The 243,793-nt window shown below is 42.3% G+C and overlaps 3 protein-coding genes and 3 long non-coding RNA genes across 20 annotated transcripts; 2 read left to right on the top strand and 4 right to left on the bottom strand.

The window, feature by feature from the left end:
• The first annotated feature begins 19,593 nt into the window (after positions 1-19,593).
• On the top strand, positions 19,594-147,688 carry APC (APC regulator of WNT signaling pathway). Of its 9 annotated transcripts, none has more exons than XM_038532135.1 (17): positions 19,594-19,708; positions 76,517-76,669; positions 80,363-80,447; positions 81,637-81,838; positions 87,353-87,461; positions 90,029-90,142; positions 102,158-102,241; positions 109,903-110,007; positions 122,268-122,366; positions 124,816-125,194; positions 126,918-127,013; positions 128,306-128,359; positions 131,954-132,093; positions 132,643-132,720; positions 133,007-133,123; positions 137,597-137,811; positions 140,088-146,664. In XM_038532135.1, the coding sequence occupies exons 2-17, from the start codon at positions 76,535-76,537 to the stop codon at positions 146,662-146,664; spliced, it is 8,589 nt and encodes a 2,862-aa protein (XP_038388063.1). In that variant the 5' UTR covers positions 19,594-19,708; positions 76,517-76,534. The 9 variants fall into 9 exon arrangements, with proteins under 9 accessions (XP_038388063.1, XP_038388069.1, XP_038388062.1 ...); XM_038532141.1 differs by lacking the exon at positions 19,594-19,708 and adding an exon at positions 52,203-52,325 and having other exon boundaries at positions 125,119-125,194; positions 140,088-147,688; XM_038532134.1 differs by lacking the exon at positions 19,594-19,708 and adding an exon at positions 52,203-52,325.
• A 3,388-nt stretch (positions 147,689-151,076) lies between these two features.
• On the bottom strand, positions 151,077-154,466 carry LOC119876122. The gene is made up of 2 exons (XR_005356484.1): positions 154,335-154,466; positions 151,077-152,197 (listed from the first exon to the last, which is right to left on the bottom strand). It is a non-coding gene; the product is annotated as an uncharacterized LOC119876122 (long non-coding RNA).
• A 193-nt stretch (positions 154,467-154,659) lies between these two features.
• SRP19 (signal recognition particle 19) lies at positions 154,660-160,083 on the top strand. Its single transcript, NM_001252291.1, has 5 exons — positions 154,660-154,761; positions 155,063-155,138; positions 157,263-157,334; positions 157,438-157,549; positions 159,560-160,083. Exons 1-5 carry the CDS (start codon positions 154,721-154,723, stop codon positions 159,691-159,693), a joined length of 435 nt encoding a protein of 144 aa, NP_001239220.1. The 5' UTR covers positions 154,660-154,720; the 3' UTR covers positions 159,694-160,083.
• Positions 160,084-166,227: 6,144 nt separating this feature from the next.
• Positions 166,228-197,612, bottom strand: REEP5 (receptor accessory protein 5). The gene is made up of 6 exons (XM_038532133.1): positions 197,416-197,612; positions 196,866-196,959; positions 179,913-180,051; positions 170,987-171,155; positions 168,551-168,611; positions 166,228-166,648 (listed from the first exon to the last, which is right to left on the bottom strand). The coding sequence occupies exons 1-5, from the start codon at positions 197,531-197,533 to the stop codon at positions 168,562-168,564; spliced, it is 570 nt and encodes a 189-aa protein (XP_038388061.1). The 5' UTR covers positions 197,534-197,612; the 3' UTR covers positions 166,228-166,648; positions 168,551-168,561.
• Positions 190,445-195,769, bottom strand: LOC119870966. Of its 2 annotated transcripts, none has more exons than XR_005356481.1 (3): positions 193,375-195,769; positions 192,643-192,748; positions 190,445-190,923 (listed from the first exon to the last, which is right to left on the bottom strand). It is a non-coding gene; the product is annotated as an uncharacterized LOC119870966 (long non-coding RNA). The 2 variants fall into 2 exon arrangements; XR_005356482.1 differs by having other exon boundaries at positions 193,749-195,769.
• A 3,729-nt stretch (positions 197,613-201,341) lies between the features above and the next one.
• LOC119870962 lies at positions 201,342-225,464 on the bottom strand. 6 transcript variants are annotated; one of them, XR_005356477.1, is made up of 7 exons: positions 225,310-225,464; positions 216,994-218,214; positions 216,214-216,340; positions 207,217-207,288; positions 205,703-205,815; positions 204,162-204,352; positions 201,342-203,608 (listed from the first exon to the last, which is right to left on the bottom strand). It is a non-coding gene; the product is annotated as an uncharacterized LOC119870962 (long non-coding RNA). The 6 variants fall into 6 exon arrangements; XR_005356478.1 differs by lacking the exon at positions 216,214-216,340 and adding an exon at positions 204,736-204,870; XR_005356476.1 differs by lacking the exon at positions 205,703-205,815.
• Positions 225,465-243,793: the final 18,329 nt, after the last annotated feature.

Below are 243,793 nucleotides of genomic sequence, written 5' to 3'. Positions count from 1 at the left end.
GAATGGGTGACGGGCACTGAGGGGGGCACTTGACGGGATGAGCACTGGGTGTTATTCTGTATGTTGGCAAATTGAACACGAATAAAAAATAAATTTATTATTTAAAAAAAAAGTCCTGCTCATCCATTTTGCAGAAAATTATCATTATTATCTATTCAGGAGGTTTGGATACATCTGAGTATGTGAGGCTATAACAGCAAAAACTTTTATTAAATATAAAATAAAATATGTTGCCACTCATCCTTCAAAAAAAAAAAGGCATTAAAGGGATTCAGAGAACGTGAACCCGACCCGCTGTGTCCTAGAGCAGCACCTGCTCAGAAGCGGAGAGCCAGGTTTCCATTTCTCAACTGATTCCCTCCCCTCCCTTCCCTCCATTCCCCTGCCATCTGCCCAGTGTCCACACAGCAACCAAATACTATTCCTACCATGTTTTACCATCAATAAAAGAAAAACAAACCAGTGAGCAAAGCCTTTGTTATAGCAACATTAGAACAATTTTTAAACCTCACCGGGCAGGAAATAACAGAGGAAAACCACAGTCTCTAATGGAAAGAAAACAAGGAGCGCAGCACTGATGGCCTATCAGCTTGAGGATGTGGAAAATGTGCAGGCGAATTTCTGGCACATTATTCCCCAGAGAGTTTCTCCATGTATTTGATATGCAGCGAAATTTATTTAAAATATTGTGAGGCCATCATCCGAAAGAATCCTCCAAGTAGAAGGGCCCGCCGGCCCAGACGGAGAGCAAGAGCTCACGCCTGTGCTCGCAGGTGCAGCACGCGCCCTGCTGCTGTGCGCTCAGGTGCGGCCCATTGACTCCAGGGGGTCGCGCTGTACAAGGAGGAGAAGGAATCTGTTGCACAGACTTTCCCCGAGCGGGAAAGTTGCTTTGCAGAGCAGGTGGCAGTGGGGGTGGGGCTGTGCGACTGGGCGGTTCCTGGGGGACTGTCACCTGCCTTCCCCGTGGGAGCCGGGCCTGAGTCAAGGGCTAGACGCCCCCGGGTCTGAAGTGCCAGGAGGCAGGTCGTGGCCGGAGTGGGCCTGCGGGTGCCGGGTTCCCGTGGCTGCCGGCTAGGTGCTCCCTGCAGGTGCACGGCCACACCTCGAGCACGGCCCTGGTCCCCATCAGGAGGCACAAAGGCCCACGGCGTAGTTTCAAGACCAACATCTGCTTTGCACAAAGCCACAGGCCGGAGACCGCCATCCCCCCGCCTGCTCCCGGGTGCGAGGAGAGGTCAGTGTTTACGCTCCTGGGCCTGCGGACCGGCCACATCTGTCGTGGATCATAGAAGCGCATGTGCAACTGTTGTGAATGTGACCGTGTGACTGGGTGGGGGACCCTCTGCTTCTTTCAACTTGATCATTTTTAGTCGTTCAGCCTTGGCAGCTCCCGTCCTCAGCTGCCCCCCACCCCGCAGCAGCCGCTCTTGGGGGAATGCTGCCGGATGTGGGATGCTTGGGGAGAACCAGCTAGAGTCATTGAATGCACAGATGAAGTTCGTTTTATAGATATTTAAATTAAGAGAATGCCCACCTTAAAGAAACCCACTCGATCTTCCACAACAGAAACCATTTTTTTAGCATACTCTGTTTATTATGGACAATTTTTTTTTTCCTGGTAGACGCGGCTCTGTTTTCCGTTTACGGGGAGAGCTCGACGGTGGCCGGGTCCGCGGGCGCCTCGGGCGGACGGGGCGGGTTCTGGGCCCGCGGGGCCGGACTGTGCCCGCGCTGCCCCGGGGTCCATCCTGCGGCCTGAAGTGGGTCACGCCCGGGGCCGCCCGGCTCCCCCCGACCGGGTGAGGCCTCGTCTGCGCGGTGCCAGGTGCTGCCACTCGGTGCTTCCCGGCCCCACAGGCGGGAGCGGGGCTCGTTGGCATTCGCTCGGCCCCACAGGCCCAGGCCTCTGTGCTCGCTGGGTACAGACCAGGCTGGAGCTTGTTTGACCAGGACAGGAAACTAAAGACGGATGTGTGATTATGGGGGGGCAGAGGCACCGATGGGCTCCAAAAGCCCACCTTCATCCGGGATGTCCCACGCTACCGCCCAACCCGGGGGAGCCACCGTCACCGTCAGGACTACTCCTCTCGACCTTACAGCCCGTGCACACTCGTCCCTACAACCTGCCGGCAGCGAGCTGTCCTCTGTCATTTGCTCCTCATAAACGCTACAGTCAAATGTCCTCTAGCAGCTTCGTCCGTATTAACACACTTTCCAAAAGGATCACTTTAACCTTCAGCCCCACCCACAAAATGATGTAAGTGTCCTGTGATCCGGGACAAGCCACAAAGACCACTGCGCTTCGCCACTGTGTGGCCGAGCAAAAGCACAATCTTGAAAGAACTGCTTAGAGCATTTGCCTCAATTTTCAGAGTCGCTTTGATCCAGCTGATGCTCTGGTGGGTTTAGGTCTGGAGAATCCCCCGCCAATGGCTCGCCAGGGGCCCTAAGTGCAACGAAAAGGCGTCCAGCGGGAGCTAGTGGGGCCTGGGGGCGAAGCCCACCGCACGGCCCTGCCCACTGCCGCCCAGGACGGGAGGCCATCAAGGCCGCTCAGCCCCTTCAAGTCACGAAGCTCAGGGCAGCCCTGCCTGTCCCGATCCCTGGCATCCGGGTTGGTGGCTCCAGTCCGGAGGCCTCATCCGCCTTCCCTGCCCCGTTCCCAGCAGCAAGCGGCCGGATCACATCCCTCCCACCTGCGCCCCTAACAAATTCAACCCAGTTTTGTGCCCTTACTAAAGGTCAGTCTAGCGTCTTCGTCATTTACCCCCGAAAGGGCAGTTTGTGGGCGGGATCCGTGGGTGACAGACAGAGGAGCAGCACATCCCAATAGCTCCTCCCGGGAGACTTCACCAAAAAGTGCTCCGTCACCCGTACATCACATCCATGAGCTCATTTGTGAAATAAGATTTTGGTTACAAGCACAGTTCTTGGAAGTAAATATGAGATTTGATGGAAAATATTATGCAGCTTCCTCAGAAGCTTACTACTCGGTATCCCCTTTGCTATAGGTTTTTAAAACTGTTGTAAAAATATCGTGTTTTGAAGGGAGCTTTGTTTTTCTCAGCTCTTCCTCCCATCTGCTACTTTCTGTAACAAAGCCATAATCCGGTGTTTAGGAAACTAGTTGCTGTGGAGATTAGTTGAATGCTCTGCTATTCGTGTCTTACCGGGACAGCGTGGGTCAGCAGAGGGGTTTGAAACAGAAGCATCAAACTACCGTGAGCATTTGGAAAAAGTAAAACGTTTATTTTGTTTTATTTTTTTAAAAACGTCTAATAGACAGAATCAATGTTAGGAATAACACGCACTGACCTCTGGCTCGCGTTATTGCTTAGTTGCACAGACACTGTAAGGGTTAGACCAAAGCAAATTCTGTGTGAAAAGACCTATTACTTGAAAAATGAAATTGCATACACATGAAGAGGCGAGGCTGTTGTATTTTAAAGTGACGTCTACCGCGTGTGGCGGTGGCACAAGGTATTCCTACAAAGATAACCGACGTGTCCCCGGGAATCCTAGGCGACTAATGGGCCTGCACGGTCACACGGATCGCTAGTGTCTCCGGGTCGGGGGCGGGGGGGGTGTTGATGCAGGAGACGTCGCAGAGCTCTGTAAGACAAGACACTTATGCCTTAAATAATAATTTTCTTAAAGCCTATTATTCCCTCGACTCTAGTGAAAGGAAACCATATGTGTCCGGTGATCCCAGTGAAGCCCTGGGATCCGGTGCAGATAAGCAGCCCAGGGGTAAGGCAGGTGTCATGGCTATCATGGGTCGTCTGCTGAGGGAGGGGGTGGGCAGTGGAGAAGGTGGGAGGAAGCTCCGAGTGCTGTGTGCCTCCAGCTATGGAAACCACAGATACTTCATGAGGTCCCCACAGAACTGCTAGCGAGTAGGTGTAGGCTCTGAGGATACGGTTCCCGGGAAACTCGGCTCCCAGTGACCCTTGGAGGGGCTTCCAGGCCACAGCCTGTGCATTCCTCCAGCCTCGTTGGCTTGTCCACTGTTGAGCAGAGGGCATCCTGCAGGCCTCAATACCCCCTACTAGACCCCATCCCCACATACCAAAAGTACCCAGGACTAGTTTCCAGATCATAGCTTTCTGTTCCAGGAGCACCTTGGGGAGAAATTGCTTGGGAACGGATGGGTTAGACGCACTGGAACTATTAATGATCAAAGACTTGTCTACTGCTGGCCCTTAACCCCTAGGAAAGAAGCTGAGACCAGCAAGAACCACTTGCTGCATGAGAAGCCCAGGGCTTCACTGGGATCACCGGACACGTATGACTGCGAGGATGGGCACCAAGGCCTGACCCCAGTGACTCGCACCTGAGTAGCTCAAGAGAGAAATTGTCAGCATCCACATGGTTGACTGGATTCATTATGTCCAAGGGAGAAGGCCCCTACTCTATGCCGGCATGAGGACTTCTGTCTGCAAATGGCAACAGAATCCACACCAGTACCCAACCTCCACCAAGAACGTAGCATCTAGTGACACTACTGCTACTCTCTTTCTTAGTGGAGGGAGTTTTCTTTGTTGCCCATTCCCCTTGGCCTGGGGCAGGGCTCCCCCAATATTCACATCGAGGGCTGAGAGCACCGTCAACAGTCCCTGTCACAGGAGGACTGAGTATAGGTGAGAGTGAACAGCAGGTAGCCTGAACTCTTCAGGCAGGAGATGCTGTGCGAGGACAATCCTCCGCGCCTAGCTCAGAACTCACCCGTCATCGGCAGCTCTGTGACATTGGAGACGACTCTAAATATGTGTCCTCTGCCGACTAGCGTGATGTTTGGTCTGCGGAAGGGCCTCGTCACCCTAGAGCTCATGGCCTAGTGGGGAGCACACGTGTGCGCACGCATAGACACCTTCCCACGGGACATGGGGTAGATGGGACAGGGCGAGAACCTGGACAGGACACCCTGAGGTGTCCACGCCAGCTCAGCTGTACAAAACACGTGGCCTTCCGAAGAGAAATATGGAGGCTTTCAGAAGACACAGTGACGGAGGCTTAAGGCAGGCTCTCCTGGTTGTCTTCAGGAGCTTGAGCAGAGGACAAGCCGCCTTCAGTGAGACCCTCGCTGCACTCCACTTCACCGGGCTCCCTGAAGGCGGCCGAGTAGGAGGACAGAAATTAAAGCCCAAGACTTGCAAATGAGCCATCACAATATAAGCCCACTCGTGCTGGTCAGGGATGTTGGGGAGACTTTGGATTCTGAATCCAGCTTGCTTCATCAGGCGAGGAGCAAAGCCCCCCCCCCCAAACCTCAGACTGTCCTTATCACCCTACAGCCCAGGATGCTTCACCTTCCCCCCATGGCTCGCTATCTGCCCCATGAAGGTGTTCCTGGGAGGTGACTCGACCCCGTTGATCAGTCCCTGTTCCTCAGTTCCCCATCTGCACAATCCCTGCTCTGAGTCTTAGGGGGTTTAGGGCCTTACTTTTCTCCCCTTTCTATCACTATCCTTCTTGGTAGGGAGACTGGAAGAGCCATAATAAAATTCCTAGATGCATTTTCTTAAAAGAAAGAAACCCACTGTAAATAGTTATGGGGTAGAACTCATGAATGCATGAGTTGAGAATGAATAAAAATTTCAGCTACTCTAAATGTTAGGCAAATAGGTGCTTGTGGCTTGTGCTAATATTGCCGAAGACAGCTTCACGCAGAGCCTCAGATATGTGTTTCACATAACATAGAGGTGCTGGTGTGCTCTGAAAAAACTAGGTTAGATGATGCAAGAAATGGATTCTGATAAATAAACATGGGAAAAACTTAAGTAAAACTATGTCCTGATAAGAAAAGAAAAAGCAACATTCCTAAATGTATATATCATATTATATAATATGGGATTTTTTATAAATAATTGTTAATTATAAAAAAGGTTTTTTAATAATAAATTTATTTTTTATTGGTGTTCAATTTGCCAATAAAAAAGTTTTTTTTTAAACAAAGAGAGATTTGACTTTTTTTTTTTTTTTGTATCCCTGAAAGTATGTATCACATTCAAGTTGACCTAAAAAAGTCTTTGGAAATTATTTTATTGGAAAAAAAATGGAGGATTTCCTTATATTCAGGACTGCCTTGTATCCAGATATATATGAAACCCAATCAGCAGGGTAGTTGGTAATCAACCAAAAAATGTGTGTCTTCTAGTTCACGGGAAAGCAAACTTAGTCCTGAGCCTTCCTCCAACCTTCCTGCTTCAAGAATTTCTTAAGCCCTGGGAAGATGAGGATAGTGTCTCTGGCCCTCGGACTTACTGCTTTCCTCCCCAGAAAACAGTCACTCATAGTCTCTGATGGAAAAGGTCTTACTTAAAAATTCTAACATAACCCATATACATATATAGAGTCAACTGTTTTTCAACAAAGATGCAAAGACAATTCAATGAAAAAACAATAGTCTTTCCAAAAATGATTCTGGAACAATCGGATGTACATATGCAAAAAAGATAAAAGAAAGAAAGCAAAAAAAAGAGAGAGAGAACCTCTCCTTTATCTTGTATCATATGCAAAAATAGATCACAGACAGAAATATAAAATCTGTAACTGTAAAACTTAATGGAAAATATCATAGAAGAGTTTTGTGACCTTGGGTTGGGCAACATTTCTTATCTACAAACACTAAAAACATGACGCAAAAAAAAGTAAAATAAAAAATAAAAATAAATAAAAACATGACGCATTAAAAAAAAACCCTGATAATTTGGACTTCATTAAGATTTTTTTTAAAAGACTTATTTATTTATTTATTTATTTATTTATTTATTTATTTATTTATTGGAGAGCACTAGAGAGAGAGCGTGCAGGGGGCAGGGCAGAGGGAGAGTCTTGAGCAGACTCCGCGCTGAGCACAGAGCCTTGTGGAGGCCCCATTTCGCGACCCTGAGACCAGAACCTGAGCTGAAGCCAAGGGTTGGAGGCCCAACCGGCTGTGACACAGGTGCCCCCAAACCACGGAGATGATAAAACCTCAGGGGTGGCCGTAGCCTGCGGCACAGGGATAATGCAGGATGGACTGTCAGAACCTAGCTCGTTAGGGCAGTGAAGGCACTGTGTGTAGGGTCGCGTTGTGGATGTGGTCATTGCACATTTGTGCAAACCCAGAGACTATGCAACACCAACAGTGAACCCGAAGGTGACCCATGGGCTTGAGGTGATTGTGACAGGGCCACGTAGCTTCCTGCCTGGTGGTAAAAGCGCACCCCCTTGGTGCTGAGGTTGGTAGTTGGGGAGTCCAGCGAGGGGGGTCCTGGAGTATATGGGAAATCTCTGTACCGTCCTCTCAGTTTGGTGGTGTGAACCTAAAACTGCTCTTAAAAAATTGTCTTTTTGGACTCCCGGCTGCCTCAGTGGGTGGAGCATGTGAGTCTTGATCTCAGGGTTGGGGGTTTGAACCCCATGTTGGGTGTAGAGATTACTTTAAAATACAATCCTTTAAAAACAGCCTTTGAATAAATGAACAAACAAGCCAATTATTCCAGACTAAAAGCAACCCAAAAGTTCTTCAGCCCACGAATGGGTAACAAACTATGGTTCTGTAAACTGCAATCAGGTAGGGCAATAAAAAGAAATGAATGACTAATTCAACAAAAAAGATGCGCCCCAGAAAACTATTATATAGTATCTCCTCCACCCTATAGATTAGGTAGATGGAAACAACACCAGCAACATAGGTAATAACAAAATGTGGTAAAACGATTAAAAAGTGATGAGTTTTGAGTATTTATTACCTTTGTTTTGAATATAATTTAATTGTAAGTTTATATCATTTAGGTTTTTTTTTTTAAGATTTTTATTTATGGGACACAGAGAGAGGCAGAGGGAGAAGCAGGGTCCCTGCGGGGAGCCCGACGCGGGACTCGATTCCGGGACCCCGGGGTCACGGCCTGGGCCGAGGGCAGCTGCTCAAGTGCTGAGCCCTCGGGGGCCCGTTTATGCATTTAATTCTTAGTGATGACCGTGTTTGGTGACCAGCTCAGAGCTTCCCAAGACTCACCGGCCAGGCCCCCTGCCCTCTCGCAGCCCCCTCGCTGCCCAGGGGAGAGGGCGCCCCTAGGGCCACTACTGTCATTAGGCCACTCCCCGGCCTGGGCTCGGGGGTAACCGGCTTGGTGTCCCTCAGGAGGGTTCACCCACCGAAACACTCCATGGGGTTTGATGAGGGAGAAACACTGTTAGGCCGAAATGCCTTTTACTTTTAGTGTCAAACGTGGGCAGACAATCGTCAGAACGTGAATCTCGGATGGTGATGTTTGTTCCTCCTTCTTGTGATTTTCTGTCGTTTCCAAATTTTCCGCAATAAATATATGACACAGCAGTAATATGAAAAAAATCTGAGACAAATCTTGGGTAACTTGATATTTAAAGTGGCAGAGGTGCCGTCCTTTTAGAGACTAGAGGAATAGAGAGCATTTTCGGTAAAAGGATGCCCCGGGAACAGGCTCGCCGTGCTCAGCCCACTTGAAAGCCGGATGCCCAGGAGCTGGGCATGGAGCTGGGCATGGCTGATTATCAGTTTTCCCCCAGATGGAGTGTTTTCTTTCTTTCTGTCATTAGATGGAAAAGCCCAGCCTCTGCGGCTGCTTACTTCATCGCAGTCACTTGGGCTGGGAAGTTTCTATTTTTGACCAGGGCCAAAAGCATTGCTTCACAGTTGCCTCCAGCGTGGGGGCCACTGGAGCGTGGGGCACGTGCGCTACTTGTCACTCCGTGTGAACTGGGGGGAGCGTGCAAGCTCTTACTAATAACCTTCTCCTACTTCTCTGCTAGAAACAAATAGAATTTATTATATTTTTGTGACCATAAGACAAGGTGTTAAACAATGTATTCTTATTGATTAAAGAAAGGTTATTAGCACAAGAATTAAAGTTTATTATACATCAGCGTCTTAATTTGCATAATGAGATGGAGTGGGGCATTTGTTGGGCACTGATTAATGTCACGCCCTGCCTCTGCATGGCCTCCGGGTGGTGGATCACCGAGGGCTGCTTCTCTTCGGTGAGGTTGTGGGAGAGCTGTTGCGAAACCCCGAAACCCGAGCCCAGAAAGGAGAAGAATCACCTTGACTACTGATGCTGCTTTAGATGAATCACTTTTAGAGACAGGCCACGTGAAACTTGGGAATCTGGAAGTTTCCGTACCCCGTTCCCTTACACATAGTCTTACTCCCCACCTGTGCCTGGACCTGAAAAGGCTTAGGGAGCACTGGGTGGGCAGCACCACGGAGCCACAGCTGCTCTGGAGCCCTCTGAGCATGGGGCCTCCTGCTCCCGTCCCCGCTCACATTCGGATCCCAGGGTCTCCTGCACCTTAGTTCTTCCATCACTTTCTGTTTTCAGATAGTTGTCACAATCCCTCCTCAGTTGTCGGGACACTCTCCTGTTCCCCATATTCACCGACATGTCCATGTCCGTTGGGAGCAGCACCGACGTTGTAGGAGGCGCATGCAGGTGTTGGTCTGGAGCCTCTCAGGTGCGTTTCTGCATCAGTGGATAAGATCCTGTCTTTGCTTCTTTAGCCTATTGACATGCAAATCACAGTATAGACTTGTATGAATTGATTTTTGAACGTTGAGCCAGCCGTGTGTACCTGCAACACATCCTGCTTGGTTATGCATATTTTTAATACGAAATTTTATAAAAATCCAAATAAAAATTTAATTAAAAGATACCTTTTAATTGTTGGATTTGACTTGCTAACATTTTGTTGATGATATTCGCATCTGCATTTATGAGAGATGTTGCCCTGTAGTTTTTTTTTTATTATTATTATACTGTTTTTTTCTAGTTTTGGTGTCAGAGTAACACTGGCCTCACTAAGTAAGCAGAGAAATACTCCCTCCTCTTCTATTCTCTGGAAGAGACTGTATAAAATTGGTGTTACTGTTTCTCAAAGTGCTCAATGGACTGAGCCACCCAGGTACCCCCCCCAGTATATTTTTTTTTAACTGAAGTATAGTTGATATACAACATTATATTAGTTTGAAGTGCAAGGCACAATGATTCAACAACTCTGTTCTGTGCTATGCTCCCTACAAGCGTAACTGCTATCACCATGGAACATTATTATGATCCCAACGACTATCCTCTACACACACACACAGCATATGCTATAATATACGGACACACTTCTTTTTTTTTTAATTTTTTTTTATTTATTTATGATAGTCACAGAGAGAGAGAGAGGCAGAGACACAGGCAGAGGGAGAAGCAGGCTCCATGCACCGGGAGCCCGACGTGGGATTCGATCCCGGGTCTCCAGGATCACGCCCTGGGCCAAAGGCAGGCGCCAAACCGCTGCGCCACCCAGGGATCCCTACGGACACACTTCTATAACACTTCTCCCCTGCATTTGGGGTGGGAGGTGTCTGGATGTGGGTTTTTTTGATTTGTGGATTTTTTTGGTCTGGATGTTTTTTAATTGGCTTTCCTTAGGATAGTGATTTTATTTTATTACATTTTATAGGTTGAACAGAAAGATAATTCAGTCTTCAAGCATAGTTGAGCAAAAAAAAAAAACTGTTATTACGGATAGTTTTTTTTTTTTTTCTTCAACTTTACAACTTGTTATTAGTAGTAGCCTGTAATTCAAACAAATTGTATCTGAAACACAGCTTCCCTCTAGCTGGACCCCAAACATGACGACAGCCACTGTAGTGCTACCTGACACGAGGAGAACTATGCCAGAGGGGAAATCAGAAGAGACAATGCCCTTAACCAATACAACCGAAATATTTGCTTTTTCATATTTTCTTTTATTATTTTTTTTCTTTTTCAGACTTTAAAAAAACTTGTAAATATGTGAGCATATTGCTAAGGCACCTTCCAGGACCTTGGGAAGCACCTGTGCAAGCAAGGGCCCTTGAAGTTTAACTTCCTCTAGTTTTGTGGAAAATTAAGCCCTATTTGCTGGCATTTTAATGGGATACAGAGAGAATTAAACTTGTTCTACTATCACAAAGGAGAGATTTCCTGGATTTTTTTTTTTGACTTTTTATTGTGAAGATTTCCAAGCAAAACCAAAAGTAATGAGAATAGGAATAATGGGTATTCATGGTACTCATTATTCAGTTTCTAGAATTATCAAATTTTGGGGCACCTGGCTGGCTCAGTTGGTGAAGTGTATGGCTCTTGATCTCAATGTTCTGGTTTGAGTCCTACATTGAGCGGAGAGATTACCTAAAAATAAAATCTTAAAAGAAAATTACCAAATTTTGCTAATCTGGTTTGTCTGGATGCTTCCAGTTCAAGACAATGTGAGAGGATAGATTCAAAGATGAATGAGGGGCCCCTGGGCAGCTCAGGTGGTTAAGCATCAGGCTCTTGATTTTGGCTCAGGTCATCATCTCAGGGTCATGGGATCGAGCCCTGCGTCAGGCTCCGTGCTCAGCAGGAGTCTGCTTGAGATGCCCTCTGTCCCTCTCCCTCTGCCCCTTCCTCCCACTCTCTCAAAAAAATAAAAAATAAAAAAATAAATCTTTAAAGGAAAAAAAAGATGAATGAGACGTGGTCTCTGCCCTCATGTCTGTTCCCTGTGAAGATGAGGCATGAGTCCAACACACCAGGTCATATCGTCCAAAGGAGAGAACTCCGGACCATTGGAGAGACCACCTCCAGCCAGGAATGGCCAGGAGGAGGCCTCAAGGAAGAAATGGGCCATCGAAGAGACACATGCATATTTTTAGTTAAGTCTTTAATTTTGATTTCAGTATAGCTAACATGCGGTGCTATATTACTTTCAGGTGTCCACTGCAGTGATTCCACATTCTGCACATTACTCGGTGCTCATGGGTAAGTGCCCTCTCATTCCCAACACCTATTTCCCCCATGCCTCCGCCCCCCCCCCCCCATAACCATCGCTTTGTTCTCTAGAGTTAAGAGTCTGTTTCTTGGTTTGTCTCTCTCTTTTTCCCCCTTTGTTCAATGAAACAAGTATGTGTTTTAACTGGTTCAAACCGAGACAGAATTGAAATATCTGAAATACCTATTTCTAGCTTTTTTCTAGAGTATTTCTCTTGGCTTTGAGAAATAGTTCAACCTCCTTACTGTTCATCTAAATCTCCACTAGATATTCAGCTTCAAGGAACATCGATTGAGTGCTTGTTAGCCATTGTGCATTTTCACACACCTTATTTCACTGAATCCTCACAAGCCTGGGACACAGATATCATCATCCTCACTTCTGAACATGAGAAGATTCCTAGAGGCGGCTTACCTAAGGCTTCACAGATAGGAAGCAGTAACTAAAATGCAGGACTCCTAATTCCAATTTGAGTGTTCTTTTTTTTTAAGATTTTATTTATTTACTCATGAGAGACACACACAGAGAGAGAAGCAGAGACACAGGCTGAGGGAGAAGCAGGCTCCATGCAGGGAGCCTGACGCGGGACTCAATTCCGGGACCCGGGGTCACGATTGAGCCACAGGCAGATACCCAACTCCTGAGCAACCCCAGGCGTCCCAATTCTAGTGTCCTTAAAGCTATACCTACATCTACATGGTAACTTTCTTAAACTTTCCAAAGTATTTCCCCAGTTCAGAAATGGACAATGACTCCCAGGCACAACACATTAAAATTAATAATAAAAGCCCTTCATTTTTTTTCTATAATCCCATTTTGGTTTTCATTCAAGTGTATCTTTCATCCACAAGATTGCGTCCGAACCCCCTTCTCGTATTAGGGAAATGGCCTTCTTTATGAAGCCGAACCCACCTCTCACTGTGGAAATCACAAGTCTACCCATTTATTTTCTAGGCCTTCCTATTAGACCTGTACTGTTAAATATGATAACCACTGGCCACATAGCCATTGAACCTTTGAAAGCAGCTAGTGTCACATGTTGAAATGATAATATTTTGGATATATTGGGTTAAATAAAATATATCATTAAAATTAATTTCACTTTTTTCTATGATTTTCTTAATGTGGCTACTAGGAAATTTAGGATTATGGATGCGGCTGGCATTAGACTTCTATTGCACAGCATTGAGCTAGATGGTTAACGTATGACTGGGCTGTGTTAATCATCTGCCCCCAGGCTTGGGATGGAAAGCAAGTGTGGTTAAGTCACAGTGAGCCTCTGTCCTACTGAGAGCAGTGGCAGCAGATGAGACTGTGTCTAGCTTTCAGCCCGTGTCCAGGGCAAGGCCTAGTGTTGGTGGCTATACCCCACAGTAGGTGCACGGGTGGTTTCTTGGGACTGTTTGTGGGGCTAATGCTGAGGATCGGTCCCAAACATACTGCGAGTATCCAATAGTCTTCTAAAAAACCCCTTTATAAGCTAAGGTCCTTCGTGAAGACTGTCTTCCCATCCCAGTCCACAGTGATCCTTCCTCCTTTTGATATCAATAGTGGATCAGGCCCCGAGCACGCACTTGGCGCTTGGCCTGTGCGACTCATCTTACACGGGAAAGGGCCCTGCAGCCAGACTGACATTCCCCAGGGCAGGCGCCCTGCCCTGTCGTTCACGTAGCTGTTTCTCAGGAGCTGTCAGGCCATCTCGGTCGCAGCACCTCTGAAGGAAGACTTGCTAGTTATCACTCAGATCTCTGAGGGAGGCAGAAGCTGTCATTACCCCTGTTCACACAGAGGAGGAGGCTTGCTCAGGGGGGTGGAGTGACCAGCCCAGGTCCTGCTGTTGGTCTGCTGCCAAATGGGGACAGTAGCCCAGACCTCCTCACTGCCCACCTCCCCCCTCCAATATACCTAAGATGGTTTATGCACTTCTAGGGCTGCGGTAACAAAGAGCCACACACCAAGTGGCTTACAACAATGGAAATTTATTGTCTCACAGATCTGGAGGCTGTTGGTCTGAAGTCAAGGTGGCAGGGCCATCCTCCCTCTGAAAACTGGAGGGAAATTCTTGCTTGTCTTTTCCTAAGTTCTGGTGGTTTGCCAGCAGTCTTTAGTGTTTCTTGGCCTGTAGCTGCATAATTCTAGCTCTGCCTTTGTCACCACACGGCTTTCTCCCTGTGTCTCTTCCTTCATATTGCTGCTTCTCATGAGGACACTAGCTATTGGTCATTCGACTCCAGTATGATCTCATTTTAACGTAGTTAATTTTATATGCAATGATCCTATTCACATTCTTTACTACTAGAGTTTAGGACTCAACATATCTTTTTTTTTTTTTTTTTTTTGGTTGGGGGAGGCATGTTCAACTCATAACAGATGGTCACCATAGGAGGAGAGAATACCACAGAAACTGAAGATATCATCTTGTTTCTGGGATTTATTCCAAGGAGGAATTACACTACAGCGGGGAAGGTGAGGGAGTCTCCTCAGGTATGCATTCCCATTTGCTACTGGGCGTCCATATGGACTAACTGGGTTCAGTCGACAAGTGTATATTATCAAGAGTTATGGTCTATTACTTCCCTCGTATAAGGACTGAATGGCCCCAGATATAAGACAGCAGCCCCGTCCTTTCCTGTAGTTCTCCCCAGCTATCCCGAGACAGCTATCCTGTTTAGAGGGAAATGATGGTATGTAATTCTGATGAGTAAATGGGGTAAGTGATTGTTGTGGTGAGCTGTCATTCTTTGCCAGAGAACTGTCTTGATGTGCAAAGTATTACTTGGGACCTGGATGAGAGAGCTAGCCATACGGGAACAAGCCTAGCCAAGGGGATGCTGCTAGCATTTAGATACGCACCCAAATTTCTGGTATCTCTCTTTTCCTCTGATGAAACATATAGAACTTATTAATAAAAAGGAATAAATTCTTTTTAAAAAAACATGAAAAGGAACTGGTAAAATCAGCTCCGCTCCCATCCAAAAGAAAAGAATAACAGCAATTTCCAATCAGGCCCCTTGTTGAGAGCCTACAAGAATAGCAACATGATCAGGATTCGTAAATGGCAGTAGCTCAAGTCTCTAATGAAAGCATGCTAATGATACAGAATCAAATCACCAAATAGGCCTGTTTCCAAATCCAGTTTCTCTAGATGGGCAGAGCGTGAGCTTCAGGATTAGCATTATTTCTTAATATGTGACTTTGGGCAAGTGGCTTAATCTCTCTGAATTTTTCTATGTATCAAAATGAAGAGAACTATCTAGCAGGGCTGTGGTGAGGACTCAGGACCTAGCATAGTGCAGAGCACATAAAATAGACTCTGCATTAAATGGACGCCTTCCTCTTCCCAGTCTTGCAAACATATGCCCACTGCCCCACCATCACTTACTCTTCTCCATCTTATTCTTTCTCTCTCCCTCTCTCTTTTTAAAGTCCCTATTTGTAATCTAGTTGAGGAGATATATAAATAGGAAATGACTTGCATTTAATTTTAAAAACTAACAAGTGAAAAACAGTGTTGAATGTCACGGACTGCTTAGGTACTGACAAACTTCCACATTCATTAATTCAGCCAACATTTATTGAGTGACTGCTCTTGCCAGGCATGGTGCTAGGCACAGGGTGTTCATTGGGAAACAGAATATCTTCACTTCTCATGGAGTTCACAATTTAATGGGACAGTGAAGAAACAATAAATATACAATTTAACAATATGTCAAATAGAAATGTGAGGGTGGACATCCTTGTCTTGTTCCTGATCATAGATGAGGAAAGGCTCTCAGTTTCTCACCATTAACCGTGGGTTTTTCATATATGGCCTTTATCATGTTGAGCTGTGTTCCCTCTAGACCTACTTTGATGAGGGTTTTTATCATGAATGAATGCTGTACTTTGTCAGTGCTTTTTCTGTATCTACTGAGATGATCACATTCCCATTTGCTACTGGGCAAATCCTTTCTCTTGTAGATATATCACGTTGATTGATTCGGGAATATTGAACTACCCTTACATCCCTGGAATAAATCCCACTTGATCATGATGAACGATTTTTTAATGTATTGCTGCAGTTGATTTGCTAACATTTTGTTGAGGATTTTTGCATCTGTGTTCATCAGAGATATTGGCCTGCAGTTTTGCGGGTTTTTTGTAGTGTTTTCATCTGATTTGGTATCCAGGTAACACTAGCCTTGTAGAATGAATTTGGAAGTTTCCCTTCCTCTCTTATTTTTTGGAATAGTTTGAGAAGAGGTATTAACTCTTCTTTAAACGTTTCATAGAACTTATTTGTGAAGCCATCTGGTCGTGGACTTTTGTTTGTTGGGAGATTTTTGATTACTGATTCAACTTCCTTGCTAGTACTTGATCTGTTCACGTTTCCTATTTCTTCCTGATTCAGTTTTGGAAGGTTGATGTTTCAAGGAGTCTACTCTCACCACTTCTATTCAGCATAGTACTGGAAGTCCTAGTGACACCAGTTAACAAAAACAACAAAAATAAAAAGCCATCCACATGGCAGGGAAGAAGTAAAACTTTCACTATGTGCAGATTACATAACACTATATATAGGAAATTGAAGACTCCACCAAACAACTAGGATTGATAAATGAATTCAGTAAAGTCACAGAATACAAAATTAATATACAGAAATCTGTTGCATTTCTATACACTAATAATGAAGTAGCAGAAAGAGAAATTGAGAAAACAATCCCTTTATAATTGCACCAAAAATAATAAAATACCTTGGAATAAACTAATCAAGGAGGTGAAAGACTTGTACTCCAAAAACTATAAAACACTGATGAAAGAAATTGAAGATGACACAAACACGTGGAAAGATATTGCATGGTCATTGTTGACTGGAAGCACCAGTATTGTTAAAATGTCCATATTACCCAGAGCAACCTACAGATTTAATGCAATCCTTATCAAAATATTAACATTTTTCATAGAACAAACATGTATGAACCACAAAAGACCCTGTATAGCCAAAGCAATTTTGAGAAAGAACAACAAACTGGAGGTATCACAATTCCAGATTTCAAGTTATACTATAAAGCTGTTGTAATCAGAACAGTATAGAAAAAAAAAACAGTATGGTACTGGCACAAAAACAGACACATAGATCAATGGAACAGAAGAGGCAGCCCAGAAACAAACCTACATATGGTCAATTAATCTACAACAGAGGAGGCAAGAATATACAATGGGGAAAAAAAAGACAGTTTCTTCAACAAATGGCAGTGGGATAACTGGACAGCTACATGCAAAAGAATGAAACTGGATCACCTTCTTATACCACACACAAAAATAAACTCACAACGGATTAAAGACTTAAATTTGAGACCTGAAACCATAAAAATCCTAGAAGGAAATGTAGCCAGTGATTTTTTTAACATCAGCTATAAAAACGTTTTCTAGATATGTCTCCTCAGGCAAAGGAAACAAAGACAAAATTAAACTATTGGGACTACACCAAAATAAAAGGCTTTTTACAGTGAAGGGAACCATCAATAAAATGAGAAAGCATCCTACTAAGTGAGAGAAGATTTTGCAAATGACATATCCAGTAAGGGGCTAATATCCAAAATATATAAAGAATTTATACATTTCAATAGCAAAAACACCCCACAAATAATCCAATTTAAAAATGGGCAGGGGTCTGAATAAGTATCTTTCGAAAACAAACATGTAGATGCCCAACAGACACATGAAAAGATGCTCAAGAAAGCAAAAATACTATTCTGAAAAGATACATGTGCCCCTATGTTATTGCAGCATTATTTACAGTAGCCCAGATATGGAAGTGACCCAAGTGTTCATCCACAGATGAATGGATACAGATGTGAGATATATATATGAAATGTAGAATTACTCAGCCATAAAAAAACAATGAGATCTTGCCATTTGCAACATGGATGGGCCTAGAGAGTATAACGCTAAGTGAAAAAAGTTAGACAGAGGCAGATACCTTTTATTCATGTGGAATTTAAGAAACAAAACAAATGAATAAACAAAGAAAAAAGGAGACAAAAAAAAAGAGATTTTTTTTGTTTGTTTTTTGAAAGAAAGAGAGAGATAGTACATGCACGAGCAGAGAGGGGAGAGGAAGCCAGAGACTCTTAAGCAGGCTGCAAGCTGAGCACAGAGCATTATGCGGGGCTCAACTGGGGTGAACTGGGGTGTGATCCCATCATCCTGAGATCATGACCTGGACCAAAATCAAGAGTCAGATCCTTAACTGACTGAGCCACCTAGGTGCCCAAACCAGATTCTTAAATACAGAGAACACACTAGGTTACTGGAGGAGAGGCGGGGTGAGTGGATGGGTGAAATAGAAAAACAAAAGTGGAGGAAATGATTGGGTGCAATATTGGAACCTAATCGGAGAGCAGGAAGGAGACGTAGCTGAGGAACGATGGCCTTTCTCAGGTGGCAGCAGCGATGCTGAAACCTGAAGGATGACAAGCTAGACATGTAAAGAGTAGGGAGGCCTTCGAGGCCGTGGGATCAGTGAGTGCAGAGCAGTGGGACAGTCCGAAGCATCCGTACTTGAGAAGTGGTTGGAGCAGCGTCCACGAGGCGGCCCGGGCCTTGAAGGAAAACCCAACTCCTTCCAGGGCCTCAACGCCCTACGTGACCTGACCCCCGCCTCTTCCTGCCTCCTCTCCCTCCACCGCCCATCCCACCGAGGGTCCTTTCCTCCCCGTCTTCATTCCCAGCCCAGGCCTCTGCATTTGACGTGCGGGATGCCCGGGAGGCTCTGCCCTGGCCCCGGCCCCGAGCTCAGCCGGCCGGGTCAGGCGTCCCCCTTGGAGCGCCAAGGCCCTTGGCCGCGGGGATCGCCCATCACCTCGGGGGTCGCCCATGGCCGCGGGGATCGCCCATCACCCCGGGATCGCCCATCACCTCGGGGATCGCCCATCACCTCGGGATCGCCCATCGCCTCGGGGATCGGGGATCGCCCATGGCCGCGGGGATCGCCCTTCCCGGTCCTTACCCCCCCACACGGTGACCCTGCGAGGTCTTTCACTGCCCATTGTTTCCAGCTACAAGGTCAGGGCCGCGACTTCGTATTTCCTTCTGCTATAAACCTGGAGCCTAGGTAACACTGTCAAGTACATAATAAAACTCAAATATTATTTGGTGAACTAATCTTGAATGAAATCACGCCAGAGGTAAAGGTGAAGGAACAGGTAGAACTGCGAGACACACGAGGACTGCCCAGAACACGTAGGCTTCGAGTTAAGATGGGGGGGGGGGCGCAGGTGCGCGCAGCTGGACCGGGATGCAGGGATGCAGGGCCGCGCGCCGTCCCTGTCCCCTGCGGCCAGCCAGGTGCGCCGGGGCTTCGCCTGCGCCCGCCTGGGCCCCCACGCCGACCAACTGACGGGGGGCGAGCAGGAGCGCTCCGTCCCTCCGCGGCCGAGCTCACAGCCGCAGCAGCGGGTCGGGCCGCGCGGACCGCCGGCGCGGCGGGGACGGTCCGTGACGTCACGGCCCGGGCCCCGAGACGTCACGGCCCGGGCCCCGCGGCGCGGCGCCTGCGCACTGCAGCCCCCGCGCGGAGCGGCACGCCGGCGCCCCTTGCGCACGCATGCGCGCTGCACTCCTCCCGCCTCCGGCAAGATGGCGGAGGCCAAGTAGCCAGGGGGCGGAGTGTGGCCCCCGGAAACCCGGCGGCTGCTGGGGGAGCGGCGGCCGCGGTGGCGCGATGCCGTGCCCGGGGGGCGCCGCGGGCCGCTACTGAGGACGGGACGCGCGGCGCCGCCTATGTGCGCCTCGCTGGGTTCGGGTCCGGTCGCCGCTGCTCCTGCCTGTGGCCGCCCTGCGCCCGCGGCTCCCGGAGCTCCGGCGGCGGCGGCGGCTGCGTCCCGGCGGAGAGGAAGCGCCCGGCGGCGTCCGGCAGGTGAGTGGGGCGCGGCCGACGCGGGGGGCCGCCGCTCGGAGCCGGGCGCTGGCGGCCCGACCCTGCCCCCACGCGCCTCCGCGGCCCCCCCCCGGGGGACCCGGACCGCGAGCCCCGCGGCCTCCCCCCCGGGTGCCCCGCCCCGCCCCGCGTGACCCCCGACCCCGCCCCCATCCCCCGGGGACCCGGCCCGCGCGCCCCAAGCCCTCCGACGGCGGGGCGTCCCGGGGACCCCGACACCCCCGTGCCCCCCGACCCCGCCCCCATCCCCCCGGGGGCCCGGCCCGCGCGCCCCAAGCCCTCCGACGGCGGGGCGTCCCGGGGACCCCGACACCCCCGTGCCCCCCGACCCCGCCCCCATCCCCCCGGGGGCCCGGCCCGCGCGCCCCAAGCCCTCCGACGGCGGGGCGTCCCGGGGACCCCGACACCCCCGTGCCCCCCCGTGGGACCCCGGCCCTGCGAGCTCCGCCCCCTCCCCCCAGTGGGCCCTCCGAGTTGGGCGCGGGAGGATCGCCCGGGAGGCTCACCGGGGCCCCGCCCGGAGCGCCCCGAGGGCAGAGCGGCGGGGGGCGGGGGAGCGCCGAGCGCGGCGCGAGGTGGAGCTGGTCCGCGCCCTCCCGGGCCTTCCGAGTCCGCTGTCCTGTCCCTGAGGCTTTAGCTTCCCGGTTGTACCAGCTCTTTGTTGTCCTTACCAAGGACGGGAATGGAGAAAAGGGCTTTAGACCCAAAACTTCCCCGACGTCTTGGATTCCCGATTGTTGCCGCTACTCGCCGGCCACGACGGGACTTGACAGCGTGCAGCAGAAGGCGGTGGGCGGGTCGGCGCGGCCGGGGCTCCCCGCCTGGCGGGCAGGGCGCGGGGCCGGGCGCGGGGCCGCCCCAGCCCTCCCGGCTCGTCCTCCTGCGCGAGCCTCGTGGGGGCACCGGCTTCCCTCCGTGGAAAGTGGGCCGCCCGCGTACGGGTACCGATGACAGCTCCCTGGGGCCGCCCGCGGGCGGGCTTGCGGTGGACGGACGAGCAGGTCGCCCCGGGCGGCGCTCGGCGCTCGTCCCTGCCCTCCTGCCCTCTGCCGCGCCCGCCGCCTCGGAAGGGGTCTCCGGGTCAGCCCCCACCCCGCCTCTGGGCACGTGATCCGTGCTCCCCTCTGCTGCACGCTCGGACCTCTCCGTGAATTTCCTTCTTTTAATTGATTTTTTTAATGTCTTAAATTTAGGGATAGGATTGTTTAGTTCAAAAAGGGCGGAGCATTTCGAGGCTTGATTCTTGTACGGGCTCGTGGGTTCCTTGTTTGTTTTGAGCCTTCACTTTTCTGCAGCCAAGGACCGAACGCTTCTAGAAGGGTTATCTCTCGGTTCTGTGGTTCTGGCTTAGGGGAAAGTAGGACTGATGAGCTCCTGTCAGTGGCTCTCTGCCTCTGGCAAAATAGTGAGAAGGCTTGCGTCCAAACACACCTCGGATCGCAAGCGCCCAGAAGCTCTTACTCTCCGGCTCTTAGCTAACGTGCCTGGTGCCCTCTCCCAGGGTCTCCGTGAACCCCCGTCCCCCTGTTCATCCAGCCCGGTTGCCTACTGCCGATCTCGCTTGCCTCCGTGTGCAACCAGGGCCGCACTGTCATCAGGTTTCACTAAGCGCTCGTTGATGTCCTAGAATGCTTTATTTTCTGTAGATTTTCCTTTCTAGTCCCCAGTCCAGAATAAGCCTCCTTGCTAGCTCTTTCAGCTTGACCCCTGAGATCCTGAAGGATAAAGAGACAGTTATGGGTGGATACTGGTTAGTTTTCATACCAGTTGCTGCTGTACTCTCTGCCGGGTCTTTAGTGCTGATTGTGTTTCTTTCTGTCTCATTTCCTGAAGGTTTTTATAGCAAGTAACTTGATCTCTTCCTTTCCTGAGAAAAATCTCAACTGTCTGAGGTGTATATTCTTTTGTGTTCTCAGAATCATTTCCTTATTTACTGCTATCTCAGAGGAAGAACTGTCCTTCCTCTTTCGCAGGAGCAGTCCCCTGCAGTTGTGTCCACAATCCTCACTCCCCGCCTTCCTTTCTGTAGAACTGTCGGCTATCATTCCTTCTCCAGCCTCTCCCTCCAGCCTACCTAGGTGCTCCTGTCCCGGCTGCCAAACAGGGGGCTGTGTGCCATGCAACTCAAGGAACCCCAGTCTGGGTTTTGAGCCCACTGTGCCACTGCATTTTCACCCTTTAATTCCAGGAGAGCCTGGTGTAGTAGGAAGAACATTGACTTTTGAGTCTCTTAAAACCACTTAGTGGCTATGTGGCTGCGGGCGAGTTACTACTCACTCTATTCTTTATCTATAAAATAGAACGTTAAACTTAGAGTCATAATTGAAGGAGTTTAACACTTGTTAAATGTCCACCCGAGTGTTTGGTACGTTATGGAGTTCCTAATAAATATAAATAATTCTTTCCTTTGCACTCAGACTTCCTTTAAATTTCAACACTGAAGTTGCTACTCTAAAGGTCGCCTGTGACCTCCTGATCACCAAATCTGATGGCCTTTCCTCGGTTATCCTGGTTTCATAAGACCATATGTGAAATATACTCTGTAGGAATAAGATTATCTGATTTCTTGGTTCTTCTGCATCGTATGTCGCGATTCTCTCCCGTCTCTGAAAGTTTTTTCGCATTTCCTACACTGTTCTAACCCCCAAACGTAGTGGTTCCTACATTAGTTAGGATGCAAACTGGATTTGAAAGCAAAAATAATGTGTTGGCGTCTATAATTGGCAAGTGCATAGGTAGAATGGGCTTCAGGAACAGGCTTACATCAACGGGGCTGAAGTTCCATTTTTCTGCTATTATCTCAATTTTGTCCTCCTGTTTGGGCTTTATGCTCAGACTAGCTTCCCCCCTAGTTTTAAAAAAATAAGTGGCTAATAACAATGTTTTTGATTTCCAAAGCAAGAGAGAGGGATTCTCGTCTAGCCTCTTCCCAAAAGCCCTAACCTCTATTCTGATTGAACCGATGGAGAAGGTCCTGCTGCCGAGTCTGTCACAGTATCTTTGTCAAGAGGGGTGGAATTATTTTAATTGGCCAAACTGGTAGATGAGCCTCATCTAAAATGACCATGGGTGAGGAGTATACTCAAGGATTTCTGTGCTTTTCATTGTGTTGTCTTGGTGGTTGTACCCTATTTTTAATGACCTAAATCACCATTTTTGTGTGGATGTTTTTCAGTTCTGTTAACTTGACTTCCCACCTACATTGCTTGCTCTCTATCTCTGACGTGTACTGTCATAAGCTTACCTCATACCAAACAGAATCAGATGAAATTTGGTTTAGGCCACCTTCCCTCACCTAGTGTGTTTACATGTGCATGTGTGTATATGTGTTTCTCTTCCTTCTAATGTCTCTTTTGTAAACATCTTTCTCCTAGCCACCCACTCTAATCATGCAGTCATCTTGGTTCTCCCACTTTGAGCAGCTGTCAGATCTTGAATATATCTTATGTTAGTTTGGCCTTGGGTTACATAATACCAACCAACAGTAAACAATATTTCACATAAAAAGAAGTCCAGAGTTAGAGGATTCCTGGTCAGTCAGTGTAGCTGTACAGTGATGTTATATCAAGGATCGAGGTGCTTTTCATCTTCATCCTTAGTGTGTTGATCCTTGGGCTCAGGCTCTTCCTCTCCTTGTTGCTCCAGACCTCACATTCTCACACAGTTAAACAAAGATAGGGGGAAGTTTGCCCTCCAGTCTCTTGATTAGGCAAATGATAAACCTTTCACAGAAGCCCTATGTCAGATGTCATCCTGGCAGGTTCATGCCCTGCTTGCAGGGGGCTGGAAAGATCATTATCTGGCATTTCAGTCTAGGAGGAAGTTACGTGAATGGCTGAGGGTAACGTGACCGACAAGATCAGTGACGTATCTCTGTCGTGTTTTATGGAGAAGTAAATGTAAATAAGAACTTTCCAGTAGTAGGAGCATACGGCACTTACAGAACTTACAGCACTGTTTATCCCAAGAGTTGATTGAAGCTATATGTATGATTTTGGTCAAACATTGAGATAGTCATAAATGACTGATTAAAACTGGATTATGCATCCCTGTTCTTCTAAGGTTGTTGTTAAGTACACTTATGTGTACCTGGTGGAACCACTGAGGGAAATGGGTACATATAAAACTATTAGAAAATAGATTTGTTTTTCTTGTTGGGATTGGGAGGAATTTGGAAAATATATGGGGACATTTTTGGTTGTCACAGTGGCTTTGCTTTTTGAAAGAATTCATAGACATTAACTTGTATTCTTATGTTGCAGGTGATAGAAAACCAAATTCAAGCTGCTTAAACAATAAAGGGAATGATTAGATCTTGTAGCTAAACTTTATCTAAGGCTTTATCCAGCCTGAAATCATCAAGGACTTGGCTCAGTTTCTCTGTGATTTGTTCAGCTGTGTCATTCCCCTTGTTTTGGTTTCACTCTCGGGCTAGCTTATCTCATGGTAGCAAATTACTATAGCTCTTTAAGACTTAAAACCCTCATTTCACATATAAAGTAAACAGAAGAATACCTTCTGTTACTTGATTTTGGGAGTATTTGTAATCATCACTGCTAAACGCCCTAAATGCCTACCTTAAAAATGTTGATTATATCCCCTGTTGCACTACAATTTTATAATCTATATTTGTATCTCTGGTGTATGTCATATCCTGTAAGTGTTATTTTTATCTACTCAATGCATTACTTTGTCTTATTTTTGTGTTCTTAATGTCTAGAATATTCTGGCTAAAAGATACACAGTGACCATTTATTGAAAGAATTAATGAAGGACACAGGACGGAAGGATGTGGAAAGGGATAGAGAATTTTAAGAAGGCCCCACTCCTCAGTTGTTATTGAACCCTGAATTACGTACATTGTACTCCTTTTACCACCAAAGCATATATATAATGCTCTTGTAATTAATAGAGTATAAATTCATTCGAAAGCCTTACTGAATTCTAGCAGTGTTTTTTCATTATTTTCTCAACAAAACTAAAGGCAGTTACCATCATTCATCCCGTAAATATTCTTGAGGGTCTGCTGTGTGCATATAATGTGGCAACAATGATGAACAAAACCGGGCCCGTGCCTCTCTGAGTATAAATGTTAGGGGTGCTGTCAGTAAACATTATCCATGTGAACACACACACACACACACACACACACACACGGTAGTTAATGGACTTTGACATAAATAAAGCAGGTTCAGTGGGTAAAAGAGTAACAGCATGCTACGTTAGATAGGTTGGTGAGGGAAGGGCTTGTTGAGAAGCCCTTTGAGCTGAGAGACCTGAAGGCAGTGATGGGGGTAAGCCGGGGAGCTCTCTGAGGGGAAATGTTCAGTTAGAGGGAGTAGCACCTTCTGAGACGGAGTGTTTGTCACGTTGGAGAACAACAGGGAGGCCAGTGTGGCTGAAGCAGTGAGTCAAGGGGGGGGGGGGGTGGTAGGACAGTTGGTGGGACAGGTGGAGGCTAGATCAAGTAGGGCACTGAAGGTCATTTAAAGATTCGATTTTACTCCAAGTGAAATGAAAATCATTGAAGTGTTTCAAGCATGGAAATATCCAGATTGAACTGGATGGTTTGTTTTGTTTTGTTTTTAGAATTACTCTGATTATATGTTGAAAGTTGAAGGCAAGAATGGAAGCAGGAAAACCAGTTAGGAAAATTTTAGGATAACCTACATTGGAAATGCTCTGCTTGGAGAAGATAGTAGTGATAGAGGAGCAAAGAAGTGGTCATGTTTGTGATATACTGGAAAGGAGAGGGGCGCCAGGGTGGCCCAGTCGGTTAAGTGTCCAACTCTTGATTCTGGCTCCGGTCACGACCTCAGGTGTGTGAGATCAAGCCCCATGTCAGGCTCCATGCCCAGCCTTCAGTCTGCCTGAGAGTCTCTCCTCTGCCCCTCCCCCATTCACACCCTCCCTCCCTCCCTCTCTCTCTCAAAATAAAATCTTTAAAGAAAAAAAATTAGAGTAATTAGGATTCACTTATGGACTAGATGTGTAGTGTGAGGGAAACAGAAGTAAAGGGTGATTCCCAAGGTTTTCAACATGAGCAACTGGGTGAAAAGTGGCGCATTTTACTGAAATGGGGGCTTTGGGGAAGGGAATAGGTGGAAAACGGGTTTGAAAATGTAAATGAGGGGTTTTGTGTGGGGTGTGGCCGTGTTTTTTTTTTTTATTTAAAAACATATTTTTATTTTATTTTTATTTTTTATTTTTTATTTTTTATTGGAATTCAATTTGCCAACATTTAGCATAACACCCAGTGCTCATCCCGCAAGTGCCCCCCCTCAGTGCCCATCACCCAGTCACCCCAACGCCCCGCCCACCTCCCCTTCCACTACCCCTTGTTTGTTTCCCAGAGTTAGGAGTCTCTCGTGTTCTGTCTCCCTCACTGATGTGGCCGTGTTTAAGTGGAGACGTTGAATAGGCATGGCTATTAGGAGTTCAAGGGAGAGGTGGAGCTGGAGGTATATGTTTGAAAGTTATCAGTGTATAGATGGTATTTAGGGTCATGGGACCAGATGAGATCACCTGAAGAGTGAGAATGAGATTCATGAAACATTGTGATAATAAAAATGACTGCTGACCTTAAAGATTGGAGGCCACTGGGTTGAATAATAATACTTACAGCATTCAGATTATGAAGAGGATAATGAGTAGTTCTCTGAGAAAGAAATGGAACTCAATCTGGACTTCAAAGAACAGAAGGATTAGAAAAGGCTTTTTCCTTCTCATTTCAAGTGCAGTGGCTGGCCTATAGTGAGAATTCTACAGATGCTGGTGAGTGAACAAAAAGCACTTAGGCTGGGGAGCAGCCTGAGCAGGGGTTTAGCAGCAAGGAAGGCTAGAATATCAGAGAACTAGGAAGAAAAGTTTGTGCTGGCAAGTAGTGAAAAGTAGGATTCGGTTAGCCTATTCAAAGCTTTAAATCGTAAAATGACAGTTATATTTAACCTTGTGACCTAATAATTTTCAATTGTTTCTGTTGTTTGCACAGGGCCTTTAGTTACTGGCCTCTAATAGATGCTCAGTAAATGTTGAATAAGTGAGTGTGGAATTCCCAAAGTGTAAGGTTTATCTCTATTGTGTTCTTTCCATCTCATCAAAGTGTACTGGAATGTTCCAGACTGTGATAAGCATTAAACACATTTATACTTTATGATTGATAACAAGTTACTTGAGACATACCTCACAGCTGGTCAGAAAATACCAGGGTATTGGCACAACTGAGGTGGAAAATGGCTGTTCAAGAAAGTGAGGCGCTATAACCGTCTTTTATTTAGAGACTAACAGTTATTTTGCTTTTACAGAAATGACTGCTGGAAGCCTGTTTATAAATCATTTTCTCTTTTAGTTATCAAAGAGTAATCTGGTTTAGAATTATGGCCAGAAATCTGGAGATGATATGTCCTTAGAGGTCTAATTATTATTTTTAATGTTATATGATTTAAAGCACTAAATATAATTAGAAATTATTATAAATAATTAGCAAATTATAGACTTACACAGCTTAACTGCTAGGAAATAATTTACTTGAATAAAATCATACTGAGATAAAAATTGACTGAAATTTTAGTTACATTTTGAAGTAATTAAAATAAGATACTTTGGCTTCTGATTATTTTCTTCAGTTTTTATATACCCAGCTATTAAAGCTTTATACAGTCATCACAGGAAGTTCAGGAAATAAAAAGTACAGATAATATCCATAAGCTCATCATATAAAGAAAACCAGTAGAGCTTTTGTCTCCTCCATTCCCTCTCACCCGCCTTCTCATTCTTTTTTCTGTGCCTAAGACATATCCCCCCTTTAGTCATAGTATAAGTTGTTTGTGTATATTTCCAATTAAAAAAATTAGACTAAAAAAGGACAAAAATCGCAATTGTCTCAATAAGGAAGAAAAATTAGACTATGTACTTTTTAGACTCCTGTAAATCATATTTTTATTGACTGTTTAATCCATTGTAAAAATTATTTTTAACTATTCCCCATGGTTGGTTACTTAGTTGTTTTCCATTTTATTGTCATGTGCGCAGTGAACATCTTAGCATATTACAGATTTCTTTTTCTCTTTATCTTGGCTTTTTTCTTTAAGATGGGTTCATAGATAATGGAGTTACTGGATGATCTAGGCTACAGATGTCTTTAAGGATAACAATGTATGTTGCCAAGATTGTGCAGTGTCTTATAGGCCCAATAAATGTTCATTGATTTGAAATTAATCATAATGGGGGAAAAATTAGGACCTACAGAGTTGCTGAGCTTTAGTGATAGTCTTAAATCAGCCTTTTGTCCATCTCCAAGTTTTATCCTTTTTTTCTATAACATATATTCCAGATTGTACATAAAACATAAAGGGCAGCCCAGGTGGCTCAGTGGTTTAGCGCCGCCTTCAGCCCAGGATGTGATCCTGGAGACCCGGGATTGAGTTCCACATCTGGCTCCCTGCATGGAGCTTGCTTCTCCCCCGGCCTGTGTCTGTCTGTCTGTCTCTCTCTCTCCATGAAGGAATAAATAAAATCTTAAAAAATAAAAGTAAAGAGATTAATATTTTATTGTAAACACACATGAAATTATTACCCAGGTTAAGAAATAGAACACTGCATCATCCCAGGGCTGCTCTCCCTGTCTTGTTCCTGATCTCAAAGAGAAAGCTTTTAATATTTCACTTTCAAGTACATTTGCTGAAGTTATGTTTTTTGTTTTTTGTTTTTGTTAAAACCTTTATCATATTAAAGAAGTTCCCTTCTCAAAATCAGTCTGCAGAAATTTATTGCATTTCTATACACCAATAATGAAGCAGCAGAAAGAGAAATTAAGAAAACCATTGCATTAACAATTACACCAAAAATAATAAGATACCCAGGAGTAAACCTAACCAAAGAGGTAAAAGACATGTACTCTGAAAACTATAAAACACTGATGAAAGATATTGAAAACAACAATTGACATCCTATGCTCATGGATTGGAAGAACAGATACTGTTAAAATGTCTCTACTACCCAAAACAATCTACATATTTAATGCGATCCCTATACAAATACCAGTGGCATTTTTCACAGAAGTGGAACAAATAATCCTAAAATGTGTGTAAGACCACAAAAGACCCTGAATAGCCAAAAGAATCTTGAAAAAGAAAAGCTAAACTGGAGGTATCACAATTCTAGAATTGAAATCATATTACAAAGCTGTAATAATAAAAATAGTATGGAATTGGCACAAAAATAGACATATGGATTAATAATCCCACAAGAATATGGTCAATTAATCTTCAAGCAGGAATAGATTATGCAATGGGAAAAAGACAGTCTCTTCAACAGATGGTGTTGGGAAAACTGGACAGCAACATAAAGAAGAAAAGAAGGACAACTTTCTTACACCAAACACAAAACTAAATTCAAAATGGATGAACAACCTGAACGTGAGACCTGAAACCATACAAATCCTAGAAAAGAACACAGGCAAGAATTTCTTTGACATTAGCAACTCTTCTCTGACAGCAACTTTTTTTCTAGATAGGTCCCCTGAGATAAGGGGAACAAAAGTAAAAATTAACTATTGGGACTACATCAAAATAAAAAGCTTGCACAGCAAAGAAAGCAGTCAGTGAAACTAAAAGATAACTTCCGGAATGAGAGAAGATATTTGCACATGACATCCGATAAAGAGTCAGTATCCAAAATATAAAAAGAACACATACAACTTGACACTCAAAAACCAAATAATCCCATGAAAAAATGGGCTGAAGGCGTGAATAGACATTTCCCCAAAGAAGACATACAGATGATCAACAGACACATGAAAAGATGCTCCACATCTCTCATCATCAGGGAAATACGAATCAAAACTACAATGAGATATCACTTCACACCTGTCAGAATGGCTAAATAGCAACAGGTGTCGGTGAGGCTGTGGAGAAACGGTGCACCCTTGTGCACCGTTTGTGGGAATGCAAACTGGTGCAGCCACTGTTGAAAAGCAGAATGGAGTTTCCTCAAAAGGTTAAAAATAGAATTACCCTACAATCCAGTGATCACAGTACTGGGTATTTACCCAAAGGATACAAAAACACTAATTCAAAGGAATACATGTACCCCTGTGTTTATTGCAGCATTATTTACAATGGCCAAGGTACAGAAGCAGCCCAAGTGTTCATCCATTGATGAATGGATAAAGAAATGGTGTGTGTGTGTATATATATGATGAAATGTTATTCAGCCATTAAAGATAATGAAATCTTGCCATTTGCAATGACATGGATGGAGCTAAAAAGGATAATGCTAAGCAAATAAGTTTCAGACAAGTACCATATGATCTCACTCATATGTGGTATTTAAGAAACAAAACAAATGAGCAAAGAAAAAAAAAAAAGACAAACCAAGAAAGAGACTCTTAACTTTAAAAAATATATAAATATTTATTTATTCATGAGAGAGGCAGAGACAGGCAGAGAGAGAAGCAGGCTCCCGGTGCCCCGATGCGGGACTCCATCCCTGGACTCCTGGAACAGGCCATGAACCAAGCGGAAGCAGAAGATCAACCACTGAGCCACCCAGGCGTCCCAACAGGCTCTTAACTTAAGAGAACAAACAAACTGATGGTTACCAGAGGGGAGGTGGGTGGGAGGATGGGGGAAATAGATGAGGTTGGGATATGAGTACACTTCTCTTAATGAGCACTAGGTGATTAAAATAAAAACTTAAAAAAAATAAGTTCCCTCCTATATCTCATTTACTAACAATTTTGTGTCTTGTTCTGCTTGTTTGAATTTAATACTTTTTTATTTTACGACTTTTTATTACCATATGAATTTTCTTAGTGTGTTAATATATTGAATTTTATTTAACTGTTTAATTACTGATAAACCTAATTTAGTTTTACTGTACTTTGTTTTCAAATTGTTCCTGGTTTGTTCAGTTTATTAATATTTTCCTGAAAGTTTGCATCAATGTTCAGGAATGAGATGGCCTACATTGTTCTTCTCAAGATTTGAAATCATTGTTGCGCTAGCCTCATAAGGTAAACTGACCCGTATTTTCTATTCTGGAAAAGTTTGTGTATGATTAGATTTATTTGTTCCTCAAATTTTTACTGCAATCTGGCAGAGAAGCCATCTGAGCTGAGAATTTTCTTTTTGGAAAGGTTTTTGATTATTAATCGGATTTCCCCTTTCTAATAAGCTTATTCAGGTTTTCGGTCTCTTGATTATTTTGTAATTTTTCCCTTAAGAGGTTGTTTTTTTCATCCACACTTTTTAACTTACCTTCGCAAAATTATATATTAATGGCTTCAAGAAAGAAACCCCTTCTTATTTCTGATATAGTCTATAAGATAACCTCTTTTACCTTTATCAGTCTTATCAGAGATTTAGTAGTCTTTCAAAATAACTAAATTTTGAGTCTTGCTGATCCTTTTTATTGCATGTTTGTGTTCTTTTGCACTAATTTCTGCTTTATTTCCTTCCTTTTCCTTTTCTGGGGGGTTACTTTTTTGTTCTTTTATTAATTTCTTATAGTTGACTACTTTCCAGCATTTCTTCCTTTTAATTATATGCATTTAAGGCTAAGTGTTTCCCTCTAAGCACTGTTTTAGCTAGTTCTATTACTTAAATTATGATGTGTAGTATTTTTATAATTCACTTAAAATTTTCTAATTTTTATTGGCATTAAACTTTGACTTTTAGATTAGTTGGAAGTTTTATATTTCTTAATTTCTAAACACATGGAGATAATCTAGTTACTTTTTAATAATTTTTTGATTTCTAACAACTGTAAAAGGTAGAGAATACACTGATTCAACAGTCTGTGGTTTCAGACCTTTAAAATTTAAGATGTGCGTTATGGCCCAGTATATTATCTTTTGTTCCTCTGCAGTTGAGTGCAGTGTTCCATATATTTTTACTAGGTCATGTTTATTAATCTTGTAATTCATATCTTTAGCATCATTAGTGATCTTTTTTTGTTTATCAAATATAAAGGTATGTTAAAATATATCCCATTATGATTGTGGATTTGACTGTTTCCCCTTGTAGTTCTCTCAGTTTTTGTTTTCTGTATTTGAGGCTGTGCTAGTAGATGCATGAAAATGCACAGTAGTTATATCTTCTTTGTGACTTATAGTATGAAGTGTTCCTATTTTATTTGGATGGCCCTTTTTTTGCATTTAAGTTTAGTTTAGTTTGAGAGTGCTATAACAACACCAGCTTTCTCTTCATTATTGCTTGTATGGTATATCTTTTTCTATTCTTTTACCTTCAACCTTCTTCCGTTCTTACGTTTTTGGTGTGTCTCTTCTGTGACATGGTTGGATTTAACTCTCCCATCTTACTATATATTTTATATTTGCCCTGCTTGTTAGTTCCCTTTTCTCCACTTTCTTGCCATTTAGACAAGTTGACTATTTTTTCGTTTCAGATTTTTTTTTCTCTTACTATTTGGAAGTTACAACCTCTTTCTTTTTTTCTTTCTTTCTTCTTTTACTAGTTTTTACTAGTTTTTCTTTTTTTTCTTTCTTTCTTCTTTTACTAGTTACTAGAAGTTTTATTTTGTCCTTTTTCATATCTACCGTGTCACTTTATGTAGTTTTCATTTCCATGCAAAAATAGTCAAGCTTCACTTTTAGATCCTTGAATGTTGTATTTTTCAGTCTGTGTCTTTTTTTTTTTTTTAAGATTTTATTTATTCATGAGAGACACACAGAGAGAGGCAGAGACATAGAGAGAGAAGCAGGCTCCCTGGGGGGCGGGGGGAGCCCGATGCAGGACTGGATCCCAGGACCCTGGGATCACGCCCTGAGCTGAATGAATGCAGAGACACTCAACCAGTGAACCACCCAGGTGTCCCAGTCTGTGTTGTGTAATTCCAACATGTCAGCTCTCTGTGGACCTAAACTGTTGTCTTTGCAGAAATAATTTGATGTATAAGGTGAAGTTAATTTTTCTCCAAAGATTTTCTTTTGCTGTTGCTAAGTGCCTTGGAGTGTGAGACCATGTTAATCCAATTCCAAATCTTTTAACTTTTCTGGGCTACCTTCTGGTTCCCTCTTATTTGCCTTAGGATGCATCCCTGTGGAGTCCAAGCCCAAAGCCAATGATGTTTTTATTACGGTCTTTATCATTGGTGGGTTCCAGATTCTAACTTTTGTTCCCCAGTCCTGGAAGTCAAGCAACAAATCACAAAGTTCAGCCTCCTAAATACTTCTTTTTTGACAAATCCATGGAAGACAAAAGCTGAGCTCACCTTTCTGGGTTTCAACTTCTGGTGGATTTGAACTGGTTATTCACCCCTCACCATGTTGTTAGTTATTTGATGCTTTTAAGAAGAGAATTTTAATATTTTGTCTAGTTTTTAAAATTGACTTCAAAAGGATAAGTTTGAATTGTATAGTCTGCAATTTCTACAATCAAGTCCAAATATTTCTTTTTTTTTTTTTAATTTTTATTTATTTATGATAGTCACACAGAGAGAGAGGCAGAGACACAGGCAGAGGGAGAAGCAGGCTCCATGCACCGAGAGCCCGATGTGGGATTCGATCCCGGGTCTCCAGGATCGCGCCCTGGGCCAAAGGCAGGCGCCAAACCACTGCGCCACCCAGGAATCCCCAAATATTTCTTTGACTAACTTGTTCAAGGAGAACTTGACATTTCTACAGTAGTCATTTCTTTGTGTTAAGGTTCCTTTTATGTTACAAATGAGATTATCTGGAGGTAAACATGAAGGTATGCTTGCCTTTTAATGCTCAGCATTGTTTATTACATTAGTCCATTTCTTTGCAAAGCCCCAAGGGAAGGAGACAGAGGATATTTTCTTTGACTGGAGAAGTCAGAAATAACGTGTAATGAAAATACGTGTAACGTGTAATGAAAATATGTGTAACGTAGGTAGTACATTGGGATAGGAATTGTCCTTTCCATGAACAAGGAGATGTAATGTGCACATTTTTTGAAGTAGAGATATACGAAGAGGGAGGGAAAATGCACTGAGCTGAGGAAGGACTGCAAACATCTGTCCTTGAGTAATTTTGTTGGAAGAGAGGTTCGTTTCCAGTAATTGTGAGAGCTTTCTATATGCCATATGGATGTTGTGATTTCTATTTTATTTTCCTAAATAATTTTTGGTATATCTCAGGGACAGAATATGAATTTTGAACCTTTGAACCCACATCTATTTAAAGTATTATATATATAATTTGCATTTGTTTTGGAAATTGAATCGATTAAATAGGTTAAACACACAGGTTAGAAATCTTACCATACAAACTAAACTGGAGTAGTTTATATAAATTGACATTCTGTGGTTGGAGGGGTGTTGAAAATTTTATATAACATACCAGTATATTTTTATTTTAAAGATGTTTAACTTGATATTAATCACAGCTGTTACCATGAAATGCCATCTGTCACTTTGTGATTACATTGATGCATCCACAAAATACAAACGCAGTTCTCTTTTAAGGAAATCTAGAATTCTGTTTGCTTATTTTTTCTCCTAAAAGAAAATACAAAGTTTCTTGTTAATTACAATTCCTTTCACTTTCCCAGCTGTGTCAGATTTAAACAGCTTCTTTGTTTTAGATTTGCTCACTGCCCTTCAAAGAACTGAAGAATGAAGTGAAGTGACAGAGAATTCTAGCACTGGGAAAGACAAGGCAGTGAGTTTTTCATGTGCCCTCTGTTCCTGCCCCTCTCCCATTTTAAATATGTTAAAACAGAGGCTCAAGGAAGTCTGGGTGCCTTGATTTGCCTAAAGTTGTACTGACCCAATATCCACATCTCTTCCTTTTTATAGTTTCTTGAGTTTCTTTTCAGCCATATGATACTATAGCTATTCCAAACACAACTAAGACAATGATTTATTAGCAACTATTAAGATCTGATAAAATATTAAAGCATCTTAATTATATATTTATTACAAATACAACTAATTTTATACTTTCTAAATTCAATTTGTGGAGTCTAGTTTTTAATTTCTTAGTTTGCTGTCATTGTTTAAATTCAGATATGAATTGGTCTCAGCCTTCAGTCTCAGCATTTGTTAATGTCTGTACTGTTCCTAAATTGGACTTTCATATGTTTTTTGAAGATTTTTATTTTGATAATGTAAAAAGCAGCTTTTAGGTTAGAATAAGTACTTCTGGAGTATGTTGTAGCATAATAACACTGAGTGTATTTCATCAATATACTTTTTTTTTTTTAAAGATTTTATGTATTTATTCATGGGAGACCCAGAGAGAGGTAGAGAGACACAGGCAGAGGGAGAAGCAGGCTCCCCACAGAGAGCCTGAGGTGGGACTCGATCCCGGAACCCAGACGCTCAACCAGTGAGTCACCCAGGTGCCCCTTCATCAATGTACTCCTTAACTCTTGGTTCCAAAATCTTGGAATCCTTCCACACCACTATAACACACATTTTCCGTGTTATATTCTTTTGTTCACTAGACCTGGATTTTAGTACCTCTGTTTAATTAGGCCTATGACATTCTACCCTTCTTATTCTAATCTTTCATTTCTTGTCTTCTTTTTCTTTGTTATAGTTTCAGTTCTGATATCTTTTCTAATATTTCAATAACATTTCTTTTATAGCTTCATGCTAACACAAGAGTTCTTCCTCTGTTTTCTTTAACAAACATTAGTTTACGCATTAGCATCACTGAAAAATGATGTTAGCTATCAGTTAAAATAAACTTGGAAAAAATGTCACACTGGGCAAAACCTACAAACGTATTTTAATTCTTGTGCTCATTTGGGTGAACACTCAACATATATTTTGACGAATTGCAGAGTAACCTAAGTTGAAACAAGTTTCAAATTCTCACAGAAAGTTAATACCTACTCATAAAAACTGAGAAATATCAGTTCTGTTATACCAAAGTAATGTATTATGTCAGTTTTAAATCCAATTATTGCTTCACTTTCATAGAAATTTATATGCTGTCTTTTGGAAGTACGTATTGGTAGGATTTTCCCACCACAACTTGATGATATTTTATAATGTTACCACATGCTATGATTTTATATTAGTTTTTATGATACTAACGAGATTTTTGATTCAGTGTAGAATTAGGTCTTTGACAAAGTTTTGTATCTCAATTCAGATAACTGCCTGCTAATTAAATATTATTACTAGCACTGAGAAGACTGGACTTAAACTGTGACAATTTTCTTGCCAAAATGTTAAATGTTAGGAACTTTTAAGAGCAACTGAATGGGAAAAGAGTTCTCATTTTCTGTGACCAGTGTTTGGTATGCTGCTTTATATGCCCCCCAAAAGCAGATTATTATATGGGGGGTGGGGGAGGGGTAATTCTATTCCTAATGTATCTCACTGTTACTGAGTAGCAAATTAAAATCTTTCGTTTGTCTTTTATTGGTTCTTAATGAAGTTACTGAAGGCCCTCTATAAACCTAGTAGTGAAGGCTTCTGCTTTTATTACTTGTGTTACCCATGCTCATCATTTAATTTTAATTACGGTATTTAATGTGATATTTACATAGTATATATATCCTCATTATAGTTGTCCATTTTTTATTGAGGTTAAGGACCAACCAGTGGTATAGGAAGACATCTCTGTTTTAAGATAAATACATTTAGATTTCTAAATCAGAAATAACTACTTTGGTTCAGTGGAGAATGAAACCTGGAGTCAAATATTTTGTACTGTCATTAGCTAGATCAGGACAAATCATTTGATCTTCTTTTTTTTTACGTATTTGAGAGCTTTTGTAGCCAATCACAATTTTTAAAAAATATTTATTTATTTGACAGAGAGAGAAAGTACACACACACACACACACACACACACAGGCACGCACAAGCAGGGGGAAGGGCAGGCAGAGGGAGAGGGAGGGAGAAGCGACTCCCCTGCCCAGCAGAGAGCCCAGTGCAAGGCTCCATCCCAGAACCTGGGATCATGACCTGAGCCAAGGGCAGATGATTAAACAGTTGAGCCATCCGGGCACCCCTTACTTAACCTCCCTGTATATAATGTCTGTGTCTACAAAATGAGGGCATACTATATTTTAACTATGTTTTTTAAAAATATTTTTCTGAAGTGCTATAAGGAGCAGCCATCTCAAACAACTCTTCTAAAGCTGATCTACATGTGAAATTTGAAAAATCATATTCTGTTTTTATGTTGTCAAAGCCAGATTGTTTCTTGTCATCATCTTGGTTGTTTCCAGAGTTGTAAAAAAAATATAACTTGCTTCTTGGCCTCAAACTGAAATGTAGACACTATTAAGATACCAAGATAATGTCTTACTTAGCCAACTTAAAAAAAGTAACGAGCATGGTTTTGAATAAGTACTGAGGTTGTTTTAGGTGTCTCTCATTTTAAACAAAAAATATAGCTTCGTCAGGAAAAGAGACTTTATTATCTTTGAGCAGATACTCCATGCATATAGCACCCATTTCAAAAAGTACAAGAGAGTATGTATGAAATGAAAATAAATCTAGCCCTGTCCTTCAGCCACCTGCATCCTCTCTGCAGAAACAAACACTGTTGCCATTTTCTTGTTTAGTCTTTCAAACTGGAGTCCACAGAAACCAAAAATTTTAAAAACATTACTTGTGGATGCCCTTTAAGAAGGCAAATACATATGCTAATATGGTAGAATGATTTGCGTTTTCATCAAAAATTAGCATTCTGCAACATGATATACTTAAGAATTTTAAATCATAATGATAACTCTTATTCAAGCTCCAGAAGAGTTTTTACTTTAAAAAGTATAAAACAAGGACCCCTGGGTGGCGCAGCGGTTTGGTGCCTGCCTTTGGCCCAGGGCGCGATCCTGGAGACCCAGGATCGAATCCCACGTCGGGCTCCCGGTGCATGGAGCCTGCTTCTCCTTCTGCCTGTGTCTCTGCCTCTCTGTCTCTCTCTGTGTGACTATCATGAATAAATAAATAAAATCTTTAAAAAAAAATAAAAAAAAGTATAAAACAGATACTGCAAGGGGATAAACAACTTTCTATTTAAATCTAATTATCTGATACTTCTGTGTGAAAATCCTGCTGATTTGGAGTTTAACAAAAGTGGTCCCGTGATTAAAAGTTAATTTGGGAAAATATGACTAGAGTAGCCCTTTTGCTAACCACACAAAAAGGTGGTTGTTTGGAATTTCCATTGTGAATTACAATAGAGTGGAAGAATCTGTGTGTTCTACTTATTTCTTGTCTACATGAGGAACATTTGTTGACTTTCCTGGGCCTAGAGGATCTGCTTCCAAGATCACTCACTCACTCACTCACTCACTCCCTCATTTGGCTGACAAGTTGGTGCTGTGCTGGTTTGGGCACCATGTTGGCCTTTCTTCAGGTTTACCGGAGTATCTTCATAGCATGGTTGCTGGCCTCAAGGTGGAAGCTGCAATGTCTTTGGGGACCTAGCCTCAGAAGTCACTTCTTCACTATCTTATTGATCTACAGGTCAGATCTGTTAGGCACAGGACAACAGCATAACAGGCTTGAATACCAGCATTTTAAAGATTATTGGGTTTAATATTCCTTGGAATGTGATTGAAGTAGTACCTCCTAACCATAGCACCTGGCTCCATTTAAATAAGGATTGGACCAGCACTCTTACATTTGATATTTGTGGTAATCTCAAGGTAGAATCACGCAGAAAAGCCTAAGGCTTTCAGGACACTCTATACCTTTTATTTATGTGCTGCTCAGGAAAATGCATGTTTGATTGACAAGCTTGTTGCAATAATTTTTTTTTTATCATGTTTGTTGTCTGATGAGAAGAAAAATCGTGTAAATGGGGACTATCTAAAGATACTAAGACTAGCTTCCTCTTAGAAATTGTAGGATATGTCCTTTAGCTTTAACATATTACTGAAATCTTTGCTATGTCATCTATAGATGTTATTACTTTAATCTAGCCCTTGAATCCAGGTGTCATCTGGAAATTGGAGTGGATGTAGGGCATCACTTACAAAATAATCAATTCTGATTATAATCTGCAGAAAAGTAAGGTGTTGGCATATTTATGCTGCTGGAATGGTATGGAAGAGTAAGGCTGCCACTGTAAGATAAAACAAAAAATATTACCCATGTGTACTGTTTGAGAGTAATCTTTAGAGGAGTGAGAACTTGGGGATTTAAGTGTGGCAGGCTAGAGGCAGGGAGATTTGTAAATCAAGTGTCTGTTTAGTTTAAATGTCTTGGACATCAAATGACATATGGGATAGTTGGATATTCAGAGGAGAGGATTGGGATGGAGATACAAATTTGAGGTTTAGCATCATACGGATATTGGGACTAGGTGAGAAAACAACATGGAATCTTAAAAATGGATTAGCATTAGGTAAGTGAAAAAGTGGGAGTGAAAATCTTCCAGGAGATAAAATAGTATGAGTTGGTGGTGGGTGCAGAGGAGTCGAGTTGGTTGGAGTATAGCTAGAGTAGTTAGATGGCCTGGAAAGGTATGAAGGGCTCAGATCGTAAAGGACCTTACATGTGTTGCTAATGAGCTTGAACTTTTGTCACCAGCTGAACACCATGAAAGGTGGAAAATGCTAATCTTAAAGGGTCTTTGTAAAAGCTAACAGTTACGGATTTTTTGAAAAAGATTTTTATGTATTTTTTTCATGAGAGACACAGGCAGAGGAGCCCGATGTGGGACTCGATCCCTGGACCCCAGGATCACACCCTGATCCAAAGGCAGACGCTCAACCACTGAGCCACCCCGGCCTCCCTGGATTATTTTTTGTTAGGTATAGCTTAGAGTTTTTTTGTTTGTTAATATAAAAGTAGTACAGATCACTATTAAAAATGTAAATAGTAAAGGGGGTGCTAGGCTGGCTCAGTTGGTAGAACATGGAAGTCTTCATCTTGGGGTTGTGAGTTCAAGCCCCACATTATTCGTAGCACTAACTTAAAAGAAAAAAAAAAGTTTAAGCAGTAAAAATTAAAGCACCACTCAATTCTCTTCCCCAGAGGAAACCACTCTTAAGTTCCTTGAGTAATTTTTAAAACATTTCAAGCAGCATAGTGTTCTCAATACTAGAGTAGTATGAGACCAAAAAAAAAAAAAAAAAAACTATTTCAAAAGAAGTGGGAACAGGGTGAGAATCAATCCTCCAAGCTTCCAGGCAAATGATATTTTATATAGACTGTTGGCATAAAATAAATGGTTGATAAATCCAGCCCAAATACCTTATCACTGAATAGGAGATTTTTTTTTTTTGTAAAGAATTTTGCATTCTCTGTTGTAAAAGAATGAATATCAAAAAGATCTCCTTTTTATGAAAGTCTAAAGTGTTTTAATGAGCAGATCCAACTGTTTGAATTAAATTGCAGACCTTCTTTGGGAAAGATTAAGAAAATGCCTCATCTATATTGTGTTAGGTACAGGCTGGTTTGGGACCAAAATGCTTATTGATTGGGGCACCTGGGTGGCTCAGTGGGTTAAGCGTCTGCTTTCAGCTCAGGTCAGGATCCTGGGGTCCTGGGTCAAGTCCCATGGCATTGGGCTCTCTGCTTAGCGAGGGAATCTGCTTCTTCCTCTCCCTCTGCCCCTCCCCCTGCTTGTGCTCCAACTTGCTCACTCTCTGTCAAATAAATTAATAAAATGTTTGTTTTGTTTTGTTAAAGATTTTATTTATTTATTCATAGACACACACACACACACACACACACACACACACACACACAGGCAGAGAGAGAGAGGCAAAGAGAGAGAGGCAGAGACCCAGGCAGAGGGAGAAGCAGGCTTCATGCAGGGAGCCTGACGTGGGACTCCATCCCGGGTCTCCAGGATCAGGCCCTGAGCCGAAGGTGGCCCTAAACCGCTGAGCCACCCGGGCTGCCCAATAAAATGTTTTTTTTAAAAAAAGATGTTTATGCTTAATGATGTATAATGAGAAAGGTAGTGGAATGTGAAGTGAAATTTAGTCCAGTTCTTAAGAAGTCTTTTTATTTCAATAAAAGCTATGACACCTCAAATAATTCTACCCAATCTTGGATGACTTGGCAAAGTAAGTTTAGAAAGACTCACAAAGTAAATGTGAAGTTCTAGTTTTAAAATCATTATATTGAAAGAGGGAATTACATTTTTTCATTTGCCTTGGCTTTCCTTTCTCACTTCTCTCTTAAAACATAATATTAAGTATTCATTTTGAATTCTTTTATTAGATAACTCATTATCCTAAATCTTAAAATGAATCGGTATGTTAGGTGCTGTTAGGGGCACTCTAGGTGACCAGAGGTTTGATTGATATAGTCCAATAATGCTAGGTAGATCTTTTTTTTCATTTTACTTTACATGTTTGGGTGATTTAGCCTATAATAGCAAATATTTATCCCCAAGTGCTCAGAAGTGAAATAATTTTATAGTCTGTACTTTGCTTTATGTGTTTAAAATTCAGCATAAAGCAAGAGGAAGGGAATATTTTCAAAAAGGAAGCAAATAACATAGAATTAGACAATACCAAACGCAATAGGTATATAGGTTGTTGAAAAAGTGATTGTTTCCTCATCTAAGGTAATGATATGAGGATATTGGTATGAGAATAAAAATCTTTACTCAAGTATTTGGTTTAAGATTGTACTAAAGTAAGCGCCACTATTACGCTGTAATTTATTTCTATTATGTACACCGATTTTTTTTTTAAAGATTTTATTTATTCATGAGAGACACAGAGAGAGGCAGAGACCCAGGCAGAGGGAGAAGCAGGCTCCACACAGGGAGCCCGACGTGGGACTTGATGCCAGGACCCCGGGGTCATGCCCTGAGCTGAAGGCACGCACTCAACCGCTGAGCCACCTAGGTGTCCCCAAATTTTGTTTTTAACATCAATGTGTATGCTATAAATTGATAAATGATCCGTCGAGTAATATAGGTATTTTATGATAATTTAAATGTTAAAGTGATATTAATTTTTAATTATGTTTTCCTTGAAGAAAGTCTTTTATTTATTTTAAGAATTTTTTTTAAAGATTTATCTAAAAAAAAAAAAGGTTTATTTGAGAGAATGAGAGAGAAAGCGCAGAGGGGGAGGGGCGGAGGGAGAGCATCTCAAGCAGACTCCCCCACTGAGCACAAAGCTTGCTGTGGGGCTCAATCTTACAACCCAGAGATCATGACCTGAGCTGAAATCGAGAGTCTGATGCTTAACCAACTGAATCAGCCAGGCGCCCTAAAGATTTTATTTTTAAGTAATCTCTACATCTGACATGAGGCTTGAACTTGTGACTACCAAGATCAAGGGTTAAATGCTTCACTGACTGAGCTAGCCAGTAGCCCCATGAGAAAGACTATTTTAAAAAACTCATTTTGTGTGCTTTTTCTCGAATTGACATTGATACTATAAACATTTGGTGCTGTTTTGGTAACTGAATTCCATTGGCTATTACTATTAAAATGTATCTTTATGAATAGGGTTTATACGTTGTTTTTGGGGAACAATCTTACAGTTTTTCCATTTTTCGGTAAAGATCAAAGTTAACATTAAACAAGACATACTTTTTTTTTCTTTTTTTTTTAAAGGGAAAGCACAAAGTCTTGTTTTAAACAGTTAGTTTTTAGAAAATTGGTCAGAATTTTTTCCCCCAAGAGGATAGTTTAAAACACTGGATACTCTAAACCTGGAACTTTACCTGCTTAAGATACGTTAAGAATTTAGAAAACAGGGGGCACCTGGGTGGCTCAGTGGTTGAACATCTGACTCTGGGTTTCAGCTAAGGTCACAATCTTGGGGTTGTGGGATTGAACCTTATGTTGGGCTCCACGTTGGGTAGGGAATTTGCTTGGGATTATCTTTCTCCCTCTTCCTCTGTGCCTTCCCCTGCCAGCCCCCCATCACTCTCTAAAATAATAGATAAATCTTTTTTTAAAAAAAAGGATTTAGAAAACAAAATATTCCCCTCTTAATGTGCAATTATTTTAATACTGTATTAGTTATAGAAAATGGTTACCAAAGATGACTTTGTGGGATTTTTGTTGTTGTTTTATTAGCAACATAAAATTAATAAACAGTGTTGTCAAAATTGCTAAAATAACACCAAATAAAGGAAAACTAAGTTTCTTGTAGAGTATAAAGTTGAGTGTTTCTCCCTGCCATTATATTTTGCAATTGAATAAGTCTTTGGTTATTAAATTTAACTATAAATTAGTAGTAACATACATATAATTTCTGATTATCCTCTTGAGTAGGAACTAGAAACTAGTTTAATTTTTATGGCTCGTCTCTAATCGTGTATCCTAATTTATTTGAAACGCCTGTATTTTTAATCGCCCATAAGGCAAAGTTTAAATTTTTTTAACCTAACAGACAAAATCAAAATCTTAGCCCTGAAAAATTCCTAAACACCTTTCAAGTCTAGTTCTATTCCTATTTTCTGAAATCTTTGTTGGTCACCTAGCCAGAAATCATGTAATCCCTCATCCTTTTATACACGTTGCCTTGTATTAAAACTTTGTTGTAAATGTTTAGGTCCCCTACTTGATTCTAAATTGATATCTTACTCATCTTTATATCATCTACATTCATACATTCAGCAGTATGTATTGAATGTGTATTGTGTACCAAGCACGTTCTAGGTGCAAAGGAAATAGCAGTGCACAAGAATGTAAACCAGTAGTAGACATTATGTTTGTCCTCATGGAATTTATATTCCAGTTTAGCAAGCAATGAGGGAGACAGAAAAATAAATGCATAGGTACAGAGATAGTGCCGTTCAGATCCTAAATGATTTGAGTAGAAAATAGCATGTTGTGGTAGAAAGTTTAAAGACAGTACCAATGTTCATAAGGTAATCATAGAAGCTCTTTTTGAAGATGTGACTTTTATGCCAAGAGACAAATGATAAGATGGAGCAGTCATTTGAAAATTTGGGAGCAGAGTTCTAAGGCTGAAGGAAAGGCAATACAGAAGCATAACACAGAGCAAGGAGAGGGTGAGGTAGGGGAAGAGAGTGGAAATGGAAGCAGAGGTTAGTTTTATACACCAAAGTAAGGATTTTGTAATTTATTTGAATTTCATTAGGAAGTCATTGACTGCTTAGAAGCTTTTGAGGGCTCATTTGTGGGCCCACCCAGGACCATTCTTAAAAAATTCCAGTTATAGCTCCCTATTTTAAAATCAGCTAATTAATAACCTTAATTATATGTGTCAAGTCCTTTTTACCATGTTATGTAGCATATTCACTAGAATAACACTAGGGCATATTTAACCTAGTACATAGTCAGCATTTTTTAAGTCATATGAGGGAAATGAAGCAGAATTAACTCAGAGTAGCCATGATTGAGTCATTCATGGCTTTTCTTTATTTCTTTTGCCTTTACTGATGTGCCTGCTACCATGCACACTGCCTTGTATTTGCCATACTCCCACAAAACGACCCCAGAATTACCCATAATAGCCAAGAAACAACCTAAGTGTTTATCAACGGATAAAGACAATGTGTGGGGGTGTGTGTGTACATACACACAATGGAATATTATTCAACCATGGGAAAAAAAACCCTGCCATTTGCAACATGGATGGACCCTGAAAGCATTATGTTAAGTGAAATAAGACAGAGAAAGACTTGCTGCATGGTACCACTTCTGTGTAACATCTAAATAAAAAATCAAACCTCTGGGCGCCTGGGTGGCTCAGTCGGTTAATCTGCCTTCAGTTCAGGTCATGATCTCAGGGTCCTGGGGTCGAGCCCTGCGAGCCCTGCGTCGTTGGGCTCCCTGCTCAGTGGGGAGTCTGCTTCTCCCTCTCCTTCTGCCCCTCCCCCCACTCTCTTTCAAATAAATGAAATCTTTAAAAACAAGGTCTAGGCACTAGTATGTGCTACCAGGATTGAGAAGTATGGAGCACTACTTTAGCTTCTGCTGCCAGAGTACCTACTGTACGATGGGAGGGAGGCCATTCTGAAATGCCGTTAAATTAGAGTGTTATATAGCTCTCTCCTTCAAGTGTGATTTCAAATTGTGTCAACCTTAGAAGTATTTAACTTTATTTTTTATTTTTATTTTTTAAAGATTTTATTTATTTATTCATGAGAGACACAGAGAGGCAGAGACCCAGGCAGAGGGAAAAGCAGGCTCCACGCAGGAAGCCTGATGCGGGACTCGATCCCAGGTCTCCAGGATCATGCCCTGGGCTGAAGGCAGGTGCTAAACCGCTGAGCCCCGGGGCTGCCCAGAAGTATTTGACTTTAAAAGAAAATTATAGATAATATGTATTGTGATGTGTGCTACATTGTGGAAATTTTATAAAATCAGAAAAACTAGAATTTCTGTATTCCTACACCCAGGGATGACACACTTGATATTTTGGTTTAGCTTCTCATCTTCTCTGTGCACATATATATCATTTTTTTTAAAGAAAAAGCTAATCGGTATCATATTAAGCATGTAGTATTCTACATTTTCACTCAGTATTATATGAATTATATGATATTTTGCAATAAACATGGGAGTACAGCTATTTCTTCCATATCCTGTTTTCATTTCCTTTGGATATATACCCAGAAATGGGATTGCTGGATCTTATGGTAGTTCTGTTTTTAATTTCTTGAAAATATTGTTTTCCTTAATGGCTCTATCAGTTTACATCCATACTAATGGTGCACAAAGGTTGCCTTTTTTTAAAAAATATTTTATTTATTTATTCATGAGAGACACAGAGAGAGGCAGAGACCCAGGCAGAGGGAGAAGCAGGCTCCATGCAGGGAGCTCGATGTGGGACTCGATCCCAGGACCCTAGGGTCACTCCCTGAGCCAAAGGCAGCCACTCACTGAGCCACCCAGGCTTTTCACTGCATCCTCTCAATACCTATCTCTTGTCTTTTTTGATAATGGTCATTCTAACAGCTGAGAGGTGATAATTGTGGTTTTGATTTACATTTCCCTGAATGGTGAGTGATGTTGGGCACTTTTTCATGTACCCATATTGGCCATTTGGATGTCTTCTTTGGAAAAATGTCAGTTTCTCTTCCCATTTTTTAGTACAATTATTTGGATTTTTTGTTTGTGTTTTTTGCTATTCAGTTCTGTGAGTTCTTTATCTAGGTTGGGTATTAACCCTTTACTGGATATATATATATGATTTGTGATATTTTCTCTCATTCAGTAGGTTGCCTTTTCATTTTGTTGATGGTTTCTTTTGCTATGCAGAAGCTTTTTAATTTGATGTAGCCCCACTTGTCTGTTTTTGCTTTTGGTGTCAAATTGAAAAACCATTGCATAGACCACTGTCAGGGATCCTATCCATTCTGTTTTCTTCTAGGAGTTTTATGCTTTCAGGTCTTAAATTTGAGTCTTGTTTAATCCATTTTGAGTTGGTTTTTGTGTATGGTGCAAAATAGGGCATTCTTGGCACATGGCTGTCCAGTTTCCTCAGCACCTGGACTGTACTTTTCCCATTGTATATTCTTGGCTCCTTTGTTGTAAATTAACTTGACCATATGTGCATCCATTTATTTCTGGGCTTTGTTTTCGGTTCCATTGATAACTATGTCTGATTTTGTGTGTGTATTTTTTAAAGTAATCTCTACACCCAGGGTGAGGCTCAAACTCATTACCCTAAGATCAAGAGTCACATACTGTACTGACTGAGCCAACCAGGCATCCCTCTGCATCTGTTTTTATGCCAGTACTATATTGTTCTTATTACTCTAGCTTCGTAATACAATTTGAAATCAGAAAGTGAAATCAAGAACTCCAGCTTTGTTCTTTCTCAAGATCACTTTGGCTATTCAGGATCTTTTGTGGTTTCATACAAATACTAGGCTTGTTCTGTTTCTGTGTAAAATGCTATTGGGGTTTTGATGGAGATTACCTTAAATCTGTAGATTGCTTTGAGTAGTATAGACAGTTTAACAGTATTAATTCTTAAACAATCTATAATCATGGAATGTCTGTGTTTGTGTTTTCTTTAACTTCTTTCATCAGTGTCTTACAGTTTTCAGTGTACACATCTTTCATCTATTTGGTTAAATTTATTCCTAAGTATTTTATGCTTTTTTATGCAGTTGTATATCTGACATAATTTTAATCCTCTTTAAGTGTACTACAAGTATAATTAACCAAGTGGTTATCAATCATTGAGGTTGTTTCTAACATTTCACTAGTGTAAACAGTACTGAGTGTCTTTGATTTAACTCTTGGGCATGTATCTAATTTACATAGGATGATTTCTTTTAACTGAACTTCTATAGGCATTTTATTTTATTTTATTTTAAGATTTTATTTATTTATTCATGAGAGATACACACACACACACACACACACACACACACAGAGGCAGAGACACAGGCCGAGGGAGAAGCAGGCTCCATGTAGGGAGCCTGATGTGGGGCTTGATCCCAGGACCCCAGGATTATGCCTTGGGCGGAAGGCAGGTGCTAAACTGCTAAGCCCCCCCCCCCCCCCCCGCCCAGGAACCCCTTCTATAAGCATTTTAAACATTTTAAGGACCTTTGAAACTACTACCTATTTTCATGTATCCTCACTGACTCAAACAATATTATTTTAATTAAATATCACCTAATAGGAAATTTTTCTCCTGTAAGCAGATGCCTCAAGCTATATAACACTCTAATTTAAAGGCATTTCAGAATGGCCTCCGTCCCATTGTACAGTAGGAACTTTGGCAGCAGAAGCTAAAGTAGTGCTCTATACTTCTCAATGCTGATAGCACATTCTAGTGCCTAGGGCTTGTTTGTAGAGATTCTGATGTAATGGTGTTTTAAATTCTTCAGGCTCCTAAAGTGATCCTACTATGCAGCCACATAACTTTAGAATCTTAGTCCCAAGGCTACATCACATTTTTCCCATCTGCAAGACCCAGTGTTTTTTATTTAAAGCATTCTGTGTCCTCTGTAAAAAGTTGTATTTTGCAATAATACTCATTTTCAGCATTTGCTCTACTTTCCATGAGAGTATCTTCATTGGATGCCCTTTGGAGATTAATTTTAAATCACTCCTTATACTAATATTTAATGGATACCTGCAATGCACAAAATACTGTGATACACACCATAAGACATACAAGATGAAGTCAAGTGTGATTCTTCAAGATTATTATAGTCTGGAATGGGAAAGGAGATGTGCACACCAAGGTACAAAATGTGTTTGTGCCACAAAAGAGATAGTACCAGTGGAGGAGAGGGAATGGATTCTAGATTCTAGATGGGATGGTAGATTACTTCATGGAATTGTATGTCTAAACGGAGTGTTGGTTTGGACCAACAGAACAATGAGTAATCCTTTAATTTAAAAAAATCTTTTATAATTTATAAAATTTGTTTAGAATTATGCATTTGATCCTTAAACAGCTCTGTAAAATAAGCCAAACAGTTATTCTCATGTTACAGATGAAAAAGTAGCCAGAGCTTAGAGTAGTTAAGTGATTTACCAAAGTCATAGAGCTACAGAAATGATTCAGAACTTTGAACCTAAGTCTTCCATCTCCATATGCTGGAACCTTCTACTGTATCATATTAGAATAAAAACAAAAGCCCTACATTTAAGGTGAGTTATAGAAATGGCTAAGTATTTAGTGTGATTGTACTATTATTAGGATGCAAGTTCTGAAATAGTTAAAGATGAAGCTGTAGTGTGGTAGGCAGAATAATGGCTCCCCAAAGGTGTCCACTTCTTAATCCCCAGAACCCATAAATATGTTTGATTATGTAACAAAGGGGATTTAAGGTTGCAGATGGAAGAAAGTCACTAATGAGGTGACCTGAAAATAGGGAGATTATCCTGGATTGTTGAGGTGGACCAGTGTAAGGGTCCTTGAAGTGAGTTTTTAAAAGTCTAAGAGGGAAGTCGAGCAAGGGCCAAAGAAAGAGAGGACAGTATCAGCAAGATCAGAGTGCTATAAAGTGAAGACTCGATGCACTGTTGCTAGCTTTGAAGATAGAGGAAGGAGGCCATGGGCCAAGGAGTGTATTCAGTCTCTGGAAACTGGAAAGGACAGGAAAACAGAATTTTCCTTTAGGGCCTCCAGAAAGGTGGGCAGCCCTGTAGAGATATACCTTGATTTTAGCTTAGAGTGAGACTCATCTGGGACTTCTGAACCACAAAAGTGTGAAATAACCCATTTTGTTGTTTTAAGGCATGAACGTTGTGGTAATTTGTTACGGCAGCCATAGGAAACTTAATACATGTAGGAAGCCTTTTAGTGTAGGAAGACTAATTAATATGCCATTCAGGGCACTCCCTGATTAAACTCCAAGTTGTCTCAGTGCCACTGTTAGCAGTTGGAAGCCGTGAAATGTTCTTTGAGCCGGAGTGTAAAAAAACTATTTTGGTATTTGCCGATTAGAGAGGAGAAAGATTGGAGGGAGAAAAGCGATGTTAGCTTTTAGTATTAGTGCTAGGAAATTTTATTTTGAGAAATTTTTGCCTCTTGAGGTAACACAATATACAGATAAATCTATTTTGTAGAAGAGTGTGATTCTGTCTCCCACTTAGTTTACACGTCACTAAAAGTCCCATTGCCATTGCAACAGTTCATCTCCTTCCCATGTCCTGTGAAAAAATACAGAAAAGATGGAAGAACTGGTCTTCATAACCAATTTGGCCTTTGAAATTGGTCTCATTTTTTTCTCTTCTTATGCTTTTTTGTCTTACTGTCAACCCAGTATAAATTTAAAGACCTGAGGTGTCTAAATGAATCTGAGCTTTTTTGGCTTAGCACCTAGAGAACATAGATTTATACTAGTATGTGCTTTTTCAATACATAATTTTTATTTTTAAAGAAAAAAGCTTTTGTTGATAGCTACGTAGGCATAGATCTGTTCTATTTCGATATATCTGAGGTATCTAGTAAAGAGAAAGAGTTAAATGTTGACAAAGCACAAGAGTGAATTAAGACAACAGAAAGGAGCACTAATTTTTACTTCTTTTATACTAGTTAATAATGTTGCACATATTCTTCTTGTCAGGCTTTGAAATTATAAGCCTTAAAATTAGGCCAAATGTGTCTGTTAAAATGGAATGCAAGATTTAAGACATTAAAATTTCTTTTTTTTTACATTAAAAATTCTATTCATTTATTTAGTCATTAATTTTTTAAGCTGCCGAAGGTTTAGAAAGTTTTTTTTAAAGATGAACCATGTGTTCATAATTATAACATTTACTTACGTATACTGAAAACAGTTGCAATGATCATAAATGAACAGATATATAAAATCAAAGAAAGGCATGTTAGGTGTAGTCTTGCAATAGCTTTAACATACATTCATTTCTGTAGTGTTTCATGTTAATCATGAAAATATTTTTAGTGCATACGTATATATGTAGTGTAAATACTAACATTTTTATTTAAATAGGGTTGGCAGGAGTTCTGAGATACATAACAAACGTGGTAGCACCAGTTAATGTTTTAATGATCTTCCTTGTGTTCGAATTTGGCTCAATACATTTTGATTGTATATGTCTTTAATTATTGTTTTTTTAAAGCTTTTTTTTTAATTTTTATTTATTTATGATAGTCACACACAGAGAGAGAGAGAGAGAGAGGCAGAGACACAGGCAGAGGGAGAAGCAGGCTCCATGCACCGGGAGCCCGACATGGGAATCGATCCCGGGTCTCCAGGATCGCACACCGGGCCAAAGGCAGGCACTAAACTGCTGCGCCACCCAGGGATCCCCTAATTATTGTTTTTAAAATAGCTAAATATATTTTAAAAATAAAATTCAAATCAAATTTTGTGGAATCCTTAAGGAGAAAATCTTAATAATTCAGTTGGCAATATTGTGAAATGTGAAGTTTTTAGATTGGCTTGTTTTTAGATTTGAATTATGGTTAACGGACATGTAATGGTCAGATCCTTCTTGAAAATTTTGTCATGTGAATCACTGATTGACTTGTGCAATACATAACAGTAAAAATTTAGACAAATATTTTGGCTACAACCTAGTTTATTGAATAACAACTTGAATCATAGTCTGAGTCAAGAGTAACAGAATTGTTTCTTAGGATACTCAAGTTATTTTTAGGAGCTTCTAAAGTGTATTCTTTGATTTGAAGGGTATTTTTTTCTTTCCACAAGGGCTTATGAGGAATTGTCTATTCTGAATTTGTTACAAATAGTGACTATATAAATAATTAAGTCTTGTTCAGTGAATCATGCACTTTCAGTAAGGGACAGTTGAAAGCCTTTTGTAAAACTAAGTCATCCTGACGAAAGGGCCATTTGAAATACAATCAAATTGATGCACATTTCCTTTCAAATATGAAGGGGAACTGTTTCTAAATATATTTAAACCTTTAAAATACAATTTTTCTAATTACTAGTAACAAGTGGTCAGTGTTTGCCCATATGTTCACCTAACAAATATTTGGAGGGTGTTTGCTATGTATATCAGGCATTATAAGATAGACACAAAGAGAAAAAATATTCAGAAGCACAAAGGAAAAAGAGAAAAACGCTAAAAATCCCAAATTCCGAGGATGACCACTATGAGCACTGGTTGTATGCACATCCATGAGCATTTTACTGTGTCTATTACTTTTCTAATTCATACAACTTTTAATAAAATGGAGTTACTTCAAACATACTGTTGATAGCTTGCTGCTTTTCATGTTATTAATTTAACAAGTAAAAGATTATGATAAATAACATTTCATTTAAAAACCTGAAGTTAAATATCCTTTTAAATTCGAAATAGATCATGGACACCGGTCTCCTCCCATTTAAACCAAAATTTAAATCTATTTTAAATTCTTGGCAATTTGAATTTGCCCTTCCAACTTATAAAAATTAGTAAGTTAAGCTTCACTCGGTTTGATTTAAATAAAATGTAGCGGGGCACCCTGGTGGCTCAGTGGGTTAAGCTAAGGCTGCCTTCCTCTGCCTCTGCCTTGGGCTCAGGGTCCCGGGATGGAGCCCTGCGTTGGGCTCTCTGCTCAGTGGGGAGTTTGCTGCTCCCTCTCCCTCTGGGGCTCTCCCCACACTTTCCTCCCTTCTCAAATAAAAATTTTAATAAATAAATTAATGAAACACAAAATTCGCATTAAGTAATTTGTTTCAGGTTAGTAGCAACTGACAGCACCGCGTCCTTTGTATTAACCCCTTTCTTCCATGCTTCTCCCTTTTTGCAGAGGAAGTTGAAGCCCTGCGCCCTGGAATGACTAAAGTGCACACAAGCCCTAAGCCGCGGGAGCAGAGGCTCCTCCCGGATCCGCACCCCAGCCGCTCTGCTGCCACCAGAGCTTTAGTGGTCACTGTGTTTTTCATTCAAACAGATTGAGTCAGCGACTTGTGATCTATAACTATTTGTTACAACGCACTAAGAGGGCTCCTCTCCTCTATGCGGCCCATACGTGAATCTCAGCACAGGAGATAGAGTGTATCCCCCCCACCCCCAGCATCTCGCACTAGCCTTTCCGCCCTGCGGACCCCCGCCCCCCCTCAGTCCGCGTCCGCGGACCGGGTGCCGGGAGGTGAAGGGCACCCCGAGGGGCGCGGGGGCGGGGCGCGGGGCGGGGCGCGGGCGGGCAGCGGGCGGGCGGCGGGGGTGATGCGCTGGTGCCGCCCCTCGGATTGGCCGGCCGCGCGCGCACGTGACCCACCTGGGCTGTCCTGGCGCAGCCCGCCCGGGTGTCAGTGGAGACGGAATGGAGGTGCTGCGGGGCTCGGAGATGGGGTAGGTGCTGCGGCGGCGGGGGGCGCGGGGCCGGGGAGGGCCGGAGAGATGGGGCAGGTGCTGCGGCCGAGGAGACGGGGACATGGGGGGCGGGGAAGTGGGGCAGGTGCTGGGGCCGGGGCGGGGGAGATGGGGGGGCGGGCGTCAAGGGGATGGGGTAGGTGCTGGGGCGGCGGCGGGTGGGGGCCCGGCTGGCCGTGGTGGGGGGCAGGGGCCGGGGCTCCCTCGCACCCGCTGCACCCGCACCGGCGGCCCGGCCCGGCCCGGCAGGCGGGGGCCGGGGAGATGGGGAGATGGGGCAGGTGCTGGGGCCGCGGGGGAGGGGTCGGGGGACGGGGCAGGTGCTCGGGCCGCGGGGGGCGCCGGGGAGATGGGGTAGGTGCTGGGGCGGCGGCGGCGGGGCCCGGCTGGCCGGGGTGGGGCGGGGGCCGGGGTTCCGTCGCACCCGCTGCACCTGCACCTGCACCCGCGGCCCGGCCGCGCAGCAGCCGGGAGGCAGGGGCGTCTCCCCGTCTGGGTCCCGGTCCCCGTCCCCCTCCTCCCCTCTTTCTCCCTCCTCCTCTCCCCCCTCCCTCCCCCTCCTCCCCTCCCTCCCCCTCCTCGCCCTCGCCCTCCCCCTCGGCTTCCCCCTCCTCCCTTCCTCCCCTCCCTCCCCCTTGTCCCCTCTCCCCGTCCCTCACCTCCCCCTCCGCCTCTTCCCCCTCCCCTCCCCTGCGACTGCGGCGCCGGGGATGGATTTCCTGCGCGGCTGGCCAGGGCTCCCCGCCCGGAGGAAGCAGGGGGGAGGGGCAGGACTGTCGGGGAGTCTGCGGAAGGGGCTGCTGCGGGGCTACAGGGAGGTCTTGTGTTCATGATGCTGCTGCCCGAGTGCAGTAGCAGTATCTAAGGAAACGGGCTGAGGACAACAAAGAATGGGGCATATTCAAGGCGAGAAGCAAAGGCTGCAGCCTGCTGAAAGGCCTGTTCCCTCTCCGGCCACAGGGCCGAGGCGCTGGTGGCCGGGAGGGGCGCCGAGCTGCTGGCCACAGTGATGGGCCGAGCGGCCCAGCGGCTTGCAAGGGGCGGGAGGAGGGGAGCAAGGGCAGGCACCGCGCAGGGGCGAGGGAAGGGCAGCAGGGGCAGAAACCGCACAGGGGCGAGGGGAGGGGAGCAGGGGCAGGCACAGCACAGGGGCGAGGGGAGGGGAGCAGGGGCAGGCTCCGCACAGGGGCGAGGGGAGGGGAGCAGGGGCAGGCACAGCACAGGGGCGAGGGGAGGGGAGCAGGGGCAGGCACAGCACAGGGGCGAGGGGAGGGGAGCAGGGGCAGGCACCGCGCAGGGGCTAGGGGAGGGGAGCAGGGGCAGGCTCCGCGCAGGGGCTAGGGGAGGGCAACAGGGGCAGGCACCGAGCAGGGGCTAGGGGAGGGGAGCAGGGGCAGGCTCCGCACAGGGGCGAGGGGAGGGCAGCAGGGGCAGGCACCGCGCAGGGGCTAGGGGAGGGGAGCAGGGGCAGGCTCCGTGCAGGGGCGAGGGGAGCAGAGGCAGGCACCCGGGGCGCGCGCAGCGTTGGGTGGACGGAGACCCTGGTCCCCAGTGCCGGCGTGGGCGCCCATGCACCTGCACCTGCACCTGCGCGCGCAGGGCGGCCCGAGGCACCGGCCTGGGCCTGGTCAGCGAGGCCCTTCCTGGGCGCCTGCGGCCTTGCCCTGCCCCCGCTGGGCCGACTCCGCCACCGCCACCGCCACCGCCACCGGGGAGGGGGAGCGCCAGGGAGGGAGGGGAGCGCGGCCTACAACAGGGCTTACCGCAGGAGGGGCAGCGGGGGGCACCAGGCCACTGGCCGGACCCTGCGTTGTAATCGTAATCGCAACCCGCAACCCGAATAGGAGGGAAAGATATGCTTCATTTTTTTAAAGTAGGAAAATTACCAAGCTGTGAATGTTTTGACAGTGGAATGTATTGGGCGCTTTGATTCTGCATCACAGGACAGATGTTAGAATTCTTCGCTTTAACATAAATCCTAAAGGAAATGTTAATAAATTATGTATGAAGCAGTGTGGCTCTTTTCCTTTGTTAGTTAGCTTTATGCCATCAACTGGGTTATTCAGGAATAAATCACGATAATGTCAATTACTTTATGAAAAATTATAGTGACAAAGTTTTCATAGGTTTAATATTTAAGATCTATATGTAATTTTATAGTACTCTTTGGCTACTTTTACATATTATTGAATAAACTGGAAAGCCAAATATTTTAAATTAAAGCTCCAAGGTTTTTCCTTTAGATGTATTTCTGTTTAGTCAGTACTCATAAGATATACTATTCATAGTGTTTTCATTGCACTTATTTTTTTTTCTTAAATGTCTAAAAAATATGTCTTCAGATTAAATACAGTTTAAAATACCTTGTCTTTATGCATATTATGGTGGCCAGCCTGCCACACCTCCCTTCTCCCTGAACTGGATGGCAGTGGCTTTGTAAAGCCCTCCAAGATTAGTGACAGTGTTTCTTAAATAGTGCTTATATGGTGGAAAGTCTTCTGAGAGCCTGGAATTTCGTTTCAGTAATTTTTTTTCCAACATAATAAGGAATTGGACTTGAATAAATTAGTCTATATAAAGTTTCCACGGATAAATTAAACCAATTTTATTCTTTATTTAAATAATTGAAAAAAAAAAAAAATAAATAAATAAATAATTGTCTCTGGGCAGCCCAGGTGGCTCCGCGGTTTAGCTCCGCCTTCAGCCCAGGGTGTGATCCTGGGGTCCTGGGATCGAGTCCCCCCTCTGGCTCCCTGCGTGGAACCTGCTTCTCCCTCTGCCTGTGTCTCTGCCCCTCTCTCTGTGTGTCTCTCATGAATGAATAAATAAAATCTTTTAAAAAATTTAAATAAATAAATAAATAAATTTAAAAAATAAATAAATATGCAAATGAAGTTTAATAGCTAATACCATTCAGTCCTTTGAAACTCAGTTCTTTGAGTCTCAAAGACTCAGTCTTTGAGAGTTTATGGTTCTTTTACTATCTAAATAGCTCAGTGTAGCATTATTTTCATTTTAATTAAGAGTATTTTAAGTTATGTTCTGACTTTATCCAAGGTCACGTATTGTATAAGGATGTAAAGAACATAGAGCTATAAAACTATTTCATAATAGGTCTCATTACATAATGCACAAAATGGTAAATAATAGAAATTATTTGAAGAGCAATAGAAGCCATCGCAAATTATTCATTAAATGAAAAATTGTACTTGGTATTGAGTTTTTAACCATGATATAATAAGAATGCTTTGTACAATACCTGATGGCTAAGCAAGTGGAGAGACAGTTTTCATAATGACATTCGTAACATATTCCTTTTTAAAGATCATCTCATTAATCATATGCACAGTTCTAAATAGAATAGCAATAGATTGGGGTATTTTCTGCAATTAAATAAGAACTAAAATAAGAAAAGTTGATTTCTTTTCCCTTTTATAAAATACATAATATAAGACTAAACTACTGGTTTTTGTGGCCTTTGAAATTGAACTATTAAGGAACTAAAAAGTTAAATGTTCATAAGTATGTCTGTGGACTGAAAGCTGTTTTATTGATGTTGTGTGGACTTTTGTCTTAGCGTTTTTCTCTATTTTTTACTCTCATTATTTACACATAATTTAACCAGCCTTTTAATATGTATTTATAATTATATATTATATTTAATTTAATTTTTAAAAAAGATTTTATGTATTTATTCATGAGAGTCACAGAGAGAGAGAGAGAGAGAGAGAGGCAGAGACACAGGCAGAGGGAGAAGCAGGCTCCATGCAGGGAGCCTGATGTGGGACTTGGTCCCGGAACTCCTGGATCATGCCCTGGGCCGAAGGCAGCACTAAACTGCTGAGCCACCCAGGGATCCCTATTCAATTTTAGTACATTAAAGTGTTCTTCATTTTGACCTTCTCCCTCTCCTTTTTTTCCTTTCTCTTTCTCGCTTTCTTTCTTTTCTTTTCTTTCTTTCTTTCTTTCTTTTTTTTTTTTTTTTGTATTACAGTCTGAATGAAACATTAAATAGCACATAAGATGAGATAGGGCGGTTTGATACAGAGAAGATGAATAACACCTGAGAGTGTCCATTCACTACATTTTTGAGTACGTAATAAATGCCAGATCTGTAATATGTGCTAGAGAGTCAGATAAGACATGGAAACTTACTTCTAAGACACATAATAGAACTGAGTGAAATGTTATTGCTAGTTAAACATTGATTGCTTTGGTTACTCATAGTATCTTTAAAGGTTTACATCATCTAAGATATCTTCTAGTTTAGAGGAATGTGGTAGTTTGCTATTTGAAACACTGTGCTTTGTAAAGTCTGCTTGGAATCACAGATAATTCTGAAAAGTAAATTACTTTGAAGTATTAAGGGTCTTGAATGTAAAATGAGAAGGTTAGATGAAAGGATTTCTAGATCTAGTTCTAATAGACAGTAACCTATGGTTCTTGACTTCCATAGGGTCAACTTCCAGAAGGAAAGTTACACCAGCTCTTGATTTGGTACAAGTGGCATTTCCCATGTTTATGTATTAGATATGTTCTTGAAAATTGTTTTTTGTAAATCATGATCTCATGATATCATCATTCCATATAGGGCAAGCTTTATCCCCTTTCTTCTCCTACCATACACTCCCTTTTTGGGCGCTCATTCAGATATGTTCTTAAATATGTATCAGTTCTTGTGAAATATTTAGTGTAATTTTGTGTGCCTATTTTTCCTGTAGTTAATGAGAATTTTTATTATGGTAAAATACATATATCTAAAATATACCATCTTAACCTTTATTGAGTACATAATAGTTCTGTGGTATTAAGTACATTCATATTGTTGTGAATGTATCCAGTCCATCCCCAGAACTTTTTCATATTCCCCAACTGAAAGTCAGTACCCATTAAATACAATACAGTATTTGTCTTTCTGTGACTTATTTCACTTGGCATCACGTCCTCAAGGTTCATCCATGTTGTAACATGTTTAATAATTCCTTTCCTTTTTAAGGTTAAGTAATATTGTATGTATACCACATTTTGTTTATCTGTTCATCTGTGGATGGACTCTTGGGTTGCTTCCAAAACCTTTTGCTATTGTGAATAATGCTGCTGTGAATGTGAGTGTACAGATAATCTCTTTTAAGTCCCTGCTTTCATTTCTCTGGGGTATGTATCCAAATTTGGTTTTTCTTTTTCAGGGGAGGGGGGGAGGTGGTGGTAGGGGCAGAGAGAGAGAGAGGATCTCAGGCAGGCTCCATGCCCAGCAGGGTTCCATCTCACAACCCCTGTGGTCATGATCTGAGCTGAAATCAAGAGTTGGATGCTTAACTGACTGAGCCACCCAGACACCCCATCCTAAATTTGATTTTTAGACTATGCTAGACATACTCATATAACAAATTATCTCAAATCTTAGTGGCTAAAACAACAAATACTTATTAGAGTTTCTATGGAGCAGAAATTCAAGAATGCCTTAATTGTGTGGTCTGGCTCAGAATCTTTCGTGAAGTTGCAGTCAAGATGTCAGCTAGGGCCGCAGTCATCTGAAGGCTTGACTAAATGAGCATCCACTTCCAAGATGGCTCACTCACATAGTCTTTTTCTTTTGACTGTTGGCAAGAGGCCTTAGTGCTTTGCCATAGGCCTCTCCGTGAAGCTGCTTGAATATCTTCATGACAGGGCAGCTGGCTTCTTCCACTGATCCCGGAGAGAAAGAACAAGATGGAAGCCATCTATGACATAGTCTCAAAAGCCATACTGCTACCATATTTTCTTTATTAGAAATGAGTCATTAAGTCTAGTCTACATGAGAAGAGATAAATTAAGCTCTACCTTTTGAAGGAATAGAGTCAAAGAAATTGTGGATATATTTTAAGATCACCGCATGGCCAGTATGAAGTTTCAGTGGAATTTATTCATAGGAGAAGGATCACTGGATGATAGAGTATTTTTTTCCTATTGCTGTTGTAACAAATAACCACAAATTTGGTGATTTAACACAGCACAAGTTTATTGTATTAAAACCCTAGAGGTCAGAAGCATGAAATTGGTTTTCACTGGTTTCACAAAATCAAAATAGCAGCAGTGCTGCACTTCTTCCAGAGGCTGTCGGGGAGAATCCACTTCCTTTTTTCTGGCTTCTAGAGGCTACCTGTACTGCCTTGTGGTCCCTTCCTCTATCTTCAGTGCCAGCAGCATTCTAAATCTCTCTCTGGCCCTTTGCTTCTCTGACTCTGACCCTACCATCTCCTTAAGAAGAACCCTTGTGCTTACCTTAGGTCCACCTAAGTCATTCAGGAAAATCTTCCTGTGTGTGATTAAGTCAAGATCCTTAACTTAATCACACATACAAAGTCCCTTTAACCATGTAAAATAACACATTCATGGGTTTCAGGAATGAGAATGTGGATGTCTTCGTGGGGCCATTATTCTGTCTACTAACAGCACATGTATATACACACACACATACGTACAGTAGTTCTTTTAGGCTGACGTTTTTTTGTTTTAAATTTTTTTTTTTAATTTTTATTTATTTGTGATAGTCACAGAGAGAGAGAGAATGAGGCAGAGACACAGGCAGAGGGAGAAGCAGGCTCCATGCACCGGGAGCCCGACGTGGGATTCGATCCCGGGTCTCCAGGATCGCGCCCTGGGCCAAAGGCAGGCGCCAAACCGCTGCGCCACCCAGGGATCCCTAGGCTGACATTTTTGAGAGGTTTCTTTTGAGTTATACTTTGGTGAATGAATGTTACTTTTTTAGGTAAATTCACATTTTCGTTTACCAGATTTATTTAAATTGTAGTATATAATGTCACTCATATGGTAAATATAACATTGAAGAATATTAAAATATATTTCCACCAGCTATTTTTAGAGTCTTGGTTTTATTATCACTTAATCTATGTCATTGTGTTAGCTACTTCTGAAATAGTTTATAATAGAAACCGAGAAATGTTAAAGTGACTTGGCCTTGTACCTTTTAAGCTTTTTATCCCATCATTTCTGTAGCTACTCTATCCAGACCTCCTCTTCCTTACATTGTGAAATCACCTAGCCATCGTGTGGTTCCAGTTCATATTTATGCTCTGACCCCTGCCTCTTTTCCCAAATTCCTCTACACTGAATTTCAGCTAAATTAAACTGCCATCTACTCCACCAAATAGACATTTTTCCAACCTCTGAACTTTGATTACGCTGTTCTGTTTTCTGTACTACTATTCACATTTATTAGCAATTATGCCATCTTTCAAGTCCTTTCTTAAATGCTTTTACATTCTGAAAGCTTTTCCTAATTTTCTGAGCAAGGTGTAATTGCCACAGTATTCTACCCAATGTTTTTGAATACAAATTTGCCTTTGAATTATAGGTAATTTGTATCTTAGCCCAGGTTCCCCTGTAAGTCAGAATCTTGAGACAAGGTCTTGGGTGAAATACTTTTTTGGGAAGTGACCCAAGAGTGGAGGGCTACAAGGGAGTTAAGGTAGGCAAGAGGGACAGCCAGCAAAAGCAAATGTTCTCAAGTTGGTCACCACTTTGGACAACTGTGGCTTGATCTGTCAGGACTTTCTGAGGAACCAGAAAGTCCATGTAGGATTGTCCAACCACAGGAAATAATTATATATACTAGCTTCCATTTCCCTTTAGTCAAGGATTGCTCCATCAAATGTTCATTCTTTTATAGGTTACACATGCATGGATGTTGGGGACCCATCCTGGGGTATCCCTAGGACACAATGCAAAAGATAGCCAGCCGGTGCAGCTAATGTACTGTCAGTTTATACCTGCAGTGAGCTGATTGATGCACTAGTGACTAGAGTTAAAGGAAGCCAAGAGAATGTAAGGTGGGGCACAAGCATCTGATACATTTATGTACTGACCCAATTTACCCTTGCTACTGAAATATTACTCCTTGCTAGATAATAAGATACTTGGGAATAAGCAATGTGTTAACGTGTTAACTTAGTGCCGTCACCCTTCCCCCTCCCCGCCCCAGTCTTGAAAGGCTCTTGTGACTGAGTACCGCAGATTGGTGGCTTAAAACCATGGAAATCTATTCCCTCACAGTTCTGGAGGCTACAAGTGCAGAGTCAAGGTGTCAGCAAGGTTGGTTCCTTCTGGAGACACTGAGGGAGAATCTGTTCCATGCCTCTCTTCCTAGCTCCTGGTGGTTGCTGGCAGTCTTTGGCATTCCTTTTCTTGCAGCTGACTCCCTGCAGTCGTTGCCTCCATCATCACAAGATGTTTTCCCCAGGTCTCTGTGTCCATTTCTTCACATGACTTTCCTTTAAAGGTACCAGTCATTGATTTAGAGCCCACCCTAATCCAGTAAGACTTCATCTCCACTTGATTACATGTGCAAAGACCCTTTTTCCAAATAAGGTCACTTTTCAGAGATACTAGGGTCTAGCTTACCTGTGACTCAACATATCTTTTTGGGGAACACAATTTAACCTACAAAATCTCCTTATAACATTTGTATGGTATCTTGTGAATAATAAGTTCTCAAATGTTCACTGATTTGAATTGTATAGCCACAGAGAGACACATCTACCATCTTACTATTTTAATGGAAAAGTCATCTTAGACATTCTTTGAATTTGTACCCTCTTTTTCTCTTTGCCCTCCATAGCTCATAAAGCACTGCTTCAGTTTATTCTTGTGTGTATTTGTCTTTTTGTGGCTGTCACAGAATAAACCATTTTGGGAATTAGAAAAGCTAAGTATTCAATAATAAACCTGTCTTAAAGGTGGAGAAACAAAGCTCACCAGAGTAAAATGAAATATTTGGAGTAAGTAAGCCAAGTTTTATGTTATGTAGTCAGCAGGGAGACTCATTGGCTGGAGGAGACAGGAAGTTTTTATGTAAGGCTACAGAACTGGGCCTTAAAGGACGGAGATAATGTTAGCAAAGCAGAGGAAGAAAGGATGAGGCGTTCAAAAAGATGAATTGTGAACAAAAGTACAAGGGACTTGAGGAGGGTTATATTGAAACCTAATAGAAAATAAGTTTGGAAGGTAGACTGCTATCAGGATAACAGGTCATGAAAGCCCACACAGAGGTAGTATTATATGGTCTTTAAAAGCATGAGCGTTAGAAACAGGAATCTAAATTCTGACTTAGCAACTTGATGTGTTCCTTAGGAAAGTTATGTAGCATTTTGAAGTTTCATCTCCTTTAACCCTAAGATGGTAAGTGATGCATGCCGTACAATTTTGAAGAGTAAATGAGATATGTATGTAGGGCACTTACACTACATAGCATATTGTAAATATGCAATAAATGATATAGGCCTTCTAAATTTCACATACCAAATACACAGAAAAACACATATATAGAGGATTTAAATGATAGAACTTTTTACACTTTTTCCTTTTAAAATTTCAGGGAGATATTTTTGGAAGTTAGTCATGTTCTTGGCTACACGACAAATATTTTAAAAAAATTTTCCAAATACTTTTGTAGGCAACAATCTCTAATCAGTCTAATAAACAAAAAAAATTAGTGGCAATAAAAAAATGACTCAAAAGTCATTTTATACACCTAATAATTAGGAAGTATCTTCCAGATACCCCGTAGATCAAAGAGGAAATCTATTGAAATTATAAATTATCAAAAAATAAAGAGGAAAACACTTCATACTAAAGCTTAGGGAAGGGATCCCTGGTGGCGCAGCGGTTTGGCGCCTGCCTTTGGCCCAGGGCACGATCCTGGAGACCCGGGATCGAATCCCACGTCAGGCTCCCGGTGCATGGAGCCTGCTTCTCCCTCTGCCTGTGTCTCTGCCTCTCTCTCTCTCTCTCTCTCTATCATAAATAAATAAAAATTAAAAAAAAATAAATAAAGCTTAGGGAACATAGCCAAGGCTATAGTGAGAAGAAAATTAATATCCTTAAGTATTTGTTCCTACTAAGGTAGGAACTGATAAATGAACATATAAAAAAAGTAAGGAAATAAATGAATTAATATTCACTTTAACGAAGAACAAAATAGATCTATGGAAAATAAGAGAATATAATTAGTAAAGATAAATACAGAAATGATACAGTAGTAAACAAAGTTGTACAAAAGATACAATGCCAAAAATAGATTTTTTTTGGCAAAGGTCAATAAAATAGATGAAACCCTACAAAGTCTGATTAAGAGAGCAAAAGAACAGAGCATGGATGAGAAAGGCAAATTTTTTTTTTTTTTTTTTTTTTTAAGGAGGCAAATTTTTAAATGAGAGAATATGTACAACCCTGCGGTAATACTCAGTTGAATAGCTACAGGAAATAATTTACTGATGAACTATTAATGAATCAAATCTATACAAGAATATAAAGAAAACATGAAAGACTTAACCACAGAAGAAATTTAAAATACTTAAAAGTATTTTCCTCTAAAGCTTCTTTTTTATTTTTTAATTTATTTTATATTGTTGTTCAATTTACTAACATACAGAATAACCCCCAGTGCCGTCACCCATTCACTCCCACCCCCCGCCCTCCTCCCCTTCTACCACCCCTAGTTCGTTTCCCAGAGTTAGCAGTCTTTACGTTCTGTCTCCCTTTCTGATATTTCCCACACATTCCTTCTCCCTTCCCTTATATTCCCTTTCACTATTATTTATATTCCCCAAATGAATGAGAACATATAATGTTTGTCCTTCTCCGACTGACTTCCTTCACTCAGCATAATACCCTCCAGTTCCATCCACGTTGAAGCAAATGGTGGGTATTTGTCATTTCTAATAGCTGAGTAATATTCCATTGTATACATAAACCACATCTTCTTTATCCATTCATCTTTCGTTGGACACCAAGGCTCCTTCCACAGTTTGGCTATTGTGGACATTGCTGCTATAAACATCGGGGTGCAGGTGTCCCGGCGTTTCACTGCATCTGTATCTTTGGGGTAAATCCCCAACAGTGCAATTGCTGGGTCGTAGGGCAGGTATATTTTTAACTGTTTGAGGAACCTCCACACAGTTTTCCAGAGTGGCTGCACCAGTGCACTTTCCCACCAACAGTGTAAGAGGGTTCCCTTTTCTCCGCAGCCTCTCCAACATTTGTGGTTTCCTGCCTTGTTAATTTTCCCCATTCTCACTGGCGTGAGGTGGTATCTCATTGTGGTTTTGATTTGTATTTCCCTGATGGCCAGTGATGCAGAGCATTTTCTCATGTGCATGTTGGCCATGTCTATGTCTTCCTCGGTGAGATTTCTCTTCATGTCTTTTGCCCATTTCATGATTGGATTGTTTGTTTCTTTGGTGTTGAGTTTAATAAGTTCTTTATAGATCTTGGAAACTAGCCCTTTATCTGATACATCATTTGCAAATATCTTCTCCCATTCTGTAGGTTGTCTTTGAGTTTTGTTGACTGTATCCTTTGCTGTGCAAAAGCTTCTTATCTTGATGAAGTCCCAATAGTTCATTTTTGCTTTTGTTTCTTTTGCCTTCGTGGATGTATCTCGCAAGAAGTTACTATGGCCGAGTTCAAAAAGGGTGTTGCCTGTGTTCTTCTCTAGGATTTTGATGGAATCTTGTCTCACATTTAGATCTTTCATCCATTTTGAGTTTATCTTTGTGTATGGTGAAAGAGAGTGGTCTAGTTTCATTCTTCTGCGTGTGGATGTCCAATTTTCCCAGCACCATTTATTGAAGAGACTGTCTTTCTTCCAATGGATAGTCTTTCCTCCTTTATCGAATATTAGTTGCCCATAAAGTTCAGGGTCCACTTCTGGATTCTCTATTCTGTTCCACTGATCTATGTGTCTGTTTTTGTGCCAGGACCACACTGTCTTGATGACCACAGCTTTGTAGTACAACCTGAAATCTGGCATTGTGATGCCCCCAGATATGGTTTTCTTTTTTTAAATTCCCCTGGCTATTCGGGGTCTTTTCTGATTCCACACAAATCTTAAAATAATTTGTTCTAATTCTCTGAAGAAAGTCCATGGTATTTTGATAGGGATTGCATTAAACGTGTATATTGCCCTGGGTAACATTGACATTTTCACAATATTAATTCTGCCAATCCATGAGCATGGAATATTTTTCCATCTCTTTGTGTCTTCCTCAATTTCTTTCAGAAGTGTTCTATAGTTTTGAGGGTATAGATCCTTTACATCTTTGGTTAGGTTTATTCCTAGGTATCTTATGCTTTTGGGTGCAATTGTAAATGGGATTGACTCCTTAATTTCTCTTTCTTCAGTCTCATTGTTAGTGTATAGAAATGCCACTGATTTCTGGGCATTGATTTTGTATCCTGCCACGCTACCGAATTGCTGTATGAGTTCTAGCAATCTTGGGGTGGAGACTTTTGGGTTTTCTATGTAGAGTATCATGTCATCGGCGAAGAGGGAGAGTTTGACTTCTTCTTTGCCAATTTGAATGCCTTTAATGTCTTTTTGTTGTCTGATTGCTGAGGCTAGGACTTCCAGTACTATGTTGAACAGCAGTGGTGAGAGTGGACATCCCTGTCTTGTTCCTGATCTTAGGGGAAAGGCTCCCAGTGCTTCCCCATTGAGAATGAGATTTGCTGTGGGCTTTTCGTAGATGGCTTTTTAGATGTTGAGGAATGTTCCCTCTATCCCTACACTCTGAAGAGTTTTGATCAGGAATGGATGCTGTATTTTGTCAAATGCTTTCTCTGCATCCAATGAGAGGATCATATGGTTCTTGGTTTTTCTCTTGCTGATATGATGAATCACATTGATTGTTTTACGGGTGTTGAACCAGCCTTGTGTCCCAGGGATAAATCCTACTTGGTCATGGTGAATAATTTTCTTAATGTACTGTTGGATCCTATTGGCCAGGATCTTGTTGAGAATTTTTGCATCCATGTTCATCAGGGATATTGGTCTGTAATTCTCCTTTTTGGTGGGGTCTTTGTCTGGTTTTGGAATTAAGGTGATGCTGGGCTCATAGAATGAATTTGGAAGTACTCCATCTCTTTCTATCTTTCCAAACAGCTTTAGGAGAATAGGTATGGTTTCTTCTTTAAACGTTTGATAAAATTCCCCTGGGAAGCCATCTGGCCCTGGACTCTTGTGTCTTGGGAGGTTTTTGATGACTGCTTCAATTTCCTCCCTGGTTATTGGCCTGTTAAGGTTTTCTATTTCTTCCTGTTCCAGTTTTGGTAGTTTGTGGCTTTCCAGGAATGCGTCCATTTCTCCTAGATTGCCTAATTTATTGGCGTATAGCTGTTCATAATATGTTTTTAAAATCGTTTGTATTTCCTTGGTGTTGGTAGTGATCTCTCCTTTCTCATTCATGATTTTATTAATATGAGTCTTCTCTCTCTTCTTTTTAATAAGGCTGGCTAATGGTTTATCTATCTTATTAATTCTTTCAAAGAACCAACTCCTGGTTCTGTAGATCTGTTCCACAGTTCTTCTGGTCTCAATTTCATTGAGTTCTGCTCGAATCTTTATTAACTCCCTTCTCTTGGGTGTAGGATCTATTTGCTGTTTTTTCTCTAGCTCCTTTATGTGTAAGGTTAGCTTTTGTATTTGAGTTCTTTCCAGTTTTTGAATGGATGCTTGTATTGTGATGTATTTCCCCCTTAGGACTGCTTTTGCTGCATCCCAAAGATTTTGGATGGTTGTATCTTCATTCTCATTAGTTTCCATGAATCTTTTTAATTCTTCCTTAATTTCCTGGTTGACCCTTTCATCTTTTAGCAGGATGGTCCTTAACCTCCAAGTGTTTGAGGTCCTTCCAAACTTCTTGTTGTGATTTGGTTCTAATTTCAAGGCATTATGGTCTGAGAATATGCAGGGGACGATCCCAATCTTTTGGTATCGGTTCAGACCCGATTTGTGACCCAATATGTGGTCTATTCTGGAGAAAGTTCCATGTGCGCTTGAGAAGAATGTGTATTCAGTTGAGTTTGGATGTAAAGTTCTGTAGATATCTGTGAAATCCATCTGGTCCAGTGTATCATTTAAAGCTCTCGTTTCTTTGGAGATGTTGTGCTTAGAAGACCTATCAAGTATAGAAAGAGCTAGATTGAAGCCACCAAGTATAAGTGTATTATTATCTAAGTATTTCTTCACTTTGGTTATTAATTGATTTATATATTTGGCAGCTCCCACATTCGGGGCATATATATTGAGGATTGTTAAGTCCTCTTGTTGAATAGATCCTTTAAGTATGATATAGTGTCCCTCTTCATCTCTCACTACAGTCTTTGGGGTAAATTTTAGTTTATCTGATATAAGGATGGCTACCCCTGCTTTCTTTTGAGGACCATTCGAATGGTAAATGGTTCTCCAACCTTTTATTTTCAGGCTGTAGGTGTCCTTCTGTCTAAAATGAGTCTCTTGTAGACAGCAAATAGATGGGTCCTGCTTTTTTATCCAGTCTGAAACCCTGTGCCTTTTGATGGGGTCATTAAGCCCGTTCACATTCAGAGTTACTATTGAGAGATATGAATTTAGTGTTATCATGATATCTATTCAGTCCTTGTTTTTGTGGAATGTTCCACTGAACTTCTTCTTAAAGGGGAATTTTAAGAGTCCCCCTTAAAATTTCTTGCAGAGCTGGTTTGGAGGTCACATATTCTTTCACTTCCTGCCTGTCTTGGAAGCTCTTTATCTCTCCTTCCATTTTGAATGAGAGCCTTGCTGGATAAAGTATTCTTGGTTGCATGTTCTTCTCATTTAGGACCCTGAATATATCCTGCCAGCCCTTTCTGGCCTGCCAGGTCTCTGTGGAGAGGTCTGCTGTTACCCTAATACTCCTCCCCATAAATATCAGGGATTTCTTGTCTCTTGCTGCTTTAAGGATCTTCTCTTTATCTTTGGAATTTGCAAGCTTCACTATTAAATGTCGAGGTGTTGAATGGTTTTTATTGATTTTAGGGGGGGATCTCTCTATTTCCTGGATCTGAATGCCTGTTTCCCTTCCCAGATTAGGAAAGTTTTCAGCTAGAATTTGTTTAAATACATATTCTGGCCCTCTGGCCCTTTCGGCACCCTCGGGAACCCCAATTAAACGTAGGTTTTTCTTCCTCAGGCTGTCGTTTATTTCCCTTAATCTGTCTTCATGGTCTTTTAATTGTCTGTCTCTTTTTTCCTCAGTTTCCCTCTTTGCCATCAACTTGTCTTCTATGTCACTGACTCGTTCTTCCACCTCGTTAACCCTCGTCGTTAGGACTTCTAGTTTGGATTGCATCTCATTCAATTGATTTTTAATTTCTGCCTGATTAGCTCTAAATTCTGCCGTCATGAAGTCTCTTGAGTCCTTTATGCTTTTTTCTAGAGCCACCAGTAGCTGTATAATAGTGCTTCTGAATTGGCTTTCTGACATTGAATTGTAATCCAGATTTTGTAACTCTGTGGGAGAGAGGACTGTTTCTGATTCTTTCTTTTTAGGTGAGGTTTTCCTTCTAGTCATTTTGCTCAGTGCAGTGTGGCCAAAAGCAAGTTGTACTGGGAAAAGGAGAAAAAGAGGAGAGAAAGAAGGAAAGAAAAGAGAAAGAGAAAAAAAGGAAGAAAAAAAAAACGAAAAAAAAAAAAAAGAAAAAGAAAGAAAGGATAAAAAAGGGGGGTGGGGGAAGGAAACAAATCAAAAAGCAAAACAAAAAAAAAAAAGAACCACGGGAGAGTATCTTCTGATTCTGTGTACTTCAAGTCCCTTGGCTTCCCCTGGTACTTGTCCGTCCAGCTGGTCTTCTGGGGGAGGGGCCTGCTGTGCTGATTTTCAGGTGTTAGCAGTTGGGGGAGCTGCTGTGCCCCTGCCTGGTGCAGGGCTCCGGGGGGGTTGTTTACCCCGTGAGGCCCCAGGAGCAACAGCCCTAGTGGCGGGGCCAGCTCTGCAGCCCTGGAATCAGCCCCCGCAGTCACCCCGGAGCTCTCCGTCTGCAGGGCCTGGAGGCTCCGGGGCAGGGACGCTGATCTGCTCAGCTGGGGCAGGAGCGTCCTCGCTGTCCTTGGCCCTCCTGGCCTCTGCCTGTCCCGGGGGAGGCCGGATCCTGGGCTGTGTCCGGCGCCCTGTGCTCCCGGGCCGCGCAACCCCCTCCGCGGAGCCGCCGCCCGAGCCCCCGAGCTGCTCCCGCCCCGCAACCCCCTCCGCGGAGCTGCCCCCGAGTCCCCCGAGCTGCTCCCCCCCGCAGCCTCCTCCGCGGTGCCGCCGCCCGAGCCCCTCCGAGCTGCTCCGGGTCCCGCCGTGCCAGCTGCAGCCCTTAGGGAGCTCGGCGCACTCTCCCGGGGCACAGGTGTCTGTTACTGTCCCCGGGAGCCCGAGGGCATCCTCGCCCTCCTGGTCCTGCTCCACCTCCCCGCGAGCCCCTTTCCGCCCGGGAAGGTCGGTGCAGCTCCTGCTCCTCCGGGACGGGGCTCTCCTGTCCTGGGGACACTCGCCCCGGCCTCAGCCCGGCTCCTCACGGGGCCCCTCCCCCTTGGAGGCCTTTGTTCCTTTATTTCTTTTTCCCCGTCTTCCTACCTTGATAGAAGCGCGAACTCTTCTCACTGTAGCATTCCAGCTGGTCTCTCTTTAATTCTCAGGCCGAATTCGTAGATTTTCAGGATGAGGTGAAGGTTATCTAGGTAATTTGGTGGGGACAGGTGACTTGGGGACCCTACTCTTCCGCGGTCTTGCCCCTCTGTCTCCTCTAAACCTTCTGATCTGAATTCCAGCTGACTTTCAAAGAGTAGATAAGTTACTTAAACTATTAGGCCATATGAGATTAAGATGAGAAACTTCCTACCAATTCACTTTATAAATTTACCATAAACTTAATTCAGAACCTCTCATTTCAAGATATAAAAATTTCAAACTATATACTTGTTTCTTTTAAAAATTAAAAATTCCATATGCAGTGTTGAAAAGTGAACAAACTAGTAAAGTCGTAAAACATGAATAAGTATGGTTTATTGTAGGAATGGAGGAGGACAATGGGTCAAAATGAGAAAATCTTGTAATTGACAGCAACAAATTAAAAGAAAAATCTGTATAGGTAATATGTTAAAAGGTGCTGTAAAAGCATTTAGAAACTACTCCTAATAAAAATTTAAAATACCTAAAAAATATTTATTGAAATCTTATGAGTAAGACTATAAATGGTGAGACACTAAACCATTCCTATTGAAATCAGGTATAAGATCACTATTCAACATTATTTTGAAGTTTCTAGCTAACAGTTAAGAAAAAGGAATGAAGTATAAATACTGGAAAAGAAGAGACAAGATGATCTTTACTTAAAAATTACATGATTAAACCCAGAAAATCCACAAGAAAAGCTATTAGAATTCACGGAATAATTTGAAAAGGTGGATGCATAAGGGGTATGTATTAAATAAAATCTGTAGCTTTTGTCTGTATTAGCAGTATCTGGCATGGAATGGTGAGGTTTATTCAGGGCAAATCAAACAACAACAAAAAGCACCCAGAAATAAATTTGATAGAAAAGGCATAGGACCTTCCCTTGAAAAACAAAACAAAACGCACTAGAAAATTTGATTTAAGGACCTGAATTATTCATAACACAGAGAGCTAAGATTATCATAGAAATGTAACCTTTTCAATATAAACGTAATGCAGTATATGTGAGAATTTAGCATATGATAAGAAACACATTTCTGTTCAAGGGAAAGGAAATGGTTTAATAAATAGTGCTGATGTAATTGGTTATCCATATGAGAGACAATAAAGTTAAAGCACTATACTTATACCATATATAAAAATAGAAATTCTGTATGAATTAAAAATCCTAATCTAAAATTGGAATATCTAATGCCAGCAAGTGAATTAATCACTTATATTTGTCACCTCTTTCTCCCAAGACCCCATTTAAATGATGTTTAAAAATATGTGAAAAGGTATGTATTTATAATGCCAGAGAGTGAGAAGGAGCCAAATAAAGATTGCAACAAATTTCTGGAAGACAAAGAAATGGAAATTAAAAATGATTGCTGAAAATTAATCAAGGACCTTAAGACTTCCTAGTTCTCTGCTCTTTCCAGCATAGCAGTTTACTTCCTGTTATTTAAAAGTGAAATACTAATCTTAAGAATTTTTCAATAGCCTTTAAAATTATTTGGCATACCATGGGGTGTTTAAAAACCAGAATTGGGAATTCATCCTCTGGGTCAGGGGTCAGCAAACCACTACTGTTTTTGTAAACTAAGTTATTATATTGGAACATGGTCGTGCCCCTTACATGCATGCAAGTGGAAGGAGAAGCAGAGAGAGAGAGAGAATCTCAGGCAGACACTCTGCTCAGTGCAGAGCCCAATGTGGGGCTCCACCCTGGGACCCCATGATCAAGCCTAAATCAAGAGCTGGACACTTAATCAGCTGAGCCACCCAGGCACTCCTGGTCATGCCCATTATTTATATATTATCTGTGGCTGCTTTTGTATTAAAGCAACAGGGGTAGTTGTGACAGACATCATATGGCCCATAAAGCCTATTTTATTATCTGACCTTTGCAGGAAACGTTTGCCAACCTTTGCTTCATATAATTCTGGTGGCCATCTTGGAGCTTGTCCTCACTTGGGATGGGCTAGAATGCAGTCTAGCCAAATTGAATAGCCGTTTACAGGATGTAAGGAAGGAAGAAAGAAATGGGCAAAAAATATAGCAGATAGGAAACTGAATATCATCACCTATTGGGTCTTAGTAGAGAATAGAAAGAGAAGTAGATTGGAGGATGAGAACCTACATGGTTGTTAAATAAAGAGAAAAGCATTAAAAATAGGTGAGGGGCTCTGCCTGGAATTAAATTTTTTTCAGTATATTGATTTTTTTTATCTGACAAACTTGTTAAATTTTCATATTTAAGATTTTTCTGTTTTGTTTCTGCCTTTCTGGTCATTATTCTTTGTAAAAATTTACTGTTTTAATTAAGACTTGCAGGATTATGTTGAATAAAAGTGGTAATAGTAGACATCCTTATCTTGTTCTTGATTGTAAAAAGAATGCCTCTAACATTTCACTGTTAAAAATGTTTACTGTAGCTTTTTGGAAGCTTCCCTTCTGTTTCCAGTTTATTAAGAGTTTTAATCTTGAATAGCTAATGACATATCAGATGTTTTTTGTATATTGAAATGATCATATGATTTTTTTTCTTTAGTATTTAAATGTAGTGAATGTCACATCTAATGTTAAACTATCCTTGCATTCATAGGATAAATTCAACCTGATTCTGCTATACTTTCTTTACTGTATAATAATATATTCTGTTTCCTGATCCTTTGTTGAGGATTTTTGCATCAATGTTTATACTATTACCCCTTAATTATTTTTCACACTACCTTTGACTCTTTTTTTTTTTTTTTAAGATTTTATTTTTTTATTTGAGAGAAAGCAAGAACACACAAGGAGGGAGCTGCAGAGGGAGAGGGAGAAGCAGGCTCCCGCTGAGCAGGGGGCCAGATGCGGGACTCCACCCAGGACCCTGGGATCATCACCTGAACTGGAGGCAGTCACTCAGCTGACTGAACCACCCACATGCCCCTAACCTTTGACTTTTATATCACAACTATATTGGCCTCATTGAATGCTTTGGGGGACTATTTCCTATTTATTTCTATTCTTGGGAAAGTTTTTATAAGGTTGAAAGGATTTGTTTCTTAAATGTTTGGTTTTTGTGTGTGTGTGTTGGGAGAAGGGTGAAAATATTTAAGTACTGCTCTAATTTTTCAATAGTTACAGAACCATTAAGGTTTTCTCTTTCTTCTTAAATCAGCCTTCCCCACCCTCCACAATTTTGTTCAAGTTCTGTGTTTAGTTTCTTCTCTGTGTAATCATATTTAGCCTTTTCAAAGAACCAACTTTTTTGCTTTGATCTTCAAACTGTACAAAAGGGTAATCAGTAAAAAGGAAGGCTGCTTCTCAGACCTTGACCTTTTTTCTAGAGGCAATGGCTGTATTTTTGTATATCCTCTTAATGACATTTTTTTATCCTCACACAGTTCTTTTAATATAACAGGGTGGGTGGAACATATGAGATGTAGTGACCTGCACTCTTTTTATTGTTTCGCCCTCTTTTTAACATCAGCCTTATTCTTTTTAATACCAATGTAGTATTCCACTGCTTGGTTGTACTCTATTTAGAAGTAGTTATGCTTGTGTACCAAATAAAAACTTTCCCACTTGCTTCAAGTAACCCGGTATTGGTAACAGATACCATCACTTCACAGAACTTTTGAAACAGAGTATATTCCATTTAAATATCTTTAATTGAAAAAACAAAACTTTTCATTATTTAAATGCCATGTAATGTTCTTAAACATTAAATCTCTGTTCCTTTTGCAGTTTACCTTAGTATTTAGTATGAGGAGTAGATGCAGTTTTATCTTTTTTCTTATGGCTGCCCTGTTGCCCAGTGCCACTTAGTTCAAGTCCATCTTTTCACGTGTATTTGAGATGCTACCTTCATTATGACTAAATCTACATATATTTACTTTGTCATTTGTGTGTGTGTGTGTGCATCCACGTGTTCCCATAGTTGACCTATTCATATGATAATATCATAACTTTTAAAAACTTTGGTATTTTTAAAATAACTTTGGGTTTACAAAACAGTTGGAAAAACAGAACCGTAAGTTTCCCTATACCCTTCACTCAGCTTCCCAGCTTTCCCTAATGTTAACATCTTACATATCCACAGTACAAGTATCAGGACTAAGAAATTAAGTAATTGATACAATGCATTTAACTGTTTCACTTATAAAGGCTTTGTACAGTATTTTAGTATGTGATAGTTCTATTCCTTCTTTTCATACTTTACTTTTGTTTTTTTTTTTTTTTGGTTGTTTTTCTAAATGTCTAGCTGCAGAAAACAAACCTTACATAATAGCATTTTTATTGGGACTACATAAGATTTGTAAATTAACTTGGGGGGAAATGATATCTTCATGATTCTGAATCTTTATGTATGTGAACATGGTATGTTTATAGTTTTCCTCATAAATGTTTTGGACTCTTTTTGTTCAGTTTATGCCTAAGTATTTTATATTTCCAAAAATTATAAATAGGACTTTTCTTTCCATTTCATCTTCTATCTGATTTCTCTTTGCTCATAAAGGAAAGATATAAAGGAAATATTTCTGTATATTTTGGACTTCACTAAATTAATCGATTATCTTACAGTGATATTAGTTGGTTTTTTGGGATCTTCTAGGTATATAATTATGTCATCTGCAATAGTATTTGTTGCTAACTTAATTGTTTAATTGTGCTGACTGGTATACTGAGTAACAGTGGTAAAGATGGACTTCCCCTGACTTTTGGAATCGATCTACAGTTTCCACATTACTTATGGTGCCGGCTCTGGGATTGGTAGGGATCACATTTAAACAAGAGTCCTTTTACATTCAGTATTCTCAACAAGAATGGGCACTGAATTTGTAGAACATATTTTCACCATCTTTGGCATAATCATTTTTTTCAAAGAGATCTAATAGTCTGTTGAATGATGTCGATTTTTTTAATAGTGATTTTTATTGGAAATGTTGGATTTTCTCTTTCTCTTTAGGGTTAATTTTGATAAATACATTTTCTAGAAAATTATGTAAGTTTTCAAATTTATTTGCATATACAGTTGAACAAAGTAGTCTTATGATTCTTTTGCTTTCTTCTCTTTCTGTTGGTGTTTTCCTCTTATTGCCATCTAAAAGTGCTAGCAGATACATCCTTTTTAATCATCAAAACAAAACAATAAAAACAGTTGCACTAATTTAAAAAGTGATTCTAAACTTCTTACATTATTAATAATGATAACTCCAAATTGAATTCTAATTGAATATCCTCTTGCCAGCCTGAAACTTTTTTTCCTCCTTGCATTAATTTCTTAGGATACTTGTAAATTTGTTTCTCAGTGAACATTTGAATAAAAATGTAAATAACAGTCCCTTTGCTTTCTTCTTCCCTACTCTACTCTTGGGTGAGAGTCTCTGTAATGGGCATCTTGACACTACAGAAAAATAAATTGGGATGTTTGCATACTCTCATCAAAGTGAAAAATTCAGAGGTTTTCCCCATTTCATGAGATAAATTTTGATTTTTTTAATGTTGAGTGGCGTGTAGTTAAGATATATTTCGTATGAAATTCTCATGATTGAATAAAAGGCATTCTAAAGTAAGTTTATGGTTTCTCAAATTTTACATAAAGCAGTTTTAAGTTAGGGAAAGGTGGTTGCAACATCTTAAAAGGATACAAAGAGGCATTACTCCAGGGAGCAGTATCTTTTTTGCCATCAAATTATATGAAATCTTTTGCATTCTAGAGCAGAAATGACTTTAATGCCTGTGATTCTGGAGGGGCGAAAAGATGTTCAAATGTTTTTGTCCATTTAAAGAGTTGGATTTTTCCCCTTCAATAAAGAGCACGTAGTCTTTGCTCATTTTGCCCATCTGGCTTTTCTGTGATTGTGTAAGGTTATAACCTCCGTGTCTCAACCTGTGTGTATCTGTCTCTTCCTCTGTGTTACTACCTTTTATGTTGTTTTATTATTTTAGTGCAAAATAGCCTGCTAAAACTATTTGGGGTAAAGAATTTCAGGGCTTGCATTATTATATTGTCAGACCCAATTCTGTTACATAGTTTGTAATGTGCTATGTGTTTTCAGACCTGCTTGTTACTGGGATGAAGTGGAGCGGATGATCAAACCTGTGGATTTCTCTTTCATTTTTGAGATGTCTCTGTCCTTTTCAAGTAGCTGAATTATTTCCTTACCTCTTGTCCCTTGGTCAGGGGAGAGCAACTTGTAACAACACGTTGACCTTAGGTCTTACTAAGGAAGACACGTTACATGGGTATTTTGATAATATAACTTACCTTTACATATCACTTTTCAACCTGCCTTTTCATCCTTAATTCTAACAGTATCCCTGTAAATCATATTTGTGCTAGTAGATAATCATTTTACAAATGGTGAAATGAATTAAAATGGAGGGGCAAAGTAAATTATAACCAACCCTGAAATTAAGACCTGTGTCTCCAAATATAAATCCAGTTCTCATTGTTTTCAATATAAAGACTTATGTGAGTGATTGCCCACCTCCAGGACTCACTTCCTCTTCATTAACTCATTGGAGAGTGGCTACACCTGAGTCCTTTGTTTTCCCTTGTTAAAGGTCTTTCAGTTGCTGAACCCCGATAACTGTAGTGACCAGCCAGTGTTAAACCCATCTGTCTTATTTTGTAGTGGATTTTATTCCAGATGCATTTTCTTGCGTCAAGATCTTTAAGTATTGTTTATGAGAAAAATTTTGTAATACTTTTTTTAGCTCTAAAAGAATTAAGATAGGCAGAATTTTACTTATTCCAAATTGAGTTTGGGATTAAACTAAAAAGAGAATCTGGGTCTTCTGAACTTGGTTAGTCTTAGTCTAACTCCTAGCATTCTCTAGTTCATGCTAAAGACTTCTTACTACCTGGCTATCTTCTATATCTTGCTTTTCTCCCCCTTCTTTCACAGTGATATAATTAATTGCCAAACTTTACCTCACTTCTCTTTGACAATCTCTGCTTCTAAACTCATCCATTTTCTTTACGTGTCTTTTGACCTTAGTCTGAGCACAGTGGATCCCAAGACCACGTGTGCTATAGGATGGCCTATTATATTCACCTTTTTGAATAAATGTAGTAGAACTTTATATTAGTAAGTCTTACTTATCATCTTCCTATCAAAAAGATATGAAGTCTCCATCTAATGCTGTTCTGTGTATCTATACTTTGTTAAATGGCTGCCTTTTTAATGAGTCTTTCTTGGAAGTTCAAAAATACTTTCCGATGGATGATATTTAAGACTAGCTTTCTATCAAAGTGATAGACTGTAATACCCAATCTCATTAATTCATTCTGGCTTTAAAATTATGTGATTGTTGAACAAAATCCATAAATAATATTACCAATATGAATTTCTTATCAATGATTACATTTCAATACATAAATTTTACCTATAACACCAGTTAAAGTATCTTTAAAAACTTGAAAAAAATTCTAGCCTGACAAATCTCATCCACCTGTGGAAAAGGCGAATGTTATCAAGCACTACTGAGGTTCTTCTATTTTAGTTCTCCTTGTCTTCAGCTAAAACTCTCGTGTTTCATCCTCTTAGGCGGTGCTGCTTGAATAAACAGTATTGTTATTAAATGTCTCCAGAGTTTTGTTTCTTTATCCCTTTCTTTGTAAACAAGCAGCCACAATATTTTTAGTAGTGAATTTCAAAATCCTTTTTAACCTTATAGGTCCAAGGGTAGCCAAGGATGGCTGCAGCTTCATATGATCAGTTGTTAAAGCAAGTTGAGGCACTGAAGATGGAGAACTCAAATCTTCGACAAGAGCTAGAAGATAATTCCAATCATCTTACAAAACTGGAAACTGAGGCATCTAATATGAAGGTATCAAGACTGTGACTTTTAATTATAGTTTATCCATTTTTATTCAGTATTCCCTCCTATAAAGTTGGGGTTAGATACTTCACTTACTTAAAAGTGTATTTTAAGTTAAGCAGCAATATGTAAACTCTTTCTTGCAAAGTTAGCATGTATATTTTGAACAAAATGTATTTAACCCGGCGAATCATAGAAAATAATTGTAAAAACCCAAGGGCTAGTTTGTTCTTAGTTATTTTTAAGCTTAAAAATAAGGGACCAGCTTTAGCATCACAATACTGAGGCTGGGTGTTCTGTGTAATTCATAGAAACTAGTTTCACTTTAAAGTATCTCTTACTAAATATAGGCTTTTTTCCCCCACTCTCCCAGATCTTGTCTCCACTTCAGTGAAGCAGTCAGTGATAAATGATCAAGAAAAATAAAATGCCCTAGTAGGAAGAGTCCGGAACTGAAAGTCAGTACCTTGTCCTATTCCTTGTTTTGCCACGAGCCAAGCTATATCACCTTTAGGTACCCTTCTGGCCTTAAGGTGTCTTATTTGGAAAATACAGGCATCGCACTAGCCTAGACGATTTCCACGGCTTTCTCATGTCCTGAAATTGGTTTGCTGACTAGCATTGAAAAGTTGTGATAACCTCCAAGAAAAGTTATAAAATATTCAGTCTGCAGTGGGGAAGATACGTTCTAATTTCAAAATAATTGAGGTTAAAATTTTAGCTATTTTAATTTCCAGGTACTTAGGCAGATTCCCTTCTCCCTGAACTTAATAACTTTATAGATTTGGAAATCATCAACAAAACTGTTAACCCCTTTCTCTTTTAAAAAATCTTTCTGCTTTGTGTTGTTTCTGCCTCTTGGCTGTTATAGCATCTGGGTGCCTCACCCTGTTCTTCCTGTCTTTTCACTACTCTTATTCCTTATTCATTGCCTATTTTCTTATAGTTCTTTTTCTGTACAATTTGAGGTCTCCCTTATTCTTCAAGCCTTTATACATCACTGAACTATTTGTGCTCCTCCTTTACCCTTTATTGTCAATATCCTAACAGTTCAACCTTTTACTTGTATGTACTATTCTATCTATCCATAAATCTTTTCTACTCTAACTACCTATTTCTATGGTTAAAAACTGTCCTTGATAAGGACAGATCTCTAAGGTACCTACCTCCAGTCCTTTTGGAAATAAGGTAGACTTTAAGCAAACATGTTTTCTCACCACAAATTGGGTGACTTCAAAAACAGCCAAATCAGTTATCTAGTATTAAAGAATAGTTTGCTATTTTAACACTGATTAACACAATATATCTAAAATTATTGTACATGATATGTGGTTTTAAAAGTTTAAAGGTAACAAAATTAAAAATTCCCAGCAGGGCTACTCTTTCATCTACTTTGGGAGGTGTACTTAGCAAAGAATTCCTCTTGGCAAGCCCACCTGGAAGTCCTGTCTTATAGTGCACAATTTTGAGATCCCTTTTAAATTTTTGCTTAAGTCCTTGAGCAAATTCAAAATTTATTTTGGGAGACATTTTAACCTACCCTGGAGGAATGTCTTGGAGTAAAAATACAAGTCAGACCCTTAAGTCTCTACCGTGGAATATCAGGTTGACCATTTATCCATGTGGTGTATCATATTACACATCATGAATATTGGTACTCAAGATATGTCTGAATTCAACCCGGAATTGATTATTATTCAGTAAGTGCTTCTGCAGACATCCTTGCAGAGCCATAGTCCACATAGTCCTTTAAGATTAGTCATATGGTATCATAGCAGTTACAACCTTATAATGAAATTATTTATGTATATAAGCTGTTCAAGAGCAGGAGCCATGACCATTTGTTTTGTCATAGAATATTGATTTGTGAAAAGACGCTTGGCACTTCCCACATTGGATTAAAGTCAATCCAAAACATTGGCTATTTGCCCGAAATCACTTATTATTCTTTGGACTACATTATATAATCTTGAATCCTGTTTCCTGCTCATTAACCTATTTACCGAAGAAAGGCAAGGTGGATCTCCTTCAACTAGGTAATTTAAGAATTTCTGAAACTTATGCAATAGTACCATCTAGTGGCAAAAGGAATACTGCTTTGCTGTTGATTACAAGGTATTGCTACAAACTGTTAAAATACTTGGTGTGTGTGTATGTGTGTGTGACAGAAATATGTGTAAAATAGGGAAATGTACTGAGAGGATACAAGGCAAAAAACAAATTGTAGTGGCACAAAATGATAGTTCTGGACATTTACATAGGAAGTCCATATCATCCAAATGTAAAGCATCTGTCACTCAAATTAGGAAAGTGAATCTGAAGTTTGCAAGTGATGTTAGGATTAGAGACATACAATTTGAAGTTATCTGCAGAAGGGTAGTTGTTGAATTATGAGGCTAGGGAGTATAAGAAATAGGGATAAGATTAAAGGATCACTGAAAGAGTACAAGTAGTAGCAGTGGATGGATGGAAAGAGAATTGGGATCCTAAAAAAACACAGATAACTTAATAAATGATAGTCCTCAATCATATCAAATGATAGTCCTTTATGGAGGAGATGGTGTCCTGAAGTTTATAATAGACATTGTAGAGTACCCTACATTCATTCAAGGATGGTATCCCTGTACAGATTGGTTTCCTCTCCCACAGATATGATACATTTCAGCCATAATAACCCAAACATGAATTATCAGTCACCTCCAATGTGGCCTAGAAGGTCAGATTTTAAGGCCACAGGCTTTCTTGTTAACGTGGGGTTCTTTTTTTAATGCTGATAATGTCACTCAAGGTAAACCAGTAAAATTGTCTTTGTTGGACTTATTTTTTGATAAATTTCCTTTTCAGTCTGTTTATGGATCACTTTTCATATTGGAGAATACTGCGCATAGTTATAAGATCATAAACATAGTCTTGTATTTGGAAACCTGATTGGCCAATAAGGACTCTGCTAGGAACTCGAAGGAAGGCCCCGGAATATGAAAGATAAAAATACAAATTATTATTAAGGAACATGCAGAAAAACTGGTGGAAATGAGTTTCCAACGTAATTTGAGGGAAATTTATCAAGAGAAGGATTTAAATGGGAAAGGAAACAATGTCATCAAAAGTCAGGAGGCAGTGAGCGTATGGTCATTGCAGTACCTGCTGAATGTAAATCAATATGCTAGTAGACTGTACTGAGATATGGAATATAAAAGCTCAAATATGTAAAATTAAACAGCACATTGTAATTGCTTTTTTTCCATCGGTTTTTGTTTATTTAAGTTCAATTTAGCTCACATTATAATTGTTAATTTGGTGTTTTTCATGGTCGTGTTGGTATAAGCTTCAGAGATATGGATTCTAAACACATAACTAGCTTTTGCAGCTTGGGCAGGGGCTTTGAGTCTTGCTTGACCCACCTGAAAAATGAGAATAATTCTCCTTGTTGTATTGTTTTAAAAGTTAGGGATAATGTGTCTTATGGAGACTCTCTATAATCTCCATTATCACAAAATATCACTATTGTTGTGTGATGCAATTGGTTATTCATAATTAATAATAGGTAATATACGTAAAGTGCTTTACAGCTTAACATATATTTTCAGGTTGATCTGAAACTTTTTTCCCCCAGCATACCGAAATGCCAAGAAACTTAGAATCATATCTTCAAGAAGTTATTTAAAATTTTGTCATGGTAATATGTTGTGTTCTTTTTTGCAGGAAGTACTTAAACAACTACAAGGAAGTATTGAAGATGAAGCTATGGCTTCTTCTGGACAGATTGACTTATTAGAGCGCCTCAAAGGTAGATTTTTTAAAAGTGTTTTAAAATAATTTTTTAGGGACACCTGGGTGGCTCAGTCAGTTAAGCATCTGCCTTCAGCTCAGGTCATGATCTCAAGGGTCCTGGGATGGAGCCCCATGTCATGCTGCTTGCTCATGGGAGAGTCTGCTCCTCCATCTCCCTCTACGGCTCCTCTTGCTTGTGTTCTCTTGCACATACACTCTTTCTCTCAAATAAATAATAAATAAAAGTATTTTAAAAATAATGTATATCCAAATACAGCTTCTTTGAATGTTGGTTTCAGTTTTCCTGGTAAAACAGCCTTGTCTGTTAGGATTCAGTTGGTAAAATATAGATAATGTAAAATGTCTACTTGCTTGTCATTCCTTAAGTGAAGCATTTAACTGACTTTAAATTATTATAGATTCCTTATTTGATCATTTTCAGCTCTTTTTAAAGCTCATTGCTCTTCTTCCAGTCACTGTATAGACCTTGAGTAAGCTGTGTGCCACAGACTGGGCCTGTTGCCTTACTTAAAGGAATAGTGTCCTCCTCTGTTCCATCCAGAATACAAGTGTTTGATCTTCCCACTTACATTAGCTGATTATATGCCATTTTTCATAGAATTTTGAAAAAATAACTTTCTCATTTTGTTGCTTAAAAATTCAGGTATCAAAACAGGAAGAGTGTTTAATTATTATAGTTGAAACTAGGCTGAGAAATTACCTTTGCGTCCTAAAATATATTATTATTTAGTCGGAATTTAAGGAAAGACATTTTGTGTGATTTTTCTTTAATGTATTCCTTTTTCTGTGACTGAAGCTATTTTGGAGGGAAAATTTAGTCATTCTATTCCTAAATAATTGTTTATTCAATCATGTGTCTTTGTGGCCTCCTCTATCAGAAATGTAGAGTTGCAGTGAACACTTTTTTAATGATTTGATATTTGTATATAGAACATTAGCATTTGTGGTAAGGATTCTCTGTTCCCTGCATAAATTTGCTGCTCTATAGCTGCCATAATTTAGTACTCCTGCAGGCTTTATGTAATATATATAATATATATTCAATTATATTATAAAATGGGTTAAAATTTGAGTACTAAAATATGAATCTAATATTTTATTTCCAAGAGAATATAATTGCATTAGCAATATTTTAGATCCCTTAAAGCAATTGTTATATAAAAACTTGTCTCTCTTCCACTTAGAACTTAACTTAGATAGCAGTAATTTCCCTGGAGTGAAACTACGGTCAAAAATGTCCCTCCGTTCTTATGGAAGCCGCGAAGGATCTGTATCTAGTCGTTCGGGAGAGTGCAGTCCTGTTCCTATGGGTTCATTTCCAAGAAGAGGGTTTGTAAACGGAAGCAGAGAAAATACTGGTTATTTAGAGGAACTTGAGAAAGAGAGGTAACTTTTCTTCATTAAATCATAAACTTGTATACTCCCAATTTTTACTATTATTTTGTCATTTTGTAATATAAGATAGGAATTATGAAGCATGAATGGCAGGTGATCATGAACACTTAAGAGAGCTGTTTACATTTATTAATTCAAAGGTAGTAAAAAAAAAAAAAACAAAAACAAAGGTAGTATGTTACTGATCATATTTATATTAAATCCAAAAATGTAATGAGACAATATTAAATATGAAAATGTAGAGCACCTCGGTGCCTAAGTGATTGAGTGTCTGCCTTTGGCTCAGGTCATGTTCCCAGGGTCCTGGAATCGAGTCCCCCATCGGGCTCCCTGCATGGAGCCTGCTTCTCCCTCTGCCTGTGTCTCTGCCTCTCTCTGTGTGTGTGTGTGTCTCATGCATAAATAAATAAAATCTTAAAAAAAAAAAAAAAAAGAAAATGTAAAGGAGGCAATTCTTGGGATTCTAAGACTTGTACTTTGTTACTTAAATACTTCACATGCCCTGTAGGTTGAATAAGACACATGATCACAGTATTTAGGTCAGGTTAAAATATGTAACTGATTTTTAATTGAATTTTTTGTTACCTTTTGAAATAAATTGAGTAACTAGAGAGTCAGTCTGAGGTAACTGTTTCCATTAGGGAAGTCCTATTAAAAGTAGCCACAAATATAACATTTCTTAATTTATCAGTTTCAGTATCTTAAAAAACAATGCTTGACGTATATTATCTAGTTTCTCACAGTTAATTTATTACTTCTTCTCTTACCGAAGTTAAAATCTTACTACAAATACTAGAATATATATCATTATCAAGAACTTTATCAAGTGTTTTGTAAAAGGTTATGGAATTCCTTAATGCATGAATAACTCACCATTTTTATATTCCTAAAAGTTTTATTAAACATTCAAGCAATGTTAAAATGTATAAACATTACATATTAGCTCTGTAACCTTGGTCATGTCATTAAATTTTGTGTTTTCTCCTGTAAAATAGGGATATGGTTCTACCTTGCAGAGTTGTGAAAAGTGGTTGTTAATGTAAAAATGTCCAGCATATCTAACTGAAAGGCAAAAGACTTTTTGCGTGCTGTCTCTCTAGTTTTAAGTGTGTGCATCTATAAAAATAGATGTAGCACTAAGCTTTATTTCCTCTTGAGTTTACGTGAATCTGTTTCACACCTTGAGCCAAGACTATTTCTATCAGACAACATAGGAAACACTATTGTGAATAGGAAGCTAACTGGGTCCACAGTCTTCCGTCTTTGTCCCCTTTGAACTCTGTTAAGAGACACAGAATATGTGACCATGCCCCCTTTCCTAGGAACGTACTTTGCTCCATGTAGATAAAGTCCCAAGTTTATTAAGTAGAGACAGAGAGGAGCGTACGTGTGTATGTACTTCTTAGATGTCTTGCATCCTCTTGGTTTTCATTACGTTGGAGGAGGATGTTGGGTCCTTGCATATATGACAGAACCGTTATTTTGCTCTCATGCAGTTGATAGGTTAGAGAGGTCTAGGCTCAAACTCATTTTCCTAAAAAAAAAAAAAAAAAACACTCATTTTCCTTCTTCATAATCAGTCATTGATGAGAAATTTAATACCAGTCTGATTCTCATTCCCTTGTAGGTTGCCATTTTTCTTCTGTAGAAGCTTTTTTTTTTTTTTTTTTTTTTTTTTTTTTGTAGAAGCTTTTAGAATGCCTCAGTATATGTGTTTTTTTCATCTGTCATGCTGGGTACTCACTGTGCCCTTTTAATCTGGAAAATTTATTTTCAGAATTTTCAGCTTTTGAAAATTCTGTCATGTAATTTCTTTGATTTTCTCCCCTGTTTTTTCTCTTCTTTCTTTCTCTCTTTTAAGTTACAGGTTCACTGTCTCTCTGTCTCTTTTTTTCTTGTTTTCTGTATCGCCCAAGGTAAGTGCTAGAAAGTAGTCAAGCCAGGGCTCAAACCTAGCTACACAGCGCTTTAACCTTTTTGAACTTCAGTTTTCCAGTCTGAAGAGTGAGCCTAAGAATAACTACCTCAAAGGATGTTGTAAGGATTAAATTAGATTTTAAAAAAATACTTAGTGCTATGTCTAGTTCTTAGAACATTCAAAAATTGTAAGCTGTTGTCATGTTAGCTATTCACTCATTTAACAAGTATTTATTAAATGCATAGTACATAATGTGCCATGCTCTTTTAGGTGACCCTGAGTCAGCTAGAGGACTAAGATGACATGAAACTTGCATTTTAGAGAAGACTTAACAATTGTTTAAAAAAGTCTAAACCCTAAAGACCTACCTGCCTCTGAGTCTAGACCTGGTTTCAGTTCTGAGCCTTAATAAGCACTGTTGTCAATCACTATCATTTAACCACTTGTTAACATTTTGGCTCAAAACACTGTAACCGTGGCTTCCCCATAGCATTTTACCATTGTTCCACCCTAAACTTGACAATAACAACTTGTCCCTATTCCCCATAGCCTCCCCTCACTCTACCGCCTTTATTAACATTGGCCTATCAATTTAAACACTTATAATGCCCAGCTCTTACTTAGCCCATTTATTGGAGAGTAATCAGAGGAAATAGTAGCATCACTATTTGTTCAGCACCTAAATCCTGGTAGGTCCTGCTAGTTCTCACCAGGGGGCACTAAAAAATATAATTAAATCTCGTCTTTACAACAGCTTGTGAAAGGGGTTCAGGCTTTCTCTGGTGCTTTTTCCTGCTTCTGTTGTCAGAAATGGGAGGGAGGAGGCAGCTTCTCATTGGTCTGCACTGCCCCCAAGGTTGCTACATCATAATAAGCAGGGGCTTACTATCTCATGGATTCCCTCACTGCTGACGTTGCCACATAAAAAATGAAGGCTTATTTCTTATATTTTTAATTGTTTCTCAGTAAAGGAAAGGGAATTTTAGCAAGAATATAACCTTCCACATACTCACATGCAAACATATTTTCAAAACAATATAATCAAACAAAATTTTAAAGTAACAATACTAGAGGGGAACATCTCTGTAGATGAGCAAACTCCAGAAGTGATAACAGAAAATATCCACAAATTTGACTACAAAAAAAAATCAGAATCTTCTACATGACAAAGACATTGTAAACAAAAGACAAGTGATAAACAGAGAAAATATATTTATAACCCATATAACCAAAAGTATAATCATTCTTAATATAGATGAGGCCCTATAAAAAAGTAAGAAAAAGCTATAGGTGAGGAAATACAAATGGTTTTTAAACTTGAAAAAAAAATGCTAACCTTACACTAAAAGAAATCAAATTAACCTTAGTGATACACTGTTAAAAAAAAAATAGATATGCAGAAATAAAGTTTGGTCAAACATTTATGTTGGTGAAAGTGGTAGGAGCATACATTGGTACAACATCTAATAAGAGCAGTAAGTTAAGATTTTACATACCCTAAGAATTTATCTTATATACATGCTTGCACATTTGTGAAATGGGACTATCTATAAGCATATTCAGTGTAGCATTGTTGATAATAGCAAAAGATTAGGAAGGCCCTAAATGCCCTTTAAAACAAAACTGGTTATAGCGTATCCCATTATGGACTCATGAATACTACACAGCTAACAAAAAATACGTAGGACCTTTTTCTTTTCTGACACAGAATGATCTCCCAAGATCGATTTTTAAGTGATAAAAAGTTAATAGGGCAATACATAGAGTAATAAACTATTGTTCATGTTTAAAAATGTACATGTAAGTATACATGTAGATCATTGCATTTTTGTAGAATCTCTGGGAATATACACAATATTTTGTTTTAAAGTTTCTGCAACTAATCTTTTTCTTTCTTTTAATTGTAATAGAGTTAACTATATGTTAGTTTCAGGTATACAATCTATGGTGATTCACCAATTCTGTACATTAGTCGGTGCTCTTAATGATAGGTGTACTCTTAATCCCCTTCACCTATTCCACCTCCCCTCCCCCCACCAACCTCTCCTCTTGTAACATCAGTTCATTCTCTGTAGTCTGTTTTTTGGTTTGTCTCTTTTTTTCTTTTTCTTTTTCTTTTCTTTTTTTTTTTATATTGGTCATCGTTGTATTTCTTAATTCCACGTGAGTGAGATCATATGGTATGTGTCTGAATGACTTATCTCGCTTAGCATTATGTTCTCTAGATTCATCCATATTTTGCAAATGGCAAGATTTCATTCTTGGCTGAGTAATATTCTATAGTTTGTGTGTGTGTGTGTGTGTGTGTGTGTGTGTTTGGGTATGCCTTTACACGTATATATGTGTGTGTATATATAAATATATATCAGTTGATAAAGCAACTCTAACATGATTCTTCACATTCACTTTATTTTCCCATTTATCATTTCAGCCCTAGCCGTATACATATATATATCTATTCTTCTTTATCCATTCATCTATCGATGGACACTTGGTTTGCTTTCATGATTTGGCCATTATAAATAATGCCGCAATAAACATAGGGGTATATGTATCTTTGTGATTAGTGTTTTTATATTCGTTGGGTAAATACCCAGTAGTAGAATTACTGGAGCATAAGGTAGTTCTATTTTTTAATTTTTTGAGGACCCTCCATACTGTTTTCCACAGTAACTGCACCAGTTTGCATTCCTACCAAAGTGCAGGAAGGTTCCTTTTTATTCCCATCTTCACCAACACTTGTTTCTTGTGTTTTGGATTTTAGCCATTTTGACAGATGTGAAGTGGTATCTTACTGTACTTTTGATTTGCATTTCCCTGATGATGAATGATGTTGAGCATCTTTTCATGTGTTTTTTTTTTGGCCATCTGTATGTCTTTGGAGAAGTGCACAGTGACAAAATATTTCCTATTATTTTGAGAAGCTGAAAGCCACATCTGTGTCCAGGGCAGTGGCTTCCTATACTCTAGGTTTGTTTTTTGTGTAATTACTGCTTTTCCTTACTCTTTTTATTCTTATATTAATTTTTGGGTTTTGTTATATCTGTACTTTATTTCTGCAAACCATCATGATATCTTTAGACTGTAAATAAACGTGAAGAAAGCCTTAGGTTGAAATGTAAATGTTCTAGTAAGGATGTTGAGTATCTTATTTAGGTGAAAAAGTAAGAATTTTTTATTTATTTATTTATTTATTTATTTATTTATTTATTTATTTATTTTTAAGATTTATTTATTTATTCATTTAGACAGAGCGAAGAGAGAGGCAGAGACACAGGCAGAGGGAGAAGCAGGCTCCATGCAGGAAGCCCGATGTGGGACTTGATCCTGGGTCTGCAGGATCACACCCCGGGCTGCAGGCGGCACTGAACCGCTGCGCCACCGGGGCTGCCTAAGAATTTTTTAATATTCAAATTTTAATGATTATAATATTCTAAGTCCCACCTTCAAAAATCCGATTAAAGTGTTCTGCTTATTCATTATTAAAACTTTAGGTTAAGTAGAGAACATTATAATTGCAGCTGATAAGAATTACTGTTATGTACTCTTTTGGCATTGTGTAAACTTGTCTTTTTTTAAAAAAACAGATCATTACTTCTTGCTGATCTTGACAAAGAAGAAAAGGAAAAAGATTGGTATTATGCTCAACTTCAGAATCTCACTAAAAGAATAGATAGTCTCCCTTTAACTGAAAATGTAAGTAACTTAGCATTATGACCTATTTTAGACTTTAATAACTTTGATCTCTTAAAAGTACCTACGTTACTCATTTAAAACATTCAAGATAAAAAAAAACATTCAAGATAATTGCATTTTTAGTTATTTGTAAACTGTAATATGTTTTATCTAACTTTAAACTCAAATATATAGTAATTAATGAATTTTTGTTTGTAAAGGTGATATAAACTTCATTATGCTCAAGCAGATATTTATTTTAAACCACCAATTAAAATCTATTAGGTTTGCATTCTAAAGGACTCAATTCAACTAGGTAACTGGTTTTTTAATTCTGTCTGTTGAATTACCAAACATACTCTGAAAATGTTTATTACCATCTATCTTTTGAACCACTTTACATGCCATATAGTTTTTGTAATAAAAGTGTCTTTAAAGATAATTTGAGTGCTATTCCAGTTATTATAAATAACAAAATCTTTTGGCCAGGATCTTAAGACTTTCTACAAGTATAAAAGTGTGTTTATTTGCAAATATAACTATGTGAAAAAGAACTTCATCTTGTCAGCCTTTCTTTCCCCAAGCTTTCCATGTCAGCTATTTTATTCATGGGATAGCATGAACATTCTGAATGTTCTGGAATACATTAATAATTTTGAACAAGATTGTATTCTAACTGTTGTCCATAAATATTTTTTAAAAAGAGAAAAATAGAATAAAAGATATATTGTCCTCTGTTAGCTTAGAGTTTTAATTTTCTAATAACACTTTTGTGAGGATATAAATGAAAAACAAAAGTAGAAAGGAGCACTTTCAAAACATGTACTTTACCAGATTTCCTTAGTGGACATTGTCTGGAAGGAGCTTAGAACCAGAAGCTTACGTGTGTAATCTAGAACAATCGTATAAGATTTTGAGAGGAAGAAAAGGATCCCTTTTCCTGACAATGTCCTTGACATCTTCCTGGGAGTTGAGGAGACCCAGATAGTAAAAGAACAGTTAATGGAAAGTTACTGGCATACAAGGATTAGGAACTCAGGAAGTTTTGGTGGGATTTTTACTCAAATAAAAAATACCTGAGCATAGTTTTGCTCACCATTCTCATTGATACTTAAAATATACAAAATTTAGAGTCCAGTTGTCTATATGAAATCAGGTTTAGAAAAGAGCTCAAGTGTGTGTGACAGTTAGAAAGCAGTTGGTTAATATCTGAAACAAAGAGGAGTTGTCAAATAAATTCTTTCCATATTTATTAAATAATCACATTTATTTAATAGGATATGTAAAACATTATAGGCCATTTCACAACATTAGCAAATGTAAACTGCTTATATGTCATAAATATTTTTTAATTTCACAAATTATGTGTTTATATTGGGAAGCAAGTTAACACTTTCATATGTAAATACTTATCAAGATATTAGACATTGCTTTTAAAATATCAGATCTAAACCACATTATTGCAACATTGTTATGTTCAACTTTTTTTTTTGCAGGGGTTTTTGGGAAATGGAGAATAAATAAGTGGAGTTAGGACTGGCTCATTGGGACTTAGAAATAACATACAGACTATTTCATCTGTATTGCAACCCATAATTTGGGTATGCCTATAGAAATACATTATCTGTGGAATGTCATCTGCATTATTGCAAGGGAAAAGGGTGAGAGCTTCCCTGATTTAACTGACAGTGCAGTTTAGAATCCTTGGACCTATAGAATGTTAGTGTGTGACATAGGTCTGAGTGTGACATAGGTCTCGCACAGCTTTCTTCTGAGTATATAGAGCATAAAAAATCTATACCACTTTCTCATTTCCTTCATAGCCCATTATAATTTTATTTAATCAGACTTTTAGCTATTATTACCTCCTGGAGCATGCGTTTATAAGTTACATTACCTTGTCCTTTTTTTCATCCTTTTGTATGCCTAGCAGTTATCTCAGTGCCTGGAATTTTAATTACAGAGTTAATTGATTAGAGGGTTAAATGAATTAACAACCCCTGCATGAAGAAGTACTTCTTGTTTATTTCAACTTTGTTTCACTTTTGGATTTTTACCAGAAAGTTTGTGTTGTTTTGCAATTTATGATTATCTGCAATAAATAAAGAGTTTTTCCTTATACATTTTCTTCATCTTATGAACGATTTTCTCTTTTCAGTATGAACATTTATAACAATCCTTAAGTTGAGGTATAAACTTAAGGATGATGAACTACTTCTTAATTTTTTTATGTTGTCCACATTAATGTACTAATTTCTAACAAAGTAGTACATGGGAACTGAAGAAGGCTTACCTTAGCTGGGCCAATTAGATATTTTAAATGAATCAGTACAGTTTACATAAAAACATTTATGGCTATGGGGCAATAAAAGTGTTTCAACTCAGCATTTCACATGAGGGACCCAGACTGAGCCCGGCACCTGTAATCAAATTTTAGGATTCCTTAAAATAAAAAAAAAAATCTAGTTATGTGCAATAACGTGCATATTTGATACTCATTTTATTTATTGGTATTTTTATGCATTTTGCTTCTACTGATAAACACATAACATGAGATATTAACATTTCAATTTAATTTGTGGTTTTAGTTTTCCTTACAAACAGATATGACCAGAAGACAATTAGAATATGAAGCAAGGCAAATCAGAGTTGCAATGGAAGAACAACTAGGTACTTGCCAGGATATGGAAAAAAGAGCGCAGGTAAATTATTTATTATTAAACTATAAAACAGCAGAGGCTAGAGAAGAGCTATTAAGAATGTAATGAATTATAGCTCTGTTAACATTGATTAAATATTATTAAAGGTATTTATAAGTCTACTTTCACTTTGGCAGAACTTCACAATAATAATTTATCATGGCTCCTGGGCAACATAACCAATGTTCACATAATTTCACCTTCACCATATTTCATTTCTCTGATACTGTTCAGCTCTGCCCTGGAATTATAAGAGAGAAAAAGGGTTAGGTGCTGGTCGTCTGGTAACTGATGGCTAACTTCACAGATTTTTACTTCCTGTAATCTAAGTATGTGTAATGACATTCAGAATATTTCGCTGCTGTTTAAGTTGCATATGAAAAGGGAATTCCTCATTTAAGGAAAGTAGAGAGGAAACATAGAACAGTGAGAAAGGTAAGATGAGTTGGATGGAGAACATTCCCATATATCTCCCCTCAACAGATGTCAAGAAAGAATAGTAAATAGCTTCGCTATTTGCTATGCATTTTCATACATTATTGAATTTAGACTTTTATATTTACACAAGTATATTACTGGCTAATGTTTTTAAGCCCTGAGGAGGCTTTGCTGTTTACCTTGTCTGTTTCAAAGTAAGTACGAACATTTAAAAAGGAAAAAAAAAAAAAGGAAAGGAAAACTTTTAGGAGAAATTTGTTAAGAAAACATTATTTGAAAGATTTTATTTAAAAGAATAGTAAATAACAGGGAGAATATACATTCATATGAGTGGTATAAATACATTTTTGTATTCTAAAGAGTTTATTTTATAGTTTTAAAATCATTCATACATGACATTTTACATCCCCAAAGTGTAGTCTTTACCTTTTATATAGTAGCTTTCTAAACATAATATATATTCATTTTATGCTACAGTATGGAGGTAGACTAAGGAGATACTTAAACACCAGTACCATGGTCCATTTTATAGTCCGTACCTATTAGTTTCACAATGAAGCTAGAGACTCAACTAATATATCTATGTTAGTTATGTTGTAATTCGTATATGTAATACACCTTTTAATTTCCTCTCACCTCCCCCCCCCAAAAAAAGGGATCCCTGGGTGGCGCAGCAGTTTAGCGCCTGCCTTTGGCCCAGGGCGCGTTCCTGGAGACCCGGGATTGAATCCCACGTCGGGCTCCCGGTGCATGGAGCCTGCTTCTCCCTCTGCCTGTGTCTCTGCCTCTCTCTCTTTCTCTGTGTGTGACTATCATAAATTAAAAAAAATTAAAAAAATTTCCTCTCACCCCTGTTCCATTCAAGTTAGCGTCTTAAATGCCAGAAGTAAAACTTTAAAAATAAACCTTTTGGGTGCCCGGGTGGCTCAGTCAATTAAGTGTCCAACTCTTGGTTTTGGCTCAGTTCGTGATCTCAGGGTCTTGGGATGGAACTGCACGTCATGCTGCCACTCAGCAGGGAGTCTGCCTCAGATTCCCTCTCTCCCCTTCTCCCTCTGCCCCTCCCCCGCTTGCGCTCTCTTTGTGTGTGTCTCTCTCTCTCTCAAATAAGTCTTTACAAGAATAAGCCTTTCAGGAGAAAACTATACATGAATATCTTTCTAATATTGGAGTAATAAAGGATTTCCTAAAAAAGACACAAAGCACTATTTTTTAAAGAAAAAAACTGGTAAATTTCACTGTATTGGATTCAGAATTTATCAGGTACCTTAAACATATATAAATTTTGGGAAGAATGGTAAGTAACTTAGTAAATATATAGGTACAACTAGCAATCTATGTGGGAAAAATAAAATTTAGATCCCTAACTCACATATTTTATAAGAAAAATTACAAATGGATTAAATATCTAAATGTGAAAAGTAAACCTATAATTAATAGAAGAAAATACAGGACAACAAATGTAAATGTCATAAAATTTTAAAACATTCTGCAGAAGATAAACTAAGGGAAAATATTTTTGACACATAAAAGAAGAATGGTCATTAGTCCTATAATGTAAGAATTCCTACAACTAGTAAGAAAAAGGCAACTCATTTTTTAATGGTTAGAGGATGTAATCAATTTATTGAAAAGAAAATGCAGATGATTAGTAAACATATACAGATGACTGGTAAACAAGGGAAATTCAAAATAAAATCCATTCTTGCCTATGCCTGTGTGAGATTTTCTGTCTCCAGCTATCTCTGCTAACAGTCTGGTTATTTACTTACTTTTTATTTGTTCAGCATATATATGGGCGCTTAGTATGGTGGTCCCTACTTTCCTATATACCTATAAGCAAAGGCTGGGGAAATGTACACCAAGTTGTTACTAGAGCTTACTTTTGGGGACTAGGGATTGGTAGGGTGAAAGTTCTTTACACTTCCATTTTACTATAATTTTTCGTTTCTTCTATATGTCTCCAACACTTGGAGTCAGACTCATAATTAACAGTTGGGGGGCAATGAAACATTAGCTTGTTTAACTTAAATTTTCCTGAATACTACTGAAGTTGAATATTTTTTCATATACTTATTAGACTTTTGAACTTCCTGTTATTCATCTTTTTCCCATTTTTCTATTATGTTAAATGTCTTACTCTTAAATAGTTGCAAGTTGTATTAATATTCTTTTAATACCACTCTGTTATAGATAATACACATCACAACCCCTCCCTGCAAAATCTATTGCCTATTTTAGCTTTATGATAACAAAAATTAGTTTTGTTGTAGAGCTAAATTAATTATATTGTCATAGTTGTGCTTTCTATGAATTACTTATACGTCTTTTCCTTTTCCTATCTTGAAATCATAAGTTATCCTTCTATTATTTCTAATATTTTTAATGTTTTATTTTTATTATTAGGTCTTTAATTCATCTCCAACATGCAACTGTGTATGTTTTGGAGGTAGGGATCTAATTTTACATAGATACCCACAAGTATGTATATATACGTAATTATTTAATATATAACTTACATTTTAAATAAATATTAGTCTTTATTAATATATGATCAATTATATGTAATAATATATACACAGAGATACATGCATATTTACGTTTTTAACTAAATTACTCATTATCTTTATTTGATATTCCACTATTTCCCCATTGATTAGTAACATCATCTCTGGCATATGGTAAGTTTATATTTGCTGAATATTTCTAGATTCTGTTCCACTCATTTATTTTAGTTTCTCTGTGCCTGCACTGACAATACATTTGTTTTATTTGCAGTAGTTTTATGAATCTTAGTACCAGGTAGAGTGAGTTCTCCTCTTTTTGTTTGTAAAAATCTAGTTATATTCCAGTTCATTACTTTTTCATCTGAAATTTATTATCAGCTTCTCTAATTAAAAAAACAGCCTGATACATTTTCTTTAGAATTACATTGAATTTATAAATTGATTTGAGGAGAATTAGTATCTTTACAATATAAAGATTAGTTCTTGTTTGAAAGGATGGCCTGTGGAGCCTGTCCTCCTGGGTTCTAATTCTAGACAAGCTACTTACACCAAGCACTGATTTTGGGTAAATTTTCTGCCTCAGTTTTCTCATTGGTAAAATCTAATGCTAAACTGAATGAGTTAATGAGTTAATACATGTAAAAGCACTTAGAATCTGGCCCATAGTAAACACTCGGTATATATTAGGTGTTATTAATTTTATTTCTTCACTCTTTTAGATGTTATTTTATGTCCCTCAATAAAGTTTTGTGGTGTTCTCTATAAAGATTTTATACATCTTTTTAAATTTATTCCTAGATGTAATATAGTTTTTGTTACTGTTATAAATGAGATTAACTATGATTACTAAATTACTTTTAAGTAATAAGTATCCAGGAACTTTCTCGAGCTCTTTTATTAAATTGTCTCAGTAGTTTAAGATTTTCTTGCATTTTCCACATAACTATCAAATATGACAGTTGGATTTTTTTGTATTGTTTGCGAAATAATGATAATTTTGTTTGCCCTTTTCAGTTTTTTTCTCTATATATATTACATAAGAACTCTAATACATATTTGAATAAGAAGCAGTGATACTGGTCTTCTCTGTCTTATTATGACTCTAAAGGGACTCCTCTTAAAATTTCACTGTTAAATGTGTTGTTTACTCAGTTTTTGGTAGATAACCTTTCTCAAGTTGAGGAATTTACCTTCTGTTCCCAGTTTGTTAAGACTTATACCGAATCTGTATTGAACTTTATTATAATTGTTTAAAATCAGTTTTTTGAAAGTCACAACAACTACATAACCCTGAACTTTTAAGCTACTTATTACTAAGCATAATTTCATAAATATTCAAGGTTATCATATTTAAAAAAAGGAAAGAAATACTACTGACTTCATCCATTTTCATTTTGAGAAACGAAAGCACAGAAGTTACATTATTAGAAATCCTCTATCTCAGTGGGTATCAAGACATAGAATGACTTCGAGATTTAGTGGCATATTGGCAATACAGAAATCAAGAGGAATATTAGATATAATTTCCTATTTTCATCTTTTAAATATTAAAAATTTTAATTTAAGATTTTATTGGTTGGTCCCCCTACCCCTAGGCTATGCTTCTAAGGAGCCCATTAGGCAGCTTTAAGCCCAGCACTGTAGGGCTTCTGGCACTGCCCCCTAGCTCTGTGCTATGGGAGACCTGCTCTCTCCAATACTGTCTTAGCCAGAGCCTATATAAGACAGTGCTGCAGGCCTGGCAGTCTGTGGGCAGCCCCTACAGTGGCCAGCACACTCCATAATGACTCCTACCCCAGAGAAAGGGAAAGATAACCATACACACCATTTCAGAGGAGGCCCTGGCAGCAGGCTGGAAGCAGACAAGTGGTGTGACTACAGGTTGCACCCACCAACAAAAGCTGCTCAGGACAACACAGGGGAAGCACACAGCAGTTTGATGCTACAGCATCTCTAGGAAACACCTGGTCTGACTCAACCTAAATCCAAGGCATCCCCAGACTGGCCCACTAACACCATAGGAACCAGACACTGCCCACAACAGGGGGAAGAGAGCCATTGCAGATAACTAGACTGAAGGGAAAAACAGCTCAGCTACAACAGCAGGGCACACACATCACACATAGAAGATAGCCTTAAAGCACCACATTCTGGTAAACATAAGACTTTGCACAACAGAGCACTATAGGACCTCTTCTTCATAAGGCCATTACTTTGAGGTGCAGGAAACATAGCTGTCGTTCCTAACACAGAGAAGCAGATACAGAGAGCTAGACAAAATGAAGAGACAGAAGAATATATCTGAAATGAAACAATAGGACAAAATCACAGCAGGATCCCTAAGTAAAACAGAGATATGTAATGTGCCTGAGAATTCAAAAAAATGATCATTAATATACTCACTGGGCTTGAGAAAAGAGTGGAGAACATCAGTGAGACCCTTAACAATGAGATAAAAAAGAACCAGTCAGAGATGAAGAACACGATAAATGAATTAAAATTACACTAGATAGAATAAATAGTAGAAGCAGAAGAATCAGTGACTTAGAGGACAGAGTAATGAAAAGTAATCAAGCTGAGCAGATGAGAAAAAAATTATGCAAAATGAGAATAGACTTAGGGAACTCAGTGACACCATCAAGCATGATAACATTTGCATCATAGAGATTCCATAAGGAAAAGAGAGAGAAAAGGGGGCAGAAAATTTATTTGAAGAAATAATAGCTGAAAACTAACTGAATCTGGGGAAGGAAACAGAAATCCACATCCAGGAGTCACAAAAATCCCCTAACAAAATCAGCCCAAGGATGTCCACACCAAGACCCATAGTAATTAAGGTGGCAGAAAGTAGTGATGAAGAGAGAATTTGAAAAGCAGCAAGAGAAAAGAAAGCCGTTACATACAAGGGAAACCTTATAAGGCCATCAGATTTTTCAGCAGAAACTTTGTAGACCAGAAAGGAATAGCATGACATATTCAAAGTACTGAAAGGAAACAAACAAACAAACAAAAAAAAACCAAACAAACAAAAACAGGCAAAAATACTGTCTCCAGCAAGGCTCATTCAGAATGAAAAGAGAGATCGAGTTTCCCAGACACACAGAAAAGTAAAGGAATTCATTACCACTAAACCAGCCCTACGAGAAAAGTTAAAGGGGACTCTTCAAGTGGAAAGTAAAGACCGTACACAAGAGTAAGGAAATAGGAAGCACAAAAATAGTAAAAATAAGTATATTGATCAAAATCAGCCAAAGGACTTAACAAAATAAATGATGTAAAGTATGATACCATATACCTAAAACATGGAGAGGAGAGGAGTTAAGAATGGGCTCTACTTAAGCAGCCTTCATTTTAGTATAGACTGCTGTATACAGAAGATGTTGCATACAAACCCAATGGTAACTACAAATCAAAAACCAATAATATGCAAAAATAAAAAAGAAAGGAATCCAAGCATATCACTAAAGCAAGTCAACTAATCGTGAGAGAAGAGAGCAAGAGAAGAAAGAAACAGAGAAAAACTACAAGAACAACCATAACACAAGCAACAGAATGACAATAAATACATACCTATCAATAATTACTTTGCAAATGGACTAAATGCTCCAATCGTAAGACATAGGGTGACAAATGGATTAAAAAAAAAAAAAACATCTATATGCTGGGTCTCATTTCAGACCTAAAAACACATGCAGATTGAAAGTAAAGGAATGGAGAAACATTATCATGCAAATGGATGTGAAAGAAGCTGAGATAGCAGTACTTCTATCTGACAAAATAGACTTTGAAACAAGAGACAAAGAAGGACACTATATAATCATTAAAAGGACGATCTGGCAGGGAAATCTAACAACTGTGAGTATTTTGGTACCCAAATATTTAAAGCAGTTACTAACAAGCATAAAGGAAGTAATGGGTGGTAATACAATAATAGAAGGGCCTTCAACCACCCTACTTACATCAATGGGCAACCTACTTACATCATCTAAACAAAATCAAGAAGGAAACTGGCTTTTTTTTTTTTTTTTTTTTTTTTTTTTTTTTTTTTTGGAAACTGGCTTTGAATGACACATTGGACTAGGTGGATTTAACAGATACATATTCAGGACATTCTGTCCTAAAACAGCAAAATACACAATCTTTTCAAGTGCCCATGGAACCTTCTCCAGAGTAGATCACATACTAGGCCACAAAACAAGTCTCAACAAATACAAAAGAAATCAAAATCAATTTATGCATCTTTTCTGACCACACCACCATGAAACCAGAAATGAACCACAAGAAAATATCTGGAAAGACCACAGATATCTGAGGCTAAATAACATGCTACCAAACAATGTATGGGGTCAACCAAGAAATCAAAGAGGAAATCAAAAAAATACATGGAGACAAATAAAAATGAAAATACAATGGTCTGAAATCTTTGAGATTCAGCAAAAGCTATTCTAAAAGGGAAGTTTATAGCAATACAAGCCTACCTCAAGAAATATGAAAATCTCAAATCAAAAAATCTAGCTTTTCACTTACAGGAGCTGAAACAGAAGAGCAAACAAAACCCAAAACTGGTAGAAGGAAGGAAATAATAAAAATTAGAGCAAAAATAAACAAAATAGAAACTTAAAAAAACCAATAGAACAGATCAATGAAACCAGGAGCTGGTTCTTTGAAAAGATCAACAAACTAAAGGCTTCATAAGCCTTTAGTGAGACTCAAAGAGGACTCAAAATCAGAAATGAAAGAGGAGAAATAACAAATGATATCACAGGATTATAAGGGTGTTATAAAAAATTATATGCCAACAAATTGGACAACCCAGAAGAAATGAATAAATTCTTAGAAATAAGAACCTTCCAGATTGAATCAGGAAGAAGTAGAAAATTGGAACAGACCAGAAATTGAATTAGTAATCAAAAGACTGCCAGCAAACAAGTCCAGACTAGGTGACTTCACAGCAGAATTCTACCAAACATTTAAAGAAGAATTAATACCTATTCTTCTCAAACTTCCCAAAAATAAAAAAAAATAAAAAAAAGGAGGGAAAACTTCTAAATTCATGCATTACCCCAACATAATATTAGCAAGCTGAATCCAACAATACATTTTAAAAATCACTCATCACCATCAAGGGGGATTATTTCCAGGGTGCAAGGGTGGTTGGATATTTGCAAATCAATCAACATGATGCATCACATTAATAAGAGAAAGGGTAAAAACCCTTCACAAAGTAGGTCTCGAAGGAACATACCTCAACATAATAAAAGCCTTATATGAAAAACCCATCCTCAATGGGAAAAAGCTGAGAACTTTTTCCCTAAGTTGAAAAACAAGGCAAGGATATCCACTCTCACTTTTATTAACATAATACTGGAAGTCCTAGCCACAGCAATCAGATAAGAAAAAAGAATAAAAGGCATCCAGATTGGTAAGGAAGAAGTAAAATTTTCATCATTTGCAGATTACATGACACTGTATATAGAAAACCCTGGAGACTCCACCAAAAAACTACTAGAATTGACAAATTCAGTAAGATCCTAGGATACAAAATCACTGCATAAAAACCTGTTGCATTTCAATACATTGATAATGAAGTAACAGAGAAGTTAAGAAAGCAATCCCATTTACAACTGCAGCAAAAATAATAAAATACTTAGGAATAAACCTAACCAAGGAGGTGAAAGACCTAAAACTTTGATGAAAAGAGACTGAAGATGACACAAAGAAATGGGAAGACATTCCATGCTCACGGATTGGGAGAACAAATATTGTTAAGATATCCTTACTACCCGAAGCAATGTAACATTTAATGCAATCCAAATACCAATAGCATTTTTCACAGAACTAGAACAAACAATCCTAAAATGTATATGAAACCACAAAAGACCCAAATACCTAAAACAGTCTTGTAAAAGAATAAACAAAGCTGAAAGTATCACAATTCCAGATTTCAAGTTACTACAAAGCTGTAGAAATCAAAACAGTATGGAACTGGCACAAAGACAGACACATAGATCAGATGGAACAGAATAGAAAGCCCAGAAACAAACCCACAATTATATGGTCAATTAATCTTCAACAAAAGAGGCAAGAAATGCAGTGGGGATAAAAGAGAGTCTCTTCATCAAATAGTGTTGAAAAAACTGGACAGCAGCATGCGAAAGACTGAACCACTTTCTTAGACCATGCACAAAATGAATTCAAAATGGATTAAAGACCTAAGTGTGAGACTTGAAACCATAAATAAAAATCCTAGAAAAGAGCATGGGCAGTAATCTCTCAGATATTGACTGTAGCAACTTTTTTTCCAGATAGGTCCCCTGAAGCAAGGGAAACAAGCAAAAATAAACGATTGGGACTATATCAAAACAAAAAGCTTCTGCACAGCAAAGGAGACAACAAAACTAAAAGCCGACTGAATGAGAAAATATATTTGCACATGACATAGCTGATAAAGGGTCAATATCCAAAATACATAAAGAACTTATACAACTCAACACCCAAAAACCAGATAATCCAATGAAAAAATGGTCAGAAGACACGAACAGACGTTTCACCAGAGAAGACATCCAGATGGCCAACAGACACATGAAAAGATGCACATCATCACTCATCATCAGGGAAATGCAAATCAAAACCACAGTGAGATCAGAATGGCTGAAATCAGAAACATGAGAAACAAGTGTTGGTGAGGATATGGAGAAAACGAACCCTCTTGCACCGTTGGTAGTAATTCAGACTGGTGCAGCCACTGTGGAAGACAGTATGGAGTTTCCGCATAAAGCTAAATACAGAATTACCCTACAATCAAGTAATTGCACTACTGGATATTTACCCAAAGGATTTGAAAACACTAATTTAAAAATGTGCCCCACTATGTTTCTTGCAACACTGTTTATAATAGCCAAATGAAAGAAACAGCTCAAGTGTCCATCAACATTAAACGGATAAAGAGTGTATATATATATATATATACACACACACACAGTAGAATATTACTTATCCCTAAAAAAAAAAGAATGAAATCCAGCCATTTTCAGTGACATGGTTGGAGATAGAGTATAATGCTAAATGAAATAATTCAGAGAAAGACAAATGTCATATGACTTCATTCACATGTGGAGTTTAAGAAACAAATGAACAAAGGGAAAAAAAGCGACAAACCAAGGAACAGACTCTTAACTATAGAGAACAAACTGATGGTTACCGGGGGGGGGGGGGGGGGGCAATGAGTAAAATAAGTAATAGAGATTAAGGAGTGTACTTATAATGATGTGGACTGAGCAGTGTGTAGAACTACTGTATTATACACCTGAAACTAATACAGCACTGTATGTGTCCTATCCTGGAATTAAAATTAAAAATTTAACAAAAGATTTTATTGGTGGAGGGGCACTTGTTAGATAGAGAAAGGGAAAAACAAGTATTATAAAGCTAATTGTGTAAAGCTTTGTTTCATATAAAGCCAGAAAATGTGTATCATCTGGTTGTAGAGGTGTTCAGTCATCGTCTCAGTATCTTTGGAAAACTACCAAAAATAGAGGCATTTCTCCTTCAGCATGTTTTCATGAGTAAATTAGATGTAGAAAGCTTTGTTAGTTAGAGAATATTATTTACGTTAAGTTCACTATTTTCATAATCACAATACATAATCAGCATAGTTGTATTATGGGGAAAGGGAGAGGGGAAGGAAGGACTTAGTTTGGAGGCTGTTTTTTGAGTTTTTCTTGTGGTTGCTTATTGTGACATTGGGTAATAGCAGCAATAAGTGTTTTTCCTGGATAATAAAATCAAAGGGACATTGTATTTAAGCAAAACTAGATATGATCAGTGAGTAAATTTTATATGTAAGTTTTTTAACTATTAAATTTTTCCGTACTTCTAGTATTTATCTATTGGTATATACACACTTAGGCATCTTTTGTTGATGGAACACATAATTAGAAATAGTTCAGAAATGACTCCATGTAGCCTCTAACACATTCCCCCCCATCAAAACAATTATTCTTATAATTTCTGATGCCTTGATGTTAAGATGTCTACTGTAGAATTACTACTTGTTTCTAAAAGCTATGTATTCGTTGTCATGGAGGTAATTAAAATAATTTGAGTTTGCAAGGTTTTCAAATACAAATGATTTGATTTTTCTTACTTCCACTTGTGCTCATTAAATTAAAGCAAAATCTAGCTTTTTTTTTTTTTTACAGAGAGCATGAGAACAGGGGTGGGGGGAGGGGCAGAGGGAGAGAGAGAATTTTAAGCAGGCTCTCCAGGGAGCCACTGAGCCCAGAACCCAATGTAGGTTTCAATCTTCATGAGCCTGAGATCATGACCTGAGCTGAAGTCAAGGGTTGGAGGCTTAACTGACCTCCAATTGAAGGCTAACCAACCAGGCATCCCAAAATCTAGCCTTTTGTAAAAACACTTTTCCCACACTGTTTCAATTCCATGCTGCTCCATCTATATAGTAAGTGCTTTGTGTTCACTTAATAGTGTTAGGATAGTGGGAAAGCATAAGCTTCTAACAGCTTTCTGATCCTAGTGTTGGGAATCAAAATAATGTTTCACTGTAGAAGGTATTTGGGAAAGCTACATCTGAAAGATACTACTACTGTCTTGTAATAGGAGTAACTCTTGGACAGGTTAATCCTATAGTTTAAACCCTGATGTTTACTAAAACAAATCAGATGCTCTTTCCCTTTGTATACTATGCTTTCCATTAATCTATTACATTATACTGGCATTTGGATTAGTATAAAGATCAAATTTAGGTATACTTTTCTCTTTGTTGAACTATTTTTTGAGGATAACTTAAATACAAATTTTTGTACCACATGCATCATGCAATTTGATATGTGACTTTTATTGGTGCAGTTTTTCTAAACTGTTATATGGAATTATGAGTATTAAAAAACTGAACTGTACCGATATGTCATCAGTGTGTGAATATATATACATATCTAACTTCTAAAAATGATGTAGCATAACCCTAAGCTGTTAAATGATAGCCATAGTAAGACTATTTACACTAATGTTTTTAATAAAAGTAGATCTAATTTGGTCACTTACTTTCTTTTAGCGAAGAGTAACCAGAATTCAACAAATAGAGAAGGACATACTTCGTATACGACAGCTTTTACAGTCCCAAGCAACAGAAGCAGAGGTTAGTAAATTGAGTGTTCTTTTTGTTGTTGTTGTATATACGTATAGTTATATACATATAGTTATTCTAAGAAAAGAAAATATGTATAATTAATGTGGTATCATTGAAATATAGATGTTCTTATAGAGAATTGAGACACTAAGTTTTTCCATGAAATTAAATGAATTATCAAAAAGCTTGATTATATTGATCTTTTAATAACTCCTACTCAATTAAAATTTATAGAGCCATAGATACTTTACTTCAGTGATCAGATTACATAGAATCTTTGGCTATTATCAACTAGGAAATAAGCTATTACCTGTATGCATTTCATGATTAAAACTGATCATAAAATTTAATGAGGATTGCTTTACAATCCTCATTAAAATTACAGTAAAAGGATAAAATGAAAAAGACACAAAGACAGGAGAGGTGACATAATAAAATTGGGGAAGGTGGACCGCAGGTAAATGGATGCACTGTTTTAGCATATGATAGTGGATTAACCCTGTAGTCAGCAGTAGGAAGCCATGAAGCAACTCATTTTATATCGTGGAGTCCTAATACCTTCCAAAATAAGCACCTCTGGATGTGAGGACTAAAATTTAATAAGAGGATGATTGAAAATTTGTCAAGAAGCAGGTGGAGCTTCCAGAGGTTGTCTTGAATTCTTCATAGCCAGGTAACTTCTTTCTAATCCCAGCAAAAAATGAGAGTCTTCTAGAAAGGGTAAAAAGAAAGGGTCTTTAGATAGGGGTAACCCTAGTATAACTGAAGTTGGGGTATCATACTAAAAACTGAAATAAGTAAAAATTTACTCATTGGATGCCAAAACCCTCACTGCCATCTAGGCTTACAATACAGGAAAGTTCCTAGAAGCAACTTCTCTAGGAAATGTGACTAACCCAAGAAAACAGATCTAAAGGTACTGACATTGGAGGGTTCCTCAATAAAATAACCTAGCTGGGACCACCCCATACAACAGCCTTAGTTGCCGGTCTTCATCCCTCATGCATAGAGTGTCGCTTAACCTTTTCATAGGCAGCCGGCCCGTTGTGAAGTAGGGATGGACAGCTAAAGACTACCAGGTATTTTAAGAAGTTTCCTAATAAGAAAGATATAATGGAAAAAGATACTCTGCAGAGAGAAGAACACTTTAAAACCTAAAACTAACATTAATATTCTCAGATAAAGAGATGGCATCCATAGTGGAAGGAAACAGTGGTATGCAAAACATTCAGAGAATTCAAGAAAGCGTTCTTGGGAATTAAAAGTGTGGTAGCAGAAATGAAAACTCAGGTTAGAAGATACATTTCTCAGAAAATGGAACAGAAAGATAAGAGATGGAAAACAGAAAAACTGAGAAAATCAGAGAATCATTCCTGGAAGGTTCACTGTCCAAATAAAACGGAGTTCGAGAAGAAGAATGGAAGAGCTAGAGAGAGGAAATGTCACAGAAATAAAATACCCTAGAATCGAGAGGCATAGTTCTCCAAATAAAATGGTCTCTTAAGTATCCAATACCACCAATGAAAATAGTCCCACAGCAGGCACATCATGATACAGTATCATTCCACTAGGAATAAAAGGAAAGCCCTAAAACATTCTAAAAAAGGAAAGGGAATCAAAAAAACCCGGCAAAACAGGAATGTAAATGTCTTAAGCTGTATAAATAACAACTGGAAGCTGGGAAGTAAGAAAACCAATTCTGCAATGTTGATTCTTAAGGACTGGGTTCTGGGGAAAAGAGAACCGTATCTCTGCTTCTTTGTCCATTTCACTCTACTGTTGTATGGCAGGCAGTATTCTGGGTGTTGCTACCCCTTTGGCTTTTCAGTGTAGTTTATCTTTTTTCCCCTTGATTAAGCTTACTACAGTCTATTTTTTAAACTATTTTTAAAGAGGCAGCCTTTTGTTTTTATTGAGCAGCACTACATTTTATATTTTCTCTTATATTTTCTACTCTGAGTTTTTGCTGCTGTTGTTTTTCTTGTTTCTTTAGTTACAGTTTTTTTTTTCTCTGTCTTTCTAATATCCTGATTATTTCTTATATCCTGGTTGTCTACATCTAACAGGTTCTTCTGTATTTCGGAATGAATATTCACATGTATTTTTTCTGGTTGATTGAATCTTTTATTTGCATGAAATAGCTTTCACTATTACATTTAATGCTCTTCACTTTGAATTTCATTTTGTTTGCTATTAATATTGTTACACAAGCCTTCTGTTATCATTTCCCCACTATGACATACTCCCTGCCAGTATTTCCAGTTTACCACCAACTTTCTGGCCTGTGGAAAGCCCTAAGAAATTGTCATTTGTAAATTACCAGCCTTATTTTCCAGCGTGGTTCTAAGTCTTTTGCAGGTGGAGACTTGTTCGTGTTTTTTGTATTTATTCAAAACTTTTTATTCATGTCATTGGATCTGGGACCAACTGTCCACCGTCGTGATGCAGTGTCTTCTTACTTTCTTTTGTTATGAAAATGATTAGGTCAGTCATAGCCTACAGTGGTTACATTTAGTCTGTGAGTTCAGCAAATGTAGATTAAAGGAAGGTACCATGTCATTTAAGAAAGAACAAAAACCGTTTTCTTAAATTTGCTTTTCAAAGTTGTTGTTTAGCTCATATAGCTAAGTGGGAGAGGCTGGAAAATGGAGAAAACCAGGATTTGGACACTCATAAATTAGTTTATATATACAGTGTAGACAAGAAAAGATAGCTGTAAAATAATTTCTTCACCATGAAGCATGCATATAGTGCTGTCCTTGTTCTATGTGTTGACAACTCTGGTTTAGAGTCTAGATGTAGTATGTAATTCAAGTGATGTGATTATTGCACATGATTCAAATATCAAAAATCACAAAAAGATATGTGAGGCAACCAGTTCTACCACTTTCTTGTATATCTTTTCAGAAAAGGTAGGTTATTCACTCACAAGCAAATACATTTGGGGAGATCAAAAAGATGGAAGTTGTGAGAACTGTAGCCTGGTTGTAAAGAGCCAGTGAGAGCCAAATGGCTCAGTCAGTTAAGCATCTGACTCTTCATTTTAGCTTACGTCCTGAGATGGAGTCCTCTGTTGGTCCACTCGGCAGGAAGTCTGCTGGAGGTTATCTCCCTCTGCCCCTCCTCCCACTCTCACTGTCTTGTGTGCACACATACATGCATGTCTCTTATTTGAGACAAATAAGTAAATAAATCTTTTTTTTTAAAAAAGCCAGTGAGAAATATTTATTAAAATCATATGCAAAGTACTTTTGCAACTCATTAATAAGGAAACAGCTCAATTTAAAAATGGGCAAAAGATTTGAATAGACATTTCACCAGAAAACATACAGGAAGGACTGGTAAGCAAATGAAAATATGCTCACCATCATTAGTCATTCAGGAAATCAAAATCAAAGTCACAGTGAGATACTACTTTACACCCATTAGGATGGCTATGATCATAAAGACAGATAATAAGCCCTGAAGGATGTGGATAAATAGAAGCCACCATACGTTGCTACTGGGAATGTAAAATGTACATCGCTTTGGAAAACAGTCTCGCAGTTAAGGATATTAAACATAGAGTTACCATGTGACGCAGCAGTTCCACTTCAGGGAGCCTCTCCAAGAGAAGTGAAAACATATGTTCACATGAAGACTTTAACTTGAATGTTCATAGAAGTATTACTCATAGTAGCCCCCAAAGAAGAAACCATGCAAATGTGTATCAACAGGTGAATGATTAAACACAATGTGGTATATCTTTACAACCAAACACTGTTCTGCAATAAAAAGGAACAGATTGGTGATGCATACTGTAGCATGGGTCAAGCTCAAAAACAGTGTGCTAAGTAAGAGAAAACAGACATCTAAGTCCACATATGTCATGTATAAGAAATGTCTTGAAAAGTCAAATTTATAAAGACAGTAAGTCAAGCCAGGGATATGAGTAGGAATGAGGATTAGCTATAAATGAGCACAACGGATCCTATTAAAATGATGAAAATGTTCTAAAACTGGATTGTGGTGATGCTTGGTACATTTACAAATAACTGGTACGCTTAAAATGAGTGAATGTTGTGGTATGTAAATATCTCAGTTTTTTTTTATTATTATTTTTTTAGCCGTATGGTAGAAAACTGGCAAGTTGTACAGCGACTCTGGAAATGAGGATGCTAGTTAGGATTATTCTTTCATAGGATTCAGCAACAGTTTCTTTGCCTTTGATGTTAGCATCAAAGAGTGCTCACTTCAGCAGCACAGATACTAAAATTGGACAATGGTAAAGTGCAGGCAGGCCTGTAGCCTAGGGTCAGTAAGAGAAAAGGGAAGCAAATAACAAAGAAGAAAAGAAGGAGGAGGAAAGAAGTAAAGATAGTAAGTGGTAGGGATTAGTTTGGGTCCTGGAGTCAGACTTGCCATCCCACCTCTGGCTCTGCCATTTACTAAATATGTGACCTAAAGCCAGATTCTTATCTTCTCTGCCTCAGTTTCTTTATCTGCAAAGTGGGGATGGTAATACCTACCGCACAGGGTTGGTAGGATTAAATAAGTCAGTAGATGCCAAGAGATTAGTGCATAGGAAACAGACTTTTAACTTTATCATATTCATCATCCTTCATCAAACAGGCCTGGTAATCCTTCAGGACTGTGTTTCTGTGGGTCCCCCATTCTCCTCCCCTTGGAAATGACTTTACTAATCTCCCTGTCTCTAATAATTCCATTTCCTCCCTCAAAGAGAAAAATGGTACCTGTCATCACAACTGCCTGTCCCTCCTATCAGGAAGCATTTTCCCTTCCTGCCTGTGCTTTGGATTTTCAACTCTTGCCTTTTCAGAAACTTCTTACTCTTATCTCTTTTTTCCTCACAATTTATCTTCTTCCTCTTCAGTGACACATTTACCTTGACATTTAAACATGCTTATGTCTTATCTTTTGAAATACAAAATGAACCCTCCTCAATTCTGCCTCTCCCTGCAACCGTGTTCCTTCATCTGCCCCCTAACCTCCCTCATCCTCTTGCCATTCACCTGCCCAAAGTGGGTTTCGAGACTCCCAGGTCTGTATTTCTTCCCCACCATTAACCCTTAAAACACACCAATCCAGATAGTCTCTACTCCCATCATGACTTCTGTGTTATTAATTAAATTGATATTTTCAGTCTTCATCTTGACATTTTCTACGTTATCGAACACTGATTATTCCTTGAGATATTCTTCTTTTGGAATTTATGGTAACACTTTTTGCTTTTTTCCTACCTCTTTAGCTTTTATGGGCCCATGTTCTTTTATCTGGACATTAATTGTACACATTCCTTAAGTCTTTATTTCTTTTATCTGTATTATCTTTCACTTAAATGATCTCGTTTTTGCTTATAGCTTCACTTACCTTTTATACACTGTTGGCTCTGAGATGCATTTTTCTAGCCCTGAGTTCCAGACTCCTAAATGTATGTGCCTTCTCTGCATGTCCACTTAGATGTCTCAAAGATACCTTAAATCCAGCATATTCAAACATAATTAATGGTCTCCTCCTCCTAAGTCCTTACTATGCTGTCTCCTCCAAAAAAACCTCATTTCCTTAGTATTATCTTCTTTGCAAGTGGCACCATCATTATTCAGTTGTGTGAGCTAAGGAATGTAGGAGTAATTCTTGATACCAGATCTTCTCTCCATATCCAGTAATATCAAGTCCTTCAGATTTACCTCTTTGTCCCTACTTCTTTTATCCCTGTCGCTGCTTGTGTAGTTTCAAGTACCATCATCTCATGCTTAAATTAATAGATTAGCTTCCAAACTGGCCTGCTCTACATTTCTTACTTGCTTAGACATTTAAAATTAAAGTTTGACCATAAAACATCAATTAACGTGAACTTTTCCCATTAATAGTCTGGTATTTGTTATGTGAGGGCAAGAGTGACCTATGAGAATCACACTAAAATTCAACAAAATCAGTAAGATTTTTTTTTTTACCATCTTTTCTTCTACTCTCTGCAACATGATTTTTCTGATATACTAGAACAAACCACCACCCCCCTCCTACCCCAGGTCCTTTGCATATGATCTGTTTACCTAAAACCTTCCCCTAACCTTGTCCCTTTTCCCAGAACTCTTATTCTTTAGATATCAGTTTAGTTATTATTTTTTTAAGATTTTATTTATTTATTCTTGAGAGACACACACAGAGAGAGAGGCAGAGACACAGGCAGAGGGAGGAGCAGGCTCCATGCAGGGAGTTCGACGCGGGACTCGATCCCAGGTCCCCAGGATCATGTCCTGGGCCAAAGGCAGGTGCTAAACCACTGAGCCACCCAGGGATCCCCTAGATCTCAGTTTAAACAGCACTTCCTAAGAGGGCTGTTTCCCAAACTCTTAGGTCATGTGATATCCCCCCTCTGCTTGTATAGTCTCACAGCACCTTATACTCTTTTTTTCAGTGTGCTTGTCAAAGTTTTTTAACTTTACTGTTTTCTCATTATTTGATAGTATGCCTGATGAGACTGTGAGCTTGAGGAGCATGTAGAACCGTGTCATATGTTGCCAACACTGTATTCTGTGCTGTACAAGTAATTAACATAACAGATGCTCAGTAATTACTTTTACATTGACATCCTTAATTGTTTCAAATCTTTGTGTTTTTAGTGGGTTTTTAACTCATTTTGTCTATTGATTTTGTAATGTGTCTACTTTGATTGAATTTGTTGAATTTTATAGCGTGATTTTCAGATGATACCGTTTTTTCTTCTATTTCTGAATTATTGGGCCTACTTCATTTTTGCCTATATATAACTTATACTAGTTTATTGATGGAAATATTGCATACAAATTAACTTCTAAGTCACATTTTAAATGGCCTAGGAAAGTTTGATGTTTAAAGAAGTCCCAGTGGAAGCCATTTTGTAATCTAATTATCCATTATAAAACATGTCACGTTTTTTAAAGTGTAACTTTTATTTTTGAGTATCATTTTCCTAGAGCAAGCACATTTGTGTTTCCATAAAAGATAATGGAAAATTATTTTACTATTTTGATACTGCAGTGGTATTTTTATAGAGTGACTGCTTTATACTGGGTTATAATCTATCCTGAGATGCCTGCTTTCACTGGATATAATCTATCATTTTCATTTCGTATAACAGATGGTGGTTACATTAGAAAGGGTTTTTGGTTTTATTCATATCAGAATCTGAGAGCTTATTGATTTCATATGACTTTTATTAGCAGAAGATGTATATATATATAGATATATAGATATATATCTATATATATATATTCTTTGTATAAATATACAGAATGTATTTGTAAGCTTAGGTAATGGTTTAACTGTTACATTTGCAACACCATTAAATGCCAGAACCATGTGACCTTGCGAAAGAGACAATTATTTGTTGTAGTTGGGTTATACCCCTGATAGTGATGTGAGCACAGCTGGTGGAAGATGGTGTTTCTGTGAGTCTCAGGAAATCCTTTGTCTTGTGCAGCTCTAATGCTCAAGGGACACACTTCACTTTCCTTTCACTGAAATAGTCAACTGCCAACCATGCTGGAGGTTATAAAGTGCGGCTCCGAGCTTTTGTAAACCTGTATAATTGATGCATCCAAAGCTTTAATACAAGAAAGGAAAAAAGCTGTGGGTTAAGACCGCATTCACCATTTTTGTATGTAATGATGTTAACTCCGTATTAACAGAGATCATCTCAGAGCAAGCATGAAGCCGGCTCACATGAAGCTGAGCGGCAGAATGAAGGTCAAGGAGTGGGAGAAATCAACATGGCAACTTCTGGTAGTGCTCAGGTAAATACATCATCTCATTAGTTTTCTTTTTAGTTAGCTATTTAAATATTTTTAAAGGAATATGGTGTGAGATAGTCCTCAGAGTGATCTGTGAATCTTATCAATTTCCTTAGTCCTGAGTGGTTATCTCCAGAAGCGTTCAGTGCCAGATTGCTGTGTCATTTTTATTACATCTAACAATAATGCTTTCAGATTGTCTAAGTATGTTTTCTAGCTCTAAATTGTGTGTTTCTGTTTAGGCTTAAATGATAAGCGTGAGTAGAGGGCTTTTTGAAAAATAAATGCTAAACTGCATTTTGGTTATATGTATGATTTGACCTAGTTATTATTGCTTGCATTGAACAGATTTGCTCTTTCTCTAAGGCATTCTTTGCAAAGACATTTTTATGTTTTTAAAAGTGATCATAAGGACTTTGTTATCATTTTTGTTTTCTGTTGTACTTCAAGGCTATGTAAATCTAGAAATCCAAATTTTGTAATTGAAAAAAATGATACTAATGCCCCTAAAAAGTAGAGACATAGCCTGATTGTTTAATCATTATCACATGGTTTTTAGCAAAATTGTGGAAGTCAACTTGATTTTTTTTAATGTAGCACTGTTATCTTGTTTTTCTGCATTAGTCTTCTGTTAAAGTTTTATCTGAATGCGTCATAATATGACAGAATTTTTGGGGGGTGTTTGATCTTCATATTTTTTTCAATATTTTTATGTTGTAAATGATTTTTTAAAATAGAATTTTACTAAGTTTTTAAAGATAACTTCCCCACTATTGATATAAAATATTCCGGTACTGCAGAGTCTAGGTTATTTTTGATGATAATATATATTTTTAAAAGAGCATGGATTAAAATTTAAAGCTTAAAATGTCTCATAGTTGAGTATTTAAATATATTTTAGTGAGTTAAAAAAGATATTTCATTTTAGTATTACTAGTTAGCATTATACTGGGGAAAACTCTGGTTACAGATTGGTAAGTTGGGGCAAAAGAAATTATATTTAGCATATTTGAGTTATTTCTTTTCTACCTTTAGGGAATTATTTGGGAAGTTTATGTTTTCCTAAGAAAAAAAAAGTGTTCTTGACAGAAAAAAGCTATTTGCTAGGATTAGACCAACTATTAATGCTTTGGGTCATATCCCAGTTATTATGTATTTTAAAGTCTCACTGATCCAGTAAACTGGCTATCCATTTAAAAAATAATAATTGAATGCTTATCACACTTTTTACATCAGAATTAATTCTGAGATTAGATTTAATGTCAAAATGTAAACTATTAAATATAAAAAGATTAGAAAAATATGGATAGAATTTTTATAATCATGAGGTGAGTGGGAAAACTTAAAAGAAAAAATCAGCAGCTTTCACATAAAAATGTAAAACTTAAGTACATCCTAAAATCACGGCAAGGTTACAAGACAAACAAAAACTAAGATCTCATTATCTACAAATATTTATAATAAGGAAAAAGTTGCATTTCCAAATACATGAAGCTTGTAAATTAACTAAAGATCATTAAAACATAAACTAATGACATGACATGAACAGGAACTAAAAGGAAAAATAGAATGACTTTTAAACATATGGAAAGGTGATAATTTTATTAGTAATGATTTGTAAATACAAACTACAGCCAAAATGATATATATTTTTTCTTTTTGCATGCCATTGAGTAAGCAGAGATCAATGACATTCAGTATTGGTAATGGTAGGTTGACAGGCATTCCTATATTCTCTTTTTAGTTGAAATGGAAGCTTTCCAAAGAGCAATTTTATATCTGCCCTGTGGTTCACCATTACAGTATCTTAAAATTTTATGCTTATGGGGTAGTAGGTGAAGAATCTTCAGACATGTTTGGAAAGATTCATCATATTATTTGTAATAGCAAAAATTAGAAATAACTTGAATATATTAATCAGTTTGTAATTGATTAAAATATCAGTCATTTGACTGGGATAAGTGGTTAAATGGCCCTGTAGATGGGGATTAATCCCACTCCCCTACTATCTAGCTAAGAGACTAATCTTGGACAAGTATAAACACTGAATCTTATGAGTGGGAAAAATTAGAGAGGGAGACAGAACATGAGAGACTCCTAACTCTGGGAAACGAACAACGGGTAGTGGAGGGGAGGTGGGCGGGGGGTTGGGGTGACTAGGTGACAGGCACTGATTGGGGGGGGACTTGACGGGATGAGCACTGGGTGTTATATTTTGACAAATCAAACTTCAATAAAAAATATATAAATATAAAAAAACTGAATTTTAGTGTTTGCTCTTTAGCAATATAAGATGGTAGAGCTCTGAGAACTAAATACAATATGCTGTTAACACGGTTCTTGGTATATAGTAGATACTCATTAAACATAATAGCTTATTTTTAATAACTAATAATTATTTTTCAAGTTAATATTATCTGCTGGGTGCTGTCTTGGACTCTGGAGATAGAGAATAGAAGAGGACAGATAGTCCAAGTCCTCACAGAGCCTTCATGGTACATCCATACAAATGTTAGAAATGATCATTTATATCTCTGCTTATATAGAGATCTAATTTTATTTCAGCCTTGACTTTTCTAGTATATTTTTCATATTGTAATCAGAGTGGTCCTTCCAAAACACCATATAACTTAGTTGTTTAAACCTTTCAGTGCCCATAGAACAAAATCTAGATTCTTTGATGCCTGCTCTCTGATGATTTGCCCACATTTCTCACACTCCCTCACCCTCCACACTCCCATCACACTCAGGTCCCTCGAGTGTGTTCAGGCTTTCTACGTGACGTGCTCTGCCTGGGACTCTCCTCTGTTTTAGTTCACTTGTATGTGTCCTACCTATCCTTACCCCTTAGCTTAAATACCATTTCTTCCAGGACATTTTCCTTGTCCTCACTCCCCTAGAACTGATACAGTGCTCTCAGGTACTCTCTATTTATGTTCTCATAGAATTGAGCACAACTTATCGTAAGTTTAATTGCCTGTCCTCCTCTTTAAAATCCTATTAGCTGGGGCAGCTCAGTCCGCTAAGCTTCTGTCTCTTGATCTCCCCTGACTTCTTGATCTCAGGGTCATGAGTTCAAGCCCCATGTTGGACTCCACACTGGGTATGGAGCCTACTTAAAAAAAAAAAAATTTAAGCTGAACTGTATTTCCATTGCTCACCATAACATTTTTTTCTTTAAAACAAATATTCTGGGCTGCCTGGTGGCTCAATGGTTTAGCGCCACCTTCAGCCCAGGGCCTGATCCTGGAGTCCCGGGATCAAGTCCCACGTCGGGCTCCCTGCATGGAGCCTGCTTCTCCCTCTGTGTCTCTGCCTCTCTCTCTCTCTCTCTCTCTGTCTGTCTGTCTCTCTTTCTATCTCATGAATAAATAAATAAGAATCTTTTTAAAAAATAAAATAAAAAAATAGATAAATAAAACAAATATTCTTTCATATTACACATATGTATACATGTGTACGTTCATAGACGAATGTCTGGAGGAATGTTCAAAATGTTACCAATGTTATCTCTAACTGTTAGGATTTTTGTTGTTTTTATGTTCATATTTACATTTTTATGTATTTGAATTTTTTGTAATGAGCATGAGATCTATTAAAAAATAGTGAATCAGAGGGATCCCTGGGTGGCGCAGCGGTTTAGCGCCTGCCTTTGGCCAAGGGCGCGATCCTGGAGACCCGGGATCAAATCCCACGTCGGGCTCCCGGTGCATGGAGCCTGCTTCTCCCTCTGCCTGTGTCTCTGCCTCTCTCTCTCTCTCTCTCTTTGTGACTATCATAATAAATAAAATAAAATAAAATAAGTGCATGATTAAAAAAAAATAGTGAATCAGAGGCAAGCATTCATTCATTCTGCAAATGGTGAATTCTGATAGTTCTGTAGATTGCATGGTAAACATGACAAGCACTTTTGTCTGGCAATATCAGCCATAGACCTTGCCACCAAATCAGTGTTTGCATGGCACTGCTATTGCCATTTATTGGTTACTTTTAGTTACTGTGAAAAACAGTACTACAGCTGCTCCAAATCCTCATGTAGCCAAGTGATATATGCCCATGGGGACTGTGATTGAGTTAGCCGAGGTTCCTTTAAGCTATCTTCATAGGATCTCTACACATGACAGCCTCTTAGGATTTGTTCATTTATTTTATTTTTTGCTCCAGAAATTAAAACCATTGACAATAACTAAAAATGAAAATGAGTCTCTGACTTTCTCAGGATCAAAATAGCATCCAGCAAAGCTCCTATCCTGCTGCACTTGCCACTACTGCTACATGAAAGTTCATCCTACACCCTCTCTCCCCTGGTTTCCTGTCTACATCCAATCTGCCAGAATGATCTTTGCAAAGAGTAAATCACCCTCTTTGTAAAACTTTATTGGTTTCCCTTGGCTCTTAGAGTAAGACGGTGCTTTATTATGACCTATACAACCTGGCTCCCACCTAATTTGTTGGCTTTACATCACACTTGGCTCTCACTACTTCAGCAACCCTGGCCTTTCAGTACCTGATATTTATTGGCCCTCCCTTTCTTGCAGCCTGTGCACAGTCTATGTCCCTTCTTTTATAGTGCTCTTCTCATCCCGTTTCACTCCATTAACATCAGTTCAGGTGTCTTTGCACTTAAGCATGACTTTCTAACAGGCTCCAACAGTTCAAATCCCACTGTCATAGACTGTCCTAGAACATTCCGCTTTGAAGAGTACCACATTTGCAATTTTACATTTATTTGCGTGATTATTTAATATTGATTACTCCCACTAGACAATAGCTCTAGGAGGACAAAGATTTCATCTAGTTTTCATATCCTCATAGTCCCTTGGTAATAGTTGATAACAGTAAATAGATGTTGGTTGGATGGAAGATCTGGCATCCCTTCTAGAAACAGTGGGGGTTTTTTTGTTTTTGTTTTCTAAGATTTTAATTATTTGAAAGAGAGAAAGCATGAGCAGGGGAGAGGGGTTGAGGGAGAAGCAGATGCTCTGCTGAGCAGGAAGCCCGATTCCAGGACCCTAGGATCTTGGCCTAAGCCAAAGGCAGATGCTTAACCGACTGAGCCACCCAGGCGCCCTAGAAATAGTGTTTCTTGGTCTGTGATTAATCTCCCCTGGAAATTAAATGGAAAGACAAAGATGGAAATAAATTATACAGGTCAGATCCCTGCTTGCTTAGTATATAACTATATGTGTAATTCATTTATGAATTAGTTCTTAGCTTTTCTATTTAAAGTTTAAAACCAGATCTCTCATGATAGCCAGTAAGTAGTGATGAAGTTCAGCCAAGCGTGGGAAAGAAATGAAATGATAGGAGAACCTTTTGCTGCTAATAAGTGTTTTAAAACTTTTTGCTATGAAAATTTTTCAAACATATACAGAGGCAGATAAAATAATAGAGTAATCCTCATATACCCTATTCTACTTTGCCCTCCTATTTTATTTTTGAGAATGATCTGACATTGTCATCAGTTCTTCCATAAATATTTCACTCCATATTTCCAAAAGATAAGAACACTTTTTAAAAATATATAACTGCGGGGCGGGGGGCACCTGGGTGGCTCAGTTGGTTGAGAGTCAGACGATTTTGGCTCAGGTTGTGATCTCTGTGTTGTAGAATAGAGCCCCAAGATGGGCTCCACACTCCCATACTCAGCAGGGAATCTGCTCTAGATTCTCTGTCCCCCTGTGCCCCTCCTCCTACACATGCGTGGGCATGCACACGCTCTCTCTCTAAAATAAATAAGTTTTAGAATATATTTTATATATATACACACAAAGCTGTTGGGGTGCCTGGTTCAGCTGGTTGACCACATGACTTGATCTTGGGGTTGTGAGTTCAAGCTCCAGATTAGGTGTAGAGCTTACTTTAAAAAAAAAAAAAAAAAAAAAAAAAAAAAGAACTAAAAGTATATAACAACACTCCCAAAGGAACTAACAGTAATAGCATCAATATCCAGTCAGTATTCAAATTTGGAATTGTTTCATAAATGTCATAATTTTTCAGTTTATTTGACTCTTTCCAGGTAGGGTTCATGCTTTGGAATTAGTTAATAAATCTCCAAGTTTCTTTTAGTCTACAGATTCTTTTTTGGCTCTTTTGTTTTCTGGATGTTTATTTGTTGAAGAACCAATTTTGAATTTTGTTTGTTTCATACAATTTTCCATAGTCTGGATTTCACTGGTAACATCTCTGTGGTGTGTAGTTTGACATTTTTCTCTATCCCCTGTATTTCCTATAAGTTGGTATTTGGATCTAGAGATAAAATCAGCTTTAGATTTTCAATTGTTTTCTGAACAAACTGGTTTTTTGTTGTTGTTGTTGTTTTGAGTTTGCAGTTCTTTTTCAGAGTGGCATTGTGGTCTTTTGGTCTTTAATCAGGAAATACATAATGTCTGGTTGTCTTTTTGTGATATTAAGAGTAACTGATAACTTATGCCCAGAACTATTAATTCATTAGGGGGGCACAAAATTAGCTGGGAAACTTCTATTAGAAATTTCTTGCATACTATTTGATTACTTCCACATACAACTTATATGGAAGGAAAAAAGGGTAAATGCTTGCTTCTTTCCTCCCCTCAGGCTAGGTTTCACAGTAACTCAGACTCCCACTGCCTGTGAAATAGAACCCCTGGAGTCACATTCTAAAGTGAGTAAGCAGGAGGAGAAAAGACAGAATCCAGAGCAGATTCCCTGCTGAGTGCAGAGCCCAGCTGTGCTAAGTGCAGCCATCAGGCATAGCCCTTCTGGGCCCCCTTCGTGAACTTTTGAGTGCCCGTCTATATTGACAGTGGATTTAAGGATGAATAAGCAGAAAATAAAGAGTTGTCACCACATACACCCTTCCCTTCAATTCCAAACTCAACTATCTAAGGGCCCAAATGTATTGGTACCCGTAAATGTTAAATACACAGCATCCTGGAGAGTTGTGTTATTTTCTCACGTGCTCAAATTTCTCAAATACTGCTCGGCAGTCTTTATCAGGGTGTAGAAAAAACAGTGTTTGCAGGCAGGTGGGATGGAATAACCATGGAGTAAAGCTATTGAAAATTAGCAAGAACATTTGTTTATTTTCACTACAAAGTACATGGCTCATTGGAGAGAAGGTGCAGGGAGAAGGGGTTTTCCCTGAGAGCCAGGTTTCAGGTAAGGCCAGGAGTAACACAAGCAACAAGTGACAAGTTGAGGGTTCGTGCAGCATGGAATCTGGGTTCCCCAAGGAAGGGTGGCAGAGAGAAGACAGTGAGGAAAAGCACTTCAGGGCTGAGAGTTGAGAATGAGGTAGAGAACACTTGCATCTTGAACAGCGAGCAAGGCCAATTCCAGAGATGTGCAACACGACTGCTTTAAATGGGTCCTGAGTTTGTGAGAGAGTTAATCACACTTAAGTTTCTTCAGAATTTACCCGTGAGTTGGGTAGAAAACACTTCATAGAAAGTTACCATTTCTTATGGGTTATCATCTCTAAGTCACTCTGAAAGATGTTGGCACAGGTCTAGTAATAAAAGGGCCCAGGGAAGATTCTCAAGGCCCAAGTTTTAGGGTTATAGGTCATGTATGTACTGGAATGTTCTCTTGGTATCTCTTTATAATAAATGCATCTGAATTTCTAGCTAGATAGATTGGAAGAAGAGGAGGTGTTCCAAAATCAAAGAGCTGATTTCTTTCTGTACAGGAAGATACTAAGATTGAAGCTTAAAGGTAATTTGATGTCTACATTGAAATGAATGTCAGGGACATGTTGTATTATAGAAGGAGGTTTTCACTTGTTTTGTAATTTAGTCCCTTCTTTCTGTTTTGTTTCAAACGGTGTTAGTTAGCTACAAGTGTAGTAGCTTAAAACAGCAGATGTTTATTGTTGTTTCTGTAGGTCAGGAATCCTGGTGCAGCCTAGCTGAGTGCTTCTGATTCAGGGACTCTCATCAGGCTATGGTCATGGCATTGGCTCAGAGCACAGTCATTTTTAAGGGTTGACTAGGACGATCTGCTTCTGAGCTCATCCACATGGTGTCGGCAGGCCTCATGTCCTCATTGGTTGTTGGCCAGAGAAATCAGCTCCTTGCCACTTGTGCCTGACCATGGAGCAGTTCACAACATAGTAGCTGAGAGAACGAGAGAGAGTACTCACGATGGAAGCCACGGTCTTTGTAACCTTATCTTGGAATGACTTCTCACCTGCAGCATTCTCTTCGCTGGAATACAGTCCCTAAATCCAGCCCATACTCAAAATGAGGGGATTATATTACATAAGGGCATGACTGCCAGGAGACAGGGATCATCGGGGGTTCTCCTACAGCCTGCCTACCACAAACATCAGATAGCCTCAAAATAGTATGTTTGCTTCAGGATAAGGAGTTATTCATCTTTTCTTGTAGACCAAAAAAGGCCCCTTGCCTGAATTAATTAATTAATTATTTTTTAAAGGTTTATTTATTCATGAGAGATCGAGAGAGAGAGAGAGAGAGAGAGAGGTAGAGACCCAGGCAGAGGGAGAAGCAGGCTCCATGCAGGGAGCCTGATGTGGGACTCGATCCTGGGTCTCCAGGATCACACCATGAGCTGAAGGCAGGTGCTAAACCGCTGAGCAACCCAGGTGTACCCCCTTGCCTGAATTTAAAATCTAAAAAAAAAAAAAAAAATCCCTGACTATTGGGATTGAGTCTTGGTCCTGAGTCTTGGTCCCTCAAATCCATCCTCTTTATTACAACTGGAGTAAGCTATTTGTTTCCAAATTTATTTGCAGTTTTGTCCCCCCCCTTCCACCCCTGCCATCGCACACCATATTCTTTCTTACCTTTGCTTGATGCTTCTGCCTTGGGCTGCCCCTCCTTTTTTTATTGGCTAAACTCCTCATGGTTCAAGTCCAAAATCAGACATAGGACTCCCCTTTAACTAAAAGTAGTGTTCCTAAGGCAAAATAGCCTAAACCAAAGAAGCAGTTACCATTTATTTGTATGAAAAAAATTTCAAGCATTCCTAGACCTAAAAAAATAATCTCTCAGGCTTTTCTGATATCTTAGGACACATCTTGCTCACAGATGCACAAAATAAATCAAGATAGAGCACAGGTGCTCATTGACGCCGTTCAGAGCAATGGCAGATCCACTCGCTGCCACTTGCTGCTCAGGAAGCAAAGTTGCATTACACAAACTTTCTTCCGGAAGCGTGCAATACGTGCATCACCTTTTCTAGGAAGCCCTCACTGGACTCACAAGAGCGAGTATGTATTTGCTTTCTGTGTATTCACGCAGCCTCTGCCCAGGCCCTTCACTCTGCATCTACGTCTGCTCCTCGTCTAGAGGCTCTAGGCAGTGAGGGCAGGAATGTCTCTCCCAGTTATGTCCTTAAGGACTAGTGCTGTACCCAGAAAGTAGCAGAAGTTCATAAATACTTGTTTATGAATTGAAAAGCCATTATAAAAGCACCCCGTAGCTGGCAGCAGTAGAAAGAAATGCAGGATGACTCTCTTCTGCCCCTTCTCCCTGCCCTCAGGAGTGTTTACCAGCTGCTCCACATTGAGAAGTATCCCTAAAGGGCTCATCAACATAAAGCATCTAACCTCCAATGGGGAGTAGAGACGGGAAAGGGGCCCCTCTGGGACTCTACTGGTATTCTTATTCCAACCCTAGATTTCCCTATGTGGGTGTGAATAAGTGGGTCTTCATGCTTTTATATGGTGAGACAAAGCCCACTCAAGCTGGGACTTTTTTTTAATGTTATTTATTTATTCATGAGAGAGAGGCAGGCTTCCCGCGGGGAGGCCCATGTGGGACTGGATCCCGGAACCCCGGGATCATGCCTTGAGCCAAAGGCACATGCTCAACCGCTGAGCCACCCAGGTGCTCCTCAAGTTGGGACTTCTTAAAGTCAACTTTGTTGAGGGAAGTTTAACGTACAAGAAAATGTACCCGTTTTAAGAATAGAATTGAATGAGTCTTACACCTTCTTTTTTTTAAGACTACATTTACAAATGTAATTTTCTTTTAAAAACATTATTATGAATGATAGTCTAAAATAGCTTTTGTGGACTAGTCATAAAAGCTTAACCTTGGCTTATTATGAGGCCTGTAGCAGCAGGCCTTTGAAAAATGAGCTTTAGAGTATTACATATTTAAGGACTTTTTATAACAAATTCCAAAGTCTCTGTATGAACATTGAACTGTTACTTATTACAATCTTGACTAGTCACTTAGAAATGATCATTAACAATTTTCTGTGTTGTCTACCAGTAGAAATTAGCACACAAACAGTTAAGGTTGCTAGCTAACAAGGAAGTTTTTAACATCACAAAAAAACTTTATACACAAAGGAAATTGCAAGGTGTGTTGGTTCCAAAATTCAGAAATACTGACTTACTCCAACTCTTTGTACCTTCCAGGGTGGAGATAAACAATGTACAGTCCTCAAACCTGTGTTTCCCATCATGGTTTTCTCTTTGCCACACCCTCTTCTCACATTAGCCAGAGCAGCTACAGGTGAAAGAACCGGCCAAGGTGTCCCCTCCCCAGATACTCTTAGACTTTAGCTAGCTCCTCTTCATAACTCAACAAATAGTTTGCTGATGCCCACTGTCAACTTATAACTGTCCTTGGTACTGAGAATACAGCAGTGAACAGGATAAAGTTTCTGTCCTCAAAGAGTTGACATTCTTCTCCTTTTAAAAGATTAAGAATTTCAATAGAATACCTGCCAATACTGCTTTCTAGTTTAATGTTATTCTTATAATCCTTATTCTTAATCATGAACGAATGGCTTTAGCTACGGCCTATATTTTGATAGGTCTCACATATTTATGTGTATCCCCTACTCTTGTCCAGAGTTGTATTTTCAGATGCCCCTTGAGTATTTTTACAGGGTGTTAGTATATTGAATGACTATCTCAGTTTCCACACTGATTAATACCTGCATTATCCACCCATTTATCCAAGTTCAGTGCCTCCAAGTTGCGCTAGGCTCCCAGCATCTCTTGACTCATATCTGGTCAGTTAGCAAACCAATTGACTCTGCTCTCTAAATATAGGGTATCCCCAGTTCCCTGTTCTCACTTCTTTACTTTGTGCCCTCATGACTGTTCAGCTATTGAAAGTACCCATGTCCTGATTTCACACCTGTGATCTCTCCATCCTGTCTTTTACACTCTTTTAAAGAGGTAATTCTGTGGTTGTCTGGCTGTTTCAGTCAGAAGAGCATGCAACTCTTGATTTAATAATCTAGTAATCTAGTAAAATTTAATAAATTTAAAAAATGAATTTAAAAAGGTATAAGTCAGGTTGTGCCATCCTCCTGCAGAAAGCAACACCCACAGCTTGAAAGCAACATCTTTAAAATGACTCCTGTGTTAATAATGTAACGCAACCTTTATCTCCCACCATACACCTTGTGTTCTGTCCAATTAAGCACTTCGTGTTGGCCATACTTCTACCTTTACGCAGACTGTTCCATTTGTCTCCTACCTTAGGAAAATTCAAGGCCTACCCTGAATGTTACATATTTAATCCAGCCTGTATTTATTTACTTTAAAATGTATTTATTTGACAGAGAGCACAGACAGAGGGAGAGGGAGAAGCAGGTTCCTGCTGAGCAGGGAGCCCAATGGGGGGCTCCATCCCAGGACCCTGGGATCGTGACCTGAGCTGAAGGCAGACAGACGCTTAGCTGACTGAGCCCCCAGGCGCTCCTTTATGCAGCCTTTAATAGTGTCTTCCTGTTTTCCTCCAATATTTTATTATTTTTTCCCCTCAGTATTTTATACATTTTTCTATCATGATGCTTATCATATCCCACTGCAATTATTTATTTATTTCATGTCTTTCTCTAATTTTAAAGGAAGTTTTAAACAGACCTTTCTGTACTGTGAGCTTCTGGAGAACTTGGGCTATACTGTATCCCTAGTTAGTTTTGTGGTAGTTTAGAGCATTTCATTCATTAATAAAGCTTTCTATCAATAAATTTATCTTTAACTGAATGTGCTTTCATGTCTTTTGATCTGTGAAGAAATACCAGTCTTAGAATTTCTTCAGTATTTAGTTACTTCCACACTGTATTTAACTATCTTTTGTAATAAATCTCCTTTTCTTCAGGTTTTTTTTTTAATCTACTTAGGTTCACAAGTAAAAATACTCATTTTGAGCAGTTAAAATGCCCATGACTTTTAATGATGTAATTAGCTATTTATCCTAAAGACAGTTCATTTGTGCACCCTTAACGTGAAATTAGCTCTATTTATCTATAATCTAAATTATACTATCCATAATTTGCTTAATCTCTAGGGTTCAACTGCACGAATGGATCATGAAACAGCAAGCGTTTTGAGTTCTAGTAGCACACACTCTGCTCCTCGAAGGTTGACAAGTCATCTGGGCACCAAGGTAACAGAAGATTATAACCTCTAGTCACTAATACTATGAATACTTTGCTAAAACATTCTTCACTCATCTTTTAAATTCAACTAGAGGATAATTCTGGTTCCATCACCACAGTCTCTAATTCTTAAAGAAGCATCTTTTTATACAAAAGAGCACAAAGGAAAAATGAGGATTATAAAAAGAGCCAATTTACCTAGTTTTTTTTTTCCTTCTGAGCCTTACTATTCACTTCTCTGCACATATCCTAAGCTTCAGCCACCCTGGCTTCTTTACTGGTCCCCAAGCATCCCCTGTGACTTCCTGCCTCTTACAGTGGCTCACACCTCCACTTTCTTCGCCACCACAAATGGCTGTCAGCGTCCGCGTCAGCCCTCAGAACTCTTCTTTCTGATTCCCAGTGTCCTCTTACCTCCCCATGTGGTCTGTCTACCCCCTTTGAATCACTGCAATTTGCATGAAATTCTCTTGGGGAATAGGGCCTTTAAAAAAAAATAAAAATCTTCTTTGGCATCTAGCACAGAGCCTGCACATAATGAGTGTTTAATAAATTTATTTAAGTAGGTGGAGAAATTACCAAAATGGAATATTACCCATTGCTGATAAGTGAGTTTTCTTGGTCTCTCAGATATTAGCAAATATTTTAGGCCTTGAGAATGGTGTGTTTAAAAAGAAAATAGTTATTTTATTATAGTTTTAAAACCAGAGTCTTTAATATTATATTGACAAAGATGAAATTCTAATATTACTAAATAGGATATTTTCTGTTAAATATAAATAATCCCATTAACTGTTCTCATAGCATAGCCCACTTACTCTTTCTTTAACAGTATAATGGCTCTTATGAAAACCATTACCAAAATAAGTAATGTTGATTTAGAAAATGAATTTAATCAGTGGTATTAATCCTTTTAATACCTCAGAATAGCTGCGAATAACTCACCATAGCATCCTCTGGTAGGCCAATAACTGTGCTAGAAGTTGTATGTACACTTTCTCTGGTCTTCTCAAAAACACTGTGAGGTATTGTTGTGCCTCTTTTTTAAATGAGAGAACTGAAACAAAAAAAGTTCAGGCAGCTGTTGCGTATTTAAATTAGACCTCAGTCCCAGGTCTGTCTAACATCAGCGTATGGTTCTTACTCTAAAGAAAATCTAATATTCACCAGTACTGTCGCAGGAATACTGGGGCTGGAATAGCGAGGATACCTTTGCCTCTTGAAGTGATTTATGAATGATAATATTAAACTGTACTGCATTTTTGAATGCCAGCTACTATCCCATTCCTGTATTATTTCATTTAACCTTCTCAGAGAAAACCTTGTCAGGTAAATTTGTCCATTTTGCAATTGAGAAAATTGGGACTCAAAGAAATCAAGTAACATGGTAGTGTCACGCAGTTTATTCCTGAATGGTGGAGCCAGAATTTTGAAAACCCAATTTGTCCACAGTTCTGTACTGTCTTCCTAAAACATTAATATCTAAGAGTAGTGCATGTTTATTTAGAGTTTCTCAGCCTCAGCATTTTTGGCTGGATAGTTCTTTGTTTAGTGTTAAGTTTAGCAGTAACCCAGGTCTTTACCTAGTAGGTGTCCATAGCACTTCCTCTCATAGTTGTGACCACCAAAAATGTCTCCAAAACATTTCCAGAGGTGTCCTGGGAGGGCCTAAATTGCTACTGATTTATAGAGATGATACGCTCCTTGTATATAATAGCCTCTGCTTTTAGGTAATAGCTCTGGCTTTGAAATAAGGCTAATAATCACAGTCGAGGACAACTGTTTCCAGTTTCTAATCTGCTTCTGAGTAAACCCTTAGAATTTATGGTCAGAGAGTAATTGATGCTTACAGGATGCTTTAAATTATTATTATTATTATTATTTTTTTTTTTTTTACTAAGAATCCTGGCCTCTGTCCTCCCTATATGATCATGGCATTCTTTTTATGACAAAATATTTTTATATGTATAAGGGAGAAATCACGTACTTTTAACAATACTATAATCTGGTAAGGGTTAGTGATTGTCCAGAACTAGTGCTTAGTAAATAATAATTGTTGAAAAGTGTTTTCTATTTATTGATTATAGTCGTAAATTAAAAGAAGTAAAATAAAATTTTAAATTGTGTAAAATATTTAAATAAACCACATTCCAAAGTTTGTGTCTGTGTTGTATGTATATCAGTTGTCACTCCCTATAATCAGCTGATCCAGACAAACATTTAAGTATGTGAGAACTACTTTCTCTTTCAACACTGTATGCCACTGCTACTTCTGTTTACTCATATAAACAAATTGGTGATGATGGATTTCGAAATCATGCTCATTACTTCATCCTAGAAAGGGGTTTTGTTTTTCTTTTTAGTGAGTTACAATAAATATCCCATTCATCACTTCATTGGTGTTAGCATTTGGATATTAAAGTCATAATTTTGTTTCTAAACTCATTTGGCCCACAGGTGGAAATGGTGTATTCATTGTTGTCAATGCTTGGTACTCATGATAAGGATGATATGTCGCGAACTTTGCTAGCTATGTCTAGCTCCCAAGACAGCTGTATATCCATGCGACAGTCTGGATGTCTTCCTCTCCTCATCCAGCTTTTACATGGCAATGACAAAGACTCTGTGTTGTTGGGAAATTCCCGGGGCAGTAAAGAGGCTCGGGCCAGGGCCAGTGCAGCACTTCACAACATCATTCACTCACAGCCTGATGACAAGAGAGGCAGGCGTGAAATCCGAGTCCTTCATCTTTTGGAACAGATACGAGCTTACTGTGAAACCTGTTGGGAGTGGCAGGAAGCCCATGAACAAGGCATGGACCAGGACAAAAATCCAAGTATGTTCACTATAGTGCATGTTACAAAGTAAATGTAAGAGCTTTCTAAATGGAAACTTTTTTTAGCCTGTATGTTGTCTTTATGAGTAGGAGTGGGAAACGTATAGTAGCCACCTGCATTGCTAACATAGCTTAAAACTTAAGTCTGTATTTTTCTAGAAAAACTGTAATAAAGGAAAATGTTACATGCAGTCCTATGCAAGCAAAAAAGAACAGGAAATCAAGAGAGATTTACAGTCATAGTGCAGTAGATCTAGAAAAAACTTTGAGCAATTATGTTTCCATCCCTTCTATTTTATAGATTAAGCTCAAGAAAATACTTTGGTTCCTTCCACTGTTAGTGCTAAGCCATAATCTACATTTGCACAACACTGCTCAGTGGATACAGAGCTGTGTTATATTTGTTCTGTTATTTGAGCCTCACAACAGCCTCCTCAAGTAGGAAGGGAAGGTATTATCATATTCATTTTACAGATGAAGAAACTGAGGCTCAGAAAGGCTAAAAGACTTGCCTGTAGCCTCACAGCTAGTGTGTGGTGGAGCCAGGACCAGAGGCCAGATCTCCTGACTCTCAAGCTTGTGCTCTTCTCACTGCACCATCCTGCTTCAGGCGATGATGGGTCCTAGTTGCTGGGAGTGATCACTCGCTCAGCTCTTTGCTGAGGGAGAAACCCTGGGCTACTAACCCCTCTCCATCAGGAGCAGGGACGTTGGGAATTGGGACCCTTGGGGACATAACTTACCTCATTCCTGTAGCAAGAGCCAAAAGCAGTAAGTATATAAGGTAAGACCTTCCTTTGACCTGGTAAGAACACACGCGCGCAGAGGACAGGGGACGATTGTATCACTGCTGATTCAGGGAGAGGAGGAGAGGTAGTGATGAGAACACCCATGAAGCTTTAGCAGGTTTTTTTTTTAGCTTAGGTATAAAGGTGAATTTCTTTAAAATTAACAAATTTTCAAGAATAAGAAAATAGCAGAAATAGTCCTTTATATCTGTCCTTGGGAGAAGGAAAACTAAGATACTTAACTGCGAAAATATTGTTTTTCTTTTCTGGATTTTTTTTCTGTGGGTATCCACAATTACGTTATAACTTGTATTTTGTGATCTTAATAACTATTCTCAAAATAGTTAAAATAAATTAATACTACTTCTGAAAAATAGACTTTTTAAATTTTTATTTCAAATAATGAGCTTTGAAACTGTGTGCATGGTATTAAATGTGGAGGTACATTTTCTTGGACACCTCTTTAGGTTTTTGTTTCCTACCTAATCTACATGGTAAGCTTTCTCAACTAGGTTTGTGCCAGATGTCTTTGCTACATTTGTACACAAATAGGTGCTTTTAACCCTCACTCAATGACAACAGTTTAAATAGAAACTATAACAAAACAGCTTTATACCAAAGTATTTTTAGTCTTTTATATTTTCAACATTATTTTAAATTACTATTTGAGTTATGGCATAAACCTGCAAAGGATTTATTCTAACAGAGTTAAAGGCAAATAAATAGTAAACATTTTTCCAGAACCAAGAAAAACCCTTTATTCATATTTTCTTTTTCATGTTGGTAGTATTTATTCATCTACTCAGCAAATACTTGTTGATCTACTAAACTACTCACATTAGAGATATATTAGTGAGCCCTGCTTTTTTTAAGTATAACAAACATTGCTTATGAGAAAATAAAGCATTATGGTTTATGTCCATTCTATTTTTCAGTGCCAGCTCCTGTTGAACATCAGATCTGTCCTGCTGTGTGTGTTCTAATGAAACTTTCATTTGATGAAGAGCATAGACATGCAATGAATGAACTTGGTAAGACAAAAATGCTTCTTAATGCCATAGAAGAGTACTGAAGATTTTTCATCATTGTTGAACTGGATATGAGGCCACTAATTTCTATTTACCACCTGCTTCCTCCTTGCAGCAAATGATTATACTCTGGTTTCCAGAGGAGAAAAGGTTCTTAATGATAGAAACCGCTGCCCTGTATAAACTAACTTGGCTTTTCAAAACCTTAGCCAGCAATTAGAAAAACTACAAAATGGGCCGGTCCTTGCCCCTGTTGCCACAGTAGACCCTATGTGATAGTTGACGGGGAGGGTAATTTATATTTTGAAATACGGAGCTGGTGATTGTTCTTGAACTCAGCCACTTCTGATGGACACCAGGAGAAATTATAATAAAGATTCTCATTTACCTTCATGGTTATCAGTACTTTACTGTAGATTTTCGTGATAAACAGCATGATATCTTTGAAAGTGGTTAATGAAAAGCATTATGCCCTAATTTCAGTTAGAAAAATTCCACTGATTTTGGAAGGATTACTCTTTTATGTATGTGTTATCATACACTCTAAACCTTTTATAACCTGCATTTTTGTGCACCCCATTTGTCATGTAACGGTTTTTCTTTGATTTCTAGGTTCATTTTGCACATGTGGTATTTATAATTGCATCATGCTGAGCCATCTCATGTGAACTGGATCTCTCTAGTTGTGCCACAAGCAAGAACCGTACACTGAGTTCCCATCTTAGTGTAGCTGTGCCCTTGCTTTTTGTGCTGTTTATTTTACGTTACATCCCAGCCCCCACTTTTATTCCTACCACCCTCATCATTATCATTCATCATTTATCTTAAAAGTCACAAAGTCATGAGACTCTTAAATACAGAGAACCTGCAGGGCCAAAAATGAGTGTTGTCTCCTTCAGAGTCATCACTTTGGGGGCTACGTACTTTGTGATCTCAGGCCTGCCCTCCAGCCATGCTTTTCTTTCCACAGCCCCTTGTGGTTGGCCCATCTGATTCTCTTTCCTTCCCCCACCCCCAGACTCCTGAGTGTGATCTTATGAATTCTCACCTCCTCAATAACAGTTTCGGCGTTTGTGAAAATGTTATGGTTGAGTATTTTTTTTATGCTAGTTAATAATGGGAAAGGGATAAAAATCATGAATGAACAAGAAAAATAATCCAATTTTAAACTACTGCAATGGTTTTTCTGTAAATGTCCCTGTGTTCCAATGAACTGTAGACTAGGACTGACACATTAATCATCTGAATTTCAAAGTAAAACCTAGACTCAGTATTTGTTCCTCTTCCTTCTTCAGGTAGGAAGGCTACCCGGGGCATTTCATCACAGGAGCTAGGGCAGGGGCTTTCAGGTGAGGAGCAGGATGGGGCCTCTGGGGGTGTGACTGTTGGGGACAGAGCCACAGGGGATTACCTTCTTCTCATTCCTAGCCTCTGACTCTGCACAAAGCAAAAGAAAAATCAAGGTTTGTGGCTTGTAGGGAGATGGAGTAAGGAAGCACAAGGTATCTGACAGTAAGGGATAAGGAGGAATGAAGTCCCAAATAGATGAAAGGAAATTCCTAAGCCCAGTGAGCTGGGACTGTCATTTGTACACACAGGAAGATTCTACAACTCATCAAGGTCATTTAGGTTTGCACTATTAGTATGACAGGTTTTAGAGTATACTATCTTTGATGTGTACATTGGTGAAGTCCCAGCTCTGTCCAGAAACTGTGCTAGGCACTACGTGTGAAAATGGTGAAGATACGGTCCTGGCTTTCAAAGAGCTCATGATCTATTTGTAGTAGTATTTCCAAAACTAGATGATAATCACCAGAGACATGTGTCAAACTGCATGGGTTCTCTGGCCCTGTAGCAAGAAGGCTTGGGGCGATTCTCCTAGGAATCATTTAATTAGTGGCCCAGGTGATTCTTAGGATCAGGAAATTTCGTGAAACACCAGTATTTTATGTTGGGTCCCTAATGTTTATTTTAGAGTAAGGCATTTCATGCTAATGGTGACTGACTAACCCGAGGAAAAGTAAAACAATGTACTCTTTAAAACTAAATGTCATCTTTCTATTATCCTTTATATATATATAAATCTAAATTTAAGGGTTCTGTTGAATGGTTTCTGTTCAAACCATTGGTCCTCTACTAGCTCTGAGGTTATGAGATCACACATTGGGTAATATCTGGTCCATCTGGACCACTTTTTTTTTTAAACACACTGAGCAAACTGTGAAAGGCTATGCTTATCACCTCTGCATATTACCTTGAAACAGCCTTAGTTTTCTAAGGGCAACCTGTTTATTGTCAGTCATGAATTCACATCATATATTTGTGAATCCATTTATAGTTTTGACATGAATTGTATTGGTTGCCTTAAAATTTACAGAAATGTTTCTTTGTATTGGCCTGAAATCATAAAAAGCTCTCTCTTTTATCTGATATCCTAAATTTTATCAGATGTTCTTTTTTCTCCATGCTTTTGTTGATACCATATCCTTCCTTAATCTTTGTTTTCAGGTTCAAATCCTAAGTGTTTTAGTTTTTACATTAAAAAAAAAAAACTGTTCATTTAGTGCCTTCTTGAGACCTTCTTTATTATTAGATCATTTCACTTTCCTTAAGAAAGTATCACAGATATTGCCATACAAGGCAGGATTTTACATAGGCACAAAGCGCAGTATGTTTTGCTTTGGTATCAATAGCCTGCTTTATAGATATGCTCAACATCTAGGTGACCCTATCATTCATTATGTAGGGCCACGGTCTTTAGATCATCAGTCACTCTCAATTCAATTCCCTGAGTCAAAAGCCCTCAGTTCTTTCATTGGCTCCTTTTCTTTTACTCAAGTATTAAATGGTGGGAATTCCTCAAAGCTCCGTCCTAGGTTTTCTTCATCTCTCCCTAAACAATATCCTCCAATCTATGGCTTCAGTTACAGTGTTTTTCAGATTTACATTTTAATCCATGTTCCCTCTCCTGAGTTTGAGACACATCATCACATTCTTCGTCTGATATCTTCACTTTAGTGATTTTTCAGACATCTTTAAACTCAGCTGCCCCAACTGAATTTGTTATATCCTTCAGCCCCAAATCTCTGTCTCTTCCAGATTTCTTTTTCTCAGAAAATGGCATATGCCAGTCAGCCCAGTTCCTCAGGCCAGAATCTCAGAAGACATCCCATAACTCTATCCTCCTTATCCCCTGCACTGAGTACTTTAATTTTCCTTCTTAGATTTATCTCAAATCATTGCTCTCCTTTTCAGTCCCAGTTCAGGCCACTATTTTCTCCCCTACTCTGCACATCTTTGTCTTAACTTGGCTCGCACTTACAGGTATCCATTCTGCAACCACAGGAATCTGTTTAGGATGTATATTTAATCATTCCTTCCTCTGGCTGAAATCCTTTGGGTGACATATAAAGTCTTACATGATATGGCCTCTACCCATTTTGTAGCCTCACCGTGAGACCTTCTCATAGTATTTTAGGCTCACGGGCTCTTGCACATACTGTTTCATCTGCCTAAAATGTTTTTTTTTTTTTAATTATTCCTGCCCCACTCATCTTAGATACTCATTCATCCCTTAAGTCTTTCTTAACTTAAACATTCTTTCCTCAGCCTTTTTCTAGGTACTCTCAATCTAGGTTCAGTCCACCTGATACCTTTCCCTGTGCTTCTACACAGTCCATTATATGTAAATTAGTTGTTCAAGAGTCTGCTTTTTTCTAATGTATAAGATCCATAAAAATAGTGACTGTATTGTGTTCACTGGATATGTATCTTTCCATCATCGTGGGTGGATGGAGGAAAATCTTCCTAAATACAGTTTGGGCTTTCCTTAACCAAATTATTTTTCACTTATCTACATTCAAACTTATCTGTCATTGCTGCTAGTCCTAAAGATTTACACCAATCTTCCTACAGTTAATTCTCCTGGCTTGGAATTCTTGACCCAAGTCAGAACTTTGTTTTGTGAACTTGCAGATTCCTCTTCTAGATAATTCATGAAAATACTAAATGTACAGGTCCTCTTCCAGATTAATAACCTGGCTGTTTAGACTTAGAATTTCCAAAAATCACCTGTTTATGTTCATCCTCCTTTTTTCTGTCTAAGCCACTTCTCTGTGACAAAAATATTTCCCCAGTCCCATGATGATTAGTAGTGATGATAAATATTATTTTGAATAGCTTCCATGTCCATTTTTATTTTATACATTTACTCACCATTTTGCTTTACCTTTGTTTTCTTGGTTCTGTTTTGTTACTACCCTTTCCTTTCTGTCTTTCCCTTTCCTTTTCCTTTTCCTCTTTGCCTTCCTAGTGTTGACCACTGTGGGAATTGTTGAGCATACCCAGTGGTGGGAATCCAGGGGAAAGAAAGTACTAAATTCTAGCGTAGTTGGTATTTGACACTTGTGAGTATCAAAGAAAAGTAAGAAATTTTTTAAAATACGTAAATAATAAGTGGTTTTATAGAACTTAGTAATATGTTGAACAGATAATTCTTCATAAAAAAAATAGGCTTGCTTCATGCACAGTTTTCATTTAGAAGTTTCAGGATTTCTAAGGTGTAACATTAGAGACTATCTGTAAAGTTGTAATAATAAAAATAAGTTACCTTTCTCTGCCTTGTGCAGGAAGACCTAGTGTTAGAACATAGCCTTCTTCATCAATGACAAGATACAGTATACATGTAGTAAATAAAGTATAATGCTCACATCACTCAGTAAGGCAAGGGTGTGGAGGGTGGAGAAGACTGGCAGAAAATATCAGTTGTATTTTATGAGTATTACACAGAAGTTCTTTGTAACATTTTTTGTAGCTTGTAATTCTAAAGATGTTTTTAAACCATATATCCTCATCCTTTGAGATTTTTTTCCTAATTTTTAAACTAGGTATCACTTGTTTTATTTTAGATTATTGTCTTTTTCCTCTTGCCCTTTTTAAATTAGGGGGACTACAGGCCATTGCAGAATTATTGCAAGTGGACTGTGAAATGTATGGGCTAACTAATGACCACTACAGTATTACATTAAGACGATATGCTGGAATGGCTCTGACAAACTTGACTTTTGGAGATGTAGCCAACAAGGTACGTTTTATAAGATCCATTTCTTATGGATCTCTGGTATGAGTTAGTTTTGTACAAACTGCTTTTCACTAATTTTCTTTTTCCACTCCTGATTAAACACTGATTTAAAAAACTGAACTTCAAACACCACTGCATATTTTTACTCATCTGATAGTTTTATGCCTAAACAAAGGCAAAATATGGAACACAGTAATGGATTGATATAATCGCTTTAAAATACTATTCCCAGGAATGAGAGCAAAAATCTAAAAATCCTATTGACAGATGTGTTATACATATATCCCTTCCATCCAAATAAGAGACTTGACCTTAAAACCCTTTGCCTATCATTTCTTTTCACTTACTCATTTTACTTTTCCAGTTTACTAAGAGAAGAACAGATCACAAAGGACTTCCTTTCTGTAATCTGGTTCTAGGTCTTTATTGGTAAAATATTAGGCTGATTAAAATGAGACCACTAAAACTGGGTTTGAAGTTTATTAGTCAAAAATAGAGCACAGCTTCAGGTTGCCTTGTTATTGACCCTCTGTTCTATTTCTCATTTTACAGGCTACACTCTGCTCTATGAAAGGCTGCATGAGAGCACTTGTGGCCCAACTAAAATCTGAAAGTGAGGACTTACAGCAGGTACCAGTTAGAATTTCAGATGTTTTTCCTGGATATTAGTGGATTAATACCTTGGCTTAGATTAATTCAAGCTGTGGCTGAGTATTCAGTATCTCGTGTTTCAATTATGGTTACTTTAACTCCAGAATAAAGGAAAACAATTACATTGTATGAATTCCTTTTGGCACTATATTAACATTTAGGAGGAATTTATTAGTAGACTTCTACTCTTACCACTAGCATTAAAAACAAAGCAACCGTATGTTATTTTATGTTCAAATTATTCTAGAATTAATTTCATTTTCAGGTTATTGCAAGTGTTTTGAGGAATTTGTCTTGGCGAGCAGATGTAAATAGTAAAAAGACATTGCGTGAAGTTGGAAGTGTGAAAGCATTGATGGAATGTGCTTTGGAAGTTAAAAAGGTACCTTTGAAAACATTTAACATTCTAATTTGGATTTCATTTTGGGTTACTTTTTTGCTACCCTTTCCCACCCTTTGAGATTCCCTAATTTCTGACCTGCTTATCTCACCAGTTCTTAGACTTAATCCAAACTCATAAAGTATTAAGATGGAAAAGATTGTACAAAGCGCCTAGGATAAGTCAGGGCTTTTCAGGTTTGACACTGTTTGTATCTTGGACCAGATAATTGCTTGTTTTAAAGGGACTGACCTGTGCCTTATAGGATGTTAAGCACATCTTTGACCTTTGCCCACTAGATACTAATACACTTCCTCTCAGTCATGACAATGAAAGATGTGTCCACATATTACCAAAGGTGCCCCGGAGGGGCAAAGGGGAAAAACCACCCCAAGTGGAGAATCATTGTGTATGTGGTATCATTGTTACCTCCATGCTCTCCAGAGTCCTCAGTTCTGATAGTCACCTTATCAAGAGGTAATCATACCCAGGGGTAAACAATTCTTCAAATAATAATTTGTTGACAAAAGGAAATATCATCAGGTGGCATATCTACTTCAGAAACTAAGGTAACTTAAAAAGAAATAATTAAACTTGGAATTTGGGAGGGACTAAGCAGATCTTCTTAGCTAATTTGGGCTTCCTTTCACCCAACCAATCCTGCTAGACCCTGCATTTTTTTGTTCAAAATTTCCTTTTTAGAGAAGGCAAAGAATTTTTTGTTTTCATTTGTTTATGTATTTTTGTGAAAGTATTTTATACAAGGAAAACCCAAGAAAATCAACTGAAAAATCATTAGAAAAAAGTATTCAACCTAAAAACTGGTTGTAGTAATAATATTCAAATATACTTAGGGTCTACATAAAAATACCTTTAAAACACTCTTGAATCAGCAGAATACTTGTATTTCTTTCTTTTTTGTTGTTGTTGTTTTTAAGATCTTATTTAGGAGCCAGTGCGCAAGCAAGAGAGCACAAGTGGGGGGAACAGCAGAGGGAGAGGGTGAAGCAGCCTCCCGATGTGGGGCTCCATCTCAGGATTCCAAGATCGTGGCCTGAGCTGAAGGCAGATGTTTAACCGACTGAGCCACTCAGCCACCCCAGAACACTTGTATTTCTTGCAGGAAAGAAGATAGATGAATGGCCCAAGATACTTGAAAAGATACTCAACACCATTAGCCATGAGGGAAATACAAGTTAAAACTACAGTGAGATACCATTATACAAATTATATTGGTTAAAATGTAAAAGATTACCCAAGTGTTGTCAAGGACATTAAACAGCTGGAATTCTCATGCACTGCTGGTGGGAATGTAAGATGGTATGCCACTTTGAAGAACATTTGGCAGTGTTTTAAAGTTCAGCATATACTAAGCACACAACCCAGCCATTCCAATCCTAAGTATTTAACTAAGAGAAACAGAAACTTGTATCCACACAGTCTTAAGCACAGATGTTTGCAACAGTACTGTTTGATAGCCAAAAACTAGAAGTAATTCCAGTGCCCATCAACAGGTGAATGGATAAACAAATTAGGGGAGGTCCACAATGGCATACCATTTGGCTATTTTAAAATTGGACTATCCAGACGCCAGGGTGGCTCAGTGGTTGAGCATCTGCCTTCGGCTCAGGTCATGACCCCGGGGCCCCAGGATCGAGTCCCGCATCAGGCTCCCCTGCATGGAGCCTGCTTCTCCCTCTGCCTGTGTCTCTGCCTCTCTCTCTGTCTCTCATGAATAAATAAATAAAATCTTTAAAAAAATAAAAACTTTTAAAAAAATGAACTGCTGATACATGCAATAATCTATAATGACAGAAAACAGATCTACAGTTGCCTGGAGCTGGGAGTGGATTACAAGAGGGTACTAGGAAATTTGGGGGTAATAAATGTTATCTTGATTGTAGCAGTGGTTTCCAGGTATACTCCTACATCAAAAGTGATCGTACTGCACATTTGAAAAATGTGGTTTATTGTTCTCCAATTATACCTCACTAAAATTATGCCAAAAAACTAGAGTCCACACTTTACGACTCCCTAATCTAATCAAGTGTGTGTGTATTTTCAGAAAGATTTAATGTGTCTGTATGAAAACAGACATGAGAACTTGTACTCTTGCTAAGAGCTCATGACTTTGTTTCAAGGACCTCAAAGGTCTTTATACAAACTTGTTGCTACAAATTGAGAAATCTAGATTAAAAGGCTTATTACCCTACTGAGAAATGCAAAAGAAGACCATAATGAATGGAAAGATATACCCTGCTCCTTTAAAAGGAAGAGTAGTATTTTAAAAGATCATCATCTATAAATTTTTTTTTCATCTGTAAATTTTTTTTTCATCTGTAAATGGAAAGCCCAGTCTTGGAAAAACTGGCTCAGCAGAAATTTAAATATCCGGTTCTGGTTTGGGCCTGCTTCTGGTTAACAGTGTTAGAATTTACCTTTGACTTCTTTTTCTACATTCAATGCAATAGTCATTCAGAACATTCTCTTTTTAACTCATCATCTCTTCCTTTTAAGCTTCACTACTAATGAGCAGGAGAGTCAGAATTACCTTTCCACTCCTGATTAAACACAGTTTAATCCCCAATGCACTGCTCATTTTAAGCTCACTGGGCTCGCCCCTACTCTCCTCCACAGAACCTTTCCTTCCGTGCACTCTGTGCCCCAAGCATTGCTGTTTACTCAAAGCTGTGAGTCCCTCACTCCTGTCTTCTGTATCTTCTCTACTGGGTATAGAGATGGCTCTTTTGTTTCAACCCTGTCTTTAAGAAGCCCAATATTTTGGAAACAAACAAACAACCCTTATCTGTTGCTTCTTGTAACTCCTGCAATGTTTCTCCCATTTCCGTAGCAACCAAAACAATGAACAAGTCACCAGCCCCATTTCTTCACTGGCCATACCTTCAGGTCCTTCTAATTTTGTTTCTAACCAAATCTAGGTTTATAGATTAATTTGGGATTTCTTTTCTACCTACACCTATATTTGATACTTTTGGATCACACACCTTATTGAAACTCCTTCCTTTGTTTTTACCACCTATACTTAGCAACTTCTAATCATTTCTCATCTCCTCTAACTATAAAGCTTTGAAACAAAACCTTCACCTCTGATCTCTGGGCCATTTGTAGTTGAGCTCACTTCACACCGCTAAACTGTTGCTATTTTCTCTGTTCTCAGGATACTCTGAATGTCCCATCTCTACCTCAACCACAGTGTAACTAAAATTGAGCTCCTAACCTTCTCATTTCTCCATCGGTGAAAGCACTTCTGCCCTGCCTCCTGATAAATAGTACTTGCTCTCCTAAATTCTCTTAATTTTTTGATGAAGAGGACCCAGCAGCTGTTTATTGGGTTGAGCCCAAAGTGTTTGCCCTGACATTCAAGGCCTTCTTTTACTGTCTCCCCTCACCTGGACTTGGATCTCCTCTGTGTCGTCTTTATATTCTTCAGTCCTCCCTTGCTGATTCCCACTTCCATGCCGGGAGCAACAATAGGTCTTATCTTCCACAGAGCTGCTTTCCTCCATGAACTATTTTATTTGTTTGATTAAATTCAAATAGCAAAAAAATAAAATAAATAAATAAATTCAAATAGCAGTAATCTTCCCTTTGTATATGTATGGTTTTGCCTTTTTTTCCCCCTAAGTAAATTATTAGCAGGTGTCAGTTTGCCACATTGGTATCCTCTGGAGTGCCTCTAGTCACAGAGTAGATTTTTAATGAGTGTTTGTTCCTTGGTTGATTTATAGTAAGAAAAACTGACATCAGGATCTTGGCGAGTTTTAACCAGATATCCTTAATTATATACTCAGTGTTTGGTTTTTGTAGCAATTACAAGTTGACGGTTTACTGGTTTATTACTGGTTTACTACCTATGATGTTTTATGCCAAGGAAGTTCTGGTTTCTGGAATTACTTTGTTTCTGTGGGAGTTAAGGACTTGGGAGTTTTTCGAATATGCTTACTTTGTAATAAGTTATATTGTTACTTTTGAATCAGCCACAAAGAAGCATATATGTCTGCTTTGTATACAAACAGAATATTGTACATATGCTCTGCAACTTGCTCTTTTTATTTAATAATATGTCTTAGACATTTTTCCATATCAGCATGTAGGGGTGGGTTTTTTTTTTTCTGGTTTCTATTATCATGCAAATGTTATCTTTTCAGAATGCACATCAGTTATGTTTCATATTCTAATATGAGCTTTTTTAAGATACGTGTGTACATCTAAACACTTAGAATAAAGTTCAAAACAGTCATTAATTGAGTATCCTGCTTGTTCTGTGGGGAATCTCACTAACTTAAGTTCTGTTGGGTGTTTTTTCAGTTTTTCTAAATGTGGAGCACCTGATACGTTGCCTGTGAGCGGCAGGGGAGATACTAACAGTAACAACTTACTCAATAGAAGTAGGCATAGAAATTGTAAGAGGCATATTCCAACTCTAATTAGATGACACATGTTGTTTCTTAACAGGAATCAACCCTCAAAAGTGTATTGAGTGCCTTATGGAATTTGTCAGCACACTGCACTGAGAATAAAGCTGATATATGTGCTGTGGATGGTGCACTTGCGTTCCTGGTTGGCACTCTCACTTACCGAAGCCAGACAAATACTTTAGCCATTATCGAAAGTGGAGGTGGGATATTACGGAATGTGTCCAGCTTGATAGCTACAAACGAGGACCACAGGTAAATACAGAGTTTTTTTTTTTTTGTTTTTTTTTTTTTAAAGATTTTATTTATTTATTCATGATAGTCACAGAGAGAGAGAGAGAGAGAGAGAGGCAGAGGGAGAAGCAGGCTCCATGCACCGGGAGCCCGACGTGGGATCCGATCCCGGGTCTCCAGGATCGCGCCCTGGGCCAAAGGCAGGCACCAAACCGCTGCGCCACCCAGGGATCCCTAAATACAGAGTTTTATATTACTTTTAAATGAATTAGTGTAGAATTCATACCCTCAGGAAGACCTAGTTGTAAGCACTATTTTGTGTAATTGTGCAAGTGCTAAACCAAATTTATTACAGTGAAAAGATAGCTATTAATCCCTAACTTACTTGTTAGTATACTTATTCTAATAAAAGTTTATAGTATAAAGATGTATAGAAATAAACAAATGATAGTTGGTAGGTATAATCCATATAATGGGGGAAAAAGTCACGAATGCTACAGAGAATGAAATCCCATTGTTTATGTTAGTATGGCTTAAAGGAATATAAGGATTATAAAAAAACAATCTATGGATATGATCCAGAGGATCCGGTAGTTTAATATTTTTTTAAGATTTATTTATTTTTTTGAGAGAGAGCTAGGGGAGGGGTAGAGGGAGAGAAGCAGATTCCCAACCAAGTGTGGAGCCTGACACAGGGCTTGATCCCAGCACCCTGAGATCATGACCTGAGACAAAATCAAGAGTGAGACATCTAGCCAACTGAGTCACCCAGACACCCCCAATAGTTGACATTTTTCTTAATAGTGTCTTAATATCATTATTATATTATGGAGATTATATTAAGTAATCTTAATATTATTTAGCCAACAGCCATTCATCTAGGGCTGTGAAACCTAAGAAAGCATCTCAGATACGCGGCACACGTTTTCAGAACTTGGGTTCTGTGTTTTTTCAACTCAGGTCATGACCTCAGGCTCATGAGGTATTGCCCCGCATTGGGCTCTGATGGGTGTGGAGTCTGCTTGAGACTGTCTCTCTCCTCCTTCCTCTGTCCCTCCTCCCCCTCAAAAAAGTATACGTTTGGGTATTTTCACAGCATATTTATTTATTATCCAATAGTGCTTGTCATTTTCAGAAAGACCATGAGTTACTGTTAGTAACAAAACTTGTAAAGAATGTGAACATCTTCTCTTGAGGTTTTTGATGCACAAACAAGCCTTATAGCCCCCTCTGCCATACAAAGACCACTTAAGCTCAGTAAGCATTCAGGTGTCTGTTGGGCTGCTGAGAGAAGATTGTCATGTTAAAGCTCATTGTCCACCGTTGCCCATCCGTTTTAAAGCCCTCTAAAGTTCTATCATTAGTCTTAAGTTGACCATGCATTAAACAAGCTACAGCTCTTCCAAGTCCCAAATTGCTAACTCTCAACCTTTATTTTTATAATTATCTTTAAATTTTCAAAACCTTTCTTTGGAAGTAACAACTACACAGTTTGGCAGAGCACACTTCTAAGGAGGAGGGCATTGTCACAAAATCCATCCAGGAGCATAGAGGTTATTCTGAAAAGTCAGTTTGCCAGTGTCGGAGCCTACAGTGTGCTCCCTGGCTACGTGAATATCAAGCGATCCATTCCGCCATCCCTTCCAGGATGTCTTTGTAGTCAGCCCTGTGGCACCCGTCCATAGACGGAGTAACCACAGTGACCTGCCCAGCATAAGAGTTCATGACACATTCATCGAGGAACTCTCACTATGTCAATAGAGCAAATGTATCTGCTCAGGAAAAAATTTTTTAAATTTTATTTTAAAGTTTAATTATTTTAGAGAGAGTGCGTGTGCACATTGCTGAGTGGGGGGGAGCAGTAGAGGGAGGGGGAGAGAGAGAGAGAGAGAATCCCCTAGCCGACTGCTCATTGACTGGGGAATCTGACGCAAGGCTCCATCTCAAAACCCTGAGATCATGACCTGAGCCAAAATCAAGAGTTGATACTCAACTGACTGAGCCACCCAAGTGCCCCAGGAAAAAAAATTGAAAAGCTATTGGGTTGGAATAGGAAATGCAGAATAGATTACACTTTTACTTCTTTCAGCCTGACATATGAGTACTTTTAAAAAATTAACATTAAATGAACTAGGAACAAAGGGAGATGTGAAGTGCTTGAAATTTGTAGTATAATTTGGTGCAGTTTTATTATGCCTATTAATAATCTCTTTAGATTTAAATTTGTTCTCTCATCTTTTATTTGTTATAATAAGCAGATTTTTACCTTAATTTTGGATCTCTTATTTTTATTTCAGGCAAATCCTAAGAGAGAACAACTGCCTGCAAACCTTATTACAACACTTGAAATCTCACAGTTTGACAATAGTTAGTAATGCCTGTGGAACCTTGTGGAATCTCTCAGCAAGAAATCCAAAAGACCAAGAAGCATTATGGGACATGGGGGCAGTCAGCATGCTCAAGAACCTCATTCATTCAAAGCACAAAATGATTGCTATGGGAAGTGCCGCAGCTTTAAGGAATCTCATGGCTAATAGACCTGCAAAGTATAAGGATGCCAATATTATGTCTCCCGGTTCAAGCTTGCCATCTCTTCATGTCAGGAAACAAAAAGCCCTAGAAGCAGAATTAGATGCTCAGCATTTATCAGAAACTTTTGACAATATTGACAATTTAAGTCCCAAGGCATCTCATCGTAACAAGCAACGACACAAGCCAAATTTGTATGGTGACTATGTTTTTGACACCAATCGACATGATGATAATAGGTCAGACAATTTTAATACTGGAAATATGACTGTCCTTTCACCATATTTAAATACTACAGTGTTGCCCAGCTCTTCTTCATCAAGAGGAAGTTTAGACAGTTCTCGTTCTGAAAAAGATAGAAGTTTGGAGAGAGAACGAGGAATTAGCCTAGGCAACTACCACCCAGCAACGGAAAATCCAGGCACGTCTTCAAAGCGAGGTTTGCAGATTTCCACCACTGCAGCCCAGATTGCCAAAGTCATGGAAGAAGTATCAGCCATTCACACCTCCCAGGAAGACAGAAGTTCTGGGTCTACCACTGAGTTACACTGTGGGACAGATGAGAGGAACACACTAAGAAGAAGCTCGACTGCCCACACACATGCAAACACATACAGCTTCACGAAGTCAGAAAATTCAAACAGGACGTGTCCTGTGCCTTATGCTAAATTGGAATACAAGAGATCTTCAAATGATAGTTTAAACAGTGTCAGTAGTAGTGATGGTTATGGCAAAAGAGGTCAGATGAAGCCTTCCATTGAATCCTATTCTGAAGATGACGAAAGTAAATTTTGCAGCTATGGTCAATATCCAGCTGACCTAGCCCATAAAATACATAGTGCAAATCATATGGATGACAACGATGGAGAGCTAGATACACCCATAAATTATAGTCTTAAGTATTCAGACGAGCAGTTGAACTCTGGAAGGCAAAGCCCCTCACAGAATGAAAGATGGGCAAGACCCAAACATATAATAGAAGACGAAATAAAACAAAGTGAGCAAAGACAATCAAGAAGTCAAAGCACAACTTACCCCGTATATACTGAGAGCACTGATGATAAACACCTCAAGTTCCAGCCACATTTTGGACAGCAGGAATGTGTTTCCCCATATAGGTCAAGAGGAGCCAGTGGTTCAGAAACGAATCGAGTAGGTTCTAATCATGGAATTAATCAAAACGTAAACCAGTCTTTGTGTCAGGAAGATGACTATGAAGACGATAAGCCAACCAACTATAGTGAACGTTACTCTGAGGAAGAGCAACACGAGGAAGAAGAAAGACCAACAAATTATAGCATAAAGTACAATGAAGAAAAACATCACGTGGATCAGCCCATTGATTATAGTTTAAAATATGCCACAGACATTCCTTCCTCACAGAAACCACCATTTTCATTCTCAAAGAATTCCTCTGGGCAAAGCACTAAAACTGAACACCTCTCTGCAAGCAGTGAGAATACATCCACGCCTTCATCCAGCGCCAAGAGGCAGACTCAGCACCATCCCAGCTCAGCACAAAGTAGAAATGGCCAGACCCCAAAAGCCAACTCCTGCAAAGTTCCTTCTATCAACCAGGAAACGATACAGACATACTGTGTAGAGGACACCCCAATTTGTTTCTCGCGTTGCAGTTCACTATCCTCTCTGTCCTCAGCTGAAGATGAGATCGGATGTGACCCGGCACCGCAGGAGGCAGAGTCTGCTAATACCCTACAAAGAGCAGAAATCAAAGAAAACAGTGGGACAAGGACAACAGAAGATGCTGTGAGTGAGGTTCCAGCAGCGTCACCGCACATCAGAACCAAATCCAGCAGACTTCAGGCTTCTGGTTTATCTGCAGAGTCAACCAGGCACAAAGCTGTTGAATTTTCTTCAGGGGCCAAATCTCCATCAAAAAGTGGTGCTCAGACCCCTAAAAGTCCACCAGAGCACTATGTTCAGGAGACTCCGCTCATGTTTAGCAGGTGTACGTCAGTCAGTTCGCTCGACAGTTTTGAGAGTCGTTCGATTGCCAGCTCTGTTCAGAGCGAACCCTGCAGTGGCATGGTGAGTGGCATTATAAGCCCCAGTGACCTTCCAGATAGCCCAGGACAAACCATGCCACCAAGCAGGAGTAAAACCCCTCCCCCTCCCCCTCAGACAGTTCAGACTAAGCGAGAGGTCCCTAAAAACAAAGCCTCTGCTGCCGAGAAGAGAGAGAGCGGCCCTAAGCAAGCTGCTGTGAATGCTGCAGTTCAGAGAGTCCAGGTTCTTCCAGACGCTGACACCCTATTGCATTTTGCCACAGAAAGTACTCCGGATGGATTTTCTTGTTCCTCCAGCCTGAGTGCTCTGAGCCTTGATGAGCCATTTATACAGAAAGACGTGGAATTAAGAATAATGCCTCCAGTTCAGGAAAACGACAATGGGAACGAAACTGAGTCTGAGCAGCCTGAAGAAGCAAATGAAAACCAGGAAAAAGAGCCCGAAAAGCCTACTGATTCTGAAAAAGACCTGTTAGACGACTCAGATGATGATGATATTGAAATACTTGAAGAGTGTATTATTTCTGCCATGCCAACAAAATCTTCACGCAAAGCCAAAAAACCAGCCCAGACTGCTCCAAAATTACCTCCCCCTGTGGCAAGGAAGCCAAGTCAACTCCCCGTCTACAAACTCCTTCCCTCGCAAAACAGGTTACAGGCACAAAAGCATGTTAGCTTCACCCCAGGAGAGGATATGCCGCGGGTGTACTGTGTCGAAGGGACGCCTATCAACTTCTCCACAGCTACGTCTCTAAGCGATCTGACAATAGAATCTCCTCCAAATGAGTTAGCTGCTGGAGAAGGGGTTAGAGCCGGGGCGCAGCCAAGTGAATTCGAGAAACGAGATACCATTCCTACAGAAGGCAGAAGTACAGACGAGGCTCAAAGAGGAAAAGCCCCGGCGGTGACTATACCTGAGCTGGATGACAGTAAAACAGAAGAGGGGGATATTCTCGCAGAGTGCATTAATTCTGCTATGCCCAAAGGAAAAAGTCACAAGCCTTTCCGTGTGAAGAAGATAATGGACCAGGTCCAGCAGGCGTCTGTGTCTTCATCTGGAACTAACAAAACTCAGTTAGATGGCAAGAAAAAGAAACCTACTTCACCAGTAAAACCTATACCACAGAGCGCCGAATACAGGACACGTGTAAGAAAACACACAGACTCGAAAAATAATGTAAATGCTGAAAGAACTTTCTCAGACAACAAAGATTCAAAGAAACAGAACTTGAAAAATAATTCCAAGGACTTCAATGATAAGCTACCAAGTAACGAAGATCGAGTCAGAGGAAGTTTTACTTTCGATTCACCTCATCACTACACGCCCATTGAAGGAACTCCGTACTGTTTTTCACGAAATGATTCTTTGAGTTCTCTAGATTTTGAGGATGATGATGTTGACCTTTCCAGGGAAAAGGCTGAATTAAGAAAAGGGAAAGAAAATAAAGACTCAGAAGCTAAAGTCCCCAGCCACACAGAACCAATCTCTAATCAACAATCCGCTAATAAAACCCAGGCTGTTACAAAACACCCCGTAAATCGAGGTCAGTCTAAACCCGTGCTGCAGAAGCAGCCCACGTTTCCACAGTCCTCCAAAGACCTACCAGACAGAGGGGCAGCAACTGATGAGAAATTGCAGAATTTTGCTATCGAAAATACTCCAGTGTGCTTTTCTCGGAACTCCTCTCTAAGCTCTCTTAGTGACATTGACCAAGAAAACAACAATAACAAAGAAAATGAACCTCTCAAAGAGGCCGAGCCCCCTGACTCCCAGGGAGAACCCAGTAAACCTCAGGCATCGGGTTACGCACCTAAATCCTTTCACGTTGAAGACACCCCCGTTTGTTTCTCGAGAAACAGTTCTCTCAGTTCTCTAAGCATTGATTCTGAAGACGACCTGTTGCAGGAGTGTATAAGTTCTGCAATGCCAAAAAAGAAAAAGCCTTCAAGACTCAAGGGTGATACTGAAAAGCATAGTCCCAGAAACATGAGCGGCATATTAGCAGAAGACTTGACACTTGATTTGAAAGATATACAGAGACCAGATTCAGAACATGGTTTATCCCCAGATTCAGAAAATTTTGATTGGAAAGCTATTCAGGAAGGTGCAAATTCCATAGTAAGTAGTTTACATCAAGCCGCCGCTGCTGCCTGTTTGTCTAGACAAGCTTCATCCGACTCAGATTCCATCCTTTCACTGAAATCGGGAATCAGTCTGGGGTCACCATTTCATCTTACACCCGACCAAGAGGAAAAACCCTTTACAAGTAATAAGGGCCCACGAATTCTAAAACCCGGGGAGAAGAGTACATTGGAAACTAAAAAGATAGAATCTGAAAATAAAGGAATCAAAGGAGGCAAAAAAGTTTATAAAAGTTTAATTACTGGAAAAATTCGATCTAATTCGGAGGTTTTAAGCCAAATGAAACAGCCCCTTCAAGCAAACATGCCTTCGATCTCTCGAGGCAGGACAATGATTCATATTCCAGGAGTTCGAAACAGCTCTTCAAGTACAAGTCCGGTTTCTAAAAAAGGCCCACCCCTTAAAACTCCAGCCTCCAAAAGTCCCAGTGAGGGTCAGACAGCCACCACTTCTCCTAGAGGAACCAAGCCATCCGTGAAGTCAGAATTAAGCCCTGTGACCAGGCCGGCCCCCCAGCCAGCTGGGGCAAATAAAGGGCCATCTAGATCAGGATCGAGAGATTCCACTCCTTCGAGACCTGCCCAACAGCCATTAAGTAGACCCATGCAGTCTCCAGGGCGGAACTCCATTTCTCCTGGTAGGAATGGAATAAGTCCTCCTAACAAATTATCTCAGTTGCCAAGGACTTCATCCCCTAGTACTGCGTCGACCAAGTCCTCGGGGTCTGGGAAGATGTCCTATACGTCTCCAGGCAGACAGATGAGTCAGCAGAACCTTAGCAAACAAACGGGTTTATCCAAGAATGGCAGTAGTATCCCAAGAAGTGAGTCTGCCTCCAAAGGACTGAATCAGATGAGTAATAGCAATGGATCCAACAAAAAGGTGGAACTTTCTAGAATGTCTTCAACTAAATCGAGTGGAAGTGAATCTGATAGGTCAGAGAGACCTGTATTAGTACGCCAGTCAACTTTCATCAAAGAAGCTCCAAGCCCAACTCTAAGGAGAAAATTGGAGGAATCTGCTTCATTTGAATCTCTCTCTCCATCTTCTAGACCAGATTCTCCCACTAGGTCCCAGGCACAGACTCCAGTTTTAAGCCCTTCCCTTCCTGATATGTCTCTGTCCGCACATCCGTCCATTCAGTCTGGTGGGTGGCGCAAACTCCCACCTAATCTCAGTCCCACCATAGAGTACAATGACGGAAGACCAGCAAAGCGCCATGATATTGCACGCTCCCATTCTGAAAGTCCTTCGAGACTTCCAATTAATAGGTCAGGAACCTGGAAACGGGAGCACAGCAAGCACTCGTCATCCCTTCCTCGAGTAAGCACTTGGAGAAGAACTGGAAGTTCATCCTCCATTCTTTCTGCTTCATCGGAATCCAGTGAAAAAGCAAAAAGTGAGGATGAAAAACACGTGAACTCGATTTCAGGAACCAAACAAACTAAGGAAAACCAAGTATCCACAAAAGGAACATGGAGAAAAATAAAAGAAAATGAGATTTCTCCCACAAATAGTACCTCTCAGACCACTTCCTCAGGTGCTGCAAATGGTGCTGAATCAAAGACTCTAATTTATCAAATGGCACCTGCTGTTTCTAAAACAGAGGATGTTTGGGTGAGAATTGAGGACTGTCCCATTAACAACCCTCGATCCGGGAGATCCCCAACAGGAAACACGCCCCCCGTGATTGACACTGTTTTGGAAAAGGGAAACCCAAACGCTAAAGATGCAAAAGATAATCAGGGAAAACCAAGTGTGGGTAACGGCAGTGGCCCCGTACGCGCTGTGGGTTTGGAAAACCGCCTGAACTCCTTTATCCAGGTAGAGGCCCCCGACCAGAAGGGAACGGAGGCAAAGCCGGGACCGAGTAACCCTGTCCCTGCACCAGAGGCGAACGAGAGTTGTGCAGCCGAGCGCACCCCGTTCAGCTCCAGCAGCTCAAGCAAGCACAGTTCCCCCAGCGGGACCGTCGCTGCCAGAGTGACCCCCTTTAATTACAACCCGAGCCCCCGGAAGAGCAGCGCGGACGGCACGTCAGCCCGGCCGTCCCAGATCCCCACGCCGGTGGCCACCGCCACAAAGAAGCGGGATTCCAAGACTGAGGGCGCCGAGTCCGGCGGAACCCAGAGCCCTAAGCGCCATTCCGGGTCTTACCTCGTGACATCCGTGTGACAGCCGGGATGGTGGCACTCGGGAAGCTGTCCGTCACAGCCGCTGTGTAGAAATCCTGTTTCAGATGAAACTTCAAAAAGACTGAAAAATTGTGTAAATAGGTTTGATTGTTAGAGGTTTTGTTCTGGAAGCCATATTTGATAGTATCCTTTGTCTTCACTGGTCATATTTTGGGAAGCGCCCTTGGTAGTTAGGAAGAAGGTGGTAAAGCCAAGTATATTTGTACAGTCTGTTTGCCACGTATTTAAGTAGCATCCCTTCCCTCGCCCTTTAATTATTGCTTGTCCTAAAATAATGAACACTACAGATAGAGGGTATGAGATATTGCTGTCCTCAATCATTTCTAGATTATAAACTGACTAAACTGACATCAGGGAGAAATCGGTGTTTATGCAAAAAAACATTCTGTTTTAGTCCTCGTGAGTCCCTCTAACATCACAATTAATCATGTGGCTGTGAAATTCACAGTAATATGGTTCCTGACGAACAAGCTTACCCAGCCTGCTTTGCTTTGCTGCATGAATGAGACTGATGGTTCACCTTCCGAAGTAACGATTAACGGTTCTGTGGTCACATGTGCATAGAGATAGCTGCGGTGTAACACGCTACACTATTTTGTGCTCAAAACAAAAAAACAAAACAAAACAAAAAATCTGTGTCACTGTAAAGCATTGAATGAAACTATTTTACCTGAACTAGATTTTATCTGAAAGTAGGTAGGATTTTGCTATGCTGTAACTTGTTGTATATTCTGGTATTTGAGGTGAGATGGCTGCTCTTTTATTAACGAGACACGAATCGTGTCTCAACAGAAACTAAATGAACATTTCAGAATAAATTATTGCTGTATGTAAACTATTACTGAAATTGGTATTTGTTTGAAGGGTCTTATTTCACGTTTGTATTAATAATTGTCAAAAAGGCCTCTTTTAATAGCTTATATAAATTTTTTTCTTCAAATTCTATGCATTAAGAGTAAAATTCCTCTTACTGTAATAAAAACAATTGAAGCTAACTGCTGGCACTTAACCGTTCCTGAAACTTACTTTTCATATATGGGATTAGTTTAGCACTCCCAATAGTTAGTATTTTTTCTTAGTCCACTGGAGTGGATTTAAGACAGATTCGTATACTAGCAGCGTGAGCTACCCAGCGCAGGACCGGACACTGAGCATCATAGATCCACATAGAATGTCTCTTTTTTTCTTAATAGAAAGAATTCTATACTTGAAAAGTTGATTATTCTTCGGTATACATACTGTCTTCCGAGGCCGCCCTGGAGTGTAACGTCTTGTCTCTTCGCTTCCCTGTCGCCCCTCCCCTGGAAGGAGCCCCTTTTCTCACCCTGTACCTTAGGGCAAATTCCAGCAGCCAGAGGCCTCCTTTTGCCCGGCTCAGAAAATACAAATCATGTGGAACCTCGGAGGTAGATTTAATACTGTTAAGGTACTCAGAAGAGCATCTAAAGTCCCCTGGGAGTTGAGGAAGGCTTGGCTGTGGTGGGCAGAGCTGCGGGCCGTGTTCAGGTGCCCCCCAACCCCCCGCCCCCCAGCGGGAAGGCGCAAACGGCTACAGGCCGTCAGCAGGTAATTTATCTTCCCAGAATTCGTCCCGGGTGGCCAGAGGGTAAAGAAGGGTAGATGCTCAGGTACTTTTTGGGTACGTGATTACATTCCTGCGCTCTGCATTTGGTGAAGGGAAGAGAGAGTGGGTGCAGTGGCCACGGGGAAGGGCTGGAGGAGTAAGCGCGTCCCTGCGACGCCCGTGAAGTCCCGGGAGCCTCCCTGTCCCTCCCCTGTCCTTACCGGTGCCCGGAAATACCTCAGGGCCCAGGCCCCGCGTTGTACCACTCTGCAAACACCTCGATTCACGGATCTGTCAACATTTAAATTTTTGCCGTTTTATCTGAATGAGATCATCCGTGAATAATAATAATTTATGTTTCTCTCAAAGGCTGCTTTCTCTAACAGGGATAGGTGCATAAAGGTCATATTTATTTTCTCTATTTTTCGGAATTAACTGCATGCCACTTTTTAGGAGCCCTTCAAATACTTTAATGGAAAGAGATGGGATGTAAGTCAGAATAAAATTGCCTTTTCAAGTAAGAAAAACACCATTATCAATGCTGGAAATGAAAAAAAGATGCCTTCCACACACCAGAAAACTCAGGAATTTCTGTGAGCAACCCTCCCTGGCGGGGGGCAGGCCCCACTGCCCACTGGGAAAGTTGTTGGGGACTCCAGGTAGCGTAGCTCTGAATCGGCCAAGGGGCGAATCGCAGCTGTACTTCCAGGTCACCGGGTGCTGCGGAGAGGGACACGCGCGGGCCCAGTGTCGCCCAGCGTCGCCCAGCAGCCCCACGGCCTCCCCTTGGCAGCAGGGCCTGAGCGCTGGCCCCTTCCGGCACTGCTGCCTCCCCCGCCGCGGACCTCAAGCTGGTGAGGTGTCCCTGCAGGCCCGTGCCCCGTGTGGACGAGCCTACCCGACGGGGGTCGATTGCAAAGACGGACTTTTTGAGACATTGGTTGATGTTCAGACTCGGGACAGTTACTCCAAAGGCAAATTTCAGCAAACGCCTAATTTGGATTTGCAGTCAGGTCAGAAGAGACCAGTAATTCTGTCCTCAGAATCATTTCAGATGAAAATGCGCCTGATTTGCTGATACGCAGTGGGACTAAGAACCAATTAACTGTGGCATAAACTTTCCAAATTACCTGAGTACTAAAGGGAAAGTCAATGACAGGGAAGTAAAGATAAGCCCAAATGGAACAGAAGGTACTGTACGTTAAAATATTTTTTCCATAAAATATAGAGCATGTTACCCCAAGGTTAAGTGAGGACGATGCTCTTGCTGAGGATGGCAGCCAGCTGCACATCTGAATTTATCATGTAGTTTCTTTGTATCTAAAATAGGAAAAGAACAGCAGCGCGCCAGAAACGCAAAAAGGAAACTGCTGAGAGCTGGAGTATTTGAGTAGTCAGATCATCAAAATTTACCAAATAGAAATAATTTTTCAAAAGTCACGGTGGTTGAGATAGAGTATATAAATTATTTTTAAACTTCTAATTCCCTCGTACTATACAGACCTTAAAATACTATGTAATGTCACAAACTATGGACTGTACCTCCTGTAAACACTAGGTCGTTTTCCTGCCCTTCTCCTGTGGTGTGGGCTATGAAACTAGATCCCGGTGTATGTTAGGCCATTGATGCTTCTTCCAACCTTGTGTGCTCTGTGTGTGATATTGTTCTTGGTGCTAAATACACTTGCTTTCTTCTGATATTCAGGATAATTCTCTACATTTGTGACTACTCACTCATTTTCCTAAGTTATGTGATTTTTACTTTAATTAAAAATACTCAACATCGTGTACTGGTGAAGGGGACCGTTAACATAAAGCAGCACTACTGAAGAATAACTGTCAGGAGCGAGGCCAAGCACTACCTGGTCCCCCTACACCTCCCTTCGGCATCTAACCAGCCCTGCGGTTGGTCGCTGATCCGCGCGCCCGGGCTTTCCCGACATGCCTGCTGGCACCTTGACACAGCAGAGATTCATTGCCAACTAGCTGGTGACCAAAGACTTGCCTGGCTTTAAAAAAAAAAAAAAAAAATGAGCCAATCAACCTGAAATAAGAGTCCCAAAGGAAACTTCTGGTTGGAGATTGAGTGCCGGAACTGAACGATCTTTGTAGCATTAGGCTGAGTTGAAGACCTCAGTTAGACACACCTCCGGTTCTTAATTTCAAAGAGAAAACTTTTCTAAAAACATCTGTGGGGAATAGGCTGCCAAAAAAAAAAAAAAATCAGGTTGGTATCAGCTTTGCCTGCGAAAAAGCAAAACAACGGAACCATATGTACAGTGTTTGGAAGGGACTTGGAGGTGCCACCTGAGTGCCGCGAGCAACCGAAGTAACATTTGGTTCACCTGCGACAGCTGCACCCCTGGGACCTTGTAGCCGTCACCGCCGCTCGGCGCTCGCAGGACGCCGCAGAGGCTCACAGGCAGGCTGGACCGGGGAGGGGCGGCCCGCGCGGCTGGCTCGGCTGGGGCCGGGCTGGGGCCGGGGAACCGGGCTGCTCTGACTTGTTTCCCCCGAGGAAGGGGCTTATGGTCTGGAACGCTCCAAGTCCCCGAGCGGCCTTCCGAAGCAGCGAGCAACCAGACGCCACGAAAACTTCCTGCTGCCCAAACGATTAAATGGAAAAGTATTAAGGAAACAAAGTTTGAGCAATAAAACTTTTAAAGGTGAATAAATATGTTAATGATTGTGATTAATCTGATCATCTCAGCGTGAATGTCTACATAACTGAAAACTGAAAAGACGAAATGTTTGATAATTTTCATGATTTTGAATTCCAGAGTATTCTAACCCAAATTGGAAAATGAGTTACGAGGGGAGGAAAGATGTAAAAGTATGCTAAATTTCTAGTTTTATTTGGCAGTGTCAATGTTTTAACTTAAACAAAAAGCAAAAAGTCAATTATTTAGTTTAATGGTAACCCCAAAGTTAAAAAATAAAAATTTCCACCTAATTCACTAGCCAAAGACAACAATTCAGAATGCTTGGTGGAGATATCAAAGAACGGGAGAAATAAAGGGAGAATTAGCCACAAAGAAGCATAGCATGACACAGTAATACCACGGAAAAATGGATTAAACATATATAATAAAATAATGACTCTCAGATTGGAATCAAAATAGGGTCCTCCGGCCGCACTACTGTTCCTAAAAGACACACTGCAATGATCCAGAACGGCCAAAACTAAAAGTACAACCACACTTGCAGAGACGAATGCAAAGAAAGCAGTTAAGGCAAACTTATGTCCATCCCATTCGGGGACAAGGCATCCGGCATCATGAAGAAGGAGATGAACATCGCAATGGTCCTTACCTCTCAAATGACTTAGCATCAAACACATGAATCAAAATTACAAAATACTAACAAAATCTGGGGAACAAGTGAGCCCCGGTGTTTGACAGAGGAGTCGGTCTTTACAAAACAAAAGGAGCCGTTTTTACTTGAAGCCGCAAGCTCCCTCCAGACGCCGGGCCTTTGCTCAAGGAAGGTTCTCGAGGTCCTTGCCGTGGCAACGGTGTGGCCGGCTGCTGGGCCGTGAAGCCAAGCCGGGCACTGAGGCGGGAGGCGCGGGAGAGGTCACCGGCCTGCTGGAGGGAGGCAAGGTCGGGGGACTCGGGACACCCATGAGGACGAAGGACAAGGAGCCCACAGAAGGGACGGTCGGGGTCCCGAGAAACTGGAGGTGCAGCGGCGACGGCACTTTAGAAGCAGGCTGTTGGGGCTGGAAGCCTACGTGCTTGGCGAGTCCGGCTCCAGGATCCACATGCTCCCCTGGCTCTGATTCGCAGGATCCTAACACTCGCGGTTCGCTTCACCGTCATGTTCTCCTCCGTTTTCGGAGTTTACCAAGTAGCTGGAAGCGTCCACGCGGCTCCTCTGAGGCCTGCCTCGGCCTCAGGGTTGGGAGTTCGGGCCCCACGGCGAGCGCCTCGCTGGGCGTGCAGCCTATCTGAAAAGAAAAAATAGAAACCTGTGACTTCTGATTCTCTGGTAGGAATATCTTCAAAGATGCCACAGTTGGGCCATCCCCATCCCCGTCCCCGAGCTGCGTCACAGGACACACAAGCTGACGCGGGCGCCGGGAAGGTTGGGCGGCCTACCCGGGATCTGCAGCCGCGGCCACGGGCCCCAAGGCACCCACGGGGAGGGAGGACCCGGGTCACACATGCGGGTGACCGGGTAAGGGGGGGTGTGGCCCACCTACCACGAAGCCCGACGCCCTGTGTCGCTGACCCGGCCCGGATGCCTGCGCAGCTCTGCGGCCGTGTCCCCGGGACAGGCCCACAGGCCGCTCCACACCCGCCTTCACCTGGGGCAGGGAGCCTGGGCCCTGACCTGGGCCCTGACCTAGGCCCTGACCTGGGCCCATCCCCAACCCCCTGCCTGACCTGGTCCCGCCGCTGCCCGCCGCCCGCCCTCCTGCTCCTTGGTGCCCTCCCAGAGCCACGGTGGCCCGCGGCCCGCGCCTCTGGGACCCGCACCAGCACCCGACGCAGCAGGCTCCCCGGGCACCGGCCCGTGGGCGACACACGGCAGCGAGGCCCAGGGCCCAGGGCTGCAAGCATCGCTCCAAGGCCGGTCGTGGAGGCCACCGCCGGGGGCTTGGTGGTTATTCATTTGAGAGACGGAGAGAGACAGAAACGGAGAGACAGAGAGGAAGAGACACAGAGAGGGAGAAAGACAGAGACGGAGAGGAAGAGACAGAGAGGGAAACAGAGTGAAAGACAGAGAGGGAGAGACAGGGAGAGAGACAGAGACGGAGAGAGACAGAGAGAGATGGAGAGCGACGGAGAGAGACAGAGAAGGAGAGAGACAGGGAGACACAAATGGAGAGACAGAGAGATGGAGAAAGACAGAGAGAGACAGCGACAGACAAAGGGAGAGACAGAGAGAGAGAGATAGGGAGTGAGCACGGGGAGGAAGAACCCGGGACGCCAGGAAGAGCGGCGGCCACCAGGATGCTGGCACCGGGCCCCGGGCTGAGGCAGGCACGTCACCGCCTGGAGCGGCCGCGCACTGAGGCACAGACTCGGGGAGGCTCCGTGGGGCCGGGCACCACCCTAACCGCAGCCTTGCCGGGAAACCAGGCTTTCACAGCCCGCGTGACCCCACGTCACCCGCCCGTCACACCCTAAGGCCACCAACAGGCTGAGCCCGGCAGGAGCCGCACCGCAGTGCCCGAGGCCCCTCGCCAGCGACACACGGGACCACAGGCACCTTGTGACCTCGATCTGCATCCCAAACATTTGTTGCAGTGGCTGCAGCAGCTTTTCCAAGTGTCTTTGGACACAACGGAGACATCAGGTCACTTGCAGCACGGTCGTCACCTAATTCATCGTCTCCTCCCTCATCACTTCTTTAAGATATTTATTTACTCATGAGAGACACAGAGCGAGGCAGGGACCCAGGCAAGGGAGAAGCAGGCTCCCCACGGGCACCCCACACGGACTCGATCCCGGGACTCGGGGTCACGCCCTGGCCAAGCACACACTCAGCCTAGTGCCCCTCGCCCTGACCTGTCGGAGCGCGGCCCCTGCCGACACCGCCACCTGCGCTTCCCTCTCTTCCTCCTGCTTTCGGGTCTCATGCAACGTTCTTGGAAAATGTCCCCCTCGGTCCCCCCCCGCCCCCCGAGCCTCGAGCGCCCGGTAAGGGAAGGAAGACTGAGAAAAGCCACCTTGCAAGCCCGACCTGAATCCCGAAGGCCCCGCATCACCTTCCGTTCTCGGGTCCGACCTCTCGCCCTGAAACGACCTCCGCTGCCTCTGTGCTCCCAGCACGTGCAGCAAGAGGCTGCGACCAATGCCCAGTGCACCTGTTCCACCTGCGCTCGGGGACCGGCACCCGCGGGGCCTCTCCCAGCCTCACTTAAGGTGCAGGGGTCGGGGCGAGGCCGGGGTTTGCTCGGCAGCGCCCTCAGGTGTGTGCAGGTGTGAGCAGGTGTGTGCAGAGCCTACCCTGACCCCGACGCGCGGCTCCCGCCCCCAATCCCCCCACCCGGGCCGCCGATCCTGCAGCGCGCAGGTGCGCCCCGGACGCTCCGAGGTGCAGCACACCTGCCCTGCACGTTCCGTGACGAGCCGTACCTGCCCGCCCTCCCGGCGATGCGCACCGGCGCCCGGAGCGCGGGGACTTGAGCGCCGGTGGCCTCTGAGCTGACCCCGCGCCCGGGGCCGCCTCGAGGGTGAGCGGAGCCCGCGGCGGGCAGCTCGGCGCGGACACGCCCCGGGGGACAGCGGGGGGGGGGGGGGGGGGGGGGCCCTGGGCAGCCTCTCGCGAGAGCGGGCGCGCGGACGCCACGTCACAACGTCACAACTAGGGGGCGCAGGCGCTGAGCGACAGGTGCCATGGCCAACGAGCGACGGCGCTCGGCCGCCTAGCGGGCGGCGGGCGGGACTTCCGCCGGAAGCCGGGGTGGTCCCGGGGCTCTCCGCGCGCGCTTCCGGCCCGCGCGCCCCGGTCCCCGGCGGAGATGGCGTGCGCCGCCGCGCGGTCCCCGGCCGAGCAGGACAGGTGGGTCCCGGGGTCCTGCGCGCCGCCTCCGCCCCGCCCCCGCCCCCCGCGCCCGAGGCGTGGCGAGTCCGCGGCCCTGCGGTCACGGGGTCCCGCCGCGCGGAGCGGCCCCGGCGGCCCGGCCTGGTGGCTGCCGACCCGGGGCCTGACCGCCCGGCGAGCTCCGCGGGCCCGGGAGGTGGTTTCCCTCCCAGGCGGTGGAGCGGGAGGGGGGCGACCCGGAGGGCAACGGCGTCCGCGGGGACCGGGCGCCGGCGACCCCGACGCCGCGGGTGTGGACGCCGCCGTGCTTCCTCCGCAGGTTCATCTGCATCTACCCCGCGTACCTGAACAACAAGAAGACCATCGCCGAGGGCCGGCGCATCCCCATCAGCAAGGTGAGGGCGGCCTGCGCCTGCGGGGCCCTCCCTGGTCGCCCGGCCTGGCGGGGCGCTGGGGGCCGGAGCCCGACGAGCCCGCGCGGCAGGGGTCGGCAGGCGGTTGTCTGCGGGCTGCCCGGCCCCCGGCGGAGGACACCGCGCGGCAGCCTCGTGCCCGGGGGCACTCGGGTCACGGAGCCAGACCCGCAGGGAGCAGAGTAAGGGGCGGGGGGTGCGGGGAGAGACCCCCCAGCAGGCTCCCTGCTGCGCGGCCCCGCATGGGCTGCACCCCGCCGCCCGGAGACCGCAGGCTGAGCCGGAGTCAACCGTCCGATGCCTCCAGGTGCCCCGAGACGTGCAGAGAGTTTAGATCTGTTGACTTTTATGGTTTTATGTCTCTTGTCTGGTGTGTGTGTGTGTGTGTGTGTGTGTGTTTTGGAGGGGTAAAGTTTAAAATTAATACTTCTGAAAACTAGGGTGTCACAGTTTTGAATAATAGGATTTCTCCCTTGCGCTGTTTGGATGGGAAAATTCAAGTTCTCAGTTGGCCTGCTGGCCTGTGTGCAAGTGCCTAATGCCAAGTGATGGGGCTTTGTAGCTGCTGCCTTTTATTTATTTATTTATTTATTTTAAGATTTTATGTATTTATTCATGAGAGACACAGAGAGAGAGGCAGAGACACAGGCAGAGGGAGCAGCAGGCTCCATGCAGGGAGCCAGACGTCGGACTCCATTCCGGGACCTCCGGGTCACACCCTGGGCTGAAGGTGGAGCTAAACCGCTGAGCCACCTGGGCTGCCCACTTCTTACTTTCAAAATTAATGTCATGTTGCTTTTTAAGAGTTGCTTAGATTTTGCAATCTAACAACGGATCCGAGGCAACTTGGCCTGAAGCAATGCGTTATTTTTGTGTTAATGTCTCCGGTTTTGCTACTTAAATGCGAAGGGAAGTGTGCTCTGCTGCCCTGGGTGGGAGAGCCACTAGGGCCCTGAGCCAGGGTAGTGCAACCCCCGTGACGGGCCTCTGCCAGCAAGCTCTCACGTATTTTGGAGAATAACCGACTTGGTTTTAACTGCATTGATGTACAGCGTACATACAGGTGTGTGTCTTGATTAACTTTTACAGACTGAATACACATGGGTAAACCAGGCACCCAGATTAAAAAAAGAACGTGATTGGTACCCAGGAAGATTGCTCTGCCTTCTCCAGTCACTTCTCACACCACATGTACTCACAAACGGGGATAGCCACTGTCCTAACTTCCAACACAATACATTACTTTTGCTTGTTTTTGAGTTTTATGTAAAAGGCGTTATACACTATGTATTTCACTGTCCGTCTTTTTTCACCAAACTTTAAGCTTAAATTTATTCACGCTTATTCGTGTGGCTTATTAATTCCCATTGCTCTGTAGCAGGGTTTCTCAGCAGCAGCACCACTGACATCTTGAGCCAGATTAGTCTTCGTTATGGGGTCTGGTCTGTGCATCTTAGGTTGTTGAGCAGCATCTTTGGCCTCTGCCCACTAGATGCCAGTGCCTTCCCTGACTCCTGTGACAAGTAAAAACGTCTCCTAGCATTGCTAAATGTCATGGGGCAAAAATGCCTTGCTGAAAACCACTGCTCTTTAGTGCTGAATTGTATTCAGCGTATCACAGCCCATTCATTCTACGGTTGATAGATAACCGGGTGGTTTCTAATTTGAGGCTATTATACATACCCATGCTGTCAACATTCTTGAGCTTGTCTTCTACAGAACATGTTTTTTATCCTTGGATGCATACCTAAAAGTAGAATTGCACAGCCATAAAGAATGCAGGTGTTTAGCTTTAGTGGATACTACCAAACAATTTTCTTACGTGGTGGTACCTGTAGTAGTTTGATCAGTATCATGCCAGATACTTGGGAATCTACTGATAAACCAAACCGGCCCTGCCTTTGTGATGTTCATGTTCTGTTAGAAGGGAGATGGACACACAGTGTGAAATCAGTGTTATTCCTGCAATATTAAAAATTACAGTGGAAACAGCAGTCTAAGGTTTTGGTAAGTGTTGTGATCCTCATATTTGAAATGATTTATGCAACAATATAGCAGCAGCTACTTAAGGTTAGCTGTTGAGTGTTGTTGTTTTTAACTGTTCAGGCTGTTGAAAATCCTACAGCTACTGAGATTCAAGATGTGTGCTCAGCAGTTGGACTTAATGTATTCCTTGAGGTAAGAGGTGGTTCTTTCTTCACTATTTTTCCTACTTAGTCTCACTGGTGTAACAACTTTTTAAAGCCTGTTTTTTGTGTATGTTTTGTTTTGTTTATGTTAGAAAAATAAAATGTACTCTAGAGAGTGGAATCGTGATGTTCAGTACAGGGGCAGAGTCCGGGTCCAACTCAAGCAGGAAGACGGCAGCCTCTGTCTCGTACAGTTCCCATCACGTAAGCTTTTTTTAATGAACGAATAAAGTCTGGGGACAGGTTATTCCTCTACTCTGCAAAAAAGGTTCCAAAACTAACCTTTTAAAAGGTAACATAATTTGCGTTCTGCAGATGAATTTAGGAAAGGACTACTGCTGAGATAAAGGAAAACAGTGGCTCTCACTTCTTTTAAATAAAGGATCTCTGAGAATGTGATCAAACCTACTAATCATTTCTCAAAATTTGTTTTATGAACTTTTTATAAACCTCTGGAAATCTGTCATTATTCCCAGGTTAAGAATGTAAGATTATTGAATGGTCAGATGTTAATTTTCATTTCAGATCCTGGAGGCCTTTGAGGTCTGTTAATAATTTCTGTCATTAATCTAAAAAGCCATACTGAGTGAAAACAGCAAAAGAAATGCATGGTGTGATACCACTGTGGTACATTTAAAGACAAAATGTTACTGTTTATTTGCATGTATATATAAAATGCTGTTTATTGATATTATATGTGTAAATTTTTTAAATGGACTGAAAGAAAACCCCAGTGTTAAAATAGAAGGTAACCTATTGATGAGCAGGGGGTGGGAAGTGGGGTCACAGTGATGGTGGTCAGAGAAGACTAATATTCTCTCTATAGTGTTTTCTTTATTTATTTTTTTGAAGATTTACTTATTTGACAGCACAAAGCAAGGGGAGCAGCAGGCAGAGGCAGAGGGAGAAACAGGCTCCCCGTGGAATAGGAGCCTGATGTGGGGCTTGATCCCAGAGCCCTGGGATAATGACCCAAGCCGAAGGCAAATGCTCAACCAGCTGAGCCACCCAGGCACCCCTCTAGTGTTTTATGTCTTTAAAAAAAAAAAAAAAAACTAAACAGAATTGGACATCAGTATTCCAAAATAACTAATTATGAGTTTTGGGAAGATGAATCTTTTTTTTTTTTTTTTTGCACGTAATTCTTCTCTGAATTCTTTATTTCTAAAAAAGTAAACTTCTTAAATGGAACTGTTGATTTTTTTTTCCTGTCACAATAACCTCAAACTGACAATTAAATGACTTTTAGTTTAATTAAAATAGATTGGGGTTTTTTGTGCTAAAACCTGTCCAGATAGGTAGATATTTCTAAAAACAGGATTCTGACTCTGTAATAACAGATAGTATATTCTAGTGTATTTCTACTCTTTGACATCTTCCTTTACTATCTTTTAAAAATCAAACGACAGGTGAACTTGGGTTTCTCAGTTCGTTAAGCATCTGCCTTCAGCCCAGGTCATGATTCCAGGATCCTGCTCAATGGGGAGCCTGCTTCTCCCTCTACCCCTCTCTCTAGCTCATGCTCACTCTCGCTCACTCTCTGAAATGTAATCTTTTTTAAAAAATGCAAAAGACAACAATCAAGAGACAAAAAACTTTAGACCAGTAAATAAAATATAAGTAAAAATTACAGTTGAAAAATGTTGCTGTGTCCAATAAGAAAAAATAAAGAGAAAGAGCTGAGGGGCTCAGAGTGTGGAAAGTAGCTACTAGATCTGGAGGAGGTAGTTGGTGCACAGAGCAGGGTACCTGTGCACAGTAAATCATCTGGGCGCATGAGTAACATCTTTTGTTGCTGGATGACTTTGGGTTTTTGTTACAAGATTGAGAGGCTGCATGTTTCTTTAGCTTAAAATCAATGATACCATGTCTCTGGTTCCAAATTGTTGTATTTCAGCTTCTTTGATCTTCAAGTCAACTACTAGAACCAGGACCAAGATTTGCATTTCAAATAAAATGTTTAAAATTTTTATTTTGTTCAGTTTAATATTTCAGTATTGTTCTTAGCACATTTTCTCCAGGAAAGCTCCCACAGGAGTAAGTCCTGTCTTTATATTTATATATATATAAATGTCCTGTCTTTATATATATATTTTTTTAATCTGTCATTTTCCTCATGTGGTGACAGTTTCTTGAACTTTATGATTTTCAGATTAATGAGCTTATAGGTCTTAGTCCTTAGAGTATATACTAAGCCTAACTTCTTGTTCCCAGGTAAGTCAGTAATGTTGTATGCAGCAGAAATGATACCTAAACTAAAAACAAGGACACAAAAAACAGGAGGTGGGGACCAAAGTCTTCAGCAAGGAGAGGGAAGTAAAAAAGGAAAAGGAAAGAAGAAGAAGTGACCGCGTATGGGAACCACATCTGGTACTACTGAGAGAGACCATGAACGAAGGCTTCTAATTTAAGAGAAACAGCTTTTTATTTGCATCATTTAACCGAACTATGGACATCTCTGCCTCTCAGCTTCAGCATCAGAGTTGACAGTGAAGTAAATTTGCATCAGAACTTTGCATCTAGCTCTTACGCAGTATAAAAGAAAATTTTGTTTGCTTTTCAACGCAGTTTTTGTGGAAGAGAGAAGCATACTTTTAAATGGACAGTGAACTCTACCATAAGTTACTTGAAATCCTGTATCTGTCCTGTGTGTAAACATGTTTTAGATAAATGAGTTTAAAGATTCGAAATACACATTTTCTTCAACGTCTAGTTAATGAAATAAAATTTGAAACTGACTTTTGTAGCTTTTGCTCCTTTGCTTGTGAATCAATGCCAGTAGAGGAAATAATTTAAGAGAATAAATGGGTAGTGGAAGCTTAGTGTGAGCTTAAAACTAGAAGAAAATGGTTAAATCCTCTTGGACCTTTATGAACAGCCAGCCAGTCTATAGCTCCTGTTATTTTAATCATTTGTCATAATTGAATGTTCAATTGCTAGTTTTTTTGATGTATGGAAAGTCCTGGATTTTAAGCTTTAGATTTGCTTTCTCTGTAGGTTTAAGAACATTATTTTAATTGGAATTCTAAAATTATCCACACTTTAACACCTTGATATGTACTTTTTTTTTCAAGAAACTGAATTGGATTGGTGATTCTGCCTTTATTCCAAAGCACGGTTTCTGAAAGTGGTAGTTTTGTGAAAGGAAAGTCCCCGTCCAGCCATTTGTCTGCTGAGCATCATTTGGGGAACTGCCTTCTCTGTCTCCATATGCTTCTGGAAGGGCTGTTAATTACAGGGCTGACTCTTGAACACAGGGTATGACCCCAGCCAGGCCAATGCTTTATTTCTCAGGAATTTAAATCTGGATCAGAAACATGGACATACAGGTGATGGCAGCTAACATACGTAATGGTCTACAAATATCTAAGTTCTTGAGGCTCTTCTGTGAATTCTATGAATTGTACGTTATATCCTTCTAGTAAATCCCATTTTCTGTAAGTTTTTATTGCTTGAGAAATTCCACTTGATCACAAAATAAGTGAACCCAGAGTTTTAGATGGACTTACCCAAGTTTTATGAAGATGATCCAGGACATGCAAGGAGAGATATTAGAGTCTTTACTTCTTTTTCCTCTAATAATTTGTGTTGTTAACATGTCTTAGAGTGAACATAATAGTATAGCAGTTTATATATTTGACTTAAAAATAAATATTGGGGCAGTATCCAAGCAGCCCACTAGAAAATGTATCACTTATGAATATGTTTGTGTAACAAAACAATGAGGATCTTAAGCAGGAATTATTTTTTTGGGAAAAGCCTGAAATCCAAAGGTTGTTATGAATGTTCAGCTGCTCAGTGATGCTCTCTTCTTTATTTCCATTCCACTATCCATGGTTTCCAGCATCCCTAGGATTGTTGTCTCAAGTTTATAACAGGACTGATGGAGCATCAAATGTCACATCAGAGTTGAAGGCAGAATGAAAAGATAGCTGTGCCAGCCACTTTGCCTCCCCCCTTAAAAGGAAAGCTAAAGATTTCTCGAAATCCCTCCCAGCCAACTTTCATGAAGTCCCATTGTGGAGAACTGTAGCTCAGGTCCATCTTTAGCTGCAAGAGGTGCCAGGGGAGGGACTATATGGCTTTTTCAGTAATGAAAATAGAGGCAGCCAAGGAAGAAAGTTGAGACTGGGTATTGGGGGCAGTCACCTTAAAAATTTGTCACAGAAAGATGACTGTGTCTAAAATTACTTTGGTTATGGGGCAGTGAAGGTTGTCAGAAAAGGTTTCAGAACTCTTGCTGCAACATTGTGTTGGCTGTTTCTTCACAGTTGGATTCAGTGCATAATTGAACCTTTCTTAGTCAAGTCGAAAATAGAATCTTTTCTAGTGAACAAGACTGAGCATTTAGTCATGTTTAAATGCCATTTGTATTCATTTCAGTGATTTCTATTCACATCCTTTGCCTACTTTTTAAGAACTTTATTACCAATATGATACATAATTTAAAGGGCCAGCTAGTTTTAATAATTTCAGTTTTGGGCATTAACTTGCATCTATAGAAGAGGGCGCTTTAGTTTTCCTTCACCCCTAATGTATACTTACCATCCTCCCTCCTAACAATAAACTTATTTTAATCACTACTCATAGTTTATCCTGTATTTCATTCATAGCTGTACTTTGCTACTCAAAAGTATGGTCAGGGGCCCAGCAGCACTGGTCTCCCCTGTGCTGTGAAAGGAGATTGTGAAAAATGCAGAAACTCTGGCCCCCAGCCCAGAATTTAAGATTCCCTACGTACAACTATGCACATTAAAGTGAGAAACACTGAAGTATGCTATTGTTTTTGTTTTCTGGATTTGTGTTTTCCTCAGAGCTAATTTTATCTGCTTAGTTTTTAAAATTCATTCATAAATTATCAGTTATCAAAATGTCCTTTCAAAACGTTTGTTCACCACCTGGGTGGTGCAGTTAAGCATCCGACTCTTGATCTCAGCTGAGGTCATGATCTCAGGGTCATGGGAGCGATCGAGCCCCGACTCAGGCTGCGAGCTCAGCATGAAGTCTGCTTGAGATTCTCACTCTCCTCTGCCCCTCCGCTTGTGATCTCTCTCAAATCTTTTTATAAAAAAGTTTGTTCAAGGGCACCTGGGTGGCTCAGTCTGTTGGGTATCTGATTCTTGATCTCAGCTCAGGTCTTGGTTTCAAGGTCTTGAGTAAGCCCCGTGTTGGGCTCCATGCTGGGTGTGGAGATAAGTAGGTTTGTAAGTACCTAACTGTTCACATCAGATAGTTTAATTTCACCTTTTTAAAGAAGTTTCTTCTGGAACCTTTAACCTGGCTCTAGTCTCTACCTATTACCCTGTAGGCCTAGTGCACAGCTTCACTCTGGGTTCTCTTCACCAGAGTGACTTGCTTTACTTCTTTGCTGTTTTGTACATCCTGTATTACGATATCCTATGCATTCTTCCTTGGGTCACTTGTTTGGAGCCCATCTTCTGGATCTTCCTGGGAAAAACACAAGGGAGATAAATGTCCTTAGACCTCGTACGAAAGTGTCATGATTCTACCCCCACACAGATTGGCTAAGTATAGAATTAGAATTGGAAATCATTTTATTTCAGAAGTTCAAGGACATTTCTTCATGGTCTTCTAATGTTACAGCTGCAGGGAAGTCTAAGCCATTGTAGTTCATGATCTTTTGTCACCCACATTTTTCTTGTTGAAACTAACCACATCTTGGTATTCTAAAATATCACAATCGTGTGCTTTGTGTGGGCCCTTTCGTTGTCTATTGTCCTGGGTACCTGATGGACCCTTTCAATTTGGAAACTTGTATTCTTCAGTTCTGGGAATTTTCTTGAAAATTTCATCAATGGTTTTTCTACCGTTTCTGATCTTGGGACTCCTTATTTGGGTATTGGATGTGCTGGACTAGTTCGTAGTTTTCTCATTTTTTTTTCCATTTCCATTTCTTTGCTTATTTATGTTCTATCTCCTAGAATTCCTTAGCTCTTCCAGCCCCTCTGTTGAACTTCTCATTTTTCTTGTATTTTCAACTTCTCCAAGCTCTCGTCATCTGAATGTTTCTTTTTTCTAGCATTTTTTTAAAAAGATTTATTTATGTATTTGAGAGAAAGCACAAGCTGGAGGAGGAGAAGGAGAGAGAATCTCAAGCAGACTCTATACTGACCATCAAGCCAACCCGGGACTCAGTTCCACAACCCTGAGATAATGACCTGAGCCGAAACCAAGAGTCAGACACTTAACTGAGCCACCTAGGTGACCTGATTTCTGTTCTTAATTCATAGGTGTGATCCTTATTTCTCAAAAGATATGGTTTATATTTTTTTATTTCCAGTTTCCTTTTCTGTTTAATTTTGATTCCTGATATGTTAGGTTGCTTTCCTTAGACTCACGAGTTTTTTGGTTTTGTATTGCTATACACTGATGGCTAAATTTAAGAGTAAAAAACATAAAAGTTGACTGGACATTCTGAGCACATAAGGGGTTTGTAGACTGTCTCCCTAGAGGGGTATCTGGCTCCCATAGCCTTTTAGGGAAAATTTCCAAGATCAGAAACGTTGCCTCTTAGCCTGATCTGTTCCCTAGAGGAGTCCGACAAGCTTCCAGGAGGATAAGGGTCTGGGAGCCCAGTGGGGGAAGATGGGGCGAAATGGGTCTCAGCAATGAATCACTCAGTCCTGTTTTTAAACATTTTTTTTATTATTATTTATGATAGTCATACAGAGAGAGAGAGGCAGAGACACAGGCAGAGGGAGAAGCAGGCTCCACGCACCGGGAGCCCGATGTGGGATTCGATCCCGGGTCTCCAGGATCGCGCCCTGGGCCAAAGGCAGGCGCCAAACCGCTGCGCCACCCAGGGATCCCCATCAGTCCTGTTTTTAACACAATTTCCCTCCCTTGACTCTTCCTATGTCCTCCCACTCCAAAGGTACTCACTGTCTCTGTAGGACAAACTGCCAATCTTCCACTTGGAAGAGGATAGGTATTTATTCATTTTTTTTTTAAGTTCCCTCCCAATATTAAGATTTCTCAATGGAGTTATTTGGATTTTGGGGATTTTTTTTTTTTTAAGATTTTATGTATTTGTTCATGAGAGACACAGAGAAAGGCAGAGAAGCAGGTTTCCTGAGGGGGAAGCCCGATGTGGGACTCGATCCTGGGACTCTGGAATCACGCCCTGAGTCGAAGGCATATGCTCAACCGGTGAGGCCCCCAGGTGCCCCAAGATTTTGGGGACTTTATAATGAAGTTTCTCTACCAAAGAGATTAGGTGTGGTAGGCTGGATAATGTTGTCCACCACCACCCCCCCCCCCCCCCAAAAAAAAAAAAACCCTTTGTGAATATTACCTTCCATGGCAAAAGGCCTTGCAGATGTGAAGTATCTTCAGCGGGAGAATGTAGCCTGCTAGGATCCTTCTAAAAGGCCGAAGTTGCAGGACTAAGGGGCCACAGGCCAATGAATGCGAGCAGCTTCCAGCTGAAGGAAATAAGGGGAAAAAAGATTCTCCCCCTATAGTCTCCAGAAGGAACGCAGCCCTGCACACTTTTTTGGATGTCTCACCTCCAGAACCGTAAGCTACTAAGTGTCTACTGTTTTGAGCTATTATGCTTGTGGCAATGTGTTAGAGCAGCATCAGGAAGCACATGCCTGGTGAACTAATGAGCTAAGACAAACTCTCCAGACCTTGGGATTCTTGACCTCGTTAGTGTGTGTGAGCTCTCAACCCTAGCTACAGACTAGAATCACCCTAGAGCTTTAGTTTTTTTTTTTTTTTTTTAAGATGATTTATTTGACACAGTGTGAGCGTGCACAAGGAGGGGAAGAAGCAGCGGGAGGAGCAGTCTCTCCGCTGAACAGGAAGCTCGACATGTGGCTCCACCCCAGGACCCTTGGGATCCTGACCCGAGCTGAAGGCAGACGTGTAACTCCTCAAGCCATCCAGGCAGCCCCCATCCTAGAGCTTTAAAAGCATAATGATGCCTGGGTATATAGTAGATTAGTCAGAATTTCTGGTAGTGGGAGCAGATACCAGCATTTTTGGAAAGTTTCTCAAGCGACTGTAATATGCAGCCAGAGCTAAACCACTGTCTACTAAGTAAAAACAGCATTTACCTAACCCAGTGGTTTTACCTCTAAGTGTGGTTCCTGGACCATCAGCATTGCCTAGGAATTTATTGGAAATTGCAAATTTTCAGTCTACCCGAGACCTACTGAATCAGAAATTCTGGGGGATGGGATCGCCAATCAGTTGTAACAATCCCCTCCCCCACAGAGAAAATGCAGCGCACACTCAAGTTTGAAAACCAATGATTTAACCAAAGAACCTCCTTATTGCTCTTAATCCTCTCTGAAGTTTATAAGATTTTATAAGCTAATATTGCCAGTAAAATGTATAAGGTCACTCTCACATATATTTACTTTCCCACTGTACTACATAGAACTTAATACGGGATGGCTAAGGATGTGAACTCTGTGAGACACCACAATTCTAGGTATACAGACGTGTAAAAGCCGATGCTGAAAAAAAAAAAGCTGAAGCAGCTCCACAAGCAGGTATTTTTAATAAAATTATCAAGTTCCCCCTTCCTTGGTCTCTCTAAAGTACAGAATAATCTGGAGGCACCTACAAGAAGTGTTTCCTACATCAACTTCTGTGAGACGGTGTATAACATGATACGCAGGAGAAAGTACTTAGGTTCCTTTTAAACCTGATAATTGCTAGAAACTTCATAATTGGTATGTTCTCCCTCGGAGGTCCTTCCTCTGATAGGTAGTGACCACCAGGGGAAAAGCTGAGTCCAGGTGAGGAATGGGGTGAGAAATAGCAGGTTCATTTGTCTGGATTTACTTCAGACTTTGCTTAAATGATTCTAAATTTGTTTAAAGCCCCAGAACATAAAAATGAAACCAGAGTTCAATGAGATAACAGTTTTATTTACATCCTTTTCCATTTAATATATCACATCTTCAGGATGGGTGGTAGTAACCTGTTAAAAGGCTTTGCTCATTCTCCTCAGGCTACGGTTATAAGATCCCAGAGTAGCAGAAGCTGTTGGTCTGAAAGCTTTCAAGTGGGGGAAGAACCGTGGAGATTGTGGAGATTCTTTGACTTGACGTACCCCTCAAACACCATTCATACACAAATAAGTGCTTGTCTTCTAGCTAGACACAGGCTCAATTAGTTTTTCAAATACTCTCACCCTGGCAATATGTTACTTGGGAAATCTGAGACAGAATTGCTCAACTCAGTCATTAACTTCTGTCGTCAATATGTACACCTTGACTGCCAAAAACAGCAACTTAAATTTCTTACAGAATGCACCATTGGAAAAAGCTAAAAGGACAAAAGAAAAAAAATGCATTCAGAATATGTTTTCTTACCGTAATAGTTTCTAAACTGGTATCAGCCTGTAAGTAGTTATGAGCAATAGTAGCATTTATGTTTCCCCCTTGCCTGATATTTTGTATATAGTGAGTCATACATTCTGTATACTAACAATCGGATTATACATTCTGTACGATAGAAGTTACTAATTTTCATTCTTCTGCCACCAAGAAAAGTGTAATTTATCATTGGGAAAGGGATTTAAATACTCGTAGAGGTCCTTTTTTTTCATCTAAGGCCTGATTTTCTCCTGATAACCATTAACTGCTTGTTTTCTAAAGGTTTTTTTTTCTTTAATAAGATGCCTTATGATCACCACCGTGTCACCAGGAAATAAAGTGCCTTAATCCATATCATAATATTTATGTGACATTGTCCCAAACTTTTGATATCTTTCATATTTTTTACATGATATGACCTCATTATGGTCTTGCCTGTTACCCAAAGGAGAACTAATCCTCTCTTTTGCCCTAAAAGGCATTTTCCAGGCTGCGTATTAAAACTTGTTAGTTTTGTTACACTCGGTTTTGTTTCAGTCAGTGTAGTCTAATTCAGAAGGATCCTAGCAGTCTAGTTGGTGTGAAGTTCCATTTTTCTAGTCCAGACGAGTTGTCAAGGTTCCTGTAAGCTGGCTAATCATAGTGGAAACCTTAATTTTAACTTTTTGTTCTGTACTTATACTAGTTATCTGCAGTTTATCAAAACGAAGTACAGAGTACTTCGAGTACTTCCAAGTACAAAGATAAAAGTATTTAAATGGACCACAAAAGATCCTGACTTGTAAACTGGGGAGGCTTCTTGCAATTGACTTTAAAGGCCAGAGAAAGAAAGTGATAGTTTGACTTCACTGCCAAGTAGATTATAGGTTGTATCGTGGTTTCATTCTCCCAGAATTGCTCTTGGAGCCTGGTGTCATCATTAGCATGTAACTAATGATACAAACAAGGACACACATGTCACTAGAGATGGGCAAGTCTAGAGGTGCCTTTAACTGGTTTAAGAAAAAAAAAAAGACTAGGTACGAAACAAGACTAAACCAACTTGTTGCTCAGCTTTGAAGGAGAAACCAGGGATGGTTTCCATTACGGCATCTTGGAAACAGACAAATCTAAACAGGTTTTCTGGAAGGCCACCAGACAGTGTTCCTGGTTCTTCAGGGAGCTGTGTGCTTCCTGGTGTGTCTGCACCTTTCCCCACTTGTCACTGAAATGACTGCTTTACGCAGCTGTCCTGGTGTCCAGGTGCTACGACGTTAGGGGAACAACCAGGCCAGTGTCCACTCAAGCTCACTCATCATTCAACTATTCACCGGAAACATCAGTCATCTGCACTAGTTCTCTGAAGTATTTAACATCACACCAGCACACTAGAGCCTTTAGGTTTTGGCGGGTGCTCCCTACAAGCATACGTGTCACCGTCAGGCAGTAACATTTCCCTACATATATGTATGCACAAATACATTAAAAACATTTAATACAAATTTGTACATTACATGAAGTAGAACCTTAAAGATCACCCTAAAATAGAAGTACAGAGGAAACGCATGCAGAGAGAGCCTGCACAAGTACAAAGCCTGTGGGACAAATAATTTCCAGTCTGTGTTTCCTGCAGGATAGTAACACGTCTTGTCCTACCCAGAGGCAAAGTATATTTTCCAAAATTTGGACACTGCCCACTGCATTAAATGTAAATGCTCCTTGTGTATATAGACAGTAAAAGTAAGCAAGAAACCTTAACACATTCTTTTTTAATATATCAAAAATGTTTCCAAGGCAACATTATTAAGATGATTATGGCGCGGTCCCTAATGCAACACGGGCACTACGCGGAGGGCAGCGAGGAAGGTCTCACCGGTTGGTGGCTTAGGTGCTCTTCTTTTCGTCACCGAGCAAGGTCACTGCTGCTTTCTTGGCTGTGAGAGGGAAAGAGAATCGTGTCAAGGCGACTCGGGCCCCGGTGTGGCGCCTCAGCAGGAGGGAGGCCGCGGGAGGCCGAGGCGGGGGCGTCCAGGAAGCGGGCCCAGGCGGCCCATAGCACCCCCACAGCCGCCCAGGAGCCTCCGGCCGCCCTGCTTCCCGCAGCCCCGAATCCGTGGCCGCCTGGCCCGCTGCCCACCCCGGAGCAGCCCAAGGCGAGCTCCCTGGAGGCCCCGCCGCACACACACTCGCCTCCCGGGCCACGCACCCGTGTCTACGCAGCAGAAGCCAAAGCACAGAGGCCACGTCCACGGCCGGTGGACGGACCGAGCAGCTGCTGCGTGCGGGGATGTGCATGCGGGCAGCAGCCACACTGCCAGGTTACAGACAAAGCATGTGCTCTCACGCGTGCAACGTAAGGAAGAACAGCTGAGCAAACGGGAAGGGGGAGGAGAAGGAGCCTGTATGAGCCTCGCACCGAGGGGAGGCAGAGGAGGTGGGCCAGGCACCGGCACCGGGGAGGCCGCCGGTGATGAGCACGGGGCCGAGTATCTAAGTGATGAAGCACCGAATTCCACCCTCCGAACCAACACCGCTCCGTAAGCAGACTGCCTACCCCGGACCGCGCCTGCTTGGACTCGAGATCTAGCTCCTCGGGGCTAATCAAGGAGGGGGTTCTAGAACTCCCCTCACTCCCATCAGTTCTTTGCTCTCTACCAGGCCATTCCCACTAACTTCCAAACATATGTTGTTCCTTCTACCTTCAGAAGAAAAATAACAGCCCCAGGACCCTAGCGCCTCTTCCCAGTTGCAACCCCATTCTTCACTTTTTCCAAGGAATTTCCCAAAGGCTTCTCTTTCCCCCACTTCGCCTCCCCTCTCCCACACCCCCTGGGACCAGGATTTCAGCGCCTTCGCTCTGCAACCTGTTTTGCCAAGACCACTAGGGCCTTCCTGGCCGCCAAGGGTCATGGCCGGTTTTCAGCTGCCCCTTACAGACGACCTGTCTGCAGCGGGTGACACAGCTGCTGCCTCCTCTGGTCACACACGCTCCGGCTGTCACAACTGGCCACTCCTTATCAGTTTGCTTTGTCTGTTGCTGCTCATCTCCCCAGTGTCTCATCACCAGGGACCCTGGCTCAGTGTTGGGCCTCAGCTTTCCTAACTATATCCATTCCCTTTGTGATCTCACCTGGTCTCATGTCCAGAACTGAACTCCATTTTCCCTTCTAACCCTAGGACACCTAGTCTTGCCCAGCTCCGTGGCAATTCTATCCTCCCATCCATTCCGGCTGAAAAGCTTGGCTTCATGCATGACCCGGCTCTCTTACTCCACACCTGATCCATAAGCAAATCCTACTGGCTCTACCTTCAGTGTGTCAGACACCAATGCCTTCTGGTCTCCTACTGGGACTATTCTGACCCAAGCCACCTCTCCAGCCGGGTCACTGCAGGCAACTTCCAACTGCTCTCCTGCGTCCCTCCCTGTCCCTTCAGTCTACCCTTAACACAGGACGGATCATGCGGCTCCCCTGCTTAAAGTCTCCACCAGCACCCATCTCAGAGTTAAACCCAAAGCCTCCACAAAAGCCTAGGAGGCCTTCCGTGACCTCTCTTCTTCAGCCTCTGCTACCCAACCTCTCCGACCTATCTCCTCCTCCTCTTCGGGATCACCCCCTTCCAACCACACCGTTCCCACCTCCGCTCTGCACACACAGCTTTCTCTGTCTGGAACATTCTTCCCTGTGGTTTCAAGTCTGATTCAGTATCGCCTTCTTGGTGAGGATTCCCTAAATCATTCTATTTAAAATTGTAACTTCCCTTCAGCCCCAAAACTTCTCTATCCCCTGTTAACTGTATCATATAACTTCTAAAACTTTACTCTCTCTCAACATGAGTGTCGTCAGCTTCATGAGTTCGAGTACTATGGTCTGTGTGGCTCAATGGCCCATCCCCAGGGCTAGGAACAGGCTTGGCACATGTTACGCGCATCAATAAATGTTGCATAAATGAATGAGGAGAACTGGAAGGACATTCTCTTGACCTATGACAAAAACAAACAGTTCAACCTGAAATGAGTGAGACAGTTCATACTTGTATATAATTAGACGGTTCTCTAAGATGTCTGCCCACCACAGGAAAGTCAGTTTTCCTAACACACTGACTGAACCGTGCCTTAAATGGGGCCTGGAGGGAGAATCTCGGGAAAAGTAAAGGGCAACAGGCAAAGTGTTGGTAAAGAAATCGCAGAGTAGCCTCGGCATTTAGCTGAGGGTAGCTGGCAGGGGAGGCGGAGAAGCAGCTTGTTACCTGGGCCCCAGGCCTCCCAGGCCCTCCTACCTGCTTGCCCTCAACCGCCCCGGAGTCCTACCTTCTTTCGTGATGGTATCCACAGTCTCTTTGGCTTTGTCCTTGAAGTCATTCACCATGGTATCCACCTGGGACTCATGCTTCAGAAAGACAGGCTGGATGACGCGCCTGTAGAGCAGCTCGGCCCCGTTAGAGGGGCTCGGGGCCATGCACCACAGCAGGAAGCCGCACTGCAGAGACAGCAGCACAGCGGCCTTGGTAAGGGGCCATGGCCCACCCCACCCCCGTCTCTGCCCAGGCACTGCCTCGGCTGCGTTCTCCAACAGCATTTCCAGTGCCTTCTCTAGGCTACAAGGGCGCTCTTGTCAGATGGAAAAAACACCCAACACGGCCTAGTGAGGAAAGGCCAAGATGGAAAACATACCGAGTCCTAGTGTTCATTTCCTTCCTAACTTGGATCACTTTTTAGTTTATAGCTGCAAGAGGTTTTAGCCATCTCTGTCTCTGTCTCTCTCTCTTTTAAACATTTTATTTATTCACATGAGACACAGAGAGAGGCAGAGACCCAGGCAGAGGGAGAAGCATGCAGGGAGCCTGACATGGGACTTGATCCCGGGACCCCGGGGTCACACCCTGAGCCGAAACCTAGAGTCGGACACTTAACTGACTGAGCCACCCAGGCGCCCCAGGACTTCTGGTTTTTAATATCCAAACATTGTACGATGTTCTCCATTGGTTGCTTACATACATACTCAAAACTCTATACAACAACTTAAATAAAATGATACGCAGGAAAAGGAAAAACCATGTTCTTGGCATTAAAGTGGAATTCCATGTGGATATTTAAAGAATATGCCGAGTATTCAAGGAGGTGGGCTGTGTACTACTGCCTGTGAAGCCAGCAACTTCTTACCAACTATGCTGTTTGGAGAGCCTGGCGTGTTGCATATTTGTTATTTATATGGGGTATTTTTGTGTGTTTGACTAATAATTTGGGAAAACTGGTATGGAGTCTTAGATTTACACATCTTAATTTTCACCATTTAAAAGTGTAGGAAATAGTCTCTTGGCTGGTTCCTATGCAGGATGTTTAATCTTCAGGAATGGATAGTGATGCAGAGATGGATGCCCGTATGTAAGCACAGGCATCAACGTGACGTGGAAATGACGCACTGGGTTAGCCGCCAGTTGATTACCTATTTCATCTTGTGACTTGAGGTAAAGTCATAACCTCTCAAGAGTCATTTTCCTCTTCTGTAGTATTGTAGGAAAATCACAAATTAAGGTAGTTGAAGAAAGTATGTAAGAGGGATCCCTGGGGGGCTCAGTGGTTGAGCGTCTGCCTTCGGCCCAGGTTGTGACCTCGCGGTCCCAAGATCGAGTCCCCCGTCCGGCTCCCAGCATGGAGCCTGCTGCTCCCTCCGCCTGTGTCTCTGCCTCTCTCTCACGAATAAATACACAGATTCTTTTAAAAAAGTGTGTAAGATGGCAGTAGTATTACCAAGTCCTACAGTTCTTACTGTTGTTGAGGACCTCTGAAGCACGGTCTCCCGTGCAGACAGCCACCGTCGGCAACCCAGAGGAGCTCATTCACTCGTCCCTTCTGGATGAAGGCGAGACCACTGGACAGAAGCAGAGCTGAGCGCCTACCGTCTTGTCCCTCGTCGACGTCACTGGCTATCCTCTGCTCTGCTGCTGGCTTCCCGGTACCCTCTTGGGACCGTGGCATAATTACTGCTCTCATTAGCGTTTTCCAGTTTTCAAATGAAATAGCTTACGTGTATTAAAGAATAAAGATAATTACTGTTCAACTCTCACGGTGATTCAGCCACCAGCTTTTATAACTCACTCCCTTCTCTCAACCTGCATAAGTATTCTAGGGCCCAGGAGTACCCGAGGTACACAGATCTAACCATCATTTTATTATGTTTTTAAAGACTGCATTTATTTATTTTTTTGAGAGAAAGAGAGAGAGGAGCAGAGGGAGAGGGACAAGCAGACTCAGAGCTGAGCAAGGAGCCTGATGTGGGGCTCAATCCCAGGACCCTGAGATCATGACCCGAGCCGAAATCAAGAGTCAGCTGCTTGGGCCGCCTGGGGGCTCAGGGGTTGAGCATCTGCCCTCAGCCCAGGGCTTGACCCTGGGTGCCGGGATCAAGTCCCATGTCGGGGTCCCCGCAGGGAGCCTGCTCCCCCCTCTGCCTGGGTCTCTGCCTCTCTCTGTGTGTCTCATGAATAAATAAATAAAATCGTTTTTTAAAAAAGAGTCAGATGCTTAACTGAGCCACCGAGGCTCCCCCAGCAGCCTGTTAGTCGAGCTGCCCTCAAAGTGGCAAGGCCGACGCTCGCACAGCACACCGAGCCCACTGTGGCCTGCAGTTTGGGGGACGGCCCTGCAGTTGGGGATCGGCCACCCGAGTTCGTGCCAACCCCATGGCACCCACATCCCCACCGCGACATGCTGACAGGCCCTGGTCGCCTGATCAGAAACAGGCTCAGGACACCTGGCAGGGGGCCGCCCAGAACGCAGGCGTCCAACCCAGAGGGGTCCAGGGGGGACAGGTGACGGTCGGGTTATTCAACCTTGTTTCAAAAGTCTAAGAATGAGTCTAGGAAATGACCCAGGCGGTAGAGAGGAGGCGTGACGCCGTGGCCTGCAGGCCCCAGGCCCGCTCAGGCACTCGGGCCGGCCGTTGCCCCCACAGTGGGCAGGCGGGCAGACAAGGCTGGGCTGCAGGACGGAGCACTGCCCGCGTATGAGAACTGGAAACGGAGCCAGCGTGCGCGTGTGTGGTTCAAGCACACCCAGGCTCCGCGCGGCCTCGTGGCCGGGACTGACACACACACACAGAAAAACCAGGAAGATGGAGATGCTAAGGGCGGAGGGGCTGTAGGCGCTGCTCCCTGAGCGCACAGCGTGGACCCGAGCCCGGCCCGACGGGTGCAAACGGCCCAGCAGCCACAGGTTCCCTTTGCCCAAGTACCCCCTGACCTACGGCAGATTCCGGCCCTAGACCTAGAGGGGCTAAATAAATATCCTTGTTGCTTCCTTTTTAAATATTTTATTTATTTATTCACAAGACACACAGAGAGAGTGAGAGACCCAGGCAGGGGGAGAAGCAGGCTCCCTGCGGGGGGCGGGGGGGCTGCCGACGCAGCACTCGATCCCAGGACCCAGGGTCACACTCTGGGCCAAAGGAAGATGCTCAACCGCTGAGCCCCCCAGGCGTCCCTAAATACCTTCTGAATGAAGAACAGAACACTTTCATGATCAGAGGAGAAAAAAAGGGCTTTTACATTTCTTTTTAAAGTCTTCTGCTTAAGGGACACCTGGGTGGCTCAGTTACTTAAACATCTGCCTTCAGCCCAGGTCATGACTCAGGTCCTGGGAGGGGGCCCCACATCAGGCTCCCTGCTCAGGGGGACTGCTTCTCCCTCTCCCTGCTGCTCCCTCTCTCAAATAAATAAAATTTTTGAAACAAAAAATAACCCCCTCCTGTTAATTTTTTAACCCCCTTCTGTTTAAAGACCGACCCCAGAGTAACGCTCTAGCCAAAGAGACTGTACGTTGTCAACTGATCTTTAATGCCTAATGATTGATTCCTCTTATTTTCCTCCAATCCTTGGCTGCTTTAAAGATTATTATTTTATTTTTTGAGAGAGCGTGAGTGGAGGGGGAGGCACAGAGAGAAAAGCAGACGCTGCTGAGTGCGGAGCCCAAAGTGGGGACTCTAAGGACTCTAAGATCATCACCTGAGCCAAAGGCAAATGCTTAACCTACAGAGCCACCCTGCCACTCCCGGTCTTAAGCTGCTTTAGAGGAAATACCAACAATGTTAATTAAACAAAAGATAAATATTAAACTCATCGTTACTCAGGCCTCTTTTCCTACTTCATACATCACCAGGTGATTGTAGCAACTGCGGATGCCCTATGCTAGCTCTTTTCGGGGGGGCCCTTCGGATCAGGTCATGATCTCGGGGTCCTGGGATGGAGCCCCGTAACCGGCTCCCTGCTCGGGGCGGGGGGGGGGGGGACCTGCTTCTTCCTCTGCCCCACTGCTCTGGCTTGTGTGTTCTCCCAAAGAAATAAATAAAATCTTTAAATAATAAAAAACGGGGGGGGGGGGGGGGGACACTTTCCTACCCACTCTGCAGTTCCGAGGCTTTTTCTCAGTCTGTTCTCTGCAGCCACTCAGAATGTGCACTACTGAACGAAGAAAGCATTTTGATTGACAGCACAATCAATTTTTAATCATCTCAAGTACATTACCAATTTGGAACAAGCAGGAAACTCTCTCCTCCTCATTGATGCCACAAGACTACTAACGGATGCACATTTGTTTTACTATTAGGGAAGAAAATTTTGCCGCAAAGCTACTTTTGTAACATCCTTCAAAACCAAATATAAATGAGTTAGCACTTATCTCTTATTTGGGATCGTCTCTGTACCTGTGGCCTCCACTAGCAGAGGTGATCAGGAGCAGGCTGGGGTCACGTGCTGGAACTCTGAGGTCAGCTCCCGGGGTGAGTGACAGGGCCCTGGGCACTGCAGCAAGCAGGGGCAAGGCCCAGCTCCCTTCCCTAGAGACTACATTGTGACGTCACTACCATTAAGTGAATCTTCTTGAGGACTTGAACATTGTTTGTAGTTTAAAATATATGACACCAAAATAAGATTATAAAAATATTTCTGTAAACGCTAAATGTCTCCGTATAACAAAAATACACAGAAAACCCAGCAATCTGAAAGCTTAAATCTTACCACAGACCTTAAAAAAGTTTGTCTTGAAAATTCTTCAGCCATCTTACAAGGCATTCTGTGGTTGTGTCACTCAAAATTAAGAATTATAGGGTGCCTGGGTAACTGAGTGGTCTGCCTTTGGCTCAGGTCACGATCCCAGGGTCCTGGGATCAAGTCCCTTATCAGGCTCCCTGGTCGGCAGGGAGTCTGCTTCTCCTTCTCCCTCTGCCCCTCCCCCTGCCTGTGCTCTCCCTCTCTCACTCAGTCTCTCTCTCAAATAAATAAAGTTTTAAAAATTTAAAGAAATTATAATGGGCGTATTTTCATTTAAATTTTTAACTATTTAAAAAAATAAAAATTTTAACTATTTAGCTTTTTGGGTTTTGTTTTTTTTTTTTTTTTTACCATAAATGGTGCCCTAATATGTAATGTTCCACAATTTTTTATAATTACTGAATAATGCAAAATTTCTATAGATATAGATCATTTCATTCCATTTAACTGTATATGGATATACTGGGTTTTTATTCCTATGTTGTTTTCTCTTGTCTTTTTTTCTTTAAGATTTTATTTATTTGAGAGAGAGAGGGAAAGAGACAGCACAAGGGTGGGGAGAGGCAGAGGGAGAGGGAGACACTGGCTCCCTCGTCTGCAGGGAGCCCTACGTGGGGCTCCAACCCAGGACCCTGAGATCAGGACCTGAACTGAAGGCAGACACCGGACCCCCTGAGCCACCCGGGTGCCCCCCTTCAGTCTTTTTTGTCTAATGGCTGTTTAGTCGGCAACGTTATCTGAGGCTCAGGTATACCACAGTGATCCCACGGTTACACGTACTACTCAAAGCCCACCACGTACGGGCACGTCTGTCACCACCAAGAGTTACAGTAGTAACCAACTATATTCCCTAGGCTGTATTTTTCATCCCTGTGACTTATTTACTTTATAACTGGAATTTTGTGCCTCTTAATCCCCTTCACCCTCCTCCCCTCTAGCAACACCAGTTTGTTCTCTGTTTCTGGTTTTTATTTATTTTGTTTTTTAAATGCTACGTATAATTCACATATGGTATTTGTCTTTCTCTGACTTACTTCTCTTAGTAAGTCTTGGCCTAATACCCTCCAGGTCCCTCCATGTTGTTGTGAATGGCCAGATCTCATTCTTTTTTATGGCTGAGTAATATTCCAGTGTGTACTCGTGTATGTGTGTGCATCTTTATCAATTCATTTATTGACGACACTCACGTTGCTTCCGTACTTCAGCTACCATAAATAATGCTGCAAAAACCATAGAGGTGCATGTATTTTTTTTAATAAGCAGTTGCATCTTCTTTGGGTAAATGCCCAGTAGTAGAATTATGGGATCATATGGTATAGAATTTTAATTTTGAGGACCTTCTATACGGTTTTCCATAGTGGCTGCACCAATTTATATTCTTACCAAAAATACATGAAGGTTGCCTTATCCCTACATCCTCACCAACACTTGCTATTTCTTGTCTTTTTGATACTAGGCAATCTGGTGTGAGGTGATACCACAGTGTGGTTTTTGAGACATACACTTACCTGATGATGAATAACGTTGAAAAGACATGTTTTCATGTGTCTCTTGGCAATCTGTCTGTCTTCTTTGGAAAAATGCCTACTCAGGCTTCCTGCCATTTACTAATTAGATTTTTGGGGGTTTGGTTGGTTTGTTGCTTAAAGGTGTTGAGTTCTATGAGTTCTTTATATATTTTGAATATTAACCGCTCCATAGATACATCATTTGCATATATTTCCTCTCATTTAGCAGGTTGCCTGTTCTGTTTGGTTGACAGTTTCCCTCAAAAGCTTTTTATTTTGATGTAGTCCCAAGAGTTTACTTTTTGCTTCCGTTTCTCTTGCCTAAGAAGACAGATCTAGAAATATATGGCTAAATTCAATGTCAAAGAAATTACTACCTATATATTTTCTTTTGGGAGTTTTATGGTTTCAGGCCTCACATTTAAGTATTTAACCCATTTTGAGTTTACTTTTGTATATGGTGTAAGAAAGTGGTCCGGTATTCCTAGCACCATTTATCGAAGAGTAATCCTTTCCCCACGGTATATTCTTGCCTCCTTTGTCATAGGTTAATTAATCATAAAGCATATTCCTGGGGACTCTATTCTGTTCTTTTGATCTGTGTGTCTATTTTTGTGGCAGGGCCATACTATTTTGATTGGCAGCATATCACGAAATCTGGGATTGCGAGACCTCCAGCTCTGTTGTTCTTTTTCAAAACTACCTTGGTCATTCGGGGTCTTCTGTGGTTCCATACAAACTTGAGGAGTATTTATTCCAGTTCTATGTAAAATGCCCTTGGTATTTTGATAAGGAATGCATTGAGTCTATAGATTACTTTGAAATATATGTGTACGTGTGTATTTTTTATGTTCCCCTCCAGTTTCCCAGTTTGTTCCTTCTGTTATTTATGCAATACAGTGTGTTCTTTATTTCAACTCTTTCCCTATCCCCTATTTTTCCTTGGCTCTCTCCTATGTTTTCCTGTTCCTATTTCATATTGCTATGCCTCTCCTGCTAGCAACCTCACTTAGATCTTGGCTACTCGGTTCTAGTATTTCTACTGCTGACAGGATTCTCTAATTGATAGTGTTGTCTTGCTTCTGAAACGGTTGTACTTCTCAAATATCTTGTTATGGTGGCCTGTAAGCTCGCTTTCCTCCAGGAGTATCAGCTAATCTGTTAGGCATGGGATGGAGGAAAGCCATATGCCAGTCCATGCTGGTCCCAGTAGGCTGTGGGAAGGAAGCCCCAGACACTAAAGGAACCAGCGTTCCTCACCCTTCTCCCACTAAATCGTCCATTGGGCCAAGGGAGCACCCTCCGCTCCCCCAACAGCATTAGAAGGAGATGCTGGTAAGTTGTAATGCTCAGCTCAGGAGGCAGAGCTGGAGGGGATGGGGAGGAACAGCCCTGGCTACTCAGTTCCACTCATTTTCCTTGGCGCCTCAGCAAGGACAGGACTTCTATGCCAAAACCACTGTTTCAGAAAAAAAAGTACAGGAAAATGTTCTTAACGTGGAGGTACAGAAGTGAGGCAAACTGTAGAACTCACAAAGTGGGGCGCCTGGGTGGCTCAGTCGGTTCCACATCTGCCTTTGGCTCAGATCGTGATCCCAGGGTCCTGGGATGCAGCCCTGCATCATCATCATCATCATAATCATCATCATCATCATCACCATCATCATCATCATCACCATCGGGCTCCCCACTCAGCAGGGAGTCTGCTTCTCTCTCTCTCCACCCCTCTGCACCACTCATTCTCTCTCAAATAAACAAAATCCTTTAAAAGTCACACAGAGAAAACACTTAGTAAGAGTATTTAAGGTTTCCAATAGACTGTGCACTGTAGCTACTGAAAGATGCTAACTTTCTCATTCAGAATCGATACAGGTGCCATTAGGAATGAGTTTCAACTTCCTAATCCTTTTCATGCCGCGGTGGTCACCAGGGTCAGTTCTCTCCCAGACACAAGGTGTGGTGGGGCGGATCCCTGGCTACCACACCTGCCGACATTATCAAAGTGACCTCCCCAGAGAGTGCATTTCACATCTTTCTCTGAACCTATATAAGAAGTAAGTACTTTTTTCTTCTAGAAACAATGACTCCTGTACAGCAGTGTACAGGATAACCAGTGAATAACCAATGACCGGCCAAAATTTGCAGTGCTTCCCCTCAAACACAGACAATTCCGCTTACAGACAGGATCCTGGTAAGCAGCCATGCTTGTGCTAGGTCACAGTGTTTCCATCTTTGATCATCAAACACATCTTGAATACACAATTGCTTTGGCTTCCAGGATGGTATACAAAGTAAGTTAGATGTCTCAAACTCAGTCTTCCTGTTTCTAAGGGGAGGCAGAGCCACAAATGTTCAGCATTTAAGCATCTGTCCCTATTCCTCTATATAGATTCTGAGTGCAGTTTATTTTAGTGGTTGGACGCAAAGCAAATACATAGATGGAAAGAAAAAGAGCAGTTCAGGGATCCCTGGGTGGCGCAGCGGTTTGGCGCCCGCCTTTGGCCCAGGGCGCGATCCTGGAGACCCGGGATCAAATCCCACATCAGGCTCCCGGTGCATGGGGCCTGCTTCTCCCTCTGCCTATGTCTCTGCCTCTCTCTCTCTGTGACTATCATAAATAAAAAAAAAAAAAAAATTAAAAAAAAAAAAAGAAAAAGAGCAGTTCAAGAGAAGCCAACATACCTTCAGCATGTAGTAGAAGGGGACCCATGAGAGGAAGAGGTCAGAGAAAAATTCAGCAATGCTGAACACCCCATACACGACCCAGTAGGTCAGCCACTGGGTATCATCTTCTTTGTTGGGACTCTCTATGGCTTTAATTCTGAAAGGCAATAAAAAAGCACATATAACAACATGTAACGTCAATGAGACACTTTCACACAGTAGACTGTGACAGCCTGCCCTCCAACACCACGTAGGAAACTCAGGCAAATGTCTGCACATGCCCCTGAGATAAGAATACAACAGAAGGAAGCGATGTGGAAATAAGACAAGCCATGGTAACCACTGGTTACGCGTCTTCTGGTCACCAAAGAAACCGGCACCAGCTTCCCCCCGGATTTCCACCCTGCCTGTGCCTCCCTCCGGGCACCAGAGATCCCACCAATGACCGAGAACCCCCAAGCGGTATCCTGCCCCAGGGACACATCAGGGATTCTCTCGTGGTGGGGCGCCGGGCTGGCTCAGTAGGTGGACTATGCGACTCTGGATCGTGGGGTTGTTGGTGTAACCCCATGTTGGGGGTAGAGATTACTTAAAATCTTCAAAAACAAACATAATTCTCTTGTGGTAACTCTTGTGGTAATTCCCTATGTGCTTTTAATAACTGAGGTGTATTATGGGTAAGTAGAAATTTCCGTAAAGGAACTTCTGGAACACAGTCCAGATACTGCTGAAGTCTATGACGTGCTACATAATGCACAGGTGAAAACCAACGTCATGGCATCCGTTCGCTTCTGACTACTTCATGGGGCCTAGAGTGGGGGCTCTCCTCCCCTCATCTTAACATCAAGGACACTCTCAGCAGCAATTACTGCTCAAACAAATTTCATTCTGCAAATGAATGGAAATAAATTTAAAATAATCTTTTACTTCTGAATCACAGAAATTTCTCCCAGGCCTACAAATTTCTTCATTCTTCAGAATTCAGGTAAACCTGAATTCCATATTTTTTTACCCTGTCCTGACATATGTCTGGACACTTACCACAACTGAGTTGAACTAAAATAAAATAGTAAACCAGAAGAAGTATGCATCTGGTTACCTATGAAATGGGCTAACTCCTGAAAACACCTGGTAGCACAGGCTCCCCAAGGAGGCCAAAGGCAGCCGCAGGGATGAGCACAGGGCGGGAGGGCGGGAGGGAGGCCACAAGCCGTGAAGCCCACGCTCGCAGAGGCAAGGGCCAGTAAGAGGTCTGTTCACACAGGATGGGCGAGTGGATGCAGAGCCCGGGGAGGCGTCGCTGCGCCGCGTGGGCTCGGGCTTCCGCTCTCCTCGGGGCCGCAGAGTAACGGAGGCCCAAGGACACGCAGAGGCAAGCGCACCAGACACCTAAGAGCGGCCCCACGTGAGGCCACCTTCCTCGCATGTCTACTGCAGTGCATCTTTTAGGTTATGAGCGTGATAAAGACTTCTCCCACGTCACACCTGGGCAGAAGGGGTGCAGTTCTAGCTCCCACGTGGTCCTGCTTTTAGGAACCAAAGCAATTCGTGACTAGGTCCAGAAGCCAACCCACATGCAAACAGAAACTGAAACAAGCATTCCACGGAAACATCCTGATATTTTCAATTCCATCTGTGTCATCACTTTTAAGAGGTTAGTCAAGATCCACAGATTCAAAACCAGAAAAGCCACTCCAACAGTTCAAGGTCAGTGCTTCAAGGAATTAAAAAAAAAAAAAAAAAAATGGTGAGTCCTCTATCCCATGAGCACTGCACATTCAAAGCTTCCATGTTAATACACTCAGAACGCCGTGCAGAATGCTGGAGAGACCAAAACTGACCTCACAGGCTGACCCCAGTTTTGGAGAAAACCAAGGCACATGAAAGAAGACAGGACAAGACCACAGAGTCTTGTTACTATTATTATTAAACATTTTATTTACTTATTCATGAGAGGCGTGGAGAGAGGCAGAGACTCAGGCCAAGGGAGAAGCAGGCTCCCTGCCAGGGACCCCGATGCAGGACTTGATCCTGGGACCCCGGGGTCATGACCTCAGCCAAAGGCAGATGCTCAACCACTGAGCCACCAGATGCCACCCCCCAGAGTCTTATTATGCTGAAGAGATTTTTAATAGAATCTCTCATTTGATTGAACATTTAATTATTGTTTTAATCTAAAATAGCACAAAGTTCACATGAAAATGTCTACGTGTCATAACATCATAAATTAGGCACAAAAGAGGTAGTCTGCAGGTGCCAAGCCTGAGGCTCAAAGAGACGAAGCGCCCCAGTCTAGTTTGGGGAGGGAAGAGAAGGGCTTAAAACTGCTGCTTCCTGGGGCGCCTGGGTGGCTCAGCAGGTTAAGCATCTGCCTTCTGCTCAGCTCACGATCCTGGGGTCCTGGGATCAAGCCCCAAGTCGGGCTTCCCGCTCAGCAGAACAGTCTGCTTCTCCTTGGACCCCTCCCCCTGCTCGTGCTCAGTCTCTCAAATAAATAAAATCTTAAAAAAAAAAAAAAAAAACCTGTCATTTCCTGAATGCTATTTACTTTTATACTTAGTTTTCCAAGTGAGTGGACAGAGGTGATACTCGGCAATACATTCTCCTGCCTCGTACATATACGGGGTCACATCCCAACCTAGGCCACCCACGAGGAGGTGGCAACTTCTCAGGCCACATGGGGACTCACCTTAAATCTGAAGCACTCTGTGCCTTTAGGTCATTTCCATTCTGCTCAAAATGGAACAAAGACTGGGAGACGGAGGAACCAGTAATTTTCCCCCAACGTCATTTGCTGACAAGACTATCTCTTCCCCACTTCAAATTCTTGTCTCCTTTGTTGTAGACTAACCGGCCACATAAGCATGAGTTTATCTCTGGGCTTTCTACTCTGTTCCGTTGGCCCGTGTCTGTATTTGCGCAGATACCACTGCTTTACTGCAGCCTCGTAGCAGATCCTGGCATCTGGGACTGTGATACCTGCAGCTCTGTTCTTCCTCAGCATTGCTGTGGGATTCCATACCAATGTTAGGATTATTTCCTCAAGGTCTCTGAAAAGTGCTATTGGCATTTTGATAGGGATTATACTGAATCTGTAGATTGCTTTGAGTTAGTCTGGACATTTTAACAATATTGTTCTAATCCACGAGCATGGGATCTTTCCATTTGTGTCCTCTTCATCAATGCCTCAGAGTTTTCAGAGTACAGGTCTTTCACATCCTTGGTTAAATTTTACCTAATAATTATTTAACTTCATATTGGCCCTAGGAAATAGGTAGTGTTACTTTCATTTTTGAGGAAAAGACTGAGGCTTGAGGAAGAAAAAGAACAGGTGCAGGGCTCCTAGCTACAAGCAGCAGAGATTGGGGGTGCCTGTCGGGCTCAGTGGGTAGAGCAAGCAACTCTTGATCTCGGGGTCATGAGTTCAAGCCCCTGTGTTGGAGGAAGGGAGGAAGGGAGGGAGAGAAGGAGGAAGGAGGGAGGGAGGGAGAAGGGAGGGAAGGAGGGAGGGAGGAGGGGAGGGAGGAGAAGTAGCAGAGATTGGATTTATACCCAAAGTTAACCCCAACAAAGCCTGTGCCTGTTTCACTATTCCAGGCTATTTTCCTAGTTTCCCCGTTTCCTAGAACAACTCACCACCAGGCTGTACAACACTTAGCAAAATGTTTGGTACCAAGTAGGCATTTAATAAATATGTACACGAATATAAATACAAAAAGAGTTCATTGTCTTCCTTTTGGAAGAGACCACAATGATCCAGTCTCATGCTGAAGAAACCCAAGGCTCAGCAGTGGTAAATTGGGTCACAGAAGACAAACAAGAGGCAATGTCAGTCTCAAGGTCCAGATCCTTAGCCATTCCACCCTCCACCCTGCTTACCTAGGTGGAGGGCAGGGAGAGCAACTGGAAGGACACAGGACAGCGCTCTGAGGTGGCACCCTAGTCCACTGTTGCCCCAGCTACAGAACTCATTAGACAGACACATGCCTGGGGCCTTTTCAGGCCTGGTACTCCGGCTCTGGCAGGTAGAGCACAGGTATACACTTTAAGGAAGTTGTACAGGTGATCCTAAGGCTGAGCCAAGTTTCAGTCCTGCCAATCAAGGCTGAGTCTCAGCTGTGGCAAAGGGTAGGCAGCTACCCCTTTCCAGCAACGAATGGGAGGCCAAGGGAAAAGAAAAGGTAGAGAGGGAAGGCAAACTGAATAAAGCCTCTGCTATAGTCAGGATGAGTCGCTCTATGATGATCTAGAATGCCCACCTGAACATTCTCAAGTTTGTAAAAGAATTCAAAGTAAAAACATCTACTAACCAAAACTCTTTGCTAAAATTTCAAGAACAACTAAAAGTCCTCTATTTGTTTGGCTAGAACACTCACCTCCCCCAGGGTTTTCAATCCCCAGCTAAACCCTAGAGGAGCTCTGGAACTGTCCCAAAAGCAGCTGGGAACAATTCCAACCACTCTCCCACAGGCCTCGGCCACTGTCTTAAACGGTCTCTGTTTTACGTTGCCCTCGGGTGGGATACATTCGTTGCACCACCGACGCTGAACCTGGTTTCAGAACAACTTCTGGGGGAACACACTCGTAAAAGACAGACATCATGGTCTTTGCTCTGTGCAGACTCTTACTGCCATATTCTCATCACCGGCCCTTTGCCTGGCCACTCTCGGGGCTTTGTTCTCTCTCAACTCAGCCACCTGCCATGTTCCAGGGGCAGGGCTTGGCCTACCAGGAGCAAGTGGCACAAAGGAAAGGAGGCCTGAGTGAGTGGTAAGGACACGGCCAGGCTGCTGAAGACGACAGTCAATACTAGGTATGGGAGTGGCCAGCAGTTCTAAAATTTCAGAAAGCAGAAACTGTACAACGTTGAGTTGGAAGCTATCTTCGAGACCAACTATTCCTACTCTATTTTATAGGCTGAAATATGAAGCTCAAAGAGGAAAGACAGATACTAAAATGAACTTCAACTGAAAATAAAATACTGTTGAACTTCAACTTCATTTTTTTTTTTTTTTTTTTTTTATTGGTGTTCAATTTACTAACATACAGAATAACATGAACTTCAACTTCAAAATAAAATATTACAGAAGCATAGGTCCACACGCTTTTTAAGGACAGCAATGAATGGTGTGATTATATGCTGGTGGGTCCACACAATGAAATATTCTGAAGCCTTTAAAAAGGATATTAACAGAGAATGATGCCCAAGATACAGTGCTGAATGTAAAAAGATCACTACTTTTGTGTCTCGAAAAAGAGGCAAACACATAATCTTTTGTGTTTACAGACTAAGAATGGTGTCCAGAAATATAAATTTCAAATTGTATAAAGTTCATCCTGGGCATCGGGATTGCGGAATTTCATTTTAAGGTCTTTGCAATGAGCCTGTACTACGTTTTCGTAACAAAAGGAAGGAAAAAGATTTCTATATGGGAGAAAAAAAAATAAGCACCAGACTTTCTACAACTACTTCCTCCTATGAGACTAGCCCTCTCTAGGGCTTTGTTACACACTGAAGTGAGCATCAGGAACATTCATTTAATTTCTCTCTTGAGGAAACAACTCAAACTTCTCTAACCATGATCAGACATGCTGCTGTATTTTAGAGCATTAAAAGGCCTTCAATACACACATAAATACCGAAGAGAACAGAGTCCAACAGCCCATCACACAGGACGGACTCATTCTAATCTTCTATTAAACTATCAAAAATTACTAATTACACTGGACTGTGGAATCACCAGGCTTTCCCCTTCACTCCTTCCCAATGCTCATCTGGTTTGGCATCAGTTCACCATCCTTGGCACGCACCTTGTAATCTGGTTCTACCACTTAGCAGCCACAGGACCTCGAGCAAGTTATTTTGGGCCTTCGTGTCCTCATTTGTCAAGCAGGAACGATAAACCTTATCATGTTGTTATGAAGATTAAATTAATACACATTAAACACTCAGAATCAATGACAAACCAAGTAAGCTCTCGTTAAATATTACCCTAATAGATAAATACTTATAACCTGGTAGTAATTTATTATTACAGGGAAGTAAGAGACTGAAAAGAAAAGCAAGTGATAAGAATCCTCCAGTCCTCCTAACTAAGTAGAAGTTGTAGAGGGTTAACAGCATTGTTAATAAGCCTACAAGGGGATTGGAGAATTATCCACGGATTTTAATTATCCCTCACTCTCCAAATCCCAAATGCTACAGAGAATAAGAGCTGAAATCCCCAGATCCCATCTGCAGGCCAATGGGAACAAACTTGGACACTGCTGAGAACAATTTTCAGGCCCATGGTGTGAAGGTGGACTGGCAAAAATTCTTTATGTTAGGGGCGCCTGGGCGGCTCAGTAGTTGAGTGTCTGCCTTCAGCTCAGGGCGTGACCCCAGGGTCCCGGGATCGAGTCCCACATCGGGCTCCCTGCAGGGAGCCTGCTTCTCCCTCTGCCTGTGTCTCTGTCTCTCTCTGTGTGTCTCTCATGAATAAATAAATCTTTAAAAAAAAAAATTTGCGTTAGCATTGCATTGGTATTGATGCGCACAGAGCCCACTGGCCAGACCACCGGGCTTCAGTGACAGGTACTGGCTGCCTCCACCAGCCTTCATGGCCCATCTGTTTATGCCTTTTTTATAAAAATTTTATTTATTTGAGATAGAGACCCAGAGAGAGCAGGAGTGGGGGAGGGGCAGAGGGAGAGTGAGAGCTTAGCAGGGAGCCTGACATGGGGCTTGATCCCAGGACCCCAGGGTCATGACCTGAGCTAAAGGCAGATGCTTAACTGACTGAGCCACCCAGATGCCTCTTTTAATCATTTAAAAGCTCAATGACATCAAATTAATCACAACTATAATTCAGTTTTCTTCTTTGTAGGTTAATAAAAGTAACCACCCTTAATTAAGCACTTACTGATTATTAGATTCTGTGCTGTTTGACATATACTACCCACCCCTTTTACTTGTAAGAAAATTGAGGTTTATGAAATTTAAGCTATTTGCCCAAGGGTTAATAGAACTAGGAATTATCAGATCCATATACATACACTTCTGATCACTAACACCAAAGAAATTCCAGTACATGCCACCTGTACTGTACATGGTTCACATATATTCAAATTAGCCAGGTAACATAAAATTAAGTAGTAAATTTCTTCAAAGCACTGGCTTTACTACTAAAACCAGTTGTAGCCATCCAGAGAATTCTAATTTTAATGAGTCAACTATATTGCCAGACACTTAATTTAAAAGCCCTATAATAATAAACAGCTTTGAGATATGCTGTTGGTAAAGAACAGAAAGAAATCTGCCTGGGATCCATTTGCTTTGTTTTATTTTGAATGTGGTAAGTCCTATTTAATAGCAAGTACTCTAGAGTTTGAGGTAGATTATTGAAGCTTGAATATGAAGACTACAGACCGTAATGTTTATAACCCTTTTTGATACAGCAGACACACAGCATGACCATCCACAGCACCTAAGAGGTGTAGGGCTTCTTCTGCTGTGTTTATCAGAGTGTGATGTGGGAATTCCTGAGACTTCAAAATGGTTTTCCTATTTTTTATTACTTTGGTTTAAGAGAATGCCATTGCAAATGAGAAGGAAAAAAATTGCAAGGAAAAAAATTACAAGAGAAAAATATTACACATTTTAAGACACAAACACTAATTTGTTTCCATGCTTATAAAGAAAAGATTTGTCTTCTTTATGGAAAAAAAAAAGGTAAGAAGCTATGGGCACTCAAAGTTACACTTGTTTTCCACCACAGAGCAGTTGTGCCCTCAAAGCAAGAGAAAGGATTCTGTACATACAATAAAACCATTTTGCTTATTTACCGTTTATATCATGCCCAGCCTTCCTCATTCAAAAAAAAAAAAGAAAGAAAAAAGATATGAGCTAGCTAGCTAGCTAGGCCTCCTAAATATGTAGAAAAGTATCTTCTGAGGTGACTATACAAGAGGTGAGGTGACTATACAAGGACAATGAAAAAAACACTATGCTCATTTACTCTTTAATACGGTGTTCTCCTATGTAAAATGACTAAGCGAAATACGTAAATAAGCTAAATTCGCAGGCAAATACATTTGAAGATGAGTCTATAAAACATCTCTAATGGAGACTGAATATTACAACAAAAGCCGTCATTCGTTAGTCAAACATTTTGGTGTTTAATTACAATGGTCTTTTTTACCAACTGTCCACCATTCTGTGTTTTAATGCAAAATGAAAGATTCAGTCAATCAAATAGAGAACATGAGGAATGTTAAAGCGTGCAGGCCAGAGAATTCCGGCATCCCTACACTTACACCTATGCCTGACTTTGCCCCAAGAGACCCGTGACCCAAGTCCAGTAGCTCGTTTGTGGTCTTCCAATCTGAGAGAGCTGCCTCTCCTCCCACAGCTTCATCTCTAGGACCTAACCTAGCTAACTCCACCCAACGTGGAGCCCAACACGGGGCTCCAACCCACAGGCCCAAGACTAAGACCTGAGCTGAGATCAAGAGTTGGATGCTTAACTGACAGAGCCACCCAGGTGCCTCTAACATTTTAGAACTCAAAACTGAACGCCTTACAGTATGTGACAGTTAAAAAACCTATGCCTAAAGCAATAAAACAGCAGATGTGAATCCTACTGGAATAACCTTTGTCACTAAAACTGATGGCTCTGTAAATATGATATCTGTGTCAAATATAGCATCAGCAAGTTTCACTGAGGCTCTAGTGCAACCTGGACAAGCACAATCTAAACCAACCTTTCCCAAAGGGGGCCACATGAAGATAGGCTGGTACAGCCTTGAGTTACCTCGAACGTGTAAGCGATCCCTTCACCAGATCACCTGGCCTCCCTATCAGAGGCCGCAGGACGGACGTACACAGTGGCCACGTGGCTGAGAAGGGCGGGGAAGTGACTCCTGGGAGCCAGGAGAGTGCGTGAGGGGTATGACAGACTAAAGGCAGAGGAGATTTCTACAGCACCCACTCACACTTCGACTGCTACAAAAAGCCACTTCATGAACAATTTTTGAAACTGTTTTTCAACTTCTATATTTTTTTAAGATTTTACTTGACAGAGGGGGAGAGAACACAAGCAGGGGGGGACCGGCAGGCAGAGGGAGAGGGAGCAGTAGACTCCCCGCTGAGCAGGGAGTTGGACATGGGACTCCATCCCAGGACCCTGAGATCACGGCCTGAGCCAAAGGCAGATTTAAGCAACTCAGCCGCCCGGGCGCCCCTCAACTTCTATATATTAACTCACTGTTCCTCAAAATTCATTCATTGGTAATGTTGTCAACAGTCACAAAATACCTTAAAATGTTCTGTATGTATTTCTAGTCGTTGGAAATACCTTAAGAGATGAGGAATATTTATTTAAAGCCAGTCCTGACAGAGAGAACTCCAGGATGGGGTAGGTAAAAGCAGAAGGACGATAAACTGTATCTCCAGGGCCCTCATATACAGGGTGGGGGAAAGCATCACTAAAATTCATAGGCACATTCTAAAACGGAGCATTAGGAATGCCCTCCCCACAACTGCTTTTGAGCCACAAAGTAGATCATGAATAAGTAATTTAAATCATTCATCTTACTTGCTCCTTAAGACTTTCTTTTCTCTTATAGCACAGGCAAGGGAGGAAAAAAACTGACCAAAATGCTGGCTGTAATCACCCACAAAAGTAGTGACATGCTGTTATAAGGACATTTTATTACTTTTCCTAGTTTTTTTCCCTACAACTCCATCTTAAAATAGTTCAGCAGTATTAGTAGTAATACTAAGTAAAAAAACAGTAAAAAAGCTGACAAAAGTAAAATGTTTAAAAGTCTAAGATCTCAGGATACTCAAGACAAAAATTTGCAAGGTGCCAGTTACCGATCCAAGTGCAGGGTTGGCCAGAACATGCATGTGCGTCAGGCTATCCAGAGCAGTCAAAGTGAGGGCATCTGCTGCTCTGCTCGTAAGCACTCAGAGCTGCAGAGGGCAGAGCTAGTGTATGAGGAACATCAGCAACTCAGTAGAAAATATAAATAAATAAAAAAGTAAAAAAGATATGATTACAAGTTCTGGCATCACACACAGACACAAAGAAAACAAAGCCCCTAATGAGTCTGAGAACCACAAATACACATCGTGCAGCGCCACTGGGGAAGCCAGACTGTGCTTCAGACGACTTGCTTTTCTGAAACAAGTGGTGCTCAACTGCCAGTCACGCCAGGGCCACCTTCTCCAAGTCTCCTCTGGGTACCGAACCTCCATCTAGGAGTCCGACACTGCAAATCTTAAATGAGGAGGTTTCAGGCCTTTGTAACCTAAGCTCCTGCACCTTGTATGCTGTGAATCATTAACTAAGAAAATGCTGTGGCTTTTACTTGTGGTTAATTATATTACAGTTCCTTTTTTTTTTTTTTTTTAAGATTCATTTATTTCATTCATTCATTAAGAGAGAGAGGTAGAAACAGGCAGAGGGAGAAGCAGGCTCCCTGTGGGGAGCCAGACGCGGGACTCGATCCCGGGACCCCAGGATCATGCCCTGAGCTGAAGGCAGATGCTCAACTGCTAAGCCACACCCAGGGATCGTGGATTACAGTTCTTAGTTATTTTGACAGTGTGTTTTCCAAATTTACCCCCATCACCATCCCCTTTCTGATCTGATCTGACCTCACAGGAGTCATCCCCAAACATCTTCTCCTTGAGACTGTTTGCCTCCTGATAGAGAACCAAAGGCAGGGCCCCACTCCCTCAGGAAATCTAAGTCAGTGAGCACCTTCAGACGGGCTTGCCTGGGAAAACAGAGCAAGTCTGCAAATAACAACTTATGCTGCTGCTATTATAAACCAATGCTATGTAACAAGCGAAAGAACTTGTTAGTAATACATTCTAACTCCTGTTCACAAAACGCTGCAAATGGCTGTGTGCATGCAGATATATGATTTGGGAGGGCAGGACCCTATCTGAGAGGAAAGACACACCACCTGCAGACAAGGTACTGAGAGCATCATACGGAGGAGAGAAAGTCTGCATCAACAGCTCTCGTTTCATCTCCGCCTGGGTATGGCGTGGGTCCAAGATAGCCGGAAGGCCACATGGAAATCAGAGTAACAGAAAAGTTAGAACGTGGACTTTGGAACCAGAGTCCCCGCCTTTGTTCAGTTTATTTATTTATTTAAATCATTTATTTGAGAGAGAGCGAGAGGAAGAACAGGACTCGATCCCAGCACCCGGGGACCACGACCTGAGCTGAAGGCAGTCGCTTAACTAACTGAGCCACCCAGGTGCCCCATCTATTAATTTTAAAGGTAAGCTCTATGCCCAATCTGGGGCTTGAATTTACAACCCTGAACATTAAGAGTCTTCTGCTCCACCAAGCGGGCCAGCCAGGCTCCCTGGGTTTATATATAATCTCACCATCTACCGGTTGTGAGAACCTGATCAAGTTACTTCCTCTGTTTCCTCATCTGTGAAATGGGAATGGAGTACTTACGTCATCAGGGTGCCGTGAGCATTAAACGCGCTGTATTTGTAAAGCACTTACACAGGGATACACAGGTTTCTGGGAAACCAAGTGCCGCACAGGTAAGCAGCCATGCAAACAGCTAACTGGCCTGGTGGCACAGTTTAACGTGGGCTGGTGACGACACAGAAGATAAAATGACACTTCAATGAAGGGGGCATGAGATTTCAAAGGTGCTGCCAAACATCAGTCTAAATACAGCCACCAAATGCTGGACTCACATTTAGTCTTTTTGAGCTTAGTACTAAAACCCGCCTAACTGCACTTTCACACCCCTGTGTAGTAACTGGGTCTCGGTGCGACCTTGGGAAACGTACCCTACCTCCCTCTGCACCCGGATCATTTGAAAACGAAAGGAAGTAGATTACATGCCTGATCTCTACAGCCCAACTCTGAGAGTCCCAGGAAGGTGGTGAACTGGGGCGCGTGGGGGTTCAGGGGGTGAGCGCCTGCCTGTGGCCCAGGGTGTGACCTCGGGGTCCCGGGATCGAGTCCCACATCGGGCTCCCTGCATGGAGCCTGCTTCTCTCTCTGCCTGTGTCTCTGCCTCTCTCTGTGTCTCTCGTGAATAAATAGATAAAACATATTTTTTTAAGTAGAAAATAAAAAGAAAAATAGTTTTTGTTTTTGTTTTTTTTGTCAAATTGTTTAAAGTTGCTGGACAGGATGAAAAACTCTCCTCCTTTCCTTTCTCAGCAGGGCAAAAATCAAAATATAAAATAAAGTCATTAGACTTTCCCTCATAATTCCATTTGACCAAAGCAGCAAGGACAAGACTAGCACCCAGTCGGGGACCCCGGTGGGGGCTGCCTTAGGTCTGTGGCAAGGGACTCTGCACAGGAGGGCATAGCACAGCACCCGCTCCTGGGGGCGTCTCTCAGACTCTGATCTGTGCAATGCCACGGACAGCAGGGCTGCACTGGGAAGAAAGGCCACATTATAGGATTCCGCAGATAAGGACTGTCCAGAAAAGACCCACCCACAGGGATAGAAAGCACTAAGTGGTTTCTGGAAATTGAGACACAGGAGAAACAGGGAGTGACTGCTAATGGATCCAGTCTCTTCGCGGGGGGCGGCGACAAAAACGTGCTGGAATCAGGCAGCGCTGATGGGCTGCACAACTTTATGAATACGCCACGCATAGAACCGCACACTCTGAAAGGGCTGCATGTGAATTATAGGTCAGCAGAGAAATGGGGCGACATGGGGTGGTGTACCGTGGTGACAGGGGTTCGCCCAATGCAGGGGCCCACCTTCTCGGAAACGGAGTGCGGCAGGGAGGACGGCGACCCTGCCAACAGCTCGACAGGAGGCGGCTGGAATCAGGCTTCAGATAACTGTACAGTCTGGCCAGAAGGTCTGCAAACAGGTAGAAGATCAAAGGCTCTGCTCTCCAAGGGAAATGACAGCACAGAAAACAGGCATGAGCAGCAGAGGGGCGGCCTCCCGAGGCAAGAGCAGGAGCCACAGCGCCGGGTCCCCACTGCCGGTCCTCGCTGGCCGCGCCCTGACCTGAAGCCAGGTAAGCCAGGTCTGGCCGCCGTCTCCCGGGGCTCAGCCCTGAGACCAGCGCTGACCCTATGGCACGGCGGCCCGGACGGAGGCGGTGACCACGGCCCGGCTGGCGACACTGGGCCAGGCAGCTCGCCGCAGCCCCGACCACCGCAAGACATAAGTCCTAGCATGTCACCCACTTAAAACCCAGCCGAGGTGACCCGAAAACCTGCAAACTCCCTACAACCACCCGGAATACACGCACACTGACCCCCCAGCCGCGGCCCCTGCACGATGGCACCTGCCCCCGGGCTCCTCGCCTTGCTCGGCCCGGGCACACGCAGCCCCGCCATCCTCCAGCCGAGCTCAAGCAGGAGCTCCCAGAAATACCCGTGGGGGCCCTTCCCGTTGCCCGGCAGCCCAGCTGCCTGCCGACCTTCCCCACGGCTCACGGCCTCCGTGGCACCCACCGCCCGCACCTCCCCGCTTACTGCCATCACCCTGGTCCCTTCAGGGCACAGAGCACGCGGCCACCGTGGGCCACAGCGCAGCTGAAGTGCTGCCCCCCACGCCTGGAACGGGCTGGACTCGATTCCTGCTAAACAGATAAACCCAGACTTTTCAGAAGAACTAACAGCACCATTGTCAACAATTTCCCGACAGTCACACAATTACCCTGGTTAAGCAATGAATGAACCTGATGAGACTCATGTTTAACACTGACTGCCTGAAGGCTACTCAGTGGAGGGCGGTCTGCTTCTACTGTGCATAGTCCCATGCCACCCTGGCAAAGCAAAGGTCAGGCGGGGTCCCAGGGGCAGCAGGGTGTTTCCCCATCCTTCACTCCATCAAGCGTAACACGCACCAGTTTCTGCTGCCGCTCGACATCAGGGTTCCAAGACACTGGCTGATGTTAGATTCCTTTACAAATTAAAAGATGGAGGAGACTTAGACCCCCAAAGCCCAGGCTGCACCTCAGACCAATTACACCAGAATCTCTGGAGGTGGGGCCCAGGCATCAGTATTTCTGAAGGCTCCTCAGGTAACTCCAATGGGCACCCAGGGCTGAGAACCACTGTTTTAGGGAAAAGTCCAAGTACCCACAGAGAGCAATCTTCACTCCATTACCTTCACTCTATATGGTCAGAGAAACGTATCTTTATTTTAAAGGTGAAAGAGTTGGGCCTATAAAAAGAAGCATATTTACTATAAATATATACACATATAATTATATGTTACTATAAATAAATACTCCAGAGATACTCGCATCTAGAGATACTCATTATTTCCTGAATTTCTGCTGAAATCATTAATTATAATATTAGATTTTAGCATTTCTCCAGCTCCTGGTATAGTGTAGTACATATATCACTTTGTCTCAGAATATTCAAATAGAAAAGTATATATATTTAGTGAACGGAATAATCCCAAAACATGAAAAACCCACATACCTGACCCACTTAGAAATATGAACGTCTCTATCATTTCACAGAATCCCGAACAATAGACAGGAACATTTAGCTTCTTGGAAGTAAAAAGATGCAATACTATTCAGTTGACTATGCAGAGAATGAAAGAATGATCACAAACAAATGATTTAAAACAAAAAGGGGGCAACTGGGTGGCTCAGTGGTTGAGCGTCTGCCTTTGGCTCAGGTCATGATCCTGAGGTCTGTGTCTCTCATGAATAAATAAGTAAAATCTTTAAAAAAAAAATAGGACTGAAAAAGAGATTCCTGCTAGAATTAATTCACTTCAGGTGAAGGAGAAACATACTGCAGTTCTGTCTGCGGTCACATCCACCTCTGCACACGCCTGGACTTGCATATCTCCCCGAGAAAAAAGATTTTTACTGTTCTAAAGCCCACACCAATGACATCACACCAACAGAGAAGGTTATTTTTCCCACAGGATTATGTACTAAATGGTACTGATATAGAAAAAGAGTTTTATGATATTCAGTATTTCCAAAAATCCATATTCCCTGCTGGTTCAAAATAGTTCGAGCAGCTAGGCAATTATTAAATTGCCACCCAAGATTTGTTCAAAATGTGCTCAATAACTTCTAAAAGCCCAAACCTGAAAAATCCTTCAAACTCTTATTAAAGGAACTCTTGCAAGCAGAATACACAATCAAAAGAAAAGTAAAAAGTAAAGGAATGTACTTTGTTATTTTGTCTGATGGCACAGACACATCGTGTGAGCCATTTGAATCACTGTTAACTACAAACTTTTTATACACACCGTATTATCAGTCAATTACATTTTATGGAAAACCGCTATTCTTGTACCTTTTTCAGGGACCCGAAAGCCAAACAAACCAGTTTTCCTGGTCTGCCCTTCTTTGGTACACACATGCAACTTGGATGGTGCTTCAGCGGGTAATGCTGGAAGAGGGTAAATGCTTTTCTGAGCATGAAGACAGGGGCTCCAAATTCCTAACAAGTAGCATCCTAATGTAGCCAGACTTTGTGGAGTGCTAAGTGTCTGCAGGAGACTAATACAGTAACTACTTATGTAACTTCAATTTAATTGTTCAAATCGCAACTTCTAAAACATGTTTCCTTTCTAGTCAGATACTAAAATTCTAGCTTGTCCTGTAATAGACACAAGATGCAATAAATGCGTCATCTGTTAGCCTCCCAGCCGAAAATTCTTTTTTCCTTTATCTTTACAGTTGAGAGAAGTTGCAGAAACCAATTCAATGAAAATAAAACCCACCAGCTTTCTTAGGTAGAGCTACAGAGTAAAACAGTTCATTTGTGGCGAAGAATTCTGATTTGAATGAATGAAAACATGAAAATGTAGAATATTTTTCAAAACAAACATTGTAGGGGCCCCTAGGTAGCTCAGTGGTTGAGGGCCTGCCTTCAGCTCAGGATTGAGTCCTGCATCAGGCTCCCTGCTCAGCTTCTCCCTCCGCCTGTGTCTCTGCCTCTCTCCATGTGCCTCTCATGAATAAATAAAATATTTTTTTAAGATTTTATTTATTTATTCATGAGAGAGAGAGAGAGAGGCAGAGACACAGGCAGAGAGAGAGGCAGAGGGAGAAACAGGCCTCTTGCCAGGAGCTCTACTGGGATTTGATCCCAGGACCCTGGGGACACGCCCTGGGCTGAAGGCGGTGCTGCTCAACCGCTGAGCCACCCGGGCTGCCCAAATAAAATCTTAAAAAAAAAGGGGGGGGGGGGGGGGAGAGAACACTGTAGACTAAAAACGTCAGGTCAAAAAAAAAACAACAAAAAAATAAAATAAAATAAAATAAAAACGTCAGGTACTAACAAATTCAGAACCTAATCTGCTAAGATTCATTTTTAAGTGTAATTACATAAATGAGAAATTCATAGAACCAAGGAGTTATATATTAGGGATACATCTTGTAAGGTTGTTTTTGTTTTTATACTAGGGTAAATGTTTTCCATTTGCCTGTAGTAAGCGGCCAGTCTTTTCAAAATGAAGCAGGCAAAACTGTCCCCAGAATTAACTTTAATTCTGAATTATGGAAGTCTCATTTGATGGGGTTTACTGTTATGCAGGTAAGTATAAGGTGACTTATATCGTAAGATAATCATTGAGGAGGAGGGATCAGTTCTGCGGCCCGCTGAGGCCTCCCCAGCCCTGAAGGCCGCACTCCGGGGCCCTCTGCTGCGCCCGCATCACCGGGCACCGCCGCCCCAGACTGCGAGGCGGAAGGCACTTGGGCTTGTCATCAGGGGAGGCTCCAAGTGCGTGACCTCGGGCAGTGTGTGCCCTCTTGGTGCGCGGCCGCTCCCCCGGGAGATGGGGGTGTGCAGGCCCTGGGGCAGCCCCGGGCGGGGAGGCGGGGGAGAGAGGGAGGGCGCAGAGGGAGGGGAGGGGAGGGGAGGGGCAGGGAGGGTGGGGGGAGGGGAAGGGTGCTTTTTTTTGTTGTTGGGTCTTTTTCTTGTAGGGGAGGATTCAAGGGGGAAAGGGAGGGGGAGGGAGGGTTGCAGGGGCCACTTACGAGACGTAGGCTGGGTAGCCGAATCCTATCAAGTTGCAGAGGAGAGAGGCTCCATAACCGAACACCAGGTACAAGGCCAGCAGCCCGACGGCGCCTGGGACGCGAGGGGAGAAACGGGCCGCGGGGCCCGGGTCCTAAGCCGGGCGCCCCGCGCTCTCCGCCCCCTGGGCCCCCGCCGCCCCGCCGCGCTCCACCGGGAGCCGCAGAGCCCCCTCCCCCCGCTCCCCTCCGCCCCCGCCCCCTCCCCTCCCCCGCCCTCCGGGAGCGCCCGCCCCGCCCGCAGGAGGCCCCGCCGCCCGCGCCCAGCCTGCGCGCAGCCACCGGGACTCGGCGCTCGGCCGCGGGGACCGACACGTCAGCGCCGCCGCCCCTCCCGTCCCCTCCCGTCCCCTCCCCTCCCCTCCCGTCCCCTCCCCTCCCCTCCCGTCCCCTCCCCTCCCCTCCCGTCCCCTCCCCTCCCCCGCCAGCACGGGCGGCCCCGGGAGGCCCCGGGCACCTCCGCCCGCCCCCCGCCCCCCGCCCGCCGCCCCCCGCCCCGCCCTGCACCCACCGAGCGCGATGTATCTGCGGTTCACGCCGCTCCGGGCCTCGAGCCTGGCCAGCAGGTCGGTCATGCAGTTCTTCTCCTGCAGGAACCGGTCGAACCTCTGCCTCACGGCCGCAGACATGGCGAGGCTGGCGAGGACCTGCGCGCCGCCCGGGCTGCTCCGACTGCGGGGGCCGCCGAGCGCGGAGGGGAGGGGAGGGGAGGGGCGGGGGCGGACCGCGCCGGTGGCCGCAGCCCCGCCCCCCGCCCCCCGCAGCCTTTCCCCGCGGAAGGTAGAGCGAAGGCGAGCCGCTCGGGGAGGGGGCGGGGACGGAGGGGCGGGGCGGGGGGAGGGAGGGAGGGGCGGGGCGGGGCGGGCACCCGAGGCCGAGCGCGCAGCGGTGCCGGGCCCGAGGCAGCGCCGTGCGAGGCCTGCTTCTCCCGCGGCCGGAACTCGGCCCAGCCTCCTCCGTGGTCTCGGGATGGCCCTGGGACAGGCTGTAGGCCCTCGGGGTGGAGGCCCTCGGGGTGGAGGCCCTCGGGGTGCAGGCCCTCGGGGTGCAGGCCCCCGGGGTGCAGGCCCCTCGGGGTGGAGGCCCTCGGGGTGGAGGCCCTCGGGGTGCAGGCCCCTCGGGGTGCAGGCCCCCGGGGTGCAGGCCCCTCGGGGTGGAGGCCCTCGGGGTGGAGGCCCTCGGGGTGCAGGCCCCTCGGGGTGGAGGCCCTCGGGGTGCAGGCCCTCGGGGTGCAGGCCCTCGGGGTGCAGGCCCCCGGGGTGCAGGCCCCTCGGGGTGGAGGCCCTCGGGGTGGAGGCCCTCGGGGTGCAGGCCCCTCGGGGTGCAGGCCCCCGGGGTGCAGGCCCCTCGGGGTGGAGGCCCTCGGGGTGGAGGCCCTCGGGGTGGAGGCCCTCGGGGTGCAGGCCCCCGGGGTGCAGGCCCCTCGGGGTGGAGGCCCTCGGGGTGCAGGCCCCTCGGGGTGGAGGCCCTCGGGGTGGAGGCCCTCGGGGTGCAGGCCCCTCGGGGTGGAGGCCCTCGGGGTGGAGGCCCTCGGGGTGCAGGCCCCCGGGGTGCAGGCCCTCGGGGTGGAGGCCCTCGGGGTGGAGGCCCCCGGGGTGCAGGCCCTCGGGGTGCAGGCCCTCGGGGTGCAGGCCCCTCGGGGTGGAGGCCCTCGGGGTGCAGGCCCCTCGGGGTGGAGGCCCTCGGGGTGGAGGCCCTCGGGGTGGAGGCCCTCGGGGTGCAGGCCCCTCGGGGTGGAGGCCCTCGGGGTGGAGGCCCCCGGGGTGCAGGCCCCCGGGGTGCAGGCCCCTCGGGGTGGAGGCCCTCGGGGTGCAGGCCCTCGGGGTGGAGGCCCCTCGGGGTGCAGGCCCTCGGGGTGCAGGCCCTCGGGGTGGCCTTTCCGAGGAACTTCTGCACTCCCTGAACCTTTCTGTGCGGTAGGCTATGACGATGGCAGGTACCCTGGGAACGCTCCCCACCACCCACCCCTCCCCGCCCTGTGCCCAGAGAAGCCGGTTGTCCCGCCTGCCAGCAGTTACTCCAGCAGGTAAAGCGACACTCGGGGTGGGGCCGCCCCGGGCCCCCGCAGCCCGCCCCCCGCCCCCCGCAGCCCAGACCCCCGCAGCCCGGACTGGGTGGATGCTCCTAGCATCTAGCAGGTGGTGGCCAGAGATGAGGGCACACGTCCTCCAGTGTGCAGGACAGCCCTCCCGGGAGATGGTCCAGCCCCGAATGTCCATCGTCCGGGTGTGGGGGAGCCTCCCGCAACTGAAGAGCTCCAGGTAACCCCGTAACTGGGTCCTCTCACTTTGCTGGTCTTTGCTCAAATGGCACCTCAGCGGGACCTTCTCTGACCCTGAATTCTAACCCCCAGTGTCTCTACCCCCTGTCTGGCTTTATTTTTCTCTATAGCACTTAGTATGTCTGACAGTCCACATGTTCTACTTTTTAAAAATATATATATTTTAAATGATGTTGTTTTATTCATTTATTTTAATTCCAGCATAGTTAGTATACAGTGTTATGTCAGCTTCAGGTATATAATGTGGTGATTCAACAGTTCTGCACATTCCTGGGTGCTCCTCAAGATAAGTGCTCTTGGGCAGCCTCCAGGGCGTGATCCTGGGGTCCCGGGATCGAGTCCCACAACTGGCTGCTTGCAGGAAGCCTGCTCCTCCCTCTGCCTAGGTCTCTGCCTCTCTGTGTCTGTCATGAATAAATAAATAAAATCTAAAAAAAAAAAAAAAAAAAAAAAAGACAAGCGCTCTCCTGTATCTCAAACACCTAGAATATTGCCTGGTACTTAATAGGTTTTCAGAAACTAGTTTTTGAATAAATGGATATGTAACACACATTGTACTACCCAGTAATCTAAGTGCTACGTGTACTAATTCATTCAATCCTCATGCTAGCATGGGGCAGTTACTACCTTTTTTACACTCATATAAGGGAAGGAAATCAGATATAGCAAGGTGTCATGACTAATAAATATCAGCTAGAATTCAGACCCAGTCTCTTACCCCTATATTATGCTGCCAGTATGGGTTGAATTGGTCCTTCCCAAAAAAGATATGTTGGAATCCTAACCCTCCATACCTCAGAATGTGACATTTTGAAGAAAGGGTGTTTACAAAGGCAATCAAGTTAAGAGGAGGTGATTATGATGGGCTCTGATCCAATAGTTCCTTGGTGGCTCAGTCAGTTAAGCACCCGACTCTTGATTTTGGATCAGGCCATGATATCAGAGTTGTGAGATCCAGCCCAGCATGAGCCTGGATGTGGAGCCTGCTTAAGATATTCTCTCTCGCTAGGGGCACCTGGGTGGTGCAGTTGGTTAAGCCTCTGACTCTTGGTTTCAGCTCAGGTCGTGATCTCAAGGTAGTGGGATCAAGCCCCACATTGGGCTCCATGCTCAATGATGCGTCTGCTTGAGTTTCTCCCTGTCCCTCTCCCTCTCCTCCTATTCTCTCTCTCTCAAATAAATAAATCGTTAAAAAAAATTTTTTTTAAGATTCCCTGTCTCTCCTTCTGCCCTTGTCTTCCTTGCATGTTCTTTCTCTTAAAAAAAAAAAAAAAAAAAAAAAAAAAAGAGGAATTTGGAAGCAGAGACAGATACACAGAGGAAGAGTGTGAGACACACAGGGAGAAGTCTGCTATCTCTATGCCAAGGAGGGCTGGAGCAGATCCTTTCCTCACAGCCCGCAGAAGAAAGCAACTCTGTGGAAACCTTGATCTTACACTTCTGACATCCAGATCTGTGAGATGGTAATTTCTGACAATCATTTTGTGGTACTTTGTTATAGCAGCCCCAGCAAACCATCATAACTGCTTACAAAAATAGCTGAATTTGGAACTTTTAAGCCAGTTATAAGTTTGTTTAATTACCTACTAAATGAATACAATAATTATTACTTACCTGGAAGTCGGGGTCATATTTTTGAGTGCTTCAAATGATTCACAATTTGAAATTTTTAAGGTTTTTTAACCAAGGAGCCAAATTCTTTTAAGTTATATATTCAAATCAGCCTAGATTTTTATCACTGTTTCATACAGTGTTACCATTTGTACTATATCAATTATGCATGAAGTATCTGGAAACATACTATTCATTTGTATTTCTTTTGTATAAATATTGCTCCTTCCTCAATTTTCTCCTGACTTAGATTCCAAAGTTTTTCCTTCCTTCAGCACTCTACCTAGTACTAGTAAGACAAAGCAGCACAGTACGGCGTAGTTTGTGGGCCCTGTCTCTGGATCCAGCTTGGATGGGTGGCGGCCCAGCACCACCATTTAGCTGTGTGACTTTAGGGAAGTTACATAAGCTCTCTGTGCTTCCATTCTCTCATCCATAAAATAGGGATAACAATCCATCTCTCATTCTCTCATCCATAAAATAGGGATAGCAATAGTACCTACTTTCACAGGGTCATCATGATGGTTAAATAAATCACAACTTGCAAGATTTTCAGAAGAGTGTTTAATGCAAAATCAGACTTAGGTAATTTAAGAAACAAAAAAAGCACAGCTAGATACTAAAATTGAGATAGAAGAATATTACATAATTCTTACTTTTAAGAAATACAATCAGTGTGGGGAGTGTGAGCCCTTTAGGTCATCCAGTCATGTCTACAAAGCGTAGACCCTTGCATGATGAGAAAGTGATGCAGAAGATGAGAACTTGGCCCTACGTCTCAGGCTATTCACTCACCTGCATCTACACGGTGTATCCTGGCGGCAGACCCAGAACCGGACAACCAGGTCATTGCCGGGAAGGCTGCCGACAAGGCTGGCCCGAAGCAGGTTGACTTCGGCAGTTCCTAGGGCGGAAGCCCAACTGACCCGGGATGATGCAAATGTTATTACTGTACTGTTCACGGGCTCCAGAAGAAAACTCTGCCGAGGATCTGTGCTCTCTCCATAACCTGTCTCTTTGGGTTAAAGTTTCGGAACTGTCTGAAGTCATGATTCTGTCACATATGTCAGGAAGAAGACATGCATACCCTCCTAGGTACTCTCTCTATTAACCCCCCCAACGAACCCACGTGGCGGCGGCCCTGGCTTTTGTCGGAGCCTGGCACCAATGAGGCAGCCGCTTCCCAGTCAGGGGACCCCCAGGCCCTGCAGACACAGCCCTGGTGGCACAGCCCCTCATGCTGCCAGAGGATGGCGGGAGGTGTGATGCAAAGAAGGGAGAGACAAAGTGAACAAAACCCGAGACACTGACTTGCCAGGCAACGGGAGGGCAATGCAGCCTGGGTGCAACTTAGGCAAGAGAGTTCAAGGAAATAATACATGAACATTACAGGGTTTCACTGAATGCATTTGAGTTATGTTTTGTTTTTTCATTTTTCTTAATCTCTTTTTTTAAATAAGACTTTATTTATTCATGAGAGACACACAGAAAGAGGCAGAGACATAGGCAGAGGGAGAAGCAGGCTCCCTGCAAGGAGCCCGATGTGGGACTCGACCCCAGGACCCCGGGGTCACACCCTGAGCCGAAGGCAGACGCTTAACCACTCAGCCACCCAGGTGCCCCTCTTTTGTCTTATTCTTAAACCTTTTCTGCTAAAAATGTAAACAAAGCATTTTATTACCATTGATCAAACAGGAAGCTGAATTTTAGATAATTACTGCTCATAATTGCAAATAAATCAACCTAGGAATATTCTTTTCTTTAGCAAAGTATTTCTATTCTAAAATCAAATGCCATATGTCATTACTATTGCACATAAATCCAAAATCTTTCATCATATATAAAAGTGCGCTCTGATTCACCCTTTCACTCCTCTAATGGCACCTGCTCAGAAGACAGATAGAAAATAAGTCCCTGAGAGATGATGTCTCTAGGTTTGGCACCAGTTAATCCAGTTCTGGACAAACAATGGCTTTTAGACCCGTACTAGGGTGGTATTGTGTCCACTGCCCCTGGGATATGGTTTAAATCACAGAGAACAATCCAGATTCGCCTCATACATTTTTGCTTTTCTCTCCATGTAAGAGAAGGACTAGAGTCACACAATTTTGTGCATTTCCTTTCTTGTCTAGGCATTAGGGGAATTTAGTTAACTTGAATAAAGGAACTAACCAGCTATTAATTTCCTATTGCTGTTGCAACAAATTACCACAAGCTTGGTGACTTAAAACGGCAAATGTTTATTATCTTGCAGTCCTCGACATCAGACATCTGACACAAGTCTCACTGGACTAAATCAAGTTATCATCAGCAGGGTTGCATTCCTTTTTAGAGGCTCAGGAGGAGATCAGGGTGTGGGTGGTTTTTTTGTTTTGTTTTGTTTTGTTTTGTTTTGTTTTTTTGGTTATTTGTGGTTGTTAGCAGAACTCTGGTCCCTGTGGGGGTAGGACTAAGGTCCCCATTTCCTTCCTCATCTTCAAAGCCAGCAGCAGTGGGTTGAATCCCTATCATACTTGAAATTTCTCTTCCTTTTTTCTTTGGTCTCATCTCTCTGCCCCAGTGTCTGACTTCCACTTCCGTTTTTAAGGTCTCATGTGATTAAATTGAGCCCACCCAGATAATCCAAAATAATCTCCCAATTTTAAGGTCCATAGCTTTAATGACATCTGCAAAGTTCCTTTTGCCATGTAAGAGGACAAACTTACAAATTCTGGATTCTTGGGTATAGATATCTTCGGGAGGTCATTATTTTGTCTATCACACCAGCCTTAGATGGGGGATCCATAAACCAGCATCAGGGTCCCTGAAAAAACTGAACATGTTGAGATTAATCAACTGGTAGTCCTTTCCCTCACAGTGAGAGCCCACTCAGGACATGGCACAGGCTAAGCATGGGCCCCACAGCAGATGTCCTGGCTCCATTTCTTACTCACTGTGTCATTTTAGGAAAGTTCTCAACTTCCAAACCCCACTTTCCTCAGCCTATAAAATGAAGCTAACATTAGTAACTCCCTGCTATCGGTTCACTGTGTGTGTCGTCCCCAAATTCACATGTTGAACCTAACCCGAAAGTCGACCACACTTGGAGGCGGGGCCTTTAGGGAGTGACTAGGTCATGAGAGTGGAGCCCTCATGATGAAAGTAGTGCCCTTTTAGAAGGGACCCCAGATTGCTTCCTCACCCCTCCCACCCTGTATGGACACAGAGAAGGTGGCTGTCTATAAACCAGGACGTGAGCTCTCACCAGCTCCCGAATCTGCTGGTATCTTAATCCTGAATATCCCAGCCTCCAGAACTGTGAGAAATAAATATTAAGTCACCCAGTCTGTTTTTGTCATAGCTGCCCAAATGGACTAATATATTACCTCATAGGGTTGTGGGGGAAACGACATATTCCATGTAAAGCACTCTGAAGATTGCCTGGCCTCATGGAGTATGCTGAGGTGTGAGCTATCCCAGAAGACCCATATACAAACGAAGCAGACAGTCTCAAGAGTTAAAAATTGCTTAAAATTCCTCCCTCTTGTCTCATTCTGTGGATTCCAGGATTTGGTATCTGTGAAAATAAAAATAGAAGAAATAAAAGCACATTTTCATCAGTAATTTGTGGCAAAGGAGGAGGAAAACGAAAAATTATCCTGAGCATCTATTTTGTGTTAAGCAATTTGTGTGTGTGAAGAATCTGAGAACACATTTTAATGAGGTGGAGGCACCAGGTGCTTGAGAATTAAAGGCGTAGGCTTTCCCAAGGCACACGGTAGTACAACAAAATTTCTAATTTCCTAGTTTTGTCTAGGACCCTTTGACTAATAAGTGGCCAAGGGAAATGGACCCTCCAGTCCTGCACCGATAGGAGCAAGGAACTGACCCTACAGTGTGTGTCAGGTCAAGTCCAGCTGGTCTCTGACATGTAGCAAGCTGATTTATGCAGCCCTTTACCACTGAGTAGTCTCCAAATGCTCCCTCCTTCTCCTTGGTCTCTGCCTTTCAGCTTTTTTTGGATGAGTTCTGGTTCAACATCTTCCAGCTCTTAGACATCGATCATTCTATGTTGACTCAAGGACATGCTTCTTCCTTTGAATACATAAGTAACTTTTGCTTTATTATGAGCAGGGCAGTACAATTAGGTGGGAATGACTTGACCATGTGGCCTTTAGCTTATTATCCAGAACATTCTATTTAAAATCATTGCTGGGGATCCCTGGGTGGCGCAGCGGTTTGGCGCCTGCCTTTGGCCCAGGGCGTGATCCCGGAGACCCGGGATCGAATCCCACATCGGGCTCCCGGTGCATGGAGACTGCTTCTCCCTCTGCCTGTGTCTCTGCCTCCCTCTCTCTCTCTCTGTAACTATCATAAATAAATAAAAAATAAAAAAAGCAGGCATCCTTTCATTTAAAAATAAAAAATAAAATAAATAAAATAAAATAAAATCATTGCTGTTGTAGATTAATAACAAAGTTGTATTGGAGGCTTTGGAATATGGTTTTGGAGTGGGGGGCAGCTTGATTTTTTTTTTCACACCTTTGCTTGTAACAACTCTACCTTTTGGCCACCATAACAAAAACTGCTGAAAGTGAGAAATTATTAGTTTAAGAGATCATGATGTAAACTATCTCCAAAAAGCACCAACTGTTGTGTGTGTAATTGTAGCCAGCTTTATCAAATTTACTGAAAATGTTGATATTTTTAATGATTGTTCTTATGGAAACAGCTGGAACTTGAAAACATCAATCATTAGAACTGTAACTTCTGATTTTGTAAATAAAAACTAAATTTATGTTGAACACAATACCAAAATCTATATCACGTGTATATTTGGTATGTTTCTAGCTCCACACAGTGGCATATGAAATGGATTAAAGGAGGCGTTTCTGTTGCTGGATTCTCTGGGGATGTGATTACTCACACGTTGTGTCTTTAACGTGCAGGAGGACCTTTACACTTAGTTTGCTTCATATTAGGTTCACAACTTCTATTTGATGTGAAACAATGCCACAATTTGGACTAGATGCAGATGTCCTAAATAAGCCACAAAAGATTTGAGTGCAAAATTAAGTGAAGGATAGGCAGTTAATCTTAATTGACGGAAAGATAATAATAGCTCAATTTCAGAGTAATCTTTTAAAAACAAATTATTTTATAGAGTTACTTCAAATCACTTTCTCTAACTCATATTAATTCACAGGAGAATAAAGGGAAAAAAGTCAGCTTAGACTGAAAACCTGCATCAATTTGTTTAGCATGACTTCCATTCCCTTGCCTTGGATTGCACCTACATTGACAGACGAAAGTGGAGAGTTAAGCATCTATCTTAGGATTTTGCCAGTAAAAGTTATATGAATAATTACTCGGTGTAGACAGCCCCAGGTTAAGACCTTTCAACAGAGAACTGGACTTGGGTAGATTTTTCTGGGTGACCTAGTTTGAGACCAAGGAATGGTCAGCACTCTTTTTGTCAGGCATAAAATAGATCCCAGAATATACTCCTCCACCCTCGAAGTCCTTTCTCAATTATTTAAATTTAATTTGTTGAAGGTTTTCTACTCATTTTCAGAAGGATAATGAATAATAATAATGAATCATCCATTCAACAGCTATTTACAGAGTACCCACTATCTGGTGAGCGCTGAAGGTTCATGCGAACCAAGATAGACAAGGCCCAAGCTTTGTGAATCTCACAGGAGATAATTGCCATAGCAACATCTGGTGTCCATCACTGAGGATTTGAAATAAACTTTAGCATCTTAACACAATGTATTTTTTTCATCACCAAAGAGAAAATTGTTATCAATAAGAAAAGTCTCAATTTGGCTATCACATGATCCCATTTCTTCGCTTTCTACCCGGCATCCTCTCCTGTGCTAGCAGCAGATGCTCTCCTGCTCCGTCAGCTTTCCTCCCGTTTCCTCAGATCCAACCAGAGCTGGGGGACTGGTGACTCCGGGGTTGAGCCATCGTTTTCTACATTATATAATAAGTTCATAAACACCAACAGTGGGAAAAGATCTGTTGTTTATTCCTTGTCTTCTGGTCTCCTCATACTTCCCGAGTGGGGTCAGTATTGAAATGATCAGACCCATGAGGAGTGGGAAGGAGAACTAATTGTTGACTGACCAAATATCTGATGATCATCATCTCTTCACTCTACACGGAGGCATTTATCCTGTATAAGTAGTCAGCTTACGGGTTTACGTCCATGCAAGCTGTGTTAGCAGTCAGCGTTTGTTTGTTGTAGCAGCGAACAAACATCTGTTAGCAATGAGCATCTGGCATCCCATCCTGTATGAGTAATTCTGAGGGAAGGAGGTCAGAGTAGCAGAGCAAGGGGCGCCCCAAAATAGCCCAGACACTGCAGCTTTGGGCAGAACAACTCAGAGGCAAAGCTGTGAAGTGAGCAGAGCTGTCCACCCTCTGACTCACCCATTTTACACACATCTGCGCGGTAACTGTCCTGTGTGAAGCGGTACCTTAAGGATCAACAAGATGCATTTCCTGCGCAAAGAAATTCAGAAACTTTAGCTTCCTTCTCTCTATTTTTTTTTTTTACCTCTACACACCCCATATGTCCAATATCCCTGTTCTTTGCTCTTGTAATTCTCTTCTCAAAAACCCTTCCTAGTTAGCTGCAAGTTGGGAAGCAACTGATAGGGAATTCATACAAAGGTGTCCCAGACTGTTGCGGCTCAGCATGTAGTGTTCTATCACCTTTCACAGAATTGTTTGCATATCCAGAGAAAGGAAGTCCTTAATCCGAAGCGGTGAAATCTAGGCATGGAGAAGCATAGCTGCCACTTCCTCCTCCGAGTACCTGTGATCTCCCCAGGTGCACCATGTGTGGTTTAGTGACAGGGAGGCCTGGACTCCGAGTCACTTTGAAATATGAGCCCTAAGCAAGCCAGGTTGGCTGCTTCTTTTGTGTTAGTATAATTAAACTCAGCTATTTCAGATATTAAGGCACGTTGCTCCCTTAGCCTATAAAGCTTTCATGGCTTTTAAAAGTTTATTCTGTTTTGCACTTACTCATTCAACAAGTGTTTGTTGAATGCCTACAAAATGTCAGTGATACTGCTAAGCAAAAATAAAAATTCCCATTGGCATTAATTAACACACAACATAAAATAGATTAGCAAAAATTTTACATATGTACAGGCAAAGGTAAGTGATGGACATATTTGAAGGAAACTATATAACTTGACTGAGGAACATAAAAGATTTGGGACATATTCAGTATTATAAATAAGTTAGTTCTCCCCGAATGTACCTATAAGTTTAACACAATCCCAACATTTATGATTTGACAAAAGGTTTCCAAATTTCACCAAAGAATAAGCATGCAAAAATAACTAGTAACATTCAAAAAAATAAAAGTATGAGGAGAGATTGCCTTAGAAGGTATATAACGTCAGTTGAAACCATGGATCCTGGTACAAGAATGGACAAACCAGAGAAGTAAAACAACATAGGGACAGACACCATTATATATATATATGAATACATGAAAAAAAGTGAAGAAGAAAGGCAAAAAAAGAAAAAAGCAAAACAAAAATCTAAAAGCCAAAAGGCATATCTGGAAAAGTATTTCGTATATATATCACAGACAACGTTAATAACTTTATATGTAAGCAGTTTATCTAAAAAAATAGGAAAATTTCAAGAAAAGTGGACAAAATACGCGAATATTACAATTCATAAGAAAAATACACAACAAGCTCGGGAAACATTAATCCCACTTAAAATCTAAAACTGTGAGTTAAAATAACGAGATACTATTTTTGGTTAATGGATTAAAAAAAATACTAAAACTGATAATACCCAGGGCTGATGAAACACTGCAGATAGCACAGATAAGGATATCAAAATCACTTTAATACCAGAAGATGGGAAGCAGCTTAAAAGCCCGTAAGTAGACAATGGGCTAAATGCTAATTTCATGCCACAGAATAGTATAGAACAATTAAAAACGGTAACACAAATAATTCTAATTAATGTGAAAAGCTATTTGTGATGTGTACCTTTATTAATTTCTGAAATAGTACATGCATTTTTGGAATAGATAATGCAGACATATATAAAATAAAAATGTAATATTTCTTTTATTTACTCTTTCATCCCATTTCCTGCTGTTAAAAATTCAGTTTGTACCTTGCCAGATCACTTCCTGTGTTAATAAAATCATGTTTCAGTGTATCTAGATTTATATTTATATCTAGATATAATCTTATAAAAGTCTTTTTCTTTTCCTTTTTTTAAGATTTTATTTTTAAGTAACTGCTACACCCAACACGGGTTCAAACTCACAACCCTAAGATCAAGAGTGGTTGGTGTGCTCTTCTTACAGAGTTCTTAAAGAAAATATGAGTCATACTTGAACGTATATATTACTCAGTCACTTCCTTTTTCATTGTACAATATATCAGGAATATCTATGGTATATTAAGTAAGAAATAAGGTTATAAAACAACATGTTTAGAGTGATCCTGCTTTTGTAAAATGTGTGTGTGTGTGTGTGTGTATGTGTGTGCCCATGTGTGCACATATGTACAGGCAAAGGTATGTAGATTTCTTGGTTGAGAGTACAAGTGATTTATAGTTTTTTGCTCCTTTGTTTTTTTGTTTTTTTGTTTTTTTTTAGTTTTTCCTACTTTTTCTACTGTTTAAGTTTTTAAATATTTATTTATTTATTTATTTCAGAGAGAAAGAAAAACAGCATGACTGGGAGGGGCAGAAGGAGAGAGAACCTGAAATTCAGACTCTGCTGAGCACGAAGCCGTTGGGGGGGCTCCATCTCACAACCCTGAGATCATGACCTGAGCCAAAACCAAGAGTCAGATGAGCCACTCAGGCACCCCTCTAGTGTTTAAATTTTAAAAATAAGGAGTTTGTATTACTTTGTTTTCTGAAGCATCTGTTAAAAAATTTATTTATTTATTTATTAGCGAGAGAGAGTACATGCATGCACACGAGTGAGGGGAGCAGCAGAGGGAGAGGGAGAAGCAGACTCCCCACTGAACAGGGAGCCCAAAGAGGGGCTCAGTCCCAGGGCCCTGAGATCATGACCTGAGCTGAAGGCAGATGCTTAACTGACTGAGCCACCCAGATGCCCCTCTTTCTTTTTTTTTTTTTTTTTTTGAAAGATTTTATTTTTAAGTTATCTCTGCTCCAATGTGGGCCTCAAACTCATAACCCAGAAATCAAGAGTTGCACACTCCACTGACGGAGCCAGTCAGGCATCCCTCGCAGCATTTTTTAAACGTTTATTAGTCCATTATTTCAATGTGTTACTTTTTAATATTACTTTTATAACTAAGATAAAATCCATTTTTGTTACAAAGAAAAAAATCAGTTATTACAGGAAAACTTATGAGACAGCATTTGGCTGAGATTGTACTGCTAAATGTGGATTATTGCTCTGATGACCTTCTGTCCTCTCAGTCTACAAATTAATGTCAATAATCTCTATCATTATAAGTCAAAATATAGCCAAAATATTATTATACAATTATTACATAATATATAAGTTTGTATATAATGTAATATACACAAACTATATATATTTAAAGTGAATTGTGGCTGCATTTGGGATCCATCGTTCTAGATGAGATAGGGCTTATAACTTTTTGTGGTTTTATTGACTTGGATAGTTATTTCTAATAAATCCAGTAATAACAGGACAAACTGAAGTTTCCGCAAGGGGAAGAAATTTAAAACCATAGTTTTGTTGCCATTTTTGTTACTGTTGTAGGTGGTGAGATTGACTTCCTTTTTGCATCCGGAGAAATGAGCTATAAATGAACCTTCCAAGGTGAACAGAAAGCACACATTCCGCATCCTCTGGCATCCGTTTGTGACCCTGCCTGCCTGCAAGGAAAGGGGAAGCCCGGCCTGTCGTGTCAGCACTCCTGGCCAACCCGGGGGTTTGCTCAGGCACCTCTGCGACAGGTACTCCTCTGTGGCAGGTACTCCTCTGCGGCAGGTACTCCTCTGTGGCAGATACTCATCTTTCACTGTTATTTTCCTTACAAAATATGTTCTCAGAAATGTGGTTATAAAGTGTCACTTCAGCCCAGGGTGTTTGAATCCACATGGGAACCAAATTTTAGGGCAAACCTAGGGTCTCCAGACCTTGACTTACGGTCATCTGAAAGGGGAGCTCCAAGAGAATATACCCCCGTCTCTACACAGAGGCGTGAATCTGTAGCAGTAGTAAAGGGTTTTACTCCATGAAATTCTGGCTTTGGGATGTGCATGCTCCTTTATCCCTTGGTGGGTGTCTCTCTCCCCGTGTATTATCTTCAGCCTTGCCTTCTGTGATTCTACTTCTTTTTCTCTCATTTCCTTCCTTTTGTCTTTACTTTTTTCTCTTACTTGGCCATACATAGGAAAAAATGATGTTGCTTATTGACTTTATCAACTAATTATCTTTTCCATATATTTTATGTTAGGAGTGAAACTCAGTTGTCATTTATTTAGAGGTTTGGACTCAATCACTTTGTATTTTTTTTGAGCATTTATCACTAATATCACTGACAGTCGTGGTATTATACATTTATTGGCTTATCTCTCCCAATACGATGCAGACTCCCTGAGAGCTGAGGACTTGGTCTTGCTCTGTGTTCTAACCCAAGTGGGTCCATTCCCCAGGCGCTCCAGACTTCCTTCATTTACCCTGTCCCAGTCCTGATGCACTCCCTTTCACCTCAAGGTAACCACATCTTCACTTATATGGTCTTCATTTGCTTGTTTTCTTTATAGATTGTTACCCAAGACATCTCTAAACCCTATGATTTAACTTGATTTTTAAAGAGTATACATCTTTCAAGATTCTTCCAAATCTCCACCTTTGACTCTCTCCTCCACCTTTCCCTTTAGAGCTTAGTTCTGGAAGAAACTGGGTTGTTTGATTTGTCTTGTATGGCCTCTCACATCTGGATTTTGCTGATCGCATTTTCATGTAATTTACCCAGTTCTGTATTTTCTATTAACTGGTAATGCATTTATGAACTCGGTCAAAATCAGGCATAATTTTGGGTCCAGCTTCTTTGTAGGCGGCATGTAGGAGATCTGTAATAGCTAATTATCTCTCTGTGTGATAGAGGCAGCCAGTACTACATTAATTCACTACAAAATTCAAAATGGTGATATTCAAATGTAATTTTTACTTCTTTATTTAGTTGGCAAGATACTTCCATAATGGAAAACTCCTCAATTTATTAGTTACACTTAGCTCTATTGAAAGTGTTCAATACAACTGGAAATCTTTATCCTTCTCTTTCCCCAACTCCTTATATATTGATACTGTGGGGTAGGAGAAAAGTGCACAACTCCCCACCCCTCTTCCCTTCCCCTGTGCATTAAAATCCTTTTTTTACGCTTTCCCCCTTCCCATTTCTTCCCACTCCTTTTCTGGCAAAAAAGGAGCCTTTTCTCCTCTTTGACCCTAAGAACATACTGCACAGGGATAATTGCCACCATCTGGACCTGGTTCCTTTCTTGATTTCTCTTGTTCTCTTCTGCTTTTTTTCCTGGCACTCTTTTTCTTGGTGGGATGTGGGTAACAGAACAGCCATGAGCTCTGGGGGACCTCTATTTTTGTTGTTGTTGTTTATAAAAAACACTAAATATTCAATTCTTGAGAAACCAAAATCCCACCTCCACACTGAATATTACTAAGGGGCATGTCTTTTGCTCTATCTTTCCTGTTTTTCTTTCTCTCTTGGTAATTCTTTTAAACACAAGTGAGTTTTTTGTATAAATAAGGTTTTAGAAGTGTGTAAAAAAAGGAAAGGTAGCATAAATGCTTGGTGAAAATACATACTTAGAAAGACAAAATATGCAAAAAGATATACAAAAATAAGAGAACTTACTAACCATAGTCCTCTTAAAAGGTATACTGCAATAGGAAGAATAGCTAACCTAGAAGGAAGAAATTAGATGGAAGAAAAAATAGTGAGCTCAGATAATGATAATTTAGATAGGAACACATGGGTAGCTCAGTTGGCTAAGCATCTAACTCTTTCTTGGTTTCGGCTCAGGTCATGATCTCAGAGTCCTGGGATCAATCCCCGCATCTGGCTCTGCACTCAGCATGGATTCTGCTTGAGATTCTCTCCCTCTGCTCATGCTCTCTTTCTCTATCTCAGTCTCTTTGTCTCTCAAATATATCTTTTAAAAAATGATCACTGGGCAGCCCGGGTGGCTCAGCGGTTTAGTGCCGCCTTCAGCCCAGGGGGTGATCCTGGAGACCCGGGATCCAGTCCCATGTCAGGCTTCCTGCATGGAGCCTGCTTCTCCCTCTGCCTGTGACTCTGCCTCTGTGTGTGTGTGTGTGTGTGTGTGTGTGTGTGTGTGTGTGTGTCATGAATAAATGAATAAAATCTTAAAAAAAAAAAAAAAAAAGATCGGGATCCCTGGGTGGCGCAGCGGTTCGGCGCCTGCCTTTGGCCCAGGGCGCGATCCTGGAGACCCGGATCGAATCCCATGTCATGCTCCCGGTGCATGGGGCCTGCTTCTCCTTCTGCCTGTGTCTCTGCCTCTCTCTCTCTCTCTCTCTCTCTCTCTCTGTGACTATCATAAATAAATAAAAATTTTTTAAAAATGTTATTTAAAAAAAAAAGATCATTTATGGGATGCCTGGGTGGCTCAGCAGTTGAGCATCTGCCTTCAGCTCAGGGCATGATCTCAGGTCTGAGGATCAAGTCCCACATCGGGCTCCCTGCATGGGGCCTGCTTATCCCTCTGCCTGTGTCTCTGCCTCTCTCTGTGTCTCTCATGAATGAAAAAATAAAATATTTAAAAACATTAAAAATGATCATTTAAGTAAGTAAACATACTTAACTATTATAAAAAATAATTTGAGGTTTAAAAACAATATGAGAGTGCTTAACAAATAGTTAAAACATGGTTAACTTTGTGTCTTCTTTAGGAGAAAGAAAAAAATGTTGAATAACTTAAGACTTTGTAGGAAAAATGTAGAACTAAATATGTTGTTAAAAAATAGAAACAATGCATCGCTTTGAAATCAACAAAGGAGGAAAGAGAATATAGAAAAGTTTGTCAGCCCTAAAGAAGAGAGAAAAGGAATAAAAATAAAGGAGAAGTGTAGTAAAGAGAAGACCCAAATTAGATGGTGGAATAAATTGAAATACACCAGGATCATTGTTTCAGTTCCCTGGATAGAACTCATTTACCAAAAAAAAAATCATCCCATTTGGTTAATAAGCAAGCAAGCAAACAAAGAAATAAAACTGTATCTAGTTCAAGAAACACACTTAAGGGGTGCCTGGCTGGCTTAGTCAGTAGAATATGTGACACACAACTCTTGATATCAAGGTCGTGAGTTTAAGCCCCACATTGGGTGTAGAGATTGCTGCATACATACATAAGAAACACACTTAAAGGGATCCCTGGGTGGCGCAGCGGTTTGGCGCCTGCTTTTGGCCCAGGGCGCGATCCTGGAGACCCCGGATCGAGTCCCGCATCGGGCTCCCTGCATGGAGCCTGCTTCTCCCTCTGCCTGTGTCTCTGCCTCTCTCTCTCTCTCTCTGTGACTATCATGAATAAATAAATAAAATCTTTAAAAAAAAAAAAAAGAAACACACTTAAAACTATCCAGAAATTTGAAAATAAAAGGAAAATTGTAACAATCAAATATAAATGAAAAAGAAAAGAATAAGAGCATTTAATGGAATTAATAGCAAACAAATGGAATTTAAGATAAAAAGAATCATTTGGAGTTACAAGTAAAACTCTTTGATAAAAAAAAAGAATAATTTACCAGATGATAGAGCAATCAAGAACCATGAAAGGATGTTTAACCAAGTCATAATCAAGAGGGAAGATCTTACCATCCCTTTAATTAATAGATAAAGCTGGCCAAAAGAAATAAAATTGAAAATCTTGATTGAATTGATATATAACAAAGGAATGAGAGCTTTCCATCTGGTGGATCACAAGATATTGTTCCTCAAAACCATACAGTGGTCAGGGCAAGGCTTGTTTTATTAAAGTCTATGCATTGTGACAGACCAAATTAACACAAATCAAGGAAGAGTATGAGGGAAATGGCACTTTCATTTATTGTTCATTTATTGTTGGTGGGAGTCCAAATGCCACCATTTTGGAGAGCTATTTATCAAATGGGGGCATTATCAAAATTGATATGCTTCTCCAGCAATTCCATTTGTTAGGTACATACCACAGGCAAGCTCTTGTGTATGTACATAGGTAAATATGTACAAGAACATTCCCTGCAGCAATTTTTTGAAACTAGGAAAAACTGGAAGTAACTTAAATGTACATCAACAGGAAAATTGGTTTGTGAAAATGAAATTCTAGATAGTTTAGTGATTGAAAGTTACCATATTAACATGAGATAAATAACAAGTATATATTATGAAGAGGAAAAAGGGAAGTTGCAGAATAATAAGTGTATGACAGCACTTATAACTTAAAGCATGCATGGGCAACAATGTTGTATATTTCTTTTCTTTTTTAAGTAAGCTCTATGCCCAGTATGGGGCCTGAAGTCATGATCCTAAGATCAAGAATCACATGCTTTACCAACTGAATCAACCAGGTACCCCTAACAATGGTATATATTATTTATGGATGCGTAGTAGTATGGTAAAAGTAACAAAAAAATTCAGGGGAATGATATACACCGACATTTATAGAATGATTGTCCAAGAAAGGGGGAAAGAGGCTTCTAATACTTTAGAATAAATAAACCTACAGAGTGATTAGTGACAGTAAGTATCATAATCTACAAATATACATCTAGAATGTGGGTAGGCTCACGTAAGTTCATACAAGTATGAGAAAAAGGTCTGTAGTCCCTAGGATGGTACCACGGGTGTCTGCTTTCCATTTTCAGAATTGCTGCAGTTATATCACCAAGGCAATAATCCATATTCCTTGGGAAATGTGGCAGATGGGAACCACATGTTGGTTTTAGATGAGTTGTCCTTCATTTTTTTTATGGTTTATAAATACACTCAACTTAAGTCAGGTTTATATGACTTAGGTAGAAGCAGTCACTTAATAGTGACTGCACCTTTATTAGGTGTTTTATCCACAGGGTTCTTCGGAAATTCAAAATAGGTATAAAATATTTTCTCAAAGAACTTAAAAGCTCATTCTAGCATTAAGACAGAGAACAGTATAAAACCAAATGTGGGCTGATTGTCTTGTGTTACAAGCATTTAGAAAAATGGAGATCAGGGTGAGCTCCGGTAGCAACTGATGACACTTCATGAAGTAGAACCTGAGCTGGGTTTTCAAAAATGTGAAGAATGTATCCTGAGAGGGAATTTAAAAGCAAGACTTTCCTGACTTTCCTTGGCTGTGCTCTTATTCCAGATCTAGGTAAGCTTCACTTCTATCAACCATCACACTGAATTTAAAAGCAGCTGAACTTACAAAACACTGGTCCAGCGGGGGAACTTTGGTTTGGTGACTGAGTGCTCAGCTCTTTACTGGGTTGGAAACTGAATTGAGAGCAATGATTATGCCATCCTTCTTTCTGTCCCCTCCAATTGTGCTGCAACTTAGGGCAAGTAGCAGAAACCCACCCAAACATGCAGAAGTAAAAACAAGAGCTTATTGAATGCAAACTGCAGTTTAATAGACACGAACAGTCAAGATTCAAGGGGCTTGTAAATTGGAAAGTCAGTCTTGAAATCTACTTTCTCTGTCTGTCCCATTTCTTTCTTTTGTTTTCCTGCCTCTGCCTCTGTTGTCTGGCTCCCACTGTTCACTCATCTTGCATAAAGCTCAAAATGGCAGCCTAAACTTTAGATGTACATTCCCTTTGCTTTGCAATTCCATTTCTTGGAATTTATACGTAGATATGCAAGTGAGTGGCAAAAATAAATGTGTAAAGATTAAAAAAAAAAAACAGAAGCAATCTAAATGTCCATAAATAGGGATCCCTGGGTGGCGCAGCGGTTTGGCGCCTGCCTTTGGCCCAGGGCGCGATCCTGGAGACCCGGGATCGAATCCCAAGTCGGGCTCTCGGTGCATGGAGCCTGCTTCTCCTTCTGCCTGTGTCTCTGCCCCCCTCTCTCTCTCTGTGTGTGTGACTATCATAAATAAATAAAAATTTAAAAAAATAAATAAAAAAAATAAATGTCCATAAATAAAGAACTACTTAAATAAGTTATGGTATGCCCAGTCAATGACACATGTGGTTGATATTACCAGTCTTGCCAGTATTTCTTGATTCCTTTTCCTTCTGGGTAGGTGGAAGGAATATATTTCTGCCCCTTTGAGGGTGGGCATGCTGATGTGATTTGTTTTGTCGTCTGAAAATTTTAAAGGATTTTAAGAGTCCACGTGAAGTTCCCCAAGCTCTTCTGGTGCAGCAATTGTAGAAACACATCCCAGGAGGGAGAGTCATGAGACAGAAGCAGCCAGAGCACTGCGCCTTCATAAGGAGGACAAACAGATGTCACATGCACAAGAATTTGCAGCATTAAGCCACTTCTGGTATTTTTGTTATCATGGCGAAATCCAGATCATCCTGACTGATACATTACTGTGTAGTTGGTGAAGGGAATGAGATAATACATATGTACTGAAATGTAACATTAGATTGGTAAGGGAAAAAGATAAGGGACATAAGTATAAATAGAATTATTATATTTGTGATTTTATAAAAATATTATCTATAGAAAAACAAAGACTGAGGAACTCTTCCAATTTAAAGGAGACTAAACAGGCATGACAACTAAATGCAATGTGTGATCTTGGATTGGATCTTGAAGCAGAAAACTATTATTTTTCTTCTGCTATAAAAGACATTAGTAGAGTAGTTAGTAACATTTGAATAAGGTCTGTAGATTAGATAATAATATCAAATTGATGTTACTCTCTTGATTTTTATAATTATACTATGTTTATAAAGGAAAATGATCTTATTTTCAGGAAACACAGATATAAATAGGCATATTTGCAATCCAATCTCAACTTGTTCAGAAAAAAGTGTGCATGTGATATGTATGTGTGTATGTGTGTATGAGAGAGTAAGAGAGGAAAATTATATATTTATGAGAGAAAGAATAATAAAACAAATGTGGCAAAATGCTAACATTTGAGAAGTTTAGGTGAAGGGTATGTGGGTTTTTTTGGTACTATTTTTGTAAATCTGAAATTATCAAAACAAAAAGGCAAAAATTTTGTTATTTACACTTAGAAATCTTTTTAACAGTAAAATATACTTATCTCTGGGTAGGTGGATAGGTAGATGGAACTGGATCCCTGGGACAGAAAGATTTTACTTTTCTTGGGTGCCCTTTTATTCCATTTGAATTCTCCAGAGATGATCCATGCTTGTTATTTTCAGACACAACGTTTTGAAGTGATTTTTTTTCAGCAATAGATAATGAATGAACCAGATGACTCCTTACAAAATGCAAACTGCTGTAGGAGAAAGATGACAGCTTGAGCCATCTACCAAAAAAATAACGGACTTTTTAAAAAAGATTTTATTCATTTATTTTGAGAGAGACAGAGAGAGCACAAGTGAGGGGGAGGGACATAGGGAGAGCCCGATGTGGGCCTGGATATCATGACCTGAGCTGAAGGCAGACACCTAGCTGACTGAGCCACCCAGGTGCCCCCCAAAAGTAACACACTTTAATAAGATTCAGTAATAGCATGAAAGAGAATATCTGAAAAAAAATTAAGCATTATTTTCTCATTTTACTGGTTAGTAGATAAATTTAAAGAATGGGACACATGGCTGGCTCTGTTGGGAGAGTGTTTGACTTTTGATCTTGGAGTTATGAGTTTGAGCACCACATTGGGTGTAGAAAGTACTTAAAATAAGTAATTAAAATTTTAAAAAATAAAAATAAAGAAAAGATGGTAATGTTGGAACCTGAGGAAGTGGTGGAAAATGGAAGAAATATTTCAAAATACAAAGGAAAAAGAGCAATAGAAATGGTGAAAAAAATCAAGACGCAGAGGACAGATGCAAGAGATGCAAGATTGCCAGAAGGAGAAAAAGGAACAGATGGAGGAGAGGCAATAATGGAATAAAAAAAAGGAAGAAAAATTTTCAGAGCTAAAGAAAAATTTGAATCTGGAGATTGAAAGGCCTTACTGAATTCCAGTCAGATTGATTAAAAGCAACAACAGATATACCTACTTAAACACAAGCATGTTCTGGTAAAATTCCTAAGTTCTAAGTGTCGAAGTACTGATTTTATTTTATTTTTTTCAAAATACTAATTTTAGAATCTATTGGAAAGAAAGAAGAATTTACTTAAAAAGGAAAAATATCAGCCTGACATCATATTTTGCATTAAAAATCTAAAACTAGAGAGAATAAAATAAAATGCCCACGCAGTTCCAAACAAAATAACAAAAACCCTACCCAAGAAACTTCACCCAGCTTAGGTACAGTTCACCTGTTAGGGTGAAAGAAAGGTCTGTGTGCATCTGCAGAGATGAGGGCAGCCCAGGAGCCCCCATGGGTGAGAGAGACATCAGCTGGACCAGAATGGGAGCAGGGGGCGGCACACTCATGTCCTGGGAGGCCCCAGGAACCTGACCCTGACCCAGAGCTTCTCATGTGTGCATGTGAGACACAATTAACAAAGATGAATATTTAAAAAAACAAGTTACTTCTTCCGAAGATGGGATCATGGAGAAGAACAATATCTGTGGCTAGTGGCAGCAGTGGGGAGTGCAGGAGGACAGGGGAGGGCCCACTCACACACTACACTGGGAGCTGTGGATTCCGTCCACATCACAGCCAGTGCAATCTGGCAGGACCTATTAAAACAAGAAACATATATCCTTTTGCCTTGATCATCTTTTTCCTGCTGGTCCTTGCAAATAAAGACACTAGTACAGGGCAGCCCAGGTGGCTCAGTGGTTTAGCGCCTGCCTTCAGCCCAGGGCATGATCCTGGAGACCCTGGATTGAGATCCACATTGGGCTCTTGCAGGGGCCTGCTTCTCCCTCTGCCTGTGTCTCTGCCTCTCTCTCTCTGTGTCTTTCATGAATAAATAAATAAATAAAATTTAAAAAAAAAGACACTAGTACATAAAAACATGTGCTATTTTATTGCAGCACTTTTTGTAGGGACAAAAAATTGGAAACAAAGTGTATGACCATCACTAAGGAAATAATTGACTCAATGGAATATTCACATCATCGAAGATTAGGCAACACAGACTATTATACAGAGCGAGTGAGCAATCCTTCAAGCGACTTGGAGACACTTCCACTATGTATTTTTACCAAGAAAGGGAATGCAAGGAATTTTATAATCCTCCCTTTATTTTGTAAAACAGTGAGGAGGAAATACCCACATATATGAGTTTGTCTAATTAAAACAGTAGGTAGAGGGCCCCTGGGGAGCTCAGCAGTTGAGCCCTGACCTTCAGCTCAAGTCGTGATCCCAGGATTCCGGGATTGAGTCCCACATCAGGCTCCCCTCATGAAGCCTGCTTCTCCCTCTGCCTGTGCCTCTACCTCTCTCTGTGTCTCTTATGAATAGATAAATAACACCTCAAAAAAAAAAAAAAGTACAAAGTGTGCAAGGGCACACAGAGGTGGCTAACTGGCTCAGAGCAGGGGGGTGGAGTTAGCCGGGAGAAGGGAAGAGAGAGCAGTAAGCAGGACCAGGGACATAAGCTTAAGTGAGAATTCATGATAGGCATAGCACCTGTACAGAGTGGGCTGATGCTTTGCAAATAAAGCTTTAAATTTGTAAAAAACTAATATATGTTTTTTTACAGATACATAGCTTTATACATAGCTTTTATGGTTGTTTTCTAATTATGGTGTGTTGGCAGGATGGGTCTTTTACCCAAGTTAGGTGATGCATAGTATGTATTTCAAGTTTAGTGATGCAAATCCTCTTCTGTAGAAAATTAAATAAACAGTCTTTAATGTAAGTACCAAAACGAGGCCAAGCCAACAGTTCTTAAGAAACCTGGCAGTCGGCCTGCTCATCATTATTTGCTATTCTTTCCCCAACAAATACCTCTGAAGAAATGGCACTCCAAAGCCAGAAGTAGATAATCTTTAAGACTTATATAAGTTTGGAAACTATAAATTTATGGTTTATATGCTTCGTTGTCATGAAAACAATAATATGTATATAGGCAAATGTATGGAAATTAACAATCCATTTTTGCATATTAATAATATAATGGCTTTGGCTTTTTATGCACAAAAATTACATATGTTATTTATTTCCAGCATGATTCCTTCATTGATTTGCATGGACTTTTCATTTTCAAAGTTAGGAAAATTAACTTTTAGAAAATCATTTACTAGTAGAAACAATGTAGCTCTTTTAAGTAATAAAATAGAGGGCACTTAAGTTTTGCTTAAAAAAAGAAATTTCTCAGTAAGAATGTAAATATGAGGGGTAAAGTTTAATGTGTTATCCTCTTCATGGATGTTTGCACTTTTTAGGACAAAGAAATTTTAAAATAGTCATTTTAACATTAATGAATATGGCTTTTGCCCCTAGTGAGCAGGGAACCTTCTAGCATGTAAAGGATTAGAACCAAAAAAGGGCCCTGTTCCTATCCCCCGGCTCCCTGCACTTAGACCAGCTCCACTCCTCAGAGGCCAGCCAGCAAAGGCTAGGCTGCAGCCCCTCCCAGGCTGATCAGAATAATTACTAAAATGTCTTTGTTCATTTCCAACTTAATATTTTTTAATGATTTATTTATTTACTTATTTGGGGGACACGGACAGAGGAGCAGAGGGAGAGGGAGAGTCTCAAGCAGACTCCCCACTGAGCATGGTGCCAGATGGGGGGCTCGATCTTAGGACCTGAGGCCAAACCAAGAGTCTGATGCCCAACCAACTGGGACACCGGGTGGCCCCCAACTTGATCTTTTATTACTGTGTCTATGACTCAGAAAGTGTAGCCTCACAAAAAAAAAAATAAAGAAAGAAAGAAAGTGTAGCCTCCTCACCCAAAACCCCTCTTCCAATTCCATACCCTTTCCCCAAATTCTGATTCTGTTTAGGACCATCCAGATCTGAGACTCGGACTTGGCCTCTCAGCTGTAAGGGTTTTTTTTAAATTATTTTATTTACATATTCATGAGCGACATAGAGAGAGAGAGGCAGAGACACAGGCCGAGGGGGAAGCAGGCTCCCTGCGGGGAGCCCAGTGTGACCCCAGGGTCATGCCCTGAGCTGAAGGCAGATGCTCAACTGCTGAGCCCCCCAGGGGCTCAAACAGCAGTTTGAATTTGTCCTCCTTTGGTTTTGCTGTGGACTCTGCTCGTCTCCTCGGGAGGGCCCTGCATCAGCCTTAATAGTGCTAATGGGAAGCTACATCAGATGTGATATTGTCATCTTTTTTTTTAAGATTTATTTATTTATTTGTTTATTTATTTATTTATTTAAGAGAGAGAGTATGTGCACAAGTTGGGGGAGGGGCAGAGGAGGTGGGAGAGGGAATCTCCAGCAGACTCTGTGCTGAGCCAGAGGCCAACACGGGGCTCAATCTCGTGCCCCTGAGATCATGACCTGAGCTGAAGCTAAAAGTTGAGCTGACGGAGGCACCCAGGCATCCTGTGAAATTTTCTTCGTGTTGCTGGAAGAGTGTTGAGTTGACACAGAGCCTCGGCTGAGTGACACTGAAAGGGTAAGGGTCTATTCAGTGCCATTATACGAAGTCCTAAAAGCAGACAGTCAAGGTGGCTGCTCAGTGTGTCTTCAGTCTCTGGGACTTGGAGAGGCAGCGCCAGATTCAGCCTCTCAGATCTCTCGCAGGCTCTCCCCTCCATGCCTTGTTGACTCATTGTGCTTTTGAGAGATGTAGAGGACGCTAGCCAACTGTCTGATTCAGCTCTTTCCACGTGGACCTGGGAGCAGTTTTCTGATGATATCATATTTCATTCATGATATATTGATTTTATTATTGTAACTGGAACGTTCCTGAGTTCTTCAGGTTTCTGAGACTGTTCAGTGCCAAAGGAGCAGAGCCTAAGTTCCCATTTCCACCCCCAAGGTTACCCTCTTGCTTTGGGCTATTGCTCAATTACTGTCAATCTCTTATAATTTTTTATGCTGCTCTTCTCTCCATGTGTTACATAACACACAGAATCTCAGGGCTTACGTGCCAGCCCTTTAGCAAGTTGAGCAGAAAGAAGGCGATTCTTTCCTTCCCATTAAGCCCAGCAAACATCCAGCATTGGGTCTTTGGACTTGGTTTGGGCTCCTAGCATATCCCTTAAATAATCACTGTGACGAATGCTCTAGGAGACTGAGAGCCAGAATGAAGCGGTTGGGGATGGGGAGTCAGAGCCACCCAAACACAGGGAGGAGAGTGGGGGAGAAACAGCCCCTGAAGGAAGAAATCTTCATGCTATCAGGGGGAGATTGGATGCTGAGAAGTCAAACGAAACAAAACAAAACCGATGTTCACTGTGCTTTAACATGAGCAAAGAAAATTACTGAGCAGAAAAGGAGAAAAAAAATCCACTTTAAATTGATGCATACTGATACCCTGGTCTGGATCCATCCCTGCAGAGGTGCTACACTGGCTGTCACCCTCCTTTGGCCCCTGCTGGCAGGGACATCTTTGAGAGAATAGATGACACATGTGGGAATCCCTGACCCTAAACTCTACCCTATACCTCGTTTCCCTCCCAAAATGAGGGGAACCCGAACCCTCCTGCCTTTTCCTTTCTCTACAGTCCTAACCCTTTCTCTGCTCAAGGGAAGTTCCAACTCTGCATCATTCTGCAGAGCTGTTTACCTTCCAGTGACCTGAAAATCTTCTGTCCAGAATCCTTTGGGGCCTTGGATTTTGTATGATCAAAAGGCCTATTGAAATTTTTTTTCCCCAAATCCATAAAGCAACCTCAAGCCTCAAATGAGAATGATCTCTGCCTCTAGATAAGAAGACCACCCACGTTGGTTTGGACTACTGTCTGCATAAAACAGAAAATAGCCCAATATTGGCTTAAAGAAGATAGAAGTTTATCACTCTTTCAGTAAAAGGAGTCTAGAGTTAGGCCCTCTGGGGCTGGCTTGGTGGCTCCCAGGTCTTCGGAGACCACAGAATCTACTATTTTGCTTCTCTGCCAAGATGATCACAGATTTGGCACAGGAAGGAACAAAGAGAAAGGAGTGAAGAAAAGTCGGCCACTTTTTAAATTTTTATTCTTTGAGAACTTCCCAGAAGTCCTAGGCTAGCAACCCTATGCTCACATCTCCTTACCCAAAGACAGTTGCCACATCTCATCATGTGAGGCTGTGAGAGGGCCAGAAAATGAGGCTTCTCAGCAAGCCCTTTGAGGGGAGGAGGAGAATGGATGGTGGAGGCGGCAGCTGGCACTAGTAGGGTCGGCCACATGGTTGGTGACTTCTGGTCACCAAAGTGGCAAACACTGACTGCCCGCCTCCCTCCCCACTGTGCTGCTGGGCAGGGCGGGGGCGGAATTCCCAGATGCCTGTAGCTACCCTGTGCATTGCTCTCAATCACTTATTTGAGGTTATATTCTGCTAGTTCATCTATGGCACCTAAAATTTAGTCAGTACAATTTTAGGATTATGTTTGCAGTTTGTTTGGCAGCTATGAAAAATAGGTATTGGTCATTTTAAGGTGATGCTCTTCAGCAATGCTGAGAGGAAAGCACATAAAAGTCATAGAAAGGTTTTCATTTGGAATATGTCATATGTCATAACACTTGACACCTAGACAACATAAAGGGCAATGAAAATGTGGTTTTAACCCGTACACTAACCCTAACCCTAACCCTAACCCCTAACCATAATCAAACCCTAACCCTACCCTAACCCTAACCCTAATCCTAACCCTACCCTAACCCTAACCCTAAACCCTAACCATACAATTACCCTAACCCCTAACCCTAACCCGTACCCTAACCCTAAACCCTAACCCTAACCCTAACCCCTAACCCTAACCCTAACCCGTACCCTAACCCTAACCCGTACCCTAACCCGTACCCTAACCCTAACCCATACCCTAACCCGTATCCTAACCCTAACCCATACCCTAACCCGTACCCGTACCCTAACCCTAACCCGTACCCTAACCCGTACCCTAACCCTAACCCATACCCTAACCCTAACCCGTACCCTAACCCTAACCCTAACCTGTACCCTAATCCTTAACCCGTACCCTAACACCTAACCCGTACCCTAAACCTAGCCCAAACCCCTAGCCCAAACCCTAACCCATAACCCTAACCCTGCCTTCACCCCTTACCCTAAACTCTAACCCCATCCCCCACTCTAACTCTAACCGTATTCCCTCCCCCTATTCCCTAAACCTAAACCCTATAACCTATCTGTAACTTTACCCTAATCCAGACCCTAAGTCAATTTCCTAGTCCCTAATACCTTACTTTAACTCCTACCTCTTGACCCTTACCCCATCCCTCACCCTCACCAGTAACTCGTAAGCATAACCATGATCACTAATCCATATCATCTAACCTAACCTTAACCACCTATTGCTCACCCTAAACCCTAACCCTATCTCAATTCTCCCCATTCACTTACCTTGTCGTTCTGAGTAGTCCTGCTGAGGTGAAAGTGACTCTGAACAGCGCCTCCAGGGTCCTCCAGCGGGTCCTGAGGAAGCTGGACTCCTGTCATGGCGGACGTGGCCCCATGTGTTCCTGAGTCATAGACAGCGGGTCCTGAGGACGAGAGGGGTCCTGTCACTGTGGATTATGCCACACATCCTCCAGAAGCCTCCCCACAGGTTCTGAGGAGGCCAGGCTCCTGTCACCATGGACACAGCCCCACATGGGACTGAAGCCTACCCGCGGGTCCTGAGAAGGCCAGGACTCCTGTCAGCGTAGACGCGGCCCCACATCATCCCGAAGACTCACCGCAGGTCCTGAGGAGGCTGGGGCTCCTGTCAGCGTGGACGCGGCCCCACGTCATCCCGCAAACTCCCCGCGGGTCCTGAGGAGGCTGGGGCTCCTGTCCCCGCGGACACAGCCCCACGTCATCCCGAAAACTCACCGTGGGTCCTAAGGAGGCCGGGGCTCCTGTCAGCGAGGACGGGGCCCCACATCTTCCTGAAGTCTCACCGCGGGTCCTGAGGAGACCGGGCTCCTGTCAGCGAGGACGGGGCTCCACATCCTCTGGAAGCCTCACCGGGAGTCCTGAGGAGGCCAGGGCTCCTGTCACCGTGGAGGCAGCCCCACATGGTCCTGAAGCCTACCCGCGGGTACTGAGGAGGCCGGGGCTCCTGTCAGCGTGGACGCGGCCCCACGTCCTCCTCAGGCCTCCAGAGCGCAGAGGGGCTCCTGTTACTGCTGGCTGACGAGGCCTACTGCGCACGTGCGCCCTTGACCCGGGCCTGGGTTCGGGCGCCCCCTGCGGGATGCTCAGGAGCTGAAGGAGGCCGTGCAGGAGGCGGCGTCCCCGCGCCCAGGGCCGGACCTGCCTCCTTCCAGGCTCCAGCTGAGACCTAGGAGCTTCGGAAACGTCGCGCTGAAATGGAGCCCAACACCCGGCTTCCCCAGAAATACTTAAGGACAATGAATTGGAACCCACAGGATGCGAAATGAAATGTGGACCAGACTTTTACCACGTCCGCCAAGACTCACTCAACCCTCTTCCACTGTGGGCGGGACCGCGGGCTGTTGCAGCCGCCCTGGAAACAGTCAGGAGGCTCCTCAGGAAGTTACCGATAGACCTGCCCTGCGACCGGCAGGTGCACGGCCTGGAGCTCACTCCGAAGATACAGATGCAATGAGATTTGGGACACCTGCACCCCAATGTCCACAGCAGCCGGGTCCACAGTAGCCACACTGGGAGGAGCCTCGGTGCCCTGTGCCAGATGATGGATAAAGAGGATGGGAGATAGATGATGGTCATAGAGAGAGGAACGGTACTGAGCTATCAAAGAGAAGGAAATCTTGCCATTTGCAATGACGCGGATAGAAGGAGAGGGATCGTGTTAAGTGAAATAAGTCAGTCGGGAAAGAGAATGACCGTGTCGTGTCCTTCATAGGTGGAATTAAAGAAGCAAAGCAGATGAACTACTGTGAAGGGAAGAAAAAACAAATAAGATGAAAACAGATGCAGGAAATACAGACTCTTAATCATAGGAAACAAACTGAGGGTCGCTGGAGGGGAGTGGGGGAGGGGTTAACGGGGGACGGGCACGAAGGAGGGCAGGTGATGTCACGAGCACTGCTGTTCTCTCCAACTGGTGAATCCCTGAATTCTACCTCTGAAAGTATAATACACTATACGTTAATTAATTGGGTTTAAATTAAATTAAGTTAAAAAAACAGTTGTATCAGAGCACGTTTCCTTCTGGACTCTCTGTTCTGCTCCTTCAGCTTATGCTGGAACCACCCCCCTGTGGGTCTAAGTAGGCGCCGCGCCTCGTTCATGGCCCAGCCCAGGGCTAGAACTCAGGACCCCGAGATCAGGACCGGAGGTGAGGTCAGGAGTCGGATGCTTAACCGACAGAGCCAGCCGGGGTCCGAGAACCGCACTGCTTTATCCTGTGTCTCTGTGACATCGTTTGAAATAGGAAAGTGCTGCGTCCTGCTCTCTCCTGCTCCTCCAGTACTGATTTGCTGTCCGGGGTCATTTGTGGGGGCTGACGGATGTTAGGGTTTTTTTTTTTTTTTTTTTTCCTATTTCTAGGATCTACCACCATGATTTTGATAGGAATGACATTGAAACCGAGGATGGCTTCAGGAACTCGGACACTTTCACAAGATGAGGCTCCCACCCCACGAGCCCAGGACGACCTCCCAGAGCCTGGTATGACTCAGTGCACAAGTCTTGTGCTCCTTTGGTTCAGTCTCATTATTTATTCTCCTTGATGCTCCTGAGAAGGGAGTCACGTCCTTCATTTCCTTCCTGAGTGCTCATTATCGGGACACAGCAAGGCTACTGAGCTCTGTAGGTTCAGTTGGTGTCCCGTGAATTTACTGAATTCAATCATTAGTTCTAACAGGTTTTGGTGTGGGCTCTCGGGTTTCCTGTTTCTAGTACCGCGTCTTCAGCAAATAGGGATAGTGTGACGTCCCCCTTCCAGGTGTGGAACCTTTGCTGTTTCCTGTCTATTGACTACATTAGGACTTCCAGTGCTGAGAGGGGACCTCCTTGGCTTGTTCCTGCTCTTAGGGGAGACGATTTCAGGTTTTCACCCTTGAAGATGATGTCAGCTGCGGGCCTTCCTAGCGGCCTTTATTCTGTTGATAGACATTTCCTCAAAACCCACTATGCTTTTGATGTTGTATTTTGTTAAATGTTTTTTCTGCAACTCTTGAGAGGATCGTATGCTTTTTGTCCTTTCTCTCGTTTTTCTTTTTTTAAGATTTTATTTATATGTCCTTGAGAGACACAGAGAGACAGAGAGAGAAAGGCAGAGACACGGGCAGAGGGAGAAGGCGGCTCCATGTAGGGAACCCGACGTGGGACTCGATCCTGGGACTCCAGGATCACGCCCTGGGCTGAAGGCAGGCACTAAACCGCTGAACCACCCGGGGCTGCCCCATGTCCTTTCTCTGGTAAATGTGATGGATCCTGCTGACTGATGGACAGAGGGGCCATGGGTAGGACATGGGCGACATAGATGAACAATAGTAACAGCTATAAGCGTCTGGTTCGTAAATAAAATAAGTCACAGAAATTTAGAAAATACAGCCTAGGGAATAGAGTCAGTACTGTTGTGACAACTTTGTACGGGGACAGACGGTGATGCCGCTTCTCGTGGGGGGAGCTGAGTAAGGCACAGAATTGTCAAGTCACTAGTTGTAGCCCTGAAACTACTGTCACATTGTGTGTTGACTGTACTTCAATAAATATAAAGGAAAAGGGGTTTCTAGTAGGACTCCCGGTGGGTCCGTGAAAGGCATTTACACGGTCGTTACACACACGAAGGCACCTCTGCAGAGGGGATAAAGATGCTCACGTGTCTTCATGTTAATTTTTAGAAGATTTACTTGAGAGAGGGTGCGGTAGGGAGGGGCAGAGGGAGAGGGGGAACCTGGAGTGGACTCCTCACCCAACGGAGCCCGAGCCCCACGCGAGGCTCCCTGCCACAACCTCGAGATCCTGACCTGAGCCAAACTAAAGAGTCGACGTGGAACCGACTGAACCACCCAGGAGCCCCTCAAATGTTAAGTGCAACCCCATGCTGTGAACTCTGGGGGTCGGGGGGACATCTGTGACCCCCAGTCTGCCTAGAATGGTGGGAGGCCTGCAGGGCCCAAGGATGGGAACTGAGGATGTGGGAAGGTGCCTGCATCCCCTTCCCTCCTGGCGTGGGGACAGGACCCTCCCCCGGGACCCTCGGCCTTCAGGGTGAAGGGCTAAGTGCTGATTGGACCCCACCTGCCCACAGTGATGATGCGGGACCCCACTGTGGGCGGTACTGTGCCGCCCCCGGGTTCCACCGCTGCCTGGCGCTCACTGTGCTTCTGCAGACCTTCGGAAGCACTCGTGCTTTGGATCTGGCTCACAGCGACCCGACTCTCCTGCTCTCCCCAGTAGCTCAGTACTCCCACTCTCCTCAGTACCCCCACTCTCCCCAGTACCCCCACTCTCCCCAGTACTCACACTCACCCCAGTACCCCAACTCTCCCACTCTCCCCAGTACCCCAGTACTCCCACTCTCCCCAGTACCCCAACTCTCCCACTCTCCCCAGTACCCCAGAACTCCCACTCTCCCCAGTTCCCCAACTCTCCCACTCTCCCCAGTACATGGTACATAAAGAGGAGGCGCTCACACAGCGACAGGTCACAGGTGAGTGGCCCCTGATGCCTGCTCCCCGTGGGCCACTCTGGGGCCTGTGGGTCCGGGTGGGGGCGCTGGCCTCCTGGGCTGGGGTCCAAAAACCCCGACCCCAATGAGATGACCTTGAGCAGCTCCTGCAGCCCTTCCACAGCCCCACGGGATGAGGGCGGCCCCCTAAGGCCCTGTCCAGGGAAGGAGGCTGCAGTCGGAGTTCGGCAGCTCCCCCGGGACCCCCGCTCCCCTGTAAGGCCTGTGCTATGCAGGAAGACACAATACGTGACCTTTCCAGCCCGTCCTAGATGCAAGACCCCGACAGGGATGACACCCCCCCCCCCGCCCCACTCTGTGGTGAGGGGAGGACGGTCAGGGCCTGCTGGGTCCCCCTGACCGGTGAGCAGGCTTGCTCTTCACGCACTGGAATGCGGGCAGAGTCCCTTCTGCTCCCCCCAGACCTCCCCTCAGGCTATTCACGCATCGTTGCCCTCAGGGTGGGGAGTTTGGTCACACTCTTGCTGGCATCAGGTTTTAATTTTGATGAAGTCTAGTCCGTTGCTTTCTCCCCTCGGTCGTTGTGCTTGTGGAATCTAAGAGAAACCTTTGATATCTCCTGGGCTGGGTGACATCACCCCGAGCATCAGATAGGCAGTTCGCCAGAGCCTCCTGGGTCCCCTGCCCGTGTGCTCCTGATACCGGGGTGGGAGCGCTCTGTGATCCCAGGGTGACGGCGTGTCCTGGGACAGTGGCTGGGAAGGTGGACTGTAGGTGGGCGAGCGACAGACAGGCAGTGAGGGCCCGTGTGTGATGTTCCAGCCAAGCCTGTGCCCCTCAGGGCTATGGGGTTGTCTCCGGCTCCGGTCAGACAGAGGGGAACCTGCCCACGGGGAGCACCCGGACGCATGTGTCCTCGGAAGGTTTTCATGTGCCGTCATTCTTGGATGTGTTTGGATTGCAGCACCATGCAGGAGGACTCGGAGAACCTACTGGCCTTGCAAAGGGCCAATATCGTGGCCCAGTACCATCAGGTGAGGCCCAGAAGGGACCATAGACAATACACACCCACGACAAGGGAGACCATACCTGCAAGGCAGGGGAGGCCCAGGAGAGGATCAGAGCCAAGGATGAGTCAGGTCAGCCCAGACAAGGACCATAGTCACCAGGAACAAGTGAGACCCTGGGGATAGTACTGGTGTCAGTAGCAACTAAGGGTCCATCCTGGATGTTAGTCATTGGTAGCTGAGGAGCCCAGTCACCAGGTACGGTGAGGCCCAGGTGGGGACCACAGTCACCAGGTCCAGATGAAGTCCACAGCTACCATGTCCAGGTGAGGCCCAGGTGGGGACCAGAGTCACCAGGTCCAGGTGAGGTGAAGGTGGAGACCACAGTCACCAGGTCCCGGTGAAGCCAAGGTGGGGACTACAGTAGCCAGGTCCACATGAGGCCCAGATGGGGACCAGAGTCACTAGGCTCAGGTGAGGCCCAGTTGGGGACTAGAGTCACCAGGTCTGGGTGAGGCCCAGGTGGGAACCACAGTCACCAGGTCCAAGTGAGGCCCAGGTGGGAACCGCCTTGATAGAAATGCGAACTCTTCTCACTGTAGCGTTCCAGCTGTTCTCTCTTTAAATCTCAGGCCGAATTCATAGGTTTTCAGGATGATTTGAAAGTTAGCTAGGTAATTTGGCGGGGACAGGTGACTTGGGGACCCTACTCTTCGGCTGTCTTGCCCTTCTGATAGGAATATTTTTAGCAGTGAACAGTAAAGTCTGTTTATTAAAAGTTGTTATTAATTTGTGCAAACAAATTTCTGTAGGCTTAAAGCAACTGTGAATCACACATATCCACACTGGCTAGAAAATTTTTTTAACCTGAGTTTCTAGATCATTTTCGTTATGTGAGTGATTTCTTTCCAAGACTAATTACCAAAGGAAGTAGGGCAATGTGACAAGAGAAATAGCCAAACAACATGAGAAAAAAGAAACAAACAAAAAAACGCTAAGCATTTTTCTCGGGATGAGAGAAATCCTGATCGTGTAAGGTTTTTTTCACCCTGCCCTGAGAAAAACCAATTCCCTGACTCAGATGCTTCAGGAGACAACTGGGTTTCTGATCCAGTAAATCGTGACTGCCTCTGGCACTTGGTTCCCACAGCTGTGGATGTGACCTCAGACCAGCTCGGTGTTTTCCAGGCTGCACTTGGAGGAGTTGGAAGGGCTCTGAACATGCACCTTAGGGGCAGTCTGGGATCCATACCCTACAGCTTTTAATTCATAGGTACACCAACTCACATAAAAACTTTGCTAGAAAGAAGTCGAATTGTGTGTTTTAAGAAGAATTGAAAACGGGCAGCCTGGGTGGCTCAGCCGTTTAGCACTGCCTTCTGCCCAGGGCGTGATCCTGGAGACTCAGGATGGAGTCCCACTTCGGGCTCCCTGCATGGAGCCTGCCTCTCCCTCTGCCTGTGTCTCTGCCTCTCTCTCTCTCTCTCTCTCATGAATAAATAAATAAAATATATTTTTAACAAGTATATTGTAGGGCAGCCCCGGTGGCTCAGCGATTTAGCGCCACCTTCAGCCCAGTGTGGGATGCTGGAGATGCAGGATGGAGTCCCACGTCAGGCTCCCTGCATGGAACCTGCTTCTCCCTCTATCTGTGTCTCTGCCTCTCTCTCCCTCTCTCTCTCTCAAATAATAAATAAATAAATAAATAAATAAATAAATAAATAAATAAATAAATAAATAAAATGAAAAAGTATATTGCTGCTTTATTGGTAGCTATATTAATAAAGTGTGTTGTTTTTACATTTTATGGTGACTGGACCTAGCAAGTCTCTACATCAACAACCATCACTTCTAGTCCTCACAACAGTGTCACGGGACAGGCGGTATTCTTTCCTTTTTATAGATGAAATTGATGACCTCAAGCACATGCGGTTCCTTCCCTTTCTTTTTTTCTGTTCAGAATATACAAGCTATAAGTGAGTAAATTGCAAGAAACCCACTTGCGTGATGAACACCTCTACTTTCCTCAGATGATTTTAATATTTTTCTCAATTCTGAACTCCTTATCTATCTTACTACTCCTTTTCGAATAACTTAGGATACATTTTCCCAGGACTTGTTCAGAGAACCAGTCCCTGGATTAATGTCTTTCCCTAAGTATGAATCAGTGACCTGAAACAGACCCAGCATACACAGATTCTCCTATTTATTCAATACCCATCCATTCCAAAAAGAAGTCTATTTGGCCTTCTATATGGCAGGTACAGAGACAGGCTCCGTCCCCACTGGGTTTCGATCTATGTCCCAGAGTACTACCTGCAGTCTTTTGAACTTCATATCAGGAGTCTTAATGTTGATTTCTGAGGGCAAAACAAGCAAGTCCACAGTTCTCCTTCATGCTTCCCCAGCAGACCCTTGGGTTCTCTCCACAGAGTTGAACTGTTACTGAGCCATTGGTTGTGTAGGTCAGTCACAGAGCAGCATTGCCATCCAAAACAAAAAGGAGGAAAAAGGAGTTTGGAAGTAATTGGGTCTCACAAATTGTGGGGAGGGAATATTGAAACTGTGACAATGTTTCTTTGTGCACCTTTTCTCAGAGCCACATCTCTCCTGTTCTTGACTGAGGGACAGGAGAGTCTAGGTAGGGAGAAATAAGTAGGGGGCTACAGATTCAGGCTCACAAAGATCCTAAGGATGCTGAGATGTAAGGAAACCAGAAATAAAGAAACAAACGAAATCACCCTGCCCTAGGTATGGGTAGAGAGGGTCTTTTTTATGACAGTCCTCTGTGCCCAACAAAGGATAACCAGACTCTAAAAAGAAGTAAACCATTAAAGATGTTATCACTAGTCCTTACTCAAACCAAGACATCCCAAGAATGAGAAGGCCACAAGCTCCCTGATCAGTTCTAAATGAAAAACTGTCAGTAGAGGCCCATGTGGGCAACCCAGCCTGGGCCCCTCCCACTCCTGAGAGCTTTCTCAGTATCCTTGCTTAATAAACTCCCGTTGCTTTACTCACTCTTTGTCCACCAGATTCATTCTTCGACTCCATGAGACAAGAACCTGACTTTCTCACTTCATTCCGCCTGCTGCACTTCTCTTACCCAAGCTCCCTGGGAAATTACTTCATTGGCTTAATCCCATCTCACTCTCCTCCTACCTCATATCCTTTGGATTCTTCACCACCAAAGGCCAAGGAACCAAGAGATGCAGGGAGGGATAGAAGACCCAGCTGATAGGGGGAACTAAGGCCAAAGAAATGTAGTTTAAAATTACATCTGCTTGGGCAGCCTGGGTGGCTCAGCGGTTTAGCACTGCCTTCAGCCCAGGGTGTGATCCTGGAGACCCGGGATCAAGTCCCACGTCGGGCTCCCTGCATGGAGCCTGCTTCTCCCTCTGCCACACTCTGCCTCTCTCTCTCTCTCTCTCTCTCTCTCTCTCTCTCTGTGTCTCTCATGAATAAATAAATAAAATCTTTAAAAAAAATTACATCTGCTTTTTTAAAAAAAGATTTTATTTACTCATTCAAACATGTTATTTACTCATTCAAACATAAATCTATGTTTCCACTTTAATAAATAAACAAATAAAATATATTTATTATTAAATGTATTACTCATAATATAATAATTATTATCTATAAACAGAACTATATATTTATATTTAAATATGCAAAACAAACATTTCTATAATCTCTATACGTCCATATATAGATCTCCCTATAGAGATAGAGACAAAATGGTTAGAAATAGATGTGTGCAGAAAGAGAGAGAAATAGATATAGACCTATAAATACGGAGAGGATCTGCTTTCAAATTCTATCCAACGACCTCTCCTCACAGGCACAGGCAAACGCACACACACATACTCAAGAGCCTTCTGGTATGTGGCCATGACAGGAAATAACACCCCTTGAGATGCCATCTCTTCTCCAACTTAAAGGTACCCGCTTTTCTCCAAAGAAGACCTACACAGAGTGAGCAAGCACATGAAAAAATGCTCCACGTGACTTTTCATCAGGGAGATAGAAATCAAAACCACAATGAGATACCACCTCACACCAGTGAAAATGGGGGAAATTAACAAGACGGGAAATGACAAATGTTGGAGAGGATGTGGAGAAAGTGGAACACTCTTGCATTGTTGGTGGGAATGTGAACTGGTGCAGCCACTCTGGAAAACAGTGTGGAGGTTCCTCAAAAAGCTGGAAATGGAGCTATACTACAACACATCAATTGCACTACTGGGTATTTACCCAAGACACAGATGTAGTGAAATGACTGGACACTTGCACCCCGATGTTCACACCGGCAATGTTAATAGCCAAACTGTGGAAGGACCTTGATGTCCTTCAACAGATGAATGGGTAAAGAAGATGTGGTCTATATATACAATGTATTATTATTTAGCCATCTGCAAGGATGAATACCTACCATTTTCATGGACATGGAACTGGAGGGTATTATGCTGAATAAAATAAGCCACATGGAGAAAGAATTATCATGCGGTTTCACTCTTATGTCGAATGTAAGAAAGAGTGAAGAGGATCATAAGGGAGAGGAGGGAAACTGAGTGGAGAAAATTGAGAGAGGCAGTGTTGTCCCCAAGATTGCGAATCCGAGAAATCACCGAGGAGCCGACACTGATACAAACACACGAGGGTTTATTTACAAGCGCGAGCTTGGGTCCAAGTGTACCCGACACAGCGGAGCAAGGACTTGGACCCTGAGACTAAGGGGCGTGGCAGCTTTATAGGGGCCAGTGGCCCATGGGATTCGCAGAAAGTTGCAGTCATGTCGGTCCACACGCAGGTGGCTGATTGAATTACATCTTACCCTATAGTATCCATTCGAGCTAGCCTATTACTTTGGTCAGAATTGGCGCGCAGTTTTGGTGGGCACAATGCAGGATTACATGGTTATGAGCCAATTTCCGATTAGGGTGTGCCCAGCGGCTTGACTAGGGTGGGGCAGCGCCTTAAGCAATAAGCAGGTTATGTGGGGGTCATACAGGAGGTGGCAGGTGTAGCACAAAATGGAATCAGGCCTGTTCTGCTTGTCCAGGAGTAGGGGATTTTTGTTAAATTTCCTGGGTCCCGAGATCCGTGGGTGGCGCAGGGGTTTAGCGCCTGCCTTTGGCCAGGGGCGTGATGCTGGAGACCTGGGATCGAATCCCACGTCAGGCTCCCGGTGCATGGAGCCTGCTTCTCCCTCTGCCTATGTCTCTGCCTCTCTGTCTCTCTCTCGCTGTGTGACTATCATAAACAAATAAAAAGAAATTTCCTGGGTCCCACACTGACTGCATGTACACTTCGCTTCTAACAGGCCTAGGCTCGATGCATGACAGAAGTGGTGTGAGAGGCAACTGGAAGGTGCAGGCCAGGAGACAAGTGTCTTCAAGCTCAATTCAGCGACTACCGAGGAATTCCTCTCATACATTGGCACTACATACTAACTTCCATACAAGAGAAGCTAGTTGAACGCAGTGTCCAGGGGAACTTGATTCTGAGAGGTGAAACCACACACAGTCCCTCACAGTTCCTCACTGCCTGCAGATAGAGTATCGAACATCCTACTAGAGATGTATGCCAGAAGCTCATGGGACGCAGGGGGCAAGTCGCAGGCTTCAATGGTTGTGTCTCCAGGTGCAGCAGAGCGGTATTCATTGAACCTCCTGACTTACAGCACCGAGCCATGCGTCCTTTTGAGAGCAGAGCTCAGGGCAGGACCCTCCCGCATCCTGCCTGACTGTAGACGTAGCTGCTAACATCCTTATGTTACGTGCTGGGAGAGGTTGTGACAAAAGCATGTGGAAGCAACAGGCCTGTACTCACGTGTATCTGAGTTGAATACAGCGATTTCCAACGGCCTTCTTCAATCACAGTGTAGCTAGGTTCTAACTCCCATGTACGAGTGGTTAGCAGACATCTGCAACCCAGGCATACACACTTCTGAGAGTTGAGCTTATGGCCTGTACCTCTCACATCCTGCCTGCAGGTACACGTCGCTCCTAACAGGCCTAGGCTCAATGCGTGACGGAAATGTTGGGAGAGGTAATTGGAATGTCCCGGCACATAAGACAAGTGCCTCCAAGCTCAATCCAGCATTTTCCTAGTAATTCCTGTGGTAGACTGGTGCTACATACTAAGTTCCATACGTGAGAAGGTAGCTGAACGCCTTGTCCAAAAGCATCTTACTTCTGAGAGTTGAGCTCACCCTCAGTCCCTCACAGTTCCACACTGCCTGCAGAGTGAGTTTCGCACGTCTTCACCAGAGACGTTTGCCAGAGGCTTCTGAGACGCAAGTGGAACAATGCAGACCTGGACGGTAACTCCAGGTGCAGTAGAGTGGTAATCTTGGAACCTCCTGACTGAGAATACTGCTACGTTCTCACTGCCATAAGAACGCAGCTAGTTGAGAGCTGGCTTCCAGGCATGCTTCCTTGTGAGAGATGAAGTCAGGACAGGACCCTCCCGCATCCTGACCGCCTGACATAGGTCCTAGCATCCTTATGTTAGGTGCTGGAAGAGGTTGTGTGAAAAGCATGTGAAAGTGACAGGCATGTACTCACGTGTATGTGAGTTCAATACAGCGATTGCCAACGTCCTTGTTCAATTAGAGTGTAGCTCGGTTCTAGCTCCCATCAATAAGTGTCTGTCAGACATTTGCCTACAAAGCATACACACTTCTAGAGTTGAACTTTTGCCCTGTACCTCCCACATGCTGACTGAAGGTACACTTCGCTCCTATCAGGCCTAGGCTCAATGCGTGACTGAAGGGTTGTGAGAGGTTAGTGGAAGGTGCCGGCCCAATGACTAGTGTCTCCAAGCCCAATGAGAGATATGTGAGGAACTGCTCTCTTAGATTGCTGCTACATACTAAGTTCCATACATGAGAAGCTAGTTGAACGCCATGTCCAAAGGGTACTTGCTTCTGAGACTTGAACTCACCCCCAGTCCCTCACAGTTCCACACGGCTTTCAGATGGAATTTCGAACATCCTCACTAGACATGTTTGTCAGAAGCTCATAGGACACAAGGAGCTAGCTGCAGGCTTCAATGCTTGTGTCTCCAGGTGCAGTAGAGCGGTGTACATGGAACCTCCTGACTTTCAATGTAGCTATGTTCTCACGGTCATAAGAACGCTGCTAGTAGAAAGGTGCCTTCGAGGCATGCTTCCTTTTGAGAGTGAGCTGAACACAGGACCCGCCGGCATCCTGACTGCCTGTAGACATAGCTGCTAACATCCTTATGTTAGGTGCTGGGAGAGGTTGTGAATAAAGCATGCGGAAGCTTCAGGCCTGCATTCACGTTATCAGAGTTGAATACAGCAATTTCCAACGGCCTTCTTCATCAGTGTCGCTGGGATCTAACTCCCATGTACCAGTGCGTAGCAGATATCTGCCTCCCATGCATACACGCTTCTGAGAGTTGAGCTTATGGCCTGTACCCCCACATCCTGCCTGCAGGTACCCTTCGCTTTTAGAAGGCCTAGGCTCGCTGCGTGACGGAAATGTTGGCAGAGGTAAGTGGAATGTCCCGGCACACAAGACGAGTGCCTCCAAGCTCAATCCAGCGATTTCCTAGTAATTCCTGTGGTAGACTGGTGCTACATACTAAGTTCCATACGTGAGAAGGTAGCTGAACGCCTTGTCCAAAAGCATCTTACTTCTGAGAGTTGAGCTCAACCTCAATCCTTCACAGTTCCACACTGCCTGCAGAGTGAGTTTCGCACGTCTTCACCATAGAAGTTTGCCAGAGGCTTCTGAGACGCAGGTTAACAATGCAGACCTAGACGGTATCTCCAGGTGCAGTAGAGTGGTAATCTTGGAACCTCCTGACTCAGAATACTGCTACCTTCTCACTGCCATAAGAACGCAGCTAGGTGAGAGCTGGCTTCTAGGCATGCTTCCCTGTGAGAGCTGATGTCAGGGCAGAACCCTCCCGCATCCTGCCTGACTGTAGACGTAGCTGCTAATATCCTAATGTTAGGTGCTGGGAGAAGTTGTGAGAAACACATGTGGAAGCGACAGGCCTGTACTCACGTGTATCTGTGTTGAATATGGTGATGTCCAATGGCCTTCTTTATTCAGTGTAGCTAGGTTCTTTTTTTTTAATTAATTTATTTATTTAGATACTCACACATACACAAAGAGAGAGAGAGAGTCAGAGACATAGGCAGAGGGAGAAGCAGGCTCCATGCACCGGGAGCCCGATGTGGTATTCGATCCCGGGTCTCCAGGATTGTGCCCTGGGCCAAAGGCAGGCGCTAAACCCCTGCACCACCCAGGGATCCCTGTAGCTAGGTTCTAACTCCCATATATGAGTGGATAGCAGACATCTACCTCCCAGGCATACACACTTCTGAGAGTTGAGCTTATGGCCTGTACCTCCCACATCCTGCTGCAGGTACACTTCGCTCTTAACAAGCCTAGGCTCGATGCGTTACTGAAGAGTTGTGAGAGGTAAGTGGAAGGTGCCAGCCCACAAGACTAGTGCCTCCAAGCTCAATCCAGTGATTTCCTAGTAATTCCTGTCTTAGACTGGTGCTACATACTAAGTTCCATACGTGAGAAGCTAGCTGAACCCCGTGTCCAAAGGCAACTTACTTCTGAGAGTTGAACTCACACCCAGTCCCACAGTTCCAACTGCCTGCAGAATGAGTTTCAAACATCTTGACCAGAGACGTTTGTCAGAAAATGGAGAGACGCAAGTGGAATAATGCAGGCATGGAAAGTGTCTCCCGGTGCAGTAGAGTGGTAATCTTGGAACCTCCTGACTCAGAATGCTGCTACGTTCTCACTGCCATAAGAACGCAGCTAATGAAACCTGGCTTCTAGGCATGTTTCGTTGTGAGAACTGAGGTCAGGGCATGACCCTCCCGCATCATAACTGCCTGTAGACATAGGTCCTAGCATCCTTATGTTAGGTGTTGGCAGAGGATGTGTGAAAAGCATGTGGAAGTGACAGGCTTGTACTCTCCTGTATCTCATTTCAATACAGCGATTATGAACACGTATAATGCCTCCTCAACCTGAAAAGCAGGAAAGGATAATAAATAGCAAATATCAGGGATCCCTGGGTGGCGCAGCAGTTTGGCGCCTGCCTTTGGCCCAGGGCGCAATCCTCGAGACCCGGGATCGAATCCCACGTCGGGCTCCCGGTGCATGGAGCCTGCTTCTCCCTCTGCCTATGTCTCTGCCTCTCTCTCTCTCTCTCTCTGTGACTATCATAAATAAAAATAGAAAAAAATTAAAAAAAATAGCAAATATCAGATAAAAATACTTCTTTTATCTTAGACACCATATTGCAAGTGCATTTAAAATTAGCAATGCATAACATTTATTTCCTTGACATTTGTCTTCCAAAGAGTTCACAGTGTTTCAGTGTCAGTTAAACCAGGGGAAGACTCTCAGGGAAGAATCCTTCACATAATAACATGATCATTGGTAATAATGTGTCTCAGTTCTTTCCAAATCCATACAGATGCATTTCTTGATGAGTGACTGAGCTGTGAAGAAAGAGATGAGAAACCCTCATCCCTCAGAATTACTTGTGTCAGAATATTTTAACCATAGTACTACGGATAGTAAATTATCTTTATTAACAGGAAATACGTCTCACATTGGAATCTGAGCAATCAGATGGGCAGAGAAAAACCGCTTTGACTGGCTCTTCATCTTTTAAAGACAAAGGAGAGCTTTTCTATGTACAAAGTCAGTTTTCAAGATAGCCTTAGGGAATAAGAGTCTGCAGCACGGAATCCCACTGCACAGCCACCCAGGAGGCCCGCGCTCCAGGTCTTCTTGATCCCAAATCCCTGGGCCTGTCCCCCAACACATGCTAGCACCAGAGGTCATTTGCAATTGCTCTCTTAGGAGCTCTGGGGAAGGGGGAACGAGCTAGATAGGATGGGACATGTGGAGGCCAAGAAAATTAAGGCCATTCCACTTTATGTTCAGCGTTAGCACATGTCCAGCCATCCTAGGCCCCTGTGAATAAGAGCTGAAATTTACATTACTTCAGTTACAGGAAAAAAAACAAAAGTTTACAGCTTAATGTCCTAGAAAGCCCCACATTACAATAAAAACTGAGCCCAAGCCAAGGGCAGGAAGCCCCTATTAGAATAAGAACAGAGCTCAATGCCCTCCAAGCCCCCATATCAAAATGTAAACAGAACTTGAGGAATTGCTCCAGCCCTTCTGGAGGTCCCTGAGACCAGCCCTTAAAACTAAGCTAAAAACAAAAAACAAAAAACAAAACTAAGCTAAAACCCACCTCGGGGTCTAAGTCCCTGCTCCGCCCTGTCGGGTATACTTGGACGCAAGCTCGAGTTGGTAAATCAACCTTCCTGTGTTTGAATCGGTGTCGGCTCCTTAGTGGTTTCTCGGATTCACAATCTTGAGCACAACACCCCCATGTCCCCTCCCCACCTGGCTGACCCCCTGTCCCCTCCCACCAGGCTGACCCTCAGTCACCTCCCCGCCCACAACAGCTGGGCACAGGCCCTCACAGAGGTCCCATGGGCATGGTGCGCACTGCCGCCATCCCCGGCCTCCCAGGGGAAGGAAGGAGGTTTTGGCAGGACACACTCCCATGGTGGCCCCAGGGCTCCCTGCCCAGGACGGCAGCTGGTGACAGGTCGGGGTCTGTGTCCCTGATGCCGGCTCCTCCTCCCCGGTTTTCCCGCAGGAAATGAAGGAGGAGGCCCTGGTCTCCTCCAGGGACATCACGCAGATAGGCCTGGACGTCAACAGGACGTTCGGCAGCCACACCATGTTTTGGGACCGCTACGGGGTCGCGTGAGGCTCCTGGGCCGGGGGGGTGGGGGGTGGGTTCGGGGCCCCAGGGGAGGCCCGGGGGCTTCTGGGTAGGAAACACGGGGCTTCTGAGGCCGGGGGTAGCAACAGCAGCCAACAACACACCGCCGCATGGTAAGGTGCTGGGGATGACCCCCGTGCCCCCACACCCGGAGTTCGGGGATGAGGAGGCCACTAGGATGGGGCCTCCAGGGGTTGCCATGTGAGCTGAACTCCAAAGGGTTGAGGGACGGCCCCCTGAAAGGCAAGGGGCTGGGGTGGGGGCCGTGGGGGGCAGTAAGGGGACCTGGGGGCCAGGCGGCATGGCCGTGGCTGGAGCAGGACACACATCGATCCGATGAGGGCCGGACGGGTCAGGGTGACACCCACCCTCGATGCTTTATATATTTCTAAAGTCTATGCATTTTATTTGAGACAATTTGCAATTTGTAAACATACATAGTATGATGACCCCCAGATAATGCCCCCGGTCCAGCCAGGGCCCTGCACTGACCACGCGGGGCCTGAGGGGCAGATGTCACAGCAAACCCCAGACTGGGGTCGCCTTTATCTGTAAGCGTCTCCGTGTGCATCTTAGAGAAAGGGGATGCCCTGTGTCCGCCGGCCCCCCACGCCATCCGCCTCATTCCCCACCTCCACACCATCCCCCTACATCATCATCCCCCATGGCATCGCCCCCATACCATCCCCCCTACACCATCCCCCTCACACCCCCACACAATCCCCACCCACACTATACCCCCACACCATCCCCCCTACACCATCCCCCACACTCCACCACCATCATACCTCTGCCCCCACACCATCAGCTCCCAGCAAGGACCCGGTGCAGCTGCCCCCTGTGGGACATGCTCAGCCTCCCCGGGGTTCTCTGGACAGCCTGCTCCCATCAGAAGCCCTGGTGTCCCATAGAGTACCCAGGGGTTGCAAAGAGGAGGGAATGCCGGGAGCCCCTGACAGAGTGGATGCAGGTGGGTGGAGCACAGGATGCACTGTGCCCTGCCTCCTCCCACTGTCCCTCCTGGAGGGTGGCACACCCTGCACAGGACACCAGCCCCTAACCCAGAGGGACCTGGGCTGGCCTGGCCCCGGGCTCTGTGGGGGCTGGGGTGATTTGAGCCCCCCCCAGGCCCAACACAAAGACTAATGGGATCCAGCCCCCCATGGCCCTGGCTGGGCCTGGATTCTGGCTCTGGGCTGAACGAGCCCTCCCACAGCTGGATGTGTCCTCCTGGGCCCTGGGCATGCCCCACAGATCCGGGTCGCTGACCTAGGGCAGCCCTGGGGATCCCGGGACACCCCAGGGTGGGGAGAACAGGGGTAGGCCGGTTGGCCCCACCAACACCCACAGCAGGAGGCAGGCTCCTCCAGGTGTTGGGGCCCCAGGGGGCCCAAGGCCGGGGTCCGGCTGCCCTGCGGGGACCCAGCGCAGGAGCCCATGAGCTGCAGGTCCAGGTCAGCTCTGCTGTCCTCAGAACCGTCTCTCAGGCTGAAACCTCAGGACACACGCCCCCACACGGAGTCCACACATGCTCCCAGGTGGGGGACTCCAGCCCCCGCCCCCCACCCCGTGTGATACTTGCCCTCCCCTAAAGGACAGAAAGGTCTCCCTCCCCAGGGGAAGGCGCGCACCCTCGGCTCTGAGCCTGTTTGCTGTAGCAAGTCAAGAAAGTGTTGTGGTGCGAAAATGCACAACCAGCCCATTTCTGTGTCTCCAGGAACTCTGTGCACAGGGCGTGGAGAGACCCCCAGAGAGGAGGAGGGGGCACCACCCAGGCCCCAACCAGCCCCTGCAGGGGTGCCGACAGGCACACACACAGCTGACGTCCCCACGTGCCTACCAGGGGCAGCCAGACACCAGGGTCAGGACCCCACGGACTTTACTGGGACTCAGCCTGTGCCCCGCGGGCCAGGAGGGGCTGGGACAGAGTGACAGTCAGGGAGCCTCAGGTCACCAGGGTCTGTGCAAAGCGACCTAGGAGGTCTGTGCTCCCTCTGTCCTGGGGTCCTGGGCTGGCCCGGTTCCGGGGCACTTCCTCCCCTCCCCGCATCCCCGTGCCTGTGTGCCTCGGGCACAGAGGGCCTATGGGGCGGTCAGTGTGGCCCTGGAAGGGAGGTCAGGGCAGCAGGCCCTGGTCTTGTGCCCAAGATTGCAAATACGAGAAACCACCAAGGAGCCGACACCGATACAAACACACGAGGGTTTATTTACAAGCTCCAGCATGGGTCCAAATATACCCGACACTGCGGAGCAGGGACTTGGACCCCGAGACTAAGAGGTGACGTAGCAACTTTATAGGGGCTAGTGGCCCATGGGATACACAGAAAGGTGCACAGTCATGTCGGTCCACACGCAGGTGGCCGATTGAATTACATCTTACCCTATAGTATCCATTTGAGCTGGCCTATTACTTTGGTCAGAATTGGCGCGCAGTTTTGGCGGACACAAAGCA

Source organism: Canis lupus, chromosome 3 (assembly GCF_011100685.1).
Source record: "Canis lupus familiaris isolate Mischka breed German Shepherd chromosome 3, alternate assembly UU_Cfam_GSD_1.0, whole genome shotgun sequence".
Taxonomy (NCBI): Eukaryota; Metazoa; Chordata; class Mammalia; order Carnivora; family Canidae; genus Canis; species Canis lupus.
This window is presented reverse-complemented; position numbering and strand designations above follow the sequence as displayed.

Bases quoted from the DNA above. Each gene is read 5' to 3' on its own strand.
- APC (XM_038532136.1), top strand. From the start codon at position 76,535: ATGGCTGCAGCTTCATATGATCAGTTGTTAAAGCAAGTTGAGGCACTG. The intron at 102,242-109,902 runs GTTAGTAAATTG...CCGTATTAACAG, and splicing joins CCCAAGCAACAGAAGCAGAG to AGATCATCTCAGAGCAAGCA. The intron at 127,014-128,305 runs GTAAGACAAAAA...TTCCTTCTTCAG, and splicing joins ACATGCAATGAATGAACTTG to GTAGGAAGGCTACCCGGGGC.
- SRP19 (NM_001252291.1), top strand. From the start codon at position 154,721: ATGGCGTGCGCCGCCGCGCGGTCCCCGGCCGAGCAGGACAG. The intron at 157,335-157,437 runs GTAAGAGGTGGT...TGTTTATGTTAG, and splicing joins GACTTAATGTATTCCTTGAG to AAAAATAAAATGTACTCTAG. The intron at 157,550-159,559 runs GTAAGCTTTTTT...TCTTGTTCCCAG, and splicing joins TCTCGTACAGTTCCCATCAC to GTAAGTCAGTAATGTTGTAT.
- REEP5 (XM_038532133.1), bottom strand. From the start codon at position 197,533: ATGTCTGCGGCCGTGAGGCAGAGGTTCGACCGGTTCCTGCAGGAGAAG. The intron at 196,960-197,415 runs GTGGGTGCAGGG...CTCGCGTCCCAG, and splicing joins CCGCAGATACATCGCGCTCG to GCGCCGTCGGGCTGCTGGCC. The intron at 171,156-179,912 runs GTATGTTGGCTT...CTGTCTCTGCAG, and splicing joins CCTTCTACTACATGCTGAAG to TGCGGCTTCCTGCTGTGGTG.